The sequence below is a fragment of the Neofelis nebulosa genome, chromosome 9 (genome assembly GCF_028018385.1).
Source record: "Neofelis nebulosa isolate mNeoNeb1 chromosome 9, mNeoNeb1.pri, whole genome shotgun sequence".
Lineage (NCBI taxonomy): Eukaryota > Metazoa > Chordata > Mammalia > Carnivora > Felidae > Neofelis > Neofelis nebulosa.
In genome coordinates, this window is record NC_080790.1 from 126,202,931 (window position 1) to 126,477,271 (window position 274,341).

General features: G+C 47.3%; 14 protein-coding genes, 2 long non-coding RNA genes and 1 pseudogene across 31 annotated transcripts; 6 read left to right on the plus strand and 11 right to left on the minus strand.

Annotated features, from left to right (window-relative positions):
- Positions 1-5,680: 5,680 nt before the first annotated feature.
- Positions 5,681-19,289, minus strand: MATN4 (matrilin 4). Of its 4 annotated transcripts, none has more exons than XM_058685755.1 (11): positions 18,750-19,289; positions 16,328-16,441; positions 15,068-15,637; positions 14,250-14,372; positions 12,152-12,274; positions 11,939-12,061; positions 11,723-11,845; positions 9,857-10,270; positions 9,605-9,757; positions 6,392-6,536; positions 5,681-6,311 (listed from the first exon to the last, which is right to left on the minus strand). In XM_058685755.1, exons 2-11 carry the CDS (start codon positions 16,404-16,406, stop codon positions 5,696-5,698), a joined length of 2,469 nt encoding a protein of 822 aa, XP_058541738.1. In that variant the 5' UTR covers positions 16,407-16,441; positions 18,750-19,289; the 3' UTR covers positions 5,681-5,695. The 4 variants fall into 4 exon arrangements, with proteins under 4 accessions (XP_058541738.1, XP_058541739.1, XP_058541741.1 ...); XM_058685756.1 differs by having other exon boundaries at positions 6,131-6,311; positions 6,392-6,499; positions 18,750-19,111; XM_058685758.1 differs by lacking the exons at positions 5,681-6,311; positions 6,392-6,536 and adding an exon at positions 6,549-6,687 and having other exon boundaries at positions 18,750-19,114.
- On the plus strand, positions 16,825-30,358 carry RBPJL (recombination signal binding protein for immunoglobulin kappa J region like). Of its 3 annotated transcripts, none has more exons than XM_058685761.1 (12): positions 16,827-17,499; positions 18,718-18,826; positions 20,012-20,161; positions 21,838-21,908; positions 22,077-22,192; positions 22,462-22,636; positions 24,872-25,009; positions 25,417-25,526; positions 25,809-25,961; positions 26,860-27,015; positions 27,163-27,266; positions 27,356-30,358. In XM_058685761.1, the coding sequence occupies exons 1-12, from the start codon at positions 17,478-17,480 to the stop codon at positions 27,627-27,629; spliced, it is 1,578 nt and encodes a 525-aa protein (XP_058541744.1). In that variant the 5' UTR covers positions 16,827-17,477; the 3' UTR covers positions 27,630-30,358. The 3 variants fall into 3 exon arrangements, with proteins under 3 accessions (XP_058541745.1, XP_058541744.1, XP_058541743.1); XM_058685760.1 differs by lacking the exon at positions 16,827-17,499 and adding an exon at positions 18,367-18,637; XM_058685762.1 differs by lacking the exon at positions 24,872-25,009 and having other exon boundaries at positions 16,825-17,499.
- A 5,486-nt stretch (positions 30,359-35,844) lies between these two features.
- On the minus strand, positions 35,845-54,718 carry SDC4 (syndecan 4). The gene is made up of 5 exons (XM_058685763.1): positions 54,590-54,718; positions 42,938-43,076; positions 41,843-41,889; positions 40,813-41,011; positions 35,845-37,907 (listed from the first exon to the last, which is right to left on the minus strand). Exons 1-5 carry the CDS (start codon positions 54,656-54,658, stop codon positions 37,756-37,758), a joined length of 606 nt encoding a protein of 201 aa, XP_058541746.1. The 5' UTR covers positions 54,659-54,718; the 3' UTR covers positions 35,845-37,755.
- Positions 54,719-68,393: 13,675 nt separating this feature from the next.
- SYS1 (SYS1 golgi trafficking protein) lies at positions 68,394-103,446 on the plus strand. 3 transcript variants are annotated; one of them, XR_009249035.1, is made up of 5 exons: positions 68,394-68,584; positions 68,799-69,038; positions 70,323-70,390; positions 98,730-98,920; positions 99,400-99,722. XR_009249035.1 is itself a non-coding variant. In XM_058685769.1 (4 exons), the coding sequence occupies exons 2-4, from the start codon at positions 68,877-68,879 to the stop codon at positions 103,377-103,379; spliced, it is 237 nt and encodes a 78-aa protein (XP_058541752.1). In that variant the 5' UTR covers positions 68,396-68,584; positions 68,799-68,876; the 3' UTR covers positions 103,380-103,446. The 3 variants fall into 3 exon arrangements, 2 of the variants coding, with proteins under 2 accessions (XP_058541752.1, XP_058541751.1); XM_058685769.1 differs by lacking the exons at positions 98,730-98,920; positions 99,400-99,722 and adding an exon at positions 103,373-103,446 and having other exon boundaries at positions 68,396-68,584; XM_058685768.1 differs by lacking the exons at positions 98,730-98,920; positions 99,400-99,722 and adding an exon at positions 71,594-72,825 and having other exon boundaries at positions 68,397-68,584.
- TP53TG5 (TP53 target 5) lies at positions 78,035-98,936 on the minus strand. 3 transcript variants are annotated; one of them, XM_058685766.1, is made up of 5 exons: positions 98,822-98,936; positions 81,139-81,213; positions 80,849-80,979; positions 78,871-79,387; positions 78,035-78,123 (listed from the first exon to the last, which is right to left on the minus strand). In XM_058685766.1, the coding sequence occupies exons 1-4, from the start codon at positions 98,840-98,842 to the stop codon at positions 78,892-78,894; spliced, it is 723 nt and encodes a 240-aa protein (XP_058541749.1). In that variant the 5' UTR covers positions 98,843-98,936; the 3' UTR covers positions 78,035-78,123; positions 78,871-78,891. The 3 variants fall into 3 exon arrangements, with proteins under 3 accessions (XP_058541749.1, XP_058541748.1, XP_058541747.1); XM_058685765.1 differs by lacking the exon at positions 98,822-98,936 and adding an exon at positions 81,487-82,949; XM_058685764.1 differs by lacking the exon at positions 98,822-98,936 and having other exon boundaries at positions 81,139-81,472.
- On the minus strand, positions 89,321-93,362 carry LOC131485832 (uncharacterized). The gene is made up of 2 exons (XR_009249036.1): positions 92,084-93,362; positions 89,321-91,506 (listed from the first exon to the last, which is right to left on the minus strand). It is a non-coding gene; the product is annotated as an uncharacterized LOC131485832 (long non-coding RNA).
- On the plus strand, positions 103,381-105,868 carry DBNDD2 (dysbindin domain containing 2). The gene is made up of 3 exons (XM_058685767.1): positions 103,381-103,519; positions 103,715-103,852; positions 105,185-105,868. The coding sequence occupies exons 1-3, from the start codon at positions 103,381-103,383 to the stop codon at positions 105,388-105,390; spliced, it is 483 nt and encodes a 160-aa protein (XP_058541750.1). The 3' UTR covers positions 105,391-105,868.
- Positions 105,869-111,901: 6,033 nt separating this feature from the next.
- Positions 111,902-121,297, plus strand: PIGT (phosphatidylinositol glycan anchor biosynthesis class T). Of its 3 annotated transcripts, none has more exons than XM_058685770.1 (12): positions 111,902-112,125; positions 112,618-112,795; positions 114,599-114,726; positions 115,029-115,159; positions 115,329-115,415; positions 115,931-116,018; positions 116,130-116,227; positions 116,318-116,483; positions 117,394-117,594; positions 119,562-119,727; positions 119,835-119,918; positions 120,632-121,297. In XM_058685770.1, exons 1-12 carry the CDS (start codon positions 111,939-111,941, stop codon positions 120,882-120,884), a joined length of 1,767 nt encoding a protein of 588 aa, XP_058541753.1. In that variant the 5' UTR covers positions 111,902-111,938; the 3' UTR covers positions 120,885-121,297. The 3 variants fall into 3 exon arrangements, with proteins under 3 accessions (XP_058541753.1, XP_058541754.1, XP_058541755.1); XM_058685771.1 differs by having other exon boundaries at positions 111,903-112,125; positions 115,059-115,159; XM_058685772.1 differs by lacking the exons at positions 112,618-112,795; positions 114,599-114,726 and having other exon boundaries at positions 111,903-112,125; positions 115,059-115,159.
- Positions 121,298-124,517: 3,220 nt separating this feature from the next.
- LOC131486357 (early lactation protein-like) lies at positions 124,518-128,292 on the minus strand. The gene is made up of 4 exons (XM_058686410.1): positions 128,030-128,292; positions 125,501-125,716; positions 125,118-125,196; positions 124,518-124,701 (listed from the first exon to the last, which is right to left on the minus strand). Exons 1-4 carry the CDS (start codon positions 128,103-128,105, stop codon positions 124,518-124,520), a joined length of 555 nt encoding a protein of 184 aa, XP_058542393.1. The 5' UTR covers positions 128,106-128,292.
- A 15,112-nt stretch (positions 128,293-143,404) lies between these two features.
- On the plus strand, positions 143,405-146,369 carry LOC131486264 (uncharacterized). The gene is made up of 3 exons (XR_009249271.1): positions 143,405-143,524; positions 145,050-145,150; positions 145,899-146,369. It is a non-coding gene; the product is annotated as an uncharacterized LOC131486264 (long non-coding RNA).
- Positions 146,370-159,467: 13,098 nt separating this feature from the next.
- WFDC2 (WAP four-disulfide core domain 2) lies at positions 159,468-165,567 on the plus strand. Of its 3 annotated transcripts, none has more exons than XM_058685775.1 (4): positions 159,468-159,600; positions 160,168-160,311; positions 162,933-163,085; positions 165,408-165,567. In XM_058685775.1, exons 1-3 carry the CDS (start codon positions 159,522-159,524, stop codon positions 163,082-163,084), a joined length of 375 nt encoding a protein of 124 aa, XP_058541758.1. In that variant the 5' UTR covers positions 159,468-159,521; the 3' UTR covers position 163,085; positions 165,408-165,567. The 3 variants fall into 3 exon arrangements, with proteins under 3 accessions (XP_058541758.1, XP_058541757.1, XP_058541756.1); XM_058685774.1 differs by having other exon boundaries at positions 159,474-159,600; positions 160,135-160,311; XM_058685773.1 differs by having other exon boundaries at positions 159,477-159,600; positions 160,114-160,311.
- Positions 165,568-182,415: 16,848 nt separating this feature from the next.
- Positions 182,416-182,950, minus strand: LOC131485837 (peptidyl-prolyl cis-trans isomerase A-like; annotated as a pseudogene).
- Positions 182,951-184,279: 1,329 nt separating this feature from the next.
- LOC131485839 (WAP four-disulfide core domain protein 6B-like) lies at positions 184,280-189,423 on the minus strand. Of its 3 annotated transcripts, none has more exons than XR_009249040.1 (4): positions 189,277-189,423; positions 186,833-186,966; positions 185,247-185,414; positions 184,280-184,596 (listed from the first exon to the last, which is right to left on the minus strand). XR_009249040.1 is itself a non-coding variant. In XM_058685778.1 (4 exons), coding segments are annotated over exons 1-4 (393 nt in total). In that variant the 5' UTR covers positions 188,445-188,808; the 3' UTR covers positions 184,280-184,594. The 3 variants fall into 3 exon arrangements, 1 of the variants encoding a protein (XP_058541761.1); XR_009249039.1 differs by lacking the exon at positions 186,833-186,966 and adding an exon at positions 187,032-187,163 and having other exon boundaries at positions 189,277-189,419; XM_058685778.1 differs by lacking the exons at positions 186,833-186,966; positions 189,277-189,423 and adding exons at positions 187,032-187,163; positions 188,354-188,808.
- Positions 189,424-190,731: 1,308 nt separating this feature from the next.
- LOC131485835 (eppin-like) lies at positions 190,732-197,919 on the minus strand. Its single transcript, XM_058685776.1, has 4 exons — positions 197,618-197,919; positions 195,800-195,931; positions 191,528-191,695; positions 190,732-191,044 (listed from the first exon to the last, which is right to left on the minus strand). Exons 1-4 carry the CDS (start codon positions 197,700-197,702, stop codon positions 191,037-191,039), a joined length of 393 nt encoding a protein of 130 aa, XP_058541759.1. The 5' UTR covers positions 197,703-197,919; the 3' UTR covers positions 190,732-191,036.
- A 7,292-nt stretch (positions 197,920-205,211) lies between these two features.
- WFDC8 (WAP four-disulfide core domain 8) lies at positions 205,212-218,896 on the minus strand. The gene is made up of 10 exons (XM_058686411.1): positions 218,857-218,896; positions 218,656-218,747; positions 215,469-215,639; positions 213,898-213,950; positions 212,754-212,849; positions 212,481-212,590; positions 210,074-210,214; positions 208,615-208,782; positions 206,526-206,666; positions 205,212-205,548 (listed from the first exon to the last, which is right to left on the minus strand). Exons 1-10 carry the CDS (start codon positions 218,894-218,896, stop codon positions 205,409-205,411), a joined length of 1,152 nt encoding a protein of 383 aa, XP_058542394.1. The 3' UTR covers positions 205,212-205,408.
- A 12,215-nt stretch (positions 218,897-231,111) lies between these two features.
- WFDC9 (WAP four-disulfide core domain 9) lies at positions 231,112-238,007 on the minus strand. The gene is made up of 2 exons (XM_058685777.1): positions 236,071-238,007; positions 231,112-235,127 (listed from the first exon to the last, which is right to left on the minus strand). Exons 1-2 carry the CDS (start codon positions 236,264-236,266, stop codon positions 234,976-234,978), a joined length of 348 nt encoding a protein of 115 aa, XP_058541760.1. The 5' UTR covers positions 236,267-238,007; the 3' UTR covers positions 231,112-234,975.
- A 4,114-nt stretch (positions 238,008-242,121) lies between these two features.
- LOC131485840 (WAP four-disulfide core domain protein 10A-like) lies at positions 242,122-245,183 on the minus strand. The gene is made up of 2 exons (XM_058685779.1): positions 243,786-245,183; positions 242,122-242,852 (listed from the first exon to the last, which is right to left on the minus strand). Exons 1-2 carry the CDS (start codon positions 243,880-243,882, stop codon positions 242,707-242,709), a joined length of 243 nt encoding a protein of 80 aa, XP_058541762.1. The 5' UTR covers positions 243,883-245,183; the 3' UTR covers positions 242,122-242,706.
- Positions 245,184-274,341: the final 29,158 nt, after the last annotated feature.

A 274,341-nucleotide genomic window follows, 5' to 3' on the forward strand; every position in this document is an offset into this window, starting at 1 on the left:
AGAGACAGCATGAACTGGGAAAGGGCAGAGAGGGAAGGAGAGAGAGAGAATTCCGAGCAGGCTCTGAGATGTCAGCAAGGAGCCTGACACAGGGCTCGATCCCATGAACTGCAAGATCGTGACCTGAGCTAAAATCAAGAGTCAGATGCTTAACCGACTGGGCCACCCAGGCGCCCCATGCTGGTTTTGTGTTTGTTTTGCTTTTTTAATCTGTGTATGTGGAGCTAAAAACTGAGCCAGTCCTGTAGGAGGACTGGTGAGCACGGACACCTGCCCTCCTGGAGCTCTGTCAGGGCTGGGGGTGGGGGACACTGTGGGGCACCTGGTGGAGGAGCCATGAACGAGGCTGAGGAAGAGGAAGTGAAGGCCGTCCCTCTTCCACAGCTGCCGGCAAACTCGGGTGTGCATCACTGCCCCCCGGGGGGCTCGTGGAAACACAGAGTGCTGGGCCCACCCCCGGAGCTGGGAGGCAGATCTAGAGTGGGACCTGAGAATGTGCATTCCTGCAGCTTCCCAGGTGATGCTGAGCCTGGGACCACACTCAGAGCCGGGGGTCCATCCTTCTCTCACGGGCAGTATTTTAAGTTTCTGAAGCGAGTGAACATCACCTGATCTCACGGAAGCCTCGCCCGCCCTGAGAGAGAAGGGGGCGGGCAAGGCAGGGGAGCAGAGGAGCCTGACAGGTGCAGACTGAGCGGGGCCTTCAGGAACGCATCCAGCGCCCTCCCCACAGCCTGCCCGGCTCAGCAGTCATCTCTCCCCCCACCTTCAACTCCCACCCTGCTGTCCCCCCAGAGTTCCAGCCCCCAGGCCTTCTGTTCCAAGGCTCTGGGGTCACCTGGCTGGTTGGGCCTGAAGCCCTGATTTGCACTCTCTCCCTGGAACGCTGCAAAGCTGGCCCCTTCTCCCCACTAGGACCTCAGCTGAAAGACCACCACCCCTTCCGAAGTCCTCACCTCTCTTCCCCCTGCCAGGTCCTCCTCAACCCCCATGCCCTCCAGTACAATAGCCAATAACCACAGGGGGCTGTTCAACTTTTACTTAATTCACAAATTCATGAAATAAGATGATATTTAAAAGTCAGTTCCTCAGGGGCACCTGGGTGGCTCAGTCGGTTGAGCGTCTGACTTGGACTCAGGTCGTGATCTCATGGTTCGTGAGTTCCAGACCCGCATCAGGCTCTGTGCTGACAGCTCACAGCCTGGAGCCTGCTTCTGATTCTGTGTCTCCCTCTCTCTGCTCCTCCCCCGCTCTCTCTCCCTCTAAAAAACAAACATTAAAAAAAAGAGAGAGAGATTTGTAAAATTCAGTTCCTCGGCCGCATTAGCCACATTTCCAGGGCTCGGTAGCCGCATGTTGGCCGCTAATATTGGACAGTGAAGATACAGAACAGTCCCATCATCACAGAAATTCTTTTGGACGGCACTGTTCCTACCTTTATTTTAGCATCTTTCTAGTATTTATCACTATTTGAGTCTTTATTCACTTACTTGTTGTCTGCCTTTCCCTCCTACAACATAAGTTGCAGACAAAGGAATGTGACCCTCTTTTTTTTACCATTGCACCCCCAGTGCCTAGCATAATCTCTAACATGTCTCTGAACTAGACATTCAAGAAATACTCTCTGGGAAGGCATGTTTTGAGCATCTGCCAAGATTAGGAATAGTCGCCCTCTATCAGAGGACAGAGGCCACCCTGAGATTTTCTCGTTCTTCTGGGACAAAATGGATCTGGCTGTCCTCGATGTGTTTTAGTGATGCCATCATTACTTTCCTCTGCTGGTTCCCTCCACGAACCCTCACCCCCCAGCTTAGCTGCCAGGGAAAACGTCATCTGCCCTGTGCCCCCTGGCCGGGGAGGGGGAAGTCCCAGGGGAGCACCAGAAGGTATATTCACCTCAGGAAAAAGAATCACCTTCAACTTGGGAAAGGCAGAGCGGGGCATGGGGGCAGGTGGAGGGTGGGGGGCTGCCCAGGGCAGGGTGAAGAGCGTAATGAACAGTTGCCTCACAGACCTGGGAGTTTTAAACTTGTTTGAGATGCCCCTGAACAAAGAGCCACCACCCTGTCCCCTCTTCCCTTCCACACTTTGGGTGTTGCTTTTGTCTGCCTCTTAAGTTTCCCAGTCAGAATTTCTTGGAAAAAGTTCAAACTTGTCCATGATAACTTGAAGGTAGGAACGAGAAAGGGGCCCACTCTGGGATCAGGGACCCCTGGGTGCAAATCCTAGCGTTGAAGCTCTGTGACCTTGACAACTGGCCTCTTCGAACCTGTTTTCCCTCCTGTAGGTTGAGGGGTTTAAACAAGAAGATGTAAGGCGTAGCATTGTCCCTGGCACACTGTAGGTGTTTTGTGATCGATAATTTTCTTCTCTCCCTTTTCTATCTTGGGTCTAAAGATCCAGAAGATGAGGGGCGCCTGGGTGGCGCAGTCGGTTAAGCGTCCGACTTCAGCCAGGTTACGATCTCGCGGTCCGTGAGTTCGAGCCCCGCGTCAGGCTCTGGGCTGATGGCTCGGAGCCTGGAGCCTGTTTCCGATTCTGTGTCTCCCTCTCTCTCTGCCCCTCCCCCGTTCATGCTCTGTCTCTCTCTGTCCCAAAAATAAATAAAAAGCGTTGAAAAAAAAAATTAAAAAAAAAAAAAAATAAAGATCCAGAAGATGAGATAACCCTCAGAAAGAGCAGCTTTGCCAACCGAAGACACGGAGAAGAGAGAGCTTGGAGACAGAATAGAAGGATGGAAATGCCAAAAATCATGGAGAAACAGAGAACGCAGAGAGGTGAAATTCAGAAAGGAGTCAGGGTGACTGGCTGAGATTCAGGCTCTTCCTGCCCTTGGCTTTCCCATCCCAGACCACGTCTAGTGCATGTTACCAAGGATAAGAAACAGCTCCTTGAGTCACATCTCGGTCAGCCACTGCAGAAGATACTGTCCTTTTTAAATGTTCAAATCTCCAGGGAACCAAGGGGGCTGAGGGCGCCAAGTTCCCTCCAGGAGACCAGGGCTCAAGCGTCCCCCAAAACATAATTGCCTGTGCCCAGTCTTACCAGATTCACAACTTCCCTGCTCGCCCAGACTCCAGAAAGACCAGGCTCTGCTCAGTCTCCGTGTGTTCTCTCGACCTAAGCTTGCCTGGCAGTGTTCCCCTCCCTCCACTGTTAACTTGGCTTCTTACTTTCTGTTCTTGGGTTAATGGATGTTTGTTTTGCTGAACTGATGAACCCTTTATAAGTCTTCTGTCCATTGAAGGAAAAGGAGGCCAACAAAGAAACAAGGGCAAGCTACCCACATGTGGGACATTTTTCTTATCCAAAAGGACAAAAGGACTAAGAGGAAAGGGAAATAAGAGAAGGAACGAGTTGGAAGATGGACAAGGGAGCCAGCACTTGTCAACATGGACGCACAGCTGGTAAGTAGCAGGTCTGGTCTGCAAAGCCAGGGGTGTATGGCCAATGCCTAAGGAATAGAAGCGGCTTCTAGGCTAGGGTGCCGGGTCTTCCAGAGTGGGGTAGGGGCATGATAGGAAAGGAGGATCTCATGGGGAAGGACAGGCCTGGCTCATCAGTCCAAATGCTGGGTGCCTGTTAGGGCTCTGGAACCCAACTCCAAATCAGGGCTCCAGGCGCCATCCAGTGGCAGCTGGGGAGACTGCGGGAGGAAAGAGCTGGTGAGACAAAAAGGCCAGAGCTGTCAGTACCTGCCATGCTGGGGAGGAGGGAAGGAGGAAGGCGCCCTTTGCCTTCAGAGCTCCCCCCATCAGTTGAGAACCTGGTCCTAATCAGATCCCCCCCCCAGGCTGCTGCCTGATCCAACTGGGGTTCTCTCACTGTGGGATCCTGGGCGGGCAAATCTGTCCTCCAGGCCTGGTGGGCCGATGAGGTAGCATGCCAGGCACTGTGCTTGGCACTTGGGCTCATGTGTGGGTAAGAGCTCAATCATCCTGCTCCCCGATACTCCAGTCACTCCTGGCCACACACACTCACGCCACGCAGAAACTCCAGCCATGCTTTAAGTCTAGGCTCAAAGTTCTCCTCCTCTAGGATTTCTCCCTGCTTACCTGCCCTTTACCCACCTACTCCTTTCTCACCTGAAGGTCCCTCTTCCTGTGGTGGTTATAGCCAGGTGCACCTCACCCCCTCAGCCCTGAGCTCCCCCACCTCAGAGGTGATAAAAACCTCAGGGGTTTTTCTCAATTACATTTCTCCTTCTTCAAGCCTAGCAAGGTGTCAGGCACAGAAGTGCTTCGGAGCTCTGCTCTGAGGCCAATCTGTGGGGCTTCAGACCTGTGTGTAGGCCCAATAATGGACCCCCAAAGATGTCCACATTCCAGTCTCTGGAACATGTGAATCTGTCACCTGACGTGGCAAGGGATTTTGCAGATGTGACGAAGTTTGAGCTGGAGATGGGGAGGCTGGTGTGGAGTATCTGAGGCAGCCCAATATAATCCCAAGGGTCCTTGTAAAATGGAGACAGGAGGGTCAGAGTCAGAGAAGGAGATGTGACGCCAGAAGGAGCGGTGGAGGTGACACGAAGCCACAAGCCAAGGAAATCATGCAGCCTCTAGAAGCTGCATGAAAACAGAAGCCTTCAGAAGAAATGCAGCCCTGCCAGCCAATTTTAGACTTCTGGCCTCCCGAACCATAAGGCAATAAATTTGGGGGTGTTGGTGACTCAGTCAAACACCAGACTCTTGGTTTTGGCTCAGGTCATGATCTCACAGTTTGTGGGATCCTAACAGCTTGGAGTCTGCTTGGGATTCTCTCTCTCTCTCTCTCTCTCTGCCCCTCTCCCACTCATGCGCATGCAAGTGCTCTCTCAAAATAAACTAAAAAATATATAAGGTAATAAATGTGTTGTGTAAAGCCACTGAATTTGGTAATTGTTACAGCAGCCACAGGAAACTAATACACCCTGATTCTGCTTCTTACTAGTTTTGTGACTTTGGGAAACTTACTTAACCTCTCTATCCCCCAGTTTCCTTATCTATAAAATGGGGATGATAAAGGCAATAATTCCTACCTCATAAGGTTGTTGTGAGGGTAAAATGAAAACACCTGCAAATCCCTTAGAATAATGCCCAAGACTAAATACAATAGTATTAACATGAGATTAATAGCTACCATTAATTGAGGGCCTAACATGTACCAGGCACAATGTCAGATGCTTTAGAATAATTTCCTCCATTCTCACCCTCACCCTTGGGGGTAACAATTTCAGGACCCGTTTTACAGGTAAGGAAACAAACCCAGAGTAATTGGCCACAAGCACCCAGGACTGAAGTATTTTAATCAGTTTCTCACTTGGGAAACGGCACGCTTTGTGTTCTTTCCTGATTGAGGGTTGGCTTTTGTTTTGTTTTGTTTTTTGTTTGTTTGGTTGGTTTTGTTTGTTTGTTTTATTTTTGGAAGTGGTGGGCAGAGGAAGCCCTGAACAGGCAGCTCTTGGCCAGGGGTCCTGGCTGACACCTCCTCTTCTCCCAAAGTAGTGCAGGAGGGAGAGAAAATCCAGGTGAAACTCACCTATACGCCCCCTCCCCGTCCATTTAGGGGGTTCAATGACTGCCTCTCGCTTCCTCGCCAACCCCCTGGCCCAATTGTAGCAGCTTTTCAGCCCGATCTGGGGGCACCATGAGATACGCAAGACCAGAGAGCGAAGCGCTGGACCCTCGGGGGCGGAGATGGAGGGGCGCAGTCTCGTTCAGACCCCGAGGGTTCGCGCCGAGCCCCCTCCCTTCCCGCAGCGCGCATAAGGAGCCGTCTGTTCGCGGCTGAATAAACAAGGAGGGGGAAGCAGCGCCCGGCCCCCTGCCCCCCAGGCCGACCCCCCGCACAAAGCGCCTTTCTCGGAGGAGACGCCGCCCGGGCGCCTCCGGAGCGCGCTCCGTCTGTCCTCCCCTTCCTCTGGCGGCAGAGCAAGACCCACAAACCGACCCCGTGGAAAAAAAAGAAAATTTTTTTTTTTTTTTTTTTTTTTTTTTTTTAAGAAAAAGAAAACAAAAGGAAACCCAACAAAGAACTGAGCACAGCACAAAGCGACGGCGTGCGTAGCTAGCTCGCGCCTCCGTCCGCCGCAGTCCGGCTTCTGGTCCAGGCGAGGCCAGCTCGAGCGCAGCGCTGGGAGCCCGCCAGCGCCCCCTCCCCGCCAGCCCAAGCCCCCGGGGCCCCGGTGCTGCCCGGCCCCGGCGCCCCGACGGCACACGGGGGACCCAGTCCGCAGGGCCGCGTCCCTGCCCGGCTCCGAGCCACCGGCGGCCCTCACTTCTGGCTGGCCAACTGGTTCTCCAGATCCTCCAGGCGCGCCGCCAGCTGGGCCAGTGAGCAGTTAAGGAAGCCGATGGGGGGTTCGGGGGTCCCATCCCCTCCCCTCCAGCCCGGGCTCGGCCCCAAAGGATATGGTTCTGCGTTAGCTTCTCGAGCGCCCCCAGCGTGCGACCCTGGAACTCCACGAGGCTTTCGCATTCGCACGGGCTCCGAAGCTCTGTACCCGCGCCGACGCCCTCCTCTGCCAGCCGGGCACAGAGAGTCAGGGGAATGAGAATCTGCAGGAAGACGAGCCGGCCCTGGCGGCTCCGCTCGCCTGTGGCTGAGTATGTGGGCTTTGGATTCAAACAGGCCTGGGATGAATACCAGCTAGGTAGCTGTGAGATACTGGAAAACGCACCCAACCTTTCTAAGCCTGAGTTTCCTTGTCTGTAAAAAACGGATACAAGGAGAAAATCTATTCATTGGGTGGTGCTGAGGATTCTACGGTGTGTGTGCGTGTGTGCATACATCTTAGAACAGTGCTTTTCAAGCTTTAATGCTCATTGGAATCACCAGATCTTGTTAAAATACAGATTCTGATTTGGAATGGCAAAGGAGAGAGGAGACTCCACGCTTCTAAGACCGAGCGATGCCTATGCTGCTGGTGCACGGACCACACTTTGAGTAGCAAGAGTCCACACGGCAGCACTCTCCAAATGAAACTTCATGCAGCGATGGAAGTGTTCTGTTTGCACTCCGTCCAGTGCTGTAGCCACGAGCCACGTGCAGCTATTTAACATTGGAAATGTGGCTAGTGTGATTGAAGAACTAAAAATTCTAACTTTTTAAAGTTATGTAAATTAAGTGGGCTCATGTGGCTAGTGACTATTTTATTAGAGAGGGAATATCTAGAACACTGCCCAGCTTAAGTATACACTTTATTTGTGTGTTTCAATGAGACTAGTAGTTCTTAGAGTGTGGTCCTTGGACCACCACCATCAGTTAGCACCTAGGAAGTTATTAGAAATGCAAATTATCAGGAGTCCCTGGGTGGCCAGTGTGCGTCCAACTCTTGATTTCGACTCAGGTCATGGTATCAGGGTTCATGTGTTTGAGCTCCGCTTCAGGCTCCATACTGAGGAGCTTGCTTGGGATTCTCTCTCTCCCTCTCTCTCTGCCCCTCTCTTGCTTGCTCTCTCTCTCTCTCTAAGTAAATAAATAAACGTTAAAAAAAAAAAAAAGAAATGCAAACTATCAGACTCCACCTCAGACCTACTAAATCAGAAACTCTGGGGTTCGAGCCCAACAATTTGTGTTTTAACAAACCCTCAAGGTGAATCTGTCACACATTGATGTTTAAAAACCACTGATCAAAAAATAAACAAACAAAACAAACAAACAAACAAAAACACTGATCCATGGGGCACCTGGGTGGCTCAGTCGGTTAAGCATCCGACTTCGGCTCAGGTCATGATCTCGCACTTCGTGAGTTCGAGCCCTGCGTCGGTCTCTGTGCTGACAGCTCAGAACCTGGAGCCTGCTTTGGATTCTGTCTCCCTCTCTTGTTGCCCCTCCCCCCCCCCCGTTTCTCTCCCTCTCTCTCTCTCTCAAAAATAAAATAAACATTAAAAAAAATTTTTAAACCCACTGATCCAAGTCTATCTCCATGCACATTTCAACATTTCTAAAATCAAAATACATGTCTTACGATTAAATTTGGCACCTGTTTTTTCTCAGAAGTATATAAAATGGGGAATCTTACAATGGATGGTCTTAGATTCACTGAAGTTTTGTAAACATGTGCCCTTTTTAATATTACAGCACAGTGCCTGGTGCGTGGCCTTCACAAAAGAATTGCTTTTATGACTGAAGAGTGATTTCTTAGTCTTGTTGGACCCTTAGCGAATTGCTGTATGTCATGTCATCAATGGGACTGATAACAGTCCTGCAAAGACTCCTAACTTCACAGCTGGGGAAACCAAGGGCCAGAGAGGGAGAAAGATCTGCTCAAAGTTGTACAGCCAACTGGTGAAGAGCTTCAACCACAGAGCCCAGATTTCTCTTAGAATTTTAGAGCCGGAGGGGCACCTGGGTGGCTCAGTCAGTTAAGCGGCTGACTTTGGCTCAGGTCATGATCTCGCAGTCCGTAGGTTCGAGCCCCGCATCGGGCTCTGTGCTCACAACTCAGAGCCTGGAGCCTGCTTCCGATTCTGTGTCTCCCTCTTTCTGTGCCCCTCCTCTGCTTGCTCTCTCTCTCTCTCTCTCTCAAAAATAAGTAAACATTAAAAAAAAGAATTTTAGAGCTGGAAGCAAGCTTGGGCAGCCAGCACCTTCCCCTGTTACAGAAGAGAGAAGTTAAGGTAGGGGTGGAGGTTAAGTGACTTGCTCAAAGACACGCTGCAGGGGACATACGAGTCAGGACAGGAGGGCCATGAAAGAGCATCTATTCCGGTGCCTCCACAATACCCTAGCTAATTATTAGATTAGCGTGGAGAGAGGGAGAGGGACAGGGAGAGAGGTAGGGGTGTGTGTGTATATACATACACACGCGTGTATACATATTCATGTATGTACACGTATGTATGCACACACCTATGTTTATGTACATATATTTTTAAACTCTTTCTCAAAACTGCAGACTCCGCAGGCCAGCCCAGCTCTACCGAACCTAGCTCTGGAGGGGCCCGGTAACAGGAAAGAAAAGCCACATCTCTGGGTTGGAATGCAAAGACTCCATGGTAAAAATTCCCCCTGAGAAGTTCCCTACACGACCTACAAAGTACAGGACACAAGGGTCAACAGCCCTCTTCTCCTCCACAGATAGACTGGGTCCCTTATTCCTCAACTGCACACCAGATGAAGCAGATGAACTGAATTGGGAGGCTATCGTGTCCAAAAAGCACACGTTTTTGTGTCCTTGGAACACTCTCAGTCCTGCCACTTTGCCAGATCTGTATAGTTGAATTCCAACAAGTTAAAGGGATTTATGATGTGACTCCGTGAACAAGGAGTTTGGCATGCCTTTGGGAAAGAAATTACTCTGAGCACCCGCTAATCTGAGGGGCAGGAGCCAGCCTAGTCTAGTGCTCTTTAACTTCCACATACTTCGGAATCACCCGAGGGTCTTGTTAAAGGACAAAATCGGATTCATTAGGCCTGGGCAGCTGTGGGCTGCTTGTTCTAACAAGCCACCAGGCGACAGCCCTGCCACTGGTCCGCGGACCACACTTTGAGTAACAAGGCTCTGTCTAGTGGGTCCGTCGCCGGGTTATAACTCTATCCAGGACGGCGTTGCATAGGAAGGGGCAAGATCCGAGGCGGGGCACTGGCTGAAGGGGACGGGTCCCGGGTCAGATGTGCTCACCAGGGCAGATGCTGCCTCTGAGGTTCTCCAGCAGGTGCGTCATGGAGCCGAAGTCGGGGGAGTAGGACACGTGCAGCTCGGCAGGCTCGGAGGCGATCTGGCGCAGCTCCTCCTCCACTGCCTTGCCCACGCCCACGGCGTACATGACGATGCCTGTAGGGCAGGAGGACGCAGCGGGTGCCCCAGGCCTCAGGAAGGACCCCTTCCGCGTCCCACCCAACCCCAGCCCAGTGCGTCCCGCGCCAAGCCCACCTTCCTCCTTGGCACGCGCCGCCCACACCGAGATGTCATCCTGGGAGCGGCCGTCTGTGAACACCAGGCCCACGCGAGGCACGTTGAGGGCGCGGGGCCGTGCGCCCTGCGCCTCGGAGAAGCTGTGCTCCACCATGTGGCGCAGCGCCAGCCCTGTCATGGTACCGCGCTCCATGTACTCCACGGCCAGGACCGCCTGCTTGACCTCGGCCGCGGTGCCGTAGCGGCCCAGCGGGAACTCGGTGCGCACGCGGCTGGAGAACTGCACCAGCCCCACGCGCGTGCCCTCGGGGGACACGTCCAGGAAGTCCACGATCTGGTTCACAAAGCGCTTCACCAGCTCGAAGTTCTGCGGGCGCACGCTCTTGGAGCCATCAACGAGCAGAACCAGGTCCACGTGGCCTTCCCGGCACCCTAGGTAGTGAGAAGAACTTGGATTGGGGGCCAGACCCTTGGCTGGTGGCAGCCTTCTACCCCCCTGCCCCCCCCCCCCCGGGTCATTCATTCGCAAACAGTTATTATATAACAGGTACCACGTGTGAAGTCCTTCCTGTGCCAGGCACTGTACTAGGTGATAATAGCAATAATAATAAAAGAATATAATTTTATAATAATAAATTTATCAATATATCGAAAGAATATATATTGTTAATATATAAGCTGTAAAAATAACAAATAAGAACAAAAACGTTATTATTTGACAGCTTACCTTGTGCCAAGTCCTGGGCTAAGTGCTTTATGTATTTTTTCTCAATCCTTCCAATAATCTTGGGTTATTATCCCCATTGATATAGCCTGAGGTTCTGAAGGGTAGTGATTTGCCCCAGACTCCATAGCTGGTAGTGGCTGAGCCAGATTTGAAGCCAGGTCTGTCTGACCCCAACACCCCTGCTCCTAAATCACTCTACAGCGTTGCCTCCCCTGTTCTGAATCAGGGACTTTGCGAGGCCCTGAAAGGGGTTCAATAATAAAGGAACATAATCCTGATCCTAACGAAATCAGGATAGAACAGAGCGGTCAGACATGCTATCTGCTGCAGCAGAGGGAAGAGGGGCAGATAGGGAGCCCAAGGTAGGAATAATTCATTCTTCCCAGCGTTGGTGAGGAAGGCTGCATGGAGGTGGTGACATCTGACTTGTTCTTCAGGGATGGGCAGGAGTTCTTCAAGGCGAGAAGGGACATGCTGGATGGTGGGAGCAGCACGTGCAGAGGCACGGAAGCTGGCAGCTCTCGACACCTTCCGGAATGGGCCGGCCAGCCTGGATGAAGTGTGCAGGCATGGTGGGAAACGCGCGTGGTGGGAAACCTTGTCTGTGATGAGCTAAGCTGCTGGTTTCAAAATGTTGACCACACCCCACAGTAAAAAATAACAATAACAAATGACACAGTTGGTATGCTTGCATGTAATTAAGTTTCGTGAAACCTCACTTACTCTTTCTATAGGCAGTAACTCTGTTTTCTCTTTTTAAAAAACAAAAAAAACCCAAAAAGGCTAGTCGTAGTCCACTAATTTGATTTCACTACCCACTAATGTGGCTGTACCCACCATGCGAAAAACTCAGGGGTAAGGCATCTGAACCCAGGGGTAGGCACTAGTAAGCCCAGAAGACTCTCGAAAAGGGAGAAATGTGATCAAGTGTGTACTTTTGATATGAACCTTGGCAGCAGGGTAGAGGAAGAGGGGAAAGACATGGAGGCAAGACATGGCACGCCCTCTGCATGCCCCCACCCCACTGTCACGGACACACACACACACACACACACTCACAGCACACCCTTGGGCCACAGCGAGGGCAGAGCCAAGCACGCTCAGAACGAGGGCAGTGGGGCGGAGGCCGACGGAACACCCTCCCGCCCGGCACTCACGGTTGCAGCTCTTGCCATCTGCCTGCAGTTGCTGGCCCTCAGGGCACAGGCAGCGGTAAGAGAGGCCCTCACTCACACACTGGAACTCACATCCATGGTCTACACCGTTGCAAAGGTCCCGGGCTTAAAGGAGAGACAGATCAGGATGAGTCAGGGTGGACTCCACCAGCCAAGATTCCTTGCCCCTCGACACAAACACAAGAGAGCCCTCCTCACCCTGACAGCTCCTCCCGTCGGGCAGCAGGTCGTGGCCCTCTCTGCAGTGGCACCGGGGCCCACGAAAGGTGCTAACACACTCGTGCTGGCAGCTGTGGTTCCCAAAGCTGCAGTGGTCAATGGCTGGTGGGAGGGAAGAGAGAGCAAGGTGTCACCTCTGACCGGAGCCATCAGGGACCTCAGTCCAGGAGGCGGGTGGTGGGGCTCACTCACCCCTGCAGCTTCTCTGGTCCTGCTGGAGTACAAAGCCAGCTCGGCAGCGGCAGGAATAGGAGCCTGGGGAGCTGATGCAGTGGTGCTCACAGCCATGGGTCCCTTCAGCGCACAGGTCAATGGCTGAGGAAGAGGTGAGCTCAGCATCTGCCCTGGGCCTGCACTTCTCAGCCCTGACAGAACAATCATCTGAGGAGCTTTTTAAAAAAGACCTACGCCTGGGCCGCAACCCCCAAAGATCCTGACCTAATTAGCCCGGGGTGGTCCCCAGGCATCTGTGATTTCTATAAGCACAGGTCACCTTCCTAGTGGGCCAAGTGGCTCCCCCAACTCAAGGCCCAGCTGCAGCCCAGCATGTCCACTACTAAGCCAGGCATAAGAACAAGAATCCACAAGTGTAGAAGGGCCCCTGCTCTCAAGACGGTCACTGACTCACAGAGGAGGACCAGGTTCTGCCACTTTACCTATCTGAGCCTCCATTTCCCCATCCACAAAATGGGAATATAATGGAAGAATGCAACTGCTATTTCTAACTTCCTTCTAAAGAGGGTGAACTATTGCCTGCTGAGTATCTTGATGGTTTAGATGTACAAAGACAGCCAGAGCTGAGCTGGGAAGTAGGGACTGGAGAGGTGTAGATTGCCCTGTACAAAAGAGTGAGAACTTGGGGTTCCTAGAAAGGAGATGGGAGTGAAGAACAAGAGAGATGATGTGAGCACGAGTACCTGTGTGGGCTGAAGTTGCCCATGAAAAATCACCTGTAATGGGGTGACAGAGGACTTTGGGGATCAATGGTGTCTAATATTCAATTATAATCAGCAGGTGTTTCTTTTGTGTGTGTATATTTGACTTTACTTAAATGTGATGCACACTCAGGGCGCCTGAGTGGCTCAGTCGGTTAAGCGTCCGACTTCAGCTCAGGTCATGATCTCACAGTTCGTGAGTTCGAGCCCCACATCGGGCTCTGTGCTGACAGCTTAGAGACTGGAGCCTGCTTCGAATTCTGTGTCTCTGTCTCTCTCTGTTCCTCCCCCACTCATGCTCTGTCTCTCTCTCTCCTTCAAAAACAAATAAAAACATTAAAAAAGAATTTTAAATGTGATGCACACTCTGTTCACCCCCATCTTTAGTAAAACAGATATACGCACCACTTACATATACACACACATGGCCTTGCGCACACAAGCGTGTAAACCAAGGAAGAGGCTGATTTACATACACGGAGGAACAGCATGTGCAGGTTGAGAAATTGAGCGAGGACCCATAAGTTGAATGAATTCAGCAGAAGCTCAGAGCAAGAGGTGACCGCAGAAGGTAAGCACTTGGGGAATCCCCAGAGGTCTTGGGGAAAGATTCAAATGGCTTCAAGCCAGCCTCTTCTAAGTTCTAGAAACAAGAAGACCCCAGCTGACATCTGCATTGTTGGAAACACATGACTTCTTTTCCCCAGTCATTATGAGGTTGGGAGATAACGTATGTGAACGTTGAAGTGCACCGTCTAATACTAAATCGGCACTCGGTGAGTGGTAGCTGCCATCATGTTCAAAGGAGTGGACACACATACGTGTGAAAAACCAAACCCTAATTGTATAAGGAAGGCATAGTGTGGCATACCTTTTCAGAAGACAAAAATGAAGAACCAGGCCTTGAAGGATTTGCAGGTGCAGAGAGAAGCAGCAAGGGCAGCCCAGAAAGAGCTGAGATGCAGAAGCAGGAATGCCCCCCACCATGTATCGGGGGGCAGGGGTATGGAGACCCTAACTGAAGACCCCAAAAGTGAGTGTCTGCATAACAGAAACAGTAAGAAGATGTGCATGGGAGCATTCACAAACAAGTTTGGGAGGCGTATTGGAGCCAGGGAGGAGGCAAGCCTGAAATAAGGGAGAGAATGATGTAGAAAGCACACTTAACTGTGGGGTCAAGATTTCACCAAGGAATTGTGTGACCGCAGGCAATAGCGTCCCTTTTTTAGACCCGTAAAGGTGCTGAACCTTTACTTCCAAAGGCCTTTCCAGACTCACTGGTCTGATGCTGGGGCAATAGGGAGCCACAGAAGATTCAGGAGCAGTGAGACTGCAAAGGCAGGGGCAGCTCTCACCCAAACAGCTCTTGTTATCTGCAGCTAGCTGGTAGCCAGGGTTGCAGGCACAGTGGAACGTGCCCGGGGCGCTGACACATTGGTGCTGGCAGCCGTGTCCCCCCTCAACACACAGGTCCTTTCCTGAGGACACACAAGTATAGAATCAGCGAGGGACAGATGGGAAGAACCCTCCAACAAGAAAAAAACTGGGTGGGGTCAGAGGCAGTCACCAAGTTCAAGTACGGCTTTAGATGGGACCAGCCTCAGGTGAGAGGGAGGATCTAGATGGGAGGGCTTGGGGAAAGAAAGTGCCTGAGTAGTCACTATGAATAATCTCAGAACAGGAGGTCACCACCGGGCTACATGTGTCAATGGGATGGGGCAGGACTGCAGAGGGGTAAGGTAGAGGAGGCGGAGAGGTGTTAAATCAAGGTGGGCGGAATAATTCAAGGTGCAGAATGGATGGACCGCATTGTGGGAGGAACTAAACAGAGAGGCGGAGCCATGCCCATGTGGGCGGGGCATGACAGTTTCCGGGTGGGCGATTGCTCTCAGCTGTGACAGGCGGTGCTTCTTGTGTCGAGAGGGGATTTTGGAGTTTGACCTCAGACCAGTGGTAAACCACAACAGCTCATCGGGTGAGCAGGCATGCTAAATGTTGCTCCTTGTGGGCTAAGCCTAAGCAAAAGTGGGCAGACCTGGAATGTGAGAGCCTGCGGTAGCCCAGCGCCACTTAGCTATCTGGTGGGCGGGGCTGAAGCTAGAGTGGGCGGTGCCTCCCGGGACCAGCCGGTATTTACTCGATGAGAAATCATTCCAGAGCACCCCTAACTCACCACACAGCCGACCCTGGAACTGTAGGCCAAACTCCTGGATAAGATCGAAGGACTCAACGAGGAAGACGTGCTCGTCCAGCGGGGGAGACGCCATGGCGCGCAGGGAGCCCACGTCGGCGCGCTGCACCCCCACGGCGTAGATCTCAATGCCGCGGGCGCGCGCCTGAGCCGCCACCTCAGCCACGCGATCCTGGGGTCGCCCGTCGGTCACAATGACAGCGATGCGCGGCACGCGCGCCTCCGGCGGGCGCGCGCCCTCGGCCACGCTGAAAGCCACGTTCATGGCGTACTGGATCGCCAGCCCGGTCATGGTGCCCTGAGCCAGCGGCACCAGCGCGCGAATGGCGCGCTCCATATCCTCGCGGCGCGAGAAGGCGCCGAGCCGGAAGACGCTCTGCACTTGACTCGAGTACTGGATCACTCCGACGCGCGTAGCGTTGGGCCCCACGTCCAGGCCGCGGAGGAGGCCCACCAGGAACTGCCGCATGGTTTCGAACTCAAAGGGGCGCACGCTGCGCGAGCTGTCAATCACGAACACCAAATCCAGGGGCCCCGTTCGACACCTGGGACCTTCGAGGAGATCGAGAAGGACTTTCCTAGGTCTGCAGAACCTCATCTCGGAGGAGATCCCCAGGGAAACCCAAGGCGAAATGGTGCTTTTCCGGCGTAACAGCGCGTAGCGCAGAATTAACCTAGCAAATGCGAGCTAGATATCTCCACTCATCCAGCATTTGCTGAGGCCAGATTTCACCAATTCTCTATCCTACGGCTCTTAGAGCTATTCTGAGGAGGCATTCCCCATTCGGGAGTGGGCGAAGGGATGGCGCAAACTCAAACGACTACAGAGACCAGGCAGGCAATATGAATGAGTGAACTTGGGTTACGCTGACCGACACCCATATCCCTCCCCCGGCCAACTGTTGCCACGCGGACGCCATGTTAACAGATCCTTGGATTTTTCAAGGGAGGTCCCAAACCAGAATTGTTACGTGAAGTCTCCTGATTTTTCAGTTCACTTTTAAAAATTAAACGCCAAATGGGCACTTTTGCATGTTACCGCCAACTTTGTTACCTCTAAGCCACATCCTACAGATAAGGAAACTGAGTCCCAGAGAGGCGAAGCTGTGAACTAGATAGAACCTAGCCCGTTATGATTTCAGAGCCTTTGTTTTTTCTCTCCCCAGCAGACCTAGCTGACTGCAGACGGAGAACCAGCTTTTGTTCCCTTCCCTCTGCTGGTGAGGGCTGAGCCTTGCTCACCTGCGAACTGGAGCTGGCTTTCCCAGGGCTGGAGAAGCAGCAGCAACATAGGCAGTGGCGAGCATAGAAGGCCCCTCATGGTGCTTGGGGGACAGAGAACGGAAGTGCCAGAGCCTGGAGGGTGCAAGGAAAATAGCAACGCGGTAATATTTACAGAGCTCGTACTCTGGGTGATGGGCACTTGGAGCGGGGGGAAGGATCATGGATTTCCTTTACTAATGTCTCTACCTTTGTGTATGTTTGAAAATTTTCCTAATGAAAAAAATTGCAGTACAGTGCTGGGAAACACAGGGAATCCTACTTTGCAGAATTGCAGAGTATTTAGATAAACAGAAAGCAGATTTAAAAACATATCATTTAAAAATAAAATGCCCCTCGAAAAGAAAACACCCACAAAAATAAATGAAAAAGAAAAAGGCCTTATTAAACGCCAAGCACAGTGTTAAATGTTCTTCATGCATTGGGACATTTAATCTCGGCAATTCTATGAGACTAAAACTGTTACTCTTCCCATCGTACGGATGAGGAAACCGTCTCAGAAAAGAGAAGCGCTGGTGCCCAAAGTCACTCGGCAAGAAAGTGGCTCGCCAGGATACAGTCCTACGCCTAAGTAGTTCCAAAGACCAGCGACGCGTTCCGCGGCCTCTCCTGCCGGGAGAACCTCTGCAAGAACAAAGCCGTCATTCCCCACCCTGGCCCCCTCCCTCCCCACACAAGGCGCTTCTGTGTGGCTGTCCTTCCAACACACACGTACGCACGCGCGCACACACCCAGACATGCAGGGCCCAGCCTCTGGCCCCTGAGGAGAGCCGCACCCTTTCACCCGGTGGGGGGTAGGGACCCGCAGCGCGACCGCCAAAACGCGCTACGCAGGCTTGGAGCCTCCACTTCCCGCCTGCTCTCAGGAGACACCGCCAGGGGGCGTCTTCCCGAATCTGGCTGCGTTGGTTAGGTGGCCGTGGGAAGACCACATCTGCCTAGCAGGTGCCCCTGCCCAGAGCAAACAGTGGCCGAGAGTCCCGAGGCCTTGGAGATAAGCCCGGGTCAGGATATATCCGACACCAGGGCCAAGAAGCAGGGGAGCGCAGGGTTCCTGGGACAGCGGCATTGGATGCACCCGGAAGGTGGTGAGTGAGGCCCCAGCGCGCCCATGGACCCTGTACCGGCAGCAGGTGAGCGCTCACTCTTCCACCGCCCTTGACGACGCCCCTTGATAATCCCGAAGGGTTCCCGTTGTACAGATGGGGAAATTGAGGCCCAGGAAGGCTGCCCGCTGAGCTGCAAAGGAACCTGGGACTCCTGGTTCCCGTTCTCCCTTCTGGGCTGCCTGGCTGCCTAGCAACCTGGCGCCGAGGAGTCACCAAACCTCTTTTCCTTCCATTCACTCCCCCTACTCTATACCCTGCCCCCGACGCCCCATGCTGAAGCTGCGTTAGTCATTTTTCTGTTGCTTGTTTCCTGGCAGAGGGGGCCAGCTGCCCCAACCCAACCGCAGCCCCTCTGGCCCCCTCCCCCAATTCCGTGAATGGGCCTATTCTGAGTAAGGTCGGGTGCGTGCAGCTCACTCCAGGCGGCCTTCCCGGCCCGGATCCTCTCTGCCTTCGCTTTCCAGGCCTGCTAGAAGAACAAAAATCCCTCTGGCAGGGCCCGTCGTGGGAGGTTGACTAAGCCAGATGTGCCAGTTGCTAAGCCAGATGTGCCAGCTGCCGCTGCAAACGGGAGGGTGCAGAATGCCTTCTCTAGCTTGGGCCATAGCCAGGGCCACCTCTGCGGAGCATGGGGGGAGGGACGGAAGAAACAAGGGGCCCTTGCCACCTCCCGTTCTTTCCCACCTGCAGAAGCCTCTGGGCCCCCTAAGATCCCCCTTATCCTGCTCTTGGCCTGAGCCAACATCTCCCCTGGCACCCCCTTCCCCCTGCCCAGTAATCCTAGAAAGTCAAAACATCGACTGCCTCGAAGTGCATCACCTTCCCAACCCTCTTATTCTACAGAGGGAGAAACTAGGTCCAGAGACTAGTGTCACAGCAACGTGGTGACAGGTCTGATACTAGAACCCCGAGCTCCTCTGAGGGGTTAATCCTCCCGTTAAAAGATTCGGAAATGCCTTAGGGTGGGGAGACTGGGCTCAAAAGGAAGGAGAGGTCTGCAAATAACTCCTCAAGAATTGGCTGATGAATAAACACCTGGGGACATTCCTGGCGGTTCCTCGAGGGAGGAGGAGGCAAGCAACCCCCCCCCCCCCTTTGGTGGCCTTGTTGGTGGAGGCTCAACTTGGAAAGGACCCCACAGAAGTGGAGAAGGGCACTGCAGGTCAGATGGGGGCACCGTAAGCGGTGCGGCGGCGGTTAGACACGGCCGTCTGGCCTGGCTTGACGCCTGCTCCCCCGCAGACCCCTCCGCGCCCCCAGGCCCTTTGACTCACCTGAGCCCGCCGGACAGCTCGGAGGCGCGGCCGCGGAGCGGAGCCGACGGGCGGAGCCTCCCGGGCAGCTGGACCAGGTACCGGCGCAGGCAGCGCGCCCGAGGTGGGGACTGCCAGGCGGCTGGAGCGAGCGGCGGGGGCGGCCGCATTTAACCCGGGGCAGGCGGTGGGGAGGGGGAGCGCGGGCTGCGACCCCTCCCACCGGCCGGGAGCGATCCCCTTTCCTCGCAGGGCTGGGGCGGAGCCAGCGCGGCGCCCCTGCCCCTGCCGCCCCGGGAGCCGCCGCGTGAGCTGCGGGGCCGGAATTCGGCTCCCGGCGGGAGGCTGGGCGGCCCCGCTCTCCGCCGCCGGAATGCGTCGGATGCCTCCGAGGCCCTTCCCCGAGGAGAGCCCCAAGGGGCGGAGCGGGCCCTGGCTCGGCCGGGCTCCTGCCCTCCGCTGCCCCCTCCAGGAGTGAGAGGCCCGGGACTCTGGTCCTGCGCGACGGGCAAAAGGGTTCAGAAGGGTAGCCGCAGGGCTCCCGACTCTCCCCCAGGCCCCACCTGGCGGCCCCTCAACTCTCTGCCATCTCGGACTCCTTCGCCCCGTCTCTGCAATTCCTTAAGTCTTGGGCCCACCCACCACCCTCCCTCGTCAAAACTCCGAGGCCGACAAGCCACCAGGCCCCTAGGCTCGGACTGGCCCACTCCCTTGATTCTGGAGGCCCTGAAATCAAGGGAAGGAAAGCTAGGACAGTAACAGGCCCCTTCGCTTGGGAGAAAGGGGGTGAGGAGGGTTGCTTAGACCCTGGAAGACCGCAAATGTTCCTTTAGGATCCCGGGGCACCGTTTTGGGTGTTTACAGGCTTCTGGGGGCAGGCAAGAGAGCGCTCTGGTCCAGGGGTCCAGCAAAGCTCTTCGCCCCGGCATCCAGATTTCGCCGGGGTGGGTCCCCTCAAAGTGTAAGGAAATCATGCACCCTCACATACTCTGTCTCCGTCCCAAGACCGGCACAAGTGTGGCCTTTGTGCCGCTGGGGCCTCTCCCCAGTGCTTCAGGCTGTGATGGGCATGGAGCCAGACCTGCAGAGTGGCGCCTGGGTGGTCCCGGTGGGCTCCCTTCAGGCCTCATTGAGTATGGGCAGCCTAAATATTTAACCCACAACTTAAACCCGGAATCCCCTCTCTTACCCAATGCTTTCCGTCCCTGACCCCCCATGCATTTCATTCAACCTCCTTGCGGGGCTCCAGGCCACCTCTCCCCTTAACGCTCATTCCTGCCCAGCTGCCAGCCTGCACCCACCCCCGGGTCACCCCCAGAGCATGTCGCGGTCCTGAGGGAAGGCGTGCGCCAGTGCCTACAGCAACAGTGTGAGCAGACGGTGTGGATCCTGCATGCCAAGGTGGCTCAAAAATCATATGGAAATGAGAAGCGGTAGGTGCCTCGCTGGCCCCTCGGAGGTCCCTGCAGCCACCTTCTGCTCTATGCTTGCCTTGTCTTTTATTTATTGTATTTTTTATTTTTGTTTTATTTAAGACAATCTTTTTTTTTTTTAAGTTTATTTTGAGAGAGAGAGAGAGCACGCACAAGCAAGTGGGGACAGGGCAGAGAGAGAGAGGGAGAAAGAATTTCAAGCAGGTTCTGTGCTGACAGCCAGGCGCCTCCATCTCAGGAACCGTGAGATCATGACCTGAGCTGAGATCAAGAGTTGGACACTTAACCAACTGAGCCACCCAAGGCGCCCCCAGTTCAGTGTCTTTTAAATTTTTTTTTATTTTTTAATGTTTATTTATGAGACAGAGAGACAAAGAGCACTAGTGGGGGAGGGGCAAAGAGAGAGGGAGACACAGAATCTGAAACAGGCTCCAGGATCTGAGCTGTCAGAACAAAACCCGATGCATGGCTCGAACCCACGAACCGCGAGATCATGACCTGAGCCGAAGCCAGATGCCAAAGTCAGACGCTCAACTGACTGAGCCACCCAGGCACCCCACCAGTTCAGTGTCTTTTAGAACCTGGGGAGGACACAGAGCTCGACTATTGGCCCATCAGGAGCCTTTTCCCTCTGCCCCACTGGCCTCCACTTTGGTGTATAACAGAACCTCCTTGTGAATCTACAGTATCCCCATTCACTCATCACCCACCCATTCATTCCTTCTTTCATTCAACAACTACTTACTGGGTGCTTACCAGGTGTCAGGCTCTCTGGACAGTGCCGGGCCCTGGGCATATGACTCCAGAAGACAGATCCAGCCCCTGCTTTCATGGCATCTTCACTGTGGTGTGGAAGAGAAAGACAACAAACTCCGCACAAATCAGTGAACAAGAAATTCCAGACTGTGATGACAGCTGTTAGAGCAGAATTATAGGACAGCATGATGTAGTAGAAACAGAGGTGGGGGCACTTTAGCTAGAAAGGTCAAGATGGTGGACAGGCCTTTTAAGGAGGTGACATCTGAATTGAGGTTTGAATGTTAAAAGGGAGCCAGACAGGAGAAAATCTGGGGGAAGCGTGTTCCAATTAGAAAGAAAAGAAAATGCAGACACCTTGAGGTTGTACAGACTTGGCCTTTTCTGGTACAAAAGAAGTCAGAAGGGCTGGAATTAGAAAAGGAGGGGGGACTTTGTAGGAAATAAAGTCGGAGAGGTAAGCAGGGACCACATCAACCGCTAGAGGGTTTTAGGAAGACAACATGATTGACCCCGGCTTTTAAAGAAACGAAAAGGCAGTGTGCCCACTTTGCTCTAAGCAGGTCGTAGAGGGGAGGCGTGGAGGCAGAGAGAGCAGGGGAGAAGGCCGATGCTGTGGTCCAGGCACAAGTGATGGCAGTTGGGACTGAGGTGGAGGTGATAGGAAACCCATGGATTCTGGATGTGTTTTGAATGCGGAGGGGACAGGACTTTCTAATGGGTTGAGTGAGAGGAGTGATAAAAGCAAGTTCAGATGTATTAACATCTGGGGTCCACGGTCACGGAGAAGCCTGGGGAGGGCACTGGGAAAGGAGGAGGAGCAACCAAAGATTCTGCCCGATTTATGCTGCCTTTGAGACGTCTAGAGACCGCCGAGTGGAGAATGGATGTGCGAGTCCAGCGTTTGTATGTCTCCGCAGGTTCTTCTGCCCCCCGCCCTGTGTCTACCTCGCAGGTCCCGGCTGGAGGGTGAAGCCAGTGCAAGGCCAAGGTGAGGGTGGACTCCTGGACTGCCGGCGCCTCCCTGCGGGGGGACAGCACAGTGCGGCCTGGGAGCCTGGCGGGGTCGCATGCGCTGTCTCGCCGCGCCCTCTGGCGGCGAGAACTCCGCTTGCCTGGCACCCGAGTCCTTCCCGAGCCGCCTCGCGTCCCTTTCCAGCCCACCAGCCAGGGGAAACCGGACCCACGGTCTGCGGTTACATGGGACTGGATGGCGCGTCCGGCAGCGCCGCCGAGACGCAGAAGTTGAATTTCGAAGAGCAGCCAGACTCCAGGGTGAGAGGGCGAGGGACGGGCTCTGATTCCTGTTTCCATCCTTGCCTCTTCCTTGGCGAGGAGGGCTCATCTACCCCCTGCCCACAACCCCCCCGCCCTCCGCAGAAGCCAAAAGATAGGTGAAGAGGCGGGGGGACCGGGGTTCTGCCTCGAGGGTGAGCCTGAGAGCTGGGATCGTGCTGCTTCCTGTCACGTCCGATGGGGCAGACGTCAGAAAACTGGTGGCGGAGGGCTGGGATGAGACGGCCCGGTGCCCGCGCACCCCGTAGGAATTCGGTTGCGCCAAGACCCTGTACATCTCGGACGCAGACAAGAGGAAGCACTTCCGGCTGGTGCTGCGGCTGGTGCACCGGGGGGGCCGGGAGCTAGGCACCTTCCACAGCCGCCTCATCAAGGTCATCTCGAAGCCCTCGCAGAAGAAGCAGTCGCTGAAGAACACTGACCGTGAGCCGGGCGGGGCGCGAGGGCTGGGCGGGGCGGTCAGGTGCCACCGGGTCCAGAGCTGCCGAACTGGGGAGGGAGGAGACCTAGATTGGAAGGGTCGGGCCAGAGTGGGAGAGGTGGAGTCTGAGCCGAGAGAGGGGCGGGGTCTGGCTCGGGTCTCGGAATGAGGGAAGGGGACAGACGCCAGACCCTGGGGAAAGGGACCGGGGGTGGGGTGGGGGGTGGGGAGTCCAGCGCAGACAAAAATGGCCAGCAGGTGCTGAACTAAAGCCAAAAGTGACAACAAAAGGGCAGTCAAAAATATCCGTTCGGTGCTTGATGTATGCCTGGCTCTGTGCTAGACGCTGGATCCCTGTAAAATAAAGACAAGTGCCTGTTCTGGAGGAACCCACAGCCTAGCACGGGAGATAGACACGCATCGCTCATCAGAGAGACAGTTTGAAATAAGGACTGCCCTGGGTGCCAAGTGACAAATCCCAAGGGGCAGGGGCCTGAAGAACAGTGACAACACTGTTGTCACTACCCACGAAGTGAGGTGGGGGAAGGCGTAGGAGAAGGTGGACTTCCCTTGCTAACATTAACAAGAATCGTCCTATTCGATGTTCACTGCATCCCTCTGAAGCAGGTACTGTCATTGTTCGAGTGATAGGAGGGCATGACGGAAACGGGGTCTGGAACATTCATCCACTCATTTAATGAAATAGTTGGGCCTGTCACAATCCAGGTGACTTGCCTAAGATTGCCCGGCTAGGAAGAGACCCAGCCAGGATTTGAACTTCAGTCAGTGTCACTCCAAAGCCCATACTTACTTTCTGTCTGTTAAAAACCCTGTAGAACGTCTCAGACCCAGGCAGTGCTCTGTCTGGCCCTTGGTATCAGGTAAGTGGTATAGTGTGGTGGTTAGGAGTGGAGATTCTGGAGCTAGGTGGCCTAGGTTTGAATCCTGGCTGCTACTGGCTAGCTATGCTATCTGGAGCAAGTTTCTCTCTCTCTCTCTCTCTCTCTCTCTCTTTCTTTTCTTTTTTTTTTTTTTTAATTTTTTAACGTTTATTTATTTTTGAGACAGAGAGAGACAGAGCATGAACGGGGGAGGGTCAGAGAGAGGGAGACACAGAATCTGAAACAGGCCCCAGGCTCTGAGCCGTCAGCACAGAGCCCGACGCGGGGCTCGAACTCACAGAACATGAGATCATGACCTGAGCCGAAGTCGGACGCTTAACCGACTGAGCCACCCAGGCGCCCCTCTCTCTCTCTTTCAATGTTTGTTTTGTTTTGTTTTGTTTGAGAGGGAAAGAGCACGAGCAGGGGAGGGGAAGAGAGAGAGAGAGAGGAGGGCAGCCCTGATGCGGGGCTCAAACTCATGAACCATGAGATCGTGACTTCAGCCGAAGTCAGATGCTCAACCAACTGAGCCACCCAGACACCCCAAGTTGCTCTCTTAAACAGAGATAGTATCTACCCCAGAGCAGGGTTGGGAGAATCAAATGAGCTAATGCATACAGAGCATTTAAAACAGTATCTGACATACAACAAACATTAGCTTTCATTATTATCCAATGGATGGGAACTTAGGCTACGTATAAATTGAGCATTTACAATATGCCTAGCACTAGGAGGGGAGAGAAGATGACCTAGTGCTTTCTCCCCAAGTGGTCAAAGCTCCGTCAGAAAACAAAACCATGGTTCCGAGTGTGATAAGCTGGAAGAGATCGGTGTCAAACCCTAGAAATACCACACTGCTGTTTCACACCACATGGTATTTGCTTATGCAGCCCCCTGAGCAACTCCTACCTACTTCCTGCTCCCCAGCTGAGAGTGTAACCTCCTCCAGGAAGCCCTCTTTCACCCAGCCCTTACCACCTCATTTTGAAACTTTATATGTATGTCCCACCTCTCTGAGACTGTGAACTCCTCCAGAGTAAAACTGGGTCTAAGTCACCCTTTGGTGCCCAGTACCCAGCACAGTTCCTGCCCCAAAGGAGGCACTTAGTGAATACTTGATAATACTGTTTATCGAACTGAAGGGCGTCCAGGCAGCAAAAAGGAACAGGCAAGGATACAAAAAAGCAGGACTCCAGCCGGGACTTGGTAAAGGGGCCGTGAACTAGGAATGCCCAGTGTGTCTAGGCCAGTGAGCATACGAGGGGACTGACCCAGGGGACAGAGGACCAGAAACTGCCTGGAAGTGCAAGGAACCAAGGCAGGCTTGGACACTGATTTCACCTCCCCTCACAGTGTGCATATCCTCGGGCTCAAAGGTCTCCCTCTTCAACCGCCTGCGCTCCCAGACGGTCTCCACGCGCTACCTGTCCGTGGAGGACGGCGCCTTCGTGGCCAGCGCGCGCCAGTGGGCTGCCTTCACGCTCCACCTGGGTAAGCACACCAGCCGGCCCGGGGCTGGGAGCTTCACATGCATCAGCTTATTTCATCTTCAGTACAACTCCTTGAGAAAAGTAAACTTTGCCCAAGGAACTGAGGCTTGCCAAAAGTCCCAGTGAGTCTGTGACTAGTCCAAGCCATTCTGACTCTAATGTCCAGCCCTCTCCGTTCCTCTCAAACCCCACCCTGGGAGCAGACACTTTCAAGGATGGCCACAGATGACCCCTCCAGAATGAGAACCTTCAGCCTTAGCTGTCTCCCTGCATGCCGACCCTCCCCGCAGGATCCAAGTGTGATGTGGGGTGGGGCCAGAGGCAGGGAAGGCAGGGTTCAGGGGAGAAACTTGGGACCCCTGAAAACCTTCCTTCCTTCCTTCCTTCCCCTCCCTCTTTTCACGCCAGCTGATGAACACTGTTCCCAGGGGGACTTCCCGCCTCGAGAGGGCTACGTCCGCTATGGCTCCCTAGTGCAACTCGTCTGCACTGTCACGGGCATCACACTACCTCCAATGGTATGAGAAGGGAGGGCATACCTGGGGGGGTCCCCCCAGATCCATGCAGAAAGTCTGGCCCACAAGGGCAGGGCTGGAAGGTGAAGGCCCAAGGCAAAAAGACACCCATTCTCACTCTGGATACTCAGTGCTTTGTGGGGCTGGATGGAGGTAAAGGGCGGGGGGTAGGGGGACCTGCCAGAGCCCATATGGCTACAGCATAGCAGAAAGCTAGCTGGGAGGGCAGCCTTTGTGCACCCAGGCACCTTGCCGCCATACTTCCTACCACCCCTTCTGTTGTAGATCATCCGCAAAGTGGCCAAACAGTACGCACTCCTCGACGTGGACGAGCCCATCTCCCAGCTGCACAAGTGTGCGTTCCAGTTCCCCGGTGAGCCTGCCGGAGAGGGTGGCACTTACTTATGCCTCGCCGCAGACAAGGTGGTGCAATTCCAGGTGAGAGGGAACGAGTACTGGCACCAAGCATCCTAGGAGGTCAGAACATAGAGAACCGGAGAACGTAAGATGGTCATCATCATAATGACTGCTGCTTACTGAGCGACACTGCCTCCCATGGAATGTTAGAATCATAGACTATCAGGACAGAATCCAAGGATGTAGAAAAAATAGTAACAATATTAATTGAGCAATACTCCTTCCCAAGGAATGTTAGAGTCACAGAATGTTGGGAGATAAGATTTTAGAATGAAAATAAAAATAAGTAATAGAATTGAGTATTATTGTGCAAAGAGCATTAGAATCGTAGAATGTGCAGGGGCACCTGGGGGGGCTCAGTTGGCTGAGCATCAGACTCTTGATTTCGGCTTGGGTCAAGATCTCAAGGGCTCATGAGATCGAGCCCTGTGTCAGGCTCTGTGCTAACAGCGTGGAGCCTACTTGGGATTCTCTCTCCCCCTCTCTCACTCTGCGCCCCACCCCCCCCCAAATAAATAAACATTTTTAAAAAAAGAATCATAAAATGTTAAGCCACAGAACTGTAGAATGTGGAAAATTATTATTCAGCAGTACAACTCCCAAAAGAATATGATCATGGAATGTTGAGATAAAATCATAATATATAGAAAATAACATTATTATTGAGCTATATTGCCTCCCCAAGCATTTCAAACCTGTAGAATAGAATTGCACAATGTTCAAAAATAGAATTTCAGAATCCTAAGAAAATAGACCCTTGGAAACCAGCTAGTTCAGGGAACTTAAGGGCCTTGTCCAAGCTCACAGGGCAGGGAAAGCTCAGAGCCTAGGACTGGACCCCAGGATGCAGGAGCCCAGGCATTATGCTGACCCATGCCACCCATGCTGGTGGCCACCATCCCCTTGGGTCTCCTCCCAGGCCTCCCCCTGCCCCAAAGAGGCGAACAGGGCGCTGCTCAATGACAGCTCTTGTTGGACCATCATCGGTACAGAGTCGGTGGAGTTCTCCTTCAGCACCAGCCTGGCGTGGACCCGGGAACCCGTCACCCCAGTGCCCCTCATCAACACCCTGGAGGTGAATCCGGGGCGCTGGCGGGTGCAGGGGGCGCGGGCTAGCGGGGATCTGGCTCAGGGTGTGTGTGTGGGGGGGGGGGGGGATGGGGTGCTGGCGAGGGAGAGCAGCAGGCTCTCGGCCACCGCCCCCGCTCCCTCCCGCCCCCAGCTGAGTGGTGGGGGAGACGTGGCCACGCTCGAGCTCCACGGCGAGAACTTCCACGCGGGGCTCAAGGTGTGGTTCGGGGACGTGGAGGCCGAAACCATGTACAGGTATAGGGGGAGCCTCCCTTGGGCCGCGGGGAACGGGACGGGTGCGTGCCGTCGGCGGCACTGCAGCCCTAACCTCGGTGCCACCCTAGGAGCCCGCGGTCCCTGGTGTGCGTGGTGCCCGACATCGCCGCCTTCGGCAGCGACTGGCGCTGGCTGCGCACACCCATCACAGTGCCCGTGAGCCTGGTGCGCGCCGACGGCCTTTTCTACCCCAGCGCCTTCTCCTTCACCTACACCCCCGAGTACAGCGCGCGGCCCGGCCCCCCGGGCGCCCCCGAGCCCGCCGCCGACGCCGACGCGCTGCTCGAGAGCATCCACCACGAGTTCACGCGCAGCAACTTCCACCTCTTCATCCAGACTTAGGTCCGCGCCCACACCCGGCCCGGGCCTCCCTGGGGCCCGGGCTCCGCCCCCTGCCCCTTTGCTGGGAAGTCAAGGCCAGAGCCTGGGCGGCGGAGGGCCCTCGCTGGAGAAACTGCCACTCACTCGTCCACCTGAGTGATGCTGTCCAGTCACCAGCGTGGCTCTCCCCGTGTTTGTCTGTCTCACTCTCTAAATCAAGCAGTCTCTCTCTCTCTCTCCCCCCCCCCACAGTACCTTTGCACATCTCCCCATTTGTGTGTCCCCATGCCTCCAACTTTGTCTGTTTCTCCCTGTGTCTCAGTAGGATTTCACACACTCTTAAGAGCCAGGCCTGGGACATTTACCTTCTGTGCAGTTGTGTCTCCTCTTGAAGAGGACCCACACAGTTCCACACACCCAGGCCTGGAGCACCATGTCCTGCATGGACTGCTAGCTCTGACCCCGAATGCCAGCTTCCACCTAGATCCCCAGGTCGGGCCTAAAGTGCTGGCTCTCACCTGGAGCACCCGGCACTGCCCGGAGCACTGGGTTCCACTTGGAGCACCGGGTCACTCCTAGAGCATTGGGTCTCACCTGGAGCACTGGACTCACCTAGGACGCCAGATCCCACCCAGTGCAGGGGATCTTGCTGGAGCACCAGGTCCCATGTGAACACTGGGTTCCACTGGAAACACTGAGTCCCTCCTGGAGCATGAGAGGCCTGCCCTGGAGTACTGGGTTCTGCCCTGGAAGACAAGACCTGCCCCTCCTGGTGCTCCCAATGGCTGCGGCCAGGCGTAGGACCCTTGCCTGTGCTTGCTTTGTGCCCGGGACAGTGGTCAGGTCTTGCCATCTTCACTGTCCACCCAGGCACTTCTCTTGCAGGCCCAACAGATCCTGCAGGTCAGGGATTCCTCTGCCATCCCAAGGCAGAGTCTGATCTGCATGACCCACCTCCCCAAGGAGGGAGGCGCTCAGTGTAGTTCCCCCCCACTCGCACACACAAGAAGGGACCATGAGTCCAATGGAGCAGAGAGCCTGCCATTTTGACCCTTTCTGGAGAAGGAATGAGGTTCAGAAGCAGCTAGCATTCTTGAACTCCTGTCCCTGTCCTGGGGCCCACCTGTTGGCTCTGGGGTTGAGTTCCCTACTAGCTATCCCCCCAGTCTAAGCAAAGATGCACCCCAGGCTCAGGGGCAAACGTAAGATATAAAACACAGGACAGTTCCAGGCAGAACTCCTGGGATCAGCTGGACAGTAACTCAGCTGAGAGAGGAGCTTCTCAGCATGGGAACCAGGAACCAAATGACAGTCTGCCCTGATCGACCTGCCCACCCCCTGTCAAGTCTGTGCTTTACAGGGAAGCAGAAGAACCAGGCAGGGTCCTGGCTCAGGCCGTTGGAGCCATGGATATAGATATATGTGGGTGCCAGCTACCTGGTCCAGTCCCTGTGGTGCCCCATGGGGACAACTGCTCTAAAATGTGGGTTCAAGGCTCTCACTCCTCTGGGCCCTTCCTGGAATTCTGAGAAGGGCTCATTCCCCAGGAAGTTTCTCTCCCAGAGGGTGGGGGGGGGGGGGGGGTGGGAAGCCCATGAGGAAGAAGCTGACATTTCCCAAGGGGAGGAAGTGACCTTTGCTCTTTAAACTTCCCCAAATTATAGTGAAGATCTGTCATCTGCCATCAGCAGGCTGAAACTCACTATGATCAGGAAAGAGAAGCTTGTTTAAGGGCCCTTCATGGCCCCTGAGAGTGAATCCTGGCTGAGGAATGCAGGGGACAAGTTGAATGGGAAATGTCCCCTACGTGAGTGCCTGCTTCAGAAGAGTTTGCTCTCACTGCCCCGTGATACTGTTGAAGCACGAAGCCACTTAGAATGAGTTTCACAGCAGGGTGTTGGGACACAAGGGCCCATTCAGCCCTGTGCTCGAGGACTTCCTCTGCCACTTCACAAGGCAGGAGTCCTGGAAGCCAAGATCCTAGGTTGGCCTGAAAGCCCAGGCCCCTCCATGCAGCCCTGTCTTCTTTTGCACACCCCTTCGGGGCACCATAGGATCCTCGGTCCCACGTATGCACCCACGTGGAAGTCTGTGACCTCAAAGCCTTGGCCTGTCTTCTAAGTTCCAGCTGCAGTACTGTGCTCAGAGGTCCTCTTAGCCCTGAACCTGAATCTGACATCCAGTCCCTTCCCACTCCACCCCCTTGCAGCAACCCACTGTCTGTGTCCTTTCCTCACGCCATCCAGCCACAGAGGCCTTCACCTTGCCTTCCGCCCTAGAATAAACTTCCTTCTTTCCTCTCCCTCCACCTACTGCCCTGATCTCCAAATCCAGCTCAAATGTCACCTCTTTCAAGATTTCCCTAAGGCAGGACCAGCTACATACTTTAGGGGACCCAGTGCAAAACTAAAATGTATGGGAAAAAAAAGAAGAAAATGAAAATGTATGGCCCCCTTGTGCAAAAACTATTTAGAATTTCAAGACCGTGACAACAGAGCATAAAATCAAGAAAGGCCCTTCTAAGTCTTGAGTGCACAATTCACATGCCCTGGACCCACCCCCGTATTCCCCTGGAACTTCCCTGGGACCATGTCACCACCCACCCTGGATGAAAGGGCTTTATGTATATGTCAATTGTCCCCTCTAGACTGTGAGCTCATGGGGAAAGAGGCTCATGGGTGTGTGTCCTAGAGGGTGCATTACCAGACCTTGAACTTTGAGCGGGGCTCAATAAATACCAAATTGCCAAGTATTCATTGCCTTGGCAGTTTGTATATTTGCGAGTGTAAAGTGAGACCAGCAGGTGGCACTGTTTCCCTCCCAAGAATTAAGTTTTCGTGTATCCTTAGAGAACTGTGAGGGTATTAAAAGATAATCTTCACATTTTCACACTGTCAGGATGGGAACCCTAGGGTTGAGAATCATTGCTCTAGTCCATGTTCCCCACTCGTTTTACAGACGGGGAAACTCAGGCTCGGAGAGAAGGCCCATGAAGCTCCAAGAGCACATTGATAGCAGAGCCTAATTTAAGTCCTATACTCCTAATGCTAAATCTGGGACTCTGAGGTTCTCACAGAGTGAGAATAAAGCCAAAATCTCTGTTCTAAAATCTCCTAGCTTACCAGCTCTCATGTTGCCTGAGTTTCCACCATGAACTACTAGTCTACATGCTTAAGCATTGACTTTTTGGTTTCTCGCTTTCATTTGTTTCTTTTAAGTGGGGCTTCCCCAAAGAGTCTCACATTAGCCACAGTGTGGGTAAAATTTTCAGACACCTTCCTCCCTGGGTTAGGATGTAGACTGCCGAGTGCACAGACCCAGAAGACAGAGAGGGAGGGAGGAAGCAGCTTTATTTGATGGGAATAAAACCAATAAGATAATATCCACTAAGTTTTCCAAGAGTCATCCCTGACCATACTTACCAAAAAAAAGGCCCTCCACCAAAATGAAGAAATCAGGAGACTATAGATGCTGGAGAGGATGTGGAGAAACAGGAACCCTCTTGCACTGTTGGTGGGAATGCAAATTGGTGCAGCCGCTCTGGAAAGCAGTGTGGAGGTTCCTCAGAAAATTAAAAATAGACCTACCCTATGACCCAGCAATAGCACTGCTAGGAATTTATCCAAGGGATACAGGAGTACTGATGCATAGGGGCACTTGTACCCCAATGTTTATAGCAGCACTCTCAACAATAGCCAAATTATGGAAAGAGCCTAAATGTCCATCAACTGATGAATGGATAAAGAAATTGTGGTTTATATACACAATGGAATACTACGTGGCAATGAGAAAAAATGAAATATGGCCTTTTGTAGCAACGTGGATGGAACTGGAGAGTGTGATGCTAAGTGAAATAAGCCATACAGAGAAAGACAGATACCATATGGTTTCACTCTTATGTGGATCCTGAGAAACTTAACAGAAACCCATGGGGGAGGGGAAGGAAAAAAAAAAAAAGAGGTTAGAGTGGGAGAGAGGCAAAGCATAAGAGACTCTTAAAAACTGAGAACAAACTGAGGGTTGATGGGGGGTGGGAGGGAGGGGAGGGTGGGTGATGGTTATTGAGGAGGGCACCTTTTGGGATGAGCACTGGGTGTTGTATGGAAACCAATTTGACAGTAAATTTCATATATTAAAAAATAAAATTAAAAAAATAAATAAATAAAATATCATAAAAAAAAAAAAAGATACTTGAAAGGCTGGTGTAACAGCCTTTGGATTGTAGCCTTTAGTTAGAGCTACTCTAAGTACCTAACAACCCATGAAGTGTATATTTCTGATGAGGACACTTTGGATGATAATTACTGGCTTGTAGGGTAAAATTAAACTGAAACCCATATATCTGACTATCTACACTGGAGCATCCTAGAGTAAATTACAGACAAGATTGAACAATTTCTTTAAAATGTTAAAATAACAATAATTTGGCTTTTATTTTTAATATTGGTGAATAAAAGAATGAAAAAAAAAAAAAAAAAAGGCCCTCCAGGCAGGCTTGGCTCTCTTCCTGACCCCAAGGGACAAAGGCAGGCAGGGCAGTATTGGCATAATAATGCTTTCAGTGGGCAAAGTGGTCAACACCTGCCATAGCTAGCTGATCGCCCCAGAGGCAGGCAGAGTTCTAGGGGAAGGCAGAGCCTTGGGGCCAAGGTCTTTAGGGTTTCACTACATGGGTTCTAAATGGGTTCGATTATAGAGTGCTGAGGTAAAGCCCACTCTACCAAGCTCATTCCCAAGCCTTCGTCTGGTTCAAAACATCCTCCTCCCCAACGCTGGCTAGTGCCTGGAAGAGTGCATCCCTGCCTCATCCAGGCTAGGGGTGTCCTAGGCTTGGCTGAAGTGTGTGCGCACACTTCTTCTTCCCACACTAATTACTCATATGTATTTTCAGAAGAATCACCTTAAGATCCAGGAATGCAGCTCAAACAGTGGCTTTCCAGACAACACCCATCTTGGAAACAAAGTTGTGTGTTTAAGCCAGGCACATGTGGCAAGTTCAAGTCGCTTCACCTCTCTGTGCTTCAGTTCCTCCTTCTGTAAAAGGGGAAGTATTTGTTTCACAGGATGTCGTGAGGAATAAAATAACCAATATATGTAAAGCAACAGGGCCTGGCCCACTGTAACCACTTTCTGTGGGACAGTTGCTGTCATTGTTGTTACTCCAGAAATATTTTTACAGATGATCCAGACTCTGCACTCCCCTCCATTTGGCAGATGGAGAAATTGATTGTGCAGAGGGAGTAAGTGACCTGCCTGTATTGGTTGTCTATGTTGTGTAACAGACTACCACAAACACAGCAGTTAAAATAACACCCATTTATTGCCCTTATGGTTTCCATGGATCGGGAGCCCAAGCACAGCTTAGCTGGGTTTTCTGCTATGGGTCTCCCAAGGCCATAATCAAGGTGTGAGCCGGGGCTGACAGGGCGGTCTCTCTGAGGCAAAGGGTCCTACTCCAGGCTCACAGAGTTGTTGGCAAAATTCACATCCTTGTAGCTGTAGAACTCATGGAAGCTTGCTTCTTCAAGGCCAACAGGAGAGCATCTCTCTTACCAAGAAGGTTCCGGATCCTCTTATTAGCGCTTTCAACTGATTAAGCTTGGCCCACCCAGGGTAATCTCCCCTTTTAATAACTAAAAAAATCAACTAATTTGGGACCTCAATTACATCTGCAAAACCCCTTTGTCTTTCCCGTCTGATGTAACCCAATCATAGGAGTGGCATCCATCATGGTTACAGATCCTGCCCACATTCAAGGGGAAGGAATATAATGGTGTATACAACAGGAGGTAAAAATCTTGGGGGCCATCTTAGAATTCTGACCATCCCATCCCCCAAAACTACATAGCAAATGATTTCCAAGGAGGAATCTATTTGGCCTGTAGGCCTCCCAATGCCCCATGAAGAATGGCCCCATATAGGGGTCAGTGCTTCTCTGGTTTCAGAAAAAATGGCAGGATCATGAACAAAAAAGGCTCAATATTGTCTAAATCCACTTTGCATCCTGTGCCCAATTCTCAGAAATAATATTATACCAAGTCCCACTCAGAGTCCACTCTCTAGATAAATTAAGTCCTGTGCAGAGTTGACCAGAAACAAGGCTATAGTAACCAGCCTTTGAGATGGCATCTGAGGAGTCTTGCCTCTTGAAGGTATTCCTGCCCTTCCCTTCTGCACTCTCCTTTCGCGATGAATATGGCTGACCTGTGTGACCAATAGGATAGTGTGGAAGTAACAGTGAGTGACCAAAGGCTTGGCCATAAAAGGCATTGTAGCTTCCACCTGGCTCTCTAGGATCGCTTTCTGGGAAAAGCCAGCCACTATGTAATGAGGACATTAGCCCTTTGAGGGTCCACATGCCAAGGAACTGAGGCCTCCTGTCAACAGCCAGCATCAACCTGCCAGACATATAAGTGAGCCATCCTGGAAGTGGACCCTCCAGCCCACTCAAGCTTCTCGATGTTCTGGCCCAGGTCAACATTTTGACTACAACTTCATGAGACAACTACCTAGCTCAGTTGCTCCCACCTTCCTGGCCTGCAGACACTATGTGAGACAGTGGTCAGAAGCCCTGAAATTTGGGGATAATTTTACACAGTAGATAACCCAGGGACCTTGTGGAGCTTCTGTCTCACCCAAAGATGGCGCTGATGAGAATGAAGTGCTTTTAGTGAGCACTTACAGTACTCTAGGCTCCGACCTACCTCCCTGTAGGCTGTTGGAGCACAAGGTAGCAGCTATTAAAAGCTGAAATCCCAAGTCGAAAGGTCATGACCCACAGTCTTCATCACCCAACACAGACCTAACAGAAATTTCTGCGACAATGGAAATGCTCTGTATCGGCACTGACTGAGAGAGTAGTCAGCAGCTGCATGTGGCTACTGACCGCTTGAGATGTGGCTAGCACAACTGAGGAACTGAAATTTCGTTTCTGAAAATGTGTTTAAATGGAAAGAGTCACCTGTGCCCGACAGCTACTATACTGGACGGCCCAGGTCTAACAGATGCAAGGAAGGACCTTCTGCCAGAATCAGGTTATAAAGAACAGGGAGCCCCACTCAAGCTTCACGGAGCTCAGGCAAACAAGGTGTGGCGGGGGCCCCCGGAGACCAGACTTGCTGCTTCGGGGGGTGTTTGTAGGTCCCGAGCAGCCTCTGGAGCCCAAATGCCTGGGTTCAAACCCCACCTCTACTGTTGGTAAGCTGTGTCACTTGGGACAAGTAACCTCTTAGCTGTGGTGTCCCCATCCGTATAACGGGGATACTAACAGACCCTACTCTGTGGAACTGTTGTGCCGATTAAGTGGGTTCAGGTATGAAGCAGAGACGGCATGGGTTCTGGCACATGCATGTGACACGAGGATTTGCTTCTACTAATTCCTCTGTATCCTTCCCCCGACCCCAGCCAAGCACTGGGTGATGTGACACCAAAGGAAGACCACCAAAGCCCAAGGCCTTGGAATTAAGGTTTAACCCTGCAAATGAGCTAAGGGCAGGTTCCCCCCTTGGTAAAAAGGCTCTTACCAGGATTGAGAGAGGCATCAATGGGGTTTGTCCAGACCCGACTACTGCAGTGCTTGTAGAAGCCACGCAGGTGACACGAGTGAAGCAGGTAAAGACTGTGGCAAAGCAGAAAACCCACATCCAGACAGGATCCTCCCTGTCAGCAACTTTCAATTGTTGCCATGCAGCCGGAGAGGAGCCAAATCTTGAGTTTTTCCCAAAAGAACTAGGGAATCTGGATTTACATGGGGAACATCCTCATTTCTATGGTTAGCATCTAATCCAAGGATCTTTGTGGGTTTCTTTTAAAGTTTATTTATTTTGAGGGAGAGATTGAGTGAGCAGGGGAGGGGCAGAGAGAAAGGGAGAATCCCAAGCCCCAACACGAGGCTCAATCCCACCAACCAGGAGATCATGACTTGAGCCTAAACCAGGAGTCAGACGCTCAACTGACTGAGCCACCCAGGAGCCCCCACCACCCACCTTGTTTTTTAACCAGGTGCCATCTAAGCGCCACACCAAGTTAGGCATGACATGCCCCACAGGCTGCCAGGGGCACATTCTTTCTTTCCTCCTCTCCAGGCCCTTTCTTGGCTTCTTCTCTGCCTCCAGTGTCTGGCGCCCCAAAGGGCATTTGGTCAGGGGAATGATCTCAGGCTCCGCGAAGATCAAAGGATACAGAACCCAGAAAGAAGGACTTCTTACAAACTTTGAAATGACAGAGACAAGCAATCTAGAAAGTACCAGGTTTTATTATCTTCTTATCAAAAAGAAAAAAATCAGTAACAGACAACAGTGTGAGGTGGCTACAAGAAGAGGTGCTCACTCCCAACATGGCCAGAGGGAAAGGACATGGCAGGGGTGGGGGAGGGGAGCCCAGAGGACCCAGCCAGCTGGGGCCCCTGGCTTGAGGTGGTGAAGGGTACGGGAGGCAAGGGCGACTCCCCGCTCCCCAGCCAGTGGGGTCAGGAGAAGACGCAGCCTGCACGGGCTAACTAACCCACCGGGCCTCCTCTTTGTGAAGGAAGGATCACAGATAAGCTCCAAAGCCAAGTCAGCCCTCCCCCATGCCCCCTTTGCCCAGGGAGACAAAGATCGCCCCAGCAAGGCTGGGGCTGGGACTTGTTATACCAGTTCAGTTTTCTAGCACTGTGGTTCGACAGGTGGACACGGGCTCTACCTGCGTGCTCACCAGAGCAGCCACGAGCCACATGTGGCAAATGAGCACTTGAAATGTGGTTAGTGTAAATGAGGAATGAATTTTTTAACTTTCTGTGATTTTAATTGATTTGAAAAGCCACGCGTGGCTAGTGCTTACCATAATGGATAGGATGGCTCTCCAATGTTCTCTTAAATTTGGAGAAGACAAACAAAGGAACACCAGTTGGGCTCAAAGCAGAAGCTAGAAAGAAGGCAGAATTGTCTACCCTCAACTATTCCGGCCCAATCAGGAGAAGGCACCACGAACAGAGTGAGAGAAAGGCAAAAACCCACTCAGCCACACAAAACTCCACTCACTCAACCATCCAGCCAACGTCAAATGGGACATATCATGCTATTTCCTGAAAAAATATATTTATCTATTTTTCTAGAACCATGAATAATAATATATTACAAGAAAAGAGACACAAATATCCCACCATCCCCTACATTATATTTTGGGATCTGCTAGAAAACTATGTTTCGGCAATAGCCACTTCTTAGAGGAAGCAGCTTCAGAAAGGGCCAAGGTCATGAGCGGGAGAGTGTTAAGTATAAAAAAAAAAAAATGGGGAGGATATTTAAAAGAGGAAAGAGAGAAAGAGGCCCTGTCTGAAGCTATAAATAGTAAAAAACAAAAACAAAAACAAAAAAAATTAATAAAAATCATATCTCCGTCTCTTCTCTCATTTCCGAGAAACAAAAACAAAAAACCATTAAATACAAACTTAGCAGGTACTGTGGAAAGTGCAAGAGAGCGGAGAACATCTTGATATCGGCACACTCTTGCCCAGGCAGAGGCTCTGCACCAAGGAATGAACCATTAGAAAAAAATACCCCGCTAAGAGTAGATTTACAAATACTTTGCAAATCCATTTCAGTATGTAACTTTCAGCTCTTCTCCCCGCCCCCTCCCCCTCATAAAAAAGGCTGATTTCCAAAAGTCACTTGAGAGAGCCGAGAATGGCCCAAGGTATACCACAGACTCCTGTAGTGTGGTCACAAGTGCCCTTTGACGGACACATCAAGGTGCAGGTGGTTCTAGTTCCTTCTCCCAGCTCCTTTTCACAAGAGGGAAGGAGAAGGCCGCTGGGGGCCGAGCTCCAGCTTCAGAGGGGCTCTGGATGAGGCATGTTTAATATAGGCTGTAACCTGGGCCCACATTCTAAAGTGGAAAATTAAGAAATGATCCAATCCCAGACCTGCCTTCAGCAAGGCCAGGCGTAACCCCATTTTTCGGCCGGGACAGTCGAGGCCCAGAGAATCAAGAAGAGGCAGGCAGGAACAGAAGATGATGCCTCTTCTGACGCTTAAAACATAATCACAGCTGGAGATGCCGACAGGTCAGTATTAGTTTGCCCTCCCCCTACCCTAATGTCCACCCTTCAAAATCCTTCTGCTTCCCTCCCTGCTGAGGTCGAAGCCAGTGTGCCCAGGAGGCTGCTTCAAGCATAGAACTCGTTGGTGGGGGCTTTTTTGTAGATAGGTTTCTTGCCCAGGTCGTAGGTGCCTTCGTCCTTCTTCTTCATGCGGTATACCAGCAGCAGGACCAGGAAAACAGCAAACAGGACGCCCACGCCGCCGCCCACGATCAAAGCTGCGGAGGAAGAGACGGGAGAGCTGTGGGTCAGGACCTCGGGCACATTGCCACTTCCCCCTAGTCGGCTCTCTTACAACTAGACATCTTCACCCCTGCTGTCACTTGTGCTAGGCGTGACCTCGTGAACAAGACAGGGGGTCATCGGAGGTCACTGAAGACCACAGCGCCGGAGTGGCAAAGCTACCCTTCCAACCCACGCCTGCTGGAGCCCACAGCACCTTCCAAACACCAGCCTGACACCCTAGCAACAGCTTAGCACTAACTGGGCCAGGAGCAAGCAAACCCGCAGGCCTGAAAACCAGCCTAGACAGTGCAGGCCTCAGAGCATCGCAGTCTAGCTGGCTCTGGGTACGCACACCTACACAGGCCTCCGCTTCCACAGACAGGTGTGCACATCCTCTATACACACAGGTGTGTCCTACCAGACACAGCTCTAACACGGTGACACGGCCAGGCTGCTACGTCACTGACAGTTACAGACAGTGGTTTACGTTCCCGTGTTTCCAGCTCGGTGGTTAAGGCCTAGGTCCCACTCCCGTTACTCAGCACTGGCTGTGTCATCAGGCAAGTGCCTTCATCTCGCTCATTGCAAACTGGAAATTAAAGTACCTTTCTCACACATTTGTCCTAGGATTAAATAAATTAATCCACCCAAAGTGCTTAGAACAATGCACAGCGTATGCTCAGTCCTCATGGATTGTAAACCTTTGTGGCTTTATGATCCGTGTCCCTAGCACCCTGAATTGGGCCTGGCACAACAGTGAGTGCTTAATAAATGACACTCACAGTTCAGCTCAGAGAGGAGCACTGCCTACGGGCACCTGCTAGCATCAGGCCGGTGCGCGCTGCTAACCTCAGGTGGGCAGCTGTTCTGCATCATGCCAGGTCGCCTGAAGGGCTCATTCCTGTTTGTTGAGGGGGCAGGGATATCTCACAGAATCCTTGCTGCGGCAGACTGAGTCCCCTAATTCGGTCTTACTAGGGCTAAGAAGATTAATTTTCCATCCCTGCACACACTCTGAATCTATGCACAGAATGAGGGCAGAGTGGCACGGGGGAGTCCAGTAAGGTTCCTTCTTAGCTAAAACTCATGAAACAACAGCCACAAAGTGCCCCCAGGAAATACCAGAAAAAGCACAATGGAATAAGGTATCGACCCCATTCCTGTTTTTATCACCCTTCCCTCTGATGACCCCCGGCTCCTCTACTGGGACCTTGGTCTGTGCTGGAACCTTGACCCCACAGGGTCAGAAGGTTCAAGGGCAGTCTCAAAAGTGACTGCGGCCCTAGGTTTCAATACTAATGCCTAGTTTTGTGACTTTGGAAAGTGATTTGGCTTCTCTGAGCCTCGGTTTCCTTACTTATAAGAGTAAAGACAGCCATACCTGTCTGATAGGGTCGTGGAGATTCAGGGGGGCACACGCAGCAGGTAGCACCTGGCAAGCACTTGAGAAACTCCCAGGTGCCATTCAGATGCCAACTAACACAGCAACGGAACTTCTCACATGAAGATCTTATGCTTGGATAATTCTCAACCGCAAGATTTAAGAGACGACTTAGCTTTGGTTCTGTCTCTTGCTTATGTGACCCAAGCAAGTGGTCTGCTTTCTCTGGGCCTCAGTCTCCCCGAGTTATAAGACATGCTTGGCCTAGATCAGTGGTTTTTAAACTTTTCTTTAAAAGCAGCAGAACCCTTTGTTGGTGAAAGCAAAACCTTATGCTAATCCCACATATGCCAGCTAAAAGTGAAACTCTGTGGTTGAAAAAAGATGGGGGGAGGTTTTACCGAAGATTTTGAAGCTTAGAAGATCACAAGGTCTCTAAGGGCCCCTCTAGTTCTGGTAGCACCACCACCCCCTCACATCACACAAAAAGTAGCGAAGGAAAAGCAGAAAGAATAAATACTCGGGTCCCAGGAGGTCAGGGTCAAGGCTGAGCTGGGCCCAAAGTCACCTAGGGTTACATTCCCAGCCAGCCTTATCTGCAAGATGTAGGCAAGACCCTTATCTGTCCTGGATGGAGGCAGGACACAGGGCTCCTCCCTGTACCTCAAGACTCCACGAAGGTGTTGGCCCAACTGGCTGTGGCTGTCCGGAGACAGGAGTAACCCAGACTGGGCCCAGGGCAGCCACTCAACAGGCTGCTTCATGAAGACCTGCCCTTGGCCTATAACATTTGGCCAGAAAGAGAGTTCTCTCTGACAGCCCACCCCTGCCCGCAGCTTTGGAGACCCCCAAGCTGCCAGGGAAGGAGAGAGCCAGCAGGCACTGCCCCAGCCGAAGGCCCCACAGCCAGGCTTGAAAGAGCCACTCCTAAAGCCCCATGAAGACTCAGCGACAGATTACACCAACAAATCAGAAAAGCCCTTTACGGTTTGCCAAATTATTTCAGGTTCTCATTGTCATGGAGTTATTACACCAACCCGAGGAGGTAGCACTGTACCCATTTACAGAGGAAGAAACGGAGGCTCACATCCTCAACTGAGGCTGGAAAGCTTCTCAGCCAAGATCACGAGGCTGTCAAGTGACAGAGCAGGAGGGAGGGAAACCACCCCAGTCCAAAGGAGTCTCTGTGCTTTCGAGGGAAGTTAACCTTGAATAAACTCCCTAGATACCAATCCCAGGCTACGAAAATGCTTTGAAAACAAGACAGAAGGACTTACGGCCGGTGACTGACTCCTAGCTGTTCTTTAAAAGACTCTGATATGCAATTCTCCTCCCCCTCCACCGGGCTGCTCACCCAGTCAGAGCCACCCCTTACGACGGTGTAGTCCTTGAGGCTCCAGGGCACCCTGTGGCTAGAAGGAAGGGGTACCAAGAAGCCCAATGTGCCAGAGGCATCCCTGTCTGCAACACTGCCTCCCAGTCCTCTCCCCCTTCAAAGTACCTCGTGAGGACCTTACCCGCCAGAACCTCTGTCCTCTCAAAGATGTTGCCGCTCTGTGTGGCACTGGACATTGACACCTTGTTAGACACATCCCCGTCCCCTTCAAAGGGTGAGATCCTCTTGGGGATGACCTCATTCTCCTCCAGGTCCTTGGCTTCGGTGGGGACCCAGCTCCCAGGCCCTGCCCTCTCAGGGATATGGTTATCTAGAGGCACCTGGATGGGGCAGAAGGAGGACAGATGAAGGCTCAGTGTGCTTTGGGGAGGGACCCAGGGCAGGGACAGGAACATTCAGCCAGGGAGGGAATCTGCTTCCGCCATCTTGCCGGATGAACCGTGTGGTCCTGGAGCTGAATTCAGCACCAATCTTCCAACAATTATGCCATCAAAGGCTTACCCTCAACCTTTCTAGTGGATCTGTCCCAAAAGAGGAATGAATGTGACCGAGGGTACAGGGAAGCAGGTGTTACCACTCACTGCCGGTCAGTGGGGATTCTAGAATCACCACCCTGGAGGGCGGCTGGGCAAAACTGCAGAAAGTGCTTGCCCTTTAAGGCAGCAACTTTGCCTCTGGGACTCTATCCCAAGGAGCTAATCAGAGACTTGAGTGAAAGATGCTTGCTGTGGTGGTATGATTTTAGAGTATCAAAAAATCATAAACAACTTTTCCATCAATAAGGGGAAAATAATGAACGATGATTATGCAGCCTATAAAAATGAAAAAGAACACTTAATTATGTGAGGAAGCACACTCGTGCCCACTTTAAGTGAAAAGTGCAGCACACAAGACTATATATATTATTTGATATTAATGCTGGGAAATACCTAGAAATGCATAGAAAAGGTGCTGGAAACACATCTAAGTGTTGACAGTGATTATCCCTGCAGGAAGGATGGCCTACCCACAGTCGTGCCTGTCCCTAAGGAGCCAGGGCCACAAATACAAGCTTTCTTGCAGAGTGAGGTCAGACCCTCACTTATGGGCTCCTCTCAACAGGTGTCACAGTGGAGCAAATGGGGAGAGGCAAAAGCATGTTAACTACTCACCAAGGGTTGGATTACTTCCGGGAAGATCTGGGGGTCCTCTGAGTCATCTGTAAAGTCAGAAAAGCTGTGTGAACATTTGTCTTTAAAGTACCTCCCCCTTCTTCAGCCATGGCTGGTGAGAGTCCTACCTTACAAGCAGCCCTCAAATGCTTAGTATACAGTAGGTGACCATTCCCACCCCAGCCTCAGTCACCTCATCTGTAAAATGGGGCTCTCAAGACCTTACTCCCCGGTTCTTTCACAAGGATGCCAGGCAGGTGGCTGAGCAGATGCTCTGTCAGCTCCAAACCCTTGCTCTGGAATGTCTGGATCAGGGACCAAGAGCTGGTTAGAAAGGCAGAATTTCAGGGCTCATAGAATCAGAGTCTGCATTTGAACAAGAGCCCCAAGGGATTCCTTTGAGACGACTCTACACTGTAACATTAAATGTTAGAAATCGCAACATTAAAATATTTACTGAGTGCTTAGCATGTGCCAAGAGTCCCATCCCCAACTCACTGATTCACTATTTTACAGATTCGGAAACCAAGTCTCAGGTCACCGAGAGGCAGTTTGAACTCAAGACTATGGGACTCCAAAGCTCAAACTTCAAAGATCACACCATCCTGTACATAGGAGTCACTGAAGACCATGAACCGGCCTGGCCCCTGGTCCAGCCCCCAGAGGCCTGGGCCCCTTCACACACTCCCATCCCCCTCTGAAGCAGGGGCTTGTTCTCCACCCATACTTCTGCCCACACATGCTCCCAGGCTTTGGAGCTGGCCCTTCTCCTTTTCACAAGAAGAAAACACTATCCGTTCTTTCCAGCCCCACCCCCACCAGGCCCCCAGCCACAGGCAGACAGGTCCAGGCTGGTGCTCAGAAAACCTACAGCTACAAATGAACTCAAAGCAACAAATAACCCGCCCAAGGAGGGTTGCCAAGGGGTGGAAAGGCTTGATAGTTACTTTTGTTTCCCCTTTGAGAGGGGAGGAGCTCTGCTGGAAAACCCCCATACAAATCCAAGTCTCAAGACATGTTCACCCCCCTATGGTCTGTGAGGCCACTTTCCCTCCAGCCTCATGACCTCAAGCCTGCCCACCACACCCTCCATACCCAGATCTCCAGAGCCAGACAGCTCAAAGTCATCGGGCTCCTGCCCGGGCCCCCCGACATCCTCATCATCTGGGAGGGCTCCAGAAAAGTATCGGCCTTCTAGGAGGTCTTGGGGGTCGATGACTTCGGTCTCTCGGATCTAGAGTGAAACAAGGAGTTACGTCAGCCACTTCTGAAGACACATCAGTAGCCCCCTGGCGCTTGACAACAGCCCCGAGCCCCAAAAGGCAATGAAGTGGGCATTCGGTAAGGTAACCTGGGGTGCTGGAAAGTAAACAGGCCAGGACCTGGAGACCTGGGTCCTGCTCTCCTCCTGGCCCCCTAACTTGCTGTGTGACCTTAGGCAAATCTCTTTCTCATCCTGGGCTAATAAAAATAATAAAGTTGGTAATAATCAGAACATTAAACATTACTAGGTACTATTTACTATAAGCAATTACTACGTGCCAGCCCCTGTTCTTATTAACTCCAAAGGCATGTCTTTAACCTCATTTTACAACCAAGGAAACTGGGCGTTTCCCTCTGACACAAGTAGCGGGTGGAAGAAGGAGGCTTCCGCATCAGGCTGCCTGACTGCAGGAGCCACACAGGCTGGAGGGTAGGACACTCTAGGGTTCTAGGGCGCAGACATAGTCACCACTGATTCGCCTGTGGCAGGGAGAGGGCTGCCGGCCCTGGTCTTTCCCAGTCCAGGACACCTTTCCCAGCTGAGTCAGACTGGGCTGGGACAGACAGGGCTGGCTCACCCACACCTCAGGGAGGCCTCAGTCCAGGTGCTGCACAGACCTAGTGACTCACAAATACACGAGCACACTCTCATATCCAGCTTTATAAGCATCTCCCACAGGATCTGTTCTGTACCAGCACAGAGTGGGGCACCATCCACTCCATCACCCACAGATGTCCTTGGCCCCTACCCACGGGGACCCAGTCTAGGACATCACAGCAGAATCTTAAGCCTACTTCCACTGAGAAGTTTTCCAAAGGAAAGTATCAAGGTCCAGGGAGGCAAAGACTTTTCCAGGGTCCTACAAGTACGTCAGCTACTCTCTCTGTTCCCATCTCCTAGAGCTCACAAGGGTAGGAAGCATTCTGAATCCTTACTGCCGTTCTCCTTAGCTCTGGGGCGAAGGCTTCCCACAGAACAGCAGTCCTGGGCAAAGTTTTTTTGTTTTTTGTTTTTTGGTTTTTTTTTTGCTAATTAACTCAAATATTAAAGTCCCTACTTTTGCCAAAAGAGATAGGGTTTCATGAAGTTCCATACACACCCCTCCTCAAAACATTCTCTTCTTTCCCAAAGCCCCTGCCTGTAGGAGACTGGGGCTCTGCTCAGAACCACAGAAGCCAGGGAGGTCCTGTCCCTTCCATCTCACAGAATTGGACAGAATTCGAATGCTGAACAGGGCAGTGACTTGCCCAAGGTCACGTGGCTGAGTTAGCTGCACAGCTCAGAATGGAGAGAAGTCAGGTCAGGTCTCTCTTTGACTGCCCCAGGCTGTCCTTCACCTGAGGGAGACTGCCAGTGACTCAGGGGAGCCCGAGAAGGAATATCTGTTCCCAGGACAAGGTAACCATTGCAGGCGAGGCCCGGGCTCCTCCGGGGGCTTCTGGGGAGAGGCGGGCAGAACCTGACTGTCATACCCTCTTCCACCCACCGCGAGGGCATGTGCTGGATTCCCGGAAAGGAGCAGGGTCAGACCAGGGGGAAGGCGGCGGGCACGCAGCCCTCTTCCACCGGATGGGAGAATCTTCGCTGAATACTTGGCACACACGGGGGTGGGGAGCCAGAAGGGGTTAAGCCCTGGTCGGGATGACTTCATGACTCGGGAATCAGGAGCTGCTGAGTGCTGGAACTCCAGCCCAGCCCCCGCACACAGCCCCACAGCCCCGTGCCTGTGGCTTTAGTTTGGCAGCTCCTCCGGGAGGGCTCCGAGGTGGTTGCGAAACTGTCCCTAGGGCGAGGTCCCTGCCGCAAAGCAAATTCCCCCAGGCCCAGATTCTGAGAGCAGGACCTCCTAAGCACTTAGCCTACAGTAGGTCCTCCTGATAGATTTTTGCCCAAGGTCACATTGGTAAAAAGTGGCCACAATGGACCAGAACCCAGGCATGGGTCACCTGAGCTTTTAACCACACACACAAGAACACCTGCATGAACATACGCGTCTATAGAGTGCCTGACCACCTGAGCTAGGAGGGAGCCCTGCTGCGTGGAGGTCAAATCCAGCCCAGGAGAGAAAGAAGGTACTTCAGCCAGTGGTCAACCAAGCCTGGAGACCAGACTGGCTGTGGGAGTCTGAGCTCCAAGTCAAGTCAGGGGCTGGGGTCCCAGCACTGGGTGGCTTCAGGCAGAGACCTTCCCCATCCCTGGTCCCCAGGAGTCACAGAATGTTGTTTCTACATCTTGCCTTTCTTTGGGTGTGTGAAAGTGCTAAGGGGTGCTTCAAAACAACTCCTGGGATTACCCATGCTGCCTGGCTCAGAGTTACCACTTCAGTTTCACAGTAGCTAAAGGAAGGCTAAGAGAGGAGGCAGGCCCCGTCAGCACTGAAACCCAGATTCACTCCCAGTTCAGCCCTCACCCTTCCTTTTTATACCAGGTTCCTGGAGAGGATACACTTGTCTAAGGTTGCACCAGGGGCACAGGAGGCATCAGACCCTGTCAGATACCTATTCCAGGGCTCAAGACTGCATTAGAGGAGCCAACGCTTCCTTCTCCAGCAAGTCACAAGTCACAAGTCACGAGGCCCGGGGGGCAGGGGGCATGCTCAGGGAAGGACACAAGAAAACAAAACCTTCAACTCCAGAAGCATCTTCTCTGCCCCTGACTCCTGACAAGAGAGAAATTCCCCAGTGGGAACCCTTTAAGACGAGGCCAGCAAGAGAGGCCCAAGCTCCATGAGACTGTGGGCAAGCATCCCATCATGTGCAGAGGGGCAGAGGGGAGGGAATGCCACCAGCCCTTCCCTTGCCTCACCCACTTTGCAGACAAGGCCCATTCATTCAGTCAGGGTGGCTTTGAAGAAGCCACCAGGCCACCCAGTAGCCAAGCCCAGCCCTGACCAGAGAGGGACCCCACCCTGATCCCAGCCAAGCTTACCCCACCTGTTCTCCACTCACCCCATCCCTGCCGGGGGAATGTGTGTTCACGTGTGTGTGCACGCACAGGCACCCTCTCTGGGCCCTCAGGCCTCCCTTCTCCCAGAGCACAACAGAAATCACCAGCAGAATAAGGCAGTGGGCCTGGGTCTCACAGACCCTGTCTACCCCAGGGCTGGTGGACACCTGGGGTGAGTGCCTGGGGACTGAGATGCTGGACGCCTCCCCAGATTATCCCCAGAAGAGGGGGCAGGTGCTGTTTTGTTCTAAAGGAACTAACACCTGCCAGTAGAAAGTATCTGAGGCCACTGAGCCCAATGGTCTCATTTTATAACCCAGCAAACAAATTAAAAGACAAGGGACTTTGCCAAGGTCACCCAAACTGTTGGCAGCAGGGCTGGACTTAGAAGCTAGGTCTTCTGGCTCCAGGCTGGAGTTGTCCTCCCTCCCTGCTTCAAGGGTTTGGGCTGCAAAAGTAAGGGTCTCAGCAAACCCACAGGCTGCAGCTGTCACTCCAGATGTATTCCGCATCCAGTCCTTATGCTATAAGCATGAAAAGAAGCTAGGAAAAGGTCGCCAACCCCACCCCAAAGTCCTACAGCTTCCGTCACCAGGGAAAAGCACAGGGGCTGGGGTGACTAGCTCAAGTATCCACGACGTGCCAGGCACCACGCGGTGCTCTTCTCTATGAACTCATTTTACTGGCACGAGTCTTATAACATGTTTGCAGGAAATTGAGGTGCGGGGGAGTCGTTTATCCGAAGTCACACAACTAGAAAGCAACAGAGCTGAGATTTGAACCTAGATCTTTCTCAAGACCACGCCTCAGCTACAACCAGACTTCTCACTGCCGCCCCCGAGTCACCTCTCCACCCAAACCCCACAGTGCCGGGCCAGGCTCCACCAAGGAGCAAACAAAGGTGAAAGTGATATTCAACAAAAGAACAAAAACTTGGCTGGGGCACCAGGGAGTTCAGGGTCAAGGCCTGGTTAACCAAGAGCTGGTGGGAGGAAAAGAGGGAGGAGAGCCCCCCACACCCACCTCCTGCCCCCAGGCTCCTCCCCAGCAGAGGCAGGGTCAGGGACACATCTGACCCTTCTTTCAGGAGGTGAGACCAGAAGGACAACTGGGCAAGCCAAATTCAACAGGGAGTGGCAAGGACACTGGACTCCAACTACTGAAGCCACCTGTTATCCGGACAGGAGATCCCCAGAAGGGGCCGTTGGTTAGTCACTGCTTTCCCCCACCCTGCCTTTTTGAAGGGCCAGATATCCCCCAGGGTGAGCAAACCCAGAAGCCACAATCAGAGCTCTACACCTCGCCAGAAACAAAGGATCCCCACCAGAAGAGTGGTTACCCACCAGCAAAGCACAGTCTGGCCATGGCCACTTCCTAACTCCAGGAACCTTGGGGTATTCTGAACCCTTAGTTTTCTCTTTTGGTAACCAGGGCTAGGAGCACCCTGCAGGACGATGACGATTAAGTGAAATGCATTAGTATGTGCAAGGGACCCGGCATATGGCCCAGTACACAGCAGGTGCTCATTGAGTAGTAGCTATTATTAATCCCCACCTGCCTTCCTTCTGGCTAAAGGGATTAGTGGTCAAAGGGTCAGAGAGACCTGGAAAAAGCTATAGAAGCAGTTCCATTGCTAGAAAGGTGGTCAGTGGATGGCGGGGGGGGGGGGGGGGTGGTTGTTTGCAAATCATGAAGGGACATAACCCTGTAATGAGTATTCATTTTGCTTCTGAGACCAGAGACTTTTCAACAACCAATCAGGTCCCTGGAGACTGCAAAGGACCCAGAGATGGGCAGAGACCTGCTCAAGGTCACACAACTTGGAGCACCTGTCGTAAGAAGATAGAGGCAGAAGAAACTGGGTTGTATTTTTCCAAAAGGAGTAAATGGCAGTGACCAGAGATGCCTGACATTCTACTTGGGGATCCCAGAGTATTTCCTGACCTGCCCTGAGGATGAAAAAAAATATCCAGAAGGCAATAAGAAACCACACACCAATCCACAGCCTGGCACTCTGGTAACTGAAGGGTTAAGCCAGGTCTGGGAGTAGGGGTGGGGCTAGGGGTGGGGGTTCGAATGTCAGCTCTGCCCACTCCAAGGTCAGGTTACTCTGAACACAATCACACAGGAGACAAGCCAGGCCTGGCACAGCCAGCAGCCAACTTTTCACCAACCCCCCCCAGGGCAGCCCATTCCACAGCGAGGGCTCCAGGATCCTGGGGTGCAGCTAGGAATGGGGGCAGAGGTGGGAGCTTCTGCAGCTCTGGACATCCCCCTGACGGCAGCTGATGCAGCACCCTTGCCACTAACTCCTTTGTGGATCTTGGGAGATTCCCTCCCTGGGCCTCAGTTTCCCCACCTGTAAAAGACGGTTCTGGAACAGACAAGCCTCCCTCTGTCTCGGGGCCCGGTAACCAAGCTGGGCACTGCTCCGATTACCGCTGGAGACAGGCGGGAGGGGGCTGGCTCCCTGAGGGCTGCAGAGACAGAGGTGCATTGAAGCTGGGGCTTGTAATCTAGGCAGCAGATCCGAAGTCCCTGCTGGATCTGCGGGCAGGGACATAAACAAGCCTCCCGTGTTCTCAGGAGCAGAGTCGATAGCCTCTAGTCTAGGCTGATTAGATCAGCACTAGGTGCTGGCTTCCTGCCCCTTCCCAGACTCCCTGCTGTGCACCCCCCCACCCCCCGCCCCCCACTCGGAGAAGCCACTGCTCCAGACCTAGTGGGTCTGTCCCACAGACGTTTCCCAGCCAGTCCCTACCCCACCCCCCTACCCCAGGCAAGGAGTGTCCCCACTGCCTGTGACCGGCCATGGGTCATCCCTGCCCCCACGCCCTGAGGTTCCAGTGGTACAGCCAGTCCCACAGGCCTGGCTGCAACCGGCGGCTCCACCAAGTCACTGTTTCCACACATACCAGCCTCTCCCTGCCTCCCCTTTCCATTACCCCAGGTGTCACCTGACTACCAGCCTCCTCTCCTGTGCCAGAGAAAACTGGGGCAGCAGAGTTCTGGGCCTGCAGGGTGGGGGAGGAGAGAGGCAGAATAAGGAGGGGGGGGGGGTGCGCTGAGTAGGAGGGACGGGCCAGAGGGTGGGGGTGGTGAGTAACCAGGGGCACAGAGGTGGTGAAAAGTAGCAGGGATAGACTGGGCAGGGGACTGCAGAAGGCCAAAGCTGGGAAGAAGTGTTCAAATCACAGAGTCATCTCCTGGGGACTCCTGGAGCTCTCCGGTAAGGATAAAAAGTTTTGAACCCCGAGAACTGTAACCATCAGTCTACATTTTTCAGTGTGCACGCAGATACCATCTTCCTGAAGCCAACATCCAGCCAGGTTAAGAACCCTGGTCTAGCCGCTAATGATAAACCCAAATCAAGCCAGCACTTTACAAGTTTGCCAAACACTTTACAAGTTGAGTGACACAGGTGTTTTGTAGAGGACACATCGGTGAAGTGACTTATTAACTAACTGCATGTCCCGGGGTGAGCAGCAGAGCTGGGATGGTGACTCAGGTTTTTGTGGCTGTGAAATGCACCCACTTCCAGTCACCCTGCCTCCAGCAGACAGGGCCAAAGGGCCTGGCCAGGTGCAGGAACACGCCTGAAGGTCACTAGTGAGTTAATAACAAACCAGCTCAAGAAGCCAGGTTTCTAGTCCTTCTGGAGTTAAATCAGGCCCCAACTGTTGACACGGGCCTTCACCTCCCTCTCTAGGCACTGTGCACTGAAAGTGTATGAAAACTGGCTTTTCAGACACTGTACCTTCCTGCCCACTACCACACCCCCTCTCCTAGCCCAGAGCGCAGCTTGCAATTCACTCAGCCTCCGTAGGACTAGAAACTCTGCCCCTCCAGCTCAGGAAGGGTGACCCCCTTCTGGACAGTGTCTAGGTGGTCCCATACCCTTAGCAAACCCTGCCATCACCCAGCAGTCTGCAAACTGCTCAGCAAAGGGTTCCTACAAATCCTGGCGGGAGGGGTGGGGCCGCTGAGAACTGGTTCTTGTTTAAATATGAACCCATCTGATAATTAGCAAACAGCCCACTTCTAAAACAAACAAACAGGAGATTTGAACTCCATCAGCCCCACCCTCGACTCCTCCCTTACCACCCTGCAGCTGTTGGGGAGTGGGAGGGAAGAAAGTGTTCCAGGGGCCATGGGGGGGGGGGCGGGGGCGGGGAGTAGAATCCTCAAAGGCACAGGGCCACCTGGCATGGCTGACATGTCTGTCACACGGAATGCGGCCTCCCTACCAGGCACTCACTGCAGCCTTGTCCCCTCCTACCAGCCCCGCCGAAACCCTGATCTTCTTACCCACCAGGAAGCAGAGGCTGGGGAGACTGGGTGACATGTCCAAAGCCATGTAGCTAGAAGAGGTGGCCTTCACACCTCTGAAGTTAGGTCTGCCTAACCCCAAGCCACTGTTCCAGTGCCCTCCTGCCAGTTCCAGGAAGTAAGGGGAGAGGAGGACATCAGACAAGTCAGACTCCTGGGGTCCAACCCCATCTGGACTATATACCAGCTCTGCTCTAGGAGCTCAGAGCAGTGGCAGCTTCAGTTCTGCTTCAAGGGAAACAAACAACTGGCTGAATTCACACCCTGTCAAAGTCCACACGGACGGGGCACTGGGAAGGTCTGAGGCCCTAGTATTAACATCTCCTGGGCATCCCCTCAAAGGCCCTGGACATTGAGACGCTGACTATCTTTAATAGGCTCTCAGGGGACAAGGTAAAACTCTGGAACCCATTCCAACACCCTCATCAGAGCCATCCTACTAGCCAAGAGGCTGAAAGGAAATGGGTAACTCAGGCCAGCCACCGCTCTCCTCCAGTGACTCACAGGCCCAGTCCAGCCCCTTCCCCCAATTTTAAATGGTCATTTGGAAATCACACCCACCAGTCCAGGAGGCTGAGAACAACTAGCAGCCAATTCCTCCCAAGAAGGAACTGGGGCGGGGAGCCCAGCCTGGCTCTCCCAGCTCCTCATTCAGGGCGGCCCTGCACTCCAAGTCCTTTGCAAAAGCCTTCTGTTTCCAGGAGCTGGGGATGGCAGGAGCTGAATGTCTCCACCCCCCAGCTCTTCTCCTCTTAGGTTCTTTACCAAGGGGGCCAAGAAAGCTCCCCTCCCCCCATCAGTGTGTTTTCAGGGCAGGGAGGACCCTTGGGAGGGTTTTGGTCCTACCTCCTTACTATAGAGTTGGGGACACTGAGACCCAGAGATAGGGCATACGTGCTTCCAATTCAGGAAGTAGAACCCGAGGTATCTTCCTTCAAAGCCAGCCGGAATTTCTCATCTGGAAAGTTCTCAGAGGACGCTCAAACCAGACACCTTGTATTATCAGAGACCTGGTTCTGACCTTGGCAAGCCACTACCTTCCTCTGAGCATCAGTTTCCTGTATAAATGGAGATAATAAAACCTACCTCACGGTTTCCCTGGAAGGCATTCACGTTAGTGATAAATTACCTCAATGCACCCTTTCGAATGAAGTTACACACACGAATTTATTCATTCATGCAAATATTTCCTGCATACTAAGTAAGGGGTTAAGTATTTCGCTGAAGATGAATAGGGCAGAATTCCCCCCTGGGTGTGTGTGGGTGGAAGTGGTGTGTGTGGTAGGTTTGGGGGGATGGATATGAATAGAATACTTGAGCTGGAAAGGGCAATCAAGGTCATTTGTTTCAAACCCCATTTTACAGATGGGGGACATCAAGCTCACAGAACCCTCTAAACCATGGCCCAAAATAGGCTCTTTAGTAGCTCTCTAGGCTTTTAAGAATTCCACAGAGCTCTCACTGACCACTCAAGGGTCCTAGGCCCTCTGGGCTTCTGCCCCACTCCTACCTCAGGGCAATCAAGGAGAGAATTTTCAAGGAGACCGAAAACATCTCTAAGCTAAAGTACATTTCCCCAGAACCCACTGGGCCTGGTGCCACATCAGAAGGCTGTGCCTCTGGGCAGCAACCCCTCTGGAGGGGTCCAGCTCCCCAAACAGGGCTGCCTTTAATTGGCTAGGGAAGGAGTGGCAGGAAGGCAGTTCAGGGGAATGCTCCCAGCTGGACAGGAAGAACTGGTTTGGGATGGCAAGTCCCACAGCCAGGGAAGAGGCTGTCTGCTCAGCCTGGGTTCCCTTCCCAAAACTTGTGGCACCAAGCCCTTAGGGTGGGGGTAGGGTATCACGCAAGGGGAGGGCAGGCCTTTGGCTTAAACCTAAACTTGGAGAGGGGCCTCAACAGCACTATTGGAGACGGACCTCAGTTCCCTCATCTGTAAAGTGGGCATAGTATAACCCCGAGATGCTGGGGTTTTTTGTGAGGATAAAATGCCCCAGACCTAGCATGTGGAAAACTCAACAAATCATAACTGCAATTAGCAAATCCCTTCTCCCAGGGCCTGTTTTCTCCACCTGCAAAAAGAAAAAGGCGGGCCTCCATTACATCTATCCAACTATGACTAGGTCTGATTTTTCCGGCCACAATCTTGGAAGGAAGGGGGTGGCGGAGGCAAAAGGGGAAGCCCTGTGACCCAATTAGAGGTGGAAGGTCCCTGACATTCACCAGGAAGGGGAGTGCTGAGGTCAGGATGAGAGCCAGATACCTCTCTCAGGAAGCAGCTGCTCAGGGCCTACTTCTCCCCCAGCTGATGGGTCACCATGCGAGGGCTGACACAGCTGCCCTCCCCCAAACCATATCCTTCTGACTGCCCCCAGGACACAGCTGTCTGCTCGTCACCCTGAAGCACCTGCACACTCAGCAGCCTCTGAACTGAGACTGCCATGTGACTGCCCATGCAGTGACCTCACGACCTCCTGGGTCTTTCTTTTTTCCCCACACTGTCCAGGCCAACAGGACCCAACATGGCATTCCTCTGGAGGTCTCCCCAGTTGCTGGACTCAACACATCTTTCAGGGCCCAATTTAGAGCACTGTACCAGGGAGCAGCAGGTGTAGGTTGGAGTCTTGGCTCAGACACTAACCTTTTGGTCTGGCTGCCCTCAGTTTGGGGAAGTCATCACCTCACTCTGGTCTCCTGTTTCCTTCCACCTCAGAATTCGTTGAGGCCGGCCAGCCCCAAATCTCAACAGATTCAGGGCCGCCACTCAGAAAGCATCACACTGCAGCTTATCATAAGAGCAGGAACTTGGACACCTGGCTGCCTAAATTTGAATGACTCAGCCCCTGATTAGCTGTGTGACCTTGGGTAAGTTAGCTAACCTCCTCAGCCTCAGGACCAATTTAAGAACAGTAAACAGCAGGGTTGTTGTCAGAATTAAGCAAGTTGATAGGACATTGGAACAGCCATTAGAAAGCTATCAGAACATCATAAGGCACACCATAAGCACTAAATGTTTGCTATCACCACTGAATGCCTGCAATCCTGCTGGTGGGTTAGTATTAGGATCTCACGGATTCCCCAAAAGAAGCCTGCCAGGCAGAAAAGACTTCCCTCGCTCAAGCCCAGAGAAACAGGAGCCCCATTAAAAAATCTGTAATGATTAAACTCCACAGACTTGCTCCTTCTAAAAAGGGGGGTTTAAGGGAATGAAGGGGGCAAAAAAATGGGGTTCTTGGAGGACAGACAGACCCTCCAAGCAATTCCTGCTCCCCCAACTTCCCAGATGAGATTGCCATCCTCCTCCCCCACACTGGTGGCAGGGGATGAATGGAGGTTCTGGTGGCCCAGGACTTTGTAAACTAGGGCAGGGACCAGAGAGCAGTGAGAAGGAGGGCTTCTCTGGGCTCACTGAGGCCCTCTGACCCCCACCCCCCCCTTCACCCTACTCAAGGTGGGTACTCCAATTTCCCTTCTGCAGTTCAGCAGAAATAAACAGCATTCTCGAAGAAAGCAGAGGCTCAACTCTTGGTGAAGTGCTGACCCCAAACCATCCTTCCCGTCTGCCCTTGGAAGATCAGAGTCCCAACTTTGGAGGGACCCTACAGAGGCACTGGCCATCTCCTGCCGGGCTCCCTCCTGCCGTTGTACAGATGGGGAAACTGAGACTCAGAAGGGGCAGGGCTTTACCCAAAGTTACAAGCCCAGTGGCGGGGTTGGGGCCAGACCTGAGGTCAGGGTTCAGTCCTTCATTCCCTGGTGTGTGAAACAAGGTTCCGCACAACCCTCCTCCTTCCCCCTTCCGAGTACGCTGCCCCTCGTGCCCAGGCCCTATCAGATTCTAGAGCCGCCGCTCTGGGCGCTTACAGAGGGCGTGCAGGGGGATCCAGGGCCCCAAGATCACCAGGGGAGGGCGAGAGTGTGGGGGAGAGAAGAGGTGACACCGGCTTAGTCACGTCCGAGCCTGGAGCGCGCGGCGGGGCCGAGGCCAGGGGAGGCGGGAAGAGCAGCAGGCTGGGGCGCACGTTCGCGCGCGGGAGCCACCCCGGCTCGGAGCCTCCCTGTGACCCGGGAGCCAAGTTTTCCAGCAAAGTTTCCCCGGCCTCGGCGTCTAGTTGGGGGCGTTGCAGACCCCTGAGGCCCCCCCTAGCCCGGGCCCCCAGGAACAAAGGAGGCACCAGGCCGCCCTCCGGGGATCCCCAAGCACCTACCGACTCGGTGGCAGCGGCGGGGACGCCCACGAGGAGCAACAGCAGCGCGAGCAGGCGGGCGGAGGCCATGGCACGGCGGTCCGCAGAGCGCGCGCAGGCAAGTGGTCCGGCCGGGCTCGCGGCCCCTCTTATAGGCGGCGGCCGGCCCCGCCCCCGGCCCCGCCCCTCCGCCGCACCCCGCCCGGAATTCCCCTGCGAAAGCTGGGCCTCGGGGCACTGGGCCCGCCCACGCGGCTGGAAACCCCGAGGGACCGGCTCCCCATCTACCCCGAGTTCCTGTCTCCTTTATTTCTTTGCTTTCCCCCCCCAGACAGGCCCCCAGAGATCACTGTGTCTAACCCCATTTCATACTTGGGGGAAACTGAGACCTTCGATGGGAAGGACTTGCCCAGGGTCTTCAGTTTAGACCCGCGCTCCTCGAACCGGGTACACTCCCTTCCGAGGATAAGGAAGACTTTCCAAATGGGACGTGGACTTGCGTAGCCTTAAGGGGTCAGCACAATTTTTCTGTAAAGAGCTGAATGTTTTAGTTTTTGCGGCCCATTCGGTCTCGTGTCATGCTCAAACTCTAACACAGTAGCTCAAAATCAGCTACAAATACTTGCAAGAAAGAGAGTGGCTGTGTTCTAATAAAACACTATTTATGGAACAGTGAAATTTGTATTTCATATAATTTTCACGTGTCACGAAATATCATTCTTGTTTTGATTTTTTTCCCCGATTCAAAAATGTAAAAACTATTCTTAGCAGCAAGCTGAACAAAAACAACCGATGGGCAAACTTTTTGGCTTGAGGATGGGCTGACCTGTTTTAAAGGATTCGTTTTCCTGATTTTGAATTTCAAAAAAGTTTGATCTGAGAACTAGTCTGCAAGTCTGCCTCAGATCTACTTCCACCCTTTTTAAAAGAAAGTTGTGGGGGCGCCTGGGTGGCTCAGTCGGTTAAGCGTCCGACTTCGGCTCAGGTCACGATCTCGCGGTATGTCAGTTCAAGCCCCGCGTCGGGCTCTGTGCTGACTGCTCAGAGCCTGGAGCCTGTTTCAGATTCTGTGTCTCCCTCTCTCTCTGACCCTCCCCCGTTCATGCTCTGTCTCTCTCTGTCTCAAAAATAAATAAATGTTAAAAAAAAAAATTTAAAAGAAAGTTGTGGGGCGCCTGGGTGGCTAAATTAGTTAAATGCCCCACTCTTGGTCTCCGCTCAGATCATGCTTTCCCAGTTCGTGAGTTCAGCCCCGTGTCAGGCTCTGCACTGACAGTGCAGAGCCAGCTTGGGATTTATTTTCTCTCTCTCTCTCTCTCTCTCTCTCTCTCTCTCTCTCTCCCCTTAAAATAAATAAACAAACTTAAAAAAAAAATAATGAAAGTTGTAAAGTTATGTGTCTGCCTTACCCCAGTATCCTCCCAAGAAGGGAGGGTAGGGTTGGGTGTGCAAATCCTCTCAGGCCCCCAAGTACAGACCCCAAGTACAGATACTGCAGATACTGTTGGAATTATTAGGGGGAAGCATCCTATGATAATCAATCAAATTACCAAAGGTACCTAGATTTATCTCTTGCCCTGGTTGATTTCTCTATGTATCTTTCTAGGGCAGAAGCATGGCTTCATAACCAGGGTGTTTGGCTTCTGTTGGGATACTGTGAATTCATATACTTTGTGGAGTAGAGAGTTGGGAGTGATTTCTCCTCTTTCCTCCCTTAATTATTATCAAAGGATGAAAATCTCATGTAGGGCAGAGATCCTTGGCGGTCAAGCAAGCTTCAAATGCCGATCATATTTTTCCCCACGGATTTAAAGATAAGCAATTTTTTCCAGCTACTCTCATTACCCTTCCTTAGGATTAAGAAATAAACTGAGCAAATGAGTGAATTTTATGTCAGAATAAGAAATCCTTTTGCAAGTCAGATGGGTTTTGCAATCTTTGCTTTCCACACAATTGAAGGAGGGCCTAACCTAATTGTCAGTACATAGATCATTAAAAATAATTTTTGATGATAGATCACTATGCGATTTTGGTTATCTGTCAACAACACATCACTATAACAAAACTCCTTTCATTCCCAGCAACTTCTTACAGCCGGTAGTGTGCTGATAAGTGTTCAACAGTAAGTTGGGGAAAGCAGGAAGTGCTAATCTGTACCATTTGCCAATTTCTGTGGTATAAATACTCCCACCATAGCGGATTTCAAGCTCCCAATGTGACGTCACTAAACATAGCGCTGGTTAGAGATGAGCAATACTTGTACCACACAGAGTGCAAAATAATAGGTGCAAATAATATCAAGGGCATAGATAACAATAAAAGGTAGTGAAATAATTAGGAAATGATGAGTTTTGAGTACATATTTCCTTTGTTTTTAATATAGTTTATATAATTGTGAGTTTATATAATTTGATTTGTAGTTATGGTCATGTTACCAAAGGTGCCTAGCCTTTGTGGATGCCTAAACCATCCACAAAATTCCTAAACATTGAACCAGTACAAACTAGCTTTGGCACATCACTGCTTAACAGCTATAAAAAAATTAAAGTAGGAATAAAATTATTGCTGAAACCTATCTCACTTTAGCACATGCAATATTCATCTAGGGACACGTGACTATTTGGTAAGGAAACGTTGCCCCTGTTTAATAATTATTTATCATAATTTGTAGAACTGGTTTCACAAGTGTGTACATATGTCAAATTGCACACTTTCTGTGTAATTTATTTTATTTCAGTTATATTTTAATCAAACGGTTAAAAATATTTTTAGGACTTTTTTCTTTTTTGGGTGGGGTATATATCTCCCTTTTTAAGTTGATTTATTTTGAGAGAGAGAGAGAGAGACAGAGAGAGAGAAAGCAGGGGAGGGGCAGTGAGGGAGAGACAGAATCCCAGGCAGGCCCCGTGCAGAGCTTGATGCTGAGCTCAAACCCACAAACAAAGATTATGACCTGAGCTGAGATCAAGAGCCAGATGCTCAACCAACTGAGCCAGCCAGGTGCCCCATTTTTAGGACTTTAAAAAATTGTAATATATTTACATTGTTTTGATCAATTGAATTTTTTTTTAATTTTAAGTAGGCTCCACACCCAGTGCAGAGCCCAAAGCAGGGCTTGAATTTGGGATCCTGAGATCAAGACTGAGCCATCCAGCATCCCAATCAAATGCATCCTTATGATAATTGTAATGATATAAATTTTTAATACCTAGTCTTATGGTCATAGGAGGTAAAATAATGATCCAGGGGCGCCTGGGTGGCTCAGTCGGTTAAGCTTCTGACTTCGGCTCAGGTCATGATCTCGCGGTCTGTGAGTTCAAGCCCCGCGTCGGGCTCTGGGCTGACAGCTCAGAGCCTGGAGCCTGTTTCAGATTCTGTGTCTCCCTCTCTCTCTGACCCTCCCCTATTCATGCTCTGTCTCTCTCTGTCTCAAAAATAAATAAATGTTAAAAAAAAATTTAAAAAAAATAATCCAATTTACATATATATATTTTTAGGCAGGGAAATATGATAGAGCTATTAATAAGCTATTTAATCATTAAAAAAAAAAAGAACATTATGGTGGGGCACCTGGCTGGCTCAGTCTATAGAGCATGTGATTCTTAATCTCAGGGTCATGAGTTCAAGCCCCATGTTGGGCAAGGAGCCTATTTTAAAAAAAAAAAATTGATGGCAAAATTTTTTTTAAGTTTATTTATTTTGAGAGAGAGAGAGAGAGCAAGGGAGGACAGAGAGAGAGAGAAGAGAGACAGAGAGAGAGAGAGAGAGAGACAGAGAGACAGAGACAGAGACGGAGGGAGAGAATCCCAAGCAGGCTCTACACATCAGCACAGAGCCTATCTTGGGGCTTGATCTCACAAATGGCGAGATCATGACCTGAACCAAAATCAAGAGTCCAATGCTTCACCTCCTGAGCCACCCAGGTGCCCCGTACTGTAAAACTTTTATGTTCTGAGACATGGAATGGAAATGTGAGTTTGAATAGAAAAAAAGTGATGTAAAATTTCCATTAGAGAAGAGCCTATTCATGTTTGTTTGTTTGTTTGTTTGTTTATATCCAACATGGGGCTCAGACTCACAACTCCGAGATCAAGAATCACATGCTTTACCCACTAAGTCAGCCAGATGCCCCTGTTCATGTATTTTTTTAACAGATAATTATAGGTATCAAATTGCTAGGGTATTTCATTCAACTGGATACACTTAAAAGAATGACATAGACATTTATTTCTGAGTATATGAATTTACAATATGTCAAAAATTAGAACCTTTGCAACTCTTTAAACTTTGGATGAAAAATATTAGCTCTCAACTAAAAAACGTGCCAGGAAGTACATAGTTTTCAACAATCATTTGGAGAGCACGCTAACAAAAAAGATTGAGTAGTGCCAGTTTAGGCAACAGAAGCTCTTCTATAAAGCTATCCTAAAAATAAAATAAAATAAAATAAAATAAAATAAAATAAAATAAAATAAATAAATAAAAAGCTATCCTGACCTTCTGAAATGAAGGAATTATTTCACTTCCTCCAAGTTCTAAGAATCTCTCTGAAGTCATGAAACACATTTGAATGTAGTTATTTGTAGATTTGTGGGGCTTTAACCTGTGCTTTGTGGATTGGGGACAAGGGGAGCATGGATGGTTACTACTGTCATAGGGTTTGTGTCTCTATGCAAATTTCTGGGGTAAGAAACTTCAGGTTCTCTCTTCCTGACCCACCAAGAGGTTAAAAACAATTTGAACAGATCCTGAGGCCCTTTAAAACATCTCAATGGATTCTTCTCTGGCTCCCACAAAACAAAATGTACTAGTCAAAGGTTTGGTGAATTTAACTGAAGTCCCCAATTCCCTACATGGGACTGAAGTAAAACAAAACAAAACAAAACAAAATGATAACCAAGTAAACACAATCCACAAGGGTTTTAGGGCTGGAAATTCTTGATTAAAATCCTGTTTCCAACACTTGCCAGTTGGAGGAAAGTTTGAAAGTCATTTTGCTCTTCAGTGACATGGGGACCTGTGTCCCAAAACCAACCTCTTTGGGGCAATTGGGAGGATGAAATGAGGTGAAGCACTGGGCACCAAGTCCATGCCTGCCCTACATTATGCCACCTGCTTATTTTCTACCCCTGAGGTGGAAGGAGTCTGGGGGTGGCATGGGCCATATACAGATCCTCCCACCAGCTTCCTTTCAAGCAAAGAGAAGGGATTCGGGAAGTCAACAGGGAGCAGGTGGCTCAAAAAAGGAGCTGAGATCTGGCCTATAACTGGGGTGAAGCTGCCCCTCCCCCTTTTTTTAGGCCTCCTAGGCTGGGCGTAACCCAGGCTAAGTGCATACCTGGAGCATCCAGAGGTGACCAGCCCAAGAAACTACAACTAATTCTGCCCTTAATGGCCCAGCTCAAATGCCTCCTCTCCTGGAAGGCTTCTCAAAACCTCCTCACCTTCTCCTTCTAGCTCTCCTCTCTCCTTCCTCTGAGACCCCTGTCACTCCATCTGTCTCTCTCCTTGGGCAAACATCCCTTTCCCTCTTATGTTGGAGATTAATGGGCATGGGCCTCAGGGTCAGAGAGATCTGGGCTATCATCCTGGCTGTGTGACGGAGACAAGACACTTAACTATTCTATGCCTCAGTTTCTCTTTAGTAACTTGGGAGCCACACGTGTTGAGAGGAGGGTGCTTAAGCACAACACCCAGTGCATAAATGATATCCATTTTTATGATCACAGACGTCTCCCTCTAAGAGTCCTGAGTTGGGGAGCTTTCTCTCCAAAAGCTCCTCACACAAAGTAAGTAACAGGTAATCATGTCACTATTTTCAGAACAGCGGAGAGAGTGGGCGTGGGGGTGTCTCTCCCAGAATGGTGCCAACCCTCTTTGGTCTTCCTCACTCCATGCAAATCTTTTCTCCAGTTCCCGATAATGACAGCCTGGAGTTTCCAGAGGCCGTGGAATGTCCAACCACTGCCTTGCATAACCGCAGAAACTGGGAACACTAGGTAAGGAGGGGCCCTCCCGGACCGTTCGCTCCAACAGCACCCCCATTGTAAGGCAAGCAAACCAAGGGCCACACAGTGAGTCAGCACCTACTGGAGGTATGGTGAAGAATTCTAAAAATAGTCCCACCTCCTCCAATCACTTTCTCCTTGCTTTGCTTTATTTTTTGTCATAACACTTTCCCCACCTGACATTATGTATGTATCCTCTTACTTTTTTATCGTCTTTTTCCCCACCAGATGTAAGCTCCATGAGATTAGGGACATTGTCATGTTCATGGATGTATCCTTAGCATCTTGCCCAAGATCTTGGCACAAGTCAATGTTCAGTAAATGTTTGCTGTATAGATAAATGAATGAATGCCATTTGGATGTCTGTCCTTAGAGGCTTAGACACAGACATTCACTCATTTGCTCACCTATCCAGCAAACATTTGATGAACATCTTCTATGTGAGAGGCTTTTTGAAAACTCCCGGTGAATGAGACACTGCCCTTGCTCTTAAGCAGATCCCTGATTAGTGAACAGTAGCCACCAGTGGCTAAGGATCTATTATGTGCCAAGCTCTGGGCTGGCAACTTTACAGGCATCTTCTCTGTGCATGTGCAGCTCCCGCAATTGCAAAGTCTCATCCCAGACTCCTTAAGGGAAAAGGGCTTGACCGTTATTAGAAGGATATAGGAAGGGCTTGATCCTTATTAGAAGGATATAGGAAGGCTAAATACAGAAAGGAAGACATCAAAAACTGAGGTGACTCCAGGGCCTGGTCAGCTTATCTTCAGCTCTTGAAGCCTGTGTGGTCTTTATTTGAGGGTGTCTCTTCTTCCTGGATGGGTGCCTCTCTCTCTCTCTGACTGACTTATTCTCTTTCTGGTTTGAATCTGGGAGACAGTCAGTCTGATTGGCTTAGCCAATGGCCTTCATTGTCTCCCAGAGTGAAAGTTTTTAGGTCAAACCTGCTTCTTAGATTACTAGCTGGCCTCAAGGATGAACATAACCTACCTTATAAGAGCAGAGAGTATCTTTAGTTAGAAGGAAGTGTTGAACATCACCCTCACCTTGACCATGTAAAGTTAGTAGTGTTACTTCTATTTTACAGATGAGAAAACAGCCTCAGAGAGAAATGGTAACAAAACTGTAACAATGCTGCCTCAGCTGACCTTCAAACCCAGGACTGAGAAATACATGTTGTTGCTGTTTGCAGCACTGAGATCGGTGGGGGTGGGGGGTGGGGGGTGTGTAGTTGTTATGCAGCAACAGCTGACTAATACAGGCTTTAAATCAGATTTCTCTGATCCAGTCCCACTACGTTGTCTGAGTTTATACCTCTGATTCCTGTTTTCCTCATAAAAACATTTTGAAGTGTCCTGTCCCCAAAGGAGCAGAGAGGAAGATGCTGGAAAAGAGATTAAGAGATTTGTCCCTGAGAACCTCCTGCATACAAGCTTGTGCTTCCCATTCATTCCCCCTACTCTGACAGCTAGAGAAAAGCACAGATAATACCAATCCCAACCATTCACAGAGTGCTAGGCGGTTCTTCTGAAATTTTATCTAAGTCATTGCATTTATATACTCCAAATCATCCCAGAGGGTAGCTAGGGCTGGTGTTATTACAACCAGTTTACAGTTGAGGAAATAAAGCTCAGCGAGGTGAAGTGAGTTGTCCAGGTTACAAAGCATCTATACCCAGATCCCTTGGTTTGCAGCCCTGGGCTCCTTCCATACACCCTATTTCCTCTGTGTCCTTGACAGAGACCATCATCTGAGCCCTTACCTGTGGGAGGGATAGCACCATGGGATTCACATGCCTCAGCCCTGGGATTGGAGTGCAGCATACAGAGTGGGATGCTTTGAACCACCACCACCCCCTCCTCCCCCCCCCCCCCCCCCCCCCGCTTTACCAACATTCAGCTGAGTTCTCCTGTTCCTCCCAACTTTCCCTGTCCCTTTGAGGCCCTGTCGCCCAGCCTCCACCCACCATCTGGTCAAGGTGAAGATAGTGCAACTATTTTCTAGATGCCACAGAAATCAGAATCTGCTCTTTGCAAACAGCAAAAGCAAACGTCACGGGCAATTTGACTTATGACATGGGCAGTTCACCCCCATCATCGGTCTGTTTCCTCCCCAATAAAGGAGAATCCTCATGTGATGACAGGGCTGTTACAAACACTGTCTCCTTTGCCGGCACATCCTTGCCCTGGGTAACTCTACTCATCTTTCGAGTATACTTTCACACCACTTCCTCCGAGAGACCTTCCCCTGAGGCCAAACTCTTTCTGCCCAACTTCTTTTACATTGCTTCCTTCACCGCATTCACCACAACTTCTATTTCTACGATTCTTTTCTTTCCTTTTTTCTTTCCTTTTCTCTTTTCTTTTCTTCTGGCTTTGTTGTTTATCTCCCCTGCTCCATCAGAAGCTCCCCAAGGGGAGGGACTATGTCTGTTTCTTATACCAGAGGCCAGCCCAGTGCCCACAATGTAGTGAGCACTCAGTAAATATTTGTTGGATGAGTGAATGAATGAATCTGCTTTCCTCTTCCCATCCCTCCTACCTTCCCCCACCTGCCAACTCCCCACAGCTCCCAGGGGTGTTGTAAGGTGATAATGAATTGTAAGCCGGAAGTTCTCAGACGAGAGTGGATGGCCATGGCCTCCACTGCTCCCTGTTCTTGCCACACTGGCCTTGCTATTCGGAGAATATGCCAATCTCATTGCTGCCTCAGGGCTTTGTATTTGAGTTCCATCTCTCTGGAATGTTCTTTCCAGATATCCAGTTGGCTCCATCCTTCACTTCCATCACACCTCTGCTTCAATGCCACCTCTTTGGGGAGGTCTTTGCTGACTGCCATTTCTGAAGTAATCCCTCTCACCCTCCCTCCTCCATTGTTCTCTCCCTCCTTACCCCCATTTTCCTTCATAGCACTTTTCACTATTTAATGTTGAGTTTTAGATTGTTGGTTTGTACTTGTTTATTGCCTGTGTCGTCCATGAGACTATAAAGTCTATGAGGTCAGAGTTTTTCTCTTCATTTACTTTATTCAGTTCCTGCTGACCACATAGTAAGTGGTCAGTGAATATTTATCAAATGACTGATTGAATGCATGAATGATGAAAAGGAAGGTGAAGAAAACAGCTTTTCTTCTTAAAATAAAACCCTGAATTCTTCAAGTCAGAGCAAGGAATAATTTCTAGGGAGGGGCAGAGAGTATCATACATGGTGGGGGTCAGAAACCTTGGGGAGTACAGCCACTGTTTCAGAAAATCTCACTTCTCTTCTTCTTCCCAGGGTACCTTAGACCTGGCAACCAACCCCTGGAAATGAGTTCTTTGTGCAAGAGAAACAATGCCCTCGGAGGCCCAGCCACCTGCCGGAATCCCTGGCAGCATCCATCCTCCGTAGAGGATTTGCAGAGAAGCACTGACCAGTGGGCTTCTTCCTCTGAGCCTCAGTTTCTTCATCTGTAAAATGGGGAAAATGTATATACGTACCTCCCTAGGGCTGTTGGGACGGTAGGAAGATCATGTAGGTGAAAACCCTGTGTAAACAGTAATGTCCAAGTGCATGTTCTACTATGCATTGGGAAGAGGTAGCATGTAGAGTCAGGTTGGCCTGGGGCGGAGTTCCAGCTTTACTACTCACTGGCAGTGTGGCCTTGAGTAAATGGTGTCATTCCTCTGAGCCTCTGGTTCCTCATCTGTTAACTGGGACTATTAATTGTAGCTACAATTTATAAGTTTGTTTTAGAAGTTACATAAAAATCAAATGAGATCGTGTAAGTGTCTGGCACATAGTAGGTAACTCAGCAAATGTTCCACAGAGACACACACGGCCCTGAAGACACTCTGGGTAACAAAAGGTTCTTAGTCGGGAGGAGAAAACAGACAATGATGAGTTCTTTCTCTCCAGTTTCTCTCCTGAGAGGGGAAATCACTGGCCAGAGTCCATGCGGAGGACAGGCAGCCAAATGCAACCTCCCACATGGAATTTCCGAAAAGTGTGAGCGCAGAGTTGCATAACCTGTCCCCGAGCCACGTGTCTCTCCTAAAGTGTTTTCATCAAGCATTCCCCAGAAAGGGATCACGTGAGCTGGCAGCCTAGGGAAGGGTGAAAGGAAAAAAGGGAGCGGGTTGGAGAACCTTGCAGGTGGGTGGGATTAGGAAAAGAAGGTACTGCATTTACTGAGCTCCCACTATGTGCCAGGCACCGGGCTCACTGTATCTGACATCTACTTAGATCTTTGCCATAAATCTGAGAGACCAGGTGTTACCACTCCTGCATTCCAAGGGAAGAAATAATAACAATAATTAATATTGCTGACGTTTACATAACGCTGACTGCAATATCCGGTAGTGGGGTGAGCACATATTTGACCCTCAGGACAGCCCATGACACGGGTACTATTCTCATCGCCATTTTTATAGAGAAGGAAACTAACTGAGACTCAGAGAAATGAAGTCCTTTTCCCAAGGTCATCCAGCAAGATAGTAGTAGAGCCAGGATTTAACTACAAGCAGGGCTCAAAGTCCACAGACCTGTATGAGGACATTTCCCAAGGGATTTATGGGGATAGATCAGGAAAGTGATCCCAATAAGAGTCGACCTTGCAAACCCACAGTGGGAGTTCAGCGGGAAGTGACGTAAGTGACCAAGTAACCAGAGGCACTCCTTTTCTTTCAACCCAGAGGACAGTTTGTCCCAGCTTGTGGCTGTTTGTCATTCAGTCTCTGACCTAAAGTTTAAAATTTCATTCATAAGTTTGGAACCACAAAGCGTGGGAAAGGCCCTTGGAGATCAGCTATTCTAGTCCAAACCCTTCAGATTACAGATGGAAAAAAACCTTGAGGCCTAAAGAGAGTCATGGACACGGCAAGGTCACAGAGCAATTTTCTGTTAGAAGGAGGATTTGGTTTGAGGTCAATTACAGATCATTTTGTTCTGTAATTACCAAATGTTGGCTATCTCTGAATCACTTGGGGAGCTCTTTAAATATCCAGATTTCTGTATTCTGCTTCTAGAGATTCAGATTTTGGCTTCCAACAAGGCCTGGAAATCTGACAATATAATATGTTCCTCAGGTGATTCAGATGGCACAAGGCCATGGACTGCATTTGGAAGTTGGAGTCCAATGCTCCTCTTTCATTTTGTAGTTTGGGATACTAAGACCCAGCATGGGACTCACCCAAGGTCACATGGCAGGTCATTGGGGCCCTAGTTCAGGCTTTGTGGTCTGAATTCAAAGTTCATCCTTCTTCTCCAGGCTTCTTGTGGTCAGATTCTCAAAATGGGCCAAGGAGGTTGGCCAAGGGAATTACTGTGGTTTTCCCCAGCTCTTGGTTTCCTTGTTGTATCCAAATTAAGACACGGGATGGTGCCCCATTTCCCAAGTTTTGAAAGGTGGGAGATCAAGAGCTGAAATCCTACAGGTGAAAAGGAAAGTGCAATAGGCTGTCCCGCAGGCCCACAGGGGTTTCCCAGAGGCAAGCTCCGGGCTCCAGGAATGACGTCAGACTCCAGCTATCCAGCGCCCTAACACCTCAGGCTACCTGCATTTTCCATTTCAGGAGAGTAGGTAGGGAGGGCCTTCTCTCCGTGGGAGGTGGGAGGAGCCGGGTTGAGAGGGCCCAGCTATGACGTGAGGGGGCCTGACTCAGGAGAAGCCAAACATTCTGGCACTTGGAAGGAAAACCAAGCTGCCTGCGGGAACAAAGTAAAACTTCTTAAGCCCTTTTCCTGACCTCCTCACTCCACCACGTATTTCACTGTTATCTTTTTCTTCGGAAATCGTTATCTGGGTTTTGGAGTGAGGTGTCTTGGGTTTGAATCTCGGTTCAGTTTATGAGCTCTCTTACCTACGTAGAGGCACGCCCCCTCTCTGAGCCTCCATTTCCTCACTTTTATTTTTTATTTTTTTTTAACGTTTTATTTATTTTTGAGACAGAGAGAGACAGAGCATGAACGGGGGAGGGTCAGAGAGAGGGAGACACAGAATCTGAAACAGGCTCCAGGCTCTGAGCTGTCAGCACAGAGCCCGACGCGGGGCTCGAACTCACGGACCGCGAGATCATGACCTGAGCGGAAGTCGGCCGCTTAAGGGACTGAGCCACCCAGGCGCCCCTATTTCCTCACTTTTAAAAAGAGGGATAGGGGCGCCTGGGTGGCGCAGTCGGTTAAGCGTCCGACTTCAGCCAGGTCACGATCTCGCGGTCCGTGAGTTTGAGCCCCGCGTCAGGCTCTGGGCTGATGGCTCGGAGCCTGGAGCCTGTTTCCGATTCTGTGTCTCCCTCTCTCTGCACCTCCCCTGTTCATGCTCTGTCTCTCTCTGTCCCAAAAATAAATAAAAAACGTTGAAAAAAAAATTTAAAAAAAAAAAAAAAAAAAAAAAAGAGGGATAATATCAACTGTCTCAGATTGTGAGGAAGAAACAAGATCACGATCATGTAGGTACTTGATAAACAGAAGATGTTTTCTCGGGAACACTAGATCACACGAGTAATCGGTGCACCGGAGGGATTTGAATATATATTTGTTGATCTGAATTGAGGCACCTAAAAGAATGGTTGAGCTGGAAAGCACCTCAGAAGTCTTTGGGCCTTAATAACTTCCAAACTGGAGTCCAAGGGAACTGTTTACAGTATTTCTAAATGATAAGGGAAATCACATACTTACTCTTGATAAGGTCTCACCTTTCTTTACTTTTGTCTGGAACTGTATCAACTCAAGGTGATAATATGATTATCACATGCTGTTCAGAAGTTCTGATTGGCAGTTACATCAGTCTTCTAGAAGTTTTTTTAATGGGAAACTAATTAGTGGAGGGTAGATTGAATGTTGGCAAACGTTAATCTTGTCTAACTCCTCATTTCATAATCAGGGAAGCTGGGGTTTAAAGAAGGAAGTAGCTTGTTAGTCACACAGCTAATAGAGCTGGCTCTAAAACCCAGATTCTTTTCCTGGAACCGGTTACTTCCTTTCTTTCCATTCTGGAGAAGGGGGATCTAGACTCAATGAGGTTAAGGGGTTTTGATCTGCTGGGGCAGGAAGAACGTGATTCATCAATTTGCTGTTATTCTTCCTCTGTTTTGACTCATTCAGCAAATATTTACCGACCGTCTACACTATGTGGACTCAGAAAAGGCAGAAAGAAAGCAGTCACGGAGGCAAGGCAGGGTCAGAATCTGCTCCTAGGTTATGATTTCAGAATCTGTCCTGTCTTCTAGTTTAAGTTTATATGTACATATAAATACAAACTGATACCCACATTATAAAACATTCACTACTTTGCCTTTCTAATAATTAGGTTGTGTCAGAGGGCAGGGACTTTCCCATTCGTACGTGTCCAAACCTTGCTGTTACCCAGTAGCACGAAATCAATGCTGCGATGTTGGCACGTGACTTCTAATCCTGACTGCCACTAACTCTGTCTTCTAACTCTTTGAGGCGGTACCTTGCTTTCCTTTTCTGAGCCTTACTCATCTGTCAAACGGGAACCGTGGCAAAATCATGTGTGGAAAAGCTGGCAGGTTCATTTAAAGTTATCCCAGACTTTAACTAGGAGAGGGAAGGTAGAGTCAGCACTTACCTACTTGTTAATTCCTAAACATCTTTCCCTTGCTCTTGCCCACCCCGCTCCCTATTCTCCTGGTTGCGCCTCTTCTCTTCAAGACTCCCCTGTAGAGGGCACGCAAGCTCTACGGCTTAACGTGCCCCACTTCCGTTCGCCTTCGTTCTTCATCTTGCGCATGTGCATACTTCGCTTCCCCGCGGCCCGTACCCAGCTTAGGTGGCTCGGCCGAAGATTGTGTCCATTACGCCTGCGCAACCTCAGCCCCGCCCCTCCACCGCCTTCCCCGGAAACGCTTCTTTCCTACGCGGTCGGGGCTCCGCCGCTGTAGCTGGATCTTTGCCTCTCTAGGCAGGTAGGGCTTCTTCTCCATGGTCCTGTCTGTCAGCGCTGTTTAGGGGGTCAGTCGGTGAGGCTGGGCCGTCTTCGGACACTTCGACCCTCGAGTCCGTCACCGGTAAGTGGACCCCGAAGAAGCCTGAGGACGGGAGGGGCCCGAGCAGCCGCAATGGGCAGGATTTCCCCTTACTCTGGGAATGGGTCTGTCCGCCCCGCCCTCACCCCCGCTCCCGGAATGGATTCGCCCCCTCCGTCCCAGTCCCTCCTCCCGGGCGGGGCGGCGTTGCCATGGTGACGGCTCCCAGGCTGAGGCCCGGCTTGTGTCCTCGCAGGTGCCAGGGCGGCCCGGGGCCCATGGCGCGGCGGCGCTGACCCAGGCCCCGGGTGGCGGCCGGGCCCCGCGGGCCGGCATGGCGGGCCAGTTCCGCAGCTACGTGTGGGACCCGTTGCTGATCCTGTCGCAGATCGTCCTCATGCAGACAGTCTATTACGGCTCGCTGGGCCTGTGGCTGGCGCTGGTGGACGGGCTGGTGCGCAGCAGTCCCTCGCTGGACCAGATGTTCGACGCCGAGGTAGGGTCTCTGGGCCAGCGCGGGCGGAGTCTCGGCCTCGTCGGGTGTACTTTGTGGTCCGACACTACTGGGCTCCAGACCTGGCTGGACGACCATCTTACTTTGTGGTCCCGGGGAAGGGATCTCATCTTTCTGAGCCTCAGGTGCCCTATCCATAAAATTTAGTGACTGTTAACAAGAAGCAGATTATTCAAAGGAAAGGGCCTGGATGTCAAGGAGCAGCTTTGCCTTCCAGGCAACCTGATGCATCTCCTCTCTGACACTCTGAGAAAGTGACTTCACTTCCCTGGGCCCCAAATTCTCAGGTGCCAAACGGAAGAGGGGGGTGGGTAAAAGAACATTCACGGAGGTATAATGGAAACTGCTTAGACTTTGGAATCAGGCCTCCGTTGAAATTCCGCTTACTAGCTGTGTGATGTGGGCCAAGTGTTGTCCCCTCTGAACCTCAGTTTTCCTGTCTGCAAAATCATGAGACCAGTAGTGGAGAGGTTATGGACTGCAACGCAGAGAGCCTGTACTTTGGATTCAGAGAGGTTTAGCGTCCAATCTAGGTCCAGATACACTAGCTGTGGGACTCTGGGCAAGTTGCTTCCCCTTTCTGAGCCGGTTTTCTCTTCTGGAAACTGGGCTGAATAATTCTCAGCAAAATGTTATGAAGCCCAGAGACCCCAGAGGTGCCTAGGAAGATGAAAGTGCTTTATAGTCAAGGAGGGCTGTGAGATCTTCGCATCTGAGAGGCAGCTGTGGTGTGTGGTAATGAGCACAGCTCTCAGAGCCAGGAGATCCGGAATGGAATCTCTGCTCCTGCTGCTGCTTCTCTGTGTAGCCCTCGGCAAGGTAACAGGAGATTTCTCACCAACTCACCTCTGTCATTGCGGTGCTAAAGCAGCCAGCGTCAGTACTAAGCAAATAGGTGTGGTAGCATTTCCCTGGGACCTTATTTACAAAACTAGGTGTCTGGCTGGTGGGTCCTCAGTTTACTGAACCCTGTAATTGACCTTACTCTTGCAGTTTACTGACTGTATCACTTTGGGCAAGTTACTTCTCTGAACTTTTGCTTCTCCTTTGTAAGTCTCTTCCCGGCTGCTGTTTGGGGTCCAGTGAGATACTCTAGTGGAGGTCTGTGAAAGCACCTTGTCGGAAATAAGCTGACACACAGATGCAGGGACCTATTTTCTTTTGTGTTCTGGGAAGAATGATTGTTCCTTGGGAGGTCCTGGAGCCTGGAGCTCTGCCAAGCCAAGTCACTTTTCCAGCATATTTCCATTTGTGATTCCCCCTCAGATCCTGGGCTTTTCCACCCCTCCAGGCCGGCTCTCCATGATGTCCTTCATCCTCAACGCCCTCACCTGGTGAGTATCACCAGTTTTGCTCTCCAGCTTTTGGGGGTCCTAGCACTGGAACTAACTTCCTCAATTTGGACATGAGACAGGCTGGCACTTATTCCTGGGGCATGGTGGACTAAAGTGGGTGGCAAAGGCCGGTTCTGGGACTGGCTCCATTATAGGGCTCCTTCCATTGCTGTTTGACTTAGCTGGAAAGCTCTTACATCACTCTGCATGCCGCCTGGGGGTTAGCTTCCATCTCAGATCACTTCCCTGTTGTGGCATGAGGTGAGGAAGGGGTGGGACTGGGGGTCAGGAGAAGTCGGTTCTGTTCTTGGTCTGTGTGCCATTGGCCAAGTTACTTCCCTTCTCTCGGCTTCGGGCACCTCGTTGGTACACTGAGGGGTTTGGCTGGGTAACATCTAAGTCACCCGTGACCATTGCCTGCCCTTTGAGAGGCAGTTTAGCATAATGGTTAAGATCTCAGGCTGTAGAGGCAGACTTACTTGGCTTTGAATCTCAGCTTCCCACTAGTCTCGTGACTTTGGACAGGTTGATCTATCTAAGCCCCAGTCTCCTCCTTGGTAAAATGAGGCGAATAATATTACCCATTTCATAGTTTTAAGGGTGAAACGAATTCATTCGTGGGAAATACTTAAAACAGTACCTTGCACATTACTATTCTTAACCTCACACTGGAGACTGAAAAACGGGTGGGCTGACTATGACCTGAATTTGGCTCCTAGATTATGCTCTGTTTTACCATCCCCCAAGTGGCATTTAAAACATTTTTCCACTGAGTTGAAAGTCAGGATATTTTATGTTAAAAAAATAAATCCAGATTTCTGGCTTCTCTTGGAAAATGGGAAGATTGATCCCAGGCCAACCTTCCAGCATGAGGATTTGCCCAGCTGCAGGTCGCTGTGGTCCCCACTTTGGATGGTCCATGTGTGCCTCAGGGTGCTGCAGTCCCCACCGGTCCCTAGGATTCCCCTGGGTGACAGTCGCCATTTCTCATCAAGCTTGTACTTTGGTTTTTCTTCTGCCCAGCCCGATCCTCCCCCCGCATTACCTGCCAGCTCTCTCTAGGCATCTAATAGTGGAACCCCCGCTTCACGCTTCTCTTGCTTGCTTCCCACCACTATGCTGTTCTCCTAATTGTCCCTACTCCCCAAATGATCTAAGGCCAGGACAACCCAGTGACAACTCACTGCTGTCCTCTCCCCACAGTGCTCTGGGCTTGCTGTACTTCATCCGGCGAGGGAAGCAGTGTCTGGATTTCACTGTCACTGTCCATTTCTTTCACCTCCTGGGCTGCTGGTTCTACAGCTCCCGTTTCCCCTCGGCGCTGACCTGGTGGCTGGTCCAAGCCGTGTGCATTGCGCTCATGGCTGTCATCGGGGAGTACCTGTGCATGCGGACGGAGCTCAAGGAGATCCCCCTCAACTCAGCCCCTAAATCCAATGTCTAGAATCGGGTCCTTTGGACACCCTGCTGGGCACTTGGCGCCCTTCCCTCCCGCCCTGCCCCCCAGCACCTTGGGCTGTTCAGACTCTCCAGACGAGGTCCAGCCCAGGTGTGAGAGGAACCCTGGAAATGTGAAGTCTTGTTGGTGGAGAGATAGTGAGGCCCTGTCAAGAAGGCAGGTAGCAGTCAGAACCACAGCCGCAAGAATGGCCTCTGCCTGCTGAAGCGTTGCTATCTGGGAGGTCAGCAAGGGGACCTCTTTCAGGGTAATAACAGAATTGGAACCATGTCATTCTTGAGCCACTATACCTGTCACCAGCCTGTTATTTTAAAAAAGAACCAAATCAAGGATATCTGATTGGAGCAAACCACTCTTCTAGTCATCTGTCTTACCTCCCCCGAGACAGCTGTTACCTTTGCCATGTTGCTGAACCGCAGCTATTCTGTTTGGAGAAACACTTGGTTTCTGGATCCATAGCCACAGAGAGGCAGAGGTGCAGAGGATTAGGCTGCTGTCACGGAGCGGACGGCAGACGGAGGCATCAAGCACAAGGAAGACGCACAACCCGTGTCCTGCTGCACGCATGTGTGCACACGCCCACGAATCCATGACTAACTTTCTTCCAGTTCTCTCTACTGCCAGCTTTCAACAGAGCAGGCTATAGGACCCAGAGAAGAAGTCCCAGCATTGCTCCTGGTCCACCCCTCACGATAGAGTCACTGCCTCTTCTCTAGGAATGACTAGGCACCCCAGCTCCCACCGGGCCTCACTTCTGGCAATAGTTCCTTTTCCCTGCCTTACTGGGAATTCTACAGTGGGAAGGGTATGATGGGTGCCGAGAGACAGGAGGCCCAGCCTTCCAACTTGAGCTGTGCTGGGAGTGCTGAGGGAGATAGAAATTTGCTGCTAAGATTTTTCTTTGGGGTGGCCTGTCCTCTGTTAGGGGCTTGCAGCTGTCCCTCCTATGTACATAAATACAGTATTTTCCACGGTTCTGCCTGTGCGTACTTTGTAGTGCCGCAGTTGGGCCGGCGAGAGACCCACACGGTCGGACGGGGAGCTGTAAAGAATGACTAGGTCACTTTCTCTCCTAGACCCCAGATTATTTCATTTGGTTAAAATACTAGGTGTGGGGAACTCCTGTGTCCTACCCCCTTCATCTGCAGCCTCCTGTGTTATGTCTTGGGTGAAGTGCCATGACTCAGTGTCCTTTCTCTCTTGCCATTGATTTCTGAATGTGTCCAGTGGAACACACTTGGTCTAGACCCACTTCTGTATTGAAACCATCAGTATTCCTCTTTGGGTCGCCCAGAGCCTGCCCAAGAGAGCAGTCAGCTTGCAGCTTACAGTGTTAGGTCTTCACAAATGGGTTTTGCTCTCTGCCCAGGAAGCCTTTCTAGCCTCCTGGCCCCCAGCCCTGAAGAAAAGGGAGGTGAGGCTGACAGGATGAAGGTTTAAGACTGAACGTGCCTGAGTGGAGACGGGAAAGTGCGAGGGTGAGGCACCTCAGTCACTTGGTGCTCTGGCCAGGCTGGAAGGAAGCAGCTGGTTAATGGGACTCGGATCCTGGCTACAGGGTCCCAGAGGTAGGACCAGCTGAGAAGACTCCCCTCGGGTGGATGGATTTCCCCCAGACACCGCAAACCATAAAGGCATGTGGCTAATGTTATTTCGGGTAGGGCACCAGAGCACATGTCATATGGCTGCTATCTCCCCTGGTCAGCTGTGGGCTGGTTGCCCCAACTGTGTTGGCTCACCTCTCTGGGAGTTTCCTTCAGAGAACTGTGCCTGTTCTTCTGCATATCTTCTGTACTGATGAATCTTTGCCCCTTGAGTGGTAATTTGGTTTTGCCAAAGTTGGTCAAACTTTGCCCGGAGTCAGGGGAGCGGATTTCTTTTCTCCAACAATACAGTGACTGAGCTGAATGACAGTTGGGGGTGAAAAATCTGTGACCTTAATGAAATTGTTACTATTTCTAAAATGACCATAAAAGCAGTGTCTAGAGGCAAGTTCCTGAGAGAACTGGGCAGTGGCAGGAACACGTTTGTCATGTTAGTAATAAGTAGCTGTGCAGGTCGCTGTCCATTGGTCGCAGGTCCAATGAGCGAGGCACCATTGTTTCCCCAAGTAGCTGTGCTTAATAGATGTCTGGCAGTGGGCTAAGTACTTTACATGTTGCTCACTTAATCTTCACGGCAACACTTGGAAATAGGAAGGAACCATCCGTATTTTACAGATGAGGAAACTAAGGCATTTGCCCAAGGTTATGTGTTAGGAGCTGGCAGACCCAGGATTTGGGCTCTGGTTCTGACAATAAACTCGTTCTGAAGACATTAATAGTCAAAGGACGTGCACGTCTGTCACTTCATAATCATACCTCTGCATCCTACTGTATTGTTTTAAATACAAAGGATACGTAGTGCTTTGTAAACATTGCGAGCTTTCTAAGAAAAACTGGTAGACTATATATGAAACATGGCCACATTTCCAAATGAACAGGTAACTGCAGGAAGTTTTTATTTCCAGAGGCTAAGGGAGAGTTACCACCACCCAGCCACAGAGATGGCATTATCTCTTGACTTTCTAGGGGTCTAAAGTCTGAACCTCTCTTCATCCCACCCCCCTTCCCCACCACTTCCCAACTTCCCTTTGGAGAAGAGAAGTGGAGATGAGTACATAGGTGGTGCTCAAAGTCATTTATGACCCAGAAGGAAGATGGGAAAGGAGAAAGGGATGTCTAACTCAGAGGGTGCCCCTACCCCCTAGTTCTAGGCAGCTCTTTCCAGATCAGAGCTAAATGGGGGTCAGGATGGCAGCCAGCAAGTGGGGGGTGATGGGGTGGGAAGCTCCAGGTCCCCATGAATTCTATGGGGGCACAGCTCCTGTGGACGCAGAGTTTCTTCGACTGCTCAGTGACTCCCAGATCAGAGTAACTTCCTCTGGCAGTCCCCAGGGGCAGTCTGTGCACAGACATGGATCTCCTCCCTGTATCTGTAGCCCAAGGAGCACAGAGCCTTCGGGGCAAGGGAAGTGGGGGTGGATTCAGAGCACAAAAGAGGCCCTCTGTGGAGAGGGAATCAAAGCCTTGCTTGAAGGTTTCTGTAGGAAAGTAGCAAGTGGTGGTGAAAACAGTCTTGAGCCAGGAGTGGGTCCAGATTGCTGAGAGTTTGGATCCCTGTCCTGCCACTCCCAGGGCAAGGCAGAATTGTAGGGGCCAAGGCTAGATGACGAGAGAGCCGCACTGGAGTGCGGGGTGAAGTCTTGGGTAGCATTACTAGCCGTGAGGCCTTGGAAAAGCTGTTTAACTCCCACCCACCACCCACCCCCACCCCAGCGTAGTTTTCCTTGTTTCTAAAATGAGGATAAGATACACCTCTCTGTGTTGTGAGGATTCAATGAGATATGTGCAAAGCATTTAACCGGTGGCCGGCATCCAGAAATCTAAGCAGTTACTGGGCCACTGCCCCATCCCTCCTCCTTTTATGGAGGAGACACCTTTCTTCCAAGCCTCAGTGTTTTCAGCTGTTAGATGGGGAGGTAGGCTTGCCCGTGATCAGGGTATACCTACCGAGTACTGCACTCCTATGTGCCATGCACTGCAGAGTGACTTATTCTCACTTAATCCAATGAGCGAGGCACCATTATTTCCCCATTTTGCAGACAAACTGAGGATTAGGAGTAAACAACTTTCCCTAGCATCACACAGCTGGTGAGAAGCTAGGTCTGTCTGCCTCAACAGCGTCATCCTCTGCACATTCCAATCATGTTTAGTGGCAGGTGGTTCAGAGTAGGAGAGGGACAGTCTCTGGAATCCAGGTGGCATTATATCAAAATGTCGTGAACGTGAACCTAAGACTGGCTTTTTAACAAGCAGCTAATTCCCTTAAAGGTGAGCAGTTAGGTAAGTGCTCGAGTGGGAAGCAAGGGGCTTTATTATGGCACAGGTCCAGGAAGAAGGCAGGAAAAAAAGGACATTTGTTCAACACCCTACAAACTGGCTTTACCTGCATCAAGCCTGATTTGCACAGAGCCCTCTGGAATGGATATTAGTATCAATCCCTATTTAAAAAATTTTTCTTATTATGTTTCTTTATTTTTGAGAGGCAGAGAGACAGAGCATGAGCAGGGGAGGGGCAGAGAGAGAGAGAGAGGGAGACACAGAATCCGAAGCAGGCTCCAGGCTCTGAGCTGTCAGCACAGAGCCCGATGCGGGGCTGGAACCCATGAACCGTGAGATCATGACCTGAGCCAAAGTCGGACGCTCAACTGACTGAGCCACCCAGGCGCCCCATATCCCTATTTTATAAAAAGATGAAATAGGCTCAGAGAGGTCATGTGACTTCTTAAAAGTCACTCTGAATCCAACACTTTAAAGTTAATTTTTCCCACAGTTAACTGGTAGGGAGCCATTTCTGGAGTGGTTTGTGATCTCTGAGATCTGTTGCAGCCTCCTGCCCCCAAAAAGCAGGATCTAACTGAGCCCAGAAGAGAAGCCTCAGATTGGAGTGGTCAAGCACAGGGAAGGTGGTAAGGGGACAACCCAGCTGTGGGATTGTGGGAGGCACGTTGCCTGAGGCCCAAGTGCCTGCATCCTTGCCTCCCTGCCACCCCCCCCCCCCCCCCCCCCCCCCAGTGCCTAGAGGTGCCCTGGACATGACAGATCCCAGCCTCAGGACACAGACACAGTCCATCAGCTGACGCTGACGCTGACCCTGGACCCAACTCTGACTGCCTATGCGGCAAGGCGGTAGCTGCCAGTCTTGCTCAGGCTCACACCTTACCCACTTGGGGTCCCCTGGGCGGGCTCCGATGAGGACGAGAGCAGGGGGTCCCCAACACGGTGTGTTTTGTTTGGGAGCGCGCTGCCCTGATTGCTTGCTGACAGTGTGCGCGGACAGATGGGACAAACCCTCAGGCGAAGGTTGATGAAATGGAAGGGGCTTGGGGGGGAAAGATCGAGTAGGGGTGATTTTTGAAGACTGATGGGATTGAGGATGTCCAGCAAAAGAACCGAAATGGCGACGACGCAGGAAGTGGGCTGGCGTGCAAGCCGGGCGGAGAGACAGCTTGGAGTGGAGGCTGCGGGGTGGAGGCGGCACGGGGAGTGGCGCTGTAGAGGTAGGGGAGGCGGGAGTGGGGATCGTGGCGCCCAGGCGCCGGCTCCCGGAGAGCCGAGCGGGGCGGCACCGAGCAGCCCCACACCCGCAGGCTCAGGCCGGCCGTGGCCGCGCCGCCCAGGGCTACGGTCGTTCTGTGCCGGTGCAGGCCCGCTAGGCCCGCTGGACGCAGTCACGGAGTGGAGCGCTGGGGCCTAGGAGGGTGCAGGCGTGTCCCGGGGAGGCCCTCCTGCACTTCCTCCGCATCTAGGCCTCTCTACCACTGCCTGGGTCCCTCCCGGGAGGGCTCTGCGCCCCTCGATCGCTGCGCTGCTTTCTTGAGGACGCCACACCGCGCAGCCCGCCTCTAGGGGAAGATCCCCAGAAACCCCGGCTCCCTGGTTTTTCCTCTCCCCAACTGCGTGATCAGGGCTATGGCTCCTGCAGACAGGGGGCGACCGGGCTTGGGATTGGAGGGTGGGCGTGCCGTGTCACCTGGGAGCTGTAGGGAAGTACTGACTCGGGGCCTGACTGGGTGCTTTCCTTGACCCAGGCTGGGCACATTTTGAGGCTCAGCTGCTGCCGGTTTGTTGACAGCCGATGCTGCAATAACCGGGCCGCAATGCGCGTGAATACGGGCTGGATGCTCCCTTGTGCCTTTTCCTTTCTTCGGAAGGTGGAATGGGGAGCAGCCAGCACTTCTAGATTAGAGTTCTGGCCCCGCCACCCCCTAGTCGTGTGAGCCTGGCCAAATCACCTTCTGTTTCGGCGTCACGGTCTCCTCATCTCCTTGGCTTGCAGGGCCATTGTGAGGTACCGGTCACCCAGAAAGCACCCGACAGATGTTCCCTTTTTGTGACTTCATAGAATGCATCCTTCGAGAGGCCAGCTCGCAGAGGTGGGGAGGGGTGTAGCTCGCTGGCTTCTGGGTGCCACGTTCTAGACTGACCATAGGGACCTGGGAATGGAGTGGAAGAAACATAAAATCTTGATGCACACTTTTTCCTCCCCACCTCCGCCGAGGGCCTCTTTCCACCATCCTTTCCAGCCCCAAACAGGAAGTACGGTAATATTCTTCAGTCCCTATGGGAGATTTTATTTGTACACTCGTGAATTTTCCCGCCCATCCCTCCCGCTCAGATGATTGCGCCGTCTCCGTTGTCACACCTCTGGCTCCCGTCCAAGGTCACACCACCTGTGAGCAGAGACCTTGGTGTTAGGAGCCAAGACGGCCGCTAGGGGGAGCTGTCGCCCTGGGAGCGGGCTCAGGGACCAGGGCGCCCTAAGTCCAGCAGGTTGGGGATGGGGGTTTTGTGAAGGGGAAGCCTCCCTTTCAGCTGGATCCCCAAGCCCATCACCCCTTCCTCTCTTGGGACCTCAATTGGTGAAGTATTTTTTCTTTTTCTTTTCTGTTTTCTTTCTTTCTTTCTTTCTTTCTTTCTTTCTTTCTTTCTTTCTTTCTTTCTTTCTTTCGCTAAGGAACTTTTTGTTCAGAGTCAATCTTATTTGAGGCGTGAATAAATGCAACAAATGTGGGTGATGGTTTGGTCTAAGGGGAAAGGATACAGCAGAGATCTACTTGACTGCCCCCCTCCCCCCCCCACCCCCTTCATTTGGAAATCCCTGAAGTCCCTTACTCAGACTCCTGACTGAGATTCTGAGCCATAGCAGTTGTGGATCCTCCTCAGGCCTCCAGGCAGTGAGATGACCCACCTTAGAACCCACCTTCCAGTGCCCCTCCCCAGAACCCCTGCTTGGATCTTGAGAGGCCCCAGCCTAGTCATCTCCCTGCCGTGTGGCCTTGGTCAGTGGCTTCCCCCCAACTCTCTGGGCATGCAGGAGGAGCCCCCCCAGCACTGCTAGCCACAGTCCCCAAGAGTCTGGATCATGAGCCCCTGACTCCGGGACCCATCTCCAGGCCTCCCTTGGGCCCAGGTCTCACCCCGGCCTGGCAGTGGTGTCGTCACACTCTGTACGGATGGCACATGGGCAGCTCGAGTGACGCAGAGCAGAAGCGCGTGCAGCAGCGCTTGACCCAGCGCAGGGTGGACGATCTGCACATCACCCGATGCCCGGGGAGGTGGATTCGGGTGGGCAACCCCTCAAACCAGATCCACTGGTCAGCTGCCTCCGGCTGCTGCTTGTCCCCCATGGGAGTTTTGTGCTGGTAGGTCTTCAGGAAGATGATGCGGGGTTCTCCTTTAGGTGATTGCCTTCCCTGGGCTCCAGGGAAAGCGGTCAGGCCGTGATCCTTTGATGTCCTTGGGAGCTCAGGCTCCATCTGCTCTTTGCCCTGGAGCACTGCTGCAGGTGACTCCTGTGCCTTGTTCCTCTCCCCCAACCCCTGCTTGAGCTCCCCTGTGGACTGTAATTTCTTGGATTCCAGTGTCTCCTCGGGGCACTCAGCCTCTTGGAGCTCTTCATTATCTTGTTCCACTCTATCGCAGACATTACTGCTCCTGGCAGGGGGAGGGAAGACAGTCAGCAGAGCAGGACTAAGGCCCTGACCCTCCAGCCCTGAGAGAGTTGCTATGCGGCCAGCTCAGGGGGGAAAGCTAGAGAGGACCAGAAGAGAAGCTTCACCACCAGGGGATGTGCCTGGAGGCACGGGATGGGATAAGGATGGGCGAAGGGCCAGGAGAGGTTGCTAGGACCCCTAGGACTGTATGTTGTCTGCATGGACTGCTGGCCAGGATTCTTCCTTTCTGGATTTCAGGTGAAGGGGTGAACTGGTCCAGTGTTTTCAAATTGTGTTCCAAGAAACCTTAAGGTTCTGGGGAGGTATCTCAAATGCCCTCTCCGCTCTGGGAGGGGCAGGGTGAGGGCAGGATACCTTTCCACCCAACAACACAGCTGGGGCTTGAGGACAGATACCTGAAGAGAGGTTGTGCTGCTTTGAACAGGTTGGGAAACTGTGGGATGAGATAGGCCTGACCTTACCAGCTCAGTGTTTCCTGATTTCCGGCATCTAGGAGGCCTGCTCAGAGTGAGGAGCCCAGAGAGGGGGTGTTAACCAGAGGTATTCAGTGCTGGCAGGAGACCTTCCCCAAGGGTGTCTGTTCTCTGTAGAGAACCATTGGGTTCTCTGCACAGTGGTGGCACTGTCCTAGCTCAGTGTGTGAATCAGTGAGGGCTCAGCCTCAAGATAATGACAGTACTGTTAAAAGCCACCATTGTGACTTGAATGCCTGCTACACGCCAGGCCCAGGACTCTCTCACACCAGTTCCCCAAAGTAGGGGACAGCGAAGTGGCCCAGTGGCTTTGCGAGCAAAGGTTTTCAAGGCTGACAAATTGGCGTTCAAATTCGCTTCTGCCTCTTACCATCTGTGCGTTTGGGGAAAGAAATTCAACCTCTAAAAGCCTTAGTTTTCTCATCTGTAAAACTGGGATAATTCTATCTACCTAATTGTGAAGAATTATATAACTGGGAAATGCTTGTGAAGTGCTTAGCATATACCTGGCACTTAGCAGGTGCCTAATGTCAACTTTCTTAATATTCTGGTGTGATTTATGAGGAAGCCAAGCCTTAGTAAGGTGACTGGTCTGCAGGTGAATCTCTGCATTGTGTGGACTTGAGGGTGAGGAGGATGAGCGGCCCCTCTTGCTCGGGTGGTGCCCTGGCTGGTGGTTAGTCCCATAATTGAATGATTGTGACCATGATTAGGACCACAGCTCTGATAGCACACAGGAATGGCTTCAGATCCTAGCTCTGCCACTTACCAGCTCAGGTAGCTGGGACAAGTCACTTTATCTCTTGAGCCTCAGCTCCCCATCAGTAAAATGGGGCTAATAAATACCTTTCTCACAGAGCCTTTGTAAAAATTAGGTTTTCTTAATTTCTTAGCATATATAGATTGTGCCTATTCCCAGTAAAGATAGCTGTAGGGTCTGTGGTGGGGGCATGGTGGGCCAAGCTCACCTGGTGGAGATCCCAAGGATCTTCGGAACTCTGAGCAACGAATTCCAACACCTTCTGGCCAAGTTATGCAGTTCTTGGATCCGGGGGTTTGAGCTCTTGAGCAGCTTCAAGAGCGACAAGTTTTTTAATACCTGCCGGGGTCAAGAAACAAGGAAAAGAGAAGCTTCAGCTTTCTGTCGTCTCCCACAACCCACCTAGACTTTGGCTCAACTCAGGTCACGGCTGGGCCTGGTGACTTCTGGGTCACTAGAAGCCTGGCAACCAGGAGGGACCAAAATGGGGCATCTCACCATCTTAAGTCGGTTCCGCCTAATTGCTTTGCTGACAGGTTGCGGTATCTTGTCCCATGGTTCTTCATCTTGTAGCTGAGAGAGAGACACAGAGAGACGGAGAGACACAGAGAGAGCGCTAATATAGGAGGAATCCCCCTGAACACCTCCATTATGCTGTTCCATTTGGCTGAGCATGGTTTGACCAAACTTAGACTGGGATTTCTGTCTTGGTTTGGGGCAGAAATGGGGAGACCATTCTAACTCTCCTGATCTTTCTTCACCCTTCACCTCTCCCTTTCCCCCAGGCTGGATGGCCCCTGCTCTGGGTGTGGCTGGACCCCCTCCATGTCCATTCCCAAGTCCAACCTTGGAAACCATTCTATTCCTGGGCCTCTTCCTTGCTGATGGACTCATAGTGGGGCCGTGAGGCCTCAAAGACAGGTATCTGGGGCAAGACTGGTATCAGGCACCACCTGCACCCTGCCCCTCTCAGTTCGGCCAGCACTCAGGCTGGCTGTCAGGAGGGCTGTGCTGGAGCTTCCAGGGAGGGGGGCTGTGACATCACTGAAATTTGTGACAGCAGCAGGGCTGGGTCTCCAAGGAGTATGTGTGTGGCAGGGGTGGAGGGTGAGGAGGAAACTCCCATTTGTGGAAAACCCTAGTAGGTGCCAGGTAGAGGCATTCTCTTACCTCCTTGTGAGGTAAGAGAATTGTCTCCTCTTTTTAAATAAAGAAGCCAGGGTTCAAAGGGGTTAAATAATTTACTCAAGGCCACACATGTGGATAATGGTGGAGCTGGAAATTTAAGGTCTGACAGTCAATGCATGAAACCAGGGGTTCCCAACTATGCTCATCTGTTCTCTCCCGTCCTATGTTGACTGTGCACGTGCTACATGTCAGGTGTTGTTCTAAGCACTGGGATAAAAGAACATTCTTCCTTTCAAGGAGTTTACATTCTGCTGGAGGGGAAACAAAACAGTACGCGTGCTTGTAAAGCAAAATGTGTTTACCTATGTGTGTGTATTATAAATTTTACTGATACAAATATAAAATAATAAAATTCTACAATACTCTTTATTGTAAATTCCAAAGAGCCAGTTCATTCTTAACAGTATGCTTTTCCTGGGTCTTGCCTAACTCCTATCCATAGCCAATCTATGGTGGTTATGGATGAACAAATGTAGCTCCAACATAAATGTTGACATTCTCAGGAGGAAGAAAGTAAAAAAGTGAGAGAATAAAATGTTGGAATTTCACTTATTCACCAATGACATATCGACTTATTTGCTGTATTGGATCAGTTTTCAAATACCGGCAGTGTGTTTTCTCAGTTTTTTTTGGTGTGTGTGCTGTTTACAATGTACTAGCTAGAGACAGGACATACGTGTTTACATTTAATTGCATTATTAACATCTCCTCCGTTAGATGTTAAGGCTAGACCATGGGTGGGCAAGTTTCTTCTGTAAAGGGCAAGATAGTAAACAGGTCAAGCTTTGCAGGCCATATAATTGTACCTGCTCAGCTCTGCTATCGTAGGGTGAAAGCAGCCACAGATAGTATGCAAATGAGTAGGCATGGCTGTGTTGTAATAAAACTTTATTTACAAAAGTAGTTGGGCTGGATTTGGGCCATGATCAACCCCTGGTGCAGACAATTGACAGAATAATAAACCCGATTTATAACGTACCTATGTTTGGGTGTGAATACTCCTACCAGGGCTGAATTCAAGCTACCAATGAGACGTCACTGAATAGAGAATTGAATGGAAATGCATAGTAGCATATGATTATATATTTCCACAACAGTGAAGACTCTCAAGAACATAGATAATAAATAGCAAAAGGTAGCAAACAATTACGAAGTGATGAGTTTGAGCATTTTTTGCCTTTGTTTTTAATATCATTAATTTAATTAAGTTTGTGTAATTTGATTTTTAATGATGGCTAGGCGTAACAACCAGCCAGCAGAGCTTGTAAGAGTGTAATAGGCTTTTGCAAGCTCTTATGAGTCAGTTCTAGCACACCACTGTCCTGTCAGAGGGAAATAAGTGTGGGAAGAAAAGTAAACAGGGCAGAGGGCAGTGGGAGAGCAAAGGCAGAATGTTTGCCATATTAAAATGGTTGGAACGGGAAGCATTCACCAACCAGATGAGATGTGAGCAAGGGCCCGAAGGAGGTGAGAGAAGGGGAGACTAGTGGCGGCAGGAGATGAGGACAGGGAGGGGCTGTGGTGAAGAGCAGGGAGAGATGAGGGCTGCTCTGAAGGATCTGCCTAGCTGGCCACATCAGGAATTGGAAGAGCCTGTGGAACACAGCTTCCCCGGGCACCACCCCATTCAGCCGGCCGGTCTGATACCCAGCCGAGTGTGAGAACCACTCTCCAATACACCGCCTCTAGGGCGGAGACACGTGCGTAGAGGGTGCTTAGCCCTGCCTTTTAGGGGTGATGGACCAAGTCTAGGCTGCAGAACAACTTCATGCATGTCAACGTCCTTTATTATTAGGGTGAAGGGGGGAGGTTAACATGCTGTGACCCAGGCCAGAAACCCGGAGGTGGCTTGAGAGGGAAGCTGTGAAGGACACTCGCTCTCCCCTCTCCCTGCTGTCCACCCCACTACTCCTGGCTCCTCTGCCTGCTCAGGCTCGAGTTTGGCGGGTTTTTTTCACTCAGAAGAATGCCCTCAACATCCACTCAGTTATTGCATGTATCAATAGTTTGGGTTTTTTGTTGTTGAGTTTTATTCCAGAGTATAGAATGTACCACAGTTTATTTAACCATTCCCTTACTGAAGAACATTCGAGTTGTTTCTAATTTAGAGCTATTACAAGTAAAGCTGCTGTGAACATTCATGTATGGGTTTTTGCATGGACATAGTTTTCATTTCTCCATAAGGAGTGCGATTGCTAGTGTCTGTTTAGTTTTCTAAGAAGACACAAACTATTTTCCAGAGTGACTATATTATTTTACATTCTCACCAGCAATGTATGAATGATCGGTTTTTTCTGCATCCTGATCTGCTTTTGGTATGGTTCCCATTTTTAATTTTTATTTATTAAAACTTTTTAAAGTTTATTTATGTATTTTGAGAGAAGACAGAGGGCACAAGCAGGGGAGGGGCAGAGAGAAGGAGAGACAGAATCCCACGCAGGCTGCACGCCATGAGCACAGAGCCCAGCGTGGGGCTGGAACGCACAAACTGTGAGATCACGACCTGAGCTGAGATCAAGAGTTGGATGCTTAACTGACTGTGCCACCCAGGCGCCCCACTATGGTCACTATTTTTTAAAATGATTCTCGTAAGTGTGTAGTGATACCTCATCATGGTTTTAACTTGCATTTCCCTGATGGCTATTGATGCTGAACATATTTTATTGTGTTATTTGCCATTTCTATATTCTCTTTGATAAAACATCTGGTTTTTGTCCATTTTCTAATTGGATTGTTTGTCTACTGCTGAGTTTTTTTTTTTTTTTTTTTTTTTTTTTAACGTTTTTTATTTATTTTTGAGACAGAGAGAGACAGAGCATGAACGGGGGAGGAGCAGAGAGAGAGGGAGACACAGAATCAGAAGCAGGCTCCAGGCTCTGAGCCATCAGCCCAGAGCCCGACGCGGGGCTCGAACTCACGGACCGCGAGATCGTGACCTGAGCTGAAGTCGGCCGCTTAACCGACTGAGCCACCCAGGCGCCCCTGAGTTTTTAAAAATTAATTAATTAATTAATTATTACTTAAATCCAAGGTAGTTAACATACAGTGTAATAATGATTTCAGGAATTTAGTGATTCATCACTTACATATAACACCCGGGCTCATCCCAGCAAGCGCCCTCCTTTCATGCCCATTGCTCGTTTAGCCTATCCCCCCACCCAACACCCCACCAGCAACTCTGAGTCTGTTCTGTATACTTTAGAATCTCTTCTCCTTTGTCTCCCTTTCTGTTTTTATCTTATTTTTCCTTCCCTTCCCCTATGTTCATCTGTTTTGTTTCTTAAATTCCACATATGAGTGAAATCACATGATATTTGTCTTTCTCTGACCAACTTATTTCACTTAGCCTAATACACTCGTTCCATCCATGTTGTTGCAAATGGCAAGATTTCATTTTTTTTTGATCGCTGAGTAAGATTTATAATGTAATATAGTAATATTCTATAATGTATATTGATACATCTTCTTTATCCATTCATCAGTTGATGGACATTTGGGCTCTTTTCATACTTTGGCTATTGTTGATAGTGCGGCTATAAATATTAGGGTGCATGTACTTCAAATCAACATTTTTGTATCCTTTGGATAAATACCTAGTAGTGCAATTGCTGGGTCGTAGGGTAGTTCTATTTTTAATTTTTTGAGGAACCTCCATACTGTTTTCCAGAGTGGCTGCACCAGTTTGCATTCCCACCAGCAGTACAAAAGGGTTCCTGTTTCTCTGCATCCTCATCAACATCTGTTGTTGCCTGAGTTGTTAATTTTAGCCATTCTGACAGGTGTGAGGTGGTGTCTCATTGTCGTTTTGATTTTTATTTCCCTGATGATGAGTGATGGGGAGCATATTTTAATGTGTTTGTTAGCCTTTTGGATGTCTTCTTTGGAAAAGTGTCTATTCATGTCTTTTGCCCATTTGGATTATTTGTTTTTTGGGTGTTGAGTTTGATAAGTTCCTTACAGATTTTAGATGCTAACCCTTTATCTGATATGTCACTTGCAAGTATCATTTGCCATTACATTGGTTGCCTTTTAGTTTTGCTGACAGTTGCCTTCACTTTGCAGAAGGCTTTTATCTTGATGAGGTCCCAATAGTTCATTTTTGCTTTTGTTTCCATTGCCTCTGGAGATGTGTCAAGTAGGAAGTTACTGAGGTGGAGGTCAAAGAGGTTGTTGCCTGTTTTCTCGTTTAGGATTTTGATGGTTTCCTGTCTTATGTTTAGGGCTTTCATCCATTTTGAGTTTATTTTGTGTATGGTATAAGAAAGTGGTCTAGGGGCACCAGGGTGGCTCAGTTGGTTGAGCATTCAACTCTTGATTTCAACTCAGGACATTATCTCATGGTTCCTGGGATCGAGCCCCATGTCGGGCTCTGCGCTGACAGCACGGAGCCTGCTTGGGATTCTCTCTCTCTCTCTCTCTCTCTCTGCTCCTCCCCTGCTTGTGTTCTCTCTCAAAATAAATAAATAAAATTAAAAAACAAAAGAAAGAAAGAAAGAAAGAAAGAAAGAAAGAAAGAAAGAAAGAAAGAAAGAAAGAAAGAAAGTAAGTCTAGGTTCATTCTTCTGCATGTCGCTGTCCAGTTTTCCCAGCACCACTTGCTGAAGAGACTGTCTTTATTCCATTGGATATTCTTTCCTGCTTTGTTGAAGATTAGTTGGCCATATGTTTGTGGGTCCATTTCTGGGTTCTCTATTCTGTTCCATTGATCTATGTGTCTGTTTGTGTGCCAGTACCATACTGTCTTGAGGATTACAGCTTTGTAATACAGCTTGAAGTCTGGAATTGTGATGCCTTCAGCTTTGGTTTTCTCTTTCAATGTTACTTTGGCTATTTGGGATCCTTTCTGGTTCCATCCAAATTTTAGAATTGTTTGCTCTAACTCTGTGAAGAATGTTGGTGTTACTGTTGAGTTTTGAGAGTTGTTTATATATTCTAGAGTCAAGTCCTTTGTAACATGTATGATTTGAAAATATTTTCTCCCATCTGTAATACCTTAATTTCCTTTTCTTGTCTTATTTTGCTAGTTAGAACTTCCAGCACCACATTGCATAAAGGTAATGAGAGCAGTTATCCTTGCCTTATTCTTGATCTTATCTTTCACCAGTAAATATGATGTTAGCTGTAGGTTTTCTGTAGATGCTCTATATCAAGTTCAAAGTTACCCTCTATTCCTAGTTTGTTGAGAGTTTTTATAATAATGGCATTGGCTTTTGTCTAATGATTTTTCTGCATGAGTCAATATGGTCATGTGATTTTTTTCTTCTTTGGTTCATTACTATGGTAGATTATATTAATTGATATTTGAATATTGAAGTAGGCCTGCATGCCTGAATAAACCCCACTGGGTTTTGGTGTTTAACACTTTTTATGTAATTTTGGGTTGAATATTTGGTAATATTTTGTTGAAGATTTCTGTGTCTATTTTTGTGAAGGCTATGGGTCCTTTATATGTTACATGTATTACTCTTGAACTGGCACAGTAGTATTTGAGAGGGGACTTAAAATAGTTGTAAATATATATTACAGACTCTAGGGAAATGACTAAAATTTTTTTTAAAAAGAAGTATAATTGGTAGGCTAAGAAAGGAGAGAAAATAGAATCATGTAAAATGCTCAAAGCAAAAGAAGGCAGAAAAAGAGGGAAAGAAAGAAAAGAAAGAACAAGTACAACAAATAGAAAATAGTTATAAGCATCGTAGATATTATGCCAATTATATCAATGATGACTTTAAATGTGAATGGCCTAAATATATTCTAATTAAGAGACTGGAACTGTCAGAGTAGACAAAAAACAAAATAAAACAAACAAACAAAAAAACCAAGACCTAATTATATGTTGTCTAAGAGAACCCCACTTTATTTTTTATTACAAATTTTTTTAATGTTTATTCATTTTTGAGAGAGAACACAAGCAGGGAGGGGCAGAGAAAGAGAGAGACAGAGAATCCGAAGCAGGCTCAGTGCTATCAGCGCAAAGCCCAATGTGGGGCTCATACCTGTGAACTGTGAGATCATGACCTAAGCCAAAGTCAGACGCTCAACCAGCTGAGCCACCCAGGTGCCTCGAGAACCCCACTTTAAATATAAAGCCAAAGATAGTTTAACAATAAAGGGATAGAGAAAGACATACCGTGTTCACACAAAGGAAAGCTGGAATAGCTATATTAATTTCAGACAAAGCAGACTTCAGAACAAGAAACATTATCAGGGATAAAGAAGATTGTTAAATAATAATAAAGGAGTCCATTATCCAAGAAGACATAATAATCTTTAATATATATGCCCCTAACAATAGAGTGTCAAAACATGTGAGGCAAAAACCAGTAGAACTCCAAGGAGAAATAAACAAATACACTGTTATAGTTGGAGACTTTAACACCTCTCTTTCAGTAATTATAAGTCAAACAGGCAGAAAAATCAGTAAGGATATAGTTGAACATCACCAGCAATCAGCTTGATCTAATTGGCATTTATAGAATACTTCATCCAACAAATAGCAGAATACGCATTCTTCTCAAGCTTATATGGAACATTCATGATAGACCACATTCCAGGCTATAAAACACACCTGAACAGATTTTTAAAAGAATAGAAATCATACAAAGTATGTTCTCAAAACACAATGGAATTAAATTAGAGGCCAATAACAGATAGTTGGGAAAGTCCTGGATATTATTATACAATCTGCTACTGAATAACATGGATCAAAGAAGAAATCTCAAGAGAAATTTTAAAATATTTTGAACTACACGCAAGTGAAAATACAAGTTATCAAAAGTGTAGGGTGCAGTGAAGACTGTGCTTAGGAGGAAGTTTATAGCACTAGTGCATATACTGGAAAAGAGGAAAGATCAGAAATCAATCTAAGCTTTCATCTTATAAAATGAGAGAAAGAAGGGCAATTTAAGCCTAAAGCAAGCAAAAGAAAATAATAAAAATTAGAGCAGAAATCAATGAAATTGAAAACAGGAAAACAGTAGAGAAAATCAATGAACCCCACAAATTGTTCTTTGAAAAGGTAAAAATAAACAGATCTCTAGCCAACCTAACCAAGAACAAAAAGAAAGAAGATACAAATTACCAATATCAGAAATTTAAGAGGGACCACCACTATTGATCCTAGGGACATCAAGAGGATAATAAAGGAATATCATGAACAACTCCATGCCTTCAAATTTGATAACTTAGGTGAAATATGTCTATTGTGTTGTGTTTTGGTACTGTTTTTGTCTGGGTCTGGTAATACCAAGCTCCTAAAATATGTTGAGAAGTGTTCCTTCCTATTCCATTTTCTGAAAGAGATTGTATAGAATTGGTATTAATTCTTCTACATAATGCTCCTAATAAACATTGGGTGGATCTCTCCAGTGAAACCATCTGGGCCTAGATATTTCTTTCTTTTTTTTTTTTTTAAGAGGTGTGTGTGTGTGTTGCATTGACTACAGATTCAATTTCTTTTTTTTTTTTAATTTTTTTAATGTTTATTTATTTATTTTTGAGAGAGAGAGAGACAGAGCACGAGCAGGGGAGGAGCAGAGAGAGAGGGAGAAACAGAATCCGAAACAGGCTCCAAGCTGTCAGCACAGAGCCCGACGCGGGGCTTGAACTCAAACCCGTGAGATCATGACCTGAGCTGAAGCTGGACACTCAACCAACTGAGCCACCCAGGTGCCCCCAGATTCAATTTCTTTTATAGTTATAGAGCTGTTTTTATGATCTATTTCATGTTGGGTGAGTTTTGGCAGTTTGTACTTTTTGAGGATTTAGTCCTTTTTATCTAAATTGTCAAATTGATGTGTGTAGAATTGTTCTTAGTAGTCCCTTATTATCTCTTTAACGTCTGGGAGTCTGCAGGGATATCCTCCATTGCACTCATGAAATTGATAGTTTAGGTCTTCTGTTTCTTTTTTTCCTTTGTCAATCTTGTTAGAGGTTTGTCAACTTTACAGATCTTTCCAAAGAAGCAGCTCTTTGTTTCCTTGGTTTTCTGCATTGTTTTTCTATTTTCAGTTCTTTGGGGTTTATTTTGCTCTTCTGATTCTAGTTTGAGGCAGGAGCTTAGATTGTTGGTTGGAGGCCTTTCTTCCTTTTAAAGTAAACATTTAGTGCCGTAAATTTTCCTTTCAGCATCCAGTTAGCTGTGCCCCACAAATTTTGATACTTTGTACTTTCATTCAGCAAAATTTTTAAAAATTTCGTTGAGATTTTCACTTTGACCCATAGATTATTTAGAAGTATGTTGTTTACTTTTCATGTGTTTGGAGATTTTTCCTGTCACCTTTCTGTTGCTAACTTGGACCTATTTGATTCCACTGTGGTCAAGGGAATACTCACTGTATAATTTTAAATCTCTTTCAATCTTTTAAATCTCTTGAGGTTGTGTGTGGTTTGGTGTTTTGATTTTTTACTTAGGGTATTGTCTATTGGGGCGGATATTCCATGGGCACTTGAAAAGAATGTGTATCTTGCTGTTGTTGGATGGAGTAGTCTCTAAATGTCAGTTAGATCCTTTTGGCTGATGGTTTTGTTAAGTTCTTACAGATCCTGTTGTTTTTCTGCCTAGTATTTCTATCAGTTGTTCAGAGATGTGTGGAAGTCTCCAACTCTGATAGTGTATTTGCCTGTTTCTCCTTTGGGTTTTATCAGTTTAGTGCCTATATGTTTAGGATTACTTTGTCTTCCTCCTGGTTTGACCCTGCTATCATTATGTAATGTAACTTCTTTTCCGGGTGATTTTCTTTTATCTGCTATTACCTAATATTAAGATGGCAGGCTCTGCTGTCTTTTGATTAATGTTTGTATGGCATATTTCTTTTACATCCTTTTACTTTCAACCTACCTATGTCATTATATTTGAAGTGAATTTCTTGCTGATGGCTTATAGCTGGGTCACATTTTTGTATTCTGTTTTTCAGATCTCTCACTTTTAAATGACTTATTTAGGCCATTTCCAGTTGATGTAATTATTTATGTCTTAGTGTTTCCATTTGCCATTTTATTTTCTGTTGGTTCCCTCTATTTTTCATTCCTCTGTTCTGTTTTTCCACCCTTCTTGTGTTACTTGAACATCTTTTAGGATTCCATTTTTTATTTATCTATGGTGTTTTCAAGTGTATCTCTTTGTGCAGAGTTTTTAGTGACTGCTCTGGGGTTTCATTATACATTCATAATTTATCACAGTCTACATGAGTCACAGTATCGACATTTTGCCACTTCCAAGTGAGGTACAGAAGCCTTCTGTTTAGATCTTTACTTTCCATTTTATAATGTCTTACATATTTCCTCTACATACACTGAGAACCACATCAGACAATGTTATATGTTATAATTTATACTGTGGCCATTGATTATAATTTAGAAAACACCAGTGGGGAAGGATAGTCTATTACATTTACCTGTATTTCCATTCTTTTCATTTATCTTTCTTCATTCTTGATGTTTTAAGTTTCCTTCTTTTACCATTTCCTTTATGTTTGAAGAACTTCCTTCAGCCATTTTTTGAAAGTAATCTCTACACCCAGCGTGGGGCTCGAACTCACAACCCCAAGATCCAGTCACACACTCTACCAACTGTGTCGGCCATTCTTTTAGGGTAGGTCTTCAGACAACAGATACTCTTAGTGTTTCTTTTATTTGAGAATGTCTTAATTTCATCTTCATTCCTAAATGGTCTTCTTTCTGGGTATAGCATGTCAGAGATAAACAAATTAGCTAAAGTAGAAAGGATAGATTTTGATCATGAATATACTCTTGTAATAGGGAAAAGAATCCAGTGTGAACTGAATTCAGCTTTGATTTGTATAGACAACTTGGCATCTTGAATTCAGGAATAGGGAATGGGGGTAAGTGGGGGCTCTGTAGAGCCAAGGAAGTGAAAATTTACAAAAAGCATAAAGGGGGTATTGGTCCATGTGAGACCTATCTAGGTTTGCTAACTGACACTATTGAAGTTAGGCTCCTACACTTCCATGAAAGATGCATATCTTGCTGTTGGGAGACAGGGCCCTATATTGGGAGGGGGGTCGTTGGCTAGAGCAAACAGTAAATTCATTTGGCAGCCTTGAGTTTTCTCAGGCAGGCACTTTAAGGGGCCTGGGGTCATCCTAGGGATTCAGCCTTGAGTTGTTAGAAACTATGTTAGTGTTTGTTCAAGTCTGTATACACCAAGTTTAAGGCCATGTTGAAAAGAGGGCTCAGAAGAGCCCAGCTAGAGTTTGGTCAAGGAGAGAATCTTTGTCAGGCACTCTGGACTGACCGTATCTTCCTTTGCTCCTTGAATGCTGTCCCACTTCTTTCTGGCAGCTCAAATCTGCTGCAACTGAACTGTTGTTCCCCCACAGGAAAGGTGTCATTTCTCTCTGACTGCCTTCACGATTCTTTCATTGACTTGAGTTTTCAGAAGTTTGATTATGGTGTGTGTTATCATGGATTTATTTGGGCTTATGCTGGAGATTCAGTCGGCTTCTTGAATCTGTAGGTTCAGGTCTTTGTCGAACTTGGGAAACTTTCAGCCATTCTTTTCTGGAATGTTTTTTCAGCTTCACTTCCTTTTCCTCTCCACCTGGGACTCCCGTAACACAAATGTTAAATCTTTTGTTACTGTCTCACAGGTTTCTGAAGCTCTGTTCTTGCTCTTTATCCTTTTTAAATATAATTTTCTCTCTCTTTCAGATTGGATCATTTCTACTGTTCTATCTTCAAATGCACCTGTCCTTTCAAACATTATCTCCATCCTTCTATTGAGCCTACCCAGTGAGGTGGTTTTATTTTACATTTTGGTTTCTGTATTAGTTTCCCAGGCCTGCCTGCTGTAACAAATGACCACAAACTTGATGGCTTAAAACAACAAGTTTATTTTCACACAGTACTGGAGGCCAAGAGTCCAAAACCCAAGGTGGTGGTTCCTTCTGGAGGCTCCAAGGGAGAACCTGTCCCATGCCTCTCTCCTGGCTCCTGGTGATCACCAGGCATCCTGGGTGCTCCTTGGCTTATCGACCCATCATCCCAGTATTTGCGTCCATCTTCACATGGTGGTCTCCCCTGGGTATCTTTCTGTGTTTTCACATTGTCTTATAATGGATACCAGTTATTGGATTTAGTGCCCACACTACTCCAGTTTGACCTCATTTTAACTAATTATTTCTGCAGAGACTCTATTTCCAAATAAGGTCACATTCTGTAATATTGGGTATTTTGGAGAACACGATTCAACCCAGCACAGTAATTTTTTTCTTCAGTTCTAACATTTCTATTTTCTTTGTGTCTTCTATTTCTTTTTCTGAGATTTTTAAAAATAATTTTTAAAAACTTTTTACTTATTTATTTTGAGAGAGAGAGAAAGAGAGAGAGAGGAAGAGGAGAGAGAGAAAATTCCAAGCAGGCTCTGCACTGTCAGCACAGAGCCTGTCTTAGGGCCCGAACTCACAAACTGAGATCATGACCTGAGCCAAAACCAAGAGCTGGAAGTTTAACCAACTGAGCCACTCAGATGCCCCTCCCTGATGTTTGTTTTCATTTATTTGAAGAATGTTTGTAATTGCTTGTTGAAGCTTTTTAAAAAATATTTGTTTTTGAGAGAGAGAGAGCACAGTGAGTGAGGGGCAGAGAGGGGGACAGAGGATCTAAAGCGGGCTTTGTGCTGACAAGCAGAAAACCCAAGGCAGAGCTTGAACTCACAAACTGCGAGATCATGACCTGAGCCAAAGTTGGACGCTTAACCGATTGAGCCACCCAAGTGCCCCAACTTGTTGAAGCATTTTTATAGTGACTGTCTTAAAATCATAGATAAATCCAGCAACACTGATCTGTTGGTATCTGTTGATTGTCTTTTCTTATCCAAATTGAGATTTTCCCAGTTCTATGTATGATGAATTATTTACAGTTATAACCTGGACATTTTGGAAATTATGTTATGAGACTCTGGATTTCATTTAAACCTTCTGTTTTAGTAGGCCTCGGATGATCTGGTCCAGTGATACCAACTCTTTACCACCAGATGAGAGTGAAAACCCGTACTACCCACATGACCCCCCTGACACCACCCAGTAGGGGAAGGGTAGGGTAGGGTTGCCTCATTACTGCTGGGCAGAGGTGGACATCTGGATTCCATACTGGGCCTCCTTTACAGTGGGGGAAGGGAGTGGGGCCTCATCATTGCTGGGATGGTAGTGTAGCTCCCCCCATGGCCTCCTCTGACACCATGGAAATGGGGAAGGGTACTTGGAGAGAGGTACTTGCTACTGTTGGGCAATGATGAAGCCTCCCCCCACCAACACCGCTTGGAGGTGAAGTGGGGGAGGTGCCCTGTAACCTCTGTTACAAGACAAACATTGAAGTCTAGGCTGTCCCCCTCTGTCTGCAGGTGGAGGCTAGGAGTGCCTTTTCCTCTAGTATTTTGCTGGAGTGGGCCATTTAATGTCAGAAGATTTCTGTCTTGCTAGGGTGCCCCTTTCTCAGTCCTTTGACAAGAGAAAACAGGCTTTTCATGGAGGCGACTTTAATCTGTGCCTTGTTGGCATTTCCAGGTTGCAGGCTTCTCCAGACCCTAGCAAAAAGAAAGCCTACGGGGGGGGGGGGGGGGGGCGGGGAGGAGTCCTGGTTGATCTGCCTTCTTATGTTTGTTTGAGATAAAATGTCCAGCATTTTAACCTGTACTTGTGGGAAGGAAAGAGAGGAATGCATCTACTCCATTTTATTCAGAGCCCAAAGTCCTCTTTTTATTTTATACCCTCTTCATTCTTATAAATCCAAACTGGAGATGTTTCTGGATTTATTATCCCTCTAAGAACTTGTAGGTCACTCTGAATCTTATCCGGGTCCACTTGGCTAGACAAAAGCCATGCCCACAATTTCTTTGAGATAAGCCCTTCTCTGCATTAGGCTTCTGCTGAAATGGCTAAGGGACAACACCTTCAGCTTTCTAGAATCTCTATTGTTTGATTTAGAGGATCTGTAAAGCACACCTATAATCTTAGAGGTCTTTTATCTGACTGAATAGTACTCTGAGGCGTTGCCTTTCGTCTTCCTGAGATGTAAACTCAAGATCTTAACAGTCACAACCTCAGTTTCATTTTTGGACCATGGTGGGGGTTTTTTGTTTGTTTGTTTGTTTGTTTTTGTTTTTGTTTTTGTTTTTTAAGGTTTTCAATGCCCTGGATTATTTGAGCTTTGCGAGGAAAGCACTTCTTACTGTGACTATCATTTGCCGTTTGGAGAGGCTGAGAATTTCCTACCATGAAGTTCTGGCTCTTTTATATTTACCACTGCTTCCCTTTGGCTCAGGGTTTCTCAGCCTCAGCACTACTGATATTCTGGGCAGAATGAATCTTTGTGCGGGGGGAGGTAGGGAGAGGGGTCTGTCTTGCAATTAGACGCTATTTACCAGCATCCCTGGCCTCTACTAACTGGATGCCAAGAGCAACCTCTCTAGTTTCAAGGACCAAAAATGTCTCCAGACATTGCCAAATGCCCCGCGGGAGGCCACCTCGCTGTCACTCGGGAGCTGCTGCCTTAGTTCCGCCCTCTCTGCTGGCATTTTACTGTCAGCAGCGAGAAGAGACCAGGTGGCGCCTTTGACGCCTTCCTGGGAAATGTCCTCAGCTAGACCACCCAGCTCATCAGGGGTACTTTCTGCTGCTCACTGTACTGCAGGCGACGGGGCTGCTAACCTCTGTGCTAGGACATAACCGGCTTCCTCTCCCCCAGTTCCCCAGTTCCCCAGTTCCCAATAGCATTTACCCACTTTGCTGTCGGCCCTGCCTTTTTCTCAAAGGCCCGAGGCTTCTATTAACAGCGTTTCCAAGGCGCTTTCCCTACAGTCTCATCAATTTGTGGTGAGTGCTAATGCCACTGCCACATTTCGGAGCTGACACAGCAGCACTCTCCCGCAGTACCAAAGCCTAGGCCCTGTCTCCTGCTGCATGGCAAACTAGTCTTGAGTGTAGCAGTTTAATACAAGAGGGATTTATTATGTCAGGGGATTGGGGCATCAGGAATCCAGGAGTGCTCTAGCTGAGGTGGTGATGTCTCAGAATCTCTCGAGGTGGCCGTCAAGCCCCTGGCCAGGACCGCAGTCCACTCTCTCGAGGCTCCACCGGGCCCAGCGGTTCCGTTTCCCTGCGCCCGCATGCGGTTGCCGGCCGGTCTCTGTTCTTCCTGGCCGTCGGCTGGAATCTTCAGTGCCATGCCACGTAGGCCTGTCTGCATGGCTGTTGATGACACAGTAGGGTGCTTCCTCCAGAGCGAGCGAGCCAAGCAACAGAGGACACACACCCGAGACGGGAGCTGTGGTCTTTTGTTTTTTCAATCCTAGTTTTGGATGGGATCCACCACCGTTTGTGACTGTATCGAGAGTTGCCTCGATACAGTGTAGCAGAGGACTACACAAAGGTAAGAATAAAGGAAAGGCAGGGAGCACCAGGGGCCTTTGGAGGCAGGCAGCTGCGTTTCAGTTTTTATTCAATTCAAGATATTCTTCTCATTTCCTTTTGGAGTTCACCTTCGACTCTCGGTTTTTTTTGAAGTGTCCTGTTTTATTCTCAAGGATTGGGGGTGTCTCCCAGATGCCTTTATTGGTTACATTTTAATTCTTGTATAGTCATAAAATATTTTGTCTGATTTAAATTCTTTTAAATTTGTTGAGGTTCGTTTGGTGGCCCAGGCTATGATGCAGCTTGGTGAATGCTTTATGTGCAGTTGCAAGAATCCTTATCCTGCTGTTGTCGGGTTAAAGTGTTAGCAACGTGGCAGTCGGAACAAGTCAGTTGATAGCGTTCAGGTTTTCTACCTCCTTCCTTTTTTCTCCTACTTGTTTTATTGATTACTGAGAGAGCAGTATTGAATTCTCGAACTGAAATATAGATTTTTCTCTTTCTATTTTAGGTCTATTGGTTTTTACTTCATCTGTTTTTGAAACTCTGTTATTAGATGTATTTGCATTACAATAGTGAAGTCTTTTTGGTGAATTGAACTTTTTATTGTTATCACTATCCCTCTTCCATCACTGCTAATAGTCTTTTTGAAGGTTTATATTTGTCTGCTATGAATACTGCCACTCCAGTTTGATTTGATTACTGTTTGTGTGGTACATCTCATTCCATCCATTTACTTTTTTTTTTTTAATTTTTAATTAATTAATTTATTTATTTTTGAGAGAGAGGGATAGAGTGTGAGTGGGAGGGGCAGAAAGAGAGGGAGACACAGAATCCGAAGCAGGCTTCGGGCTCTGAGCTGTCAGCACAGAGCCCAATGTGGGGCCCAAACTCATGAACCACGAGATCATGATCTGAGCCAGTCGGGTGCTTAACCGAGTGAGCCATCCAGGTGTCCTTCCATCCATTTACTTTTAACGTACATGTTTCTTTATAGTTAAATTCGGTTTCTATAGACAGCACATTATTGCCTTTTGCTTTATTTCCAAATGTACTAGTCTGTCCTTTAATTGGTTCTTTCATTGGCAATTGGATTAAAATCTTACATATTTGTTTTATATTTCCATCCATTTTTTTCTCATTTTTTTCCCCCTTACTTTGGATTAATTACATTTCTTCAGGGAAAAACATCAACCTATTGGGTACCAAAAATAGACAATAAGACTTATTCCATTTGATTGAAACATTACTCATAGCACACCAAACAACATGAACAGGAGCATAGCTGTCTGTCTGTGGTTCACTTGGCCCCAGGTCCAATAACTGATATGGTGGTCCCAGATGCATAGCACACACATAGTGGCTTTACCCTGTGGCTGGGGAACCAGGCCCAGAACTTCTATAGCAAGCAGTAAGCAAACCTGCCTTGGTCTGAGAAAGACACGATCTGGTCTCTCAAGCTCTATTAACAATTATCAATCCTAAGCAAGGGTGCAGAAGAGAAGTCAAATCCTTGCAATCTTGACATAGTCAACAAGACACGTTGAACACCAAAAGGGCCAGGGAGAATGCCTCCCAATATTTAAAAAAAATTTTTTTTTAAATATTTTATTAATTTTGAGAGAGAGAGAGAGAGAGAGCAGGGGAGGAGCACAGAGAGAGGGAGACACAGAATGCAAAGCAGACTCCAGGTTCTGAGCTGTCAGCACAGAGCTCGATGTGGGCCCGAACTCAAGAAACACGAGATCATGACCTGAGCCAAAGTCGGACGCTTAACCGAGTGAGCCACCCAGATGCCCTGGCTCCCAATATTTTTATTATTTCACTTTATCTTCATATTGGCTTGTTATTTATACCTCTTAAAAATTTTTTTTTAGTGGTTCCCCTTGCATATATGGTGTATGTCTTCAATTAACCAAAGGCAATCTTCAAATAATGTCATACATCATTTTAACTATTGTTATTGTCATAATTTAACTTTTATATATGCTATATACCCACAACGTACTGCTGCTGTTTTAAAAATTGAAGTGTTGTGACATATAGGGGCACCTGTGTAGCTCAGTCGGTTGAGTGTCAGACTCTTGATTTCGGCTCAAGTCATGATCCCAGGGTTGTGGGATCGAGCCCCACAGTCAGCATGGAGCCTGCTTAAGATTTCCTCTCTCTTTCTCTTTCTCTCTCCCTTTCTCTCTCTCTCTCTCTCCCTGCCCCTCTCCCCCACTTGTGCTCTCTCTCTCTCTAAAATAGATTTTTTTAAATGTAGTGACATAATTTTATATTAATTTCAGGTGTATAACATAGTCATTCAGCAATTATATACATTACAAAATGCTCACCACAGTAAGTGTGCTTATCACCTCTCACCACGTAGTTATTGGCTATATTCCCTACTCCAGACTTTACATCCCCATGACTTCGAAAGCAAAAGAGGAGTGTATTGCCACTCTTTTGCTTTAGTCAATTGTCTTTTAAGGTGATTAAACACAGAAAAATGTCTCTTATATTTACCTTCATTCTGTCCATTTCCAGAGATCTTTACTTGTTTATGTAGATCTTTCTGGAGGCAGAAAGAATATGATACCGGCGAGCAACCTGCATCTAGGAAGGAAATGAACTCTTACCTGTCTGAATGGAGGCCCCATCTTCCTCCTGCTTCACAAGCGTGCCAGTGCCTGTGTCCCATTTCTTCTCGGAGGCTCCCGTCCTTCTTTGGAATTCAGGTTAATTGGTTGCTCTGCAAACTCAGTTCTCTGATGGGTTTGACAAAAGCTGTAATTTTATAGACTACCTAACAATTTTTAAAAATTGTGATTAGTGTGGTCATGATGCTGTCCCCAGCTCTCTGCATCCTGCATGGAGCCTGAAGTCTTGGCCATCTACTTTCCCACGGCTCCTTTTACCCCCTTTGGTCATCTGCTCCTGGGTCCGCTGCCTGGCTCCTTCTCTGGGCTGGCACCCTTCCGGCTTAGCCCCCTGAATTCTCTCTAGCTTGGACGCTTTCCCCTCTCTACCCCTTTATGAGGCAACTATCTGGCAAAGAGAAGAGACAGAGGTTCCAGATCTGTCACCATCTTGGGGACAGCTCAAAACAATTCATGGAGTCCTGTTCCCAGGAATAAGCCTGGAAAGGGGGGAAGTGGCTTTGGGAGTTGAGCTCTCACCCACCACACTCCAAGTTGGCCTCATTCCTCTGTGCTAGGAAATGGGACCGAGTGTCTACTCCACCCATGAATGAGGAATAAGAATCAAATTGACTGAGACCTTTCTTGGAAGATGAAAACTGCAACAGGACTGAAGGGGAAAAGGCTGGGGCAAGTGGTTGTAAGCATAGTCTCTGGAGCAGCCTATCTGGATTCAAAATCCATGATTTATTTGCTGTATGGCCTTGGACAAGTCCCTTGACCTCTCTGTACCTCAGTTTTCATCTGGAAAATGGAAATAATAATAATAGTACTTACCTCACAAGATTGTTAAGAGGATTAAAAGAGTTAATAAATATAGGCAAAACACTTATAACAGCAACAGATATATAATAAGTTCTGAAGAAGTGTTAACTATTAGGGTGTACTTCCTGTAATTACAGAAATTCGTGGAAGAAAGCAGTTTCCTCCCTTTCTCAGAACCCATTACCATCAAAACACCTAATGTTTATTAAGCATCTCCAAAGTGCCCACGTCCGGTACTAAGCATTTTATACGAATTACCTCATAGGTAGTAGGGATTAATTATTCCTACCTAATAAGCAAGGAAATCAAAGAACAGAGAAATTAAGTGTTTATACAAACCAGCTAGATGGAGAGCTAGGTTTGCAACCCAGGAGGGTCTGACGACCACGCCTGTGTCCTTAACCACGTGCCTCCCATAAACTAGTTTCCTTGCTTGTAAAATAGTGGGAAAGCCGCCGGCTGTGTTTCTCCCAGGGTTTTGGGATCCCACTAACAAGAGAAGCAACAGCGCTCAGGTACTTGTACAGAGCGCTGGTCCCCGACAGGGAAACCCGAATGTATCACGACTCCATCCCTCTCTTTGCACATGCCCCTCCCCACCCCACCCCCGCCCCTCTTCTCTGCTTGTTGAACTCATTTCTTCAAGATTCGGCTCAGATATCAGCACCTAGATTTTATTCTAACAATGGAGGGATTTAAGCAGGGGGCGGCCCACCAGAGTTGGCGGTTTGAAATGATGGCTGACGGCTGGGGCAGGGGGCGGGGATGGAGTGTAGCCGGGCCGAGCGAGTACAGGGTACCCAGATAGAAGGCTACTGGAAGAGCCAAGGGAGAGATGGTGGTGGAAATGGAGAGGGTTGGTGGATTGGAAAGTTATTCAGGAAGGAGAATCGACAGGAAATGGAGGTGTATTTAGCGCAGGACAGAGAGGTGCCAAGGATGACTCCTAGTTCCTGGCTTGCTCGCGGATGTTTGTTGAGTGAATCAACGAATGACCCCACGGCAGAAGCATCCCCGACAGACACCCCCGACCCGGTCCCGTCCCGTCCCCGAGGCTTCTGGAGCTGCGAGCACGAGCCCAAGGGGATGGGGGGAGGGAGGGAGGAGGAAGAGAATGGGCAAGAGTCTCCGTCCAGGAGTTAAGCAGATTGGACACTTCTGGCGCTGGTCTGAGCAGGAGGCGCGGCGAGGGGGGCAAGCCCTTCTCCTCTCCTCCCTCAGTGTGCGCGTCGCCCCTCCACCCCCGCCAGCCCGGATGCACAGCGCCCCTGTTCGCGCCCTGGAGGGCTTGGCTTCTCGCCGGCGTCTCGGGGCGCGGCGCTGCGGCCCACCCCTGCAGCCCTGACCCGCCCCGTCCCGGCGCCCACCCCGCCCAGTGCGCTGGAAGGCTGGGCGGCGGCTCGGTCCGGTCCCGGATCCAGAACCGGGGGCTGCTGGGTGAGTCCCAGGTTCAGGAGGCCCTCCGCCGCGGCGCACCTGCCCTGAGTCGCGGCACCGGGTCAGTGCCCTCCCGGCTCCGCCGGGCCCCTTTCCCCGCGTGCGCCTTCTCGCCCGGGGTGCGGGTGCGTTCCGGCGGGGCTGCCCACGAGTCGCCAGCAGCAAGTGCGCGTGGGCCGAGAACCCGCGCGTGTCCCCGCGGCGGGGCTGCGCCGCCGGGGCGCGGCGCAGCAAGTGGATCGGAGCGTGCGGAGCCCAGCGCCCGGGCGGCGGGTTGCGGGCGGGCTGCGGGCGGAGTGCAGACGAGCGTGGCCGGCCGCGGGGCAAGGATGCGCGCGGGGAACTTTTCGCCCGGCCTGGAAGTGCGAGCGGCCGCGCCCGAGGGGGCTCCCCGCGGCGGCCGGGAGGGAGGCGAGCGCGGGTGCCCGTCGCCACCCCTCCCCCACTTCCGCCGCCCGCCGCTTCCTCGTTCCCGGCTCCCAGGGCCCGGCCGTCCCGCGGGAGCCCCGGCAGCGCAGCCCCACCCCGGCCGGCGCGTCTCGCTCCCACGCCCCCGCAGCCGTCTCGCCGGAGCCCAGCCACCGAGGCAGCGGGGGCGCGGGGCGCTGCAGGTAGGGGCTCTGCGGCAGGGGCGCAGGGGCGACGGGCTGGCCGGGGGCCGGCGGCACGAACTGGACGCCCCGGGGCCCTCGGCCTCCTCTCCACCCCCACCCCTCACCGCCCGCCCACCGGCGGGCGCGCCCCGGCCCTTTTTAGGGAATTCTCTAGCTCCTGCGGACTCAAGGGCGGGTGGAGCGGAGACCCGGAGGGCGCTCTGCCTTTCACGGGCACCCCGGGCTCCCCAGACCTGGACTCCCTTCTCCCAGCACCTTTCGTCTCGTAAACAACTCCTTTTCTCTCCCTGGCCCCGGCTCCGATGCCCCCTGGGGGCAGCTTCTTGGGTCTCGGGAGAAGGATGGGGCTGGGGGAGGGGGAAGGGGGAGCTCCCGTGCCCCCAGCCCGTGGGCGCCCCCACCCTCGTTCTCTCCTTCCCCTGCCCCCCCCCCCCTCCACCCGGCCGCTGGAGCAGACGGCCCCAGGGGCCCCGGGTATTTTTAGCGCTGTGACCTGGGCGGCAGCTCGGAAAGCTTTTCCTAGGAATCGGCGTCAGCGCCTCCCTCCCCCCGCTGCCAGCCGGCGGCCACCCGGTCCCGCACACTGCCTTTGGCCCTGGCTGGCCCGCTTGGGTTTGGGCCCCTCGCGGCCCGCAGCAGCGCCTGTGGATCTGGCCGGGGTCTCGGACACTGATTCCAGATGAGTCGAGGAGGCAGGCTGCAGAGGATGATGAGCTGGTCCTCAAGCTCTTGCCTCCGGTGATGGGCTCAGAGGGACGAGCAAATGGGAGTGAACGTGTACAGCCTGGGCTGGCCCAGAGTTCTGGTATTCTGGAAAGCTCTCAGCATTGGGGGTCCGGGGGCCCTGAATTGGACCCAGGCCCCGCCCTTCCAACTGCTACTCTGACTAGTAGGGATGTAAGACTGAGATGTCAGAGGAGAGGCGCCCAAATAACGAGCTGGGGAATGCGGAGAAGAGATGGGCAGCCTCTGGATAGTGTAGTATGCGGGCTTTACATTTTACGGGGCACCTGCACCCGCAGCCTCTCCCATGTGAGGCATGTAGGACTATTAGGCCATTTTCAGATGGGGAGACCGAGGCTGGAAAGATGATTTCCTTAGGGACAGAGCCAAGTCTGGAAGTCAGATCTGTGACTTCAGAGCAGGGTTTGGAGGGGATGGTGGTGATGGGGAGTATGGTGGGGAGGAGGTGCTTTAGCCTTTGTCTGGGTTTTGAAGGCAGGGCATGAACCAGAGTTGCAGCATTAGAGGAAGATGACCTTCCACCCTGAGATCCCCAGCCCACCCCCTTCCCTGGCCTTCTGAGGGGAGGCCCAGTCCATTAAAAGTGCCTCCCCCATTTGGGCTGGACCAGTCCTCTCACGAGGGCATGATACTGAGTCTTGGCCATTGGCCCCATTCCCTGAATACAGAGGAGCTTCTCTTGCCGTGCCTGGAACCGGCATCCCCTTTGTGGAGCCAGGGTCAGCGCTGTCGCTTTAGGAGACTTGTGGTAACGGACTTTGTTTCGAGGAAGGGAAGGAGGTAGCCAAGACCAGAGGTGTCCAGGCTGCACCTGGAGGCCCCACGGCTGGGATGCCAGCTGCAGCGGAGCTCCCCATGCTCCCCAGGCCCAGCCTCCCCCCCACCCCTTCCCTCTCAACTTCATAGCTGTACTTGCTTTTCCACCTTCCAGGAGCTGACATGGACCCAAATCCCCGGGCAGCCCTGGAGCGCCAGCAGCTCCGCCTTCGGGAGCGGCAGAAATTCTTTGAGGACATTTTACAGCCAGAGACAGAGTTTGTCTTCCCCCTGTCCCACCTGCATCTCGAGTCGCAGAGACGTAAGCTCTGAGTCCTGGGGAGAGGGACTGGGGTGGGGTAGGGGAGGCACGTCTTGTACGTCCTGAAGTATGGGAGCCTCATCCCCCCATTTTGTTGGCCCTCGAAACTTCTGTCTCTAGACCTGACACATATCTCTGACCATCCTATGGGCTCTGGCCCGCATCCTCCTGACCTGCCCCCTTCTTGATCTGCAGCCCCCATAGGTAGTATCTCATCCATGGAAGTGAATGTGGATGCCCTGGAGCAGGTAGAACTTATTGACCTTGGGGACCAAGATGGAGCAGATGTGTTCTTGCCTTGCGAAGACCCTCCACCAACCCCCCAGACATCTGGTATGCCCCTTGGCTTTGGGGACTTGGGCACCAGTTAGCCAGAAACAGGCATCAGGCTCTGAAATGAGGCTGCAAGCGGGACCGGGGAAATATACACGTAGGGCCTGGAAGTGGGTGTTTCTACCAGTAAAACAGCTGTCTGTTCTGATTTTAGGGACGTTGACTCTGAGGGGAACTGGGTGACAGATCCTCAATCTAAAATTCTGAGGCGGGGACGCCTGGGTGGCTCAGTCAGTTAGGCATCTGACTCTCGATTTTGGCTCAGGTCATGATCTCATAGTTTGTGGGATCAAGCGCTCCATTGGGCCCCTCACTGTCCGCGAGGAGCCTGCTTGGGATTCTGTCTCCTCTCTGCCCCTTCCCCGGCTCTCGCATACATGCTCTTGCACACTCTCTCTCTCCCTCTCAAAATAAATAAAGATTTAAATGTGTTGGGTGCCGCACACTATCTAAAAATAAATAAATAAATCTAAAAAATAAATAAAACTTCTGGGAATGCCCCAACCCCCCCTTAATCTTTGTTAATTTTACATTTGTGAAATTAATGTAATTAGTTCATGTAATTAAAATAATATAAAATATAATTTTTATATTACACAACTTAAGCTGTTTTAGCCATCTTCATATGAACATTTACTGAGCACTTTTTTTTTTTTTTTTTTTTTTTAGTTGCTAATACTGTGCCAAATTAGCTCAATTCTTATAATATCCTATTAGGGCAGGTGGTAGTATCCTAATTTTATAAAGGAAGAAATTAGAAGTTGTCACACAGCCAGAAAGTGGAAAAGCTGAGCTCAAACCGTAGGCTTCATGCCTAATGCAGGGCCCAACGCGGGGCTTGAACTCATGACTCTGAGATCGAGACCTGAGCTGAGATCAAGATTCAGACACTTAATAGATGAAACCACACAGGTTTCTTCTTTTCTCTAAAACTGCTGCTGTTTACTGATAGCCTGCTACGTGCCAGGCATTTTATAATCATTCTTCGATTTCAGCCTCAAAACCCTTCTGGAATATAGGTGCATATCCCATTTTTACAGAGAAGATTCAGAGTCCTTGAGGGGGAAAATGACTTGCCCAAAGCTACCCAATATCAAGTAGGTGGAGTAGGTGGAGTTTGCACGCTTGAGTCCATGGAGCAGACTGCAGGGCCCATACATGCCATAGTGAAATGAAGGGACCTGAGAGGACACCTGGCTGTCTGCCGGACTGGCTCAGTTGACTGGTGAGGCCTCTGCGCCTCTCTGGGCTTCAGCCCCTGCTGGCCAGAGCATCTCTCAGAGCCCCCTGAAGCCCTGTTTGTGGCGCTGACCAACTCTTCTTTTTGGGCAGGGATGGACCACCGTCCAGAGGAGCTGGGCCTGCCAATGGCCACGCCAGACAGGACCGCGTCCCGCACCTCCTCCTCGTCTTCTGACGACTCCACCAACCTGCACAGCCCAAATCCCAGTGACGGCGGAGCGGACACGCCCTTGGCACAGTCTGATGAGGAAGAGGATGGGGCCGATGGGGGGGCAGAGCCTGGAGCTTGCAGCTAGCAGTGGGTGTCCATGTATAGACTGAGCGGGCTGGCTCTTCCACACAGGAGATGAGAGGCCCAGCCAGAGCCCTGCGGAGAAGACCAGACTCTTTACTTACAGCAGGCACTGGGGGGAGGCAAGGATGGTGGGATGGTGAGCCTCTCTGGGAATCAACCCTCCTGCTTTACTGCTAACCTTTCCTGCTACGACCCCCTCCCACCCCCCCCCACCCCCCCCCCCCCCCAGTTTTTGGCTTTGCTCCTGAGGCAGGGCTTGCGGGCGCGGAGATGGAAGATGAGGTAGGACAAGATGCCGCTGCTTTTCCTAGCGCCCCTGCCTCCCCCAGACTATCCTGCAGTCTTCTGATAGAGTCTCCTACACCAGTGTCTCTAAGTGGACGTGAACTCCTAGCACTCTCCGTGCGGTGGTACCCCTGCTCCCCCACCCCCTGTTTGGGAACAGGGCACGGAATAAGTAATAAACAAATAATAATATACCAACCACCCCCCTTCATTTATCACACTGCAGAGATATCAAACCCGCTGTATTTTTTCAGTTCTCTAGCCAACACCATGTCCCCATCTCTCATGTACTCTATATCTTCAGGAAGTATTTCTTGAATACCTATGCCAGACATTTGGAATGCAGTTTTGAACAAGACAGGCTGTATCCCTGCCTGCATGGAGTTTACTGTCTCTGGAGGAGAAAATCAGGTAAATACCACAATTCACAGTGTAATAAGCAGCGTGATGAGCGAGCGACTCTGGTGTCAGAAAATAGCTTGTATGGTCATTGAAGAGCTGAGTTTTAAGCTGAGATCCAGAGGCTGAGTGGGAGTTTGCCAAATGGGGGCTGTAATCCAGGCAGAAAGAGCAGCTTGAGAAGACTTTAAATGGGGAGAAACAGCTCCGAGGAACTGAAACATTCAGCTTGGCCGAACTGTGGAATTTGAGGATGAGAGGAAGGGAGAGGTAAGACTGACAAAGGTTAGTCATGAAATACTTTGAAGCCTGTATCAGGTTTCAGTTTGGCTGCTAGTAAAAGATCAGAGACTTAAGTTACAGTTTTCTTTCCTTATAGAAAAGAAGCCCAAAGCACAGGGCTGTATGACTGCTCCAGAGTTCTTGGGCGTCTGAGTCCGTTTTGGCTCTTTTTCTCAGCTGTCCCAGCCACACGGCTGGGATTCTCATTGATAGCTTATGTCTGATGGCTGCTGCGGTGCCAGCCATCACGTCCCTGAAGCTGGCAGAAAGACGGAGAGAAAACCGGGGATGTGCACAGCACAGCCTGCGGTCTGTTTCCACTTCAGGAAGCATTCTTGGGAGTTCTGTCCAGCGATGTCCACTTTCAGCTCACCGACCAGAGCTTGCTAACGTGAGAAATGTTTCACTTACAGATATTTTATAGACATAGGGACACAACATTATCTACAAGAAAGAAAATTCTGGTGTTTGGAAAGACAGTAACCTTTTCGAGTCACTGAGTTACCAATGCATCTGATTTCTGTACTACCTTTCAAACCTCTCAGAAGCACCAGGGCTACTGGAGAGGGCAGGATAATCCTTTAGTAGGGGCACACTACTCTCTTGTTAAAATCAGGGGTATGTTACTAAGGAACAAGAAGACAGTCTTTGGAATGGTAACTGGCAGTTTACATGTTAGAGGTCACGTTAACGAATTTGAACTTTATGGGGAGTAATGAAGAATTACAGGTGGTTGAACTTGCTTGTTAAAAAGGTAATTCTGGCCGCAGTGGAAAGAACATACCGGAGGAGGAGAGAGGCTCATGACAGACATCTAACACAATACTCCATGCAGGAGATAATGGTAATAATGATCAGCTTGACTGGGTTGAGGCAGGGTATAAACAAATAAATGACATTCATTCAGTAAATATTTATTAAATGTCAATGTTTAACATGTATAAGACACTGAGGGTCTTATAGACTTGGGAATGTAGAGTGGCAAGAATAAAAAAAAGGGGGGCCACAGTGCTGCTTTTATGGGGGTCTAGTCTAGTGGGGGCCCAAATGTAAAATTGTAATTATGACCAGTGCTAGGAAGGACTTAATAGCCTACTGGGAGCACTCACGGAACATCTCCCTTGAGGAAGTGGCATCTGAGCTGAGCCGAGCCCTCAAGGGTAAGAAGGAGTCACCTAGGGGGAGCAAGGTGGTGGGGGCGGGGGGAGAGGCTCCTTGTGGAATGCTGACTGGAGGAGTGGATGCCTGGGAATCAGGAGGTGATGGCAGCCAGCTACGTCTCAGGCAATGGACGAGGGTGGAGGTGGACGGGATACAGAAAGGTGGAAGGAATGAAGAGATGTTTGGGAGACAAGTTTCCAAAAGATCTGACAGGTAGGTGAGAGAGGAAGGGGTTAAGGGTGCCACCATTGTTTCTCCCTCATGCAACAGGACCATGTGGTGTGTTATTTCCCCAGATGGGGAGTGTCAGAGAGAACCAGGCTTGGGAAGAAGGTCATAAATTTGTTTTTGGACGTGTTGAGTTTGAGGTGCTCTTGAGACGTACAAGAGGGCATATTGGGTAGGCACTCGGACCCGAGTGTGGGGTTTGGAGAGGATTAGGCTGGGAAAATAAATAGATGGAGCTACCAGGTGTAGGTGCTACGTGAGTGTGTCCAGGGAGGGATGGGGAGTGGAAGAAGAAAGGAGAGTTCTAGGACCCAGCCATAAGGGGCATCAAGGCATTTCTCACATCAAAAAAAAAAAAAAAAAAATTAAATAAATAAATAAATAAATAAATAAATAAATAAATAAAGCGTTCCACCCCACTTCATACATCAAACACCACCCATAGGATCAGTGACCTTCAGCATAAATCCCAAAGCTCCTGGTGCCACCCAGGCTGAGTGAGTGACAGGCCTGCAGTCTTCCAGCCATCCCAGCCTGCTTCCACCCCTGCAGGAGGCCATTGTAAGTGACAGCTCTTGAGTGCTTTTCCTAGCACTGGTGAGAAACTTGTGGGAGTTTTGTGCTCCTTTTGTCTAAAAGCCTCTGTGTCCAAGTTGAGATCATCCACTAAACTGGGCCGGGACTGAGTCTCATGTTAAATTTTGCAGTTGTTCTGGGTTGTTTAGGACTTTGCTGCACACAAAAGACATGGTCTCTGCCTTTGCCCTCTCCCTTCCCTTGGAGTAGCAAAGTTCAGCCGCCCGACTGTGGCTGAGCCTTCTCCTGGGCTGCAGCCTAGGAGCTCCGTGGCTCTGCTATGCAGGGCTTCTCAGCTCCCAAGGGCACCCTACTCCCCTCCGAGGTGAATAATGGGAAGTTAGACTTGCTTGGTTGCTGTCAATAGGTCAACAAATCTCTTAGTACTCCAGGCACAGGGTGTTTAGATCTGTGGGGCTTAGGGCAGGGAGTTTGCCTGGGGAGAGGGACTCCAGCCTTCTGGAGAGAGAGAATTGTTTGTGAGCCTTTGGGGAGCCTTCAGTTCAGCTGCTATGAGCCCCAGCCCTGCCTGGAAAAGTCTAGGGTCAGCTGAGACCCCAGGACTACTTCCTCCTTGGACAATGATCTCTTCTTCTGCCAAACCACAGGGTCTTGGCTAGCCTTCAGAGCCAGCATCTCCAGCTGACTGTTTTTTGAGGCCACACAGTGCCCCTGGAGAGGAAACGGGGATTCGGAGCCAACTCCTAGGCAAGTGGCCCAGCTTTCAGTCTCCAAGCCACAGTGTGGCTTCTTCTGTCTATTGCCTAGACTGGTCACAGACTCTGGGGAGGAGGGGAAGAAGACAAGCTCATCCTGTAGAATCCTATGCTGTGGAGGAAATAGGAGGGGCCACAGCTTTGGGGAAGATTCCCTGGAAGGTGTGTACTGTGGCAGTCCTTAGGAATGCACAGAACTTGACACTGAACAGCATGACAGTGTGGGGACAATATGGGACTGTGCTGTGATTTTTGTTTGTTCAGACATTACTGAGCACCTACTATGTGCTAGCCTCCTTGCTTAGGAAACAAATACTAAGGTGACCAAGAGCTCTTCCAGGAGCCGACACAGCCACACACAATGGAAATATGACACAGGCTGTAGCAGAAGTGCACAGGGGACTATAGCACACCAGAGAGGGAGAAGGTAAGTCTCCTTGAGATGGCTGGGTGTTTATGATGGGGACAGGCAATTCAAATGGAGACAAAGTACAGAAATCTAATCATAACGATGGCAGCTCTTTCTTTCTTTCTTTTTCTTTCTTTCTTTCTCCCTCCCTCTCTTTCTTCCTCTTTCTTTTCTTTCTTTCTCTTTTTCTTTCTTTCTTTCTTTCTTTCTTTTCTCTTTCTTTCTTTCTTTCTTTCTTTCTTTCTTTCTTTCTTTCTTTCTTTCTTTCTTTCTTTCTTTCTTTCTTTTCTTCCTGTTCCTTCCTTCTTTCCTTCCTTCCTTCCTTCCTTCCTTCCTTCCTTCCTTCCTTCCTTCCTTCCTTCCTTCTTGAGGTTGATGGTATGGACTCTAGTCCTGGCTTCATGACTCAATGTGATGTTAGGCAATTATCTTAGTTTCTGTACTCCAGTTTTCTCTTCTGTAAAATGGAGATCATAGACCCTATATCAAAGATTGAGTAAATGATAGTAAATATTAAGCACTTACTACATCCTAGACCCTACATATACATAATTTCTAATTCTTACAACAACCCCGAGAGTAGGTTTATCTATTTTTCAGAGGAAGAAAAGTGACACTTGGGTTGCTTATGCTCATATGGGTTAAAAGCTGCTGTGGGGATTTGAACCCTTCTCAGTCTGACATCTAAACTCAGGGACTTTATTCCATTCCATGTCTAGTGGGAGAAGAACACTACATATATAAGTAGAATGAGGGCACAATGACACTTTTTGACACTTCCTCTCTGGTTGGTTGGGACATATCTTGGTAGACCTGTCCAACACCAAATTTGGCTCTTTGTAGAAGTATGGTTGTGAGTTTCCCCAAGAGACTGTGGGCAAAATCTTTTGTGACTATGTTTCTCATAGGGCAGCTGGAAAAACCAAAGCAGGAATTTTAATGTTGGAACTTTACAACTCAATAATAAAAAGGCAAATAAACCAATAGAAAAAGGGGGAGGGGTGGGCAAAAATATTTTAACAGACTTTTCACAAAAGAAAACAGATGTATGGCCAACAAGCATATGAAAAGATGTTCAACATCATTATACACCAGGGAAACGCAAAATAAAACCACAATAAGATATATGTATACCATATAGCTAAAGCTAAAAAACCCAAAAAATTAAAAACAAACGTTGAGCAGGATGTGGAGTATCCAGAACTCTCACAGATTGTTGGTGCAAGTATAAAACGATACATTTTGGAAAAAGCTCTGACATTTTCTTAAACAGTTAAACATTTACCTATTCTTTGACCACTCCTAAGTATTTACCCAAAGGAAATAAACATATGTCTACAGAGTAACTTATACAGCAACCTAGTTCATAATAACTAAAGTCTTGAAAGAGCTCAGGTGTTCATCATCAGGATAAACTAAGGTGTATTCATACAACTTAATACTACATAGCAATAAAAAGAAAAGCTGCTGATACATGCAAGAACATGGATGGTTCTCAGAAACATTCTTCCTGTGAAAGAAGTCTTACGCAAGAAAGTATACGCACTATATGATGGTTTCACTTATATGAGCCAGTAGAACAGATTAAGCTATTTTGTGGAGAAAAATCAAAACATTGGTTGCCTCTGGAAGGAAGGAGGACGCAGAGATTGACTGGCAAGCGGACTAACCAACTCTCTAGGGTTTTAGGAATGTTCTAGATCTTGATGGGTGTATGCTCTTGTCAGACTCAGTGAATGTGCACTTGGATTGTGCATTTCATTGTATGTAAATTTTACACCAGAAGAAAAATATCAACAAATATTAACCTTTATTTAATGACATGCACGCTGAAATATTTAGGGGGGAGAAGTGTACTTACGTCTGCAATTTACCTTGAAATGTATCAAAACATAAGAATTGAGGGATTTACAGACCAATATGTGATAAAGCAAGTATAGTAAAATGTCAATGGTGGAGTCTAGGTGATGGGGAAATACACGTTCATTAACAGGAGTTCGTTCTTTGAATTATGCTGTATGTTTGACATTTTTCATAATAAAGGGGACAGTTATTCAGGGGTTTCACAGGAAAAGCTCTGCATCAGGTTTAGGACTGAGCAAATGGAGACACCAGAAGCACGAGACCTGTCACGTGACCTAGCAAAAGTAACCTTTTCAGCCTGCTTCCTCAACTATCATCACATAGGCACAGCGGCAGTGGCGACACTCGGTATTATTAAGCAAATTCTAATGGGTAGGGATACCGCAAAGTAGGGAGTCATTCATTCAGCCCCCCATCCCACCCCCGTCAGGCCAAACGTCCACCGCCCTTCGTGCCCTACGGAGCGCCCTCAGACGAACCAGCCACGAAGGACCTAGCTAGCCCGTCTCTCTGGTAATCTCACCCCGGTTTCCGGGACGGCACCGGAAGTCCTTTCTCAGACGCTCTTCCTATTGGAGGTCGGTCTTTCGTGGGGGCGGGCACCGCTTGGAGGCGGAAGCAGCCGCAGGCATGGCGGCGGCCTTGCCGCTCGTCCTGCTCGTGCTGCTGCTACTGGGTCCGGTGGGCAGGGGTCATGCAGAACCCCCACGCGACAGCCTGCGGGAGGAGCTCGTTATCACCCCGCTGCCTTCTGGGGACGTAGCCGCCACGTTCCAGTTCCGCACGCGCTGGGATTCGGAGCTGCAGCGGGAAGAAGGTGAGAGGGTGAGACTGGAAAGGTGTCTGTGGCACTTGCTGGGATGGTGGGTAGAGACAAGCTTTGGGAGGCGGGGCTTGGTTCCCGGGAAGGGTTTCTGGGCCCTGGACTCGGGCCCCGACAAACTAGCTCTTTGGGAAAAGATGGGAGAGTTATTGAAGAACCCCGTTATACCGGTGGTCTTTCCGCAGGCCCAGGCTGCCACTCTATAACCCTTTAGTTAGAACCCTGCGTCGACAAAACTGACGATGATGCTATTGGCGGTTACTGTTTATCCTGGGTGCTAGGCGCAGTGCTAAGTTCTGTGAGCGATTGTGAGATGTTGGAGATGTAGAGCGGTAAGGGCACTTGGTCAAGATCACATCACTAGTAAATGACAGTTTGGTATGACATTCGGATGTCTCTGGCCCCAGCGCCTGGGTTCTGTTGCTTCTTTGGGGTGGCTGAGAACCTGTCCTCCAGGATCATCACTCACTTGCTCCCCCTTTCCAGTATCTCATTATAGGCTATTTCCCAAGGCCCTGGGGCAGTTGATCTCCAAATATTCTCTACGAGAGCTGCACTTGTCATTCACGCAAGGCTTTTGGAGGACTCGATACTGGGGGCCACCTTTCCTGCAGGCCCCATCAGGTGCAGAGCTCTGGGTCTGGTTCCAAGACACCGTCACTGAGTGAGTGCCCACCTTGAGGACTGTTGCAGGCCACAGAGGGGACGTAGCAGCCACGGGTGTTGTCATCCTGCCACTGCTCTTGGGGGGCAGCAGTTCCAGTGGACAGCAATTCTGTGGGGGGTGAAACTGGCATCAGAAGTGAGAAATGATATTACTGCTAAGTGGCATTCTTTACTTTGGTGGTTTTTTTACTTCCCTTAATACTTCCACAAGGTAGCACATGCATGTATCTGCAGAGGCAGGTAACAAAGAATTGAAGCTTACTTAGATGTAAGGCAGTAGAAGACTGTGGCAAACTGGATAACCTTTTAAAAGACATTCACTCCCCTCATCATCATCACACCAGGAGGGCCAAACAAAACATCTGTGGGCTAGAATTGGCCTACGAGACCCCAGATCTCCATGTTAGAGGAATAGCTTCTGTTTGGGAGAGGGACAGGTTTAGGTACTGCTGTTGTACCACAATTTCCTCTTAATTCCACTGTGAGAAATCAGTAGCACAAGTATGATTTAAAAAGGGGGGAATAATGGAGAGGGGTCAGGACTGTGGCTAGAGAGCTTGAGAGGACAGCTGCCACTCAGCCTCAGTAGATCGTTGCCACGTGGGAACATTGTTGCCTACTGTTGTCAGATACTCTCATTTGCCAGAGATGCCAGAAATCTGGATTTTAGTGTGCAAATTGGCAAATGTAAATATCGGTAATTTCAAAATTTAAGAAATGCTGTGTGGGCCAATATTGTGCACACCAAGTGAAACCGGATTATGGCTTGGGTAGAGCTTTCAGGCTTCCAAGTTTGCAGTCTTTATTTGAGGCTTAAGGATTGGGGCGATTTGAAAACTGTGAGCAGAGGATTATTGAAAAACCCCAGGACAACACTGAGGTGGTATCAGCTAAGGAGCAAGCAGTGATTTCCAGATCTGCCAACCCTTTCTCTCTTGCCTGAACTCTGGCTCCTTTGCCTTCTTGCCATCTGCTTTGCCGTCACTGTCTCCCCTCAGCTCATAATTGCCTGTAATGTGGAGCTGATGTTGAGAATTTTGGTTTTATGCTTTCTGTTATGAATATAGAGACCAAGTCCGTTGTGATATTTCTCTTTCTGATTTAATTTGATGTTTTTGTAGGGTCCTAGAATGGTTGTTTCCCCTTGTTCAGTGAGCCTTTATAGATGTAGGGCTTCCCACTCTGAGGGTGGAACCAGGACTTACTTTCATGCCCAGGGCATTCACAGGGAAATATGTAGTTTTGCCCAGCTGGGCACACCTCAGGTGGTTCATTGGGATGATCTCAGCCTCTGAAGATGTGGGGCACTTTACATGGTATTGTGGAGCATACGTAGGTGACCCAGACTTGCTCCTTGTCCCCTGGTTGCTCATAGCCTAGTTGAGGAGAAAAGATGCTTAAAACAAGATGCTGCCACCACCTAGCCATGTCCCAGGAGGGACCTTGTGAGAGGCCCATATGGTCAGAACGATCACAGCACAGGAGGAGGCTGTGGTTGAGGAGGGCAGGAGAGCCTTCCTGGAGGAGGGGGCTTCCTTGAAGGTGGGCAGAGAGGGGTGAGTAGGGCATTCCCAGGCAGGAGGAGGAATCACCTGAACAGAGACCTGTGGGGATGCAGGGATGTCCAGAGTGAGGAAGAAGAGGTGGGTAGGGCAAGACCCAGGAGGTGGCTGAGCAGAGCACCTGGGCCCTGGCAGCTCCGGGAACTAGTCAGTCTAATGATTTGGCAGCCAAGTGCAGGCTTGGACGGAGGGAGCAGAGGCAGCTCTGTGACAGTGAGTGGGTTTGTGTCTCCATCCAGCGTGGATAAATCTTGGAAGGAGCTCAGTAACGTGCTCTCGGGTATCTTCTGCGCCTCTCTGAACTTCATTGACTCCACCAACACGGTCACTCCCACTGCCTCCTTCAAACCCCTGGGACTGGCCAATGGTGAGATAGCCCCGCGGCCCTTTGCTTCTTGCTGGTACCTCTTGCCTGAACCTCTGCCTCCTTTCTCCTCAGCTTCCTCCTTCCTCAGCTGGGCTGGGTCATAAATCCCCTGGGTGTGTAGGCCCGGGAGGAAGGCTTCCCGAGACCGTGCTGTCTCTGCCTTGCCTTCTTCTCCTGAGGAGAGGAGGGATCCCATCCCCAGCAGAGACTGTTAGGGCGGTGGTGCTGGAGAATTGCATGGCGAGCAGGAGGGGGGTCGCCCCAAGTTTGGAGTATGGGTCCTGAAGAGTTGGGCCCCAAAGCCCACCCCAGACAGCTTGAGTCTCCCTTAGGCACTGATCACAATTTCCTGCGCTACGCTGTGCTACCACGAGAGGTTGTCTGCACTGAGAACCTCACCCCATGGAAGAAGCTCTTGCCCTGCAGCTCCAAGGTGAGGCCGGAGCTCCCTGAATGTGCGTGGGAGCCCTGGAGAGCGGTCAGGGCTGGCACGCATGCCCCTTCTCTGCCTGCCCCCCCCCCCCCGCCCCCCAGGCGGCGTTCGGAGCAGGTGTCTCACCATGCAGGGCACTGACCTGTCCCTTCTTCCTGCTTCCCTCCAGGCAGGCCTGTCTGTGCTGCTCAAGGCTGACCGCTTGTTCCACACTAGCTACCACTCCCAGGCAGTGCATATCCGTCCTGTTTGCAGGGTAAGTCATGGGGAATGGGAGTGGGGGTGCCATCCAGGGCCCCTGAGGGAACGTGCAGGTAAAGCACGTAGCCTAGTGTCTGTCGCGGGCTGAGCCAGTAGTAAGTGCTAGCCGTGATGCTGATTATATGGGGCATTTGGCCACACACCAAGGAAACTGAGCAGTTGCCTGGCAGGTGGTTAAGAACAATAGCTGTGTGTGCAGCTGCCAGCCCAGTCACTCTGGGCATGACCTTGGACAGATCATTTCATTTTCCTGAGCCTGGTTTCCTCCTCTGTCCAATGAGAACAATAGTAGGATCAGTTCCTACGGGTGTTGGTGATAGTTCATTCGACTGGTGCATAACGCTGCTGGCACAGGGTCAAGTGCTCAGTAGTGAACAGTAGGAAACCAATGGGTGGGAAGATACATACTAGACAAGGAATTGAGTCTGGGTGGGAGTCCCCGAGGCTGTGTGTGTGGTAGGGGGCGGGGAGTGATGCGTCCTCACGGCCGCTGTCTGGCCCTTGTGGTAGAATGCACGCTGTACCAGCGTCTCCTGGGAGCTGAGGCAGACCCTTTCTGTTGTGTTTGATGCCTTCGTCACAGGACAGGGGAAGAAAGGTAGGCTGCCCTGGCAACTCATTATCGCCCCCCACCATCACTGGTCCTGCCCTGTCTGTGCAAACAAGGCCTGTCCCCAGCCCCCGCTGAACCCTGCCCTCTGCCCCTCAGATTGGTCCCTCTTTCGGATGTTCTCCCGAACCCTGACGGAGCCCTGCCCCCTGGCTTCAGAGAGCCGAGTCTATGTGGACATCACCGGCTATAACCAGGTACCGATGTCTCCAGTCACAACCGTCCCCCTTCACCCAAGGCCGGCCTGCGCCTCTGCTCTCTTCTCAGCCCTGCCCTTGTGCCCCCAGGACAATGAGACGTTGGAGGTGACCCCTCCCCCAACCACCACCTACCAGGACGTCATCCTCGGTGCCCGGAAGACCTACGCCGTCTACGACTTGCTGGACACGGCCGTGATCAACAACTCTCGTAACCTCAACCTCCAGCTCAAGTGGAAGAGCCCCCCAGAGAGCGGTGGGTGCAGACGGGCCGCTGGGCACAGTGGGCTGCAGAGGTTTCATCTCTGGGGGAGACTCCTAGTCCTTCCTTTCACCATGGATATGAATGAAGCTTGTATTTAGACCCAGGTCCCAAGTCACTGTTTTTGTTTTTTGTTTTATTTTTTTTTTAATGTTTATTTATTTTTGAGAGACAGAGAGAGGGACAGAGAGAGAGAGACAAAGTGCAAGTGGGGTAGGGGCAGAGAGAGAGAGAGACACAGAATCTGAAGCAAGCTCCAGGCTCTGAGCTGTCAGCACAGAGCCTGATGTGGGGCTCAAACTCAAAAACTGCGAGATCATGACTTGAGCCAAAGTCGGACACTTAACCGACTGAGCCACCTAGATCCCTTTAGTCGCTGTTCTGATCTAACTCCATCTTCTAAGCTCTGTGACCTTGGGCAGGTTCCTAACCTTACTGTCTCATCTGGAAAATGGGGTCATAATTACCCAGCAGAGTAGATGATGTGATTAATGTAAAACACAGAGTTCGTTCATTCAATCAGCAAATATTTTTTGAAGACCTAAGATACCCTGCATTTGAGAAACATTATGTCTGTTGATTGAGGCAGACCTGAGACAATTAATTAGTTGTGATTGCATTCAGTGTTACCAAGGAAAAGTGCGGACTGTCACAAGGACAACTGGTTTGGGTTGGAGGGGGCACGGAGCTCGGCACATACAAGTGCTTAGGAAGTTACAGTAATTCTGTCATGCTGTGGGCCGGGGAAGACGCGGATAATTCCAGAATGCAAGTTTCCCAGTTCTGGTGGAAAAGCTCTTCCCCACTGCCTCCTGGCTCAGAGAGTCTGAACGAGGCCAGGGGAGTGGGTGTGAGGAGTGACCCTTGCCTTTAGGGGCTCTTAACCATGAACTTCTCTGTGCAGAGGCCCCTCCGGTGCCCTTCCTGCATGCCCAGCGGTACGTGAGCGGCTACGGGCTGCAGAACGGGAAGCTGAACACGCTGCTGTACAACACGCACCCACACCGGGCCTTCCCCGTGCTGCTGCTGGACACCGTGCCCTGGCACCTGCGGCTGTATGTGCACACCCTCACCATCACTTCCAAGGGCAAGGACAACAAACCGAGTGAGAGCCGAGTCCTGGGCCGGGCCCCCCTCCCCAGCTTGCTGTCCCCCCGGGTCCCCCAAACCCTCATGTCTCCAGGTCATTCCTCAAGTGTCTTGGAGACACTGCACCGACACAAAGTCCGGAAGGGTTTGAAACGTGGACAGGGTAGCCTCACGGTGCCAGATCCGGAAGTAATTTCTACAAGACAAATAATTTCAACACGTGGTACTACTGATTCTTAATAGGGCTTTACGAGGGCAGTGGTTTCCTCGTCGTTTTCACTTACTTGCTCCTCCTTCCTTGGTGCCCTGGGCATGTCCTTTTGTGCTGATTCATGGGCTTGCAGTAGAGAACAGGTTAGCAGCAGGAGAAACAGTGTAGAAACAAAAAACGATAAAGCTGGCGTAGACGGTTTTTGTCTCCTTGGGAGGGGTAAAGAGCTGTAGTTTCAAAAATGTATTTGTATTTTCTGTGTTGAAGAGGAGTATTTACTGCCTGCTTTCCGCTAGGTGGCAGGCATAGCACTGGGGCGCTTGTCGTTTGGACTGGAGGGAGACCTAACAGAGGACTTCTCAGGCAGAGGTCCTGGCACATCCCGAACACCCAGACTTAACATGTCTCAACACTTGCTGTTGCCTCATTTTTCAGCCTGGGGTTGTTGTACTTCTCTTTCGCACCACTGTTTGCATCACCTTCAGAATCTCTCCTTCGGACATCCCACGCGTGTATTTTGTGGACTTTTCTGTTTTGTTTTTTAACCTTTTGCTCTGGAAAGTGTCAAACGCACAGCATGTCACGCTGCCCTGTGCCTGTCACAAGCGCCAGCGGCCTCCAGATCCCCTCACTTGTGATCTCTGCCCTTATTCCGTTTCTCGATCTTGTTACGTTTCTGCTGGAGTATCTTAAAACGGATCCGAGACACCATAGCCACCATGCTTCAGTCTACGTCTCTAACAGGTAAAGGGCTTCTAAAAGAATACCACCCATTCTTGGCACTCTCGATTCCCCCAGTTGTCTTAAAAATAACAATTTATAATTGTTTTTTTGGGTGAGAATCGAAACAGGGTCCTCACATTGCATTTGCTTGATAAGCTCTCAAGTTTCTCTCTTTTTCATTCATAGGCTTTCTTTTCTTTTTTTTTTTTTTAAATTTTTTTTTTTCCCAACGGTTTTTATTTATTTTTGGGACAGAGAGAGACAGACAGAACATGAACGGGGGAGGGGCAGAGAGAGGGAGACACAGAATCAGAAACAGGCTCCAGGCTCCGAGCCATCAGCCCAAAGCCTGACGCGGGGCTCAAACTCACGGACCGCGAGATCGTGACCTGGCTGAAGTCGGACGCTTAACCGACTGCGCCACCCAGGCGCCCCCATAGGCTTTATTTTCTTAGAGCAATTTTAGGTTGAGAGAAAAACTGAGCAGAAAGCACAGAGTTCCCATGTACTCCGTCTCCTCCCACCCTCAGTTTCCCCATTATTAACATCTTGCATTGGGGTGTTTGCTCCTAAGTCTCTCTTAATCTATAACAGTTCCCACTTTTTTCCCCCCAAGTCTGTTTTTCGGAGAAACTCGGTCATTTGTTACATGGAATGTTCCACATTCTGAATCTTTCCTTGTGCCTGTGTTTAACATACTCCTCCCTCCCTTACGTTTCTTGGTTGCTGGTGGTTAGATATAGAAACTTGATTAGATTCGGGTTCCACATTTTGGTCAGGAAACTTCCGGTTCTGTGAACTTCCTGTTGCATCACATCAGGGATCTGATGCCTGGCGCCCCGGTTTTAGCGATGGGAGGATTAACTAGATTGAACGTGTCTCGGGACAGCTGCCCTGGAAACATCTTTCCCCTTTTCTAGGACCCTGCTTCCCTCCCTGAGCCTGCCTGGCTTCTGCGATCCAGAGCCTAAGACCTTGATAGGTAGGGGCGAGGGTGCAGGTAGTCTGACCCCAGGAGAGAGGTGTGGGTGACCCTTGCCTGTCCCCAGGTTACGTCCACTACCAGCCCGCGCAGGACCGGCTGCAGCCGCACCTCCTGGAGATGCTGATTCAGCTGCCGGCCAACTCGGCCACCAAGGTGTCCATTCAGTTTGAGCGGGCGCTGCTCAAGTGGACCGAGTATACCCCGGACCCCAACCACGGCTTCTACGTCAGGTGGGCTCCCCTCACGTACTGCCCCGTAGCCTCCTGACCCCCTGCTGTGCTGCTTTGCCCCTGGTGGGGGAGACCCACCCACGGAAGGCCTGTCTGCCTCTCCACAGCCCGTCTGTCATCAGTGCCCTCGTGCCCAGCACGGTGGCAGCCAAGCCCGTGGACTGGGAAGAGAGCCCCCTGTTCAAGTCCCTGTAAGTATGACCTCAGCCGCCTGCATCGGGGCGGGCATCCACACGGACGATCAGGTTTCTGCTGGCCAAAGCAATGTGCAGAGTTAACTCAATCCCAATAAAAATCCTAGTGGTCTATAATATTTGTTCTGACTCTGTGAAATGATTCTGAAGTGCTTCCAGAAGAATAAAGAGACGAGGAGAGCTGTAGTTCTAGCCTGCGCTTACTCATTGATTCTCTTAACGAATATTTCATCGAGTGCTTATCAAATGCCAGGTGCTTCAGAGAGCCCCGGGCGTACGGCAGGACACAACACAGCCTTGCCCCTGCCCTGCTCATGTCAAGAGGCTGGAGGGGAGATTCTGGTCTAGAGTGATGGGGTCACAGGTGGTGCTGGGGAGTACTCCAGTGGGTTATCCAGGAGGACTTCTCTGAGGAGACAGCCTTGAGGCTGAGACCGGAGGCTAAGGAAGAGGCAGCCCAGAGAAGGCTGGGCCCCTTTCCTCACGTCAGCACAAGGCAGCTCTCCTTTGAACAGGTTTCTGTGCTGTCTTACGTGTTTCTGTGTTGATCCGAGATGTCTTCTGTCAAAAGGTTTTGAGGCTAAGAAAGCTTTGCAAACCCTCACCGCTGCACTTGGACCCAGTGCGGCCAAGAGTGGGGACGGGGTGGGGCAGGGTGGGGCGGGTTGGAGCAGCCTCGTCCCGCCTCACCTTTCCTTCCCGACCCCCAGGTACCCGGTCTCCGATAGCTCTAGCTACTTTGTGCGCCTCTACACAGAGCCGCTGCTGGTGAACCTGCCCACGCCGGACTTCAGCATGCCCTACAACGTCATCTGCCTCACGTGCACGGTGGTGGCCGTGTGCTATGGCTCCTTCTACAATCTCCTCACCCGAACCTTCCACATCGAGGAGCCCAGCACGGGCGGCCTGGCCAAGCGGCTGGCTAACCTTATCCGGCGTGCCCGTGGCGTGCCACCGCTCTGAGGTTTGCCCTCTTCACGGCGGGGCTGCTGTGAGCCTCTGGGGAGGGGCGGTGGTGACTCCGAGGGCTCTTTCTGCCACGTGTTGTCTACAGAGTTGGCTTTCGAACCAAACCGCCCCTGGACGAGGCCGAGCCCTGGAGTGTGTTGTCTGGTTCAGTAGCCACAAGCCAGATGTGGCATTGGAATTTAATTTAAATTAAAAATTCATTTTCTCTGCTGTACTGGCCACGTTTCAAGTGCTCAGTAACCAGAAGTGGTCAGTGGCTACTGTACTGGAGAGTGCGGACAAACATTTCCATCATTGCAGAAGGTTCTAGGACAGTACCGACCTAGATAACGGGGCACGTTGAAGAACTTGTATCACTGTGTGGTAGCTGGAATTGGCTAGTTGTGGAATAAAAAGTGACTTTCTTAGTTCTTGGCCTCCTGTTCTTGAGGCCTGGGAAGAGGGGTCTAGGGCCTTTTGCTGGGCGCCTGCCTAAGACTTCTACACTTTCCCCCAAACCCTAACAAACAAAGTTCCTTCACCTGCTGAAAATTCCTTCTTCTCTGGCTTCCCTGGTGCCCTCATTGGTGATTCCCCGAACTCCCTGGGTTTGGCCAGAAGTGTTTATATAAGCATATCCATGACCATGAACGTGAATCATCCTCCACCTTCCAGGGGCCCCGAGAACCGGGCCCCGAGAACCAGTCCCCGATCACCAGGGGTAGGGCTGGAGAGGCAGAAGAGCTCTGTGTGTTGGTTTTCTAACCATGTTGTACATTAGAATCACTTGAGATGCTTGTGAAAATAATGCAGCTTCCTGGGGTCCAGACCGTGTGAATTCAGTTGGCCTGAGTGTAGCCCACCCCGTCTTTGCATTTCTGTCAGACTCTTCACGAGCACATGTTGTGGGTGGTCCTTAGACCTCCCACAGGCTTTGGAGCCAGGCCCATCGGATGGAGGCCTGCCCCTGCCCACCTCCCCTTCTGGTTCTACAGCCCTGGGTTCCTGTAGCAGATCCTTAGGCAGACTCCCCGCCAACCCCCCCCCCCCCCCCCCGGCCCAGTCTTCTGTCTCTGCCTCTGGCACATTTGGCATTAGTTGTATCCGTATTTGCAGTCTGCCTGTCCCTTCCCCAGCTCTCAATCATAGCGTTAGAATGCCCTGTTCCTCCAACCACACACTCTCCTCTACTGCCTGGTTCACGCTTACAAAACCAGAGAGATGTTGCTTCCTCCAGGAAGTCTTCCCTGACACACCAGACTGCTGTAGGTGCCCCTTCCCTCCGCTCCCAGAGCTCCCTGGACTTACTTTCACAGGTTCCTTATCATCCCGGCTATTCTTTTTCTTAAACGTCCATTAAACTCCTAAGGTCCCTGGGGGCACAGGGGCTGTCTTCTGTCTGGACCTGATCCAGCTCGGGACATGAAAGTGTTCCATCAGCGTATGTATGAATGGGTATAGGCTGTTCTGGCCTGGGATCTGGGGTTCAAGGGTAGGGAGGGGAAGGACGAGGGGCACCTAGAAACCCCACAAGTATGAGTGCTGGGTCTTTAGCACAATAGTACTGGTGATGTCTGTACCGCCAACATAGATGGGGCTGTTTAGGTTGCCTCTGAGGGTTTTCCAAGAGCCCCCAGAATGTACGAGTGATGTGTGTGCAGGTGTGTGTGTGTGTGTGTGTGTGTGTGTGTAGGAAGAAGGTGATGAGCTAACTGAGACCATGGGCAAAACCACCTCGGTTTTGGTCACTTGAGTTTTTCTTCCAAGCAGTAAATAAGCAGGGCGTAAATGGGATGAGAGTGCGGTGGGAGGGTGGCCGAAGTGGGCTGCAAGCCAAGTCATCAGGGGGTCATGGCCTGGCTGTCTTTACACCCCCAGCTGGGTCAGCACTCAGAACAACCTCCGCTACCATGTCCCACGTGATCCGTGCACTGACCACACCATGCTCCTCCCTGAACCCCAGATCCATTTACCCAACCGCCTCCCTGCCGTCTGCGCTTGGACGTCTAAGGGCATCTCGGATTTAATATCAAACCAAGCTTCCGATCCTCTCCCCTTCTACCCTCAACAGGCGCATCCATGGTCAGCTCATCTCTGTTAACAGCACCCCTCATCTTCCCGGTTGCCCAGGCCAAAAACCTTGGAGCCGTCCTTGATTCTGCCCTCATGAGCCGTGTGTGCCCGTAAACAACCTCCTCTACCTTCAAAGTGAATCCAGGAGCCGACTCCCTTTTCACACCCCCGGTGCGGCGCTGTGGTGAGGGCTAACCTATGGTGAGGGCTAACCGGCAGTGCCTGTTTAAAGCGCTGCCCAGCAACTAGCTCCCCGCTTTGCTGTTGTGGTTTCCCTCTGGCTCTCACCGCCATCAGCATGCAATGTGTCTTACTTATCTTGTTTATTAATAATTAAGCTCCATAAGGACAAGGATTTTTGTCTTGTAACTGCAGTGTCCAGAACAGAGCCTGGCATGCGGTTTGCATTCCAATGATTGCTGAACGAATGAGTGAATGAAAGGATGAATCTCAGGCGGTAATTTTGCTGCGAAGCAAGCCGGGTCACCCAAACATCTGGGTTCTGCACCTTGAAATTCTTGCTGTGCCAGCACCTGAGCTGAAATCAAGAGTCAGACCCTTCACCAACTGAGCCACCCAGGAGCCCCGGTTCTCAGTTCTTACTGTCCCATGTCATGAGTTGATCTGAGCAACTGATTAAATTCTTTAGTTGTGTGTATGCCGATTTATATTTTTTTACTTTAAAATCGTTTTTAATAGTCGTATTTTTTAAAATGTATAAGCTTCAGAGCAAAGACATTATTTCATATACCAGTGAAACTCTATCCTCGATTAATCTTCTAGAGCTCAATCTCTCAGGTAGTTAAGAACATGAAAGAGAATGGGGAAATAGAGGGGAAAACATGTCCTTTCTCTCAAATATGTATTATTTATATGTATTTGGGAATATTTGTATATTATTTATATGTATTTGGGAAGGGCACACCAAGGACATGAATGAAACCACCAAGGACAAGTGTCTACTCTGGGAATCCCAGGTCCTGGATTCTAGTATTGCTGTTTGGTCCCAGGCAGCCTTATCTCAAGGAAGGGGGGGCAGCAGGACAGGGTATGGGGGAGGCAGCAGCGATGGTCAGGGCAGAGGCCACCGGGCATTCCAAAAATGATGGAGCAACAGAATATTATTTAGTGTTGAAAGAAATCCTGACAGAGGCCGCAGCAGGGATGAACCTTGACAATATGATGCTAACACTATAAGCCAGTCACAAGAGGACAAATGCTGTAGGATGTCTCTCGCAGGAGGAGGGGTCCATTCACAGGCGCGGAAGGTGGGGTGGAGGTGACGGGACTGGGGAAGGGGGATGAAGCGTCAGTTCTCATGGTCACGAAATTTCCGTTGAGGAGATGAAAATGTTCTGGAGGCGGACGGTCGTGCCCCTTGCACATCAGTGAGTATGCTTCAGGCCACTACATTGTACCCTTAGAAATGGGTAAAATGGTGAGTTTTATGTTGTATATATATTACCACAATTAAAAGAATATATAAAATCCTAATTTTTCCAAGATCCCTCTGCATGGGGGGAAATTCCCACCTGACTGACCAAGATCCCCTGAATTTCTAGCTCTTTCCGTGCTCTAGGACGTGGCTCCAGCTGAACAGGTGGAGTAGAAGCTGAGCTGGTAGTCGAGCCCCAGGCAGCAAAGAGCAGGTGCCGGGGCCTGGGGACAGACACGCAGGTCCCCAGTTTTGCATTCAGTCTGGCCTCCATGAGGAGGACCCCCTGGTGATAGGGAGCTTGTGTCCTTTGTCCTCATTCTTCTGAGGGCACAGGACAATGAGGGCCTGAGGGAATAGGGGTGGGGTGGTGCACGTTTGATCACCCTTGGTTGCTGAGGTGGCTGTGGGCAATTTGTGAGGACAGGCTCTGCACCCTTGCAAGAAGGCCTCAGGCCACACTGGCTTGGAATGCTTTATTGACCCAGGCCCAGAGGGCTCTGGGATGGGTTCCAAGCAGGGCCTGAGCGCAGGAAGGGAGGCCCAGCCAGCCTTCGGTCAAGGCTAGGAGGATGCAGGCCCGGTCTTCGGCGGCTTTTTACCTTGTCCCTGTAATAGAGACAACAGTCAGTTTCCTTCTTGGCCGGTCTTTCGGTGGCCTAGGGCCAGGGCCATCAGCTGGACCCCTTACCCACCCCCTTCAACAGCCACCCTCCCAGGGACCCCTGCGGCTCTCTCACCTCTCATCCTGATCACTGCCACCCTCGCCTCCGTCGTCTCTGTCAACACCGTCATCCCCCGTGAAGGTTACATTGCTGCCTTCCCTGGGCCGGCACCACCGCTAACACGACAAGGCCTTATGCACTCGCCAATGCTGCCTTCGTCTTCGCCACCCATGCCGCCGCCAACCGCACGCAGCCTTGCTGTCTCCACCCCACTGCCCTCCCTCCACTGCCACCAGCACCTCTTCATGACACGTGCTGGTTGTTCCTGACGTCATCGCCTCCCGTGGCAACATCACCATGGCATCACCACCACTGTCCTCATCCCACCGGCTCCCTTCCCACGAGCACCGCCACCCGATGGCCACCTTTACTTCTGCCGTTTCTGTAAGAGGACTCACCGGGGGGTTTGCAGACCCTCCGACACATCTCCGTGGTCTCAAAGTTGTTGGCATTGCCCCGACAGCCACCGTAGGTGAAGTGCTCACATTCATGGGCTGTAGAGTTGTAGAAATAGCGGTAGAAACGGCCTCGGCAGGGGCCCTCGACGGGGGGGAGCCGGCACAGGGCAGGCAGAGTTTGGAGCAGTTCCTGGGGAGCCTCTCGCTCGAGATGGGCTGCAGGGGTGAGGAGAGACAGGGACCGTCACGTAGGTGTCCTTTTAAAGAGGTGATACGTATTTTTCTTTTAGAAGCGTGTCTTCTACACCAAGCCCCCCGCTAAGTGCTTGCCATGGGTTGCACGATTTAAATGACCTCACGGAGCAGATATTACTGTCCCTCTCCCACAAATGAAGAAATGGAGGCGCAGAGATGTTTGGTAATCTTCCAAAAATCATGAAACCCAGCAGTCGAGGCCTGGGGTTTAAAGCCAGTTCCAATTTCAAATCCCGGACTCTGCATGCTACATCTTCTCATAACTTCACTCAGGATATGTGCTGTGGCCTTGTTTATAATTGCCAACAACCATAGTTTGGATAAAATATCAGTGTTCACCAACCGGGGACTGATGGGTTACACGCAGTCGTGGATGAGAATAGTGCTGGTCTATATATATCAACATGGAGAGAAGTCTATAATCTTGTGAAACAAAAATCAAATGAAAGAAGACAAGATCTAGAATGGCCCCGTGGATGTAAAATATACCGATAAAACCGTGCAATGATGATTAGTAAGTTGTTTCCCACTGTATTTGTAATAGTTTTCCTGGGTGATGGAATTTCAAGTGATTTTTATATTCTAGTTATTTTTAGTATCATTTAAATGACAATGAACAGTATCATTTTTATAACTAGGGAAAAGGTATTTGAATAATATTCAATATCCATGAGTAACGAAAAAATAAAGACATGGACGTATTTTACTAAATCACCTGTTATTTTAACTCCTTTCACATCTGACTCTGGTTATCACATGAAGTGATTTATCAAACATGTGTATGTATACCTCTTCCCCCCCCCCCCCCGCCCCAACACACACATCCTCACCCATTATTTGGCGGTGGACACACGGGATCCCAGTGTTCATGGGATGCAATACACATTACTTGGATATGTACACTCCCCAACAAGGATGCACCCTAAGACAATGAGCTCATGGGTCAACCCTCTGCTCCATGGTACCATTTTGTGGATCTTCAATTGATATGACATGCTCCAGGCCGAACCCATTCTTCGCTAGAATTGGAAAGAAACCATTCTAGGAAGGGAATTCAAGGTCTTTCATTAGGGCAGCAATCCTCAATGTTGGTGGAACATTAGATTTCTCTTGCGGAACTTTAAAGAAATCCCAATGCCCAGGCTTTACCCAAGACTAATTAAATCAGAATCTGGGTGGGGCGCCTGGGTGGCGCAGTCGGTTAAGCGTCCGACTTCAGCCAGGTCACGATCTCGCGGTCTGTGAGTTCGAGCCCCTCGTCAGGCTCTGGGCTGATGGCTCGGAGCCTGGAGCCTGTTTCCGATTCTGTGTCTCCCTCTCTCTCTGCCCCTCCCCTGTTCATGCTCTGTCTCTCTCTGTCCCAAAAATAAATTAAAAAAAAAAAGAAAAAAGAAAAAAAATCAGAATCTGGGAGTATGGGACCCACGTAGCCCCTAGGTGACTCCAGTGTATAGCCAAGTTTCAGAACCTGATCTCCTTTTTATTTAAAAAATTTTTTTGAATGTTTATTTTTGAGAGAGAAAGACAGAGACAGAGACAGAGCACGAATAGGGGAGGGGCAGAGAGAGAGGGGGACACAGAATCTGAAGCAGGCTCCAGGCTCTAAGCTGTCAGCACAGAGCCAAATGTGGGGCTCGAACTTACAAACCGCAAGATCGTGACCTGAGCCAAAATCAGTCACTCAACCAACTGAGCCACCCAGGTGCCCCTGATTTCCTTTTAAAAGCAATATGAAAATCTATTTCCTCTTGTCAGAATTCTGGGAGTAGGATTCTGGAGAGCAGGATTGCTCAGGCTGGCTAAAATAGGGGACTCACTTTTTAACTTCATATATTCACATATTATTTGTCTTTTTAAGACAAACCCATGCATTGCTTTGTAATAAAAATTAAATTTGGTGAGGACTGAATTAAATCAAACTGACATCTGTGAGGTCTGGCCCCAGATCTTCCCCAGACTACATGGACCAAGTAGCCCTATGCAGCCAGCCCCCCACCCTATGCCTCCCTCTCCCCCACAGGCTATGGGTCTCAGGGGTCCTCTTTTTTTTTTTTTTTTTTTTTTTTTTGAGAGGGAGAGAGAGAGCACGTGCAAGTGGGGGAAGGGCCAGGGACAGAGAGGGAGAGGATATTAAACAGTCTCCATGCAGAGCCTGATGCAGGGCTCAATCTCATGACTGTGACATCATGACCCGAGCTGACATCAAAAGTCACTTAACTGGCTGAGCCACCCAGGCACCCCTCAGAGATATTCTTTTTTAACCCCTCAGCTCACCTGAGGTCTTTTCTGAGCTGGCGATGCCCACCAGGCAGAAGGGGAAGCAGAGGGCAAGGAACAGGCTGAACTTCATGGTGTCAGCAGCAGCTGAGTGTTCTAGAGTGGGGCTGGGAGACTAAAATTTATACCTGCAGCTAAAAGCAGGTGTGCCCTCTTCCTCAGAGTTGAGGGAAGTATCTGGGTTTTCATTACTTGGAAGAGGAAGTACCCTCGACAAGGAGCGTGGGCCCAGAAGAATTGGACGTCTCACCCAGAGGCAGTGCCACTTGCCTGGGAGGACTTCTTGAAGGCTATTGAGCCAGTGCCCTAAGTCAGTGCTTCTTCAGCATCTGGAATGCCAGTCCTCAGCCTCATCTACTGCACACTTGAGTTCCTGTGACCTTGGACTGGTAAGTGACTTCTGGGGGCCTCAGTTTCCCTATTCCCTATCTGTCAAACAAGTGGGCTGGACAACACGGTCCCTAGGAACCCAGCTTAGCTGTTCTCCATTCTGTTATTACTGGTTCCCATCCAGATCCTCCCAGCTAGTTGCCTCAACATCCCAGGAGAGAAAACATAGCTCTTTGTTCATTGCTTTATTTATTTAACTAAGGAATAATGAGTTGATTGTTCTATATAAATTATCACACTTATTTTTAAAAGATCAAGCTATACTGAATAGTACAAACAAGAAGCAAATCCCTCCCCAGATTCTATAGTCCTGTGCAACAGAAATATAATGCAATATATTACAGTATAGTTTTCTAAAAGAAAAGTTAGTTTCAATAATAGTTAATTTAACTCAATATATCCAAAATATTACCATTTCAACGTGTGATCAACATATAATAAAAATATTAATGCAATATTTTCCTCTTCTGCAGTATTGTACCCAGCCTTTGAAATCAGGTGTGTATTTCCCATTTATCGCACCTCATGATTCATATTAGTCATATGTTGTGTGCTCAGTAGCCACATGTGGCTAGTGGCTACCATACTGAACAGTGAATTTCCACCACATGAAGTAACTATTAGTGACTATTAGAGTTTACAGGCAGTATTTTCCCTGAATTTTTGCATATTGCCTTAATACTTGAAGGACAATTTGATGGGGTAAAAAAAAAAAAAAAAAATCCTGGGTCATACTTTCTTTTCCCAGAACCTGGGACCAGGGTGGACCTAGCTCCACCACATTCTGCCATGGAATGTTGCTAAGTGGCCTGAATGTTTTTGTCCTTTGAATGTTGCTTTTTTCCTACCTGAATGTCTAAGGACTTCTTTGCTTCTCTTTGAGATCCAGTAACTTAACAAGATTATTTTGACATCATTCTGCATCTTTTTTTTTTTTTTAAACTGGGACATGGAGGGCTTTTATAATCTACAGATTTTTTAAGGGAAATTTTCTTGTATTATTCTTGGAATATTTTCTGTTCCAATTGCTGCATTTTCTACTCAAGAGACATCAGTTATGTCAGATTATCATCATTTGTCTTCTTGTACTTGTTAAAAGTATGGCCCCTGGAGAAAGACAAATTTACATTCTTTTATTTTTTTAAATGTTTTATTATTTATTCTCGAGAGAGGGAGAGAGACAGAGAGTGAGTGGGGAAGGGGCAGTGAGAGGGAGGGAGACACAGAATCCGAAGCAGGCTCTGAGCTGTCAGCACAGAGCCCGACGTGGGCTTGAACTCACAAGCTGTGAGATCATGACCTGAGCCAAAGTCGGATGCTCAACCGACTGAGCCACCCAGGCACCCCAAGAAAGACATATTTAAATGTCAGCTTTTCCATTCACTATCTGTGCTGCCTCTGCCAATCTATTTAACCTCCCTGGACTATAGTTTCTATTTGGAGACAACAACGGAAGCTCCCTGCGTTTGGATTCCCCAAGACCATGCTCAGGTTCAATTCATGAAAAGGACTCAGAGGACTCAGAGTTATACTTAAGGTTACAGCCAATGCATACAGATTAAAATCAAGAAAGGGAAAAAGCATAGGGTGTGAAGAATGGAGGAAACCAGGCACAAACTTCCCTCCCCAGTCCAGTTACACAGGATGTGTTTCATTCCCCCAGCCCAACACGTTTGAAGTGTTGCCCACACACTGAAGCCTGGGTTTCTTGGGTTTTTATTGTGGTCAGTCACATAAGCATACGACCAACTTAGCCTAGCACAGGGGTCTTGGATTTAGGTGGTGAGCACTCTGAAAGCTGTAAGGTGTTTGACCCATGCCTACCAATTTTGCAGCTTTGGCTTCGGAGATTCCCATCTGTCCTAGATCTGTTATTCCTTGCACAAGAAGATTCCTTTATTTATTTATTTATTTACTTACTTATTTACTTATGTTTTTATTTATTTTTATTTTTTAAGTTTATTTATTTATTTTGAGAGACAGAGTGAGCAGGGGAAGGGGGAAGGGAGAGAGTGAGAGAGGGAGAGAGAAAGAGAGAGAGAGAGAGAGAGAGAGAGAGAGAGAGAGAGAGAGAGAATCCCAAGCAGGCTCCACACTGCCAGCATGGAGCCCGACATGGAGCTCGAACCCACAAACTGTGAGATCATGACCTGAGCAGAAATCAAGACTTGGATGCTTAACCCACTGAGCCACCAGGGCGCTCCAAGAAGATTCCTTTAAAGTGGCAGATGTCCTAACGGGTTTTAATAGTCCAACTTGTGCCTACGGAGAATTTGATGTGCCATTGATCAAAACAGCATTCCTTATCTTAATTTATTAACCCAAGTTCCCTTGCAGATTATGCTGCAAACTTACCTCAAGGCTTTGCAATGGCTGCCACCCATTGTGCCCTCTCAATATAACTGTCCTGTAACCTTTCCAGGATCCCAGAACGTTTCTGAGGACAATATCTACCTGTACATATACGTATATTGTTTGGACCAGAGAGCTGCACACAAGGGAGCAGAGCTCAAATCTGAAAGTGACTCACCCACCATCCTCAGGAACCATGAGAGGATCAGGGAGCCCAGACTGTTCAGTGGACTCCTGGCCTGGGTGTCCTGTTGTACCACAGGCTGTTAGCAGGCAACTTTGGGTCTCTTCCTCATACCGAAAATTGGAAAAAAAAAAAAATGATTAAAGACAATCTGGTGATACCAAATAGCTTTATTTAACACTTCGTGAAGTGGGCAATCTCCATTCCCAAGGATCCAGAGAACTGCCAAGTGGGGCAGAGGGCAGGAAGACTTTATAGGCTAAAAAATAAGGGACAAGGAAAAGAAAGATAGAAAGTGAGGAAGGAGCAAGGAGATAAGTATAGAGCCCAGAGCTGGCTTGACCTTTGGGGATTGCTGACCTGCTATACTGTGTTCCTGGTCAAGTAGAGCATTTGCAGGAACATGAAAGTGTCAGTTTCCAGGGGCATCTGGGTGGCTCAGTTGGTTAAGAGCCCGGCTTCGACTCAGGTCACGATCTCGCAGTCCGTGAGTTTGAGCCCTGCATCGGGCTCTGGGCTGATGGCTCGGAGCCTGGAGCCTGCTTCCGATTCTGTGTCTCCCTCTCTCTCTGCCCCTCCCCCTTTCATGTTCTGTCTCTCTCTGTCTCAAAAATAAATAAACGTTAAAAAAAAAAAAAAAAGCTTCAGTTTCCTGACATGACAGCTTGGGCAGGAGTGGCTCCACTTTGGGCTGAGAAATTTATTTCAACTCAGGCCTGAGCTCAGATCCAAACGTTCTGACTGGGATTTGGGTGTGATAATGATGATCACGATAGGTAGCTTGAATGATTGAGCATTGACTACCCAGGGGCACAAAGCTGAACATTCTACATTCATTAGTCTCAAATACCCTCACAACAACCCTTAGAAATGGGAGTTGATTTTATTTTATTTTATTTTTTTTTAAATTTTTTTTTCAACGTTTTTTATTTATTTTTGGGACAGAGAGAGACAGAGCATGAACGGGGGAGGGGCAGAGAGAGAGGGAGACACAGAATTGGAAACAGGCTCCAGGCTCCGAGCCATCAGCCCAGAGCCTGACGCGGGGCTCGAACTCACGGACCGCGAGATCGTGACCTGGCTGAAGTCGGACGCTTAACCGACTGCGCCACCCAGGCGCCCCTGATTTTATAAACAACCCCATTTTGCAAATGAGGGCACCAAGGCCCAGAAACTCTAAGAAATTTGCCAAACTCAGGCCCTCTTGCCTATGACACATGCTGTTGAAGGGGTTCAGGACCCCCAAATGGGTCACTTTGGCATATGGACTATTTTTTTTTTTAATTTTAAAAATGTTTTTATTTGTTTTTGAGAGACAGAGCATGAGTAGGGGAGAGGCAGAGAGGGAGGGGGATACAGACTCTGAAGCAGGCTCCAGGCTCTAAGCTGTCAGCACAGAGCCCAATGTGGTTCTCGCACTCACGAACTGTGAGATCATGACCTGAGCTGAGGTCGAACACTTAATTGACTGAGCCACCCAGGCGCCCAGATCCTGCAGGCTGAAGAGAAATTTTTGCACCTCCCTTAACTCCCTGGATGAATCTAAGTTGGGGATCTTTCCCAGAGCAAGAGTTATTACCAGAGATAAATTTTATCTGACCGACTCTCCTGTGTGGCAGGGCAAACACCTAATTACCAAGTGTGGTCCTGGGGACAATTTGAAAGGAGAAAAACTGGAGCTGGGGACACCCGGTAGCAGTGAGCCTGTAAGAAATACAGCTTCTCCGGTCTCACCCTAGACCTGCTGAACAGAATGTGCATTTCAGGGGCGCCTGGGTGGCTCAGTCAGTTAAGCGTCCAACTCTTGATTTCAGCTCAGGTCATAATCTCACAGTTTGTGAGTTCGAGCCCTGCATCAGGCTCTGCGCTGGTGTCTCAGAGCCTGCTTGGGATTCTCTCTCTATCCTTCTCTCTCTGCCCCTCCCCCTCTCTCGCACGCACACACACACACACACACACTCTCTCTCTCTCTCTCTCTGTCTCAAAATAAATAAATAAACTTTACATATAAAACAGGAATGTGAATTTCAACAAGGTCCCTAGGCAGTTCACAAGCATGATAAAGCTGGAGGAGGCTGTCACCCAGCATTTTGGCCCCTGCAGGCAGAAGCCTGGGGAGGTGGGGAGGTTACAAAATGAACAGGACTGAGCCCAGCTCCTCCCCTTCCCCACTCCACTCCCCACTGGCTGTCTCCACTCCTCTGCAGGGATGTGAAAAGCTCTGTCAGACCCCAGGTTTCCACAGAAGCCCTTCTGAAGGCCTTGAAGATGAGCTCCCTCTGCCTCTCTGTAGTCGTTCTCATCCTCTTGAGCACCCTGGTGGCCAGTACCCGGGGGGATGAAACTAGTACCTCATCCCCAAGTAAGTCCCGCTCCCCTGTCTTCTACAGGCTGAGCCCATAAAGGGGAGACATTCTATGAAAGGGGAGCCAAACATCCCTTTGCATTTCTCCAGGGATGTTAGGAGGTTTTAACTGCAGGGATTTTTCACGACTCTAAGAAGTGAATCCGTATGTTTTCAGCTTTTAAAACATTATCCTGCCTAATGCTCATCAGACAACTCTACCAGAACCTGAGCCCCATCTCTGAGACTCCCTATTCCTGGTTTCTGCCTCTTCCCTGAACCTCACTGTAGTGTAATGAACAAAATGACTATTAGATCTTTGTCTTGCTTCCAGCCACGACTCAGGAAACCCTTGTGATGTACTGTCTTTTGGGTGCTAATGAATGACTACAGGCTGGATAGCATCTGGAGGGGTTGGTGGCCAGAAAAACTGCTCAGGTTATTAAAGGGCTAGAATTTTCAGCCCCTACCACTATCCAACCTCTGGGGAGGAGGAGGGTACTGAGAGAGTTCAATCACCAATGGCCAATGATTGAATCAGCCATATCGATGTAATGAAGACTCCATAAAAACTCCTAACCATGAAGGTTCAGAGAACTTCTGGGCTGATGACACATGGAGGTGCTGTGAGAGTCACCCTCCGGGTCCTTCCACCCCCCACCCTACCCTACACATCTCTTCCATTTGACAGTTCCTGAGTTTTATCCTTTGTAATCAACTGGTAATGGCAAATCAAGTGCTTTCCTGAGTTCTGTGAATCATTCTAGTGATTACTCAGCCTGGGGGAGTGGTGGTGGTCAAGGAACCCTGTATTTGTAACTGGTTGGCCAGAACTATGGGTGGCCCCAGGGACTTGTGACTGGCACCTAAAGAGGGGGCAGTCCTCTGGGACTGAGCCCTTAACCTGTAGGCTCTGTTCTAACTCTGAGGATTTCATGTCAGAAGTGAATGGACTTATAGGACACCCAGGTGGTGTTGGAAAATTGGTTGATGTTGGTAGAGACAACACATATTTGGTGTCAGGAAAAAACCCAAAGACTCATTAACCCCTGTGCTTTGGTGGCTGGGGTGAGGCTCAGGGACAGGAGAGTAATGGGTGTCCTATTATCTACATTTCTGAATATCTACTTCTCACCTGCATTTTAACAATTTCCCACAGAAGTCGGGTGTTTCATCATTGGGGTTGTGGTGGACTAGTATCTTGTCCTGACCTTACCACATAATAGGTGTCACTTTGGGAAAGTCACTTATGCTCAGTTTTTTCACCTGTCACCTGCCACCCAGGTTCTTTGAAAGGATTACCAACCACGAATATAAAGATTTAATAACACACCATGGCCCAGGATGTCCACTCTCCACTAAGGTGTCTCAGTCTGAAAGACTTGGTCTACCCATCTCCTTCCCCCAAGGAAAAAATATTCAGGTGTCCAATAATGATTTTATTTCTCCATTACTAAAATTAATCAGAAGGGCCTGGAACAGCTGAATGGAGCTTCTGCTGTGCCTGAGGCAAGCGCAGACAGAGAGCAGGAAATATAACGCTTCTGCGAGTTTGCCCTCCAGGCCAAGGCTGTGCTTCCCCCAGGCTGTTAGAATATTAGTAATAACTCAAGGCCCTTCCACTTGCCCCCATGTCTATTATTTTATTATCCTCTCAGGATACAGAATGGTGGAACCAGCTTCTTAATTATATATACAGAGGTGCCCCATCATCAAACAGATATTTTACTAACGGGAATTTCATTATAGTCATTCTATCCAATGACTGTGCACCTGGGTGAACATGAGATGGGAGATGAATTCATTTGACAAATATTAACTCATTTGACAAATATTTATCAAGTACCTACAAGGCACTGTTCTTGGTGTGGGGACACAGCTATAACAAAACACAGCAAAGACCCTGCCCTCTAGGAGGGAAACAGACAATAGAGCCAGAGGGAAATAATATGCCAGGTCACGACAAGTGTTTTGCTGATGGGGAGTGACGGGTATAAAGAAGGCTATGCCCTTTCTACAGACTGGTCAAGGAAATGGTCTTTGAAAAGGAGATGTTTGAGCAGCGCTTGGAGAAACCAAGGGTGTGCCAGCTGACCAGGTGATGGAAGAGCAGTTCAGGAAGAGGGCTCAGCAAAAAGAACTTGCCTGGAGTGTTTGAGCAGCGGTGAGGAGGCCAGCGTGTCTGGACCTGAGCGGGTGGGGTGGGGTAGTGGAAGGTGAGGCGGCCAGGGAGGCCCTGGGGAGCAGGTCGTGCAGAGCCTTGTAGGGCTTTATAAGAACTCCAACTTTGGTTCTAAGAAAGGGATGGGGAGTTGCTAAGTGTTTGGATGTAGGAGCAATTCAATAGCACTCAAGGATCCCTCTGACTGTGGAGAGTGGTCCCTAGGGGGCTAAGGGTAGAGACAGAGGGACCAATGGGCAGGGTACTGCAATAATCCAGGCAAACAATGATGGAGTGTGAACGTATGCGACTCCCGCAGTCTATCCAGTTCTCTTGAATAAAACAAATGCCTTACTCTGTTAAGAATGATTCTCTTCCTGGGGCGCCTGGGTGGCTCAGTCGGTTAAGCGTCTGACTTCAGCTCAGGCCATGATCTCGTGGTTCGTGAGTTCGAGCCCCGCGTCAGGCTCTGTTCTGTCAGCTCAGAGCCTGGAGCCTGTTTCGGATTCTGTGTCTCCCTCTCTCTCTGTCCCTCCCTCGCTTGTGCTCTGTCACTCTCTGTCTCTCAAAAATAAACACTTCAAAAACAAAAAAGTTTAAAGAATGATTCTGTTCCTTTTGTGAGTAATTAAACATCTTTTCTTTTTTTATTTAATTTTTATTTAATTTTTTTTTTAATGTTTATTTTTGAGACAGAGAGAGACAGAGCATGAATGGGGGAGGGTCAGAGAGAGAGGGAGACACAGAATCTGAAACAGGCTCCAGGCTCTGAGCTGTCAGCACAGTGCCCGACGCGGGGCTTGACCGCGAGATCATGACCCGAGGTGAAGTCGGCCGCTTAACCGACCGAGCCACCCAGGTGCCCCACATCTTTTTTTTTTTTAAACATCCTTTCTTTGCTGTTTTCTGATAATACATGCAGTAATGTGTTCATTACAGAAGACTTAGAAGATAAAGAAAAGCATTAAAAAATAAAGATTTCCAAATCCTACAATCCAAAGATTACAGATGAACCATTCTACTTTGAGAGCTCTTCATGTATATGAATGAATTGATTCGCTCATCATGGAGCCTGGCCATGCCAGGAAGAGCCACCAAGCAGGCGAAGCTGTTCTCTGAAACCACAACCTTCCCTTTCATTTCTCCTTGTGCCCACCCCCCCTGCCACTTCCCTCCTCAGGGCCCTGGTGCCACCTTCCCTCTAGGTCCCTATCAAGTCCCTCTCAGGAGAATATCCAACTCATGAAGCCCACCCCGAGAGAGGACACACTTCACCTCAGCAGGAGGGCTGGGCAGGGAGGCACCTGCCTCTCACACAGAATATAAGGGAAGCCAAATACAGCCAAACCTTGGTTAGTGAGCATAATTCATTCTGAAACATGCTTGTAACCCAAAGCACTCATATATCAAAGTGAATTTCTCCATAAGAAATCATGGAAACTCAGACGATTCGTTCCACAACCCCAAAATATTCATATAAAAATGATTACAATGCTGTAATATAATACAAAATAATAAAGAGAATACAAAATATAAAGAAAAATAAACAACTTAACCTGCACTTACCTTTGAAAACTTTCATGGCTGGTGTGAGGAGGACAAGAGAGAGGAGGGTTATCGTATAGGACAACTTTCACATATCACTGCTGTCTATTGGCTCAGTGGAATCTTTTTCTTTTTGTGAAACTTTAACAAGGAACGTATCCAATGACTTAGAATGAAGCAAAGTATTCTTAAGGTTACACTTGTATGGAAAAGCAAAGGACTGTCCATAGGTGCTTTGAAGTGACAAAAAATACATTAGTGCCACTTGTGGGCACCTTCCCTCACTCCGAAAAATCACTGATTTCTGCCAAACACTATGGCCTCCTAGCATGGGAGACAATCACCTACAATCCCGCAGAGAGAGAGAGAGAGGAGAGAGAGAGAAGAACCATTGGCTCAGGTATGATCATGTGACATTCAGTGTCACATACTACTCGTTTTGCAAGACATCACTCATTTATCAAGTTAAAATTTATCAGAAATGTTTTCTCATCTTGCAAAACACTCACAGAACCACTCACTTGCAATCCAAGGTTTAATGTACTTAATCATTCAGATAAGCTGTATTTGAATACAATAGTTAAAAATCATAATTAATGCAAAAAGCCCATTATGAACAGAATATTAACATTTCAATAAATGCAGGATCCATCCCTGTACTTGCTGACCTGCCTCACCTCAGTCCTGGCCCCGCTCAGCTGAAAATCAAGACCTTTACATTCAAACCTGAATAAGAGTCATTCCCAACTTCAAGTTCAGATGTCCATCAGAATGTGATTTCCTACTTCAAAAGGAAAAAACCTTTCTTTTAAATAGAGAGTTGCGATTCCTTATGTGCAGGAAAGCAACTTCCAAATCAATTTAAAGGTTTTCTCATAAATGAAAGATTTCCCTCTGCCCTCTGGACACCTAGTTGATGGTTTCAGCCTGTGTTGCACAGGATTTTTTTCCTGTTTACTTGACGGTTTATTGAAGGGGTTAGAAGTCTGTGGGTGAATCAACACATTGAAATATACAGAGACTTAAGTAAAGACTTAATATTCATCAAGGTATTTTACATTTTGACAACTTAGATCTAAAATATTAGATCTAAAATATATAATAATTATTTTTCTGATTCCTGGATAGATATTTTAAAGCTTTAGCTTGATAAAATGTTTTTTTTTAAAAAAACAAAACACTGCAATCCTTAAAAGTAAGTCATTTACTTAATATGACTCTGAAAAAAAGAAGCATGGGTTTATCCTACCATTGGAAAAATCTGGCTGTGCTGGTTTCCAGTGGAGGGTCACTGGGAATGAGTCTATTGTGCTTCAATGGGTTGGGGAGAGGTTCAAGGGCTTTTCTTGGGCAATTTTGTCCCAGGTTATTTATAGCTTGAATACCGAGTTTGAGCATTAAATTAGAATTTAATGAGCGCACCTAACAGCTACTCAAATAACTAACACTTACTGAATATTGTTAATTGCTACTTCCTTTACAGACATCATCTCTAAGCCTCTCAACAAATCTATGAGGTTGAGACTATTGTTTGTGCTTATTTCCCCGAATAGGCTGCTGTGGCTCAGAGTGATTAGTTTTCTTACCTAAAATCACATAGCCAATGAGTGGTGAGCTTAAATAACACGCAGTGCATTTTGCCCAAGATGTTCCTTAGGCCTTGGGGGTGCTGGGATATGAAGGGGTGGGGGAACAGTGGGGGGCAGTGAGAGGGCTGAGGATGGGGCTCCAGGCCCCACACCGAAGTACTTACCAGACAGCTTTCTCTTGGTAAGATTTCATTTGAGAGAAGGGATCTGCTGCTAAAAAGGATTGGCATCCACATCCGCATAGCACATATCCTATGCTTCACAAAGCCAGGATGTCACTGGATGCAGGACTTTATTACTCCATGATATCCTGCAACCATTTTCTAATGTCAGTATTCTTATATAATGTTACTTACGTGTTGCAAAAATTGTGGCATATTTATTTTAAATATTTCTTTATTTTTTAATTACAAAAGGTGTATATGCTTCTTATAACTAGTGAAAGGACACAAAGATGTGTAAATAAAGTTTTAAGATTCCCTCTCCAGTGTTGGGGAGGAAATTTTTTCCTTAATCTTTCAAAGGTTCTTCTGGCTGTCCTAAGAATTAAATTGACGTGAGACAAATTAATAGGAGAAAACCTAATTTAATTTTGTATTTACAGGAACCCCACGTCCATGAGCAGTTCAAAGACAGGTAAATGAGGTCTATAGGCCCTCCTGGGCTAAGGTATGGGATAGGGGCATTGGGCTTTCAAGGGGAGGAGGGCAAGTCATAGGGCAATAAGAAGAAGGGCAGATGTTTGGCAATTAGATGTTTGCCCCGCCCCACAGAAGAGTGAGTCAGATAAAGTTTTTCTCTGGCAGTAACTCTTACCCTAGGAGAGATCCTCAATTTAGATTCTTCTAGGTAGTTAAGGAAGGTGTAAAAATATCTCTTGAGCCCACAGGGTCTCAGCTGCCTTTAGCTTGAAATAGACCACATATCAAAGTGGCACATTTTGAGAAGACTTGTTCGGAACCCCTTCGCTGGTAGGTGTTTGTTGTTTCCAGCACCTCCAAATAATTCTCTGTTTCTCAGCACATACTGACTGGGTGTCCTACCATTTAACTTAACTCTGACTGGAAATAGTGGCAGCTCCCACTGCTCAGTAAAGGCTCCGTCCTATAAAACTGCATACCTACCCCCCTCACTTCAGATGCCAATTGCAGGTCCAGATTGTTACCTGTGCTTCTTACCGACTGGTTATAGATTAGACGTTCCCATGACCCCTCCTCGGGTTCTATTAATTTACTAGAGGCTCAGAGGAACATTTTACTTACTAGCTTACCGGTTTATTATAAAAGGATATAACTCAGGAATAGCCGGATGGAGGAGATGCATGGGGGCAAGGTATGGGGAAAGGGTGCAGAGCATCCATGCTCTCTCCAAGGGTGCCACTCTCCCAAATCTTCATGTGTTCACCAACCCTGAAGCTCTCAGAACCCCAAAACCCCTTAGGGGTTTTGAATAACTCTCAGCAAAGTGGCATGATTGATAAAATCATTGGCCATGGTTGATTAAACCAATCTCCGACCCCTCTCCCCTCCTGGAAGGCAGGGGACGGGGCTGAAATTTCCAACCCTTAAATCACACGGTTGGTTCCCCTGGCAACAAATCCCTCTCCTTTGGTTACTTAGGAGCTTTCCAAAAGTAACATCATTGAGGTTAGATGGACACCTTTATGGTTAGAAAGACACCTTTACGGCTCTCATCATTTGGGGAATGCCAAGGGTTTTAGGAGCTTTGTGCCAGGAAAGGGAGGAAGATCAAGTATATATTTCTTATTATAAATTACAACGCCACATCCCCTCAGTATCCCATTATTCCCAGCCCCTTGGGGCAGCCATGGTTAACACACTGCTACATTTGCTTCCGTGTCTTTCTTCATTACAGCAGGATTCTTTAAAACATTTTTTGAAAATAGTATAAGCTTTCAAGCATACATAAAAATACAGCAAATAGTGTAATAAATCCCCATGTACCCATCATCCGGCTTCGGCAATTATCAACATATGGAGAATATTATTTATGTCTGTCATTTTTTTTCTGGAGTTTTTTTTTTTTTTTGAAGCTAATCTGAGGCATCCTGCCAGTTAACCCATAAATACTTCATTAATTATATACCTTTTTTTTTTTTTTACATTATCACTATGTCATTGTGACACGTAACAAAATCAAGAGTAACGCCCCAGAAAGCAGGCCACCAAATGGAGGTTGTGCACCTCATGCTCCCCACCCCCTACCACTGTCTGGAGGCATGTGGGCTGTTTCAGTTGTGCACTGTGCAGACTGAGTTGTGCTGACACCTCATAAGTGACCCAGAGCCCCCTCGCACCCCAGTAGGCTGCAGCCGGCCTTCTGCCCGGAGCTCCTTTACCCGGGTTGCTGCAGGGTCCTGAAGATCAGTGGTTCTTCAACGCCGATGCTGGGCACTTCCAGACTTTCTCATATGATGGCTGCAGAGGGAAAGAGGACTGCTTCTGGGGTGAGCAGGCGTGCATCCACACCTGCATTGGTGGGAAAGAGCCCAAAACACGTGGGTGAGGTGGGGGGCAAGGCAGGGAGGGGAAGGGGCAGGGAAGAGGTGGGGTCCAGGAGCCCGGTGCCCCTCACCACTTCCTGAGGAGAGAGTGGCCATAGTGTCTTGTGAAAACACACACCGAGCACACTCTCCAGGGATCCGCTCCACAGAACCTCCCCGCTAGTGGTGGCCCTGAGATAATCCAAGCCAGCCCCCCTGAACCCCCTTTTCAGATGGAAACATTGAGGCAGCCTCCCTGCTGAGTGGTCTGTCGTGCTCCTGAGCAGCCACCACGAAGGCTTGGTAAGCTCCCTTTCTTCTTGCCGGCCATCCCAATAGTGGGGAGGATCCAGGGTGCTCATTCCTGGGACGGTCCAGGACCTGTCAGGGCCTAAGCTATGTGGGTCAGGGACTTCAGTGATGACAGCCAACACATTCTTTTCTCCCGAACTCCCCTGAGATGCTGAAGTTGGAGGAAGCCCCAGCCGGGCTGGGCTGTGGCTGCCTCCTGAAATAGCTCAGCCTCCTCAACCCTACCCTCCTTAGCACAGCCCTGCCTCCTTCCTTCTCCGCATGGGCCTACTTGGTTTAGCCCTGTCTCTGCCTTACCCAGTAGACCCCAAAACCACAGGAGCAGGAACTAAGCACCTTTGTTCTTTCCCACCGCTTTATCCTTAGCACTTAGCGTGGTTCCCAGCACGAAGGAGACGGTCCCTACACGTCTGTGGAATGAACGAATCAATGCGTGAGCACATCTCCTCGCTAGCAGAGTGAGCCTAGGGGGAGAGGTTGGAAGCCAGGACTCCTCCCCGACCTCATCCTCACTGCATTCTCACCTTCATCCCCCAGTATCACTGGGCTTTGAGGGTAGACAGTGGTAGAATTCTGGCACCCAGTTCCGAGCATCGTGGCGGCAGGAGTGCTTTCACCAAAGAAGCCCCTTTCTCCCCTCAGTGATGCTGTACATTTTCCGGTCTAGGACTTCAAGCTCTTTGGCCTTGTGTTTAAATAAATTCGTTTTCCCATTAAGCTAACCTGAGTGGATTCTGTTGTGGGCAGCCAAGAACCTTCGCTGATACAGTCTGCCACAGTGGTGGTACGTCACATTCTCCTGCAGACCTGTGGCGTCTCTTCTTTTCCTGCCTTCAGACTGGGCCGAACCAGTAAGGGAAGCGAAGCCATCAGAGGGCCATCTACCTCTTCGCGACTACCCCAAGCCACACAAAACCCCTGGGTGACTTTAAGGCCCCTTTTCCATTCAGACTTTTGTTCTTTAGCTTTTGGGGCCAGGTCAGTTGTGCGGGCAGGCTGTTGTGGACTCGGAAGGAGAAAGGAAGGAGTATGGGGCTCAGTTGTCCACTTGTCCAGGGAATCCCTTTCCTGTAGATGTGTGTGCGTGCAGGGGGGGGCTCTTGCAACACGAGCAATTACCCATCTGGGAGCACTTTCCATGTGATTTAATCACCCTAACGATCCTGTGGGGGAGGAAACCGGGGCTTGGTAATGTCTCGTAGCTGGCAAATTCATTTCCTGGGGCCACTGTAACAAAATACTACAAACTCGGTGGTTTAAGCAACAGCTATTTATTCTATCACAGTTCTGGAGGTCAGAAACCTGAGACCAGGGTGTCTGCAGGGCCATGATCCCCCTGAAAGCACTGAGAAGGATCTGCTTCGGGCCTCTCTCCTAGTTCGTGGAAGTTCGTTGGTTTGGGGCAGCAAAAATCTAATCTCCTCATGGCATTCCTTCCATATTCTGATTTCCCCGTTTTATAGGACACCAGTCATAGGTAGGGCCCATCCTAATGACCTTATCTTCACTCTGATCTCTGTAAAGACCCTATCTCCAAATAAGGCCCCATTCTGAGGTATTTGGGATAGGGACTTCAACATATTCTTCTTGAGGGGGACACAATTCAACCCAAAATAGCAAAGAAATGGCAAAATGTGGACCTGATCGACCTCAGCCTTTGTCCTTTGGATGGAGGAAGACTGCAGAAGGTGAGAGCCCAGCCTCTCCAGCCAGGCTGCAAGGGTCCAAATGCCTGAGTCTGTCTGCATTTGGGGCTCTTAAGAAGCAGAGGCAAGTAGCTTATTACGTAAGATGGAGGCAGGTGAGAAAGGGAAGGAGAGGCAGGCAATAAACATTGAGTTCTCAAGCCCACTACCTCTGTTCGTGACTGGTGTTTAATCACATGGGGATTCAGGGAAGTGGGTAGAACACTGTCCCTGCAGTTACCTCCCCCAAGAGGAGAGGGAAAAGTGTTTACACACCAACTCCCTGTTATTCATTGGCTGAGGACTTCTGGCTTGTTCTGCTCACAGGCTTTCCTTGCGTGGCTTCCAAGAAAGCCCTCAGGCAAAGACGTGCAGGTAGTGGCTGTTGGAAGTCAGCCAGCAGCACTGAACGTGGCAGCTCCCAGAGGTAAGGGTAGGGCACATATCTTGTGCCGCGCTGTTTATGTGGCTTTGAACAAGTTATTTAACCTCTCTGTTCCTATCTTCTTCCTACGTGGGGTTGTTGTGAGGATAAATGACTTCATCCATGCTGATCTCTTAGACCAGAGAGCCTGGCATATAATTAGTGCAATTGAAACATTTGCTAGGATTATAATTCACTAAATTGTACTGTCCTTTGCTGGAGAAGGAGCGACTCAGACACTACTCTTTAGAATACTCCCTTTTTCTCTTTGAACCAATAAGTCTCTCCCTCGCCCCTGCCCGGGCTTGCCACATTGGTCTTGACTCTACTCCCAAGAAACCCACCCACCGACAATTATACACAGACTGGGAGATGGCCATCAAGAAAGTACTCCCATCTCCCATCAAGTGTCTTTTAGGTTCTTGTGCAACATTTTGCTAAGTCCCCTCTATCAGCTTTCAGATTCTTGGGACTTCAAGTGGGAGGAATCCCTCTTTTTCAGTTCCCTGCAATTTATGCAGAAGCTGCTAGAATGCCACCTCACTGTGTTGGGGGAGGGAGGTTCATGTAAGAACAGGATGGTCGGTAGGGTAAGAGCTTTCGAACCACCCTCCTGACTTGCTTCCCCTAGTTAGGCAAGAGAGTGGCAATCAGATAATGTGAAAATATGGACAACTGAAAGAAGATCTCGAGGGGGGCAGGGAGGAGGTGGGGTGTAAGCTCATGGAGATATTTCTCAGGATGTACACTCTTCGGTTCATCATTAAACCTTCCCAGCTACAAGGCCTTGTGGGACTTCTTCAAAATCCAGGGGGTGCTCAGCCAAAGGGAGGCCCCCTAGCCAGAGTTCCCAGCTCTTGCAAGCAGATGCCCTTGACAGTGCTTTCTGGGAAGACGTGAGCTGAAGCGGCTTCGGGAGAGCAGTCTAACTGTCTCACTACAGATGAGGAAAGTGAGCTATAGAGTGTTCACATAGCAGGGATTGTTAAACAGAAGAGAGACATAGACAGAACTGGTTCTGTCCCACATTACCTTGTAGTCTTGGGCAAATTTCTCAACCTTTCCAAGTTTCACTTTCCTTATTTCTAAAACAAGGGTAATGAGAATATCTTTGGATGTCTCCATCCAAAGATCACTAGAAACATTCCTGTTTCTGCTGGAACGAGTTGGGTTTATTACTCGTTGCGGCAAGGGAGAGTGCACACACACATCTCATGAAGAGGATGTTAGAAAGGACTTACGGGATTTGGGCTTATGTCAGGTGATTTGGGGACAGGTTCAAGGAAGCTGGCTCTGCTCTGGATCGGATGTCGTCAGGAAGTGGGGCGGTTCTCTGACTGGGTATCTTAACCCCAACAATAAGAAGGGAATGCTAGGTAGAGGTTACAGCCATGGTTGGTAAAGAAGGAACCGTCCTCCAGATTGGCTAGGATAGGGGATGCTTGCTTATTTTTGTGGCTTGTGCAGCGCTCACTCTTTGCTCAACCAAGATCACAGAGGGCCTTGTTTTTGTCTTGGTCCACCACAGGCACAGAAGGGCCTTGTCTGATGCTGATGTTCTGTGAAATTGTTTGTGTTCAGCAGGAGAACATCAAAGGTCAGCTGTGAGTGCCAGGTCAGCTCTCAGAAGTAAGCCAGGGGCTGCTTTGTTCTGTCTTGTATCAATCTCATAGAATTATGGGGAGGATTAAAATGATATGACGTTTGTAAAATGCTTTGTACAAGTGGCTGGCAGAGTACGAGAGCTCTGATAACAGCAATAATTAATACTATTAATAAATGCATTCTTTAATTGCTAATTTAAAACTGTGTAATAAAAAACAGATTTGATACTAACGAGGAGTAGCTCTGGATGTTGCTGTGTGATCTTGGGCAAGTTGCTTCACCTCTCTGAGCCACAGTTACTTTCTTTGTCAAACAGGGTGGTGGTGTCTGCTTTCAGACATTCATGAGTTTGGTTATTTTTTTTTTAATTAAAAACAAATTTTAACGTTTATTAATTTTTTCAGAGAGAGAGAGAGAGCACGAGCAGGGGAGGGGCAGAGAGAGGGAGACACAGAATCTGAAGCAGGTTCTAGGCTCTGAGTTTTCAGCACAGAGCCTGGCTCCAGGGGCTTGAATTCATGAGTCGTGAGATCATGACCTGAGCCAAAGTTGAACGCTTAACCGACTGAGCCACCCAGGCGCCCCGCAAGTTTGGTTATTTTTCAGGACTATGATGATTATGGTGCTGAAGTGCTCTGAACAGCACACACCAAAACAACTTACCCAAAAGCACATATGTGTTTAGTTTCTTTGGTTCTTGACTGCTTTTTAAATGTGCCATTGGTGGCATTTAAGAAAGGAACAAATAAACTTTTTTTTTTTTTTTCCGTAGTGTCACCTCCCGGAAGTCTGCCCTTGGAAAGTCCCTCCAGTGCCCAAGGAATGTCACAATCTCTCTTCCAAATGGGTCCCAGGCTTCCTCAGGGGTAACTGAAGCCCTCTTGCTTCAGTGATAGGCCTCACCCAGGTCCATTCCCGCGCTCACCCCACCTTGCCTTTAATTGGACTTTCCGGGTCTCTCAAAGGTGTGAGCAGGAGGTGGAAGATACCTCTGATTTTCTTTGGGATCAAGGACACCTCATCTTCAGCAGGTAGGAACCTCTCTTTGAGGAAAGCTCTGCCTGCCCCCTGGTGGCAGCAGGAGGAAGTGCCGCCCCTCCCCTGTGACAGGGAAGATTTAGCTCTTTTGGTATCTGCTTTTTAAAAAATGTGCTTTGGGGCACCTGGGTGGCGCAGTCGGTTAAGCGTCCGACTTCAGCCAGGTCACGATCTCGCGGTCCGTGAGTTCGAGCCCCGCGTCAGGCTCTGGGCTGATGGCTCGGAGCCTGGAGCCTGTTTCCGATTCTGTGTCTCCCTCTCTCTCTGCCCCTCCCCCGTTCATGCTCTGTCTCTCTCTGTCCCAAAAATAAATAAAAAATGTTGAAAAAAAATTAAAAAAAAAATAATAAAATAAAATTAAAAAAATGTGCTTTGGGGCACCTGGGTGGCTCAGTCGGTTGAACGTCCGACTTCGGCTCGGGTCATGATCTCACAGTCTGTGAGTTCGAGCCCCACATCCGGCTTTGTGCTGACAGCTCAGAGCCTGGAGTCTGCTTTGGATTCTGTGTCTCCCTCTCTCTCTGCCCCTCCCCTGCTCATGCTCTGTCTCTCTGTCTCAAAAATAAATAAAAACATTTTTTTTAAAATGTGTTTTTTTGTAGAGAAAGTGAGTTCATAAATCATAAATTAGTAGGAATAATTAATATACAATACTTGTTGTGCATCTGCATGCAGGACAATCTCTACTCTCACGGTTTTCACCTTCGAGCAGGAATTCCCGTGAGACATTGAACAAGTGATTAACAATGAATGTGGTGACCATCTGTGAAGGGGAAGGGCAAGTGTGACGGAAAAGCTAGCAAGGGACCTGGTCAAGTGTGGAGGCCCTAGTGGTGGATGGGAGAGATGCCCTGGGGACGTGAACTTGCAGCTGAGACCCAAGGGGTGAGCAAGAGTTACTTGGAGGAAGGTGTGTGTGTTGGGGGAGAGTGTTCTAAGCAGATGGGAAAGCAAGAGGTGGCTTGCAGAAGAGAAGACACTGTGAGAATAAGTGGGAGGCCAGGATGAGATGGTAATGGGAGTAAAAGTAGGGACCCAAGGAGTCTTGCAAAACAAACTAAGAGTTTGGGGCTTTATCCAAAGGCCAGAGAAAGGGCCTGGGCATCTCAGAACCTGTTGGCTGGATGGGAGGAAGGGTGGGACCTGTGGTGTGGGGGCATGACAGTTGTCTAGACGGCAGAGGAGAGTGGCCTGCACTCAGCAGAGAGCAATGGCCTGGGGAGGAGATGGTGAGAAGTACAGTCAACAGGCTTTACTGATGGATTTCTCACAGGGGAGGTTAGGAAAAGGAAGAATCAAGGACAAGAGTCTGCTTTCTGGGAGAATGGGGAAGCAGGTCTTTGGAGGAAGGATGTGAGTTCAGTCTTGTAAATGTTGAGTCCATGGTGCCTGTAGAGCATTGAGGCGAAGATGTTGAGCTGACGTTGATTCAACCATTCACTCGTTCAGCAAATGTTTATTAGGGAGAGTATATGTGGTGATTGAAAGCAAAGACCAGACTCCATGGCCTCAAACTCTGGCTCTGCCAACTTACCAGCTGTGCGAGCAAATAAACCACTTCACTTCTCTGTCATCGTCTGACTCACCTGCAAAACAGGACAGATAGTAAGATTACCTACCTCTTTGGTTCTTAGTGAGGACCCAGGGAGTTAATTCATGTAAAAACGTCAGTATCTGCACTCAGGAAGGACTCAATAACCGTGTCCTAACTGAGTGCCCACTGTGTGTGCCAGGCACTGTTCTAGGCTCTGGGTCATAGCCATGGAGCTGACCCTCTAGGTGGGGCTGGGGGATGGTACACAAGTAAATGATAATGAGCAAGATATGTTTCAGATAGTGATAGCTGCTAGGAAGAAAGGGACACAGAGTACAGGGCCAAGAGGGCTATATTAGTCCAGGTGGTTCTGGATGGAGTGAGGGAGTAACCATGTGAGTATTGGGATGCGGGTGGAAGAAGGAATGCAAAGATCCAGGATGGTCAAAGAACACAAAGGCCTGCATAGAGAAAATACAGAAGTAGGCAGGGGCTCGCTCACAGGCTGTGGCACCACGTTAGACTGTGATTCCAGGTGTGGTGGGCAACCACTGAAGGGCTTGGAGCAGGGGAGTATTATGGCCTGATTTAATTTTTTCCAAGTCACCCACTGGCCACCAGGAAGAGAATATAATGCACCAAGAATGGAGAGAGGTCCGGGTTAGAGGTGAATATTGGAGATTCTTCTAGATGGAAGACGGTGTAACAGGGGCCGACGATATGGCCTGGGGACTGAGTTGAACAACAGCAACAACAGGGAGAAGGCAGCCCTGTTCTTGCCTTGTCAGGTGACCCTGGAGACGGGTCTATTTACTTTGGAGGGTGGTGCTAAGTGCCCCCATGAAATAACATGAAGAACAACCACCGTGAAAATATGCTGTACATGTCTGCTCCTTCCTTAGACGATTCTGTGAAGCCTTCCACACTGATTCCTGGACTAGTGGCTGTGTATGTAGGCTGCCCTCAGGACCTGTGTGGTGCGGCCTGACCTCGAGATGCCAATTCCTCCTTAGTTCTCTCCTCTATGAAGTGGGTGTGATAAAACCTGCCCTGCCCACCGCCCAGGAATACATGGAGGATATGATTAGATAAACCCTGGGGAAAGATGTCGAGGGGAGGAAGGGAGGGTTTCCTTCTTCCTCTCTTTCTATTTCACATCATGGATGTTGCAAAGGCAAACAATTTTTAGGTGTCGTGACCTAGTGCGGAGTGTGTGCACAGAGTATCTTGGTCCAGAGCTTGAGGCTGTCTGAGTGTGACGGAAGATAACATTGGAGCCCGAGGGGATGAAGCAGAGCCAGCTATAAAGAGCCCAGGGCACCTACATGGCATTTTGACAAGAGCTGTTGCTCACGTGTTGGCACTATCTTGGTTGCTTTGCAAAAAACTATCCCTTAATCCATGTTGACCTTATGAGGCTAGAACTATTATCTTCACCTTAAAATGAGGGAACTGAGGCCCAGAGAGGTTAAAGAACTTGCCCAAGGTCACAGAGCGAGGAAGTGGTAGATCTGGACTTCAAACCAGATCTTCTTGACTCCAAATGGCCGGCTCTTAACTATTCTCAAGGGATGGGGAGTAGATGGCCATTTGCCGATGATGAGCCTACTTGCTGGGTGTCTCTTCTTCACTTCTGCTGCAGAATGATTTCTGTGGGTTAACTTCAGTAACTGACAGAGAGCCTATTCTAATTCTACATAGTTCACTGACAAGGCCAATAGGATTATTAAAAACCCTACCAACATTTTCACCTGCTCAGTTACCTATTGGCATGGTAAACAATCCTAAAGCTAGTGTAAAATAACAATCATTTTACGACGTTCACGGATTCCATGGGTCAGGATTTTGGACAGGGCACAGTGGGAATGGTGTCTCTGTTCCATAATGCTTCGGGCCTCAGCTGGGAAAACTCAAACAGCTGGAGGTGACTCCATACTGGGGCTGGAATCATCTGGTAGAGGCTTCTTCACTCGTGTGTCTGGGCTCAGATTACAGTAAGGCTGGGCTAGCTGGGATGGTGACCCAGAGTGCTTACACGTGGTCTCTCCATGTGCCTTAGGGTTCCTTACAACATGGCAGCCTCAGGATAGTCAGACCTCCTCCACGGCAGCTCAGAGCTCCATGAGCTAGTATTCCGATAGAAACTTCCAGGAGAAAAGGTAGAAACTGCATGACATTTTATGACCTAGCCCCAGAAGTCCATAGTATCACTTCTATTAGACTATTGACTGAAGCAATCACAAGCCTGCCAAGATTCAAGGGAAGGGGACATAGACCCTCACTTCTCAAAACAAGGAGTTACAAGGAGTGTCAAAAATGTTGCAGTCGTGTCTAAACATTGCCACATTACTCTTAGTCTCGAGGTAGGAATATTTCATGGTTCTCCAACATGCTTCCATTTGGGATGCCCATGACATGCATGACAATTATGTGGATCTCCATCCTTTCTGTCCCAGGAGGGCCCAGAAAGAGCAATAGATTGATTGTTTATGTCTCCCCCAAATTCATATGTTGGCAGTCTGATCCCAGTGTGATGAAATTGGAGTTTGGGCTTTTGGGGGGTAACTTGGTCATGACGGTGGGAGCTTTCATGAATGGGATTAGTGCCCTTCTAAGGAGAGGCCAGAGAGCTAGCTAGCTCTTTCTACCACATGAGGCTAAAATGAGAAGTTGGCGGTCTACAACCTGGAAGAGTGTCCTCACCAGAACCTGGTTGTGCTGGTGTCCTGATCTTGGGCTTCCAGCCTCCAGAACAGTGAGAAATAAATTTTTTTGCTTGTGGTACTTTGTGATAGCAGCTTGGAGGGGCTCAGACAAATAACGGGCATCCCAGCAGATGAATCGGTCACCACACAGCACCTCTCTGTGGCTTTATCTTCCTTTAGGGTGACAAGTCTAATAAATCAGCCCTGTGTTCTGGATGTTCTGGATGGACTGACCACCACCAAGTGATTCAGGATCCTTTGCCTAGTATAAGGAACCATTACCATTGATACTTTGCTCAGTCGACTGCAAACAAAACAAAACAAAACGAACAAAAAACCTCACACTGTATCTCCAGTTTCCACAGCTGCCCTCTGACAATCCATTTGTTGAGAGCAGCTGGAGTGATTTTCCTGAATTATAAATCAGATGATCTCATCCCCCTACCTCCTAGCTGAAGCTAGCCCATGACTTCCCATTGTGCTGAGAAGACATCCCGGATCACAGGGCCCTGCACAATTTTGTCTCTGCTCCAGCTACACTGGTTTTCTTACTGCTCTTGGCATTCATCAGGCATGTTCCTGCCTTAGGGCTTTTGGATTTACTTTAGACTTTTTTTTTTTTTTTTTAAACAATGGAATTTTATCTTGTTGAAAAACTCAAGTTTACAATCCCTCAGGAAATGGTGAACAAACACTTCATTTCTTATCCCATGACTTTTAAAAATCGTTGGTAGATAAATATCCATGAACAGATGAAGGGTAAGGCAGACCGATGAACGGCTCTGGTGTTCACACTCCCTGCACGTGACTCACTCCACAAGGGTGAAAACAGCACTGGTGAGAAGTGATATGGCCCAATATGGGCATTGGATCGCATGCGAATCATTCAGATCAAGCCGGTGATAAATACTCATGTTTTGCTCATCCTGGGCAGCCAACTATACATGTTTTACTGAAGAAGTATTTTGAGAGAGTCCTTATTTCAGTTATATTGTGAAGCACAACTATAAACATGGCTTGAACCGTTCCATTTAACCATCATTTGTAAAGTACAACTATATAACTTCTGCATTAGATCTGAGGTGTGATGAATATCAGTCTAGACCGAAAGTACCCCAGCTGCCGATTTCCACCATTTCTGAAAAGATCTAGATGTGTGAAAGAGGACTGTCCCCCACTCAAAGAGGACTGTGTCAGGAATTTAAGCTTTTTTTTCCTTTCTGTTTGTAGTGCCCATTCGAGGGAGGAAAAGAAAATTTCACACTGTCCCTTCTTGCCAAATCCAGACCCATCGGCTATTGATTTTTTGTCTCCAAGAGATAGCTACTGTCTTCTTGCCTCGTTGTCACTGGGCTTAGCTTTCTGCCTGCCTGTCTGGGACGGACAGGTGCCTGGTTCTTTCTTTTGGCTCTCATTGGGACTGACTCTGGATTTCAGAAAGGTAATACTCTCTGCACTCTCCTTGGGGACCCTTCTGACGCTAAAGGGGGGGCTATTCAACACTGCCCGAAATATTTAAAATGACAACTATGTTCTCAAAGGGAAAGAAGCAAGGTGAGGAGATTGGAGCTGGAAGAGGCGGATCAACTTACGATGGCATTTAAGTTACGAACCAGTTCTTTGAGGAGTTGAAAGCAATTTTCCACATTTTACAAATTTTACAAAACTGGAAATACAGGTCTGAAGGCAATTTAGGGTTCCCCTTTTCCTTTCCCAATCGCTGAACTTGCCCCATTTGTCTTGAATTTACAGCTTGTAAGTTACAGGCTTTAGAAAACCAAAGTCCTTAGAAAAACTTGCATTCTTTCTCCGTCCCTTAAAATGATACATCTTATCATGTTTTTTGAAATGTGAACACAGCTCACAATCACTGAAGACTGGAGGAAAAGAAAGGGAGGGGAGGGGAAGAGGCCTTTTTAAAACAGGAACTGCTAAAATGTGTCTTGTGCCCAAATTCTCCTATATATATCTCTTTAAGAAGAATTTTAGGGACAAGTACAAATTTTAAAAATCTTCTTCACAAATATTAGTAACTACAAGGACTTTAAATCAGTGTGTTCATGTGCATGTTGTACATGTGAGATACTGTTCTACTTTGGGACGGTATTGCTAAAATTAATTTGTAAAAGAGCCCTATTTAGTATGTTCGAAAGTAAGCACTTGTAAGGATTGGACGTTCTAAAACTCTCAGAAAAATAGAAACTAACCCCTATTTTTTTTTTTTTCAAGTTCACCTGATCTGGGAAAACATTTTGATTGTTTGTTAAGTTAAAGTAGACATGGCTCAGGGCTCCTGGGTGGCTCAGTTGGTTGGGCAACCAACTTCAGCTCAGGTCATGATCTCACGGTTCGTGGGTTCAAGCCCCATGTCGGGCTCTGTGCTGACAGCTCAGAGCCTGGAGCCTGCTTCAGATTCTGTGTCTCCCTCTCTCTGCCCCTCCCCTGCTCATGCTTTACGTCTCTCTGTCTCTCAATAATAAATAAGCATTAAAAAATTAAAAAATAAAATAAAATAAAATAGACATGGCTTAAGCCTGGCTGGCTCAGTCAGGGGAGCATATAGACTCTTGATCTTGGGGTTGTGAGTTCGAGCCCCATGTTAGATGTAGAGATTACTAAAAAAGAATAAAGTTAAAAAATAGACATGTCTTCAGAGTCATCAGCATCAAAATTAAAACTTTTATTCTGCCTGGGTTTACTTAAAGTTAAATAAGTTGATATGATCTCTGTTACCAAAAAAAAAAAAAATTTTTTTTAATAGCTTGGGAAAATGACGGACTTTGATGTCTTATAAAGTTTCTATGGGTAATCTAAGCACAATTGTTAGTAACAAGTATGTAGGGGTAAATCAAATAAAACAATTTTTAAGTAAACTTTAAATAATCTCCCAAATCTTTTTGGTAACCTAACACCTTCAAGTTTTGCTGAGTTAGGTTAAGCGATAAGTTAAGTTAAATTCACTAAATATCTAGATCATTTCCAAATAAGATGAAATGCTCCAACATTAATTACTGAACCTAAGTTTATCTACTTTTGGCTTCCTTATTACAGGGAAACTAAAGATAAACTTGGGTCTGTTAGTAAACATGTTTTGTGCTTTATTAAAAGACTATATGGGTGGGTGGCTCAGTAGGTTGAGCGTCTGACTCTCGACTTCAGTTCAGGTCATGATCTCACGGTTTGTGAGATTGAGCCCCACATCAGGCTCTGTGCTAACAGCATGGAGACTGCTTGGGATTCTCTCTCTCTCTCTTCTCTCTCTCTCTCTGCTTCTCCCCTGTGCACACTTTCTCTCTCTCTTGCAAAATAAATAAATAAACTTAAAAATAAAATAAGACTATACTATGAAAAAGTACATGTCTAAAAATTATGAAATGTATTCATCAATTTGCCAATCTTGAGAACGCTGGTATACAGGTGACAGCTGCTTACTTATTAGCTTTCACTAGAAATGAAAGTTTCTAAGAGTTAAAAATTCTAATAAGGGAAACAGCTCTCTATGCAAGAAAGTAAGATGTGTGTTTTTGGTAAAAAAGAAAGTATGAGGAATAGAAATTCATTTTTGTTGAGGAAAAAGAAAGTAATTTTGTCCTGAAGTGAGGCTCTTATTTAAAAAGAGAAAGCTGGGGGCGCCTGGGTGGCGCAGTCGGTTAAGCGTCCGACTTCAGCCAGGTCACGATCTCGTGGCCCGTGAGTTCGAGCCCCGCGTCGGGCTCTGGGCCGATGGCTCGGAGCCTGGAGCCTGTTTCCGATTCTGTGTCTCCCTCTCTCTCTGCCCCTCCCCCGTTCATGCTCTGTCTCTCTCTGTCCCAAAAATAAATAAAAAAACGTTGAAAAAAAAAATTTAAAAAATAAATAAATAAATAAAAAGAGAAAGCTGAAGACAACATCTGGATGTGAAAAAAGAAAGTTGTAGAAGTTTCATGAAAAAAAAAATCATTGGGAAGGAATTGTATGTGTGGTCAGAACTGAGGAAGATTGGAATGAATAAGGTGGGGGTTTTGAGGGTTTTGTTTGGCTGGTTTTTTTGTTTTTTGTGTGTTTTTTTACATTACTTACTGGTAAATTGCTTATTTGTATCCTTTGCACAATTTATTTTGGAATGACCTGAGTTTTAATATCAAAAGTAAGCTGGTGCAACATTAGAATTTGGTTTTCTCTCTGTTAAAAGGACAGTGTTTTTTGTTTTTGGTTGTTTTTTTTCAGACTTGTGGTCTGCGTAAGTCTTTTCGACCTCAAACATTCCAGAAGATTTGCTAAACTCATTAGGCTTACTTGTCGTGTTCAATTGCTTGGGGAGCTTTGTCCAATAAGAAGTGACACTAAGTTTTCTTTACGTTGTATTTGTAAGATTGTGGCACCTCCATTCTGCTTCTATAGTGATGGTCCCTCATTGCCAGACCTTTGCCATCCTGATGTCCTGGTAACATGGCAATAGTCAGCAACCCAAGCAGAGAAATTGAGGTGGGGAAACAATGGCTGTAAAATTAAGCAGACAGACAGGGCTATGGGAAAACCCAGACAACTGCTTGGTTCTTCCTAGCTTTCTGACAAACTTCTTTTTTTGGTGTTTGCATTCCTTCACCCATCAGAGGCCCTTTAAGATGACTCAAATTATAAATGGACGTTGGTGCAGAGACTTACCAGCAATGTCTGACTTGTCGGGTCCATAATCCTGGAAAAACTCTCTTTGTCTCCAGAGACCTCAGACCTCCTTCTTCCAGACACTTTGAATACCTACAGCTGGATTTCTTTTTAACTGCTGCCAAGTATGGGTTACCGATACGTTTTTGTCATTGTTTGTATGTGTTCTGGATGGGTTGAAACTTTTCCCTCTTGCAAGGCTGATGCCCTCACTATGTAGGGAGAAAACTGTTAAAAATGTGTTTCCCACTTGGGATATACCTTCTATAATCTCCAGTGATTGGAGCACCTACTTCATTGGACAAATCATACAACCCTTAATGAAAATCTTGCAGACTTCCTGGAATCCCATCAGTGTATAACCTTCTGCCAATCCCTTGTCTCATGCTAGTATGCCCAGCTGCTGTAAACTTCTAAAGTCTTATGCTCAAGCCTATCATCAACAGGTTAAGGGAGACTTCCCAGATCCCAATGCAAAGGAAATTGCTGGTCACATTCTAAAGCCTGGTAACTGGGTATTTTAGAAATGTCATCAGAGGAAGACAGCCCTCGAGCCCTGTTGGAAAAGACCCTACCAAGTGTTCCTGATGACTAACACTATTGCAAAACTAGAAGGCATTGACCCTTGAGTCCACATTACACAGCTAAATGAGGCTCCACCTGTCACCTGATCCTGTGCAGACACTGGAGATCTCCAAATCAGGTTGGCAGAGGAAGAAAAGTAACTGACTTCTAGGTAGACTACTTCCTCCCAAGATGACTGATCGACTTCATACTTTAATTAAACGCGACACTCTTTCTCCTTCTTTTCCTTTCCTTTGCTCTGGCATTGGCCTGGAAAGTAATGCCCTCATCTGTATCTCCCAGGTCACTGCTAAGGGGATTAGCATCTAGTTTTTATCTCAGGATAGCAGAAAATCTAACTGTGCTCCTAGTGTTTCATAAGCAAAATAAGACATTCCCTAAATTTACATCATGAGTTACAAGGACCTACCAAGAGGCTTTCATGATTCAGGACTCACTCCTTTTGGCAGGTTCTTACCTCCCTGGTTAAGGATAAATATAAATATAAATATAAATATAAATATAAATATAAAGGCTGTGATCAAGAACGTATTAATTCTTGAAATTGTTGCAAAATCTGCTGCTAAAGCAACAGCTGCCCAATGAAGAGACCTTAGACTCTCTGGCCAAAGTTGTTCTTGATAATAAAATAGCCCTTGATTATGTTTTATCTGAACCAGGGGATGTCTGCTGTGGCCGACATCACCTGCTATACCTGGATGAACACTACTGGGGAAGTTGAAACTCAATTACATAAGATCACTGAGTAAGCTACTTGGCTTGAAAGAGCGATTCCTTCAGTGGGGTCTTTCTTTCACTTATTTAATTTTGATTGGCTTGAGTCTTGGGGACCACGGCTTCGAAGGGCAGACCAAATATTGGGAATTATCCCGTTTATAGTAATCATAATCATACTCTCTCAAAAGCTTTAAATGTGTGTTCATATCCACTAACCACCAAGCAAATGACCTCTCTGAGACTGAAATGTCAAAAAAGGAACAAAGATGACCAATTGAAAGCATGTGAACCTGAAGTCATAACCTGTGAATATCATAGCGATCGACCAAAAGCATCATGACCTGTGAATGCCACCCAAAGGACCATTAAAGTATGCATTAAAGTATGAAGTCGATCAGTCATCTTGGGAGGAAGTAGTCTACCTAGAAGTCAGTTACTTCTCTTCCTCTGCCAACCTGGTTTGGAGATCTCCGGTGTCTGCACAGGATCAGGTGACAGGTGGAGCCTCATTTAGCCTCACTCAAGAACTATAGAATAGCCGAGAGTAGAGCTAATGCCTTCAATTTTGAGCCCATCTCTCAGTTAAGCTGAGATTCTGGTCAAAAGGGAGTAATTTTAAAAAGAAAACCACAGGCCCCAAATGGCTTCACCTAGGTTCAGGCCCCAAGTCAGTAAACCAAGACTTAACACCCAACCTGACTGCAGTCTCAACCCCCTAGACATGTAACTTTTCACTAGTCAACATGGGAATTTCCTGCTCAGCCCTAGGAAACTGAGGGATTCACCCCTTCTATTTCTCTTAGGAGAGTGACCCTTGCCCAAGACAATAAATAGATACTTTGTTAATGATTTCCTTTTTTCTGCTCCTTCTTTACCTTTAAAAACCTTTCCTTTTCTGTAGCCCCCTTTGGAGCTCCCCTCTACTTGCTGGATGGAATGCTGCCCCATTCATGAATCAATTAGCAAAGCTAATTAGGTCTTTAAAATTTACTCCATTTAACTTGTGTTATTTAACACCAGGAAGTGGCCAATCCCTGACTCAGACCCAAATGTATTGGTTCTAAAGCCTCTGCCCTTATTACCTTTTATGGAGAAGGGAAATATATATATGCACGTTCTTAGCACAGAGCCTAGGATCACAAAAGTGAAACATCTTTTCATGCTGTCGGCCATTGGCAGAGGAAACTCTTCTCCATCTTCTGGCCTACCAACCCCCCTCAGCTTCAGACTAAGTGGCATTCCTGCAAGAAGCCGGAGCCAACCAGTAGGGAAGGTGGGGCGGGGTTGGGAGGTGGGGGGTGTAAAGGCCGGGGAGGAGCGTGGCTGGGCAGTTTCCCTGCCTGGGTAGCTGTGTAAGAAAGAAGCTGTGCCCAAGGCTGAATACCGCCCAGTAGCCAACTGGGTCCAAAGGCTTTTAGCCTTTTGTATGCCCTAGACTGAGTTTCGGGAGTGTGCCTAGTGCTGTCCCCCACCTGGCTCCTGCCTCATTGCTGCTGACTGTTCTCCCACCTCAGTAAACAGCCCTGGCCCCTTGCACCCATGGCACATCTCTCTTCCCCAGGACAGGCATGGGAAGTTGGGGGAGGGATTCTCGACCTCTTTTAGCAGGAGCCATCTGTGGGGACAGTGGCCTGATATATTCATGTCACCAAAGCCCTACTCACCGGTCATCCCAATGGTCGGTGCCCCAGATACCCTCTAGCCTCCAGCAGCAAAGACCTCCTGGGGCTTACAGAGCTTCAGATTGTTGGTTCAGGAAGGGTCTTGTCTAATGCCCTGGGTAACCCTAACCTTTGCCAGCCTGGATTCTAAAGCTTGGGTATATACTTACCAGGCTCGTTGGTTACAGGAGGGACCATTCATCGAGCTCTCACACTCGCTGATGTACAATGTGCTGTGTGTCCAGGCTGGAGTTCCTATGTCAATCAAGTGGACCCAGCCCTCAGTGAGTACACAGCGGGTCCATGGCAGTAACATTACATTCATGTTCTCCCTGAATTCTTATACGGTCACCATCTTTGTGGATGACAGAGTGGAAGCTCAGAACAGGGAGGTGATTCATTCAAGTTTCCTCAGCTGGGACATAATGAAGATGAAATCATACCCAGACCCCACCACCGCGCAGTCAACGCCAGATGGCTCCTTCCATTTCTCTGCACCAACTGTCTTGCCCGATATGTGTCACGTGGTAGGCACCTGGTGAATATTTATGATGGAATGGGAAAAACCACAAGGGCTTGAAGGGAAGGAGATGTGGGTCCAGAACATTGTCTCTAGAGCTTTGCATGGGACCTTGAGGGAAAGGTCGAAATCTCTGACTGGCATATACAGCTGATGATAATGGTAATTCTCGATTCATAGCTCTGCTGGGAAGATGGATGAGACTCCATGAGACCATGAGTACTGAGCCTGGCACACAGTCAGCCCTGACAGAGTGTTGGTGTGGAAAAGAGATGGAGGAAAGAAGGAAAGAAAGAAAGAAAGAAAGAAAGAAAGAAAGAAAGAAAGAAAGAAAGAAAGAGAAAAGAACAGACAGGACAAGACAAGGTGAGGGAAAGAGAAACATGTCCAAAATGGTTTGAGGCTCTTAAAAAGGGTTTCACCTTCATGGGCCTCAGTTTCTGTGCCAAATGGGTTCATTTATTTAAAATAACTGCTTTTTCCGTAGCCCCTACCGTGTGCTCTGTATCACTACACTAGCCCTCCATCACTAACCCTTCAACCCTTCAACACGCTGATCTAGCTGCCCCAAATCTAACCACTTAATCCCCAGGCTCTACTGCTTTTTCCTGTGGGCCCTGCCCTTCCCTCTCCAGGCATTACAGGGAAACTCAGGAGTCAGGGGCCCGGCCCTCGCCACCGCAGCCGGGTGCTCAGGCCCCAGGGGGTAGGAGGGAAGGGAGGAGCGGGACAAGGGTCTGGCCGCTGCTGGTCTATAGCTGCGCCAGGCCTGGAAGCTGCTCAGGTTCCTGGTTCCCACCGGGGCCAAGAGTGACATCTGATCCTGGGGGATTGTGAAACGGAGTGAGGTGGCAGCCCGGCCGCGGTGGCCGCTGAGCCCTCTCCCCCCCACCGGCGTCGCCCCACCCCTGCCCCACTCCTCCCCGCGCGCGTCGTTAAATCCCCGCATCCGGGCGGCGGCTCACACCAGCACTCCGCCCGGCGCAGCACCATGCCTGTCTGCCGCCCCGGCCTTCACGCCGTCCCCCTCCTCCTCGGCCTGCTGCTGCTCGGCCTCTCCCCTGTCCCAGGTGAGCCGGGCGGGGGAACCCCGGCGCCCAGAGGGGCCGCTCCCGGAGCGCCAGGACAGGCCCGGGGCTAGCTGCACGTAGCCTCTCTGAGAGCTGGAGGAATGGGGATTCCTGGGGGCGGAAGTGGGGACACCCATGAAGACCAAAATTTGAGGATTCCCTGGTGCCTGAAGGTGGTGACCCTTGGAGCTGAAGGTGTGGGGTCCAATGTGCTGGAGGTGGGGGAGACCAACGAAGACTGAAATTTGGGGCAGAGGCTCTGTGCTGAAGGTGGAGACTTAGTGGCGGGTGGGGGGACCCTCTGCCGACACATCGGAAGCTTCTAGATGCTCAGCTGTGCGGGGTGGGGGGGGTCCCCCGAGGATTGAGGGCTCTGAAGACAAGGGTTAGGTAAACCCTGTACTCACAAGTGTCGGGGACCCCGGGCCTGGAGGTGGGGCCCTCTGAAGGCTGTAAGGGGGGCGCCTAGGGCCAGAGACTTAATTCCTAGGAGCTGGCGATCTGGGGCCCCAGGTGGGCGTCTTCCGGGACTAGGGCTCCTGGCCCCACTGACCGTCGGCCTCCCAGGCAGAGAAGCGGAGAAAACGGGCGTGTGCCCTCAGCTGCAGGCGGACCAGAACTGTACGCAGGAGTGCCAATCGGACGCCCAATGCGCCGACAACCTCAAGTGCTGCCAGGCCGGCTGCGCCACCATCTGCCACCTGCCCGACGGTAACCCCGGGGCGCCCCGAGCGGGGCGGGGAAGGGCGCTGTGCGCTGGAGGAGGCAGAGCGCCGGGATCGGGGCAGGGGGACGCTCCCGCCGCACCCAGGGACCCCTGCAGAGTGGAGACGGATGGAACCCGATCCGCCGTGCGCTCCCTTTCGGGGCCCCGGGCCGGGAGAGGGGGGCGGGGGGGACAAAGGCGTCGCTGAAGCGCAGCGGGGGAGCGGGGGGAAGGGAGGTCCCCCACCCCTGGCCGGATTCCATTCCCCGGTGCGTGACGGATTTCCGGGCAAGCACAGGCTGGAAGGTGTTTCCGGAGGTCAGGGCACCCGGTTCGCAGTTTCCTCCGCGGCTGGTTGGAGCCGCAGGGAAGCCCGGGGCAGGCGAGTGGGCTGGGTCCCAACACCTGGGGCGCTCAGGCCTCTCGGAGTCCCTCCCCTGGGGCGTCCCCCAGCTCTGGCGGAAGGACTTGGAGCGCCTGGCCTGGCAAGACTCCCCTGGCTTCCCCTGTCCAGACGGAAAGACACCTTACAGAATTAGCGGAGCGCCGAGCCCATCTTAAAGATGTGGTTGTGAGCGTCAGAGAAAGGCTCTTGCCCAGGCCGCACCGTCACTCCGTAGCTCCGCAAGAGTCATAGCGAAGTTCAACTTTTGCCCCTTCTTGGAAGGCTCGTTTGAAGGAAGTTGGGACTCCTCCCAAGCACCTCTTCCCCCTTCCTCCTCTTTAACACAATCTCTTCCACTGTAAGGAGAGAGAGGGAACTATGTGAAGACCTGGGGGGTCCACAAAAGGTCCTTGCTAGAGCTTACCCTCCCACCAGGCTATGGGGACGGTCATCAGAGCAGGGAATGGGCTTAGACAAGGTGGAATCCAAGCTTCTCACTTCTCAGAGGGAAAACTGAGGGCTAGAAGCAGGGATATGACCTGGAGTACCCAGGTATTGTGATTACTGGTCTTTATCCAGGATACAGCCCTTGTATCTTCATGCTCTGTTATTTCTCCCAAGATACCAGTAGTGGCTGGGACTGTTTATAATTAGAGACCTCAGATTTATGAGCAAGGAAGCGGAGAGGTGGAGGGGCGACTGGCCCATCAGCTGGCTGATCAGCTGCCCATCAGCAGCTCCTGGGTCTGGAGGCCTCTAACCTGGAGCACAGAGAGGAGGACCAGCAGGAGAGGTGGAGCTTGAGAGAGAGGAAGCACGAGGCAGACACACAGACAGACAGACGAGAGAGGTCCTTGGGGACAGAAGGAGTGCCTGACTGTTAGGTGCCGTCTTCTCTGGTCCCTTGTCTCAGATGGACAGACTGAGGCAGGAAGAGGGACGGAGCCAGATGGCCTCCTCGACTAGGATCTTAGTTCTGCCATCTGCTAGTCATGTGATCCTGAGAAAGTCGCTTTGCCTCTCCAAGCCTCTGCTTTCTCTTCAGCAAACTGGGGATAATAATCCCAAACCCTGTAGGATTAACATGAGGGCTAAATGAAATAACACACTGAAGATGTGTTTGTGGAGAGTAGATACTCTATACACAGTGGCGCGATTTGTCGGTAACCCTTTCCCGACTCCCTTTTGTCCCAGAGAAGCCCAGTATCCAGATCTCCTGCCCTTTGCAAGGGAATGGATTTCTTTGTGCTAGGAAATCAGCCACTCCTGTCCTCCGCAGCTAATCAGCCACTTCTGTGCCTGTGTTTGACTTTTGGCTGGGCTTGCTCCTGGGGCTTCTGGGAATTGAGCCCAGCTCCCTTCTCCTTGACCCAGGAAGTTGAGCATAGGGTGAGTGTGTGTGTGTGTGTGTGTGTGTGTGTGTGTGTGTGTAAATGGGTGGTGACAGGCTGGGCTCGGGTGTTGGTTTTGCTTCTTACCAGCGGTGTGGTGTTGGTGGCACCTGTCTGTGCCTCACTTTCCTGGTCTGAGATAGGAGCAGAGTTAGAAACAGCCCCGACAGAGGAAATACTTGATGTGAGGATTAGAGGAGGTAATGGATCTACACCAAGAACACTGTAAGCAGCACTTCTCTGCGGTGTTGTCTGTGAGTGAGCCATGGATGAATGAGTGTATTGGGGGGGGGGCATGGAGTGAGTGAAGAGACCGTGGGTGTGCAAACCCTCACACGTGCACAGCTTACGAAGCAGCAGGGTGTTCTGGTGCGCAGACTCTGAAGCCCGATTCCTGGGTTTCCAGTCCTGCCTCCCTGGGCGGCGTAATAGACAAATTACTTAACCTCTTGGTGCCTCAGTTTCCTCACCTGTAACATGAGGAAATATTAACAGTACCTCTCCCTCTTGTAGAATTATTGTGGGGATTAGAGGGGTTAATATATGTCGAAGGCACAGCGGCTCTGGGACATTTCTGCTCTCCACGTTAGGCCGCAGAGATAGGAAAAGGCAGAGCTGGGCCTCCCCCTGACGTCCTGTGATTTCAAAATCGACGATGGAGGGAGCAGGAGGAGGAGGGGTCTGCAGCCGGTCTTGCTAGGCGACTCTGGGATCAGCTCAGACAGGCGGGCAGCTCTACTGTTTGTGACACGGGGGCTGGGCGGGGGGGGGGGGGGGGGGGGTGCCGGGAGGAGTGTTCATCTCCCGGCATCCCCTCTGCCCACTTCCCGTTGCTCCTCTTTCTCCCCAGAAAAGCAAGGTTCCTGCCCCCACGTGAACACTGACTTCCCCCAGCTCGGCCTCTGCCAGGACCAGTGCAAGGTGGACAGCCAGTGTCCTGGCCTGTTGAAATGCTGCTACAATGGTTGCGGGAAGGTGTCCTGCATCACTCCCGTCTTCTGAGGTAGGTGGGGGTGGGGGGTGGGGGGAAGGAAGTGCACCGAAGCCTATGGGTAAAGAGGGTTGAAAAGGAGGACCTGGCGAACACAGCTCTGTTCATGTCTGTCCATTTACTTGCTTTCATCCAGTCAGCAAGTATCTGTTACCTGTCACGTGCCATGCACGGCTCTGGGTACTGAGGGCGGCCCATGAGTGAGCAAATCAGACAAAAACTCTGACGGGTTTTATGTGTTCATGGGCAACAAAGAAAAATAAATAAGGAAGTAGATTCTGCAGAGTGTTCGAGGGAGAAGAGTACCCCGGAGAAAAAAAGAAACAGAAGGGGAGTAGGGGTGGGGCAGGGTGGGCAGGATGTGGGGTTGCCGGGTTTTTTTGTTTTTCCCCCACAGGAATGCTCAGGGAAGGTCCCACCCAGAAGGCAGCACTTGAACAAAGACTTGCCAGAACTTGAGGGAGGGAGCGTGAGGATATCTGGGGGGAGTGTCACAGGCAAGGGGCAGCAGGTGCAAAAGCAGGAGCATCCCTGGTGTTTCATGAAAAGCCAGGAGGCTGGGTGAGAGCGAGGAGGGCACAGGAAGAGGAAGGTCGGCCAGGGCTAAGTGGAGCATGTCTTAGGGGCCTGATAGGTCATTACAGGACTTTAGTCTTGACCCAGAGATGTGGCCGCCATGGAAATGGACGTGCTCCGACTCAGATTTGGAAATGATTGCTCCGACTGCCGGGTGGAGAAGAGGCTGTAGAGGGGCAGTGGCAGAAGCAGGAGACCAGCTAGGAGGCTCCTGCGAGAGTCAGCGGGGAGGTGATAGACCGGGGGAGGCAGGTGGCTATGTTTGGGACGTATGTGAAGGCAGAGGGGACAGCTGATGAATTGGGCTGTGAGGGAAAGAGATTTCTTCTGTTGCCTTAGCATGCACTTAGAAAGTCAGCAGTTGGGGGAGCAGCTGTGCCCTGGGAGAGAGGACAGTGGACAGTGTCAGGGGCAGGTGGGGAGGTGAGAGGCTCTTTGCATGTGGCCAGTGGGAGGCCAAAGGCTGATCCTTAGTTTCGCCCAAAGCGTGGCTTTTCAGGACACACACGGCAGACATCAGATGTATATTTGAAGTGTGAGGGGCACTTGCTCTGTAGCAGGCCGGGGCCACATCTGGCCACCTCTGGTGGCCCTGCCCATGTAAGGAAAGGATTGTAGAGCCTCTCTTCCTCTAGTAACAACTAAAAATAAAACAATATCAAGTCCCAGAGTAAGTGTGAGGAAGTAAATACAAGACCCCAAGCTCGTGTTTGGTTGGCCCTTGGGGACGTCGGGCACTGTGACCAGGTCTCTGTGCCAGGTGCTGGGGCAGAAGGTGTCCACTGCCCTTCGTCACAGGGCTTGCAGCCCCGTGGCTGAGGCAGACGGATGGACGGACACTCCGAGAGCCTGTCATCAGTGCTGCACTGAGGGAAGGGTTGAGCGCTGGGGGAACAGAGGACAAAGCCTCATGGGGTGGGAGGTGGCGTGGTGGTGGGAGGGAGCAGGCTTGGCAGAGGGATGATCCTGGCCAGTCCTCAGGGACGACTGGAAGGTCGGTTGTGGGGTGAGGTGCAGGGGGAGCAAGAACCTGGAAGTGCCCTTTGGTTAACATCTCAGTATTGATGGTGGGGCTGCCTTGATAAGCCCTCACCCCGGGGGATTGACAGGTCACTGGTGGGGCCCGGTATTGCCCAGGTGAGAGGACTGAGGCTACAGAGAGGGGAGGGTGTGCCTGAGGCCCTGTGGGTGCTATTTCAAGGTGTCCCTTCAGTGCCTGGGAGGGAACCACGGTCTCCAGGGGCCCAGAGCTCTCCAGTGATGCCAGTCATCTCCTGCCTCCCTGACTGCCAGTAGGTGGCTGGACTTGGTGGCCAGGAAGACCCGGGTGTGGATTTCACTTCACTAGCCTTTTTACCTCCCGGGGCTGCAATTATTTTGCTTGTAAAATGAGATCAATAAGATCTCCTTGACCAGCGAATCCCAGCTTAACCCAAGGAATGGAGACGTTCTAACTTCCTGGCAGCAGAAGGGCTTTGAGGGAGATAAATGATGGCTGTCCCTCAGGAAGGCCCCAGCGGTCAATTGGGCCACGGTTACCCAGGTATGTCCCGGGCAGGTGTGAAGCAGAAGAGGTGAGTCCAGGACGTGCAGAGAAGTGCAGGCAGAGCCCCAGGGCCTCAGGAAGGTGAGGCTTTGCTGTGCGTGTGTGTTGGAAGGGGGGAGTCGGGGGGGTTTGGTCCAGAATTTAAGCTCTGTCTTCTTGTCTAGTATTTTGCGTATTGCTGTTGATGTATTATTATGGTTTTCTTCCTCCAGCTCTAGCCACCACCACCCGAGGAGTGGGGGAGTGGAAGTTTCTGCCCGGCCCTGCCTGGCTCCAGCCCAGCTGGGCTCCCCTCTTTCTGGCTTCTGCACTCCCTCCAGAGCTGAGCACAGCTTCTGTCTTTTCCAACCAATAAAGTGACCGTTTCCAGCACTGGGGGAAGGGCCATGGCCTCCATTCTTAACCTTTCTGTCCCTGTCTCCCCTGACTCTGGATTGATGGGGGGTGGGGTGGGGTGGGGTGGGGTGGGGGAGGGGGTGGTGGCGACCAGGTCATCCTGGCATGAAGTCCAGGGAGGGATCAACTCTGAGACAGTGAACATACACTCAGGGCTTGGCTCGTGTACTACTCGTATAATAGCGTTTTCTTTGGGGAGGTTGGTGGTTGTCCTTTCGGCGGGAGGGACGTGGAAGAGAGAACAGGCTCAGAGATGGGATGGAATGCTTCCAAAGTCACTCCCATTCATTGCCGGGGCCTGCAACACTTCTCTGTGCCCCGGACCCAGGGCTGGGAGACTTGTTTGCGAGATCTCCTGGAGCCATAAAACAACCCTCGATGTAGCTGATGACAGTCCCGTGTTCTAGCCCAGGAGTCTAGCAAGTGACTTGCTTGCGGCCACATGGACAGAAGTTGGCAAAACTGGGGTCCTTTGATTGGTTTTCATTATCTGTTTGTTTATTTATTTATTTATTTATTTTAATGTTTATTTATTTTGAGAGGGGGGAGGGGCAGAGAGGAGAGGGAGAGAATCCCAAGCAGGCTCCATGCCGCCAGCACGGAGCCTGACACTGGGCTTGAACTCACGAAACGTGAGATCACGATCTGAGCCGAAATCAAGAGTCAGATGCCTAACTGACTGAGCCACCCAGGCGCCCCTTAACTGGTTTTTTTAAATCAAACCATTATTTCGTACAAGTAATGCAGTCACATGGACCAAAATCCAAAAGGTGAAAACGACAACAGCAAAAAGGGTCTTTCACCCTTGACCTCCTCCCCCTGCCCCGCGCCCTACGGAGGCACCAATTCTACCAGTTTCTTCTGTGTTCTTTCAGAGACCTAGCCCTGTCTCAGTCCTCACCCTCTATCCCCCTTTTCTTTCCCTCTCTCTCTCTCTTTCCCTGTTTTCCCCACCATCCCTTTCTCTTTTCTCTCTCTTCCCCTTGCTCTCTCTCTGCCCCTTTCTGTTTCCTCATTGACTTTTTTTTTTTCTGTTCTCCCTCCATGCCCCTCTCTCTTTATCCCCTTCTCTCAATGTTCCTCTGCCCACCCCAGGACAGCTTTTATCTCCTTCTCTGCTCTACCCACCATTGGATGTGAGAGGTCAGGGCAGCTTGAGGGCAATGGTCTGGAGACAGAAGATCTTGGTGGTTTGGTGTTTGGCCAGTCTTATCCTTCTCATCCTCTTGTGAGTCCCTGCCCCAGGCCATGAACCAGGAAAGACCCAGGGCTTCTCCATCCACCCCGTTAGGGATGCAAGGTGAACATGGACCTGTGGGTGCTCAGTGCATAAGGCTGTCCCTTGGCGATAGATGGCAGTGTAGCCTTCTCTTTTCTGATTTCTGTCCCTGCCCAGGCTTGAGTCGCCTGAGCCCTTGCGGGCAGCAGCAAAGGCATCCAGAGATGGGCTCCGTAGAAGCCCCATGATGGGACCAAATGTGTGGCTGCCACCCCCGCCACTCTCTCCTCACTTTCCCCAGGTTTGTACGGGGAGAGAGCCCTAGGCAGGGTCCCGTCTAACCCAGGGATGGCAGAGGTATGCCTTTTGTATGCATGCCATCTTCCCCTCTGGCACCCACTCTGCAAACCTGCATCGCTCATGCTCCTCCTTTCCCTAACCCAGGGCTCCAGGCAGCTGCTACCAGCTCCCCACTGACCAGGGCCAGCGGGCAAATTTGCTGCTCCCAATTTAACTCAAATGAAGTGCCACCAACAGCATATCAGACCTGGTGGCTGAGATTTTACTGCATGAGAAGGCTGCCCGGGGCCACCCTGAGTTGGGGTCTGAGGGAGATGGACCCTCAGGGCCTCCACCAGAAACTTAAGTGGGGGTGGGACTTTTTTAAGGGGGTCCCGGCCCACGGGCCTCCTGGGGAAGATGAGGTGGGGAGAACCAGGGTTCCTGGAGTTACCAAGGATCCCAGTGATGAACAGGAAGAACTCTGCTGGAAAAAGAAGGTTAAGGGGTAGAGTGGGTCACGTGAGAAAATGGGTGGGTTTGGAGGAGCCCCCAGCCTAGGACATTCCTCTGATCAACTTTTGCTGCTGAGTGGCTGCTGCAGACCAGGGACTCTGAGGGTCTTTGGTTGAGGGGTGTGAAGAGGAAAGAAGGGGGGACTGCTCTGAACTGGCCCCTTCCTCCCCTCTTCCAGGTCTCGATGAGCTATTTATTATGTAGCCAGACCACAGCCATGCTTAGTTTTGGCCGGGGTGGGGGGGGGGGGCGTGGGGTGGTGGTGGCTCCCAGGGCCAGGAGTCCTGATAAATTGCTGGCTCCAGATGGGACTGTCACTCTCGTGGAACCTCCCAGAACCCCTCAGTCCTGTTGACCCCCTCCCACCCCCAGAGTTCAGGGCAGAGTTTCTTCCCGCCTTTACTTTCTCTTACTTCCAACAGCAAACTGCTTTGCTGATGCCTCTGCACCCCATCTCCAGTCCCAAGGGCTGGTCTGCGGAACAAGCATCTGCAGAAACAAGCATCTGTTCGGCAGGAAAGTGCAGGCTTCGGGTTGGATGGATGATAGGAGGTTATACACAAAAAACTGAAGTTCTAAAAACAGGCCAGTAGAGGATAGCCCTGACTGAGGAACAACATAAGCAGAGGCATTTGCTCACCCAGGAAATATTTATTGAGTGCCTACTATGTATAGATGGTGGGAGGTTGGTACCAAGGAGGTTGTGTGTGTGTGTGTGTATCTGTGTGTGTACGTGTGTGTGCATGTGTATGTGTGTTCATGTGTGTGTGTGTGAATGAACTCATGTTTACCATGTATATCATGTCAAGTGATAACTCAAAGATGGGTAAGAGGACTGGTGAACCCCAAGGTGGGGGTTGAGGTGGGTGTGGTTTCTTTGCAGAGGGTGTTCAGGGAAGGTCTTTCATTAAACATCATTCAAGTACTGAGTTGAATGAAGGAGGGTATGAGCCATGTGACAGTCCATGGGAAGAGCGGTCCAGACCCAGGAAACTTCCAGGACTAAGGACCTGAGGTCAGAGTGTGCTCTGAGTATTTGAGGATGGTCCAGGATGCTAACGTGGTTGGAGTAAATGAGGGGTCAGGGGCACGAGGGGAGATGAGCTCAGGGAGGTAGTGCGGGCACAGATTATGGAGGGCGCTGTGGTCACTGCAAAGACTTTGCCTTTTATTCTAGGGAATTTAGGAGCCACGGGAGGGGTCTGAGCAGAGATGTGTCCTGATCTGACTTGTGTTTGAAACGATCTTTCAGGTTGTTACGTTAAGAATAGACTCTAGAGGGCGATGTGGGAGCAGGGAGAGCGTTACACTACCGCCACAGGGCAGGGAAGAAATGCCTTTTTGTTCCTGCGTCTTCATCTAGTGTCTTGGGTTCCCCCCACCCCCACACCCCCCGCTCCGTGCAACTGCCGACCGATGCTTCAACAGCTGGGGATGTACCAGCTGTGCTGTCTTCTGTGGCTGCTGCCTGGATCCCTTTGCCTTCTGCAGGTGGATGCACCTTCGGGAAACTAACTCGTGAAATAATCATATTGCAAACACAACAAATACCCACCTCCTGCCCCAGCTGATAATTCTACCACAGAGTCATGGCAAAAGTGAGAGGGTGAGGAAGCTTAAGAACAGAATGACAGCTGACAGAATGCCAACCCTCCGTTCAGTGCCACAGCGTGTTGGTGAGGGTCTTGGTTTGCTCAGCTCTGAAAGGTGGTACTTAGGCGAACTGCTGCGACCCCCTCAGCCACAGAGCAACTTGGCATTGGTAGGTCCTGCCTGCAGAGAGAAGAGGTCCTAAACTCAGAAGTCTCTGTATTTCCCCCGCAGCAGAGACATCAACCCCCAGGCCCAGCCAGACCAGACCTATTGGGGTGAGCTCATTACACACAAAGATGGGACCCCTTGAGCTGCTCTGTCCCCAGTGTTTGTGCCCCTCATACCTTAAACACCCCTCTGGAAATTGTTCATCAGATGAGCAATCCAAAGCCTGTGGTTTCTTATGGGTTAGGGTTAGTTTTAGTTTCTTCTTTAACTTCTTGGTTAGCCCATTCATTCTTTAGTAGGATGTTCTATAATCTCCAAGTATTTGTTACCTTGCCAAATTTCTTCTTGTGGTTGTTTTCGAGTTCCACAGCATTGTGGTCTGAAAATATGCACGGTATGATCTCAATCTTTTTGTACTTACTTAGGGCTGATTTGTGTCCCAGTATGTGGTGTATTCTGGAGAACATTCCATGTGCATTGGAGAAGAATGTATATTCCGCTGCTTTAGGATGAAATGTTCTGAATTATCTGTTAAGTCCATCTGGTCCAGTGTGTCATTCAAAGCCATTGTTTCCTTGTTGATTTTTTCATTAGATGATCTATCCTTTGCTGTGAATGGGGTGTTGAAGTCTTCTACTATGATGGTATTACTATCAATGAGTTTCTTTATGTTGTGATTAATTGCTTTATATTATATATTTGGGTGCTTCCACATTTGGCACATAAATGTTTACAATTGTTAGGTCTTCTTGGTGGATAGACCCCTTGGTTATGATATAATGCCCTTCTGCATCTCTTGATACAGTCTTTATTTTAAAGTCTAGATTGTCTGATATAAGTATGGCTACTCTGGCTTTTGTTTGTTGACCATTAGCATGATAGATGGATTTCCATCCCCTCATTTTCAATCTGAAGGTGTCTTTAGGTCTACAGTGGGTCTCTTGTAAATAGCATATAGATGGATCCTGTTTTCTTATCCATTCTGTTACCCTATGTCTTTTGATTGGAGCATTGAGTCCATTGATGTTTAGCGTGAGTACTGAAAGATATGAATTTATTGCCATCATGATGCTTGTAGAGTTGGAATTTCTGGTGGTGTCCTCTGGTCTTTTCTAATCTTTGTTGCTTTTGGTATTTATCTATCTATTTATTTATTTATTTATTTATTTATTTATTTATTTTTATCTTTTCTCACCTCAGAGAGTCCCCCTTAACATTTCTTACAGGGCTGGTTTAGTGGTCACAAACTCCTTTAATTTTTGTTTGTCTGGGAAACTTTTAATCTCTCCTTCTATTTTGAATGACAGCCTTGTTGGATAAAGAATTCTTGACTGCATATTTTTCTGATTCGGCATGTTGAATATATCCTGCCACTGCTTTCTGGCCTGCCAAGTTTCTGTGGATAGGTCTGCTGCAGACCTGATCTGTCTTCCCTTGTAGGTTAGGGACTTTTTTTCCCTTGCTGCTTTCATGATTCTTTCCTTGCCTGAGTATTTTGTGAATTTGATTATGATATGCCTTGTTGATGGTCAGTTTTTGTTGAATCTAATGGGGGTCCTCTGTGCTTCCTGGATTTTGATGTCTGTGTCTTTCCTCAGGTTAGGAACTTTTTCCACTATGTTTTGCTCACATAACCCTTCTACCCCTATTTCTCTCTCTTCCTCTTCTGGGACCCTATGATTCTGATGTTCCTCCTTTTTAATGAGTCGCTGATTTCTCTAATTCTTAAATCGTGCTCTTTTGCCTTAGTCTCCCTCTTTTTTTTCTGCCTCATTATTCTCCATAAGTTTGTCCTCTATGTTACTGATTCTCTGCTCTGCCTCATCCATCCTTGCCACTGCGACACCCATCTGTGATTGCAGCTCAGTTATAGCATTTTTTATTTCATCCTGTCTAGCTTTTACTTCTTTTATCTCCACAGAAGGGGATTCTAGTCTATTTTCGACTCCAGCTAGTATTCTTATTATCGTGATTCTAAATTCTGGTTCAGACATCTTGCTTGTATCTGCGTTGGTTAAGTCCCTGGCTGTCGTTTTTTTTGTGCTCGTTCTTTTGGGGTGAATTCCTTCGTTTTGTCATTTTGAAGGGAGAAAAGAAATTAATGAGGTAGAAAAATTGAAATTAAAAAAATTAAAATTAAAAATTAAACACACACATACACACACAAAAATCAAATAGATGATGCTAGATCCTAGGTGTGTTTTGGTCTGGGTGTTGAAAGTGGTTTGACAGATTAGAGAAAAAAAAGGGGGGGGGAAGGAAAAAAAGGAAATTGAGAATTTTAAAAAATGGATATACTGAAGTAGTCTAAAATGAGATGATGGGGTAAAATAGAATTTGAAAAAATATACACAAAAGTAAAGAATATAGTAGAAAAAAATTAAAGAAAAATATTTTTAATAAAAATTAAAAATAAATATGAATTTTTGCTTTTTCTGTATTTAAGAAAAAAGAAAAGAAACAAAAAAGAGAAAAGATAAAAAAAGAAAAAGAAATCGTTTGAAAATTTGAAAAGTGAATACACTGTAGTAGACTAAAATAAAATGATGGAAGTAAAATAGAATTTGAAAAAAATCTACATAAAAGCAAAACTATAGTTAAAAAATTAAATAAAAATATTTTAAATAGAAATTGAAAGTAAAAATGAAGTTTTTCTCTTTCTGCATTCAAGAAAAAGAAAAGAAACAAAAAAGAGAAAAAAGAAAAAGAAAGGAAAAAAAGGAAATTGTTTGAAAATTTGAAAAGGTGAATACAATGAAGTAAACTAAAATAAAATGATGGAAGTAAAATAGAATTTGAAAAAATTTACATAAAAGCAAATATATAGTAAAAAATTAAATAAAAATATTTTAAATAGAAATTGAAAGTAAAAATGAATTTTTTCTCTTTCTGCATTCAAGAAAAAGAAAAGAAACGAAAAAGAGAAAAAAAGAAAAAGAAAGAAAAAAGGAAATTGTTTGAAAATTTGAAAAGGTGAGTACAATGAAGTAGACTAAAATAGTGATGGAAGTAAAATAGGATTTGAAAAAATTTACACAAAAGTAAAAAATATAGTAATAAAAATTAAAGAAAAATATTCTAATAAAAGTTGAAAAAAAATGAATTTTTTCTCTTTCTGTATTCAAGAAAGAGAAGAAGTGTAAAAGAGAAAAAGAAAAAAAAAAGAAAGAAATTGAATAGATGGACCTGCTGACAGATTGAAGTAGGACTGAAATTGCTTTGTTTTCCCCTAGAAGTCAGTCTATGTAGCGCTTTTTAGTCCATAAACTAAGCCGGCAGTGAGACTTGTGTTCTTGAAGAGCGAAGTTGGCCCAGTTGGGCGGGGCTCAGTGTAACAGCTCCGCTGTCCACTAGATGGTGCTGCTAGCCTACTGGGGTGGATTGTTGCCGCGCTTGGAGGTGCGTATGCGCATGCGTGGAAGTGGTGAAATGGCGCCACCCAGCAATTTCTGTTCTCCCGGATCAACAATCGCGCACCCGTCCTCTGTCTTCAGCTCTCATCCACTCCCTGCTTTTTCACTGTCCATGACCAGGCCCCAGGCAGTACCTCTCTCCCGAGTTTTGTCTCAGATGCAGCTGTTTTCCCTGGCCCCTTACTTCTGAAGGACTGCGGCTTTCACCCGTTCTGCCCCTCTGTGGGAGGGACTTACCGAGCAATGGCCGAATGAGCAATGACCGAATGAGCAATGGCCGAATGAGCAATGGCCGAATGTCGGCTGCACCCAGGAATGCTTGCTGGACCCTGCTGCTACCGGTGCCCCAAGACTGTGGTCAGGTGCCAGCCCGGCCCAGAAAAAGTTCGCAAGACAGTGTAGCAGCAGCGTTTCAGGGATTATGGAAAATCACAACACAAATCTGACACCAGGCTTCACCCTTAACGACCTTGCCCCAGCACCAGCGAATGTGGCTGCCTTCCGGGGTCTGCTGGGACCAAGTGGCTTCAACAGTCTCTACCAAATGTCCTTCCAGCCGTGGAACCACTTTTCCCCGGGTGGCCCGAGAACCTCCCGGACCCGACTCTCTTCCTGGGAATTCGCCCTTCCCACCAGAACACCGCCAGGTATCGAGCTGTGGAGTTGCAGCCTTTGCGCTCCCCTTGTTTACAGTCTTAATGGAATTTAAACCCTCTCCTTTCTCCCTTTTTTAGTTTAGTCCCTGCGGCTGTTTCTAATTTTCCACTTTCTCTCCAGCTGCTTTTGGGGAAGGGTGCTTTTCCCGTATTCTCCCCCACCCAGTGTCCGTCCTCTCTCCGCCTGCAAAAGCATTTCCTACCTTTTGCAGCTTCTCGCTCCCCAAATGCACCTCTCCGTGCTGCGTACCTGCTGAATTCTGTGGTTCAGGTTGTGCAGATTGTTGTGTTAATCCGCCAATCAGTTTTCTAGGTGTGTAGGATGGTTTAGTGTTGGTCTGGCTGTATTTCAGGACCACGAGACACACAAAAAACTTCCATGCTGTTCCGCCATCTTGGCTCCTCTCCTGGAAGATAATATTTTGACATTGAATTTTTAATGTTCTCCCTTAGAGTTTTGTATGTTCGACTTTTCTATAAAATGTAGGCATTACTTTTATAATTATTTATTATAATAAGATTTTTTTATTTTTTTTATTTTTTAAAATTTACATCTAAATCAGTTAGCATATAGTGCAACAATGATTTCAGGAGTAGATTCCTTAGTGCCCCTGACCCATTTAGCCCTTCCCCCCTCCCACAACCCCTCCAATTACCCTCAGTTTGTTCTCCATATTTATGAGTCTCTTCTGTTTTGTCCCCCTCCCTGTTTTTATATTATTTTTATTTCCCTTCCCTGTGTTCATCTGTTTTGTCTCTTAAAGTCCTCATATGAGTGAAGTCATAGGATTTTTGTCTTTCTCTGACTAATTTACTTAGCATAATACCCTCCAGTTCCATCCATGTAATTGCAAATGGCAAGATTTCATTCTTTTTGATTGCCGAGCAATATTCCATTGTATATATATACCACATCTTCTTTATCCATTCATCCATCGATGGACATTTGGGGTCTTTCCATACTTTGGCTACTGTTGATAGTGCTGCTGTAAACATTATAAGAGTTTTTAAAGGGAATCTTACTGGCTGCTCAAAAATCTTGGAAGCTACTGCTAACTGTCCTCATTTCCAGTAATCTTGGATAGAGTGCATTTCATCTCCCTCAGTTCCATTTGCAGATTTTAAGATTCAGCAAAGAAGCATTCTGAAAGTCCAGAAAGGAGCATTCTGCTACAAGTAGGTCTGACTTGGCTAAGCCCCTCACCTTCAAATTTTGACTCCTATCTCCCCCTTCTTCATCTCATCTTGCTTGCCACCAACCCCATTCCGGACTTGAATACCCCTCACCCTATTCTACTTGTTCTTTTCTCTATAGCACATTTACCATCTATTATGTGTATTATGTATTGTCTGTTTCTCTCCCACTGAAATAGGAATTCCACAAAGGCAGGGTCTTTGTTTTGCTCATTGCTTTAGCCTCAGCACCTAGGACAGTGCCTGGCATAGTGTACACATATATTTGATGAACATATATTTGATGAAGTGAATTGAATTGACTCCCTATCCTATAAGTTAAGAAATGGACTCTCTCTGTGATGCTGGATCCCTGCCCTATTCCCAGGCTATTCTTTTTTTTTTTTTTTTCCTCAAGTTCGCTGACATACAGTGTAGTCTTGGCTTCGGGAGTAGATTCCAGTGATTCATCACTTACATATAACACTCAGTGCTCATCCCAACACATGCCCTCTAATGCCCATCACTCATTTTCCCCAACCCCCTTCTGAGGCTATTCTTGAAGCTCTAACATTCCATACCAACTTTGTCCTAATGCTGATTGAGGTTCTTGGCAGAGGGTGAGAAGCAGGAGGAATGGGAGAGAGACCTGGAGCTGCAAGCTGCCACCCAGCCTGTGGCCCTACCTGGCATTTTAAGGAGAAAGGGGACCAAATGAGAGTAGCCTAGCTCCATGTTCAGCTAATTTACCCCTAACTTCTGCTATTTACAAGATTGGGCCACCCCTAGAACATAGTGTCCAGCCAAAGCACAGCTCTGCCTTTCTCCTTAGGCCTTATCTGATCCGATTTTATCTAAGGTCACTTTACTACACTTCAGGGTGGAAGCCCCTTTAACAACAATAAAACAACTGCTACCATTTGTTGAGTGCCTTTTCTTTCCAGGGACCATATAGAATACTTTTCATACATTACCTCTCTTGAATCAACATAGGATTCCCACAAAGCTTAAAACCCATCTTATACACAAGGAGAGGTTAAACTACTTTGACTGTTGTCACATGGATAGCAGGTTTCACAGTCAGGACTGGGACCCTGGCCTGTCTAGCTCCAATATTCTTGTATCATTCATTCAACAGACACCTATTGAGCTCCCATAATGTGCCAGGGATAGTCTTAGGTACTCTCTCCCTTCCCTCTGGGGATGTCAAGGAATTGTTGGAACAACACATACATTGTCCAGAGGTCAGAAACAATCACTTACTTGGAGAAGATGTAGACTCAGTATATCTAAACAGAAATATCAAAAGCACAGTGTGCAAAGAGGGCCCAACTTTGTTTGGGTTAGAGAATCATTTGTCTAACCACATGTCCAATCACCAGAGTCCAGCACATTCCCCACCCAACTCCTTTCCTGGATCCTCCAGAGATTTGATTTTTCAAAAGACAAAGCTGGCATGCTTTAGTGGGATTTAATGAGCCTTGGATTTGAAGTCTGAGGTTGTGCTTTTGAGTCCAGAGGCTCTTGAACTTGGGCAAACTATTTAACCTCTCTGACCCTCAGTTTTCTCACATATAAATTGAAGTGGATTATGCTGGTTTGGCTTGCTTCCCAGAATCTGGCACAAGTGTTCAATGAACATGCAAATGTAATTGCATCATTCATTGTAAGTGCACACAAAGGCACATGCCATTTGCAGGTGTGTGTGTGGGGTCATGAAGCTTTCTGGAAATGAGGTGCTAACCAGATCAGGACCATGCTTGGTCCCTAAAGACAAGTGTTACACATTTTTCTTATCACTAGTAGCTCTTCCTTCTCTTGAAACACGCTGAAGCTATGATACTCATCCTTTGGACACTGCTTCTCCCAACTGTAGTTTACAAAATGGTTGGTAAACTCCCTCAACCTGATGATTTTCACTGCTTCCTCTACCTTTATTTCCTATTTATCTCCTCTTCAGAGGAGACGCATATCTACATATCAACATCTCTGGGATTCATCTTCTTTTGTACTTTGGTGGTTCGCCAGCATTCTTCCTGGGATCTCTTTCCTTCGCTCTCTCAGGTGGTTAAATCAGTTCATCAGAAACCAAAATAATGGCAGAAGGAGGCGCCCAGGGAGTGAACAGACTGGCATTCGCCATTCAGGCAGAGGAAAGGCAGGATTGCTCCTTTGTGAGAACTTACCAGGGTGCTCCCGCTTCTAGAGTAGCTGGCCTAGAAGTAAGAATTGGTCTTTTAACATACTATATAGAAGAGCAGTTTTCATCTGGGGAGGGGCAATTCTGCTCCCTCTAGGGACACTTGGCGATGTCTAGAGACTTTTGATTGACACAACTCCGGGGTGGGAAGGGACCTACTGGTAAAGGCCAGGCATGCTACTAAACATCATCCAATGTACAGAACAGCCCTACCACACAGAATTGTCTGTGCCCCAATATCAGTACTGCCAAGGTTAGGAAACGTGCAGAAGAATTATGGACGTAAGTACTTTTTAAATTAAAAAACATTTCTAACATTAGCAGCATGATAAGAATTGCATGCAGTGAGAGCAGTACTTGACAAGGTGTACCTGTAATTTTTTTTGCTGTACAGCCTTTGTGGGTGGGTGTGGGAGGCACTGGACTTTGAAAACCAGGCACACTGTACCTGCTTGTCCTGGGGGATCTTTGACCATGACTCAGTAACTTGGCCCTTTCTCAGGTGATTGGGTGCAGGGTTACTGTGATTCCAGAAGATGGAGGGCAAGTTTAAGATTCATTAAGTGCACATTAGAGAAGCTGGCAGGTTCTTGCTGGTTATCCACCTCTTATCAAAGGACTCTTACTAACCCCACATCAACGATATGTGCATGTATGCATGTGTGTATGTGTATGTCTGTATGTGTGTAAATAATTAATTAAATCGCTTTTGACTGAGACCCATTTGATTTGGGTGGTATGGGGATAGGGGAAGTAAACTGGATGGAATTTTAGAAGAATGAAGTTTCCCCATTTATATTCTAACCTCCATATAACCTTTCTCTTATCTAGAAAGGAAAGGAGACTAACAACACTTGAGCACTAACTATATGTCAGGGAGATTTCTACCTTGTCTTATCACATTCTCATAAAAAGTCCTTGGAATAGATTTTTTTTTTAATTTATTTATTTATTTTTGGGACAGAGAGAGAGACAGAGCATGAACGGGGGAGGGGCAGAGAGAGAGGGAGACACAGAGTCGGAAACAGGCTCCAGGCTCCGAGCCATCAGCCCAGAGCCTGACGCGGGGCTCGAACTCACGGACCGCGAGATCGTGACCTGGCTGAAGTCGGACACTTAATCGACTGCGCCACCCAGGCGCCCCTTGGAATAGATTTTATTGCCATACTCATTTTATAGAACAGGGGAACCAAGGCTTAGAGAGAAGACATGCTTGTACATATAATGAATACATTTATCATAAGCATGCACATACCAAATGAGTTGATTTCTATTTTTACCTTATTTATGTCCCAAATAAATGTCCAGAGGGCAAAAATAAGGTTAATCACTTTTAGAGTCAATTTATGTCTTAAGAAATCCAAGAGGAAGATTTAGGAGACAATGACAGTTATATGGACTCTGTTGATCCTTCCCGATATGTTATCCCCACGGAGTGCAACTCATTTGGTGAGAGGAAGATGTAGAACAAGGGCTTGGAGCCTCAGGTCTTCCTGGGAGGTGTGTGGTCTACAGTATGTTTTACTGAATCCTCTGTGGCTCTGCACAGATCCACCCTTCTCCCATCAATACCACCACTAATATGTTTTTGAACATCACTGGAGGTGGGAAGGATGAGATCCTCAGGTGAGTCTATGGGGGGAGATCCTTTCTTTGTCTTTCCCAGTGGTTCAGGTGTGGTAACTGGGGCCCAGAGAAGAGACTGATTGGCTCATTATTGCACAGAAAATAAGGGCTGGGGTCAGCTTTAAAGAAGAGTTCCTCAAGCCCAAAACTTTTCTACTGTTTATGGAACTAGTCTAGCTTTACCCTGTTATTTTGGAGAGAATGTTCTCTCTGTTTCTCACTCAAGCTCCAATTCTTTCTGATAATTAGATCCTTCCAATGAGAAAGTAAGATAATAAATGACCTCGGTGTTGCACACTTCTGGACATCCATGTTCTAAAGGGCACCTCTTCCAAGGTAAAATTTAACTCAGAGGAATATGGGGTCCACAGCATATGATGACAAGCTTCAGGAACCAATAATGGGGAAGGAGTCCATTGGACACATCACATAAGGGTGACAAACTCTCTGGCAATAAAAAAGGTCTCTTGTGCTCATTCAGACTTTTAGGCTCAAAGTCCCCTCCAGGTACCATCTTCCACTGTATCCATCGGCATTTCTAATTGCAAATGCAACTCTGGTTATTTTGAGCAGGAAGGAAATTTATTTTTAAAAAATTTGGGTAGTTCACAGGATCACCATCAGGACTGGAAAATAAGACTAGGAGAATGGCTGGGAACAAGGAAGGCTGCAAAGTTGAAGCCACAGTGAACAGAACACTGGGCACTTGTACTGTCTTGCCCCATCAATGCCATCACCATAATCCCTGCCAGTACTGTTCCCAGAAAAAGGATGAGGCTGTCTGTTGTCACTGTTGCCATCAGAATGGATTCTCCATTGGCCTTGCTTCCTTGCCTACTGGCTCTTAGTTCAGTGTCTGCTCAAGGTGGGAATGTCTGATTGGCTGAGCCCACGATAAGTACCTACTTCGTAGCTGCAAGAGAGTCTTCGAGGGAGAGTGTCTATGCTAGTAACTACCTACTGTCTCTCAGCTGTAAGCCCATCCTTTCACACTCTTCTCTTTGATGCAGCCAGTGGGACTGTGAAAACTGAGTTTTCCCTCATTCTTTTGCCAGTTGCGTCTAGTTAGACTCTGCGTGGGAGACACATAGAAGAAACTGAGGGGAAAAAGTAAAATGAGGGGAGATGAGGCAACAGAAAGAGACATCAAAGAATCAATCACAATTGAAAATAGAACTACCCTAAGAACCAGCCATTGTACTACTAGGTATCTATCCAAAGGATGCAAAGATGCAGACCTGAAGGGGCATATGCATTCCAATGTTTATAGCAGCGCTATCCACAAGAGCCACATTATGGAAAGAACCCAAATGTCCATTGACTGATGAATGGATACAAAAGAAGTGGTATATATACACACAATAGAATACTACTCAGCGATCAAAAATAATGAAATCTTGCCATTTGCAATGACGTGGATGGAACTGGAGTGTATTATGCTAAATGAAATAAACCAATCAGAGAAACAGTTATCATGTGATTTCACTCATATGTGGAATTTGAGAAACTCAGCAGACGAGTATAGGGGAAGGGAAGGAAAAATAAGATAAAAATAGAGATAAGGCAAACCATAAGAGACTCTTAAATACAGAGAATAAAGTGAGGGTTTCTGGGGTGGGGGCCTGGATTAAATGGGTGATGGGCATTAAAGAGGGCACTTTTGGGGATGAGCACTGGGTGTCATATGTAGGAGATGAATCACTGGGTTCTACTCCTGAAGTCATGAGTACACTGTATGTTAGCTAACTTGAAAATAAATTTTTTAAACAAACAAACAAACAAATAAATAAATAAATTTTACGTGGTTTAAAAAAAGAAAGAAAGAAATGAGGGGAAATGGGATTTTTCTTCCTGTTTCTGGCTCCAGTCAGCATGTCTCCAACAGCAAAAAACAGTTACACCTCCAGCTTCTGGATCCTTTTGGCAGTTTTCAAGCCACGTGTATTGCACCTCCCCAGACACACCAGCACCAGCTGGATGCACCTCCCAACCCAGTAGGCCCAGCACTATCTGAGCCAGGTTCCCCTCAGAGGTCTGAACGCCAGTCACAAGTGCATTTTAGAAGACTGAGTCCCAGCCACACAGCCCCCATGTCTCTGTCCTGCCAGAGGCATGAGTTCCAGCTGTGCCTGGGCCCCGTTTATGAGCGCCTAGGTCTGAGATTCCCAAATAATTTATTCTCTCAAATCTTGGAGTCATGGACGCACTCCCTATCACTGCCAGTGCTCATATAACCAATTCTCAGCATTAAATCCTCTCTGTTTGAGATACTGAGTATAGTTTCTGTGACCTTTACTGAACCTTGACTGATAGGGAGTCTAGCTCTTTCAACTTTTATAGTGGAATTCTGGTTTTACCTCATATCAAGACTCCCTGTAGGGACTTCTTCAACTGTAGGAATGGGATTAAGATGTAGGAATGGCTGACAAAGAGCCATTATACACATCCTGATTTCCAACTAGGCCGTAAAATCTGGCAACACCTTGTCACTCTTCAAACCTGGATTTTAACTTCAGTTTTGCTATTGATTTGCTGTGAGGTCTTGGACAAGTCTATTTCCTACTAGAAGCTTCCATTTGTACACGTGTAAAAATAAAAAGGAAAGTTATTGGGGCTGAGGAACTCAACATTTCCTGAGTTTCCAAATCATCTCCAGCTTCCTCTGGGCATCTCTGGCTCTGGAGACAGCTTCCAAGAGAGGATAAAGAGAGGGAAGATAAGGGGTCCTGGGTCTGCATGACACCATGAGAAACACTCGAAGATTCTATTTTGAGGTGTCCTCTGGGTTCTAATGGGCAGAGTAATGAGAAAATAGTTGATAACAAAAAAAACACAGCATCTTCCACTGAGGACCTTGTAAGGCAGAGTGTTCCCTCCACTCAGCCCCTGAGGGCTTTGAGTTCATTCCTGAGGACAGCAGGTGAGAAGACACTGTCAACTGCAAAGCACACTCTGGCCATTTCCAAGGGCTGCTCTGGTCCATGGACCTTCTAGGGCAGAATTATTTTGTTCCAGTCATTCATGTATGTAAACGTAATCAAGAACTGAGAGGTACTAATGGGATGGACAAACTTCAGGTCCTTATCAGATTTGGCTGGGTACCTGAACAGCCATAGTTCTTCAAATTGAGAAGTACTCTTTGACATTATTAATCCATCACCCTCGACTCATGGACAGGAAACTGAGGTCCTGAGAGGAGCATCCCTCCACCCTACCCTGTCTCAACCAGGTCATACATTCAACCAGGGGCAAAGTTGGGATTTGTATTTGGATATTTTTATTCCAAGATAAGTGTTCTTCCCACAGGATGTTGACCAGTGATGACTTGAAAATTTGGTCTGAATCATAAAGATGTACAAAGACGGGTTTCCCAGGAAAGGAGACTAACTCTCACAGATGTGTGCAGGCAAGGGCCACGTAAATGTGGGAGATGCCACACACAGGAGCCATTTGGCTAGATGGTCACTCTGCAAAACTGCCAGATTAGCAGGGCTTTGGGGGTCTTCCAGACAATCTTTCCCCAATGCTCCCACTTTTAATGATTCTAACATTCATCTAATGATTTTAATATTTTCTCCTGATCTCCTTCTGTAAAAGGAGCAAGCACCAAGATACTTCTTAAGCCTTTTTCCCGCCCCCTATCAGTGGATTGGCCCTTAACTATCATCTAATCCACAAATTCTGAAACTTTAAAATCACTTGGCACCACTTGTTAAAAATGCATATTTATGGTGTCTTGAGGACCCAATTTTTATTTTGTTGTTGTTGTTGTTGTTGTTTAGTTTTTATTTCATAATCATAAAGTTAACTCTGCAATCCAGCTAGACTTGGAGGAGGGTAAGGAAAATACGAAACCCATAGAACTGCAACAAAAGAAAAAAAAACTTATAGGATATTTCAAGAAGACGGGGGTGAGGGGATGCTCTCCTGATCTAAAGAAGGAATGGTCTGGTAGTTAAGATAAAACACAAGTCAAATTTATTAGATTTGTCCACAGTCAGCAATAGTGACCTTCTTGCTGTTTGTGCCATTCCTGGGCCTAAAGCGCCCCATGGCTTTCACAATATTCATGCCTTCTTTCACCTTGCCAAAGATCACATGCTTGCCATCTAACCACTCAGTCTTGGCAGTGCAGATGGAAAACTGGGTATTGTTTGTGTTGGGTCCAGCATTTGCCACGGATGAGATGCCAGGACCTGTGTGCTTCAGGATGAAATTCTAACCATCAGATTTCTCCCCTTATAGACAGACTAGCTGCCAGTGCCATTATGGCATGTGAAGTAAAGTCTCCACCCTGGCCAATAGTCCCAAAATAATCCAGTGAAAGAAGAAAACTTTTTCACCTATTTTTTTCCTCCCCAGTGTTCAGAGCACAAAAGTTCTCTGCTATCTTTGGTACTGTGTCTGCAAACAGCTGGAAGGAGATGTGGCCCAAAGGGTTGCATCCCACCTTGATATCGAAGAACACGGTGGGGTCAATTGTGGCTGGATGGTGTCTGCAAGGCCTGAAGGACATGTATTTTAGACAGCTCCTGTCCACCCCAAATGACCTAATGTAAGTGTTTGTCAATAGCATTTTCAGAAATACCCAACAGTTTAACCAGCCCTTTTTAAAGAGGGTGAAACTGAGCGAAGTGGAGAGGAAAGGAATTACTGAACAGTAAGTGGACCCCAGACTTTCATTAGAGCTTCTTGATTCAAGTTGTACAAAACAATGCACTTACTCAAAAGATACATCCAGGTTTTGGTGTGCGGTGGTGGCCAAACCTCCTGCTGTGGGGCTCAATCCTCAAGCCTGGCACCTTCTTATCTTGCCCAGTCCTTTGGGGACCCCTGTCATTCTTCCCCATGCCTTTTCCCTCTCCCATCCCTCCCCTCCTTATCCTTCCTCCTCCTTCTACTTCCTTTCCATATGTTCCTGCTATCTACCTATTGCAGCGAACGAAATTTCCCAAAACATTTTCTATTTCTCACTATTTTGTGGGTGGGTACTTTGGGAGGGAATCAGCCCAGTGGTGCTCTCCTGGGATGTTCACCTGGTTGCAGCCAGATATCTGCTGGGACCACAATCACCTGAAGCTCTGCTTGGTGGAAGCTCATTCATGTGGCTGGGACGTGACACTGACTCTCAGGTAGAGCTTTTCTGGGGCTTTCGGCCAGAGTGTATGATTGGGCCTCCCCAGCATGGTTGTCTCAGAGTAGCTGAACCTCTTACATGGAAGCTGCTTCACACACACCCCCAACAAGCATCCAGAGAGGATCGAGAGCACTTTTCCTGGCCTATCCTTGGAAGTCACACAGCATCATCTGGCTTTACTCTCCTGGTCAAAACAGTCCCAGCATTTGCCTGGACTCAAAGGGACAGGATGTGGACTCTACCTCTAGACTGAAGTATGTGAAAGAATTGTGAGTCCCTGCTTTCAAACTGCGTCTTTCCCTCCTTCATCCCTCCTCTCTTCCTCCTTCCTCTGCATCTTTTCTTTGCTTTCCCTACGTCTTCCTCTCATGCCTCTCCCCAGTTACCTTCTATTTGTAGTGACTGTGCTGGACTCTGGAAGTGTATCCTTTATTGAAAGCTCAGGGAACAAGTCTATGAGCCTTTTTGGAGATAGATCTACCATGAAGTTGATGGAGCTCAAGCCTCATGATCCCTCATCTGAGCAAACCTACTTCCATTCCTAAGCATCTTATGACAATTTTCCCAGGGCCACAGGGTCACCAGAGTTCCCATTTTGCAGGATTTCCATACTCCTCTCTCTTTCTTTTGGTGTTCCTGGAGGACCCAATGACTTCTTGTTCTCCGAACACTGCACAGGAGTAGATGTGAATTATTCATTCTCACAGATACCAGACCTCACAGAAAACTTTATTAGGGAAACTGGTGGCTTCCAAAGGATACATGGGGGCCCCGAGAGTTGAAGAGATAGGATCTCACACTGAGAAAGGGCCAAAGGGTAAAGGGCATTATGTTTGGAAAGAAGCTGAGCTGGAGGAAAGAGAGTAAGCAAATGCGGGGGTTCGGTTTTGGAGCAGCCAATGTCTTGGCAGCTGAGGAAGCCAATAAGAAGCATCAGTCAGGCACACATGGAGAGAGCCCTGGATTACAACCAAGTTCTGGAGGTTGTTCTACTTCTCTTTATCCTGCCCAGGGAGTTGGTGACTCTGCAAGATAACAGAATAGAAAAGGATGAGATGCTCGGGCCATACTCACCTTAGGAACCAAATCCTATAGTTAATGGAAAGAAGGAGATGGGGTCATATTTATATCTTTGCACAGGAAGAGAAAACAGAAGTGGAGTGATTTTGGGGGCTCGTAGGGTGATCATGTGCTCCGTCTTTTCCTGTCAAGACCCAGTTTAAGGCTGTTATCCCAATGTAGTAACGAATGGCATCCCCTTTCACTGTCAAATTTCTCTGTTTGGTCAATAAAGCATGTGGTTGTCCTAGCTATAATCACCTTAAAAAGGAAAATGAAGAGGACGGGTGATGGTGCATGGTGGCCAGCCCTGGGCTCTGGGCTGGTTCACTGGGCCTCCTTCTGACACGGTCTTGGGCACTCCACCACTTGTGCTTCCACTTTCTGCACCCCGTTTCCATCTCCTACTTGCCAACTTCCCTTTGACTACTGCTTCTATTCCCACCTTCTCTTTCCCAAAACGTCCTCTATTTACCCTTTGCAAGGTGCATTCTTATCTCATGATTGGACTGATTCTGTCAGCTCCAGGCCCGCCAACTTCCTGGGATGGACCAGTTAACACCCAGACCTCCCACGGGTGCAAGTGAGCTTGGGAGATGGGACCCCTGAGACTTACACATATCTGGGCAGAAGGACCTGCAGACAGCTTCAGACTGGAAGTTGTTGTTGTTTCCAGCACAACCACCATAGGTGAATTTGGAGCAACGTTTGGTTTCCTTGCTGTACCACCAGCGTGGAATGACGGCCAGGCAGAGGCCAACTTCCTTGGGCAAACTGCATACGTCTGCAGGGAGATTGCAGAGCAGTACTCTTTGGGTTCTGCCTTGCTAGAGAATATTCCAGGCTTGTGGATAGGCTTGGAACAATGTAAGGCATGATATTTTTAGAGCTACATGAACATGCTAAAAAATATTATGCTGCTCTACTCCTCCATGCTTTTGGACATGCCTGGAGTGTCCCTCCCTCTTCTGCTTACTAGGTGCAATCTTATTCAGTCCTCAAAACCATCCCTAGACATCAAACTCTTTGATGTCTTTCCTGGCCCTATTCCTCACTCTTTGCTTTTCTTTATTGCTTTTTTTAAATTTAAATTTTTGCTCTTCTTGTTTTCAATCTTGCACACATATTGATCACTTCTGTGTAATTATTTGTTCATATTTTCTGACTCCTCCATCAGAATGTGAGGTTTGCACCTTATGTTATTTTGGTACACCAGTTCCTAGCAGATAATTTGGCACTGAGAGGATGCTTTAGGAATATATATCTTGCACTTCAAGAAATACTTATTGAGTAACCATTTTGTTCACAATACTACAAAGTACAAATAGAGTTCTTTAGAACCTCATAGTCTAAAGCATAACAACAACAGTATTTATTAAAGTTCTTAGCACTTGACACATATTAACCTATGACCTTATGAGGTAGGTCCTCTTATGGTCCTCATTTTGCAGATGAGGAAACTGAGGCTCATAGAGGCTAAGTAACTTCCCTAAGGAAGATGACCTAGGGATTTGAACATAAATACTCTATTGCTTGTGGGATCAAGACAAGATCCCTTACTCTGGCTGGCAAAAACCAACGTTGTCAGTCTTGCCTACCTAGCCTGGCTTCACCACCCTCATATTTCTCCCTCTTATCATGGGCACGCTTGCTCTCTGGTCTCTAGACTTTCTAGACTTGAGCATGCTATCTCCTCACACAGGACCTTCGCACATACTATTACCTGTGCCTGAAAGCTGTTCCCTCCAATTTTTGCCTACTTACAACCCATCTTTCTGATCTTTTCCCACGAAAACCTTCTTGCTTCCCTGGATTATACTGAGTAAGCAGAGACCATCATGGGTGTAAGAGGCACCAGCAAATACTTGTTGAAAGAAAGAATGAATGAATGAATAGTCCTTGATGGTCCTCTTTAGAGCTCAATCATATGGGCACAGCAGAAAGAGTGTAGGAGGTCAAAATGGTTAGGGAAGGCATCCTGGATTTATATAGACAAAGAGGCCTGGAAAGATACTTGTTTCTTAGAGCTATCATATCTCCTGATGCCATGTTGGCATTTGATAGGACCTCCGTGGTTCCTTGACATCTCAGAGGATCGCAGAAGAATAGCCAAGAGACCATGTGGTCTAATGCCTATATCTTTCTTACACATGGGGAGACTAAGGCCCATAAAGGAAAATCTCTGTTACTCACACCACATACCTAAATAGGGGAGAAAAGAAATAAACTCCATCCCAGTCCAGCACTGCTAGGATTTGTGTCAGGCAGAAGATGCATCCAGACTCTTGGTCAGAGACCAGCCATCATTCAAGGGGAGGGGTCCAGCAATGCCAGTGCTGATGGGCAGAGAGTGCGGGTCAGGAGTGAGGGCACTGGACAGTTCAGGGAGTTTGTGTGTTACCTTCATCTGGGTCTACACATTTCTTTGCACAGTTAAACTTGCAACACTTCATCTTCCCCGAGCAACGTTTTTTCCTCCCACAGTGGTCGATTTCTTTGAAACTGCATGGTGGTTTGTTTTCGGGACACTTCTCTGAGGGAGAAAACAAGGGAAGAAGGGAGGCCAGAACCCTCCAATGCCAGGCCCAGAGCACCACTGCAGAGTTAGAGAAGTTTTTTTCACTTCATCGTCCCCAGAAGGTAGTGACCTTTAGATGGCACAGGATTTTCACACCACTGTCCCCACTCCCAACCCGATAACGACTCACCATGTAGTACCTACACCCAGCCCTACCCCCAGCTCCACCACTCATAGGATGCTCTCCACTAGGACTACTCTGGTCACTTGACTTTCTTGTATTTGGATGTTCCCTGGGTGGGGGCAAGAGTGCTGTAGCTCCTCCAGGTGACTGAGATCTCCATTTGTGGAGTCAAGTGGCTGGACTTTGAATTCTGTGCAACCCTTAGTATGACAGGCATCATCTCTGGACCTTGCCTCTTTCATCTGCCTATAGAGTTGGTTTGAGGATTAGGCGACAAATCTTGTAAGCCATCGTCAAGCTGCCTGGGGCGTAATAATGATAACTAATATTAACGAGATGCTTACTGTGCCCTTGTCCTTTTCTCCTTAATTCTCATGACACCTCTATGGGTGAGTCCTATCAATATCCACATTTTATAAACAGAGGAATCTGCAGCACAGGCAGGTTATGTGAACCTTTCCAAGGTCACACACAGCTACCGAGGAGAGGAACCAGGATTTGAACCTGCAATGAATGTATGGCTTCACTGCTGAGTGCTCAGTGTATTTTAGCTGCTACTTAAGGGATCTTCATACTTCCACATTTCAAGGGACTTCCAGAGACCATTCTTTACTCCAAAAGCAAGGACCTTCTGGGGGTGTGGGTATGGGGAGACTTTTGGGGCTGCAACTGGGAGATTTAAAGCTGCTAAGGGTGGTGCTGGGCGGGGGGGATCTTTCTTATAGGAAAGGTCCATAAGGTTCCAGCACCGTTTTAGTCCATCTTATGGCCCCCTGGTCTAGAAGGAATCCCTCTCATAATGACAGTGGGGAGTCCATTGCTACAGACTCAGGTCCCTGTGCTCATGGAATGCATCTGACCAGGAGTTTGGGGTCTGAGAAAAGGACTGAGAATATCTCCCATTTCTCCTGCCCAGGGTCCCAGGCTGAAGGTGGAAGTGTCCCTCCTCTGTAGAATTCTTTGTTTCCCCCTCCCAGAAACTTCTGTTTTTCCACCGGGAGGGCTAGTCCCTGATACTTACTGCCAAGCAACCCCTCAACCAGCTCAGGCTCCTGAACTCTCCCCAGGAGGATGAATAGTGCCAGGACTGGCACAAGTCCCAAGGGCCCCATTTAAGAGCTACTGGCCTGGCTGCTGGCAGGAAAATTAGGAACTGCTCCGCAGTAGCTCCTGCTTCTGATCTTTGGCTGTCCTGGCACAGGAGCCACACTTCCTGTGCCGGGGAACGCCAAGTCCCCGAGGCCACCGGTGGGAGTAGCTGGCACCCACAGCACCAACCCTGGGGGAAGGAGCTCTTGAAAAGCAGCTCCTACTCCTCAGCTCGCTGCGGCTCTCTGGCTCTCTGGTCAACCAGGGAGAGAGGCAAAGCCTGTCTGGGACTTCTAGACTCCCTTGGAGAAAGGGAAGTTCAATTCCAGCATCTTCCATTTTCCAGTGGAGTTTAGAGATCAAGAATATTCCAGTTTTCTTTCCACTCTTACCCTTCTCCTGACATGTCTATTTGTCTCCTTATTTTTCTCACTCTTTATTTTTCTTGTTTCTTTTTTTTTTTTTAAATTTTCCTTACATTTATTTATTTATTTTTGAGAGACAGAGAGAGACAGAGCGCAAACGGGGGTTGGGCAGAAAGAGAAGGAGACACAGAATCTGAAGCAGGCTCCAGGTTGTCAGCACAGAGCCCGACGCAGGGCTTGAACTCACAAACCACGAGATCATGACCCAAGCCGAAGTTGGACACTCAACCAACTGAGCCACCCAGGCGCTCCTATTTTTCTTCTTTCTGTGCTTCCTCCTTTTGCTGTGTGCCTGCCTTTTTCTCTTTTCCTGTGAGTCTTCTTCCGGGTCTCTTTCTCCCTGCCCTTCATTTCCCTTCTGTCCTTCTCCTTTTTCTTCTTTTTGGGCCATCCCTTTTCTTTAACCATCGTCAGAAAGTAAAGGTATTACCATGTGTAGCATGTGGGGAAGGAGACAGGTTTATCTCAGGTTAGACCAAATCTTCAGAAAGTATTTGTCAAGATCATGCTGCTTTGAGAGCAGGAGAGGATGCCAGCACTAACAGAAAGCCTCTATTATTGGGTGCATTTTGGAATGGTTGATGCAGGAGGGAAATAATAACTATCAGTTATGACATCAGAACCAGCAGCTATGGGGCATGAAGATTCTTCCATTGGGTTCTCCAACTTAAGGTTTGAAGGTTTAATAAGGCATGTTCTTGGCTCGCCTCTGATTTCACCTGTAGCTACAGGAGACAGACCTGGTGCACATTTTTGTTTTTCCTAACCCACTTTTAGAAAAATTGAGGTGGGATTCACATCAGATAAGATTAACCATTTTTAAGAGGACAGACCAGTGGCTTTTTAGTACCTTCACAATGTTCTGTAACCACCACCGTTGTTAGTTCCAAAATATTTTTATCACTCCAAAAGAAGCCACCTTGCTGCCTCAATTGGAAGAGCATGTGACTCTTGATCTCGGGGTTGTGAGTTCAAGCCCCACGTCAGGTGTAAAGATTACTTAAATAAATAAAACTTAAAAAGCGAAAGCAAAAACAAAAGAAAACCTTATACCTACTAGCAGTTGCTATTTCCCCCCAGCCCAATCCCATCCCTGGCAACCACTAACATACTTTCTATTGCTATGGATCTACCTATTCTGGGTACTTCATAAAAATGGATTCATACTGTAGGTGACCTTTTGTGTATGACTTTTTTTTTGCTTAGAGTAACGTTTTCGGTTTTTGTGGCATATGTTAGTGTTTTGCTCCTTTTGTGGCCGAATGACACCCAGTGCTTAGAGACAGCTTCCAACTTCAAGTGTCAGAGTCTCTACTTCTGTGCTATGGGTTTTCTCTGGCTCCCTGACATCCTTCTAAGCTTGCATGTGGAACAGTCTGGAAGAGCAAGGGCTTTAATACCCCCAGGCATCCAGGAAGGAATGGGAATCAATGACTAAATGACTCAACTGCCCCGTCACTGGAGATGAATGCAGACATTTGGACACATGTTTTACAGCATTCCTTAGAAGGCCCCTGGGAGAATAAGCTGCAGTTTCCCCCCACGGTAACCAGCTTATAGTCGACTCCTCTCTTGCCTGTATCATTTACCCGATCCCCACCTTGTGTGTCTTGAGAGATCTCCCAAGTAAACTGCTTTCACGCATGTCCTTGTCCCAGGATTAGTTTCTGGGGGATCCAAACTAAGGCAATGCCCAAAGACCTTTGTCTTAAAAGGGTCTTACAATTTTTTGAAGAAACAGAGGAGGACAATGTCCCTGGAGCTCTCAGCTCTCGAGAGCTGACTGTTTCCCCTCCCTTTCATTGTGTCACAAGAGGCCTCAGTGACCCTTTATTCTCTGCAAAGTGTAATGTACCAACAGATGTGAATTACTCAGCTTCAGAGGCACAGGACTACACAAAGTACTTTATTGGGGTAAATTGGGAGCTATGCAGGGGGCTCTAGACATTGGACATAAAGAAAAGAAGCACAGAGATGGGTCAAAACAGAATGATACCATGTTTAAGAGTCTGAGATAGAGGAAGGCGAATGCAGATCCTGGGGCTCCGTAAGGGGAAGAGCTGAGGTCTTGGAACGTGAGAGTAGAACAGTGGAAACCAGCGTGGACCATTGGTCAGGCACACAGACAGAGCCTTGGATCATGAGCCAAATCCTGGTGGTTGTTCAGGTACATCCTTAATGCAATGAGGATTATAAGCCTGGAGAGAATGTAGGACAGGATCAGTTAAGCACTTGGGCTCAGCTTATCTTCAGAACAAGTCTTGAAGTTATGCTCGTATATCTTTGCACAGCAGATTAAAACAAAGTGGGTTTGCTTTGGGGAGCTATGGCTTCCTCCTTAAAAGCGGAATTGGATGTGGTTGGGAGCAGATTGCTGGCAATCCAGCACTAATCTGGACATCTTGTGACCTCTCTGAAGTTGGTCTCTGGGATTTCATCATGTCTGCATCTTCCTTCCATCCCTCATACTTGCCAGCTTTGATTCATGACCATGTCCCTTCCCAAACTCAATTCCCAGAAAGCTGCTATCCAACCTTCTGCCAGGTGCATACTTACCCCCCAAGTGGAGCTGGCTCTGCCAGCACTGGTCTGCCAAGGACGTAGCCAACCCTGAACAAAGCAACCAACACCCAGACCTTTCAGCATGGCCCTAATGAGGTTGGGAAGCCCCAGGGACTCACGGTTTTTGGAGCACATGTTCTGGCACATGTCTTTGGTTTGGAAGTTGTTATTGTTTCCTTTGCAGCCACCATAGATGAACCTGGAGCAGGTACCCTTTTCCTTGTCATACCACCAACGATGAAAAAAGGCCATGCAGGGGCCAGTTTCTTTGGGCATATCACATATGTCTGTAGGGAGACCCCAGAGTTGAGAAATAAGAGTGCCCACCCCTCAAAAAAGGAGCTGTTATTGTTACCCCTGGACACCACCAGAGATGAAACTGAGCAGGCTCCTTTCACCTTTTCACACCTCAGGAGCCCAGACCCATTGGTATATTGTGCACATTGTAGGGAGACCCCAGAGTGGAGCTGTTTGGGTGTCTGCATCCCCGGAGAACATCGGTCTCTCCCATCCCTTCTGGTCACTGTCCCTGTTATCTTCCTGAGAGTGAGGAGACTAATTTGAAGGCTCTGCTCCCAAATCAGTGTGTGTATTGACCTCCCACATTACCTGTCTTGTCCTTGACTTCCTCTTCTGTACAATGGGAATGCAATATCTCACCCTGCTTGTGGCACAGAGCCATCCTGAGGTACAAGTGAGACTGCCTTCATGGCACTCGAGGTTGTGAACTCCTTGATTATATCTGAATGTGCAGCTTCTAGCAGTGCCTGGCATAGAGTAGCTGTTCAGTAAATACATCCTGAATGGATTAAAGATATGGAAGTGCCTTGGAAATGGCAAATTATAAACCACATACTCTGCCCCCTAAACCATGCCAGGAAGAGAGAATATGGGATCATGAGTAAAGGGGAAGTCCACTCAGGGAAGCCAGGGACTAGTATTTTAGATGGTCCAGCACCTTTCTTCCCTCTGTTAGCTCCAGTCCTGTTATGGGTTGGATTGTGTCTCTCCCTTCTCACCCCGCCCCCATTTGTATGTTGAATCTTAATCCTCAGGATTTCAGAATGTGACCCTATTTGGAAATAGAGTTGTGGCAAATGTAATTAGTTCAGATGAGTTATACTGGAGTAGGATGCATCCCTAATCCAACAGGGCTGGTTTCTTTATAGAAAGGGGAAATTTGGACACACACACACACACACACACACACACACACACACACACAGAGAGAGAGATAGAGAGAGAGAGAGAGAAAGAGAGAGAGAGAGAGAGAGAGAGAGAGAGAGATGTGAAGCTGAAGGCAGAAGTCTACAAGCCCAGGATTGCCAAATATTGCCAGCAAACCACCAGGAATTAGAGGAAAAGCATGGAACAGATTCTCCCCCTCACAACCTGAGAAAGAACCTGCTTTGCCAACACTTGACCTTGGACTTGTAGCCTGTAGAACTGTGAGACAATATATTGTTGTTTAAGCCACCCAGTTTGTGGTCCTTTGTTGCTGCAGCCCTAGCAAATGAATGTGGATCTGAACTCAACTCTGAGTTCCATGAGGGAAAGCTTCCCATAGCTGAACAGGCAAGTCCTGCTGATTTTTATCCTCCTCTTAGCTCACCTCTCTGCCACTCTCTTTAAGTCTTGGTGTCTCATGCCTGGACTGTTGGGATAGCCTGGAACTGATCTTCCTGGCCCTGTCTCTGGCCCTTCTAATCAGTCCTTCATTCTGCCTGCCAGAGGGAAGCACCTACTGGACCTGAAACAAAGCTGATCATGTCATTCCACAGCTAGGACCTTTACTTCATGGCAAAGTCTTCCACTGACCCACAAGCCTTTTGTAGTCTGGATCCCGCTTGTGGGTCTGCACCACCACCTGACACCACAGTACCATTTGAGGTACATGCTCCTGCAAACTTCAACACCCCATGGTATCCCACACCTCCACACCTTTCACTTTCATTTCCTCTGTCCACCCCGCTGTTGTTCATTAGCGACAGTCCCACTCTCCCTTCAAAACCTTCCTCAGACATCAGCTCCTCTGTGATGTCACTGACTCCAGTCTAAACCCCACACCCCCATAGCTTCCTGGACCAATCCTTCATTGTTCCACCATGCTTCTGAATCTCTTGTGCATGGTTGTCAATGGATTCCCTCCTCAGTCTTCTCCATGAGGTCATGAGCTTCCAAGGGAGCAGAGATTGTGTCTGATTTCATCTTGGAGCCCCATTCCTAGCAGGTGGTCTGGCATAGAATAGGATCTTGCAGAACGTTGAGGGTAAAACAAAATGCACCCTGACCTGAACCGAATAAGCCATTCATTGAGCACCTACTATGTGCAAGATGCTTTTTAAAATAAATATTTATTTTTGAGAGAGAGAGAGACAGACAGAAAGTGCCAACATGAGCAGGGGAAGGGCAGAGAAAGAAGGAGACAGAGAATCCTAAGCAGGCTCCACACCATCAGCACAGAACCCCATGTGGGGCTCGAACTCACAAACCTCGAGATCATGACCTGAGCTGAAACCAAGAGTGTGACACTCAACTCACTGAGCCACTCATGTGCCCCTGAAGATGCTTTAAGAGACAAAAGGCATGGCCTCTGCTTTTTAGGAACTCCCTAAACAAATAACTTAAGCTAATATGTGTCACTTGGCTAAATTGTGTCCAGGAATTGCTCTAAGCACTTCCTGTGCATCATCTTGTTTGGTCCTCCAAATAGCCTTTAACATTGGTTCTTTTCGTATCTGGGGAAAGTGAGGAACAACAGGGGAAAGTTGTTAATTTTCCCAGGCTGGTGACAGACTAAGACTTGAACTCAGAAAACCTAGATTCAAAAACACTCACCTTTATTTTATTTTATTTTATTTTTTAATGACAAGCTTTTATTTATTTATTTTTTTTCAATATATGAAATTTATTGTCAAATTTGTTTCCATACAACACCCAGTGCTCATCCCAAAAGGTACCCTCCTCAATACCCATCACCCACCCTCCCCTCCCTCCCACCCCCCATCAACCCTCGGTTCTCAGTCTTTAAGAGTCTTTATGCTTTGGCTCTCTCCCACTCTAACCTCTTTTTTTTTTTTTCTTCCCCTCCCCCATGGGTTTCTGTTAAGTTTCTCAGGATCCACATAAGAGTGAAAACATATGGTATCTGTCTTTCTCTGTATGGCTTATTTCACTTAGCATCACACTCTCCAGTTCCATCCACGTTGCTACAAAGGGCCATATTTCGTTCTTTCTCATTGCCATGTAGTACTCCACTGTGTATATAAACCACAATTTCTTTATCCATTCATCAGTTGAAAACACTCACCTTTAGGCAAAGGAGCAACTCACCATCCTCTTGCCCACTCTGCCCCATTGTCCATTGTCAAGTCCTGCTTACTTTACTGCCTAGACATCTTTCAAACACAGCCCACTCTTCTCCATCCCCTCAGCTACCTCTCTGGTCCAAGCTACCATATCCTCTTTTCCTGAAATCCTTCTGTTTCCCCTCTGTTAGTGATAAAACCCTGATCGCATCACTGTCCACCTCAGTGGATTTTCATTGCTCTTGGGATCAAAGTGAGATGCTAGCCCACCAGACCCTATCTCACCAGATCCTTTCCCTCATGCTGTGCTCATACACACTCTTGCTGTCTGGCCTCTCTAAGCCCCACCATTGAGCCTTTGTGCATGTTATTCCCTGTGCCTTGAAATCCCTCCCATCCACTCTTTGCCTAAATTTCCTACCCATCCTTCTGAACTCAACTTCAGGTTTGCTTTCTCAGGGAAGGCTTCCTTACCTCCCTGACCACATGAGTCAAATCCCATTATGACTCTCAGAGACACTCAATACATATTTGTTAAATAAATGAGTAAAGAATCTTTGATAGTCTTTTTGGAGCCCAAGAAGATGGGCATGGAGTTAAGATTGCAGGAACAAAGGAAAAACCCTCTGGTCTGCAGTAGTCAAGGGATGTTTCCTGGTGCTAAATTGAACTTAGAGAAGCAGACAGACAGCCCCTCAGCAACAAAAAGCTGGTAAATACCAATAGCTTACTTATCACTTGCAGCAACAATGTGCCAACAATGGCCACGTGGAGACTAAGAAAATCATGAGTTAGAAATAAACAAAAAAAGAAAACCATAAGAGTGAAAGCAGCCAAGAGACTATCTGCTTCAATCCTACACTCACATTCTGTTTGGGGAAATCAAAGACCAGATTGGATGAAGATACTACCTAATGTCACACATAATATTAGGGGCAGTGATGGATGTAAATTACAGGTCTCCCCGTCCAGCAATCTTGCTGAAAGACCAGCCCTTAGTAAAGCAGGGATGATGCTACACAGGTGGGCAGAAGGTGAGGGTGTGGGCAGAGGGGCTGGTTATTCTGAGGCTCCTAGTATTACCTTGGTTGAGGTCTAAACACTTTTTTCCACAGCTGAAGATGCAACACTTCTTGTTGTCCAGACATTGTCTGTCCTTCGTACATTCATCCCTTTCTTTGAATTCGCATTTCTCTTGGATTCTGGGGCATCTCCCTAAAGGAAAGGACAGTTTTACAACCATGAATCTTAGAGGGCACAGTGTCCACTCTTCTCCCAACCCAAGGCAACTCTGTAAAGTCAGGGATGTTTGCTTTCTCTTTGCTCATCCACAGGAGTCCTTTTCCTTAGGGTGCTCTCATGTATTTCCAAGCACTGCCTACACTGACTTCCCTTCTGACCGCTCTCTACCTTCTTACCCCATCCCTAGTTCCACCCCTTAGCCCCATCCCCTCTAATGCAGGATTTCTCAAACTTGCCACTCTTTATGATCATTATTTATGGGAGGAGGAGGGCTGTCCTGTGCGCGGTAGGGTGTTCAGCGTCTCGGGCCCCTATCCACCAGAAGCCAATAGCACTCTCCAGTTTAACAATCAAAAATACCTGCAGATATTGCAAATGTCCCCTGGCAGGCAAAATCGCCCATTGAAATCCACTGGTCTAAATTAATCTGGTCATTTTGGCCTGGTTGAGGAGTCAGTGTTTTGGAGTTCCTCCCAGGGGCGCTATTGCACAATGATTAATAACACTCACCCTGGCGTCAGAGAGTTGGGCTTTTAAATTCTACATCTTGGTTTACCACTCACCTCTCTGAACCTTGGTTTCTTCACTTGTAAACTTGTTTTAGCCTTACAAAGTTGTTGAGGAGGAAATGAGACAAAGTGCGTAAAGTTACAATCATAGGAACTGATGCATAGCAATGTTAACTAATGTTTATCCACTGTTTACCATACGCCAAGGACTTTTCTGTGCATTTTAAATGCTATCTCAGGGCGCTTGGGTGTTAAGTGTCCAACTTTTGATTTCAGCTTAGGTCATGATCTCACAGTTGGTGAGTTCGAGCCCTGCATCGGGCTCTGTTCTGACAGTGCAGAGTCTGCTTGGGATTCTGTCTTTCCCTCTCTCTCTGTCCCTCCCCTACTCCTGTTCACACTTTCTCTCTCAAAAATAAACTTAAAAAAAAATTTAAATGCTATCTCCCATAATCCTCCTAATACCTTTAAGAGGTCAGTTCTATTGACATCCACATTTTGTGCAGGAGGAGACTGAAGCACATGGAATCTAACTTGCCCTAGTTTATGGCTACTGAACAGTGAAACCAGAGTTTGGACCTACCATGTCTGACTCCAGATCTCTCTAACTCCCTACTTTCTGACTGTTGACTAAATGGTAACCAATTGTCATTATTACTCTATAGTCATGGAAGATTACTGTCTTCAGTTCAAAGAAACTTCTGGATACTGTCTTTTATCCCAAAGGTAGGGAACCTCTGGGGATGCAGGAATACTTCATAAGACTACATTTGAAAGAATCAGGAGTTGATAGAGATAATATCCTGAGAAAGGGGGCTATTTTTTGTGGGGTAAGGGGAAGATCCCCTAGACTTCCCAGATTCTTAAAGCCCCTCCCATAAATGCAAGATCCTGTGACTCTTCCTTCCACCCCCAATCGACCCTCTACTTCAAAGGGGCTGAAATTGGGGGTTGCCTCAGGTCCAGATTCTTGCATTCAGAGAGGGCATTTCCATAAAGGGGGAAATTGGAAGAAATATTCCAAATACCTCCCAACCTTGGACCAGGCTAACATGGTGGGAAGCAACTCAAGTCTTAGCACCTGTTCCTTGTTTCATTCTCCCAGCACCCTCCCTCTCTTCAGCGCGAAGGCTGAGGCCCCACTACTTACTGGGAAAGATCCAGTCACCGAAACCCTGGACATTCACTAGAAAGGCGGATAAGACCAGGATGCTCAAAAGTCTAGAAGACGCCATTCTGAAGAAGAGCTGGCCTGTTCAGTGGTTCCAGAATATGAAAATGTCTGGCCAGCCTATTTCTTCAGTAGTCAGTATCTTGGATGTGAGAACTGGAGTCAAGCCAGACACCTCTTATCCTGCTGGGAACGCCAAGTTCCTGAGATCGTCAATGTGGCCAGCTGGTATCTACAGCCCACAGCTATGGGGAAGAGTCTTTTCTTGGATGGTTCATGATGCTCAACAGCCTGGGCTAGGCTAGGCCCTCTGGTCCACCGTGGGGTGTGGGCAAAGCTTATCTCACTTTCCATGTGAACTTAGGAGTACATGCCACCATCAGGGGTCTTGATAACTTTGAGAGTTACGGAATGTCCTCATTCTCCATTCATTTTCCACTTTATCTGCACACTAACTGCTATGCCCCTTTTGTTTATCTCTGACAATGTATCTCTATGGATGTCTTGGTATCTCTTTGTTTAGATGCACTTCTCTGTGTTGGTGTCTGCCTTATTCTGTTTTTCTGTGGGCTTCTCATGGTCTCTGTGTCTCTTTCTCCCTCTCCCATCATTTCACCCAAACTTCTCCCTTTTCTCTTTGGGTAGTTCATATTCTTTGACAAAGGCCAAAGAGTAAATATGTTACCACAGAGTGGAGTGTGAGGAAGGAGGAGCCTGTCAGCAGAGTTTTCAGATACTGTTTGTCAAGGTCATATTGCTTTGAGAGCAGTGGAGAATGTCAGCAGGGCTTCGAGTGAGTGTCCTCCATCTGGTGCATCTTGTAAAATGGGGAGGCCTGCCTGAGAGACCACACCCCAGTTGAAGTGCATAGACAGTAGAGTTGCTGGCTTCTGACTGGACTGGTGAAAGGGCCCTGGAGAGAGTGCTGGAGAATTTGGCAGCATTCCTACATGGACTCCACGATGCCTGCCAGCCAGCCAGTCAGTCCCGGTAGAGGGAGAGACTCTCCTTAGAGAGTAAATGTTGTCTGTAGGGTCCCTGTTTCTTTCTTCAACTAGCTGTTGCACTTTGGGTCAAGTTGTTCTCCATTTGTCCTACATGATGGGCAGAAGCCAGACAAAGCCAGCTGTATCATCAGTGAGTGACTATATGGTCACAGAATTTAGGATCACAGACAGAGCCCCCTGTGGGAATCTGTGGTGTGTGTCTCAGCCTATTGACAGTGATATTCTCAGCTAGGAAGGCCCGAGACACTCTTGGGGGCATATTTACTCAAAGTGAGGCCCACAGACATTCCCTTGACAGACATGCCTCCACCACTACGGGGAAGCATTGTGGTTGGACCAGCCTTTGTGATTCTTATTGTTATCACAGGACTTACCTCTGCCACACCATCAGGGAACTTCAGAGCACACAATTTATTATTACTCACAAGCCCTGGAGGGTATATGGCATGCCAGAAGGCCACACAGAAGGTTGTGGACAAAGAGAAGGGTAGGAAGTGTGGACCTGGGACTCTCTGCCTTTATTAGGGTCCAAGGGTGGAATGTCTAGGGTTTCATGGATTCACTTTTTATTGGCGAATTTAAAGCATATAAAAGTGGGAATCAGGGTGTGGGGAGGGAGAAGCAGGGTCACTCTGGTGGTCTGTTATCTGGGATCCTCGAGGCCTTTCCAAAGGGGGAACTTCATGGGTGAGGACAGCCTGGTTCCTTATCTAGCTGTGTTGTTAATATCTGTGTTATACAGCTGGCGCTGCATTTATTCGATATGGATGTCTTCGAAATGGATGCCTCAGCACTCAAAAGCTTAGTGTCAGGCACTTACATTAAAATAAAAAAGCTGCACATCAGGCACTTATACCACACAGTCCAATCCCATCAGTTTCTGGATCCCACTGAACCCCACAAAGGGAGCAGGGAATAGAATTTCTAACGAACCATCAAGATGTCTTGAGCAGTGCTGTCCCTCCCCTCTTATTCTATGTCCCTCCCATACTCAGGCCAGGAGAGAATACAAAGCTGAACCACCTGGTGCAAGGACTCTGAGGGCACATGTCCATTTCTTCATCTTAGAGGGGTCATAAGGCCCAGAGGAGTGCAGATTATGACTCCATGTCACCGAGTGAGTGAGTGTCTGAGATAAAGGTAAGAGGGAAAGGAGTATCTGAGTTCTTGTCAGAGGTCACTATGGAACCTTCTGATATTGGTGTGAATATAATATCTTACTATGGAGTTGCAGGTAGGGAGGAATAGTGCACACAAAGGGGATGAAGGTGATGTCCATAGTGGGGACAGAAGCTAGGGACCCACAGAGACTGTAAATGTCCAAATAGTTCCCAGTGCCCCAGGGAAGGCTGAATTCTTCTCTAAATTTTCTTGAAAGTAAGTGAAAACTCAGAAATTCTAGTTGTTCTATCAATTCTGCCTTGCCTAATTTCAAGTCCCACCCAAGGGTCTCACTTTCCAAGCAGATGAGATGAAATTTATGTCTTGGGGGCCTAGGATGAGTGACCTCTTTTGCCCCTTCCCTTACTCAATTTCTTGAAGAAGGCTGAGTAAGGATCCATGTGGATCTTTGCCCTCCTTCCCTTATCTCCTCTCACCGATGGTCAGTCATGGTGCCCTCCCTCTACCTCAGCCACACTTCTATTCTAGCACCAATCTGCTGGTCAGAATGAGGGACTCCAAGGGGTACCAAGGTAGATGGCCTCTACCTGGAGATTTCTGCTTGTTAATTAGGCCAAGACGTTGATCAAGCTTCCTGTGCTTGGCTTTCTGTGTTGTTTTCTGTGCCCCTAAGTGTGTTACTGAGTTTCGTGTTTGTTTCCTCAAATAAACCCTGAGCTCCATTGAACAGGTCTGTGTCTAGGACCTAGTGTTTAGAACATTAATAGGGCCAGAATAAACACTCGGTGCAAACTACTGGATGAGCAAGGTAGCTATGTGGATAGATGGATGGCTCATAGTATGATGAATGGGAATATAGTTGGAAGAATACAAAGGATGGATGAGGGTATCATGGATATTTGGGTGCATGAATGCCTGAACATGGCTGGGGGGATGAATGGCTGGGTGAATAAATGGATTGGATTGAACATAAGGATGGATAGGCTAGTAATGGCACAAACGGGTAATTGATGGAAACTCTGAATGGCAGGTAAATGAGTGAATTGTTAGGTGGATGGAGGGGAGATGGGTGTAGAAATGATGGAGACCTATGTTGACAGGTATGAGAGAATGTGTTTGTATGAAAGACGAGTAAAGGCTAGATATAAAACAGGCAGCTGGATATGTAGAAAGAAGGTGGGTGAGAAGGGTAAGTGGGTGGATATATGAGTGAGAGAATGGGTGGAAAGATCAATAAGTTTAAAGGTATTTCAATGCAAGCTAGGTGAGTGGATGGATAGGTGGTAAATGCTTTGAATGATTGGTGGATAGTGCGGGTGGGGTGGAAACATGAGTATATTGAAGAAAACATTATACAAAGTTAAAGACAAAGAATTATGTACAAAATCAGTTATACTACTTTAAGGTAATACATTTGAAAATAGAAAATGGATCAATTTTAGCAACGTATAAAAGGCTGAAATTTACAGAGGAGGAGGTAGAGAGCCTATATACACTGTAAGGTAAAGTACAAGAAAAAAATTAGTAAAAATAGGGTTGCCCAGGTGGCTCAGTTGGTTCAACACCTGACTCTTGATTTTGGTTCAGGTCATGATCTCACAGTTTGTGGGATCAAGCCTTGTGTTGGGCTCCAGGCTGAGTGTGGAGCCTGCTAGGGATTCTCCCTCTCTCTCTCTTCCTCTCTCTCTCTCTCTGACTTTCCCCTGCTCGTGCTCGCTCTCTCTCTCAAAATAAAGAAATGAACATTAAAAATTTATAAAAAATTATTTCAAATATACCACTATAGAAGAAACCTTACCTAGTTGCTTTTGGAGCTCAATTTTGTGTAGCCCTAAAAAATAGAGAATATTATTAAAATATTATTATGGAAATTTTTATTTAAAATATTACAGACCATAGGTGGTGCCTGGCTGCTCAGTAGGTAGAGTGTGCAACTCTTGATTGCAGGGTCATGAATTCATGCCCCACATGTTGGGCATATATATTACTTAAAAGAAAATAAAAATAAATTGAGATATTAAAATATTACAAATCATAGGAAAAATAAGTAACCTCCCAATTAGTTTTCCATGCCAGTTTGTTGAAAGTAATATGATTCCAATAGCAAAACATACAAAAGTAATAGGCCTATTTTTCTCTTGATTGTTGATGTGAAATTTCTGAATAAACTATTTGCTTAAAGTACCTTCGGTGTATTAATAGAAGTATACCCTCAATATGATTAAGGTCAGTCCTGGAATGCAAGGATGGTTCAACATATGGAAATTTAATAATATAAGTTCTTATACTAACAAATTAGAAGAGAAAATTATTACATGATTAGATGCTTAAAGTGTATTTGATAAAATTCCACAGTAATATCCAATAACAATAGTAAATGTATAAAAAGAAAACCATCCAAGTGCAGTAAAATCTATTTATCCCAAAGCCCACAACAAATGACATTTCATACTGCAGGAGACACTGATTTTAAGATAAAGAACCAGACAGGGATAAATGTCATTACCTTTATTTTCAACATTATTTCAGAGGCTCTACATGATACAAAAAGACAAGAAAACAAAGTCATGACATTGGGAAACAAGAGAGTCAAATTACTCATCATTTTCAGATATGATTATATATAAAATATAAGTAAACTCATTAAATATTGTTATACTTCTTTTTTTTCCCAACAATTTTTAAAATTATCTCAAATGCTTTGTTTTAATCAAGAATATTTTCTTAGAACCTGTCGTGTTTTTTTTCCATTTCATTGCTTCTAAATATACTATTGTTTTTGCTTCACAAATGATATTTCTGAATCCATTCTTCATATTTTAATCCAAACTCATTTATTTATTTGTTTTTATTTTTTTATTTAAGTCCAAGTTAGTTAACATGTAGTCTAATAATGATTTCATGAATAGAATTTAGTGATTCATCACTTACATGTAACACCCAGAGCTCATCCCAGCAAGTGCTCTCCTTAGAGTCCATCACCCATTTAGCCCATCTGCCTACCCAACATCCCTCCAGCAACCCTCAGTTTGTTTTCTGTATTTAAGAGTCTCTTATGGTTTGTTTCCCCTCTCTTTTTTTAATTTTATTTTTGCTTCCCTTCCTCTATGTTCATCCCTTTTGTTTCTTAAATTCCACATATGAGTGAAATCATATGATATCTTTTTCTGACTTATTTCACTTAGATTTAATGCACTCTAGTTCCATCACATTGTTGCAAATGGCAAGATTTCATTCTTTTTGATCACCAAGTAATATTACAGTGTGTGTGTGTGTGTGTGTGTGTGTGTGCACACACCACTTGTATGTGTATCTATGTATACCACATCTTCTTTATCCATTCATCAGTTGGTGGACATTTGGGCTCTTTTCATAATTTGGCTATTGTTGATAGTGCTGCTATAAACATTAGGGTGCATGTGCTCCTTAGAATCAGCACTTTTGTATCCTTTGGATAAATACCTAGCAGTGCAATTGTTAGGCTGTAGGGTAGTTCTATTTTCAACTTTTTGAGGAACCCCCATATTATTTTCCAGAGTGGCTGCACCAGTTTGCATTCCCATCAGCAGTGCAAAAGAGTACCCCTTTCTTAACATTCTCACCAACATTGGTTGTTTTCTGAGTTGTTAATGTTAGCCATTCTGACTGGTGTGAGGTGGCATCTCATTGTGGTTTTGATTTGTATTTCTCTGGTGATGAGTGATGTTGAGCATCTTTTCATGTGTCTGTTAGCCATTTGAATGTCTTCTTAAAACATTTTTTAACGTTGATTTATTTTTGAGAGAGACAGAGACAGAATGTGAGTGGGTTAGGGGCAGAGAGAGAGGGAGACACAGAAGCAGAAGCAGGCTCCAGGCTCTGAGCTGTCAGCACAGAGCCTGACGCGGGACTCGAACTCAAGAGCTGTGAGATCATAACCTGAGCCGAAGTCGGACGCTCAACCGACCAAGCTACCCAAGCGCCCCTGAATGTCTTGTTTGGAAAAGTGTCTACTCATGTCTTCTGCCCATGTCTTAACTGGATTATTTGTTTTTTTGGGGGGAGGGGTGTTGAGTTTGGTAATTTCTTTATAGATTTTGGATACTAACCCTTTACCTGATATGTCTTTTGCAAATAGCTTCTCCCATTCTGTCAGTTGCCTTATAGTTTTGCTGATTGTTTCCTTCACTGTGCAGAAGCTTTTTATCTTGATGAGGCACCAATAGTTCATTTTTGCTTTTGTTTCCCTTGCCTCTGAAGACATTTCAAGTAAGAAGTTGCTGTGGCTGAGGTCAAAGAATTTGCTGCCTGTGTTCTCCTCTAGGATTTTGATGGTTTCCTGTCTTAAATTTAGGTCTTTCATCCATTTGAGTTTATTTTTGTGTATGGTATAATAAAGTGGTCCAGGTTCATTCTTCTGCATGTCTGTCCAGTTGTCCCAACACCATTTGCTGAAGAGACTGTCTTTTTTCCATTGGATATTCTTTCCTTTTTTGTCAAAGATTAGTTGGCCAGATATTTGTGGGTCCATTTCTGGATGCAAAAATTCCCAACAAGATATTACCAAACCAGGTCCAATAATACATAAAAAGAATTATTCACCACAATAAAGTGGGATTTATTCCTGGGATTCAGGGCTGGTGCAGTATCCACAAATCAATCAATGTGATACGTCACATTAATAAAAGAAAGGATAAGGACTACATGATCCTCTCAATAGATACAGAAAAAGCATTTGACAAGATAGAGCATCCTTTCTTGATAAAAACCCTCAAGAAAGTAGGGATAGAAGGAACATACATCAAGATCATAAAGGCCATAAATGAAAGACCCACAGCTAATATCACCCTCAATGGGGGGAAAGGGAGAGCTTTCCCCTAAGGTCAGGAACATGACGAGGATGTCCATTCCCACCACTGTTATTCAACATAGTGTTGGAAGTCCTAGCCTCAGCAATCAAACAACAAAAAGAAACAAAAGGCATCCAAATTAGCAAGGAGGAAGTCAAACCTTCATTTTTCACAGACAACATGATACTCTAACATGGAAAACCCAAAAGACTCCACCAAAAAACTGCTAGAACTGATCACATGAATTCAGCAAAGTTGTAGGATATAAAATCAACACACAAAGATCAGTTGCATTTATATACACCAATAATGAAGCAGCAGAAAGAGAAATCTAGGAATCAATCCCATTTACAGTTGCACCAAAACCCATAAAATACCTAGGAATAAACCTAAGAGGTAAAAGATCTATACATGAAAAACTAGAAAGCTTATGAAAGAAATTGAAGATGCAAAATAAATAGGAAAACATTCCATGCTCTTGAGTTGGAAGAACAGATATTATTAAATTGTCAATACTACCCAAAGCAATCAACATATTCAATGCAATCTCTATCAAAATAACATCAGCATTCTTCACAGAGGTAGAACAAACAATTCTAAAATTTGTATGGAACAAGAAAAGACCCCAAATATCCAAAGTATTATTGAAGAAAACCAAAGCTGGAGGCATCGCAGTTCCAGACTTCAAGCTGTATTACAAAGCTGTAATCATCAAGACAGTATGGTACTGGCACAAAAACAGACACATAGATCAATGGAATAAAATATTGTTATACTTCTTAAGACAGCTTGGCAAGGTTTCCACTTACTATTTATTTTTGAGGTTCCAGGCACTTCAGTCCACAATGTGAACAGCACTTCTGTGACACTGGGCAATCATTATCCTGAAGGCACTTGGGTCTATCAAATGTGGAACACACCACAGGCTTGTGTGGGCAGAAACCTGATTTGGCTTTATGGGATAAAATAAGACACTTGATCTTGAAATACTTGATTATAGTTTGAGACAAAGTTGGGAGATTTGGGGAACCCTAAACAGGGCTTTCTTCTGATGAAGTCTCTTACCCTTCCCCCTAGAGTAACAGTAGATTGTACAAGGCAGAGTATCAACTTTCTATGGCTAATAATTTGAGGAGTATCAAAAAGGCCTGACATCTCTGAGTTACAAAATCTGATAGGATTCCTGCTGGCCCTCAAAGAGCTAATGGATTTATTTGGGTTATCTGATCCCAGATTACCAGAGATAAAAGGAATATGGGAGAGCACCCAGAACTTCCTTTTTAAATATAAACTGTACAAATTGAGGATCATGTAGGGAAAATGAGTTATCTACGGCCATAATGAAAATGAGTAGAAGAGTTGAAGTCAGTTGAAAGGACTTGGATTTCTTCCACCATACTGTGCTGTACCTCAAAACACTAACAATCTCTGGGACAAGACTATACTAACTCAGCACTACATGAAGGAGTGAGACCTAACCTCAGAAACTACAGAGTTCACTTCTGCCCCAACATTTTGCTGCCAACCATTACTCCAGCATACCTACAGGATGTGGATATGCTCTACATGCTCTGAAGTTCTGTGCAGACATAAGGGCTTATTAGGAATGTACCTAATGGTTATCATTTTTTTTTTGTACAAATAAGTGGGTATTGTCACCTGTCAGCCATTGAAGATGAGACTTAGAATAAATAAGTTCTCATGGGGAAAAATAGGGAGTGATACTATGCATGATTGTCTTTGAAGCCTAGCAAATAAGTTTCCTGAGATCAGCACGGCAACACAAGAGCAGTGATTGGGCATTAAAAAAGGAAAAGTTCCCAAGAGACGCCTAAGGTCAACTGAAGGGGTATCTCCTATTCCATGGGACAACATGACATCCTTAGCATATGCCCCGGAGACTTTGGGAGGTATACCCCCAGTCCTCACCTGTCCAGGCCATGGCACAAACAAAGCCACACATGGATTCACAACATTTGTCACTTTGGGGGCAATCGATGTCACTCTTACACAGAGATGAACACTCCATACGGTTCTTGAAAGGGAAGAGTGGGCAATGTCCTTTCTTGACTAAAACAAGAGCAGATGTGAGTTCTCTCAAACCCCAGCCCATCTCACTGTTTTAAACAGCTTTCCCTTCCCCTCCAAACTAGTATCTCTTTCTGTCACTTGGTCCACTCTACCCTGATGACCTCTGGTAGGCTGTGAAGGAATGTAATGCCTCACCATCTCATGGGATGTAGTAGAAAGAGAGTAAGGCTGGGTGTTTGAAGCCCCAGGTGAGAAGATGACTCCCCAGACCAGGGTGGCAGCTGTTGATGTGGTAAGAAGTGGTCAGATTCTGGATCTATTTTCAAGGTAGATCTAAAATGATTTCCTAATGCAATGGATGTGGATTGAGAAAGCGCAATGCTGATTCATCAAGGGTTACTTAGAAGTTTGTTTTGTTTTGTTTTGTTTTGTTTTTTTCAACCAAGCTGGAGAGAAGTATGGACAGAGCAGGTTTGAGATGGGAGAGCAAAGATGAGTGGTTCTTAAACAAATGAAGTGTGAGATGTTTTTGAGATCCTGATGGAGGAGAAGACAAGGCAGTTGGAGTTTGGGAGTCAGATTCAGGCTGGAGATACAACTGTGTGAGTCACTAGGGTAGAGATGGTATTGAAATGAATTCTTTAGAATTTTGTTCATGTTTTCTGTTGTCCTTATCTGATTGCAAATTCTATGAGGGTAGGAGGTGCTTCCTTTCTCCTTCCCCTCCACCTTCTTCTTCTCTTTCCTTCTCTTTCTACCTCTTCTTCCTCTTCCTGTTCTCATTCTCCTCCCTCTTCCTCGTCTTCCTCCTACTGCTTATCTTCCTCCTCCTCCTCTTTCTTCTCTTTCTCCTTCTTCTTCTTCTCCCCCTTCTCCCCTTTTACCTCCTCCTCCTCGTCCTTCTTCTTCTTCCTCAGGTCAGATTCTAACAGACCATGGTGTGTTTGACTCTCAAAACTATTGTTAGGTTCTTTCTGAGGTCTAAACATAAATTTCCCCCAAACCAGCTCAAACCAATTTCCCTGGCCTCTTCTTCTGGTTTCTGAGAGAGAGCCAAGGTCTAGTTTATAGTGCCATAATTCCTTACAGCCTCCCACAAAGGGTCAGGCCACAAGGTTGCCTTGGCCATTCAGGCTCACTAGGCCTATAGAATTAAAATTTCAGATCTACCCCTGACCCACTGTGAATCCTTGGGCAACTAAATTTACCTCTCTGTTTTCTTGTCTGTAAAATGGAGGTGATGGTATACATTTCAGCCTGCATTGCAGAATCTGAGGTCAAAGTTCTAGTGCTGCTTTGTAAAGTCACACAGTGCTGTGCATTTTGAACATCAACGGCCACCACCTCAGTTATTACCATTTAGCAAACCGGCACTACTGAACAGCCATCATGTCAAATATTTGTGTCCTGATCACATATAATCATACCAACAACTCAGCAATGACTTTTGTTATTCCAGTATTATGGGGGAGGGAACTGAAACTCAAACAGGTGAAGAAATTTGCAGTAAGTGGGAAAAGGGGGATTTTTATCTACATCATTTGTCACTTAAGCTCTGTAAGACACTGTCTCCCAACATTGATGCTAATGGTCATTATAGTAAGGAATTAATCCACAGCCCTCACCTTCACTCCACCCTATTCTTCACCTACTCCGTGCTCTATCCCTACTTCTTGGGAAACCAGAGCTGACCTGCTTATGTTTCATTTTTGAGTAAGTACTTAGGTAACACTCAACAGGTATGTGCACTATCTGTTTCCTGGCACAACAACTCCATCAGGTCAATACTATCATGACCCCCCATTTTGTAGACAAGAAAACTGAAGCTCATGGAAACGGGAAACTGACCCAAGACCACCTGTTCAGTGAATGATTGAGCTAAGAGTTGAACAAAACATTTTAACCTTAAAGCCTGAGCATATGAATATTCTGATGTACTATTTCCAGTTACACTAGGCCCTCAGATGGCCAGGCATATAAGTCTTACCAATTAATGTGCAAGCCATTATGCAGTGTTCCTTGCTGATGAAGTTGTTAGCATTCCCATAGCAGCCTCCATAGGTAAAGGGTTTGCAGAGGTGATGTTTATTGTCAAAATACCAGTGCATGATATTACTGTTACAGTTTCCTTGCTCTGAGGGTAGCATGCAGGGTTCTGAGGGCAGGAAACAAAGAGGGAAGAACATAAAGGGTAGCAAAAACAAAGAAGGGTTCAGGCCCTCACCTTTGTGCAGTTCTTGGTATTAGATCCAAGTGATTAGTAGACCATCATCAATAAAATTTCTAGCCTAGCTCTACTACAAATACTCTATGTTGCATTGAATCTCTGAGCATCATTCACACCTTTCAAAAGACATAGTGAAAAGCATATGAGGTGCTTTGGAGCTGATCTTTCTTCTCTACTGCCTGAGCTTTGGGAGGACAAGACTTGTTCAATGACTCTATCCAAAGTGCCTAACAAAGTGCCTGGCACATAGATAGAATGAAACATCAAGAAGGAAAAAAAAAAAACAAACCAATCTCTCATGTTTGGAAATTGATCAGAGCTCACAGCTGAGCCATGGTGTGCCCCTGTCAGATATTAACCAGCTCACCAGACAGCTACATCAAACAAGGTCACTCTGGGACCATGATAAAGGGAGACCAAAAACAGTAATTGTGAAAGCCACAGAATACCCAACATCTATGAGTGATTTATGTTTCTCTACATTATGGCTTTATCCTCAGTCTAGCCTCCCTTCTCTGTAGATAAGATCACATGAGATAATCATAAAATTGCCCCACTTTCTGACAACACCCCATATAGACCAAATCCACCCCTGCAAATTACTCAGTCAAAGCCTCAATCCCATAGTAGATTCTTTCCAACAGCTTCTTACTGAGATCTCTCAGGTTGTCTATGGTGAACATTCTCCCTCACTGCAATGAATAGTAAATCCAACTTGTTCAAATACATATGTGTTCCTGGTGGTCTTTGGCCAAAGGACACTAACAGTAGATATTTTTTGAGTGAATAAATGAATATCTATATCTATAATGCACAATTTCCTCTTATGAGATGCTCTATACTTTGAGTTACCAGAAAACCTCTTTGAAGGCCAAAGAGTCCAAAAATAAGACCAGCATCTAAGCTGACTGGGGTTTACATTTACCACAGTGGCAACAATAGCCTCTTGACACATAGGAAGCATACGACAAGTGTTAGTTATTTGTGAATGCTTGAATGTTGAACCAAGAAGACTAACATCAATATTATCCAGTTGCCATCCACCATGCTTAGACTCATTGTTTGTACTTGAGGGTTGGAATATAATTAGAAAAAGAGAAAATCATGAGCCCTGGCCTCTTTGTCCTACCATTCAAGGGAATCATTCAGCAAGTTCTAGACAGGGCAGGAAGTAAGACACCTCAAAAGGCAACTGTGCCCTCAGCCCTGGTGCCACTACCTTGGAGTGGATCCATGCACTTCTTCCCACAGGCAAATGAGCAGCACTTCATCTGTTCCACGCAGTGCCCATCAGTTTGGCACCAATCTGGAACTTTAGTTTCACAGGTGATCCTCTCATGGGGGCACACTCCTGGTTTCTCTGCAAGAGAACAGTGTCCACATTCACATTCCTTGAGAGTTTCAGCTCTCCCCCCCCGCCATGGCAAAGGGGAATAGTGACATTCTCTCAGCCCTCTCCTCTACCTTCCATCCTCAGTGCTTGCTTTGCTTATCTTATGGGCTGGGTCTGCCTCTCACCACTTGTAGCTCATTCAGATTGATCTGAATCAGGAAACTGTGTTTCCTGGAAGAAGGAAAGGGAAGGGAAGCCTCTCAGATTCTACAGCAGGGAGTTAAATAGGGACCAGGAGCCTTACCTTAAGTTTGGGAACTCCTCTCTCCTCTTAAAGCTTAATATTTTAATGTCTAATCCCTCTGCCTCCAGTATCTCAGTTGACAGGGAAATTAGTGAGGAGTGGTGTAAATATCATGGAAATAGGAATATTGTGGTCGTGATACCCGATTTGGGCCCCCGACTCCTTGTGAGCTCGAGAACAACCTGAGTTCCACTATGTAACTTCACAGTTATCTTTAAAGTGGGCAGGAATGGTGCAGCGAGAGGAGCACTATAAGACAGACCTGGCGTGGGAGCCTGACTCCAACACGACTGGCTAAGTTATCTTGGAGAAAAAAGTCTTCCTTCTGAGTCCTAAGATTTCCACCTATAAAATGAGAATTTCAATCTCTTCCTTACAGTCTGCTTATAAGAATTAAGGAAGATGATGTCTGTAATGCACTCATCACAGTACCTGGCACATGGGAACAGCGTGGCAGATATGGGATTGCTTCCTCCCTCTGTAGGGTTAAACATGGCTGCCTCATATCCGTCCCGGTAGGAGGCAGAATCTTAAAGTCGCACCCCCCCAGATTCCCATCCTCTGGTTATTGAATTAAACATGAATTTAGGTACTGCTGTGGAGAAATTTCATAGATGGGAGCAAAGTCCCAAGTTAATTGACCTTAAAATACAGAGATTATCTGAGTGGGCCAGACCGAAGCTGTCGAGTCCTTTAAAAAGGAGGGGTTTTCCCCTGATTAACAGAGAAGAGGTAAGAGAGATTCGAAGGGTGAGAGGAATCCAACAGGCTATTAGTAGCTTTGAGGATGGAAGAAGCTAATTGCCCTGGACTAAGGGTGGCCTCTGGAAGCAACCTCAGTAGTGCAACTGCTACAGCTAGTAAGCATGGACGAGGACCCTGGGTCCCAGATGGAAACTGCAGCTCTGGCTGACACCTGGATGTCAGCCTGGTGACAGCCCGAACAGAGACAGAACCTGAGCCAGACGCACCACGCCAGACTTCTGAACTACAGGTAGTGTGTTACACAGCCAGAGACAAATGTCTCCTCACGAGTGTTGACTTTACCCAGGCCCACCTCTCTCCTGCTTCTGGGGGCATTTAAACCTTTTTTGGGTTCTACACTTTAGCTCCTTCCCCCTCTGTCAGCTTCAGCTCCCACTTAGAATCCTCCTCCCTCCCAGCCAGCCTTCTCCAGCCACTTAGCTTGCCCATGTGGTCTCCCCTGAAGCACACAAACTGGGGATTCCTCTGCAGCTACTGGGAATGCTCCCCAAAGTTTGGGTCTTGCTCTCTGCTGTCATTACTTGACACATACTTCCCACAGACCACATCCATTCCCACGAGGCTATCTGTGGTTCCTATGCCTCCCTCCTGACCTATCCCCACTTCCCAGCTAAGACACATATCCAAGCACCTGGCAACATACACCTGGGCATCTCATAAGACCTCTTTTCCCACATGTACAAAACTGAGCTAGCATCTCCCTATGCCTTAGCAGTGTCTCCTTCTCTCTGCTCCCATCTTTATATTGGCATCAATATGCCCCCAGGCTATCAAGAGAACCCTGAGATTCACTCCTCCCTCTCTGTCACCCCAGCATCCTGTCAGACATGGACTCGGGTCAGTTCCTCCTCCTAACCTCTCTCCAAGTCCCATGGCTTCCCCTCTTGGCCACCACTTCCAAGACAGCTCCCGACCTCCGCCCATGTCTCTCTTCCACTTGTGCCACCTCCTCCTCACTGTCCTCTCACCTCAGGTCCTCCCCAGTGTCTGATTCACCTCCAAAAAATTAACTTGGAAAAGATACAAATGAGGCAAAGTTAAGGAAATAATTTGGGGGCTCCAGTCAGAGAAGGATTCAAAGGTCCCAGGGTGGGTGAGCAGGGCTAGTCCTCTGAAGCCACAGTAGAAGTTCCTTCATCCGACATGAGTCCTTGCCTGCTGTCTGACTCCCAGTCCCAGGAAGGCCTCCTGAAGAAGGGGCAGCCGTAGCTTCCCTCAACCCACCTTTGACTCTTTTCATTGGCGATGAAGATGTCTCCTCCAAAGAGAGAGGGAGAAGCAGCAGGAGCACTACATGCCTTGGGGAGAAGGTGGAACTGTGGACAGGAAGGTGCCTGTGTGGGGCGACAAGAGGCGGGGGATTAGGCACAAGCCAGACAGAGATACAGAGGGTGTGCTGAGAACCATGCAGATGGTCCACACTTCCCTCAGTTCACAGATGAGGAAATCAAGATACACGGTGGGGAAGGGGGTTGTCAGAGGTCACGTGGAGAGTACGGCAGGCCCTTCAAGCCCAGGACCCTCCTGTTGGCCCCACACTCTGTCCCGGCACTGGTCCATGTCCCACCGGGACCCTCGCCCATTGTGTTACTCCTACATGAGAGGTCACATATCAGTGATCACAGGGATTTGTCTGGAACAGTTGCAGGGCTGGTCTGCCCACTGTCATTCCCAGGGCAACCCCAGACACGAGAGAACACCTTTTTTCTTGCTCCACTGATGGCAAGACACTGATGGTAGGAGACTTTCAGGAGGGCCTGAGATGTCCCATTGGGTCCAGGAGCAAGAAAGTCCCAGATGACCGAGGGTTAACCAAAGGATCCCTCATTTCCTTTCTGTTGTTATCCAAGCCTAGCTTCTGATACTCCTAGAGCACCTCATAAATAGATGACCCTCCCCCACTCACTCAATCCCATTTCCATATGTCTCTTCCTGGTCCTTATGTACTGTTTCATTTTGTGATGTGAAGAACTGATAAGGCCATACAGTGTTACCTCTCAAACTAAGATGCGTTTTGAGGGGCACTTGTCTGGCTCAGTTGGCTGGGCATCTGACTCTTGATTTTGGCTCAGGTCCTGATTTCACTGTTTGTGAGATTGGTCCCCCGCTGTCTGCGGAGAGTATCCTGCTTGGGATTCTCCCTCTCCCCGCCTCTCTGCCCCTCCCCCACTCGTGGGTGCTCACTCTTTCTCTCTCTCTGTCTCTCTGAAAATAAATAAATAAACTTAAAGAAATTAAATTAATAAATACATAAATGCAACTTGAAAACAGCAAGAGAGGAGGGAGGCAGACAGGAAGAGAGAAAGAGAGAGACAGAGAACGTCATTATGCCCAGAATGCACCTATATTATTGGTGGAACTTCAGACCTTGCCAGGAGTCTTTTCCAGATCTCCTGAACCATGTTACGTGGCTGCCTAAGAGGAAAGACTTGTAGCAATTTATCGTTTCCCACCCCCGCCACCGGAATTCTAATCCTGTATCCTCTCTGAATGTTACAGCAATGCCTGGACTGTTCGGAATGGCAATTATGGCCCCAAACTCAGTGACAACTGGTTTTTGGTCCTGGCTTGGTAACTTACAGGTGTGGCTGTATGCGGATCCTCAGTTTCCTCATCGAGGAAATGGAAATGATACACCTACCTGGCAGCTTTGTTGTCACTGTGAGAGTTAGATGAGATTGTGTGAGATTCCTCCTGAGTGGTATGGAATGGTCAAAAGCGGTGCTTGAGGTTGGACCCGAGTTCACACTGTGGATCCCCCACTTGCCAGCTATGTGGCCTTGGCTCAGCCACTGAACCTCACTGAGCCTCAGTTTTCCTTTCTTTTTTTTTTTTTTTAAGATTTTATTAATTTTTTTTGTAAGTTTATTTAGAGAAAGAGAGAATGGGGGAGGGGCAGAGAGGGAGAGAAAGAATCCCAAGTAGGCTCCACAGCCCAAATCTAACTCAATGATTTGTGAAATCATGACCTCATCGGAAACCAAGAGCCGTTTAACCGACTGAGCCACCCAGGCGCCCTTAAGATTTTATTTTTATGTAATCTCCACATCCTATGTGGGGCTTGAATTCACAAGCCCGAAATCAAGAATTGCAATGTGTACTGACTGATCTAGCCACAAGCCCCAAGCTTCAGTTTTCCTTAAAAGAAATATAACACATCTACTTCATAGACATGAGAATTAACTGAACTATTGTGGAAAGCATGGTGACTAGCATATTAGTACTTAATATAGTTTAGTCACTAAACAAATAATTGACTGAATGCAGAAAAATATTTTTAAAATATTTTAAAATATATTTTAGCTTTTGAGTTTCCTGTATAAGACTTTGTATATCATTACTTTTGTTCCCCCAAAAGATTAGCCAAGGCCCTAGGGTGCCTTAAATTCTTATAATCAAATCACCCTTTTGGTGTGAAGTTTTACACCTGTTAACCCAGTCTTCGGAATTCATTGGTTAGATTAGCCTGGAGTCAGTTAGTAGGAATCAGAGCTCCCGGGGGCGGGGGGCAGGGCGAGATGCAGACCAAAGGTTGCCAAATATAATACAGCACGTCCGGTTAGAATTTTTCATAGAAGTATATCCCATGAAATACAAGGACCATCGTTATACTAAAAATTATTTGGTGTTTATCATTCAAATTTAGTCGGTCAGCTTATATTGTTATTTGCTAAATCTGGCAACTTTATTTTTTTTTAATTTTTTTTTAGTTTATTTATTTTTGAGACAGAGAGAGACAGAGCATGAATGGGGGAGGATCAGAGAGAGAGGGAGACACAGAATCTGAAACAGGCTCCAGGCTCTGGCTGTCAGCACAGAGCCTGACGCGGGGCTCGAACTCACGGATCGTGGGATCATGACCTGGGCCCGAGTCGGACGTTTAACCAACCGAGCCACCCAGGTGCCCCTAAATCTGGCAACTTTAAAACAGTGGATTCATTTTGATTTGAGGAGGATCTGTTTGGGCAAGAGACTACAAAACATGGGTCCTATGGGGAATGAGCAAATGCGTGTGGGGGACTTGCCCAGTGGCCCTAGGCAACGGGACAGACGTGGGAGGCATGGGCACTAGGGTGCTGTAGGAACAGCAACGAACCAGGAATGAAGAGACTTTGAAGCCATGCCATTTGGGGCTACTCCTATGTCAGTCTACCCATGTGAAAATGAAGAGATTCAACTCAGTCAGTCCTGATCATGCTGGCGCACACGTACCCCTGAGGGCACAGGAAGGTTTTCCAGAGGGTACACAGGCACGGACAGATTTAAGGACATGATGTCCTGCTTCTCAAATTCCGCATTTACTTCTTCCTGAAGTTGGTCTGCCTGAGGAAGAGCCTGCAGTCTGCCTTTCTCCTTTTCTGTCTCGCACAAAGCCCCGTGCTGCTTCCAAAAAAGGAGGGGTAGGGACCATACTTCTTACCTATCTCTTGCATGTGTCCAAAGTGTAAAAACTGAGTTACAAACAAAGGAACACTTTGAGAGTGCATTTTCCTGAGGACGCTTCCCAAAGAGCAAAGCAAAAATGTGTGGGTAGGAAATACTAAGAGGTTGGTCAGTACCCTGTTTCACTCAGGTGACAAAGTCATAGTATGTCACTGTGCCTTTAGCTCCCTCTTCTAGAGTTAGAAATCCCAAGAGTGATGGCACATATCCACAGGGATGTGTATGAAAACATTAATTTCAATTGAAAAATGAAGTCAGCTGTATTGTGGGAGAAAGTGGCCTGATTTGGCCGATTGAGGACTGACTTTGCCAATTAGTTGATTTGTTTAACATTTTCCATAAAGTGAGTTAAATCTGTGGCATAATTTTTTTTTAATGCTTATTTGTTTATTTTAAGAGACAGAGAGAGAGAGTGAGAGAGAGAGGGCCAGGGGTGGGGTGCAAAGAGAGGAGACAGAGAGAATCCCAGATAGGCTCTGCACTTACAGCTTGGAGCCTGACGTGGGGCTCAATCCCACGAGACCATGGCCTGAGACAGAATCAAGAGTGGGATGCTTAACTGAGCCATCTAGGTGCCCCCCCCAATTTTAAAATGTATTTAAAGCATGCAATAAGATAAAAGCATTTTATAAAATATATATTATGGAAGGTCTATCAAAGCTAGTAGTATTCAAACTTTTCAGTGCTTACAGTATCAGATTAAACAATATGTCTACATAAAAGAGTAACAAGTCTAATTAATAACATTATTGATCATTTGGTAAATACTGGTAAAGCCTTTTTGGTACTTTCCAGAAATTGAGAAAGTCACGTGTGATTTGTGATCAGTATCCTAATTCCTAGGAAACAAATTCTTTTCAAGTATAAGGTTTCCAGTTCTATGCCTTGTAAACATAGAAAGGGGATTTAAGTAAGCTTATATGAATATTTAGATTAGATCATTAAAAATAGTTTTTTATTATAGAATATTACATGATTGGGGGGCAATGATCTGGAAGTTTGAAGAACCACGTGACATACCTATAACAAAACTCCTTTTGTTCCCATGCACTTACATATCACCAAGAGATGCGTTACCTATAGAATTTTGTTTATCAATAAAATTTTGCCAATCGATAATTTCAATGTATTTACTTATATGGTCACTATTATAATGTTATTAAAGTAACAAATGGAATGAAAAGTCAGTCCATAAGAAAACATTTTATTCCTAGAGTCTTATGGTCCCAGGAATTGAAAACTTTACATTTTAATCTATATACATGTGTTTATGGCATAGCAGTATGAAAAGGTCGTGATTAAAAGGCTTTTGAGCATAAGATTATATTGCATTAGATTGTGAGTCTGTGGGGCAATAAGAATGGAAATATGAGTTCTACGAGAAGGAGAAGTGTTTTGAAATGTCCAACTCTTAAAGAAATGCTTTCCATATTTTTTTCCTCTTTGTTTTTTAAATTTTTAAAATTTTATTTTTTTTAATTTACATCCAAATTAGTTATCATATAGTACAACAATGATTTCAGGAGATTATATATATATATATATATATATATATATATATATATATTTGATATGAAATTTATTGTCAAATTGGTTTCCATACAACACCCAGTGCTCATCCCAACAGTTGCCCTCCTCAATACCCATCACCCACTTTCCCCTCCCTCCCACCCCCCATCAATCCTCAGTTTATTCTCAGTTTTTGAGAGTCTCTTATAGTTTGGCTCCCTCTCTCTCTAGCTTTTATTTCCCTTCCCCTCCCCCATATATATATATTTTTTTAATTTTTTAATGTTTTATTTATTTTTGAGACAGGGAGAGACAGAGCATGAACAGGGGAGGGTCAGAGAGAGGGAGACATAGAATCCGAAACAGGCTCCAGGTTCTGAGCTGTCAGCACAGAGCCCGACGCGGGGCTCGAACCCACGGACCGCGACATCATGACCTGAGCCGAAGTCAGCCGTTTAACCGACTGAGCCACCCAGGCGCCCCTCCCCCATATACTTTTTAAGTGGATGATTGTGGGTATCAAATTAGGATGGTATTTTGGCTCCAAAGGATTTGTTTTAAAAGTTATGCTGCAGGGGCGCCTGGGGGGCTCAGTCGGCTAAGCGTCCGACTTCAGCTCAGGTCACAATCTCGCGTCCGTGAGTTCGAGCCCCGCGTTGGGCTCTGGGCTGATGGCTCGGAGCCTGGAGCCTGCTTCCGATTCTGTGTCTCCCTCTCTCTCTGCCCCTCCCCTGTTCATGCTCTGTCTCTGTCTCAAAAATAAATAAACATTAACAAAAATTAAAATAAAATAAAAGTTATGTTGCAGTGTTTAAAATATTAACGTTCACAACATGTTTTCATAATGCATTTGAGATTCCCTCATGTTGTTGTGTGTTGTCTGGACCTTCTTGTTGCTGAGTTATGTTTCATCGTATGGAGGCACCACGGGTTGTTTATCCATTCACTAGTTAGCCCGCACTTGGGTTGTTTCCAGTTTGTGGTGATTATGAATTAACTCCCTACAAACAGTTTCATACAGGTTTTTGTATGAGCATAAATTGCCATGTCTTTTGGGAAAGTACCAGGGGGTAGGATTGTTAGGTTGTGTGATAAGTATATGTTTGCAAGAAGCCACCAAAATGCTTTGCCAAGTGTCTGTGCCGTCTTGCATCTCCACTAGCAGGAGAGCTCCGCTTGCCTCACTCGCTAGCATTTAAGATCGCAGATGTTTTATTTTAGTCGTTCTAATACATGCGTAGTGGTGCAATTGTGAGAAATTTTAAGAGATTAAAGTAATTTGCTTGAATTTCTGGGACCATAAGATTCTAAGTCACTTAAAACGATGGTGGGGATATTTTCCCTATTTCCCAGCTGTCCCTTTGACAATGTTCCAAACCCAGTGGGCTCCTCCTTTCTTGAGCCTGGGTAGTCAGAAGCTTCCCCAGAACCCCATCGTCGAACCTACCTCTTTGCCCAGCTTCCCCACATGGCATAGGTTGCTCTTTGCAGTGAATGGAGGAGCGTTTTGCAACTGAAAGGTCCACAGGTGGTCAGGAGCTAGGGGAACAGTTGAATTTCCAGGTTACCATTTTCAGAAACTACAGGTAAGGCCTCACTATGATTCTATCACATCCCATAACCCCCTACTGCTCCCCCCACTCCCAACCCATGCCGGGAGTACACCCAGCCTCAAGTCCCACTTCCATGGCCGAGAGCTCCTTCCTCACATCTTCCTCCTCTCAATGGCACGGCATGTCTCCTGCTTGGCTACTCAACCAGCAATGTGCCTTTTGCCTCAGTCACTTGGCAGACCTTGAGGCGGACGATTAGCTCCATGGATCTCCTTCATACACCTTGTCCCACGCTTGGGCACAGTAAGCAGATGCTTCCTCCCAAGATGTGATCTTCTACATAACTCCTATCCAGTGATCTACATTCCGATACTGAATCTCGCTAAGTGTGGCATGCAGAGCACTGCCTATCTCCACAGTGTGTTGTTTAAATATCTTAAATCTTTGGAATTTTTTGTCTCTTTGACTGTCAATAATTCGGAACGGTGTGTGGAGGGCTCTCACTACAAAGATTTCTCAATTTATGTCCGCAATTGCATCGGTGTTTGTTTAATAGATCTTGATTCTATTGATTTAGGTAAATGCAAACATTCCTGGTGAATGGAATCTTTTATCATTATACAGTGACTCCTCCTCCATCCTGAGAATAAACTCCTCTTACGGTTCTGTATTTCCTGATATTGATCTAACTATACCATCTCTTTTTTTGTTTGCATTTGCCTCGACTTTTCCCCCTCAGTTTGCTTCAACCTTTCCATGCACTTGTGTTTCATTTTTGAAACAGTGTAAATCTACATTTAAAAAATCTACATTTAAAAATCTACAATCTTTACCTATTTATTGATATTTATGGGATTTAATGACACGTGGGTTCATTTCTACAATCTTATTTTGAGTTTTCTATTATCTACCCTTATTATTTGCAGATTCTGTATTTGCAAATTGGTTTTGTGTGTTTGTCAAACAATTCAATAACAAGAAAACAAATCACCTGATTAAAGTGAACAAAGGACTTGAGTGGACTTTTCTCAAAAGAAAACATACAAATTACCAACCATATATGAAAAGATGTCAACACCACTAATCATCAGGGAAGTAAACACCAAAACTACAATGAGATATCACCTCATGTCTTCTTAGAATGCCTATCATCCAAAAGTCATAAGATAACAAGTGTTGGCAAGGATGTGAAGAATGAGGAGTCTTGTGTGTGTTCGGTGGAAATTTAAATTGGTGCAGCCACTGTGGAAAACAGTCTGGAGGTTCCTCAAAAAAATAAGAAACAAAACTACTATATGATCAAACAATCCCACTTCTGGGTATACTATATCCAAAGGAAATGAAAGCAATGTTAAAGAGATATCTGCACCCCCATGTTCACTGTACCATTATTCACAATAGCCAAGATATGGAAACCATCTAAGTGTCCATGGATAGATGAATGGATGAAGAAAATGTGATATACATGAATATGATTCAGCCTTAAAAAAAAATCCTGCCATTTGCAACAACATGGATGAATCTGGAGGATATTATGCTAAGTGAAAGAAGCCAGACACAGAAAGGCAACTACTGCAAGACCTCAAAAAGTGGAACTCATAGCAGCAGAGAGTAGAATAGTGGTTGCCAGAGACTAGGGGCTGTCTAAGGGGACAAGCCTTCTGTTGAAAGATGGGTAAGATCTGGGGATCCAATGGATAGCATGGTGACTATAATTAATAATACTGTGTTGTGTACTTGAAATTTTCTAAGGGAGTAGGCCTTAAGTGTTCTCACCACACATAAAAAGGGGGGGGGACTATTTGAGGTGATAAATATGCTAACTAGCTTGATTATGTTGATCATTTCACAATATGTACCTATATCAAAATTTATTATACCCACCTTCAATATACACAATTTTTACACATCAATGTACCTCAATAAAAGCTTACAGATTTTTTTTAAATACAAAGAAGTTTCCAAAGGGTATTCAGAACTAGATTAATTGCTTTAAGCCAGCATGTTGAAAAAATTTTTTTAAATGTTTATTTGTTTTTGAGAGAGAGAGACAGAGTATGAGCAAGGGAGGGGCAGAGAGAGAGAGGGAGACACAGAATACGAAGCAGGCTCCAGGTACTGAGCTGTCAACACAGAGCCCAACACGGGCCTTGAACTCACAAACTGTGAGATCATGACCTGAGCTGAAGTCAGACACTTAACCAACTGAGTCACCCAAGCACCCCTAAAAATTTATTTCTACTCTCTCTATGCTTCTGGTGCTACTCTTGAGTAATCCTCGGTGAATCAAACAATCTCTTTCTTTTTGCTTTTTACTTCAGGTATATGTTGTGTTTCTAGATATTCTACTTGGTACTTTTTCAATATTCTGGTGATTTTTTTTTTTTTTTAGATTTTATTTTTAAGTAATCTCTACACCCGACATGGGGCTTGAACTCACAACCTCAAGATCAAGAGTCATACTTTCTACCAACTGAGCCAGCCAGGTGCCTCTTAAATTCTTCTGCTTCCCAGTCCCTAACAAAATCTCTAGTAGTGATGGGCAGCAGCTGGAATAAGATTGGAAGGAGCCAAAACTCTGAGAGAAGTGAAATCTTCCTCCGTTGGGTCAGCTGTAATTCTTTTTTTTATTTTTTATTTTTTCACGTTTATTCATTTTTGAGAGACAGAGCACAAGTGGTGGTGGGGTAGAGAGAGGGGGAGACACAGAATCTGAAGCAGGCTCCAGGTTCTGAGGTGTCAACACAGAGCCCGATGTAGGGCTTGAACCCAAGAGCAATGATATCATGACCTGAGCCAAAGTCGGACCCTTCACTGACCGAGCCATCCAGGGGGTCAACTGTAATTCTAAGAAAGTCGGTGGACCCCTGTTGTCCTTGTTTCTCTTTTCTCTCTTTGGTTTGTTCTCCGCCACTTGGCTCTGGATATGGAGCTGAAGTTGTGGAAGGGCCTGGCAATGCAGGGTAAACAAAGCCTAAGTTGTTTGGAGACTTGGGGAAACAGAAGGCACTGGGGAGATCACCAAGGGAAGGAGTTGAGAAAGCAACTGGGTTATTCCTGGGTTCACCTCCAAGCTGTGCATGCTGACATGCATCGAGAAATGAACTAACAGATACACCATGACCTAGGTCCCAGACTAGTCACTTGGTGGTACATATGCAAGGAGGCACCAAATGAACTGCAAACAGAGGCTTTGAAAAGCTAAACTGACATTGGAACACAACCCACCCAAGACAGATTGAACTTTTCAGCCTGAACCTAATCATTTAAACTACTTTTCAAAACACAGTATCAACCTTCTCCATTCGGTGTAAGCAAGACCTAGAGTCTTGTAAGTTTCATAATGTCCAGGATATAATCCAAAATTATGTAGCCTATGAAGGAAAAGGAAAACATCAACTCCTATGGCAAAATATCAACCTATGGCAAAAAGCTACCAACAGACTTCAGTTTTGAGATGAAATACATGTTGGAATTATCTTTCAAAGTTGTTAAAGCAACTATTATAACAATTCTTTTTTTTTAATATTTATTTTTGTGAGAGAGAGAGAGACAGAGAGACAGAGTGTGAGCTGGGGAGGGGCAGAGAGAAGGAGACACAGAACCTGAAGCAGGCTCCAGGCTGTGAGCTGTTAACCCAGAGACTGACACAGGGCTCGAACTCACAAACTGTGAGGTCATGACCTGAGCCGGAGTTGGATGCTTAACCAACTGAGCACCCAGGTGCCCATATAACAATTCTGAAGCAAGTTATCATGAACACCCTTGAAACTGATGGAAAAATAGAATGTCTTGGCAAGGAAACAGAAGACATAAAGAAGAAGGAAAAGGAAATTTGGTAAGAACATAACAACTGAAATTAAACACTCACTGGATTGGCTTGATATCAGAATGCACATGACAGAAAGAGGAGCAGTGACCTTGAAGACTGACCCATGGAAATTATCTAATTTGAACAACAGCAACAAAAAATATACTTAAAAAAGATACACAGAGCCTCAGGGACAATAACCAAAGTCCTGACATCTGTCACAGTCATGGAAAGAGAAGAGAACAGTACAAGGCTGAAAAAACATTTGAGGAAATAATGACTTGAAATTTCCAAGGATGTTGGAAGACACAAGCCTATAGACTCAAAAAGCTTGTGATGAACATGTAAGATTGACTCAGCAGCTTGTAAGTATGCACTACACTATTATTGACTATAATCAACATGCTGTACATTAGAGCAGGTCACTGTTTGCCACAATCAATGCCACTGTGTGGCTGCTGCTGTTTTTATTTCCTGTTAGTAGTTGTCTCTATATGTTTCAGCTTAGTTGGTCTGTGTGGGGTGAAACAGAAGCCCACCCTTTGTGTGATACCCCAGAAAGCTGGTGGGGCACTGACCCACCCTGCTCTCTCCTTCCATGGTGAGGGGACTTTAATGGGAGACTTCCCTTTGGCATGGAGCATGCAGGGATGGGATGATGCAGGCGAATGTAGCTGCCCTTTCTTCTCTTCGTATGCAATTATTCTCAGGTGTATGTTCCATTTTGCTGAAGTTTCTATGTGGACTCCAGAGCTTGCCCAATTACACCTGTGTAATTGTTGATCTTTGTTGTGGGACAGAGGCTGGGGTCTCATATGTTGTCATTTGGTGAACATCCCTCTGTATGCATATGTTTTGAAATGTCATATTTTCATTTTTGGTTCAAAATATTTTCTATTTTCTATCATGATTTCATTTTGACCCACGATCCCTCAGAATTGCTTTGCTTAATTTTTAATCATATGTAAAATCTTTCTAGCCATTTTAGTTTATTTATTTCTAGCTTAATTCCACCGTGGTCAGTTTGATTTCAATTTCTTGACATTTGTTGAGAATTTAAAAAAAAAATGTTCCATTTGCTCTTGTTAAGAATGTATGTTCCACAGTAATTCTGAATTCTTTTTGATAGACATTAGTCACTTATTATTTGTGTTGTTCAAATCTTTTAGATCGTTACTGGGTTTGCTGTATTTTGTTTTGTTTTTTCTTCCTATTCTGTAAGTTACTGGGAAGTATGTTCAAATTGTCTCTTGGTCCATAATGCTTCTGGCAATGGCAGACCAGTTTACTTGGGACCTTGAGATCCTTCCAGGAAAGCAAAATACCATTCCTTGAGGATTGTCCAGCAACATTTTGGATACAAATCACCTCCCGCTTCTGCTTTCAGAGTAGGTTAGCTCTGGGCTTTGAAGTGAGACACCCACAAGCAAAAGCTCATCATGTTCCTTAATGCACCTGCAGGTTAAGAGTGTCCTATTGCTTGGTGGTTCCAGAGTTTTTCTCAACCTCTTTTTTATGCTAATTTCTTAGCAGGAAACAGTTCACTGGTTTTGTCCTAAAGCAATCACCCCCTGCTAGTCCAGAAGAAAACTACAGACCTGTCCTCCTTCATCCATCTCAGCTAATACTCTTTCTGCAAAGCACCCCTCCCAACCCTATTCCCTACTAGAACCCCTATTTAAGTATATCTCTGGCCCTTAACTTGTATGTATTTCAGGAAATTGGCACAGGGGCTTTTAGACAATGAAGTCTACATATCTATTTGTAATAACCTGCTGAGTGGACTATGGTAGTTTCAGCCACCTGTCTGTGCCTGTTCGTTTTCCTTTGTTAATTTTAGCAAACAATACTTGTGCTCTGCAGGTTTTATGGGTATAACAACAGGGACCCAAAAGGAAAAGTTGGCAAATTAGAATATGCGAGGGTCATAGAGCTTAATACCAAACTGATAATCCAACCTTGTCTGCAACTTCATCTGTTGATGTTGGGACAGTAGAAGGTAGGATATCAGCCTTTTATTTCCTTCAAGTTCTCATTCTTTTTCCCCCAGTCTGTATTTAATTCCATCATGGAGGAAAACTAACTTTCCTTCTGAGCTATCCCAATTCCTCTCTATCCCTCAAGGACCAAGCATCTCTTCTTCCAGAAAAATGATACCATGACACGGACATGTAGCAACCCCTCTATATTTATAACTTAAGGCACTGTCTCATTCATCCCTTCTTGCCTTTTCCCATCCTGGTTTCTGTTTGCTTGGATCATAAGACTTAACCCTTCTTTGGACTATCTGCCAAAAGATAGAGTTAGCCTCCTGCATTCATGAGGAGTGGCCCTTGCCACAGCCTGAGCACAGTGTAGGCTCTATAACCCTCTAAAGCTTGCCTACTCTTTCTAGGAGTATTTATATTTGAGAAAACTCCTCCAGATTCCAAGTGACTGAGTAAATAATGATAACAAAAGAGGCATTGTCTGAGAGGACAGCTTGGAGAGGTCAATGGCATTTCTTTCCAATTGTAGACCATGGGTGCTGCCACCTTTAAGGAAGATTGTACTTCCCTGGATTAGTTAAAAGGGAGGCCACTTGTGGGAACCTGCTAGAATCACAGGCCAGAAATAAGAAAAGAAAGGCTGCACCAAGGTATGGGGAACCCAGAGAGATGGTGTTTCCTGTAACCATAAGAACATCCCACACATAAGCAGTTTTCCCCAGGTATGTTAGTCAGTGAACCAAGAGAGTCCAGGAGTCTTGGCTAAGAAGAACAAACTTCCAAACGTTGAGAAATCAGGGAAATGCACTGGGAGACAGGGTTTGGGGGCTTAGGGAAAGGTGGAGACAGTGAATGGTCCTGGGATTATAGAAGAAGAGACAGAGCTTCTGAATTACTTCCACAGTTTATTTGTCAAGGAATTGAGATTGATAATATAATGGTTCAGGGAAGAGGGCTGTCAGGTAGGAGAAATTGCCCTGGGACCCCTCTTCCTCCCTCCCCCTCCTTTCCAGCTGGGACAAGATGATGGTCCCACTGGACATCAAGTAGTATTATTCTGATGCCCCGTATCCGTTTATTAACCAGTCAGGGTGGTGGTCATGGAAAAAGTAAACGCTGGCGTGGTGGTGGTGGTGACGGGTGTATAGTCCTCAGTGTCAGCCTCTGGAAGAGAGAATGGGTAGGTATTCAGTGGCCACACAGTCTGGTGAAAAACATTTCTTTAAGTATAACAGATCCTCCCAAACTCTGGTGGTAGGCATATTTTCTGTGATTTAGGATATTCACACACCACGCTTCTCTCAAGATGTTTTTTGTTTGCTTGTTTGCTTTAAGCAAGCCTCATGCTCAGCACAGAGCCCTATGTGGGTCTTGAACTCACGACCCTGAGATCAAGACCTGAGATGAGATTAAAAGTTAGATGTTTAAGGGGCACCTGGGTGGCTTGGTCGGTTAAGCGTCCGACTTCGGCTCAGGTCACGATCTCACGGTCCGTGAGTTCGAGCCCTGCGTCGGGCTCTGTGCTGACAGCTCAGAGCCTGGAGCCTGCTTACGATTCTGTGTCTTCCTCTCTCTCCGCCCCTCCCCCATTCATGCTCTGTCTCTCTCTGTCTCAAAAATAAATAAACGTTAAAAAAATTTTTTTTTAAAATAAAAAATAAAAAATAAAAGTTAGATGTTTAAACAAATGAGCTACCCAGGCACACTATAGATGTTTTAAGCCCAATGAGTAAAGACACATAAATGTCAGACCTATGGGGTTTGGATGAATCAGGTGGGCCTGCAAGTGACTTGGAATGGAGGGAGGACAGGGATTTGGGATGGGAGGAAGGGGTGGGGTACCTCAAGTTGGACTGGGTACCAGGACTAGGAAGACATATTCTGTCTGTCCCCTCAGTAGGGAGTCCACGGTCTTAAAAACCAAATGGCAAGAGAGGGGTGCTTCTGAGGTCCTACCATGTTTTCTGACGGTCATGCAGATAGGACCACAGAGAGAATAGCAGCATTCGTAGCCCGCACCGCATTGCCAGGCATACTTGCACCTTCTGCCGCACTCGTAGTTACTGGGAAGCCTCGGGCAGTGTCTCACTTTCAGTTCTACTATAACTGAGAAGGAACACATGAGCAGTGGCTCCAAGACCACTTTTTCTCACTATTATCCACCCCTTTAAAGCCACAGACTCCATTGGTTTTTCTTCTTCTCTGTGTCCAGGGATCTGGGTGGGCTTATTTGTTCCTGGAGTCAAAATCCAGCTCCCACAAATCCAGCAACCATAAAATCACCTGCATGCAACTTAACATCACAGGACCTGAGTCCTGCAACCCAATTCCCAGAACAAAGAGTCCCAAGAGATCCTCTTGTCTCTTGCCCTCATTTATAGGGTAGGGGGAATGGATCACAGAGAAGAGGAAGAACTGTCTTGTACTTTTCCCTGTCTCATTGAGACAGCCCTCCAAACCTAGCTGCTTCCCAGAAACCTCTGCCACCAGTTATGGACCCACAACTCCCCCCTCAATTCTGCTGATTTCAATTTTTTACCCCAGTGATTCCAAACTTCTCTTGGTCAAGCACACATTTAACTTCTCCTCTACATGCCCAATGGTCTAAAATACCCAATGCCCTTGACAAAGGGCATATTTCAAGAAATGATTAGTACCCCATTCCCAGTTTGGTGCTCATGCTTGGAACTCCTAACTGGAGTCATAAACTCCTAGTGGCTCAGCCTAAGCACCTTCCACCTGGGTTTTGAAACCTGTGGAGGTTTCCACTGCTAAGATCCTCTTTAAAAAAAAAATGCCACGTAGCCACCACTGTCCCCACAACACACATAAAAACATCATTACTTGTAACATCAGGAGACCCTCAAACTTGAGAAGTGCACATTCAACTTTCCTCGTATCCTGGCTTTAAAAAGGAACCAATGCTTTTATAGATGCCAGCCAGTCCCTTTGTTCCTTTTGTTTTATACCCCTTCTTCATTTTGAAGCTCAACCAGAATACCTACCTGAATAAGGAGACTGAGTCTCAGATTTTTCTCTCAGTGTTCCTGCCACTGACATGATGATCACCACACAATACAGTGTGAACATCTGGAGAAACAACCCCTTCATGATGTGAACTCTGGATGTCTGAGTGTGAGCCTGGCAGGAGACCCAGGATTTCACCAGGTCCTGCTGGGGGTAGCGAAGGGCTTTGGGGTGTGGAAATCACGTGACTGGTCTCTCACTGCCCCATCTGGTTCTGCCTCCTCTCCTCCACGCACCACTCCTTGGCTGGGCACGGGTGTCTCCTGAGCTACTTGCCTTCTCCTTATGCTTTCTCCTCCTCTCATTGCAGAAATGAATTCTTCATAGCATTATCATTTATTTTAAAATTTGAAAAACAGTGCAAAGTACAAAGAAAAGTATTAAGATATGATCAGCTATCTATTAGCTAGATAGATAATAGTCATCTAGCTTATCATGACAGATAGCTTTAGAATTTATCTCTCAATAAAAAAAATCATACATATTTCTTGTATTAGTATTTCACTGCATTTTAAAAGCCATTTAAACTATGTGGCAACGAGAAAGAATGAAATCTGGCCTTTTGTAGCAACGTGGATGGAACTGGAGAGTGTTATGCTAAGTGAAATAAGTCATACAGAGAAAGACAGATATCATATGTTTTCACTCTTCTGTGGATCCTGAGAAACTTAACAGAAGACCATGGGGGAGGGGAAGGAAAAAAAAAAAGAGGTTAGAGAGGGAGGGAGCCAAAACATAAGAGACTCTTAAAAATTGAGAACAAACTGAGGGTTGATGGGGCGTGGGAGGGAGGGGAGGGTGGGTGATGGGCACTGAGGAGGGCACCTGTTGGGATGAACACTGGGGTGTTGTATGGAAACCAATTTGACAATAAATTTCATATTTAAAAAATAAATAAATAAAAGGACTGGGAAAAAAAAGCCATTTAAGAACATAAGCACATGGAAATGCCTTGGAGGCTCAGTTGGTTAAGCGTCCCACTCATGATTTCAGCTCAGGTCATGATCTCAGGGTTGTGAGATTGAGCTGGGAGTCAGTCCCCACCCTGGGCATGGAGCCACTTAATATCATCTCTCTCTCCCTCCCCCTCCCCCACCCCCCTCCATAAAAATTACAACAAAAACAAATCAGTAAATATTAGTAAAAAAATTTTTTTAATCTCCAGACTTATAAACTGATCACAAAATTTGAAGTGGAACAACTTTTCCTAAGCCGGAATTTCCTGAATATTTCCTGTCTTTCATAAGAATTAGGTCCTAATGATACCAGCATATTTCCTATTTAAAGCATAATTAATTCACAATTTTTGTAGATGCACTAACTTTCTATCACTCGATTCCATTACAGTGATTTTGGGGAGTGAGAGCAGCAAGATGGCTGAATAAGAGCCCCCTGCTTGAATCCTCCCTCTACAACAATTTGGCATCCACCCGCACACAAAAGTACCCCTGTGGAAGCTTCAGGATCCAGCTCCTTGCACCAGGGGACCTGGGAGGAATATCCCCCATGCGTTTGGTCATAGGCCATAGGTAACTCAGTCTTGTTACCAGGGACTCTGAAGTGGCCTGTGGACTGGCTGTATTCCCTCCTCAGCCACAGTCCAGGAGCCAGGGGAGAAGCCTCATTTAGACCATCACCCACACATGACAAGCTTTGTGGAAATCCAGGCGTGAAACAGAGATGTCCCATCACACTGTTGGAGAGAAAAAGCAATCCAAGTGTGGACACATTGGAGAGGTTAAAAGTCACAGTTTGACTTTACCTGCATCACATCCATCCAGATTTTTTAAAAAAAATCCTCTAAGGAATTGTGCCTGCAAGAATGTTGAAATGTCCTCCGTGAACCCAGGCAAGAGGAAGTATATATAGTCCCTGCGGCACACTTCAGCTTGTTCCACGCTCACATTATTTACACATATTGTGCATTATCGACTCATCTTCCGCACATTACTAAGTGAAGACATCTTCTACACAAATTAAACCTTATGAATGAGGTTGGCATGAGCCAAGGGGGACTGGAAAAGCCCACCGTATTAGGAGAAAAGTTGCTAAGTGTTCAGCATTTGAGAATGATGAGCACATAAGAGACCACATGATTCTTCTGTGCACAAGAAAATAAATTATGAAAGCTTTGCAGGCTCTAGAAAGCTAGGTGAGTCACCAGAGCATAGCATGATATTTTTGAATGCTGGCAAAATGGCTTCAGTTCTCTTTTGGGTTCTTTGGCTAAATCAGCTCTATTTACATTCCTCACCCAGCCCCGCCCAAATTCTCAGGAATCCATACAAATCCTCCAGGCAGTTTGGGTTTATCTTTTCTAATGAATTAAGATACTTACTAGTTAAGCCATTGCTTTCCAGCTTTCAATTTCTTGAAAATGCTTATTTCCCATTTCCTCTCCTATTCTCTTCAACCTTGCATATTAGGGTGAGTTTTTTCTTTTATGTCATTCTAGTGAGGTTTTAAGTGTAAGCAGAGAGAAAAAGGATAAAGGTCCCTCTAAATATGCCTATGTCTTAGTTCCAAGAACCGGAACTAGCTGACCTGGAGTGGTGAAGGGGCTTTGCAAATGAGATGAAGGGTAGTGACCTTGAGATGGAGAGGCTGGTGGGTCCAGTGTGACCATGAGTGGATGAAAGCACGGATGTTTCCTGACTGCAGTGGGCTAGAGACCCACAGAATAAGGTGAGACGCGAAGCATGAGGACCCAGTTGGCCTTTGCTGGCTCTGCAGATGGAAGAATGCGGCCCACGCCACGGAATGTGAGTGGCCTCTAGAGGCTGGAAACAGCCCTCAGCTGACAGCTGGCAAGGGAATGGAGACCTCAGGCTCATAACTTCAAGCACCTGAATTCTGCCGACAATCTGAATGAACGCAGACATGGGTCCTTCCGTCTAGAGAGGAAACGCAAAAAGGAGCACTGCCCTGCTGACATCGTGATTGTCATTGGAAGAGACCCGTGGGGCACTTGCGACCTACAGCTGTAAGGTAATGATTTGTGTGGTTTAAGCCCCTAAATTCGTGATGACTTATTACAGCAGCAACAGGAAACAGATATTCATATTCAAATACCCTGTTTAACTGGCAGGCCCAATTTTGTGTTGGGATATCCAGCCTATCTGGATGTTTCTGTTTCTATCCTAACCCACTCCTCCAGCGCTCACCTTGCCCTCCAAGTGTTTATATGTTCGCAGTGGACGAGAGCCCTTCTTACATATTTACCTTTATTCCTAATTCTGAGGTTGTGGAATGAACTCCACACTCGTGAGAGCCAAAGCAGAAGCTTTGTCATCCCAAACACAAGACAAACTCGGAGAAACAACTTTTCTCTCTCAATGACCAGTAATGGCTTTCAAAATACTCCAGCCCTCAGATTCCTGAGCGTGACTCTGTACTTGCTGGTTAATTTTGTGACCTCTTTTCCCTGGGGAAGCAAACCTCACCTGCATGTTCTGGTTTCGTGGTCAAAGGGCTTGATGGAAAAACAAGGAACTGCAGAGGAAGAAAAATTGCGACTTGGTTAATATTTTTTAAAATGCTGCACCACAGCACCATTTTATTATTAAGGCCACAAAGTCTTTCCTCGTCCAGTTTTGAGCAATACAGCATTCCATTTTCCTCTAGTTTGGCTATGGTTCGAATGTTCTTACTTGGATTTGACATTTGAAGTAACTGCCTGAATTTTATTCTTGGGGGAGGGGGGTGTTTCATATCTTGCTTAGTCCTTGTGGGTCATGAGGTGATCTTGGAAGTGGAAACTTCATGTCAAGGACAATGGAGCAAAGAGGTGAAGCGGCCTGGATCTTCTATGGTTTGTGGTGTCCCTACACTGGTTCGGGACACCTAATCCTCAGTCTTCCACATGAACAAATATTGACCCGTCCTACTTTAAGCCGCTATTTTCTTTGTTGTTGCTGTCATCATGCATTTGAAACGAATCCGAACTGAAACACCAGCCGAAGTGCATATTAATGGAGAATGGTGGCTTAAGAAGTCTCTTTTTTATTTCTCACGTGCTCTCTCAGGAAGCCTGGTGAGTTGTATGTTACCAAAATGAGGTCGTTAAGAAAGAGGGAGGGGTCGGATCTAGGAACTGGGTGCTCTGATCTTGGAGGAACTGAAGTGCCACCGTGCTGGTGAAGAGAAGTCCCCAGTGCTGCTGTGTATGGCCCTGGAGCACAGCATGCTGGTGCAGAGGCTGAAGACTTTCGGAGTTTCCACGGAGGAAAAGCTGCTACTTCCAGGATGCTTAGGACGAGTGGCTTCAGCCGCGGGTGCATTCTTTGGCTCTACCCTTGTACCGCCCGATGTGCTCCCATTCTGTCCCAAGTAGAAAGAGGAAAAGGTGACAAAAAGTATACTGTTCTGGTATTCTGACTGTCAAGGAGCTAACTGTCCCTCTTAAAAGGATTTCCTTTTTGGAATGCCCCAGATGAACTGAATGAAATTCCTTCCAGTAGTCAAAGGGAGGAAAATAGGAGATGAAAGCCAAAGCTCCAAATGTAAGCAACTGCTCGCCTGGGGCAACACATCTTCTCTCCCTTCCGCCTCTCCACGACTCAGGATTGCATTAAGCAATCTCTTGCAAAAAGGTAACTTCTATTCAGGTTTCAGAGCTTCACCTGTGTCTGCTGTTTCTTAAAAATAACCAGTTTAAAATAATGAATATGCCATAGAGGCAGATCTTTCAGTTGGCAAAATTTTCTCCCCTTCATAAGAGACATTTACACGCATGAGGGAAGTCTCCATTTGTAAGCCTGTCCTCCTCTCTGGGTGTGGAAGAGACGGATGACTTTCAGCCCCTAGAAAGTCTTTATCAAGGGAGCCTGCAGCAGAAATCTGCATAATGACCATGCCTTTGTCCACTGTGCCTTTCCTGGTGACTTCCCATAACGGGCCTTCCCTTTCCTTTCCACATCTTTTGTCTTCAGCTGAAGATGTCATTGGAGGAGATGGCTTGGGCCACTTGGGGCCCTAAGTTTTCCTGGTCTCTCCCAGGTATACTGGAGGTATACATGTTGGGAAACTTCAGTTTGTTTTTCTCCTGCTAATCTGTCTTTGATTGCAGTGGCAGGGGGGGTTGTGGGGGGTCTCAGACAAGAACCCAGAAGGGGAGAGGAAAAGGCACTTTTTCTCCCTATACTATCCTGGATACCCAAGAGAACAATACCTTCTTCCTTCCCTCATCCTTCTGTTGGGTGTCCCTAACCTCTTGTTTTTCTTGACTTCTTTTGTCATGAAGGAATAACCACTTTCACTCAATCGAGCTCCAGGTCACCCTTATCCCTGAACGTCAAGATGAAGCCCCACTCCTGAAGGAAGTTTGCCTGAGCCGCTGAGTCCTTGTGCCTTTTCCTTACTCTGAGCTCTAAGGCACTAACCAGTGTTCTGTTAGGCCTTAATCCTTGCTGGCCTCGGTCTTTGCTGTATCACATCGTGGAACCTTTCCTTGGTCTCCACCACTGATAAGTGTGATCTGCTGACTCAGCCCCTCTAAATGAATATATACTGTCCTCTGGATCAGGAAGAGGCACAGATATGAATACATCCTAGGGACTTTATAATCCCCTCATCCAAGGGAAGTTATATCTCTAAACGATCTTCAAGGGGAGCTTGGATGGCTCAGTCGTTTAAGCGTCCGACTCTTGATTTGGCTCAGGTCATGAGTTTGTGGTTCGTGAGATCGAGCCCTGCCTTGGGCTCTTTGCTGGCAATGGGGAGCCTGCTTAGAATTGTCTCTCTCTCTCTCTCTCTCTGTCCCTCTCCGACCCTGAAATAAATAAATAAACATTAAAATGGTCTTCAAGATACTAATGGCAGAATATAATATGACATATATTATATTCGAATTTAATCTAAGGGAACACTATGGGCCGGAAGCCTGCCTGGCATTACCAGACATGTCAGGATATGACTCATATTACCCACGTAAAACTACCATGCAGACACAACAGGCAGGAATAAGAGGATATAAGGAGGCAGAAGGAGGGACGATTCTGGAAGCTGAGTGCCTGCCTTGAGGGCAGGACCACCTTCTCTAGTGAGAGGAGCCACCAGCTTTCCAGGGGGCGCTTGTTCCATTTTGCAGTGATGTGGAGGCCAAGGTCTTGGGTCTTGCTTGAGGAGTTTGGCTTTGCCTAAGTAGACAGGTCAGAGACCACCCTGTGTTCACCAACTCCTGCTTTCTGTTCTCCTTGGGCATACAGCGAGACTATATTTCCCAGTCTCCTTTGCAAATAAGGGACCACATGACCACATTATGGCAAATAGCATGTGGATGGAGCAGAGCTCCACTTCTAGGCCTGGCTCTTAAAAACCTTCTGCAGGAGCTTCCACGCAACCTTCTCCCATCTGTTGGCTGGATGCAGAGGAGGCTCTGGGAGATGATGGAGTTATAGATAGAAAGATGTATGGTGCTTGAATCATGCATGGCATGGGGGTGTTTGCCAACCACCCGCAGTGAAATCTATTGTGAATGAGAATAAGCTTTGTGTTTACGGACATTTTTCTAAATCTCTGCATTGTTGCTACAGCCGTGAGTCTACTGAATAACTGGGAAGGCAGACTAACTGGGTTGTCTATAACCCGTAGTGGGGTGGGAAGAACAGTTCGATCACTGTGAAGAGACAAATGGAACCACAGGAATGGAGTATAACACACTGCAGAGCCCTCAGGTTGGTTGTCAGTTTATTTGGCTGAGACTTGAAACTTCTCAGGACAGAGAGATCAAGGGGAGAATAGAATGGTCCTCAGCCAGGGCAAGGGAATAACTCAACAGGTAGCCAGGCAGCACTCTTCTTAGACTACATAGGCGTCCTCTAGCCCACATCAGTGGTGGGGCAGCTAGAGCCTAGAGGTTTAGCATGGATTTAAAGGGTTCTCTGGAAGAGAAAAGTCAGGTGGTTAAAAGTCAGGGAACACCCATTCCCAAACTTAACAACACCCCTGGCCCCGGTTAATGGGAAAAGGAATTTGTTCTGTAATTCAGGGGTTACCCACTTTTAAGTAATTTCTCCCAAGAAGTTTGCCAATTCATCACACAGGTGGAGACTGGGCCTCGTGGGCCTGCCTGAGACAAGGGGCCCACACAGAGACCAGACTAAGGAGTCCATAATCGGGGCCTTGGACAAAGGAGGGATGAATAACTGATGGGTGACCTTTTGGGGGAACTGAATGAGAAGGGAGAAAAGTGGAGCCCCCCATGTTTGTGTCTTGATTTATTTTGCCCTGAATGTCAGCCTAGGTACAGAGATAGTAGGGCATTGACTTATGCTGCCTGTTTCTTTGTCCGAGATTTGGGTGACTTCTGTTCCAGGTCCCACCTTCTGAATGAGGGTGACCAGTAGTGAGGAAGCATATCTAGGCCCGACCTTGCCACCCCAAACAACTCACTCATTGTCCAAGCAGATGTTTCCACAGAAGGTCCAGCAGCATGTATGATTGGGAAATAAACACTCCTGTAATTTAGTGCACCTCTTCTCACAGTACTGTAACAGAGGCTGTATCCAGCACTGCTCGACCACTGTTCTTCCAACTGAAACTGAGACGATAGATGTTGGCAGATCCATCCACCCACAACTTAGAGAAGAAACCCTTCTCAAGCTTAACTATCCCCAAGCTCTGGAACCTGAGCTTGAAGTCACAAACAAAACATTTCTCTGCGTTTTAAGAAAATCCTTTTCTTGAGTTCTAGTTGTGTCTGTTCACAGGAGACCATTCTTGCATGCCATGCCTTCCCTCTCTCCCCACATCCCTACAGCACTGCAGGTATTCAGGTCCTCCCCAAGCTCCCTAAAGATAGGACCCAGGACAACCTCATCATCTAATGGCACCACTTCACCAAGCCTATTCTCATGGGACGTTGGATTTCAGGGCCTGCAATATACTGTAGCTCCAATTTCCACACTCAGTTTGCAGAATGGAAAACTGAGCTGGGGGAGAATAGGCACTTATATTTCCCCTTGTCTATTTGCTTCCTTGCTGGTACCACCTAAGCACTCAGCCTCTCCCCAGATTCCCAGTATCTTTCCCTGGCCCACAACCCTCCTTTTATTATCCCCATTTTATCCTCTGACCCCAAACTTAGACTCTAAGGATCCCTTATTAGTTTTTTCCAGTTTTCATATTCCAAGGAAATAATATTGCCCTTTTGGTATTCATCAAAGGCACAGAGATTCCGAAAAGAAGGGCTCAGAGGGAAGCTCTGTGTTGGTGCTTCCCCTACCTAAGGTAGTCTACCTTTGTCAAATATCATTTCCCACAAGCTTATGGAATGGACTTATGGACTGAACTATGTTCCCTTTCCATATACCCATGATTGTTGCTTTCAGAGGGGCACTTGATTGGCAACATCCAACCAAAATCTTTCTTGGGTGTCTCAGCTCTAAGGAGGGTTGGGATCCGGGAAAGGTGGTCCCTGAATCAGCTACACCAGGCATCCCGGGCCTGGGCAGAGACCCCTCCTCCCTTGCCATACCACCTACAAAATGTCTTGTTCCTGAGGCCTCCCAGCACAGGCAGAGCCATCACAACCCCATAGATGATCATGTTGAGTAGGAGAACCCAGGGCTTCATGGTAGTAGTCTCTATGCGTGTTTGGGTTAAGTTCTGGTCTTCTCCCAATGCTGCCAGAGGTACGACAGGAATTAAGGAGAGTAGGATCAGAAAGAGAGAGAACATGCTTATGAATATTGGGTTATTCTTTCTCCTACTTTCCCTTTACACACTCCGTCACCCAACAACACATCAAACTAGCCATTGGCTTCCCAAGGCTACTTCCCCATCTCACATTACAGCCACTTCCTTTGCAAAATTTTTTCGTTTAAAAGTGCATTGCGAGAAAGAATGAAGTCTGGCCATTTGTAGCAACATGGATGGAACTAGAGGGCATTATGCTAAGTGAAATGAGTCAGGCAGAGAAAGATACTATATGTTTTCACTCATATGTGGATCCTGAGAAACTTAACAGAAGACCATGGGGAAGGAAGGGGAAGGAGGAAAAAAAGTTACAGAGAGGGAGGGAGGCAAACTATAAGAGGCTCTTAAGTACTGAGAACAAACTGAGGGTTTTTGGGGGGTGGGGGAAAGGGCAAAGTGGGTGATGGACATTGAGGAGGGCACCTGTTGGGATGAGCACTGGGCGTTGTATGGAAACCAATTCAACAATAAATTATATTTAATAAAAAATAAAAATGCATTGCATTTTCTGATTAAAAATCGATAAATCTTCAGTTTGTATAACTAGTCAAACAACAAAAAATACAAGAAGGAAATAGGCATTCGTAATTGCACCACCCAGAGATAACCAGTGTATGTGTATCCTTTTTGTTGCCCTCAATATTTTTATGAACTTGGATAATAGAACCCACCAAGTGTCCTGAATATTTTTTTTTTACTTAAGAACATATGTAATAGGATAATATAATGGAAGTGTTAGTCTAGACGCTATGACAGAGTGCCAGAGTGAACCCAAAATGAATTATGAGAGATGGGTTACTCAGTAGGACTTGAGAAAGTTGACAGCCAAGAACGGGTCAGGGACCTCTTAAACTTTGATCTAATCAGATGACCCAAAGTTAAAGGAGTTGTAGAGAGGCCTTCAACGATTTTATTGGTACAAGGCTCTGCTCGGGAAGCAGGGAAGCTGTCTTCTAATTCCAAGTTGAGAGAAAAGGCTTTGTGGATACTACTCATAGAGCTTACTGTGTGTCCCAGAAGTTTGTAGGGATACCGTAGATCTGACTCATGATTGAAGGCTCTAACGGGTGAGGGATCTGGCCAGAATGGCCTTTAGTAGCAGAGGAGAGGGCTGCAGTTGGGGCACATCTAAATTGTAAATGGCCAGATAGTGTTTTGTGTCTGCAGCGAACCCTTGGAATCTCCCACGAAAAGGCGCCAGCAGCACAAAGCCAGCTTAGGATAGCATCTACTGTGTGAGAGCTGTCCTACTTCCTCCTGTTGGTCTCCCTGCCTCTACTCTCTAGGAAGCAGAAATGTTTTTTAGCCAGATGGGGGTGACAGAACAGAATCACAAAGAGCCCAAGATGGAGATACCGATCACACCCTCTTCCACAACTAGAGCTTCTGAGGGAGGAGTGAGTCCACAGTTCTCAACAATTGGTGGGGTTGTGGTTCGTTACATGGATCTGCACATTTAACTATTAGGTTGAGATGTTTTGTGACTGAGCAGTCACACAAAAGGTGGGGCTCCTGCCTACATTTTCCAGGAGGAGAAAAGAAACAACTAGCCGTTCTGAATGAAGAATACACACAAGGGAGACAAAATAATATGATCACATCACACAAGTCATGCCAACAAGCCAACCATAAATATCATGGTCATTCCCCCAGAGATGGTTAAGGAAATTGTTAAGGAAAAAAGAGTGAAGCAGAAGATGAGATAACCTGCTGACAACTGGCAGCTGAGGGGTGGGGGGAAGATAATTACCAGTCAATTTTCCCAGCGCTCTACTGTTCTGCCCCCTTTAACCTTTATCTTCTGCTTTGCCATCCTGAAACCAGAAAGGAAGGAAACCAAAAGAGCCCAAGGAAAGATAAAAATTGTAATGTTATGATTGCATCGTCACAGGTAATGATTGTCCTTGTTCCTGAAAGTCTTTATATTTGCTCACAAGTTTTCAACCAAGCAGAAGAGACTCCTCTGCACTGTCCAGTATGGTGGCCCTTCCCATATGTGACTATTTTAAGTCAACTTAAAATTCAGCTTCCAGTCCTTTCAAGCATTCCATAGCCACACGTAGCTAGTGGCTATTATATTGGGCAGCTCAAACATCAAACATTTCTATCATCACATAAAATGCTACTGAAAAACGCTGCTCTAGACGAATCGACCAAAATGCCTCTGCTCAAAAGCAAGTGTAAGTCATACAGATCATTTAAAAGGTGCAAAATGCTTCCAAGGGGCCTTTGAAAACTCACTCTCCTTTCAGAATAAGTGAAATTTAGAAGCTGGAGAAATGCAAGTTTTAGGCATGTGAATGTTTGGCACGCTGACTTTGAGCAGGTTGGATTTAGGAGACCTGAAGGGAAGAGGAGAGGAGATTGTGGGGAGAAACAAAGGAGAGCAGCTTTAAATGTAAAAGATCAGATGCTGGGGGGACTTCCACTCTTAGGTGCTTACATCTGCGCTCCCACATTCTCCGTTCAGAAACCGTGTCCCTGCCAGCCTGCCTCAGCACGGCTTGATGAAGGAAAGCTGCCAAGTGAAGGCATGGGGGCTCATTTACCATGGGGCGGTGTTTACCAGAGGATACAACCGAACTGGTGAAGCTCCAGGGCGAAGGCAAACTGTCTTCGAGCACGATAGGTTTCCAGAAATCCTATAAACCACTCACGTTGTTTGCACAAGCAAGCCAGCTCAAGGTGGCAGGGCGTCCGATTCCTGAGCCTGGCTCAGACCGTGTCTGTGGTCCTCTGAGGGCATCGGCACAGGGCAAGAGAGACACGCAATGCCGACGCTCCGTCCTCCACTTACAGGTGGGGATCTGAGGTAGGAGGTAGCTGGGGGAAGGTGGGCACGCACTGGGGTACACCTGGGTTCCTGGAAACTGCCTTTTGCACAAAGAAGGAGGAAGGCTGGTGCACAGTAAATCCAAAGCCACGGGTTCCATGCAGCTATTTATTTGTATCTGAAAATATCACTCTCCACCCAAATTTTCCAGAACTTTGAGATCTGTTCGTTGACAAGGCCTTGCTCTTAGTCCAGTTTTCTGCGTTCCTTACTTGCCCTTAAAGGGTGTTGAGGATCCTGGGGATGTTCCATCCCCTTCTTCGCACACCTCAGGTGCCCTAACTGAGCCAGAGAAGAGAAATAGAATCACGCCCAGGCTGGGCACTGCTCACATAGAGAATTCTGGGCGACTCTTTGGGCATCTTCCGAGACAGAGTGTAGGGTGATGACAAGGCCCCTGGGCATCACAAAGACCCAGAACTACTGCCTCCCTCAGAATTCAGGGTCCTCGGCTTTCCAGATAATGTTTAAGAGGAGAAAGTGTTAGATTTAGTTAGAGTCAGCGATACGGGGGTCTCGTGTCACGTCTGCCCCTTTTATTTGTGTGACCTCAGACAGGTATGCCACCTCTCTCTCTCAATGTTCTTATTTGAACACCAGAGACAACAATCCCCATCTCACAGAAATGGTGTCGACACCACCTGGGCCGGGAACTCCTCCAAGAAGCCACAAGTAAAATTTCATGCCTCAGGACCCTTACCCCCACCTACCTCTGAAGGTGTCTGAGGTGAGTGTGTGCGGTAACTGGCTGAAAGCTCTTTTATGTGGCCACTTCCACCCGGGGAGCGGGAAGGGAGGTAGTGGCTTGGAATGGGGGGCAGAGGAGCAGAAAAACAAAGTTCAAAGGCCTGGAACTTAATGGTGATTGGGTCGTGGCAGATCTGTAAGTTCTACCCAGGAACTACGCGGTGGCCGTATCACAGACTCTTTCCTTTGATATTCTCCCATTCCAAAGTATCGGATTTTCTTTGATGTGAGCAGCACCTCCTGTAAGCTGGGAGGAACGCTGTGCACCCGAGTCAGCTCTGGCCACCTAAGCAGACCCAAGTCTAGACTCTTCCTGTGGCGCCTCTGATTCTACCCAAAGGTGGGGAGTGAAGGGCAGTTTGTACAACTATTTGCCTTGGACTTGCTTTGTGCTAATAAGGTCCCACCCTCCTCTGTATTGATTCTCTTTTGCTATTTCAGGCATCACACTGTCTCCCACCAAATGCCCTGGGGGTCGTATGTGGACACAAAGAGACTGTATAGGAAAGACTTTAGGAAAGACAGATGACCACCCAGCAAATGAGGGAAGGGAAGTGACGGAATCTATCACGAATCTTGGCAGTTTGTGAGGTGAGGGGTGGGCGGATCTGCTCACCAAATATCAGAGAGGAGCAGTGTATGGGGCACTCGTACCCATGACTTGGAGCTGATTAGACAAAAGAGAAGAGTCAGGTGGGCAGGGGCCAGGGCTCCCGAGGAGCAGACCTCCTGCTTGCAAACTCTGTCTCCAGGAATATTTCCTACACTGTCTGGAGACACCCATATACAAGTGATGTGCCCCAGGATGTGTCGGGTGCATCGAGCAGTGGGATTCCAGGGACTTGGCTGAGGGGGGTGGACTGTATAGAGACAAAAGGCAGAATTTGGGGACCTGGGTACAAATGTGTGGGAGCAAACCGAAGGGAACTTTGAGGGGGACCGCAAATGGTGCCAAACCTAAAGCTACTGAATTATGGATTCCCAAGTCCTTGCTTTCTATGGTAGGAAAACGATGTTCTGTACGGGGCAATCACAGCCCTGCCCTGTGTCTGGCCCAGATGTTAGGGGCCCTTCGGGGTCTGTTTGAGGAGCACCGTCGCTGAGAGGGCCAAGGAGCTTCCTCCCAGGATTCTTGCCACTCTTGGTTCCGGATCATGCGGATGGGTATGCAGAACAGCTGTGTAGAATTTAGGAAAACAGCAGGCTCTGGCTGTCACTATCCGTATATTTTATACACACAGGCACACACACTCACAGTGGATATACACACACATATATAAACACACACATTTTTACACACATATATAAACACCCCTCATATACATACACACATGCACACACAGACGTACAAACACACATATGTTTACACACACCCATATGGACACAGATGTATGTATAGGTACATACACGTTATTACGTATGTATACATATTATTATACGATTATATATACACATATGCACACATATATTACACCTGTATATAATACTTGCCCATGTGTTTCTGATCCATAGTGTGCCTATGTGTTCTTCCACAGCTGCGAGGTTGTGTTGTTGGTGCCTGCTCTCATAGTCTCCGTTCCCGAGCTCTCCATATATCCTAGAAATCGATTACTCCACATGCATTTGCATTTTCATTTTCAAATGGATATATAATTGACATATAACATTATGTTAGTTTCAGGTATACAGAGTAATGATTCAAAATTGGTGTAGTGAAATGATCATCACAATAAATCTAGCTAACAGTCGTCACCACACCACTACACATTTGTTTTCCTTGTGATGAGAGCTTTTAAGATCTAGTCTCTTAGGAACTTTTCAATACTGCTACACAGTATTGTTAACCACGGTCACCATGCTGCACAGTACATCCCCAGGACTTACTCATTTCATAACTGGAAGCTTGTGCCTTTTGAACACATTTTGTTCACACCCTACCTTCCACCTCTGACAACCACCGAATTGTTCTTCGCACGCGTGAGTTTGGGCTGTCTTTGTTTTCTACTCACATAGAAGTGAGATCATACAGCGTTTGCATTTTGAAAGGGATCCAATCTCCAAAGAAAAAAATGGCTGCTCGTGGAAATGTAAGCATCACTTAGGAATTCTTTTTGGATAGGAATCCTTTTTGGATAGTTGGCCTCAGGGTAAAGGGTGAGGGTTGAGTGTCTTGGGCTAAAACTATCCCACCCAGGAAATGTTGAAAGAGGACACAGTTTGTGGAGATCTTCCCACAGCCACTAGGATGAACAAGTAGAGAAGAGGAGGCGGGTGAGAAAGGAAAGGCTGAGGGACTCCCCCTAAGGGAGCAGAATGGGGAGAACAGAATGGAGGTAGATTAAATTTAAGAGGCGGCCCCCTTGGAGTCTCCTACTCTGTGCCTCAGAGTGTAGCCCCATCTACCTCATTTTTAACTTGGCCCTTCTGACTCCAGGCTGAGGAGTGTTCTGGTTAGCACTGGGAGATACCATAAGTGGGCAGTTTCTCCCTGGCAGGACTGTTTCAGTGAGCAGATCAACAATGAGGCTGGGCCTCAGGGGCCTGCAGGGGAGCAGGGGCCGATGGGAGAGAAAATAGAGAAGCATGACAAGGGGAGAGAGATCAGAGCCTCGGACTCAGAGAAAGGGTCTGTACTGGGTCCTCAATGCTTACAGGCACAGAGAGTAAAACAGGCAGGTCTGTGAATATTTGTGCTGGTTTATTTGACAGGAACAAGCGGTTCAGACAGGAGGGAGGGTGCATTCCTCTTGACATCCTGGTGCCAGAGATCTGTGGGCCTGGTGTTGGTCCGCCTAGAGGGTTAGGGGAGCAGGGTGCACAGCCCGTCCCCCTCACCCACTCCCTAGAGTGTCATGCAGATATTCCCACAGAAGGTTGAACAGCATATGTTATTTGCTTGACAATCTTGGTGATATTCACATGGACGTCTGCACATATATATGTTGGTGTGCTTTTCACAAACCTTGACTTCATTGAACTGCTCTATTTCTGAAACAGAGCAGGAGCAGAGTCAGTGGAACCAGACCCCTAGAGATCATGTGTCTCAAGCTTAAAGCCTCCCCAAAGACCCCAGTACCCAGGTCCCGTTTATGAAGCTCTTGGACTTTTCAAGGCACTCACTTTCTGCCCTTTACACCCAATCCTGGTGATTGGTAGTATCTTAAATCCTATATCCCTCCAGTCTAGCCAACAGATCTCAATGCCTGGCCTCCCTGGGCCCTCTGCATTCTCTGCAGCCAGGAACCTGTCTCCCAAGTTAGTCATGGTCTTGGTGAAGTCACCCCCACAGAGTCTACACTATAAGAAACGCAGCAAAGTCTGAGACATCCCGCAGAGCCACTCACTCCCCAGGATTTGCAGGGTCCAGAGAGGAAGATGACCCGTCACCTTCCCCCCTCTCTCCTGTGCCTGTCACTGTGTCCAGGACCCCTGCCCTTTCCCAGAAAATACCACTTGCGCTATTTCCCTTCCACTGCCATCATCCTGGTCCCTCTGATGAGAACTTTGACTTGACCCTGGACCCTCCAAAACTTATTTTCCCAGGGCCCTTTCATTCTGTACCCACCCCCATCAATATCTCTGGATGCTTGCAGGTCACATATGGGCAGAAATCCAAGAATAGTGGTTCGGTTTCCCCAAGTGATTCTCAGCCCTGATGGGGGTACACTGCTCTGTGTACCATTTGTGTCTGGGTACTTCGCATGGAGAATCAAAAGACAAAGTTTCCCCCTCCACCCCCCTCAGTGTTCCTCGTGCTGGGTAAAGGGGCCAGAGGGCTATCGTTTGGAAAGACCCAGAATCTTCATAGTGCTGTGGTCAGAGTAGGGTGTGATTTAAGGTTCCAATTTCCAGGTCCTCCCCAGACGAGACACAGCCTCTCCTGGCCCCTTTCCCTCCCCACCCCCTTAGTCCATCACCTACTCTGCATCCTGTTCAGTGTACGGTGCCCTCCCTGGACCTGTAGCAGCAGCAGCAACACAGAGAGGAGCAGGATGGGCAGGAGAGCCTGGGTTGGCATGACTGGCCGGAGTGGAGAGCTCTCAGTTTGGGAGTCTCTGGGTGCTTGTCCTGGGCTCCTCCCTGCTTCCACTGGCCAAACAAGGAGGCTTTACCCTCCTCCTCTTTGCCTGCCCTTACCATGGCCTGTTCTCTGGGACTTAGACTCTTCAGATGACTCCTCCTCTTACATGATTTACTCTCTCCTTTGCAAACAATATTTCCTACTTTCTAATGATAAGATGATTCACAGAAAGAGGGAAGAAGGTATAATTTTTAAGAATTGTCATAATCTAACTGCAGAGAATTAACCTGTGCCTGTTTGCATTACCATTCTATTTTTTGCATATTTAACATAAAGTATCTATTGTTTTCTCACATTTAGAACTGACCTTTTGTTACCCATCTGGTCCCACCCTCATCTAATCAGGAAAATATTCCCCAGTGTGGTTTTCCATAATTACACACGTCTAACTTAAGATAAATATCTATTGTCAGGGTGCCTGAGTGGCTCAGTTGGTTAAGTGTCCGACTTCAGTGTAGGTCATGAACTTACAGTTTTGTGGGTTCGAGCCCCAGGTCGGGCTCTGCGCTGACAGCTCAAAGCCTGGATCCTGCTTTGGATTCTGTGTCTCCCTCTCTCTGCCCCTTCCTTGTTCCTGCTCTGTGTCTTTCTCTCAAAAATAAACATTGAAAAATTTTAAAAACTTATCTATTGTCAAGCATTTGCCTTGTTCTAATTACTGATTATCTAGACAATATTATGTTGGGCATTTTCAACCATGAACCTTTAGTTTTTAGACTAATATAAGAGAGGTAGAATTTATGGGTGTAAGAGTTAAGTTATTTCAAGTATAAATAAATAAATGCACACATATATACATGTTTACCTGTATAGACACACACATACTTGGAGACACAAACAGAGAGAAGGAGAATGAGATTTGTAATTAAACATGTTTGCATCATGTTGAACTGAACAGAGGTTGACTGTCAATTTCCTCAAACTTTGAAAGGCACCACGGCATAAATCAGGAGATGTTGTGGGGAATCAGCCCTCTATTGGCTATAAAAAATTGAGTAGCAGAGGAATGTCCTTAGGTTTTGTGCTTGTGCTAAAGCAGATGAGGAGTGGAATCCTGATTCCAATATTTGCCAGCTTTGTAATACTGGGACTATCCTATGGCCTTTATAGACTTCGTTTACTCATTATTTCTTGGCACCTCCGCTGGGAGGATGAAATAAAATGGCATCTATAAGCACCTTCATACTACCTGGCACACAGCAAGTGCTCAATGTAACATTGGTCTTCTCTCCATTCTCCCCTCCCAACCACACATAGCAAGCCCCGCACAAAAAGGACCAAAAGAAGTCCCTTACCTCTTAGTTTATACTGGGTATTAAGACCCAGCCCTGGAATTGGACTCTTAGAAGAAAAACCTTTTGGTCCAGGAGTCAGTGGGACTCTCATGCTTATGCAAGCAGATCCACTGACTCCACGTGGATTGAAGGCATAGCCAGGAGTAGACGTACAGGAACCCCAAAACAGCCATTTCAAATGAACTATGTCTACTCTCTTAAAGAACAGACAATGTGGGGGATTTGTTCTGGTTTTCTGGAGGGAGGAGTGAAGTCTGCTCCAGGGACCTTTTCTCATCCTATGAGGTTGAGGGTCAATTACTCTACCTTGTCCTTCAACTTATTTCTTCCTGTCGATAGGCTCCACGACCTACTCCCTTAGGGGGAGTCCCTCAGCCTTTCCTTTCTCACCCGCCTCCTCTTCTCTACTTGTTCATCCTAGTGGCTGTGGGAAGATCTCCACAAACTGTGTCCTCTTTCAACATTTCCTGGGTGGGATAGTTTTAGCCCAAGACACTCAACCCTCACCCTTTACCCTGAGGCCAACTATCCAAAAAGGATTCCTATCCAAAAAGAATTCCTAAGTGATGCTTACATTTCCACGAGCAGCCATTTTTTTTCTTTGGAGATTGGATCCCTTTCAAAATGCAAACGCTGTATGATCTCACTTCTATGTGAGTAGAAAACAAAGACAGCCCAAACTCACGCGTGCGAAGAACAATTCGGTGGTTGTCAGAGGTGGAAGGTAGGGTGTGAACAAAATGTGTTCAAAAGGCACAAGCTTCCAGTTATGAAATGAGTAAGTCCTGGGGATGTACTGTGCAGCATGGTGACCGTGGTTAACAATACTGTGTAGCAGTATTGAAAAGTTCCTAAGAGACTAGATCTTAAAAGCTCTCATCACAAGGAAAACAAATGTGTAGTGGTGTGGTGACGACTGTTAGCTAGATTTATTGTGATGATCATTTCACTACACCAATTTTGAATCATTACTCTGTATACCTGAAACTAACATAATGTTATATGTCAATTAACCCAATTGTCCTGGGTTTTAACCTTAGGGACCTTAAGGAGGGACTGAAAGCCTGCAGGGCTATAGGGACATGGAGAAAGAGGGAAGTCATGGGATGCCAGAATGGCTTCCTGTGAAAAGACACAGAATTCAAGAAAAGGATTTTCTTAAAATACATTGAAATATTTTGTTTGTGACTTTGAGCTCAGGTTCCAGATTTTGGGTTTGTTATGCTTGAGAAGATGCCTATATAGTCTAAGAAGAGTGCTGCCTGGCTCTCTGTTGGGGTTTCACTTGCCCTGACTGAGGACTCATGTTCTCCCCTTGACCTCCCCACCCTGAGAAGGCTCGAGTCCTTGACAAATAAACTGATAACCAACCTGAGGACTCTGCCTTGTTTTATACTCCACTCCTGTGGTTCAATTTCTCTCTTTACAACGATCAACAGTTGTCCCCTCCCACCATGGGGTACTAACATATGTAAGTAGACTCATGACTCTAGCAAAATGCAGAGATTTTTTTAAAATATCAGTAAACACAGTAAAAGTTTATTCTCATTCACAATAAATTTCACTGAATGTCGTAGGTGAACAACTCCCATGCCATGCCTGATTCAAGCTCCCTGCATCCATCTATCTGTAATTCCCTCTGTTCCATCTCTGTTACATGCCTGGACTTCCACAAAACTCTGTCATCTGCGGTGATTGTCTATGAGGGTTCTCTGATGGCTGCTGGATTGTGGCTGAGGGAGAAAACAGTCAGTTCACAGGCCACTTCAGAGTCTCTGATCTCAGAGACTGAGATCTCTAGGTCTATGACTCACACATGGGGGAGACTCCTTCTGGGTTCATTGGTGTATGGAGTTGGATCCCGCAGCTTCCACAGAGGTACTTCTGTCTGTGGGTGGATGCCAAATTGTTGTAGGGGGACGATTCAAGCAGGGGTGTCTTATTCAGCCATCTTGCTGATGCTACTCCCTAAAAATACCTTAATGGAATTGAGGATAGAAAGTTAGTGTATCTCCAAAAATTGCAAGTTAAGTATGCTTTAAAAATGAAATGGGCTGGTATCATTTAGGAGTTAATTCTTGAGAAACACAGGAAAAGTAGGGGAAATTCAGGCTTACTAAAAGTTCTTCCACTTCAAATTTTGTGATCAATTTTTAAAAGTCTTTGTTGTATGGAAGCCAATTTGACTGTAAATTATATTAAATAAATAGTCTTTGGTGATTTTTAAATTTTACTTTACTTACATTTTGATATTCTTTAATGGCTCTTAAAATGTAGCAAAATACTTTTACAATAAATATATATATATATTTCTTATTGGACATCATTTCTAAAGCTATCTTTCATGAAAAGCAATTGACACTATTATCTATCTAATGGATATCTAATCATATCTTATTATTTTTCTTTGTAGTTTTCTGTGTTTTTCAAATTTCTAAAATAAGAAATGATAAACTTATGAAGAATTCATTTCTGCAATGAGAGGAGGAGAAAGCATAAGGAGAAGGCAAGTAGCTCAGGAGACACCTGCCCAGCCAAGGAGTGGTGCGTGGAGGAGAGTAGGCAGAACCAGATGGGGCAGTGAGAGACCAGTCACGTGATTTCCACACCCCAAAGCCCTTCGCTACCCCCAGCAGGACCTGGTGAAATCCTAGGTCTCCTACCAGGCTCACACTCAGACATCCCGAGTTCACATCATGAAGGGGTTGTTTCTCCAGCTGCTGATACTCTACGGCCTGGTGATCTTGCCAGTGGCAGGAAGTCTTAAAGACAAAACTAAGACTACAACTAAGCCTCCAAAAGACAGTAGGTATTCTGGTTGAGCTTCAAAATGAAGAAGGGGTTGAAAGCAGAAGAAACAGGGACTGACTGACATATATGAAAGCATTTGGTTCCTTTTATAAGCCAGGATGCTGAGGAAAGTTGAATGTGCACTTCTCAAGTTTGAGGGTCTCTACTGTTTCATGTAATGATGTTTTTATGTGTGTTGCGGGGACTGTGGTGGCTACATGGTGTTTTGTTGAGGAGGACCTTAGCGGTGGAAAGCTCCACAGGGTATAAAGCATGTATGGAGGGTGCCAAGATTGAGCCACCACGAGTTTGTGTCCTCCAGTTGGGAGTTCCAAGGGTGAGTACCACATTGGGAAAGGGTACTAAGTATTTCTTGAAATATGTCCTTTGCTTGGGGAATTGGATATTTTGGAACACTGGGCATGGGGAGGAGAAATAAAATGTGTGCTGGATTAAGAGAAGTTTGGAATCCTTGGGTAAAAGACTTGAAATCAACACAATTGAGGAGAGAGTTGTGGTTTCATATCTGGTAGCAAAAGTTTCTGAGGAACAGCTAGGTTTGGAGGGCTGTCTCACCCAGACACAAAAAGTACAAGACAGTTCTTTTTTCTCTGTAATCCATTCTCCCAACCCTGTAAAATGAGAGCAGGTGGCAAGAGGATCTCTTGGGTCTCTTTGTTCTGAGAATTGTGTTTCAGGACTCAGGTCCTGTGATGTTAAATTCCATGGAGGTGTGCTCACAACTGCTGGGTTTGTTAGGGGATGGGAGATGGATTTTGACTCTAGGAATGGAAAAGGCTACCAGATCGCTGTACAGGTAGAAGAGGAAGAGAAACCAATGGAATGGGTCCTGGGGCCTTACAGGGGCTGATAATAGTGAGAAAAAGTCTTCTTCTTGGAGTCATTGCTAATGTGTTCCTTCTCAGTTAAACCAACACTGAAACTATCAATATGCATGGAAGTTCCCACCTACTCTGGTTGCCAACGAAATTGTGAATATTACTCAGAGTGTGGTTTCCGCTATGAATGCTGCTATTCCGGTTATGGAAAAATCTACATGAGAATTCCAAACACTGATAGGATCTAACAAGCACCCCTCTCTCGCCATTCAGTTGTCAAAAACTATGCACCCCCTAGCTGAAGGGATGGACAGAAGGAGAATATGCCTCCCTCGTCCTGTTAACCAGTCCACCTGGGGACCCCCACTTTTTTATCACACCCCAAGCCCCAGTTATTTACTTGCAGACTTACCTAATTTAGCCAAACCTCAGAAGGTCTGACATTTATGTGTCTTTGCTCACTGGACTTAAAACATCGGAGAGAAGCCTTGTGTGGGCACCTCCTAAGTCACAGGAAATATTCTTGCCCCCAGGGTTTGGGAAGATGTTACACTTAGAGAATGTATTTCGCCAGACTGTGTGACCACTGACTACCCTCCCCTTCTCTCTTCCAGAGATGAGCACTGCGAACTATGCACCCAACCCTTGGCCGGAAGTTACTATATATCCCATAACCATCCCTGAAAGCCAGGAACAGACACCAGAGGGCCATCAGAATAATACTGCCTGATGTCCAGTGGGACCTTCTTCTTGTTGCAACTGGAAAGCAGGGAGAGGGTGGAGGAGGGTGGGTCCCAGGACAATGTCTCTCCTACTTGACAGCACTCTTCCCTGAACCATTATATCATCAGCCTCAATTCCTTGACAAATAAACTATGGCAGTAACCCAGAACCTCTGTCTCTTGCTCTTTCGTCCAAGGACAATTCACTACCTCCACCTTTAACCTAAGTCCCCAATCCCTGCCTCCCAGGCATTTCCCACCTTCACAATTTTCAGAAGCTTGTTCTCCTTAGCCAAGACGACTGAACTCTCTTGGTTCATTGATTAACATCCCTGCGGAAAACTGCTTATGTGTGGGATGTTCTTTTGGCTACAGGAAACACTGTCTCTCTGGGTTCCCCATACCTTGGTGCAGCCTTTCTTTCCTTATTTCAGGCCAGTGCTTCTAGAAGGGTCCTACAAGTGACCTCCCTTTTAACTAATCCAGGGAAGTATAATCTTCCTTAAAGGTGACCATGCCCATGGTTTACAATTGAAAGGAAAAGCCATCGGCCTCTCCAAGCTGTTCTCTCTGACCTCATTTGTTACCATTATTTACTCAATCACTTGGAACGCGGAGGAATTTTTTCAAATGTAAATACTCCTAGAGAGCCTACACTGTGCTCAAACTGTGGCAAGGGCCACTCCTCATGAGTGCAGGTGTGACCAACTCTATCTGTTGGCATATAGCCCAAGGAAGGGTTAAGTCTTAGGACCAAGGAAGCAGAAACCAGGTGGGGCAGGCAAGAAGGGATGAGTGGGGCATATAGTCAGTGCCTTAAGGTATAAATACCCTGAGGTTGTTACATGTCCAGGTCATGATATCAGGTTTCCTGGAAGAGGAGATGCTTGGTCCTACCTTGAGAGATAGAAAAGAATTGGGGTAGCTCAGAATGAAAGTTAGTTTTCCTCCATGACAGAGTTAAATATGGACTTGGGGAGAAAGGAAGGGAACTTGAAGGAAATGAAAGGTTGATACCCTATCCTCCTCCTGCTCCCAAAACCAACAGGTGAAGTTGCAGACAAGGTTGGATTATGGATTTGGTATTAAGCTCTATGACCCTCGCATATTCAAACTGCCAACTTTTCCTTTTGGGTCCCTGTTGTTATACCCATAAAACCTGCAGAGCACAAGTATTGTTTGATAAAATTAACAGAGGAAAACAAACAGACACAGACAGGTGGCTGAAACTACTCAGTCTGCTCTGAAGGTTGATGACAAACAGATACGTAGACTTCAGTGTCCCAATGCCCCTGTACTCAAGCTTCCTGAAATATATACAAGTTAAGGGCCAGAGATATGCTTAAATAGGAGTTCTAGTGGGGAATAGGGTTTGGAGGGGTACTTTGCAGAAAGACTATTAGCTGAGATGGGTTAAGGAGGACAGGTCTGTAGTGTTCTCCTGGATTAGCAAGGGATGATTGCCTTAAGACAAAACCAATGAACTCTTTCATGCTAAGCAATTAGCAAAAGGGAGCATTTGAAAAAACTCTGGGGCCTCCAGGCAGAGAGGACACTCTTAACCCTCAGGTGCATTACGGAACACACTGAGCCTTTACACTCTGGTGGCTGACTTCAAAGGCCAGAGTTAACCCACACTGAAAGCAGAAGTGGGAGGTGATTAGTATCTAAATGTTTGGTGAGGAGACACCCAAGGGATCTCACTTTGATTTCTTGGAAAAACTGTTCCCAAGGTAATGGGCCTGCCATTTCCAGAAGCATTATGGACCAAAAGACAATTTGAACATGCTTCCCAGTAGCTGATAGGAAGATACTACACACCAAGGTACAACAAACCCAGTAGCACAAGTTTGAACAACGCAAGTAAGAAGTCTATCGAAAAGAATTCAGAAATACTGTGGAACATACATTCTTTACAAGAGCAAATGAAACATTTAAAAAAAGGAAAACTGAGGCTTGGGGCGCATGGCTGGCTCAGTCGGTAGAACCTGCAACTCCTTATTTCCGGCAAGTGAGTTCAAACCCCGAGTTGGGTGTAGAGATTGCTTAAAAATAAAATCTTAAAAAAAAAAAAAAGAAAGAAAGGAAAACTGAGGCTCAGTGAGGTTCAGTGGCTGAGCCAAGGCCACATAGCTGGCAAGTGGGGGATCCACAGTGTGAACTCGGGTCCAACCTCAAGCACCGCTTTTGACCATTCCATACCACTCAGGAGGAATCTCACACAATCTCATCTAACTCTCACAGTGACAACAAAGCTGCCAGGTAGGTGTATCATTTCCATTTCCTCGATGAGGAAACTGAGGATCCGCATACAGCCACACCTGTAAGTTACCAAGCCAGGACCAAAAACCAGTTGTCACTGAGTTTGGGGCCATAATTGCCATTCCGAACAGTCCAGGCATTGCTGTAACATTCAGAGAGGATACAGGATTAGAATTCCGGTGGCGGGGCTGGGAAACGATAAATTGCTACAAGTCTTTCCTCTTAGGCAGCCACGTAATATGGTTCAGGAGATCTGGAAAGGACTCCTGGCAAGGTCTGAAGTTCCACCAATAATATAAGTGCATTCTGGGCATAATGACGTTCTCTCTCTCTTTCTCTTCCTGTCTGCCTCCCTCCTCTCTTGCTGTTTTCAAATTGCATTTGTGTATTTATTAATTTAATTTCTTTAAGTTTATTTATTTTCAGAGAGACAGAGAGAGAGAAAGAGTGAGCACCCACGAGTGGGGGAGGGGCAGAGAGGCGGGGAGAGGGAGAATCCCAAGCAGGATACTCTCCGCAGACAGCGGGGGACCAATCTCACAAACAGTGAAATCAGGACCTGAGCCAAAATCAAGAGTCAGATGCCCAGCCAACTGAGCCAGACAAGTGCCCCTCAAAACGCATCTTAGTTTGAGAGGTAACACTGTATGGCCTTATCAGTTCTTCACATCACAAAATGAAATAGTACATAAGGACCAGGAAGAGACATATGGAAATGGGATTGAGTGAGTGGGGGAGGGTCATCTATTTATGAGGTGCTCTAGGAGTATCAGAAGCTAGGCTTGGATAACAACAGAAAGGAAATGAGGGATCCTTTGGTTAACCCTCGGTCATCTGGGACTTTCTTGCTCCTGGACCCAATGGGACATCTCAGGCCCTCCTGAAAGTCTCCTACCATCAGTGTCTTGCCATCAGTGGAGCAAGAAAAAAGGTGTTCTCTCGTGTCTGGGGTTGCCCTGGGAATGACAGTGGGCAGACCAGCCCTGCAACTGTTCCAGACAAATCCCTGTGATCACTGATATGTGACCTCTCATGTAGGAGTAACACAATGGGCGAGGGTCCCGGTGGGACATGGACCAGTGCCGGGACAGAGTGTGGGGCCAACAGGAGGGTCCTGGGCTTGAAGGGCCTGCCGTACTCTCCACGTGACCTCTGACAACCCCCTTCCCCACCGTGTATCTTGATTTCCTCATCTGTGAACTGAGGGAAGTGTGGACCATCTGCATGGTTCTCAGCACACCCTCTATATCTCTGTCTGGCTTGTGCCTAATCCCCCGCCTCTTGTCACCCCACACAGGCACCTTCCTGTCCACAGTTCCACCTTCTCCCCAAGGCATGTAGTGCTCCTGCTGCTTCTCCCTCTCTCTTTGGAGGAGACATCTTCATCGCCAATGAAAAGAGTCAAAGGTAGGTTGAGGGAAGCTACGGCTGCCCCTTCTTCAGGAGGCCTTCCTGGGACTGAGAGTCAGACAGCAGGCAAGGACTCATGTCGGATGAAGGAACTTCTGTGGCTTCAGAGGACTAGCTCTGCTCACCCACCCTCCCCTGCTCCCCTAAATTACTCCTAGAGCACCTAATAAACTGACAACCCTCCCCCACTCACTCAATCCCATTTCCATATGTCTCTTCCTGGTCCTTATGTACTGTTTCATTTTGTGATGTGAAGAACTGATAAGGCCATACAGTGTTACCTCTCAAACTAAGATGCGTTTTGAGGGGCACTTGTCTGGCTCAGTTGGCTGGGCATCTGACTCTTGATTTTGGCTCAGGTCCTGATTTCACTGTTTGTGAGATTGGTCCCCCGCTGTCTGCGGAGAGTATCCTGCTTGGGATTCTCCCTCTCCCCGCCTCTCTGCCCCTCCCCCACTCGTGGGTGCTCACTCTTTCTCTCTCTCTGTCTCTCTGAAAATAAATAAACTTAAAGAAATTAAATTAATAAATACACAAATGCAATTTGAAAACAGCAAGAGAGGAGGGAGGCAGACAGGAAGAGAAAGAGAGAGAGAACGTCATTATGCCCAGAATGCACTTATATTATTGGTGGAACTTCAGACCTTGCCAGGAGTCTTTTCCAGATCTCCTGAACCATGTTACGTGGCTGCCTAAGAGGAAAGACTTGTAGCAATTTATCGTTTCCCACCCCCGCCACCGGAATTCTTTTTTTTCAACGTTTTTTTTTTTTTTTTTTTTTTTGGGGACAGAGAGAGACAGAGCATGAACGGGGGAGGGGCAGAGAGAGAGAGAGACACAGAATCGGAAACAGGCTCCAGGCTCCGAGCCATCAGCCCAGAGCCTGACGCGGGGCTCGAACTCACGGACCGCGAGATCGTGACCTGGTTGAAGTCGGACGCTTAACCGACTGCGCCACCCAGGCGCCCCTGGAATTCTAATCCTGTATCCTCTCTGAATGTTACAGCAATGCCTGGACTGTTCGGAATGGCAATTATGGCCCCAAACTCAGTGACAACTGGTTTTTGGTCCTGGCTTGGTAACTTACAGGTGTGGCTGTATGCGGATCCTCAGTTTCCTCATCGAGGAAATGGAAATGATACACCTACCTGGCAGCTTTGTTGTCACTGTGAGAGTTAGATGAGATTGTGTGAGATTCCTCCTGAGTGGTATGGAATGGTCAAAAGCGGTGCTTGAGGTTGGACCCGAGTTCACACTGTGGATCCCCCACTTGCCAGCTATGTGGCCTTGGCTCAGCCACTGAACCTCACTGAGCCTCAGTTTTCCTTTCTTTTTTTTTTTTTTAAGATTTTATTAATTTTTTTTTGTAAGTTTATTTAGAGAGAAAGAGAGAATGGGGGAGGGGCAGAGAGGGAGAGAAAGAATCCCAAGTAGGCTCCACACTCCCAGTGTGGAGCCCAAATCTAACTCAATGATTTGTGAAATCATGACCTCATCGGAAACCAAGAGCCGTTTAACCGACTGAGCCACCCAGGCGCCCTTAAGATTTTATTTTTATGTAATCTCCACATCCTATGTGGGGCTTGAATTCACAAGCCCGAAATCAAGAATTGCAATGTGTACTGACTGATCTAGCCACAAGCCCCAAGCTTCAGTTTTCCTTAAAAGAAATATAACACATCTACTTCATAGACATGAGAATTAACTGAACTATTGTGGAAAGCATGGTGACTAGCATATTAGTACTTAATATAGTTTAGTCACTAAACAAATAATTGGCTGAATGCAGAAAAATATTTTTAAAATATTTTAAAATATATTTTAGCTTTTGAGTTTCCTGTATAAGACTTTGTATATCATTACTTTTGTTCCCCCAAAAGATTAGCCAAGGCCCTAGGGTGCCTTAAATTCTTATAATCAAATCACCCTTTTGGTGTGAAGTTTTACACCTGTTAACCCAGTCTTCAGAATTCATTGGTTAGATTAGCCTGTAGTCAGTTAGTAGGAATCAGAGCTCCCGGGGTGGGGGGGGGGGGGGGGGCAGGGCGAGATGCAGACCAAAGGTTGCCAAATATAATACAGCACGTCCGGTTAGAATTTTTCATAGAAGTATATCCCATGAAATACAAGGACCATCGTTATACTAAAAATTATTTGGTGTTTATCATTCAAATTTAGTCGGTCAGCTTATATTGTTATTTGCTAAATCTGGCAACTTTATTTTTTTTTTAATTTTTTTTTAGTTTATTTATTTTTGAGACAGAGAGAGACAGAGCATGAATGGGGGAGGATCAGAGAGAGAGGGAGACACAGAATCTGAAACAGGCTCCAGGCTCTGGCTGTCAGCACAGACCCTGACGCGGGGCTCGAACTCACGGACCGTGAGATCATGACCTGGGCCCAAGTCAGACGTTTAACCAACCGAGCCACCCAGGTGCCCCTAAATCTGGCAACTTTAAAACAGTGGATTCATTTTGATTTGAGGAGGATCTGTTTGGGCAAGAGACTACAAAACATGGGTCCTATGGGGAATGAGCAAATGCGTGTGGGGGACTTGCCCAGTGGCCCTAGGCAACGGGACAGACGTGGGAGGCATGGGCACTAGGGTGCTGTAGGAACAGCAACGAACCAGGAATGAAGAGACTTTGAAGCCATGCCATTTGGGGCTACTCCTATGTCAGTCTACCCATGTGAAAATGAAGAGATTCAACTCAGTCAGTCCTGATCATGCTGGCGCACACGTACCCCTGAGGGCACAGGAAGGTTTTCCAGAGGGTACACAGGCACGGACAGATTTAAGGACATGATGTCCTGCTTCTCAAATTCCGCATTTACTTCTTCCTGAAGTTGGTCTGCCTGAGGAAGAGCCTGCAGTCTGCCTTTCTCCTTTTCTGTCTCGCACAAAGCCCCGTGTTGCTTCCAAAAAAGGAGGGGTAGGGACCATACTTCTTACCTATCTCTTGCATGTGTCCAAAGTGTAAAAACTGAGTTACAAACAAAGGAACACTTTGAGAGTGCATTTTCCTGAGGACGCTTCCCAAAGAGCAAAGCAAAAATGTGTGGGTAGGAAATACTAAGAGGTTGGTCAGTACCCTGTTTCACTCAGGTGACAAAGTCATAGTATGTCACTGTGCCTTTAGCTCCCTCTTCTAGAGTTAGAAATCCCAAGAGTGATGGCACATATCCACAGGGATGTGTATGAAAACATTAATTTCAATTGAAAAATGAAGTCAGCTGTGGGAGAAAGTGGCCTGATTTGGCCAATTGAGGACTGACTTTGCCAATTAGTTGATTTGTTTAACATTTTCCATAAATAAAGTGAGTTAAATCTGTGGCATAAATTTTTTGTAATGCTTATTTGTTTATTTTAAGAGACAGAGAGAGAGAGAGAGAGAGAGAGAGAGAGAGAGAGCGCCAGGGGTGGGGTGCAGAGAGAGGAGACAGAGAGAATCCCAGATAGGCTCTGCACTTATAGCTTGGAGCCTGACGTGGGGCTCAATCCCACTAGACCATGACCTGAGACAGAATCAAGAGTGGGATGCTTAACTGAGCCATCTAGGTGCCCCCCCAAATTTTAAAATCTATTTAAAGCATGCAATAAGATAAAAGCATTTTATAAAATATATATTACGGAAGGTCTATCAAAGTTAGTAGTATTCAAACTTTCCAACACTTACAGTGTATCAGATTAAACAATGTCTCTACATAAAAGAGTAACAAGTCTAATTAATAACATTATTGATCATTTGGTAAATACTGGTAAAGCCTTTTTGGTACTTTCCAGAAATTGAGAAAGTCACGTGTGATTTGTGATCAGTATCCTAATTCCTAGGAAACAAATTCTTTTCAAGTATAAGGTTTCCAGTTCTATGCCTTGTAAACATAGAAAGGGGATTTAAGTAAGCTTATATGAATATTTAGATTAGATCATTAAAAATAGTTTTTTATTATAGAATATTACATGATTGGGGGGCAATGATCTGGAAGTTTGAAGAACCACGTGACATACCTATAACAAAACTCCTTTTGTTCCCATGCACTTACATATCACCAAGAGATGCGTTACCTATAGAATTTTGTTTATCAATAAAATTTTGCCAATCGATAATTTCAATGTATTTACTTATATGGTCACTATTATAATGTTATTAAAGTAACAAATGGAATGAAAAATCAGTCCATAAGAAAACATTTTATTCCTAGAGTCTTATGGTCCCAGGAATTGAAAACTTTACATTTTAATCTATATACATGTGTTTATGGCATAGCAGTATGAAAAGGTCGTGATTAAAAGGCTTTTGAGCATAAGATTATATTGCATTAGATTGTGAGTCTGTGGGGCAATAAGAATGGAAATATGAGTTCTACGAGAAGGAGAAGAGTTTTAAAATGTCTAACTTTTCAAGAAATGCTATCCATATATTTTTCCCCTGTTTTTTTAAATTTTATTTTTTTCAATATATGAAATTTATTGTCAAATTGGTTTCCATACAACACCCAGTGCTCATCCCAACAGGTGCCCTCCTCAATGCCCATCACCCACCCTCCCCTCCCTCCCACCCCCCGTCAACCCTCAGTTTATTCTCAGTTTTTGAGAGTCTCTTATAGTTTGGCTCCCTCTCTCTCTAGCTTTTTTTTCCCTTCCCCTCCCCCATATATTTTTTAAGTGGATGATTGTGGGTATCAAATTAGGATGGTATTTTGGCTCCAAAGGATTTGTTTTAAAAGTTATGTTGCAGGGGCGCCTGGGTGGTTCAGTCGGTTAAGCGTCCGACTTCAGCTCAGGTCACGATCTCGTGGTCTGTGAGTTCGAGCCCCGCGTCGGGCTCTGGGCTGACGGCTCAGAGCCTGGAGCCTGCTTCCGATTCTGTGTCTCCCTCTCTCTCTGCCCCTCCCCCGTTCATGCTCTGTGTCTCTCTGTCTCAAAAATAAACATTAACAAAAATTAAAATAAAATAAAAGTTATGTTGCAGTGTTTAAAATATTAACGTTCACAACATGTTTTCATAATGCATTTGAGATTCCCTCATGTTGTTGTGTGTTGTCTGGACCTTCTTGTTGCTGAGTTATGTTTCATCGTATGGAGGCACCACGGGTTGTTTATCCATTCACTAGTTAGCCCGCACTTGGGTTGTTTCCAGTTTGTGGTGATTATGAATTAACTCCCTACAAACAGTTTCATACAGGTTTTTGTATGAGCATAAATTGCCATGTCTTTTGGGAAAGTACCAGGGGGTAGGATTGTTAGGTTGTGTGATAAGTATATGTTTGCAAGAAGCCACCAAAATGCTTTGCCAAGTGTCTGTGCCGTCTTGCATCTCCACTAGCAGGAGAGCTCCGCTTGCCTCACTCGCTAGCATTTAAGATCGCAGATGTTTTATTTTAGTCGTTCTAATACATGCGTAGTGGTGCAATTGTGAGAAATTTTAAGAGATTAAAGTAATTTGCTTGAATTTCTGGGACCATAAGATTCTAAGTCACTTAAAACGATGGTGGGGATATTTTCCCTATTTCCCAGCTGTCCCTTTGACAATGTTCCAAACCCAGTGGGCTCCTCCTTTCTTGAGCCTGGGTAGTCAGAAGCTTCCCCAGAACCCCATCGTCGAACCTACCTCTTTGCCCAGCTTCCCCACATGGCATAGGTTGCTCTTTGCAGTGAATGGAGGAGCGTTTTGCAACTGAAAGGTCCACAGGTGGTCAGGAGCTAGGGGAACAGTTGAATTTCCAGGTTACCATTTTCAGAAACTACAGGTAAGGCCTCACTATGATTCTATCACATCCCATAACCCCCTACTGCTCCCCCCACTCCCAACCCATGCCGGGAGTACACCCAGCCTCAAGTCCCACTTCCATGGCCGAGAGCTCCTTCCTCACATCTTCCTCCTCTCAATGGCACGGCATGTCTCCTGCTTGGCTACTCAACCAGCAATGTGCCTTTTGCCTCAGTCACTTGGCAGACCTTGAGGCGGACGATTAGCTCCATGGATCTCCTTCATACACCTTGTCCCACGCTTGGGCACAGTAAGCAGATGCTTCCTCCCAAGATGTGATCTTCTACATAACTCCTATCCAGTGATCTACATTCCGATACTGAATCTCGCTAAGTGTGGCATGCAGAGCACTGCCTATCTCCACAGTGTGTTGTTTAAATATCTTAAATCTTTGGAATTTTTTGTCTCTTTGACTGTCAATAATTCGGAACGGTGTGTGGAGGGCTCTCACTACAAAGATTTCTCAATTTATGTCCGCAATTGCATCGGTGTTTGTTTAATAGATCTTGATTCTATTGATTTAGGTAAATGCAAACATTCCTGGTGAATGGAATCTTTTATCATTATACAGTGACTCCTCCTCCATCCTGAGAATAAACTCCTCTTACGGCTCTGTATTTCCTGATATTGATCTAACTATACCATCTCTTTTTTTGTTTGCATTTGCCTCGACTTTTCCCCCTCAGTTTGCTTCAACCTTTCCATGCACTTGTGTTTCATTTTTCAAATCGTGTAAATCTACAAAAAAAAAAAACAAAACAACCAGGTCTGCCAGTCTTTATTAATTGACATTTATGGCCTAATTACATATGTGGGTTCATTTCTACAATCTTATTTTGAGTTATCTATAATCTATGCTTATTTTTTGCAGATATTTGCAGTATTTGCAAATTCATTTTGTGTGTTTGTCAAACAACTCAATAACAAGAAAAAGAATAACCCAATCAATAAATGGACAAAGGACTTGAAAGGACATTTCTCAAAAGAAAACATACAAATGGCCAATTGGTATATGAAAAGATGCTCAACAACACTTATCATCAGGGAAATGAAAATTACAATGAGATATCACCTCATATCTTCTTAGAATGCCTATCATCCAATATTCATAAGAAAACAAGTATTGGCAAGGATGTGGAGAAAAGAGGATTCTAGTGCATGTTTGGTGAGAATTTAAATTGATGCATCCACCGTGGAAAACAGTCTGGAGGTTCCTCAAAAATCAGAAGCAGAGGGGCGCCTGGGTGGCGCAGTCGGTTAAGCGTCCGACTTCAGCCAGGTCACGATCTCCCGGTCCGTGAGTTCGAGCCCCGCGTCAGGCTCTGGGCTGATGGCTCGGAGCCTGGAGCCTGTTTCCGATTCTGTGTCTCCCTCTCTCTCTGCCCCTCCCCCGTTCATGCTCTGTCTCTCTCTGTCCCAAAAATAAATAAAAAACATTATAAAAAAAAAAATCAGAAGCAGAACTACCATATGATCCAGCAATCCCACTTCTGGGGATATCATATCCAAAGGAAATGAATGCGCGATCTTGAGATATCTGCACCCTCATATTCATTGTAGCATTATTCACAAAAGCCAACACACGGAAACTGTCTAAGTATCCATGGGTGGATGAATGGATAAAGAAAATATGATATACATGAATATGATTCAGCCTTAAAAAAAATCCTGCCATTTGCAACAACATGGATGAATCTGGAGGATATTATGCTAAGTGAAAGAAACCAGGCACAGAAAGGCAAATCCTACACGATCTCACTTACATGTGGAATCTCAAAAAGTTGAACTCATAGAAACAAGAGAGTAGAATAGTGGTTTCCAGGCATCAGGGGGTGTATGAAAGGGAAGATGCTGGTCAAAGGAGACAAGCCTTCAGTTAAAAGATGGGTAAGCTCTGGGGATCCAAAGGATAGCATCGTGACTGTAATTAATAATACTGTGTCTAGGAGAGTAGACCTTAAGTGTTCTCACCACACATAAAAAAAAGAGGTGATTATTTGAAGTGATGAATATGCAAACTAGCTTGATTTTGGTGATCATTTCACAATATATACCTATATCAAAATTTATGATACCTACCTTTAATATACCCAATTTTTATTGGTCAATCTACCTCAAAAACCTGGACAGAATTTTTTTAAGTTTATTTATTTATTTTGAGAGAGAGCAAGTGGGGGAGGAGCAGAGAGAGAGGGAGAGAGAGAATCTTAAGCAGACTCCATACCCGGTGCAGAGTCAACGTGGGGCTCCCTCTCATAACCCTGAGATTATGACCTGAGCCCGTATGAAGAGTCCGATGCTTAACTGATTGAGCCACCCAGGTCCCCACAGAATTTTTTAAAAATAAAAAGAAGGGGCGTGCCTGGGTGGCTCAGTCAGTTAAGCGTCTGACTTCAGCTCAGGTTATGATCTCATGGTTCATGGGTTCAAGCCCCACATCGGGCTCTGTGCTGATAGCTCAGAGCCTGGAGCCTGCTTCGGATTCTGTTTCTCCCTCCCCTGCTCACGCTCTGTCTCTCTCTGTCTCTCAAAAATAAATACAAAAAAAACTTAAAAAAAAATAAAAATAAAAAGAAGGTTCCACTGGGTATTCAGAACTGTTTAATTGTTTTAAGCCAGCATGTTGAAAATTTATTTCTACTCTCTTTATGCTTTTTTTGCTGCTCTTGAGTAATCCTCAGTGATTCAAACAATTTCTTTCTTTTTGCTTTTTATTTCAATTATATATTTTATTTCTAGATATTCTACTTGGTCCTTTTTCAATACTCTGGTGATTTTTTTTAAAGATTTTATTTTTAAGTAATCTCTAGCCCCCAACATGGGGGTTGAACTCACAACCCCAAGATCAAGAGTCACGCTGTCTACCAATTGAGCCAGCCAGGTGTCCCTTAATTCTTGTTCTGCTTCCTAGTCCCTAACAAAATCTGTAGTAGTGATGGGCAGCAGGTGGAATAGGATTGGAAGGAGAGAAAACTCAGAGAACTCTTTCTCTGTTGGGTCAGCTGTAATTCTTTTTTTTTTTTTTTTTTTTTTTCAACGTTTTTTATTTATTTTTGGGACAGAGAGAGACAGAGCATGAACGGGGGAGGGGCAGAGAGAGAGGGAGACACAGAATCGGAAACAGGCTCCAGGCTCCGAGCCATCAGCCCAGAGCCTGACGCGGGGCTCGAACTCACGGACCGCGAGATCGTGACCTGGCTGAAGTCGGACGCTTAACCGACTGCGCCACCCAGGCGCCCCAGGTCAGCTGTAATTCTAAGAGAGTGGGTGAACCCCTGGTGGGTTGCCCCTGTTTCTCTTTTCTCTCTTTGTTCTCTGCCACTTGGCTCTGGATATGTATATAGTTGCGGAAGGGCCTGGCAATTCAGGGTAAACAAAGCCTAAGCTGTTTGGAACCTTGGAGAAACAGAAGGCACTGGGGAGATCACCAAGGGAAAAACTTGAGAAAGCAAACACATACAGTTGTTTATGTATTCCTGGGTTCACCTCTAAGCTGTGCATACTGACATACTTTGAGAAATGAATTCACAGATACACCACCACCTAGGTCCCAGACTAACCACTTGGTGGTGCATATCCAGGGAGGCAATAAATGAACTACAAACAAAGCTTTGAAAAGCTGAACTGACATTGAATACAACCCACTCAAGACAGGTTAAGCTCTTCAGCCTGAACCTAATCATTTCAACTACTTTTCAAAACACAATATCAACCATCTCCATTCGGTGTAAGTAAGACTCAGTCTTATAATTTTCAGAATGTCCAAGATATAATCCAAAATCATGTAGCCTATGAAGGAAAGGGAAAATATCAACTCCTGTGGCAAAAAAAAACAAAAAAAAAAAACAAAAAAAAAAACAAAAAAAACCTACCAACAGACTCTAGTTTTGAGATGAAATAAATGTTGGAATTATCTTTCAAAGATGTTAAAACAGCTATTATAACAATTCTGAAGCAAGTAATCATGGTTTCTATCCATTGAAACTGATGGAAAAATAGAACGTCTTGGGAAGGAAACAGAAAACATAAAGAAGAAGGAAAAGGAAACTTAATAAAAACATAATAATTAAGATTAAACACTCACTGGATGGTGGATGGGCTTAATATCAGAATGCACATGACAGAAAGAGGAGCAGTGACCTTGAAGACTGACCCATGGAAACTATCCAATTTTAATAACAAAAAAATATACTAAAAAAAGATAAACAGAGCCTCAGGGACAATAACCAAAGTCCTGACATCTGCCACAGTCATGGAAGGAGAAGAGAACAGTACAAGGCTGAAAAAACATTTGAGGAAATAATGACTGAAAATTTCCAAGTATGTTGGAAGACACAAGCCTATAGACTCAAAAAGCTTGTGATGAACATGTAGGATTGACTCTCTCAGCAACTTGCAAGTATGCACTACACTATTATTATCTATAGTCAACATGCTGTACATAGGTCCCCAGCACCTGTCAGTGAAGACCTGTGGTGGGGGTGGGACCAGGAATGTGCAGCTGCACAGCTAGAGAGCCATCTGTAGATGAGTGCTGTGGTACAGGCCAGTGACCGAAGACAGGGCCTGATCCAGGACCACAAGCAGCTGCAGGGGCCATGGGGGTGAGCATGCCCTCCTGGACTTCACAGTTTCCCCCAGCCATGTGCATTACATGGTGGCCTGTGACAGCTGGAAAGGCCAGCCCCAAGCATGCACCCTTTGGTGGGAGTCAGCCATGGGGGTCTAGACTGGCATCTTGCAATTGCACAGCTGCAGAGGTCTGGATCAGCTACCAGTGCAGTTACTGGACTCCAGGTGGGCAGGCGGTAAGGAGTTGGGAGAGACTCAGGTGGTTGATGACAGTGGATGCAAATAATCATGTGGCAAAAGCTAGTGAAATCCGCAGGAGTCTATGGTGGCCATGCTGGCCGTTGGTTTCTTCAGTGGAAAATCTGCTGGGTTTGTTTGCAGGGCAGGTCGCTATTTACCACAATCACTGCCACTGTGTGGCTGCTACTGCTTTTCATCCCTGTTCCTAGCTGTCTCTAAACGTCTCAGCTTTGCTGGTCTGTGTGGGGTGAAACTGAAGCCCAACGTTTGTGTGATACCCCAGAAGGCTAGGGGTGGGGGTAGTGACTCACTCTGCTTTCTCCTTCTGTGGTGAGGGGAGCTTTAATGGGAGACTTCCCCTTGGTATGGAGCAAGGCCAGCTGGGGGATGGGATGACATAGGCGAATGTAGCTGCCCTTCCGTCTCTTCTCTCTTCGTACGCAATTACTCTCAGGTGTATATTCCCTGTTTTGCTGAAGTTTCTACGTGAACTCCAGAGCTTTCCCAGAACTATTTTTGTTCCTGGATTCTTTGTAATTGTTGATCTTTGTTGGAGGACAGAGGCTGGGGTCTCATATGTTGTCATTTGGTGGACATCCCTCTGTATGCATATGTTTTGAGATGTCATATTTTCATTTTTGGTTTGAAATATTTTCTATTTCTATTATGATTTCATTTTGGCTCTTGACTCCTTTTGATTGCTTTGCTTAATTTTTTTTTTCAACGTTTTTTTTTTTTTTTAATTTATTTTTGGGACAGAGAGAGACAGAGCATGAACGGGGGAGGGGCAGAGAGAGAGAGAGACACAGAATCGGAAACAGGCTCCAGGCTCCGAGCCATCAGCCCAGAGCCTGACGCGGGGCTCGAACTCACGGACCGCGAGATCGTGACCTGGCTGAAGTCGGACGCTTAACCGACTGCGCCACCCAGGCGCCCCTGCTTAATTTTTAATCATATGGAAATTTTTTCTAGCCATTTTACATTACTTATTTTTATTTACTTCTACCATGATCAGTTTGATTTCAATTTCCTGACACTTGTTGAGACTTTTTAAAAAATGTTCCATTTGCTCTTGTATATTCTGAATTCTTTTTGAGAGAAGTTAGTCCCTTATTATTTGTGTTGTTCAAATCAAACAACATAATTTAGGTAATTACTGGGTTTGTTTTATTTTGTTTTGTTTTTTCTTCCTATTATATAAATTCCTAGGAAGTATGTTCAAATTGCCTGTTGGTCCATAATTCTTCTGGCATTGCCAGTCTAGTTTACTCAGGACCAATCCTTCCAGGAGAGCAAAAGAAACCCCTTGTGGGTTACCCAGCCCCATGGCTGGATACAAATAACCTCCCACTTCTGCTTTGAGCGTGGATTAACTGTGGCCTTTGAAGTGAGACACCCAAGTATAAAAGCTCAGTGTGTTCCTTAAGCACCTGTGGCTTAGAGTGTCCTCTCCACCTGGTGTCCCCAGAGTTTCTTTCAATTGCCTTTTTTTGCTAATTGCTTAGCATGAAACAGTTCATTTGTTTTGTCCTAAGGCAATCACCCCCTGCTAGTCCAACACTACAGACCTGTCCTCCTTAACCCATCTCAGCTAATACTCTTTCTGCAAAGCATCTCTCCCATCCCTATTCCCCACTAGAACCCCTGTTTAAGCACATCTCCGGCCCTTAACTTGTATATATTTCAGGAAACTTGAGTACAGGGGCATTGGGACACTGAAGTCTACGTATCTGTTTGTCATCAACCTTCAGAGCAGACTGAGTAGTTTCAGCCACCTGTCTGTGTCTGTTTGTTTTCCTCTGTTAATTTTATCAAACAATACTTGTGCTCTGCAGGTTTTATGGGTATAACAACAGGGACCCAAAAGGAAAAGTTGGCAGTTTGAATATGCGAGGGTCATAGAGCTTAATACCAAATCCATAATCCAACCTTGTCTGCAACTTCACCTGTTGGTTTTGGGGGCAGGAGGAGGATAGGGTTTCAACCTTTCATTTCCCTCAAGTTCCCTTCCTTTCCCCCCAAGTCCAGATTTAACCCTGTCATGGAGGAAAATTAACTTTCCTTCTGAGTTACCCCAATTCCTCTCTATCCCTCAAGGTAGGACCAAGCATCTCTTCTTCCAGGAAACCTGATATCATGACCCAGACATGTAAAAACTCCTCTGTAGTTATTATACCTTAAGGCACTGACTATATGCCCCACTCATCCCTTCTTGCATACCCCACCTGGTTTCTGCTTGTTTGGATCATAAGACTTAACCCTTCCTTGGACTATATGCCAATAGAGAGTTGGTCACACCTGCACTCATGAGGAGTAGCCCTTGCCACAAACCTGAACACATTGTAAGCTCTCTATAACCTCTAAAGGTTGCCTATTCTTTCTAGGAGTATTTACATTTGAAAAAATTTTTCCAGATTCCAAGTGACTGAGTAAATAATGGTAATAAATGAGGCATCGTCTGAGAGGACAGTTTGGAGAGGCCAAAGGCATTTCTTTCCAATTGTAGACCATGGATGGGTGCTGCCACTTTTAAGGAAGATTATTAAAAGGGAGGCCACTTGTGGGAACCTGCTAGAATCACAGGCCTGAAATAAGGAAAGAAATGGGGCCCTAGGTGGCTCAGTCAGTTGAGCGTCTGACTTCAGCCCAGGTCATGATCTCACAGCTCATGAGTTCGAACCCCACGTCGGGCTCTGGTGCTGACAGCTCGGAGCCTGGAGCCTGCTTTATATTCTGTGTTTCCCTCTCTCTCTGCCCCTAACCCACTCGCATTCTGTCTCTGTCTCTCTCAAAAATAAATAAACATTTAAAAAAAAAACAAAAAAGGAAAGAAAGGCTGCACCAAGGTATGGGGAACCCAGAGGGATGATGTTTCCTGTAGCCATAAGAATCTCCCACACATAGCAGCCTTCTTCAGGGATGTTGGTCAATGAACCAAGAGAGTCCAAGACTCTTGGCTAAGGAGAATAAGCTTCTGGATGTTGAGAAGGCAGGGAAATCCACTGGGAGGCAGGGGTTTGGGGCTTAGGGAAAATGTGAGGGCAGCGAATGGTCCTGGGATTATAGAAGAGACAGAGGTTCTGGGTTACTGCCGCAGTTTATTTGTCAAGGAATTGAGGATACAATGGTTCAGGGAAGAGGGTTGTCAAGTAGGAAAGACATTGTCCTGGGACCCCTTCTCTTTTCTCCTCTCATTTTCCAGCTGGGACAAGACAATGGTCCCACTGGACTTCAGCTAGTATTATTCTGATGCCCCTCTGGTGTCTGTCCCACAGCTCTTAGTGGTGGTTATGGGATGTCATGTAAGCACTTCCCTAGGGCTGGGTGTATAGTTCTCAGTGCCAGTCTCTGGAAGAGAGAAGGGGTAGGTAGTCAGTAGCCACATGGTGTAGTGAAATACATTTCTCTAAGTGCAACACCCTCCCAAACCCAGGAGGCAGGAATATTTTCTGTGGCTTAGAAGATGCCCACACAAGGCTTTTCTCCAATGTTTTAAGTCCAGTGAGCAAAGACACATAAATGACAGACCTCCTGAAGTTTGGATAAATCAGGTAGGCCTGCAAGTGGAGAATGGGGGTTTGGGCTGGGATGAAAAAATGGGGGTCTCAATGTTGGTTTGGGCACTGGGACTAGGGAGGCATAGTCTTCTTCTGTCTGTCCCCTCACAATTAGGGGGTCCATAGTCTTTGAAAACTGAATGGCAAAAGAGTGGTGCTTTTAAGATCCTACCAGGTTCTGGGTTTTTCATGCAGGTATTTCCACAGATAGAAATGCAGCATTCATAGCCTATATCACAATTTGAGTTAAGCTGGCATTTTCTTCAGCATTTGTAGGCATTAGGAATCCAAGTGGCATTTTCTCAGATTTGCCTTTACCATAACTGAGAAGGAACACATGAGCAATGACTCCAAGAAGAAGACATTTTCCCATTACTATCAGCCCCTTTAAGGCCCCAGGACCCATTCCATTGGTTTCTCTTCTCCCTGTCCAGGCATCTGGTGGCCTTTTCCATTCCTCGAGTCAAAATCCAGCTCCTATCCCCTAACGAATCCAGCAACCATGAAGTCACCTCCATGGAACTTAACATCACAGGAACAGAGTCCTGAAACCCAATTCTCAGAACAAAGAGACTCAAGAGATCCTCTTGCCACCTGCTCTCATTTTACAGGGTTGGGAGAATGGATTACAGAGAAAAAAAGAACTGTCTTGTACTTTTTGTGTCTGGGTGAGACAGCCCTCCAAACCTAGCTGTTCCCCAGAAACCTTTGCCATCAGTTATGGATATACAATTTTCCACTTTATTGCTGATTTGAATTCTTTACCCCAAGAATTCCAAATTTCTCTTCAATACGCATGTGTTTTATTTCTGCACCCCACGCCTAATGTTCTAAAATACTCAATTCCCTAAGCAAAGGGCATATTTCAAGAAATAGTTAGTACCCTTTTCCCAATGTGGTAGTCACCCTTGGAACTCCTAACTGGAGGACACAAACTCCTGGTGACTCAGTGTAAGCACCTTCCACGTGGGTTTTGAACCCTGTGGAGGTTTCCACTGCTAAGCTCCTTTTTTTAAAAATGCCATGTAGCCACCACAGTCCCCACGACACACATAAAAACATCATTACATGAAACATCTGGAGACCCTCAAACTTAAGAAGTGCACATTCAACTTTCCTTAGTATCCTGGCTTATAAAAGGAACTAATGCCTTCATATATGTCAGTCAGTCCCTATTTCTTCTGCTTTCAACCCCTTCTTCATTTTGAAGCTCAACCAGAATACCTACTGTCTTTTGGAGGCTTAGTTGTAGTCTTAGTTTTGTCTTTAAGACTTCCTGCCACTGGTGAGATCACCAGGCCGTAGAGTGTCAGCAGCTGGAGAAACAACCCCTTCATGATGTGAACTCGGGATGTCTGAGTGTGAGCCTGGCAGGAGACCCAGGATTTCACCAGGTCCTGCTGGGGGTAGCGAAGGGCTTTGGGGTGTGGAAATCACGTGACTGGTCTCTCACTGCCCCATCTGGTTCTGCCTCCTCTCCTCCACGCACCATTCCTTGGCTAGGCACGGGTGTCTCCTGAGCTACTTGCCTTCTCCTTATGCTTTCTACTCCTCTCATTGCAGAAATGAATTCTTCAAAAGTTTATCATTTCTTATTTTAGAAATTTGTAAAACACAGAAAAGTACAACAAAAATAATAAGATACGATAAGCTATCCATTAGCTAGTCAGATAATAGAGTCATTTGCCTTTCATGAAAGGTAAGTTTAGAATTGATGTGTCAATTTAAAAAAATAGGTATTTATTGTAAAAGTATTTTGCTGTATTTTAAGAGCCATTAAAGAATATCAAATGTGGGGCGCCTGGGTGGCTCAGTCGGTTAAGCGTCCGACTTCAGCCCGGGTCACGATCTCGCGGTCCGTGAGTTCGAGCCCCGCGTCGGGCTCTGGGCTGATGGCTCAGAGCCTGGAGCCTGCTTCCAATTCTGTGTCTCCCTCTGTCTCTCTGCCCCTCCCCGTTCATGCTCTGTCTCTCTCTGTCTCAAAAATAAATAAACATTTAAAAAAATTTTAAAAAAAGAATATCAAATGTAAGGAAAGTAAAATTTAAAAATCATTAGTGACTTTTAAAAACAATTTTTTTTTAATGCTTATTTTTGAGAGACAGTGAGAGATGGGGAGGGGCAGAGAGAGAGAGAGGAAGACACAGAATCTGAAGCAGGCTCCAGGCTCGGAGCTGTCAGCACAGAGCCCAAGGCAGGGCCCAAACCCACAAGCTGTGAGATCATGACCTGAGCTGAAGTCGAACACCCAACCGACTGAGCCACCCAGGCGCCCCAAAGATCACCAGAGACTTTTAAATTTTTTTTTTCAACGTTTTTTTATTTATTTTTGGGACAGAGAGAGACAGAGCATGAACGGGGGAGGGGCAAAGAAAGAGGGAGACACAGAATCGGAAACAGGCTCCAGGCTCCGAGCCATCTGCCCAGAGCCCGACGCGGGGCTCGAACTCACGGACCGAGAGATCGTGACCTGGCTGAAGTCGGACGCTTAACCGACTGCGCCACCCAGGCGCCCCAACCAGAGACTTTTAAAAATTGATCACAAACTTTGAAGTGGAACAATTTTTTCTAAGCCTGAATTTCCCCTACTTTTTCTGTGTTTCTCAAGAATTAGCTCCTAAATGATAACAGCACATTTCATTTTTAAAGCATACTTAATTTACAACTTTTGGAGATACACTAACTTTCTATCCCTCAATTCCATTAAGGTATTTTTAGGGAGTAGCATCAGCAAGATGGCTGAATAAGACACCCCTGCTTGAGTCATCCCCCTACAACAATTTGGCATCCACCCACAGACAGAAGTACCTCTGTGGAAGCTGTGGGATCAAGCTCTGTACCTGAAGGGAGGTGAAGGAGTCTCACCCATAGGTTGGGTCATAGGCATAGAGACCTCAGTCTTGGCATGAGACCCTGAAGTAGCCTGTGAACTGGCACTCTCCCCTCTTGGCCACAGTCCAGGAGCCAGGGAGAACCCTTATTTAGACAATCACCCACATATGACAAGCTTTGTGGAAGTCCGGACGTGTAACAGAGATGTTCCACCACACTGTTGGGAAAAAAAACAATCCAAGTGTGGACACATTGGAGAGGTTACAAGTCACAGTTTGACTTTACCTGCATCATATCTATCCAGATTTTTAAAACAAATCCTCTAAGGAATTGTGCCTGCAAAAATGTTTAAGTTCTCCGTGAACTCAGGCAAGAGGAAGTATATATAGTCCCTGCGGCACACTTCAGCTTGTTCCACGCTCACATTATTTACACATATTGTGCATTATCGACTCATCTTCCGCACATTACTAAGTGAAGACATCTTCTACACAAATTAAACCTTATGAATGAGATTGGCATGAGCCAAGGGGGACTGGAAAAGCCCACCGTATTAGGAGAAAAGTTGCTAAGTGTTCAGCACTTGAGGATGGTGAACACATAAAAGACCACATGATTCCTCTGCGCACAGGAAAATGAATTATGAAAGTTTCGTAGGCTCTAGAAAGCTGTGGCGAGTCACCAGAGCATGGCATGATATTTTTTAATGCTAGTAAAATACATACGTAGATTGCTAAGCACAATCACTATGCGGGGGGAGTCAAGCACCGCGTTGATACAGCAAATTGTGATGCATAGCCTCAAATATCTCAAGAAGAAGGCAGTGGACAAAGGAGGTAGTTCTGTGAAGAAGGTGAATTTCAAAGAGTCGAGAAGAGTTTCAAGAGATTTGAGAAGAGTGAAAGACTGCTTAATTTACGTACAGAAGATAAAGACAATGTATAAAGGCAAGTTTTGACTGTTCTGGTTTTCCAACAACTTTTTTTCAACCACATCCACATCCCCACCTTCAGACAGTTGATGGCTTCAGTTCTCAGACATTGTGTGATTCTTTGGCTAAATCAGCTGGGTTTGCATTCCTCACCCAGCCCCTGCCCTAAACTCCTATGAATCTGGACATATACCCCAGGGAATCTGGGTTTGGTTTTTGGTTTTGGTGTTGGGTTTTGGTTTTGGTTTTGGTTTCGGTTTCAGGAGATTTTAGTGATTCATCACTTACATAAAACACCCAGTGCTCATCACAACCAGTGCTCTCCTGATGAATGGATAAAGCAGATGTGGGGAACAGATGATAGATAGATAGATAGATAGATAGATAGATAGATAGATAATTACTCAGCCACCAAAAAGAATAAAATCTTGCAACAATGTAGATGAAACTAGAATGTATTATGCCAACCAAAATATGTCAATCAGAGAAGGACAAATACCATATGATTTCTCTTATATGTGAAATTGAAGAAACAAAACAGAAGAACATATGGGGAGGGACGGTTTATGTTTTCTAATGAAGTAAGATACTTACTAGTTAGCCATTGCTTTCCAGCTTTTAATTCCTTGAAAATGCTCATTTACCATTTCCTCACCTCTTAAGGTGGGGTTTTTTTTCTTCTTCATCATTTTAGTGAGGTTTTCAGTGCAAGCAGAGGTAAACAGGATAAAGGCCCATCTAAAGATGCTCATGTCTTAATCCCTGGAAACTGGGACTACCTGACCTGGCATGGTGAAGAGCAGGGACCTTGAGATGGGAGGCAGATGGGACGGGTATAACCATGAGTCCTTGAAAGCAGGCATGTTTCCTGACTGCAGTGAGTCAGAGGCCTGCAGAAGAAGGTGAGACCTGAAGCATGAGGACCCAGTTGGCCTTTGTTGGCTCTGCAGATAGAGGAACACAGCCCATGCCAAGGAATGTGAGTGGCCTCTAGAAGCTGAAAACAGCCCTCAGCTGACAGCAGACAAGGGAATGGAGACCTCAGTCTCATAACATCAAGGACCTGAATTCTGCCCACAATCTAAATGAACACAGGGGGTGCCTGGGTGGCTCAGTCGGTTGAGCGTCCGACTTCAGCTCAGGTCATGATCTCACGGTTAACGAGTTCAAGCCCCTTGTGGGGCTCTGTGCTGACGGCTCCGAGCCTGGAGCCTGCCTCGGATTCTGTGTCTCCCTCTCTCTCTGCCCCTCCCCCGCTCATGCTCTCTCTCTGTCTCAAAAATAAATAAACATTTTTTAAAAATTAAATAAATAAATGAACACAGACATGGGTCCTTCCATCTAGAGAGGAAATGCAAAAGGAGCGCAGCCCTGCTGACACTCTGATTGCAATCAGAAGAGACCTGTGTGGAACTTGTGACCTACAGAGCTGTAAGGTAATAATTTGCGTGGTTTAAGCTCCTAAATTTGTGGTGACTTGTTACAGCAGCCATAGGAAACAAATATTCATATTCAAATACCCTGTTTACCTGGTGGACCTGTTTTTGTGTTGGGATTTCCAACCTATCTGGATGTTTCTGTTTCTATCCTAACCCAGTCTTCTGGTGTCCACCTTTCTCTCCAAGTGCTTATACCTTCCCAGTGGACAAGATCTATTCTTACATTATTTAGCTTTTTCCCGAATTCTGAGGTTATGGACTCCACACTCATGATAGCCAAAGCTGAGCCTTTGTTATTTCAAACACAAGACAAACATAGAGAAACAACTTTTCTTTCTCAATGACCAGTAATGGCTTTCAAAACTATTTGTGACCTCAGATCCATGAACATGACTATCCTCACTGGTTTATTTTGTGATCCCTTTTCCCTGGGGAAATAAACCTCAGCTTCATGTCCTAGTTTCATGGTCAAAGGCCTTGATGGAAAAATAAGGAATTGCAAAGTAGAAAAAACAGTATCTAGATTAATATTTTTTTAAAATGGTGCACCATGGGGGTGCTTGGGTGGCTCGTCAGTTAAGCCTCCAACTTCAGCTCAGGTCATGATCTCATGATTTGTGGGTTTGAGCCCCATGTCAGGCTCTGTGCTGACAGCTCAGAGCCTAGAGCCTGCTTCGGATTCTGTGTCTCCCCCCTTCTCTACCCCACCCCTGCTTGCACTCTGTTTCTCCCTCTCTTTCTCAAAGATAAACATTAAAAAAAATTGTAAATGCTGCACCACAACACCATATTTATTATTAAGTCCACAGAGTCTTTCCTCTTCCAGTTTTGAGTAATACTATATTCCATTTCCATCTAGTTTGGCTATGGTTTGAATTTTCTTGCTTTGATTTAACATTTGAATTAGCTGTCTGAATTTTATTCTTGGGTGAGGGTGATATTTCATATCTTGTTTAGTCCTGGTAGGTCATGAGGTGATCTTGGAAATGGAAACTTCATGCCAAGGACAATGGAGCAAAGAGGCAAAGCAGCCTGGATCTTCCATCGTTTTGTGGTGTCTCCACACTTGTTTGGGACACCTAAATCCTGAATATTCCATGTGAACAAATATTGACCTATCTTATTTAAGCCACTATTTTCTTTGTTGTTGTAGTCATCGTGTACTCAAAACTAATCTGAACTGAAATACCAACCGAAGTATATGGTAATGTAGAATGGAGGCTTAAAAGTCTCTTTTTTACTTCTTTCTCACATGCTCTCTCAGGAAGCTCCTATGGAGTGTATGTTACCAAAATGAGGTCCTCAAGAAAAAGGGAGTGGAGGGATCTAGGAAATGGGCTCCTAATCCAGGAGGAATTGAAGTGCCTCCATGATGGTGAAGTGAAGTCCCCGGTGCTGCTGTGTATGGCCCTGGAGACCAGACAAGCTGGTGCAGAGGCTGAGGAATTCTGGAGCCCCCTCAGAGGAAAAGCAACTACTTACAGGATGACTAGGATGTACTATCTACAGCTGGGCATGCATTCTTTGGCTCTACTCTCCTACTACATGGGCACTCAAGTAGAAAGAGAAGGAGGAGACAAAAAGTATACAGTTCTGATATTCGGACTGTCAAGGAACTGTCTCCCTTAAAGTTATTTCCTTTTTTGGAATACTCCAGATGAACTGAACAAAATTCCTTCAGATGTTCAAAGGGAGGGAAATAGAAGGTGTCTGGAAATAAGAAAGTCAAAACTCCA

What these genes read in the sequence shown, in the direction of transcription:
- WFDC2 (XM_058685773.1), top strand. Translation starts at nt 159,522, where the DNA reads ATGCCTGTCTGCCGCCCCGGCCTTCACGCCGTCCCCCTCCTCCTCGGC. An exon ending in CGGCCTCTCCCCTGTCCCAG is followed by an intron (nt 159,601 to 160,113) that starts GTGAGCCGGGCG and finishes CTGGGGCCCCAG; the next exon opens with GTGGGCGTCTTCCGGGACTA. An exon ending in CATCTGCCACCTGCCCGACG is followed by an intron (nt 160,312 to 162,932) that starts GTAACCCCGGGG and finishes CTTTCTCCCCAG; the next exon opens with AAAAGCAAGGTTCCTGCCCC.
- LOC131486357 (XM_058686410.1), bottom strand. Translation starts at nt 128,105, where the DNA reads ATGAAGTTCAGCCTGTTCCTTGCCCTCTGCTTCCCCTTCTGCCTGGTG. An exon ending in CAGCTCAGAAAAGACCTCAG is followed by an intron (nt 125,717 to 128,029) that starts GTGAGCTGAGGG and finishes TCACCCCTGCAG; the next exon opens with CCCATCTCGAGCGAGAGGCT. An exon ending in GGCAGTGATCAGGATGAGAG is followed by an intron (nt 124,702 to 125,117) that starts GTGAGAGAGCCG and finishes CTGTGCCCTCAG; the next exon opens with AAGAATGAGGACAAAGGACA.
- PIGT (XM_058685770.1), top strand. Translation starts at nt 111,939, where the DNA reads ATGGCGGCGGCCTTGCCGCTCGTCCTGCTCGTGCTGCTGCTACTGGGT. An exon ending in ACCCCTGGGACTGGCCAATG is followed by an intron (nt 114,727 to 115,028) that starts GTGAGATAGCCC and finishes TGGGCCCCAAAG; the next exon opens with CCCACCCCAGACAGCTTGAG. An exon ending in GAAGAGCCCCCCAGAGAGCG is followed by an intron (nt 116,484 to 117,393) that starts GTGGGTGCAGAC and finishes TTCTCTGTGCAG; the next exon opens with AGGCCCCTCCGGTGCCCTTC.
- RBPJL (XM_058685760.1), top strand. Translation starts at nt 18,499, where the DNA reads ATGAATAAACACCTGGGGACATTCCTGGCGGTTCCTCGAGGGAGGAGG. An exon ending in AGTGGAGAAGGGCACTGCAG is followed by an intron (nt 18,638 to 18,717) that starts GTCAGATGGGGG and finishes GCTCCCCCGCAG; the next exon opens with ACCCCTCCGCGCCCCCAGGC. An exon ending in TGCCTTCACGCTCCACCTGG is followed by an intron (nt 25,010 to 25,416) that starts GTAAGCACACCA and finishes TTTTCACGCCAG; the next exon opens with CTGATGAACACTGTTCCCAG.
- LOC131485840 (XM_058685779.1), bottom strand. Translation starts at nt 243,882, where the DNA reads ATGCCAACCCAGGCTCTCCTGCCCATCCTGCTCCTCTCTGTGTTGCTG. An exon ending in TACACTGAACAGGATGCAGA is followed by an intron (nt 242,853 to 243,785) that starts GTAGGTGATGGA and finishes GCTCTGTTTCAG; the next exon opens with AAATAGAGCAGTTCAATGAA.
- DBNDD2 (XM_058685767.1), top strand. Translation starts at nt 103,381, where the DNA reads ATGGACCCAAATCCCCGGGCAGCCCTGGAGCGCCAGCAGCTCCGCCTT. An exon ending in GCATCTCGAGTCGCAGAGAC is followed by an intron (nt 103,520 to 103,714) that starts GTAAGCTCTGAG and finishes CTTGATCTGCAG; the next exon opens with CCCCCATAGGTAGTATCTCA. An exon ending in ACCAACCCCCCAGACATCTG is followed by an intron (nt 103,853 to 105,184) that starts GTATGCCCCTTG and finishes CTTTTTGGGCAG; the next exon opens with GGATGGACCACCGTCCAGAG.
- LOC131485839 (XM_058685778.1), bottom strand. Translation starts at nt 188,444, where the DNA reads ATGGGGCCCTTGGGACTTGTGCCAGTCCTGGCACTATTCATCCTCCTG. An exon ending in GGTTGAGGGGTTGCTTGGCA is followed by an intron (nt 187,164 to 188,353) that starts GTAAGTATCAGG and finishes TTTCTCCCTCAG; the next exon opens with AGAAGTGTCCCGAAAACAAA. An exon ending in ATGTGTAGACCCAGATGAAG is followed by an intron (nt 185,415 to 187,031) that starts GTAACACACAAA and finishes ATCTCCCTGCAG; the next exon opens with ACGTATGCAGTTTGCCCAAG.
- MATN4 (XM_058685755.1), bottom strand. Translation starts at nt 16,406, where the DNA reads ATGAGGGGCCTTCTATGCTCGCCACTGCCTATGTTGCTGCTGCTTCTC. An exon ending in AAGCCAGCTCCAGTTCGCAG is followed by an intron (nt 15,638 to 16,327) that starts GTGAGCAAGGCT and finishes ATCTCCTCGAAG; the next exon opens with GTCCCAGGTGTCGAACGGGG. An exon ending in CGAGAAGCTAACGCAGAACC is followed by an intron (nt 6,312 to 6,391) that starts ATATCCTTTGGG and finishes TTAACTGCTCAC; the next exon opens with TGGCCCAGCTGGCGGCGCGC.
- SYS1 (XM_058685768.1), top strand. Translation starts at nt 68,877, where the DNA reads ATGGCGGGCCAGTTCCGCAGCTACGTGTGGGACCCGTTGCTGATCCTG. An exon ending in ACCAGATGTTCGACGCCGAG is followed by an intron (nt 69,039 to 70,322) that starts GTAGGGTCTCTG and finishes ATTCCCCCTCAG; the next exon opens with ATCCTGGGCTTTTCCACCCC. An exon ending in ATCCTCAACGCCCTCACCTG is followed by an intron (nt 70,391 to 71,593) that starts GTGAGTATCACC and finishes CTCTCCCCACAG; the next exon opens with TGCTCTGGGCTTGCTGTACT.
- TP53TG5 (XM_058685764.1), bottom strand. Translation starts at nt 81,315, where the DNA reads ATGCTCAGCCAAATGGAACAGCATAATGGAGGTGTTCAGGGGGATTCC. An exon ending in GGCGGAACCGACTTAAGATG is followed by an intron (nt 80,980 to 81,138) that starts GTGAGATGCCCC and finishes TGACCCCGGCAG; the next exon opens with GTATTAAAAAACTTGTCGCT. An exon ending in ATCCTTGGGATCTCCACCAG is followed by an intron (nt 79,388 to 80,848) that starts GTGAGCTTGGCC and finishes TCCCCCTGCCAG; the next exon opens with GAGCAGTAATGTCTGCGATA.
- WFDC8 (XM_058686411.1), bottom strand. Translation starts at nt 218,896, where the DNA reads ATGGAAGTGGGACTTGAGGCTGGGTGTACTCCCGGCATGG. An exon ending in AGTGACAACAAAGCTGCCAG is followed by an intron (nt 212,850 to 213,897) that starts GTAGGTGTATCA and finishes CCTCTCATGTAG; the next exon opens with GAGTAACACAATGGGCGAGG. An exon ending in TTGTGCCATGGCCTGGACAG is followed by an intron (nt 205,549 to 206,525) that starts GTGAGGACTGGG and finishes TATCCCATAAAG; the next exon opens with CCAAATCAGGTTTCTGCCCA.
- SDC4 (XM_058685763.1), bottom strand. Translation starts at nt 54,658, where the DNA reads ATGGCCTCCGCCCGCCTGCTCGCGCTGCTGTTGCTCCTCGTGGGCGTC. An exon ending in CCGCCGCTGCCACCGAGTCG is followed by an intron (nt 43,077 to 54,589) that starts GTAGGTGCTTGG and finishes GTTTCACTCTAG; the next exon opens with ATCCGAGAGACCGAAGTCAT. An exon ending in GTCTGGCTCTGGAGATCTGG is followed by an intron (nt 41,890 to 42,937) that starts GTATGGAGGGTG and finishes CTGACTTTACAG; the next exon opens with ATGACTCAGAGGACCCCCAG.
- WFDC9 (XM_058685777.1), bottom strand. Translation starts at nt 236,266, where the DNA reads ATGTTCTCTCTCTTTCTGATCCTACTCTCCTTAATTCCTGTCGTACCT. An exon ending in CCTCAGGAACAAGACATTTT is followed by an intron (nt 235,128 to 236,070) that starts GTAGGTGGTATG and finishes CTATCGTCTCAG; the next exon opens with TTTCAGTTGGAAGAACAGTG.
- LOC131485835 (XM_058685776.1), bottom strand. Translation starts at nt 197,702, where the DNA reads ATGGCGTCTTCTAGACTTTTGAGCATCCTGGTCTTATCCGCCTTTCTA. An exon ending in CGGTGACTGGATCTTTCCCA is followed by an intron (nt 195,932 to 197,617) that starts GTAAGTAGTGGG and finishes CCTTTCCTTTAG; the next exon opens with GGAGATGCCCCAGAATCCAA. An exon ending in GTGTTTAGACCTCAACCAAG is followed by an intron (nt 191,696 to 195,799) that starts GTAATACTAGGA and finishes GTCTCCCTACAG; the next exon opens with ACATATGTGATATGCCCAAA.